This window comes from Hylobates moloch, unplaced genomic scaffold (genome assembly GCF_009828535.3).
Source record: "Hylobates moloch isolate HMO894 unplaced genomic scaffold, HMol_V3 SCAFFOLD_22, whole genome shotgun sequence".
Taxonomy (NCBI): Eukaryota; Metazoa; Chordata; class Mammalia; order Primates; family Hylobatidae; genus Hylobates; species Hylobates moloch.
Window position 1 is genome coordinate 17,941,137 of NW_026652297.1, and position 277,337 is coordinate 18,218,473.

The 277,337-nt window shown below is 38.6% G+C and overlaps 2 protein-coding genes, 1 long non-coding RNA gene and 2 pseudogenes across 5 annotated transcripts; 1 reads left to right on the plus strand and 4 right to left on the minus strand.

Annotated features, from left to right (window-relative positions):
• Window positions 1-6,683: 6,683 nt before the first annotated feature.
• DNAJC13 (DnaJ heat shock protein family (Hsp40) member C13) lies at window positions 6,684-125,585 on the minus strand. 3 transcript variants are annotated; one of them, XR_009211574.1, is made up of 57 exons: window positions 125,327-125,561; window positions 108,684-108,764; window positions 96,847-96,922; window positions 95,935-96,084; window positions 95,468-95,509; window positions 92,580-92,780; window positions 89,634-89,840; window positions 89,444-89,539; window positions 88,976-89,067; window positions 86,736-86,902; window positions 86,554-86,633; window positions 86,302-86,471; window positions 85,769-85,868; window positions 82,780-82,887; window positions 81,930-82,085; window positions 80,632-80,688; window positions 79,338-79,459; window positions 77,084-77,159; window positions 76,755-76,850; window positions 75,831-75,974; window positions 72,225-72,307; window positions 70,362-70,515; window positions 67,593-67,696; window positions 67,344-67,503; window positions 66,206-66,268; window positions 65,021-65,122; window positions 63,161-63,265; window positions 61,850-62,052; window positions 60,761-60,845; window positions 57,033-57,187; window positions 56,467-56,512; window positions 54,098-54,252; window positions 52,524-52,725; window positions 50,888-51,003; window positions 49,979-50,057; window positions 48,483-48,618; window positions 45,902-46,086; window positions 45,405-45,479; window positions 44,313-44,432; window positions 42,732-42,911; window positions 41,828-41,995; window positions 39,775-39,888; window positions 37,502-37,618; window positions 33,600-33,777; window positions 31,766-31,857; window positions 30,190-30,289; window positions 28,364-28,438; window positions 28,044-28,156; window positions 22,573-22,742; window positions 22,370-22,412; window positions 21,854-22,027; window positions 19,788-19,967; window positions 19,297-19,437; window positions 17,252-17,395; window positions 14,555-14,654; window positions 8,763-8,871; window positions 7,418-7,534 (listed from the first exon to the last, which is right to left on the minus strand). XR_009211574.1 is itself a non-coding variant. In XM_032143441.2 (56 exons), the coding sequence occupies exons 2-56, from the start codon at window positions 108,749-108,751 to the stop codon at window positions 7,428-7,430; spliced, it is 6,732 nt and encodes a 2,243-aa protein (XP_031999332.1). In that variant the 5' UTR covers window positions 108,752-108,764; window positions 125,327-125,585; the 3' UTR covers window positions 6,684-7,427. The 3 variants fall into 3 exon arrangements, 2 of the variants coding, with proteins under 2 accessions (XP_031999332.1, XP_058289377.1); XM_032143441.2 differs by lacking the exon at window positions 8,763-8,871 and having other exon boundaries at window positions 6,684-7,534; window positions 125,327-125,585; XM_058433394.1 differs by lacking the exons at window positions 8,763-8,871; window positions 108,684-108,764; window positions 125,327-125,561 and adding an exon at window positions 106,908-107,184 and having other exon boundaries at window positions 6,684-7,534.
• Window positions 125,586-141,509: 15,924 nt separating this feature from the next.
• LOC116461654 (60S ribosome subunit biogenesis protein NIP7 homolog) lies at window positions 141,510-142,052 on the minus strand (annotated as a pseudogene).
• Window positions 142,053-143,994: 1,942 nt separating this feature from the next.
• LOC131382290 (uncharacterized) lies at window positions 143,995-201,008 on the plus strand. Its single transcript, XR_009211607.1, has 6 exons — window positions 143,995-144,079; window positions 148,489-148,553; window positions 163,179-163,286; window positions 164,805-164,981; window positions 168,194-168,295; window positions 200,662-201,008. It is a non-coding gene; the product is annotated as an uncharacterized LOC131382290 (long non-coding RNA).
• On the minus strand, window positions 164,654-211,090 carry ACP3 (acid phosphatase 3). The gene is made up of 11 exons (XM_032143684.2): window positions 210,921-211,090; window positions 205,051-205,146; window positions 201,702-201,788; window positions 201,091-201,243; window positions 195,576-195,674; window positions 190,454-190,546; window positions 188,048-188,180; window positions 183,202-183,284; window positions 180,394-180,497; window positions 176,393-176,562; window positions 164,654-165,246 (listed from the first exon to the last, which is right to left on the minus strand). The coding sequence occupies exons 1-11, from the start codon at window positions 211,038-211,040 to the stop codon at window positions 165,128-165,130; spliced, it is 1,257 nt and encodes a 418-aa protein (XP_031999575.1). The 5' UTR covers window positions 211,041-211,090; the 3' UTR covers window positions 164,654-165,127.
• A 36,588-nt stretch (window positions 211,091-247,678) lies between these two features.
• Window positions 247,679-247,751, minus strand: LOC116462180 (small nucleolar RNA U13; annotated as a pseudogene).
• Window positions 247,752-277,337: the final 29,586 nt, after the last annotated feature.

Sequence of the window (277,337 nt, forward strand, 5' to 3'; positions counted from 1 at the left end):
TCTTGTTCCTTTCTAAGGAACAGTTCCCTCTTCTCCTGCCACACCCTGGAAGGTTATAGGATCTTTTTGTTTTCATATGGTAAAATTTCACAATTATGTGCATTTGTAAGGGTTGATTTTCATCTATTGGGCTGGCACTCGGTGGTGTTGGTGTTACTGGAAAGAGGTCCTGATCCAGACCCCAAGAGACGGTTCTTAGATCTCACACAAGAAATAATTTAGGGTAAGTTCATAAAGTGAAAGCTAGTTTATTAGAGAAGAAACAAAAGAATGGCTACTCCATAGACAGAGTAGCCCTGAGGGCTGCTGGTTGGCTATTTTTTTTTTTTTTGAGACATAGTCTTGCTCTGTGGCCCAGGCTGGAGTGCAGTGACGTGATCTTGGCTCACTGCAACCTCTACCGCCTGGCTTCAAGTGATGCTCCTGTCTTAGCCTCCTGAGTAGCTGGGATTACAGGTGCACACCACCACGCCCAGCTAATTTTTGTTTGTATTTTTAGTAGAGACGGGGTTTTGCCATCTTGGCCAGGCTGGTCTTGAACTCCTGACCGAGTGATCCACCCATCTCAGCCTCCCAAAGCACTGGGATTGCAGGAATGAGCCACCGTGCCTGGCCAGCTATTTTTATGGTTATTTCTTGATCATATGCTAAACAAGGGTGGATTATTCATGAGTTTTCCAGAAAATTCCCTTTTTAGACAATATAGGGTAACTTCTGGATGTTACCATGGTATTTGTAAACTGTCATGGTGCTGGTGGGAATGATTTGCCATGCTAATATATTATAATTAGTGTATAATGAGTAGTGAGGACCACTAGAGGTCACTTTCATTGCCATCTTGGTTTTGGTGGGTTTCGGCGGCTTCTTTACCACATCCTGTTTATTAGCAGGGTCTTTATGACCTGTATCTGTGATACCAGTCCTGTCCTCCTCCTGTCTTATCCTGTGCCTGAGAATGCCTAACTTCCCGGGGATGCAGCCCAGCAGGTCTCAGCCTTATATTACCCAGCCCCTATTCAAGGTGGAGTCACTCTGGTTCAAACACCTCTGACACTGGGACTCATAAAACAAACCCCAAGATGAAGGCCTCAGAAGCAGCCTCAGAACCAGAAGTTTTTCTGACCTTCTCCTACCCTCCTGTTGCTCAGTTCCATTCTCTCCCAAGGCTAGCCACAGAAACTAGAATCTCTCTTCCCCAAGGTGGGTCAGACACCAGAAGCTCTTTTCCCCAAAGCCAGCCATAAAACCTAAAGTTATTACCCTTGCCCTCCACCTTTCTATGTAAAAACTGGCCACAAAGAAATGATCTGACTTACCTTGTTGGACTATAGCTCAGAGGACCCCTATTCCAGAGAAAGACCCGCCCCATACCCAGAAGGAACGACTGCATGCTCGGATAGGCCAAGAAGAGTCTAAACAGACCTTGCTGGGTTTCCCCATGCAGTCCCTTAGCATTTGATCTTACCCTTTTGTCCAACCATAAACACAGCCGATCAAAGTATGGCTGTCAATATTTTGTTGAACCTAAGCATCAAAGTGAACAATTTCCCCAGGATCTTTGGGCTTTCATTCTGAAGGCTCCTGTGTATACTCATTAAATATATTTGTATGCCTTTTCTCCAATTAATCTGCATTTTGCAAGTTGATTTTTCAGCGAACCTTTCAGAGGGTGAAGGAGAAGGTCCCTTGGCCTCTTCAGTGGCATAGCCTTCCTTACTGGGAAAGTGCCTGAATTTTTTATTTTGTTCTCAGCCCCTTTTCAGAACTAGTATTTCTTTTGGGATCTAAATTTTTTGGATAATGGGCTCCCTGAACTGGGTCTCTTTTGTCTATTTTTCCATCTTACTCTGCTTCTTAACAAGATTTCCTCAACTTTCTCTGTCAGTGTCTTCTATTGTTTTTCTTCTATTTTTATTAAAAAGTTTTTAAGACCTGATTTTCTGTGGAAAAAAAATTGTTTTTCGAAGTGGCATCCTGTTTTGTAGATGCGATGCTTATCTCTGAGGGTATGGTTATACAGCTCTTTTCCAATGCTTTCTTCTTCCTAGTGTCCTCCAAAATTTCCTTTTTTTCTTCCTGTTTTGGCCTCTTTTGTGCTTCTACTGTCATAGCTGGAGGCATACACCTGTCAGCATTCACATTAAGGGCTGCCTTCAAAGGCTCTCCACAATGCTGAGTTGCTTTAGGCAAGTCTCTGCCACAGGAAGGGTGTGGTATCATCCAGCTGTTGTATCAGTTGATAAAGTTTTCTGCTCCAAACTCTAGATTTGCTTACTCTGAACTCACCTTGATCATTTTAGGGCTGACAGGATTGTCCTCAGGTCAGCTCTTACATTCAAAGCTGGGAAAAATGTTCCACTTCCTGCCTTGGAATGCTGGGAAACTGATACATACATACAAAAGGCTATTTTGAGTTGTGTAAAATACTAAAATATGAAACTGGGGTTTCAGCTTAAGTAACTGAAGTGACTTTCCTGAACTTACGCATAGCTAAATATTTGTAGAATTACTTCCATATGACCTTTCCTTTTGAAGACAAATGACTCATTCTTTCATTGACTCAAGCCCCATCTTCGTAAACTTTTCCCTGAAATAAAGAGACTGAGGGCATGAGGTTCCTCTTTTCCTGCTCACAGACATTGGTTAGGGGCCAGGCAATGAGGCCAATGTTCTTTGTAGACCTCAGGTTTTTTTTATCTACTGCCATCGGACAATAGCTGAAAACTCTTCATACATAACTGCATAACTTATAAACCATACTCCTTTTCAATGTTAAAAAAATTTAAGCATGAACATTCTTATTTGTGTAAGTAACAGAGTTTTCATGAACAGCTCTGGGCCTTTCTCTTCTCTTACAAAGTTACTTCCCTAAATTGGGGATTTGTAAAAATGATGGAAATGTACAGATCTTCTTTCATAAGCTTGATGGCAAAACAAACGTTTTAAACTGGCCACTCTATTTCCTGTATTCATGGAGCCCTGGAACCCACAGTAGCCTCGCCCACCTTTTACTCCCTAAGTTTGGAAATTAGTGGTCAATAATCCAGATGTGAAGTTCTTTGCTTTAAATGCTAAACAACATATTAAACAACACATGTAGTAACAACTAGCAATGGGAAAGCATTGATGACCAGGAGAGATGCCTGAAGTTTCCACTACAATAGAGGAGTTAAGTAATTTATTTCACAGAAAATCATCTATGGGAAGCAATAATTCTGAGAAGTGATCTAGTTCTGAGGTTTTTAACTGGGGTGACAATGGGACTGAGTTTTCAGATATTTTTAAAATATGCACTTTTGGGCATTTTTGCATAAAGGGTTTATACGTATTTCAACAGATTCTTAACACCAAAGTAAGATTTCCTGACCAGATCAGGCATTTTATAGATGAAATTAATGCCCAATGTCAGCAACCTAAGCAGGGCAGAATCTGCCTGACAAGCCAGTATTCTTCCTTGACACAACATCACCAAGCCCAGCTCCTCATTCCTAGACACGCCTGTCTACAAGGTTGACACCCTATTAGGTGTTTACATCTATTATTCCTGATCTCCCGAACATCCCCACAAGGGAGACATTAATGACCCCCACTTATTGGTGACAGCTCCAAGGTCACTTGGTGAAAGCCAGAACCACAGCCCAGGTGGCCCCAACTCGGTCCATACCAGCTCCAGGATACCTTACTTCCATTCTCCTGCCCTAATTTAAACAGACTGGGTGACACGAGATAATGAGTTAAACACTGAATTCAACCAAAATCCACACAAACATTTGGGGTTAATATGAGGATGGAATCAATATCTTGGGCATCCAACAGTGATTCTGATTTAGAATCAACACCTTGGGCATCCAGGAGTGATTCTGATACAACCTGGATACTCAAAACTTAACATGTACTCAAAAACAAACAAACAAAAAACTGGAAACACTCCCAGGAGCCAGGCAGTCACCTAGTTCTGACTTAGTGCCCATTCCAAATTTTGGTGTGTGCTGTGGGCCAGCCTTGGGGGTCTGCCTGCCCAGCTTCAGGACAGGTTGTCAGTTGTTTCTGAAGGTGCTTGAGCTGAATTTATACCAAGTCCCATCAAGGCTCTGGTGGCTCTGGCTCCAACCAGCCCTTTGTCCTACCAATCTATGAGCAAATTCTCTTCTTACTTGTTACTGGTGCTCCAGCGAACACTGTGTATTAGTCTGCTTGGACTGTCATAACAAAATACCATAGACTGGTGGCTTAAACAACAAATTTATTTCTCACAGTTCTGGAGGCTGGGAAGTTTAAGACCAATGTGCCAGCAAGTTAGGTTTCATTCTGAAGCCTCTTCTCTTGGCTTGTACGTGGCTCCCAGTGTGCTCATGTGACCTCTTGGTGCAGAATGTCAGGTGTTGGGAGAGGAGGTGGTGGGGGAATTTGGGGGTACAAGTGGGCTCTCTGGTGTTGAAGGTATATATCCCCATTATGAGGGCACCACCTTCATGACCTCATCTAACACTAATTACCTCCCTGAGGCCCTATCTCCAAATACCACTGGGGGTTAGGGTCTCACCCTATGAATTTTGAGGGAAGATACAACCATTTAGTCCCTAATGACTAACTTCCCTGAAGTCCTTGTCCTCCCCTCTCCCATCACAAGTGTCATGAGCACACATGTGACCATGAAACTACATATTGCAAAAGGAGTTCAGTCTTTTAAAAGAATATCTGATTAATAACTCATTGGACAGAAAGCACATCCATCCAATTCCTCATAACCACTGGTTTTTATCTTACTGCAAGGGGAATGAATTTGATTTTTGCCTTATAACACCCCTATTTAATTCTCATAACACCCCTTTGAGGAATGGGCTCAGAATTAACCTTATTTTATAGATAAGGAAACAAAGAAGTCTGCCTTCCTTGGTCACACTGCCACTGGCCAGTAAAAGGAGGGCCATGCATTCCCAAAAACTCAAGTAGGAAGTGAAATTCCTAGTCAGAGTAGGTTGCGAGAAAGTTTATCTGCAATTTTTTTCAAAGTGCTCTTCTCAAAATCCTAATAAAGCTTATTTACACAATTTTCATCATATAATGAACAATTTAAGCATGAGAAGGATCACAGACGTTCTAGAATGAAAGGGATTCTTGAGCTGAGCATCTGGTGATGATCCTTGGTGGACGGACGAGGGTCCAGCATGGTCTCTTGCCTGTTTCCAGTGTTCTGCCTCTGCACTGCTCCTTAGATGTACTGTGGGTTACTAGAGTGTATCTCTTGAGTTTTGCTACCTCTAAACAGCCCCTCCCCCAACAAACACACCAAAGTGATCACTCCACACTGCTGTTTATTTTAAAACAGATCTCATTCCTGAATCACTATTAGGTTTGATGTTAATGCGTCAGCTTGGCACTTAGGACACCGTCCAGCTGGCTCCTCCCTGGGTCTCCGGCTGGGTTCTCTCTGGACCCTTATCCCCCAGCCATACCAGACAACCCCCACCCCTCCACGTGTCCTATATATACTTTCCTGTTACCCTGCTCAAGCTCACTTTTATATCTCAGGACTGAGGCAAACGACTTTACGCTTAAATCTCAGATAAAGCCTCCACCCTCAAAGATCAAGACTCAGCTTTCCCCATCACAGACACTTGCCTAACATTGCTGTTGTCTTAATATAATGGCTCAGAATACAGACCTCAACGTCACATAAGAGTTTTGATTTCTTACTCTGTTACTTCCTAAGTTGTGTGACTTTTAGTAAGCTGCTTTACTTATCTGAACCTCATGTTCTTCACCTGGAAGATGGGAATTATATCAGTACCAGGCCCACAGGTTTGCTCTGAGGGTTAACTGGCCCACAGGTTTGTTGTGAGGATTAAATGAGGTTATGCAATACTTGGCACACAGTAAATATTCAATAAAGGTTAACTATTGTTGGCATTTAAACATCAATGATTGTAGACTAGTTTAACGGGCCTTTAACTATTCACAATACTTATATTCTTAGTATTTAAAAGAAAACATTGCTATGTTGATTTATGCTCTCCTAAATACCTAATCCCAATTTAGCTGTTATAATTTCTTTTAGTGAACATATTTTTATGGCCAACTATTGTCTAGAAATTAAAACCCTAGTTACATATTAAAATACTTCCATTAACATATTACTCTATAATGTGTGAGAGATGATAAACTTGATGCAGAAGTTTGAATTAGTGATTTGGAATAGGAGTCAGTTTCCATTTTGGCTGTTCTTACACATCAGCTGTGGAATAAACTTGGTTCTTGCTTTGAAAGGAAACTTGGAAGTGTGGGTATTTCCCCATTCTTTAAGAACTGTTGGTTTATATTCTCCACGTTTATATTTTCTTGTAGTTTGTGGTCACACTAGAAAATCTATGTGCTGAGATTTGTTATTTGAAAAATCTTCTGGCTATTTAATTTTCTCTTCTTAAAAATAGTAGTATTAATGTCACATATTATTAACAGCCTGACCCATTCCTGAATGTTGTATAAAAATAAATGAGATGCTGTGTCTGGAAACTTAGATGTGGCTGAAATATTAAAGTTAGGAATGATTAGATTATGTTAATGCAGCCATCTATATGAAGAGTTACAAATGTAAGATAAAGTCTGTTTAATACTTCATCTGTCTTAGAAATAAAGATATATGAGGTCTTCAAAGGGAAAGATTAAACTAGAACAAATATATCTCATTAACAAAGCAGTCAATTCCCTTTATTTTTAAAATTTTATGTACACATATGAATGATCTGTATAATGTACATTCAATATAGAAAGCTTTATATTTGATAGTGTATAGAACATTTCACAATTACACTCATCTCTTACATAACATCTTGACATCCATTTTTAAATTTTTTTGCACAAGCTCCTTTTCATTCAATTTGGTAAAGCCAGTTATACATACTAATGTGTACTGTGAGCTTTCAGAAGGTTAATGATTGAGGATGCCAGTGAAGGGTGCAGGGACAAAACCTAATAGTCTTGGATGGTAGGGGGAGGATGGCCACGCAGACTTGATGCAGGAGAGGGAAATATTCTTTCCTGGGGAAAAGTGACTTGGCCCAATTTTTATTGACTGTAGCTCAACCCTACAGTCATGCTAATTCAAAAAAAAAATTACAAAAACTAGGAAGGAAGTTTTGTCTTTTTGATTCACAGTTTTGTAAACAGATAGAAAGGAACAAATGTGCTTACATACACCAAGAAAAAAAAATTCTTGTGTACCCACTTAGGTTGATCCACAGAGTGTTTTCTTATAATGTGATACGATTAGGATCACTGACTTTTTTCCTAAAAATATATTTATAGAAAAAGGAATAACACTGTCATGAAACCAGGAGAAAGGCAGTAAGAGTTTGCTTCAACGTATCAGCTGGAGGAATGTGGACTTGGCACTGGCCTTTCAGCGTTTATTGTCTCTCGTGAATATTTCAAGTCTGATAGCCAAGGTCGCCTGCCTCATGGTCTACGGGAGGTGGCAGGTTAGACATGACTGATGTAGATGTACCTGCAGTAAGGTAGCCAGCAACTCCAGGTCCTGCAAGAGAGAAAGGTAAACACACACCTCTAGAAAGCAGAGTCAAGTGAAAACACTGACCTTTATAAAAACGTCAGAACCTGCTCAGGCACTCCATCACACAAAACTAATCTATTTCAATTACCTAAATGTATATCTATACCTTAATAAACAGCTACATAGTACCATTTTCATGTTTGCCTATACTATAGACTAGAAATCATTTCAAAATGTATGCTGGACAGTAACACTGGTGGGGAAATACGGATAAAATTTTCTTTCTTACATTTGGGAAATTCAATCTTTCAAAAAATTCCGAGCACTGAAAAGAACTATGTTGAATGGAAAAAATGGAAACAGATAGACAAAAGAAACTTTACACTCAGCCCATCCAAAAGTCATATGTGACGAAATTCAACATAAACACTTCTGTCAACACTCAAACTAACCTATTTTCATTTGGTGCAAAGAAATGCTATCATAACAAGTAACACCAAATGAACAAGGGTTGCTACACCAAGGACTCTGAAAAAGAAAAGGCTGTGGACCTCCATCTGTCATAGGTTAAAACAAGAATGCTTTGTGGAAGGGTATTGATATTTTAGTCTTATATTTCTCCCTTGATTCTAACAGTTTTTGTTGCATGAAAATGCCATATATGCCAGCATTTATTTTTTATTTTTTATTTTTTTTTTGAGACGGAGTCTCGCTCTTTCACCCAGGCTGGAGTGCAGTGGCGCAATCTCGGCTCACTGCAGGCTCCGCCCCCCTGGGGTTCACGCCATTCTCCTGCCTCAGCCTCCTGCGTAGCTGGGACTACAGGCGCCTGCCACCTCGCCCGGCTAATTTTTTGTATTTTTAGTAGAGACGGGGTTTCACCGTGTTAGCCAGGATGCTCTCGATCTCTTGACCTCGTGATCCGCCCGCCTCGGCCTTCCAAAGTGCTGGGATTACAGGCGTGAGCCACCACGCCCGGCCTATGCCAGCATTTATCGAGATGTGTCCTATGGGCATATTAATGGCTTTAGCCCTTGAGTTTATTTTAAACATTGCATAAACATTTAATTACATCTCAGAAGCACTGCACAAACTAACAAGTACTTGCAAGGGACACTGTTGCATAATACTGCATACTGAGCAATAGTTTTAGCTGAAATTGTAAGAAACAAGGCAAACAACTAAGGAACATTGAGGGTTAGGACTAGAAAGGCAGTGGGAGCGGCATGCATTTAGCAAAACGTTTCTCTACCTGCTTCAGAGAGCTACACAGAAGTTAGCAAGCTGCCTGGCAGAGCGGATCTAAAGCCCGCTCCTGAGGTGAAGGGGGCTGCTGCCAGTTAGAAGGGAAGGAGAGACACCTGAGGGGAAAAAAGAAATATAAGCAGCAAGGGAAGTTGTGAGGAAGTGCAAACAGCAGAGTAGTTTGATGAAGGTAGAAACAGGGATTGGTGGAGGACAAAAGGCCACCATTCAGATTCATCTTGTTTTTGACCTTAAGAGTATTAGTACTATGGATGTGAAATGGCTTGCACAGATACATGGGCAGAGATGACTCAGCCTGTGTGAGCTGTAACTGAAGCCAACCAGAGTGCCCAGGTACTTGGAACGCTGTACTTACAAAAATCTTGTAGAACTTAGAAAAAATATTTCCCCTTTTTAAGGTACTGTGGGAGCCTGCATCTATCAACTCCTGCCTTGAGCCAATCAGGATGCCAGGCCTTTCACAGTCTGCTCAGGAAAAAGGCCACCAGGTCAACAAACCCTTCTGACAACACAGTTCAGAGCTACAGCAGCACCCTGTGATCATTTCCCACCACCCTATCATTCTCTGAACTTCAGGCTGCAGCATGATTACTGCAAAACCATCCAGTAGGTGTCATCAAAGATATAACCCTTAACAGTAAGATCTCAAACACTCCAGACTGTGTAGTTTCTGATTGTGGGCTCAACTTGGTTCCCATCAAAATAGTAGATTACGAGACCAAACCATGAATGCTACATCTAGAAAGCGGATTAATGACACAGTTCTCAAACTGTGTGCTGAGGCACCCTGGGGCATTGCTGGATATTTATTTATTCCTTTCGCCCCTCTGTGTGTGTGTGTGTTTAACAGATGGGAGTCTCACTATGTTGCCTTGAACTCCTGGGCTCAAGTGATCTTCCCACCCCAGCCTACTGAGTAGCGGATTCGGCCTGTCCATGTGGACTACAGTTGCCTGCCACATCATCCAGCTAACTGCTGGGTATTTTAAATTTGAAACACAGCGCCATCTGCTGACCACTATACAAACAACTACTTTCAAGTTGTCTTGCAACTGCTTCATAAATTATTGGGTATTTCTTTTGGCTTGGGGATGGATGAAAAAATTACTGAGCTATTAAGGGCACTGTGAACTGAGAAAATGTGGGAACCTCTGAGCTAAAAACTAAATGGTGAAATGATGGGCTTAGAAGGAAGAAACCAAATTTTAGTACCATCATTTGCCTCTTTAGGAAAGGCAAATCAAAATCAATTCCCAGATAGTTCTACAAATGAAATCCGAGATGCTCTCCCCAGGACCCTGGCCTCTCCTTGAGAATGTGCCTGGTTTCTTGGGGCTAAAAGGTGCTGCCTGGTCATTTGCATGGAATAGAGCAGTTGTGTTCTCCAGAGAAAGATGGGAAGAGCAGGGGCTGCCAGGAATGGGCATGTGGCAAGATTGCACAAGGCTGCTGGACTTCAGAGAAATGAGAAGATGGAAAATTTACAGAGAATCCCACAAAACTGAATTGGCTACCATGATGAAGTATATATGTGAAAAGTTCATCTCCAATTCTGGCTCCTAGAAGCATCTTCACCCTAGCTTCTGTTCCTTTTCCTGTTGTTCCTTCTTTTGCTAGGTTTGATTTTCTAGGTTAGGTAATTTGAAGATTTTCACTGCTGAAATTATTTTTTATGAGGCTCTGAGACCATCCCCACCAAGCTGTTCTAGAACCTAATAAATGGCTAAGTGATCAAGGGCCCTGGATAATGAGTAACCACAATTTATCTGCATCACAGGAAAAATTCCACTGAGGCAACTTTAAATAAGCATTTATCATAAAACAAAATATGCCAGGCTAGAGAACCTATGGAAATAGGCAGTCTCATTTCAATTTATCAACATTGAGTAATCCTACCTAGGACTTTAAAATTTTTACCCCAAATCTTGGGCATGTGACTGAATGACATTTACTCAGCAGCCAGAGAGAAGAAAATGTAGTTTTGGTCATTTTTATCTTACTTTGAAGTAGTAATTAACTCCTTTATCTTTCCCCATGTCCTAAACAACATCCATCTAACCTGCCAAACTCACCTAAAGATATCAGAAGAAAGGGTTGGTGATGTGTGTTGTCACAGCAACCTTGATTTCAATGATTACAGAGGGGCTGGGTACAATCTGTATCTTCTGAAGTTTGGGAGTAGCACAGGGCACATTTTAACTAAATGAAATTCCAATTCAACACAACACTATAAATTCCTGGAGCTCCACATCATGGGATTTTATCATTATTAGAACTACCTGCCCCTTTTATCAAACACATCATACACAATACATCAATGAAAAGCTCAAACACAAAAAACATTTGGCAACTCAAGCAATGAGCACACATCAATCCAACTGGCAGTAAATTGATCTAATTTATCTCTTAATTTGCCTACATCATCTGTAGTTAGAGGATGTAGGGCTGACATCTTACTACAATTTCAGGCAGACAGCAAGAGTTAGGAGCTCTAATTCTTGAAACAGTTCTTTCACTTTTAATGTAATTTAATTTTTTTGGAGACAAGGTCTTGCTCTACTGCCCAGGCTGGAGTGTGGTGGTGCGAGCTCAGCTCACCTGCGACCTCTGCCTCCTAGGCTCAAGAGAGCCTCCCGAGTAGGTGGGACTACAGGCATGCACCAACATGCCTGGCTAAATTTTTGTATTTTTTTATAGAGATGGGGTCTTGCCGTGTTGCCCACGCTGGTCTGGAACTCCTGGACTAAAGCAGTCCGCCCACCTTGGCCTCCAAAATTGCTGGGATTACAGACATGAGCCACTGCACCCGGCAAGTTGGTCCTTTCAAATAGGACAGACTAGAGCTGATGAAAAAATCTCAAGCAACTGACATCGCTACAAAAGGGCATCCCAGATTGATAACGTCCTCAGAGTTTCACAATTCTGGGGCCAACAATGCTTACAGCTTGTCCAGACTGTTCTACATGGACACGTCGGCAGGTTTCAGTAATGGCCTTCTGGAAGACTCATTATCTCCAAGCCCCTTCCTGGTTGGGTTTTATACCATCTCCCCACTTGGCCAGGCCTGTACAGAACTTGCTGCCCCTTAAGCCGGCTCAGGCATGGGAAGAAATTTGTATACCCCAACTTTTTTCCCCTAACCTTCTTCTAACCCCTTCACAGCCACTTTTCATATCTCATTCAGAAGCCACCCCACGGATCCAAGTAAAAGGCAAGGCATAGACAAGAAGTGTTTTACTGCCTATACCTTTTCCCTATAGTTACTAAAGCATGTGGATGGGGGTGAGGACCAAATGAAGCCCAGGTTTCTGAAGATAAACCCCTATTTCTTCTGGATTCTAACCACAGACCTTTTGGTTCACACTCTGTAAGTCAAGGACACACGTTTTTTATTTCATCAAGTTAAGTCAAAGAATGATAGATAAGACAGAACAAAAGAATTAGAAGAGGCTTTCCTGTAGAGAAGCTTCTAACACACACATTACTTTTCTTCAGGGCCAATTTACTCTTAGTTAAGAAAAATAAGGCTGACCAGGTGCAGTGGCTCATGCCTGTAATCCCAGGACTTTGGGAGTACGAGGCGGATGGATCATTTCAGGTCAGGAGTCTGAGACCAGCCTGGCCAACATGGCAAAACCCCATCTCTACTAAAAATACAAAAATTAGCCGGGAATGGTGGTGCACACCTGTAATCCCAGCTACTTGGGAGGCTGAGGCAGGAGAATCGTTTGAACCCAGGAGGCAAAGGTTGCAGTGAGCTGAGATCATGCTGTAGCACTCCAGCCTTGCAGTGAACCAAGATTGCTCCATTGCACTCCAGCCTGGGTGACAGAGAAAAAAAAAAAAAAAAAAAAAAGGGGGGGGGGGGCCAGGTGTGGTGTGGTGGCTCACGCCTGTAATCCCAGCACTTTGGGAGGCCGAGGTAGGTGGATCAAAAAAAATACTAATAATTACAAAAATTAGCTGGGTGTGGTGGTACAAGCCTGTAATCCCAGCTACTTGGGAAGGTGAGGCAGGAGAATCACTTGAATCTGGGGAGCAGAGGTTGCAGTGAGCTGAGGTTGCACCACCGCACTACAGCCTGGGTGAGAGAGTGAGACTGTCTCAAAAAAAACAAATAATAAAATAAAAATAAGGCAGTTTTTTTTTTTTCCAATCATACCATCCTTATACACAAAGTAATGAATGTAATGCCATGAAAATGTGGTATGTAAACTTTTGGACATAGGCTAAAGAGCTAAAGTTTTTATAGTGCCTATAAGAACAAACTCCTACTTAGAAGCTATAATTTTAACACCAAATCTGAAGAGAGATATGATAGACTGAGAACACAGTCTAGGTATTTTTCTCCATAGATATGAGGGATAGGGGATGGAAAAGTTAAATAAAAACCTATGACACTGTTCTGAACCTGTAGCCAAAGCACTGCATGTTTATAAATTTTAGGACTCCGCTCCAGCTTTAGGAGTGTCAATATTAAAGTGGTTATGGTGAAGAAAAAAAAGTGTCACACCAAGTTTAAAATTAAAACCAGGTAAAATTTCCTCCAAAGCCTCTACTTTTGAATATTCAAGATTGAGTCTTTATGATTTTATAAACTTCTATACTAGCAATCAAGATTAAAACAATTACAATGGCTTAGAAACCCTGGGTGATAATTTTTTCTCTTAGTTTATCTCTATCATCTTTGGTTAGGAGAGAATACAGGGCTGACATCTTTTTATATACTACAATTTCAGGCAGACAGCAAGAACCGCCTCATATTCCTAAGGTTAATTTCAAATTAAGAACTTTTATACCAGACTAGATATTGCCTCTTTAGCATTCAGCAACAGTCTGACTTTCTTATGTTGAAGCCTTTATGAAAATGACTATTCTAAAATTATGCAATTAGTGTTTCAAACAAATGTTCTGAGTTTTAAACATAACATCTTTTGAAACCAAAGCAGTAAAACATCCTTTCATTCATGATACCTATGTATTCCACCCCCATAAAACGACACACCCTAAATATTTAGCAAAACCATAAACGAATCACTGGAAACTTAGGAGAATATCTTTTTTTTTTTTTTTTTTTTTGAGGCGGAGTCTTGTTCTGTCGCCCAGGCTGGAGTGCAGTGGCACGATCTTGGCTCACTGCATGCTCTGTCTCCGGGTTCACACCATTCTCCTGCCTCAGCCTCCCGAGTAGCTGGGACTACAGGCACCCACCACCATGCCTGGCTAATTTTTTGTATCTTTAGTAGAGACGGGGTTTCACTGTGTTAGACAGGATGGTCTCGATCTCCTGACCTCGTGATTTGCCCGCCTCGGCTTCCCAAAATGCTGGGATTATAGGTGTGAGCAACCACGCCTAGCCAAGAATATCTTTTACATACAACTATACATATTTGGAGTTTTAATCTGTTATTCTGACAGATATGGAATGATGATATCATGTTTCTGATACTGATATTCCTCAGCAGATACTTATTCATTCTCTTTACAAGATAAATACTTTAATACAGACATGCTCCAAATATATTCTATGACCCAATTAACTGGATCAAAACTGAACAAAATACATGCTTTAGTCAGTACCCATTCAACACAACAACAGTTTGCATGCTATCTAAAGCTAAAACCAGAGGTCTACTACATGCTCATAGCACCTCCAAGAAAGGTCAGCTGGTAGCCTAAGAAACACTCTGAACACAATTTTAAGTCTATTTAGGGAAAAAGGAAGGTCCAAGTGGCTTCTGCCAGGTGTCTTACGATAACCAATTAGGTATGGCTTACCTGTGAGGTATCCTGCTGTTTGTGACTCAGAAATGAACAAATCATGTTTCTGATCTTTGAAGGCACTCCAGACTGAAGAACGACACAGGATTTCATTCACCTAGGAAAGTAAAACAAGCCCTTTGAACATAAAATCAAGGACTGGATGTTGGAAGACAAAAAGAAAAGCCAACTTCCAAAGCAACAAGGAAGATGGCCAGTGAGGAAAGACCCAAATATGGAGCAAGAACTAGCATTCATCAACCACTCCATAGCAGGCACTATGCCAGACACATCTCATTAAGGCAGACCCAAAGAAGTCCTCAAGTCAGTCGTCCCTCTAAAGCTGGACTCTTATTTGAACCTACAATTACTGACTTATATGTAATTCAAGGAGGAAGATACCTATGCAGAGTATTTTCTTGTGACAGTAACAGATGGCTGACAGTGTATGGGCTGATAAGCTATTCCCGAGGAAGGAGTTTGGGGAGAAGATACTGCCAAATTGAGCTAAAACTTAAAGCAGTCTTTCAAATTATGAGCTGTGACCTAAAGAGGTTTATGAAACAATCAGGAGGGCTGTTGAAAAAACAAAATTGATCAATATAGAAAGCATCAGAGTATCAGAAGTAAAATGGGTATTTGTATATACTTGAAATACACATATATGAGTATAAATAATACATGTGTGGGAATATGCACTAAACTAAGATGGAAGACATTTCTGTGTGACAAAACATTCAGGAAATACCAACTTAGTGAATATCTTTTGCACATCAATGTTCATATCAAGTATTTACTGAGCACCTCTTATGTGGTAGGCACAGTGAACACAAAGATGAGAAAGACAGACTGTCTCTGAAGTGCTTACAATCTAGTAGGGGAGACAGCGTCAAATAATTTTGGGGTAAGAATTAAAGTAGGGTTATACAAGGGGACCATGTGAGTCCAAGGGAGGGGGGCACCTACTCCAACCCTAGAAAGAAGCAGTAGTGGAAGTGATTAGTTGTAAAGCTGGTAGGGGTGTTCCTATTTAGAAACTACTATACCTCTTTCCTTCCCTCCCTTGGGTGTAGAAAGTGGGTGTCAGGATTACTTTGCTAATTTCATTACCAGGAATCCTGAGGCAAGTCAAAGACAAGACAACTGCTGCAAGTGGTACGCAGGAGAGCCTTTGCTTGGCGTTTAGAACACTCATAGGCAAAAACCAAGAAAATACTTTTAAAAACACATCAGTAAATGACTGCAGCCAATACATGCTGCCTCTCTTCTTTAGTATCTTTCTTTTCTTTTTTTTTTGTTGGAGACAGAGTCTCTCGCTCTTTCACCCGGGCTGGACTGCAGTGGCGCTATCTCGGCTCACTGCAAGCTCCGCCTCCCAGGTTCATGCCATTCTCCTGCCTCAGCCTCCTGAGTAGCTGAGACTACAGGCGCCTGCCACCGCGCCTGGCTAATTTTTTGTATTTTTAGTAGAGACGGGGTTTCACCGTGTTAGCCAAGATGGTCTTGATCTCCTGACCTCGTGATCTGCCCGCCTCAGCCTCCCAAAGTGCTGGGATTACAGGCGTGAGCCACCACGCCCCGCCTAATATCATTTTAAATCACTTAAATGATCATATCAATAGAATGACAATGGCATGAAAAATGTTTCTTTACTTGAAACATACAAATCCAGTAAATTCACTACAGGAAAGCTGTAGCTGAAGTCAATTAAAACCTACAGAACATTAGGAGGGGAAATAACCCAAATGTCCATCAATAGATTAATGAACAAATTGGAGCATTTACATACAATGACATATTTAGACATAAAAATGAAGCATTGGTAACATGGATGATGCTTAAAAACATGCTAAGTGACAAGATAGACACATGTATGATTATATTTACATGAAATACGCAGAAGAGGTAAATCCAGAGACAGAAAACAGATTGGTGGGTGCCAAAGGTTGGGGGAAGGAAGAAAGGGAGAGTAGCTGCTGAGTGGGTACAGAGGTGATGAAAATGTTTTGGAACTAGATACGGTGGTGTTTGCACAACACTGTTAATGTCCTAAATGCCACTTAACTATTCACCATAAAATGGTTAATTTTATGCTATGTAAATTTCATGTCAATAAAAAAAAATGAGCATTAGTAGACGGGGCTATATAGTAACACTGAATGAGGAACTCCTTAGAGGAAATAATAAAAATAAAACCAATGAGGAAAATTACTCAACAGGCCTGAAGTCAGCAAATATGTGCAGCTGAAATACATTAACACACATAGGAAAAACAAAGTCATGACCAAAGAAAAAAAAACCCAACACTTTTTAAGCACCAGCAAGAAAAGAAATGAAAACAAAAATGATGTTCTACATCTTTTAAAATAGCATTATGGGATGGTTAATGAATTTGGTTATCACTACCCATGAATAACTCCTAGAGCTGAAAGTTAATCTTAAGCAGCACTAAATGCTGCATATTCCATGCTAAAGGTTTCCAGCATTTTTCTTCCTGAAATGACAACATGCCATCACTATCCAGAAGAATTCTCCTGAATACTGAGTATATAGTTATGAGGCAGGTATGCAAGTCCATCCGTGGGCTCTGGATCTTCTCCAGTTACAGCCAACAGAACCATACCTGTAAGTGGAACTTGAACACAGGTACGTGGACCATCCATGGCCAAGACCCTGGCTTTCAGAATATCAAAAGTTGCCTCTATGCAGACTCACCTGTTCTCCATACTGCAAACTTCGAGTCATTGCCTTGAGAGCTTTAACAATCTGAGCCTTAGTGGCTGCTGGGCTGTCCAGGTTTTCAAGGCCAATGCCTTCGAGTAATTTTAAGAGGTATGGAACCAAATCTGCTTTCAGGGCCTAGAAGAAATATTAAGCATATATAAACACACAGAAAAAATGCAAATCATCCACTGAAGAAATAATTTTACCCCCAGGACCTACCTGGAAGGCAGCCTGTTGCACCGTATTTTAATGCCATACACAGGCTTAAGTATCTAATGACATTTTCATTTAATGAGATTTTATTCTGTCCATTAACCATTCTAAATGCTATACATCAATTATTTTATTCAATTAATGCACAGAGGGTAAAACAATATGTTCATAATCACAGAGCTGGGCAGTACTAAAATATGTATCTGGAGCCAGAAAACATAGAACCTGAGCTTTTAGCCCCTATACTGGGCTGCCTGCCCTACTAACACTATATTAATAGGCAATAATCTCTGAAATACATTAGTATTTTTTCATATTTTCTTCAAACATCAATCTTTGTGGTCATCGTACATTTCTTATCAGCCTAATAAAAGCTGAATAATAATCTAATGTCACAATTTTCATTATCCATTTTGAAACTCAGAGGGAATAGGAAGAAATAAAAGACATTTAGTGAATGCACCTCGTTTTTCAGGTACTGTTCACATAACAACCTTGTGAGACAGTCATAATCTTATTTAACAGATGAGAAATCTGAGCATTTTAAGGTTAAATATCATGTCTAAGGTCAGAGAGCCAACAAGTGGTAGTACCAGCTCATGTTCTTTCCTACACATCAAACTCCTCAAGCCAATCATAAGTCTGAACCTCAGAGCATCCAATATCTCCTTGAGATGTACCCAACAGCTCTACTTGCCTCAATGAGGGTCTAGTGGGTAAGGCTGAGGGGCTAGGAGACTGGGAAGCCCAGATAATAAAGATGCAGGGCCTTGTATTCTGGCTAAGGATTCCAGATGTCACTTAGTCATCTGGCAGGTAATGAGAAACCACTGAATGGTTTTTAAGATGAAGAATGGCTAAGTTATATTTCAGAATTCTATTTAAATACTTTTTTTATTGTATGTATTTATGGGAAATAAAGTGATGTTATGACACATGCATACAACACAGAATAATTAAAGCAAGCTAATCAGCATATCTACCATTACAAATACTTATTTTTTTGTGGAAACATTTAAAATTTACTCTTAACAATTTTGAAATATACAATGTATTATTAACTATAGTCAACATAATGCACAATAGATCTTAAAAGCCTTATTCTTTCTAACAGAAACTTTGTACTTTTTGACCAGCATTTTCCCATTCTCCCCAACCCCAGCCTCTAGTAATCACCATTCTACTCTCTGCTTCTATGAGTTTGTTTTAGACTCGATTTACAAGTCAGATAATGTGGTATTTGTTCTTTGAGTTACATTTTAGAAAGATCGCTTTTGTAAGTTTTTAAATTTATTGCATCTTTTTTGTTCCTTCAACATCTGTCTACATGGATATTCACCAAGTCCAGTTTTCATTAGGTGGATAGTCTCTTTGAAAAAGGCAGTATCTTGGCATGTTTCTTAAACATGACTTAAGAAACAAAGGAATAAATAAACAGAATGAATTTTTCCAAAGAGGATGAAGCACATTTTACAAATCAAGCTAAGCAAGCTACTAAGCTAATTGTACAATGGATAGCCAAAATTTAAATTTTATACACCATAAAAGTACTCTCAAGTTGGTAAGACTATTGGCAGCTGGCCCCATTTTTCTGTGTGTACATACACAAACATACATGTACATATACATACACATATACACACGTATTATACACACTACTGTATGTGTATGTATATATAAAATATAAAATTGTGTATACACAAACTCACAAGTTAACTCTCACCAACCTTAAGTCAAGGAAACCAAATCAGTACCAAATAGGTAAAAATCTATTTAGTATGTTTGCCTTCCTAAAATAGTGCTAAATCTAGAAAGTCACTTACTTGTGCTACTAATTCACTCTGCTCCTTCTGAAACATTCGATTAATTGCTTCACAGGCTAGACCAACAGTATCTGCTCGCTTTTTCATTCCATTCATCAGTGGGCCAATGGTCTCTAAAGATGCCATGGCTCGAACACACAGCTAAGTGCCCAAAAGAGAAGGTTACTTGTAGACTGGCAATATTTATATAACATGGTAAATACCATAACAAAATAAGTAAATAAGTAAAAAAGAATCCCTTACTTTCAGTTTAACAATGAACTGAACCAAATTTAATCTATTAATTATATCATCCAAACTGGTATTTATCAAAACTGATTTGATAAATACCAGTTCTGATAAACCCAAAACTAATAAAATACCATGTGGTTCGTATGCAAAAAGACACATGGCAGAAAGGGGATTTATATAATACTACAACTTATATCCGTCAAGAAGGGAGCATAGATAAATTCTGGAGCTTATAAGCTACTAAGTGTATTCATCAATACCTCATTTTCAGACAAGGCATGGATAACCCGAATGGCACTCTTAGGAATGGCATTGTTCCTATGATTCATTGCCTGGATAACTTTGGGAAGATGGCCCAATGGTGGGACCTGATCTGCCAGCTGAGGTTGTGCGCTGAAGAGACACACTGTTGCCATTGTCAATGTTTCCAGAGTTTCTCCCTGCAGGTGTAAAACAAAAATAAATCAACTATAAAATACTCATACAGTCCTAAATATCCAAGGTAATGTATTTGGTGTTCAAAACTAGGGATTCAAAAGTTCTAAGTGCTGATACTTGAAAACAGATTCACGAATCCTAAGAGAACAACGAACTTCCCATTTTCTTTCATAAAAGGCATGAATCTAAAGGACTTTAAGAATGTGCTATTTTAATCTAAGCAGGATTTCACTCGGTTAGGTATACCTAATTTCTATTGCAGGTTTTTTTTTGAGACGGAGTTTCGCTCTTGTTGCCCAGGCTGGAGTGCAATGGCGCAATCTCGGCTCACCGCAACCTCCGCCTCCCAGGTTCAAGCAATTCTCCTGCCTCAGCCTCTCGAGTAGCTGGGATTACAGGTATGCACCACCACGCCCGGCTAATTTTGTATTTTTTTAGTAGAGACGGGGTTTCTCCATGTTGAGGCTGGTCTCGAACTCCTGACCTCAGGTGACCTGCCCGCCTTGGCCTCCCAAAGTGCTGGGATTACAGGCGTGAGCCACCGCACCCGGCCTCTATTGCAGGTTTAAGAGATCATGTCCCAAATGATATTACTAGAAATTTTTAGACCATGTTGCAGGTATGTTAGTGTCAGAACAATAATCCAGGAGAATGCAGAACTAGTGAAATGTTTTTCCCAGTTTCATTAAAAATCCCACTATTTAACACGTCTGGCTCCCACAAAGCACTTTCTATTGTGGATAACGGATTGGAAAGACCTTCAGCTTATACCACCAGATGCACACATCCAGAACCATAATAAAATGCATCTTAAATTAACATTAAAATTGGAATGTGTCCAAAAAGAAAGGTGATATAGGAGGAAACTGCTATGTGCTTTCCCTAAGTTTTAGCTTTTGAGGACTGCATTTTCCAAGCAAACTATGTATGTAGTAGAAATCCTATTAGAGGAATATGACTATGCAAAGGAGCACTGGTAAATACTCGGCAAGCTAATCATGTTTTACTAAGCTAATGATAGTAACTAATAATTTCTAAGCACTTGAAATGTGCCAGACATTATGTTAAGCATTCTTTATATATATATATTAACTCATTAGACCCTCTGCCTCAGAGGCAGGTGCTATGACTATTCTATAAATGCAGCAACTGAGGCAGAGTCATGAGGTACTGCCCAAGGTCACAGACCTGGTCAGTGGTATGGCTGGGACCATCAAATAACACCACTCAGGCTCTTAATCACCTTATTCTGTAGCCAGCCTGTTTAAACAACAATCATATAGGTCAGTTGTCTTCAATCTCAACACAATCTTAAAACTTCTGAAAACAAAGACTTTGAAAGACAAAATCTTATATACTATCGGGGTATTTGGCTTGCCAAACCCAAGACCAAAGCTACATTTTCACTCACTCCTGCTTCCCTGGCAGCCTCAGCCACAGAGACAGGATTCAACCACATAGTTACTACTCTTCTGTCAATTTCTTTGACTAGGGTTATCTCTGCCATATACACAAAGTAGAGTGCAGCACATGCCCAAGCAGAACACACTCTCAGAGGAACACCGAACACACAGGTTTCTCCTTAAAATTACATATTCATTAGAGATGGACAGTAAAAACCTTCTTTTAGGGCTTCTGTAATTGTTAGAAATAGCATCCTCTCAATAATAGGTATCTCTAACTTTGGTTCATAAACATACTAAAGAGCTTCACTTTTGAACATGGCAAAAAAATGATGGAGGGGCATATGTGGGTTTAAATGTGGCTGCTATATTGAAAGAGCTGGCCAATTCCTAATTCATGGTCTTTGTGAATAAGGTTGTAAGAGAAACACCATCAGTCTAGTTAGCCAAGTCTTTGAAATGTTTTGCTTTTGACTGAAGCTTACATGAGGATTGTTCTTCTCTAGGAGCTCAGTTAATTTTTCTAACAGTGCAATAAGAAATTCTCTAGGCTTTCTTAGAACCCAGGCTGGCTGTGCAATAAAGATCCTCAAGAAGACTCCTCCAACAGCAAGTTCACCCTCTGCTTCTCCAAACACCACAGCAAAATCTTCAGGCAACTTTAAATAGAGAAAGAACCACAGTCAAGTCACTTAATAATCTTGAAGCTAGAAATGCACACCATATTAAAGAATTGTTTATAATGTTAACCAGTCCACAAATAGCCATTAATATAATCAAATTATGAGTTTTATTTTTTCTTAATAAAGTTCAGAAAGGGTGCTCTTACTAACTTCGAAAGTAAGTATTCCAATTTTTATGTTTGAAGCCTTATTTTCCAGGGGAATACCTAAGAGTCTTGATGACAAAGTAGTTACAGGTCAGCATTAAACTGACTCAGTAGAAAGTGAAAACAACTAAAATCAACAGAAAATAAGATGTAAAATAAAAGTATATTTTACCTTCCAGTTTGCCTCAGGGTTGTCCTGCTGATTTTTAAAGTGCCTGGGGGAGAAAAAGGGATGGATACCAAACTTCAGTCACAAAATACATTTTCATTAACCTTTAGCATACGTTTTAGAGGTGATGGGCATAGAAAGAAATGTTTGCCCTTCCCAGTGATTTTATTTAAAGGCTATAAATTATTACCTTTGTTTTTACTTACTCTAGCATCATTTCCCTAACTGTTGTGGACACTTTATCTCTGGAATTATCATTCCAAATTAACTCAGGATTTTCATGAGTTCCTTCAAAAATATGTACAGCAGCTTCAGGATTGTCTCTCATAGCATCCATGAAAACGCTTGGTAGAAATTTCATTAACGTGATTCGAACCTGTAGGAGGAGGTTTGAGAATGAAAAAGACACCTACTGGAAACACCTCAATATTTTGTTTGTATTTTGCTAATAAGATAGAACATCAGTATAATTTGTGTTATGACTTATGTGGGCCATAACCATTACCTAAAAGTTCTGGAGTGAAAAAGATAATCCTCGGTTTATGCAAAGGTACCTTTAAATAAGACTCGGTACGACCTGATCCTACTTACCTATCAAATTTCATTTTTTTCTGTTCTGCCATGGTGACCAAAAAAAGTTTCATTTTCACCCCCTGCCTCAGTATCACTAGTATGGTAAAGTTCCCAGAGCACACCTTGTAGGTCTTGCCTTACATATGCAGAATGCCCTTAGCCAGACCTGTCCCTTCCAACTCTCTCTTACAGCCCCTGCCCGCACAAACTAATTTTTCTCATTCTACCTCTGTCTTACAAGTATTTTCTAGCACATTTATTTTGCTGCATGTTTTATGTTATACTGTGTCTTTTTCCAGAAAGGATTTAAAAAGCAGCTTTTAAAAAATACATCTAGCATATACATACAGACAAAATGAAAATTCATGTGAGGCTTGGGGCAAAGGGAAAAATGAGGGTTGGGAAAGTGTTTTTCCTTCAGATCATCACGTTTATCTCTTCTCCGTGTCAAATTCTGGGCTCAAATCTTGTCTTACGGAAACTCTCTAGGCCCAATCTTTCTTACTCACTGCTTGTATTCTCAGCCCCTGGCACATCACAGATGCTTAAATACTTGAATAAATGAAGACTAACATGAAGTCAGTACACGAAAGAAACATAAAAAGCTCCATAACTGCCAGAGATATACTACAAATTTAGCTCTGAATTTCCTAGCAGCCAATGAACTAAATTTCAGTTACATAACAGAACACCCACAAAATAAAATCATGTCAGTTGCTTCAGAGACACCCAACTGTTTCTGGAGGAAAAAAGCAATTTCTCCTGGGGTTCCCATGGAAGGGCATTTGTTATATATTAAGTAATACCATCAATGTAAACTCAACAATAGGTTTCACAGGCTTATTTCTTCCTATATTCCCTAAATATGATGAGAGTATTGTGCTGAAATATAATTAAACTCTACAGCGGACAAGAGAAGGTAGACAAAATGATTAAGTATGTCCTTCTTCTTGGTCATGAGCTCCCTGAGTATAAGAACAATGCTTGACCTGCTCACTGTGGTATATCTGCCCCTAGTAGTTCATTCTCACAAAGACCAGAGAAGTACATGTCAAAGAGGCACCTAAAAGTCAGAGTGGGATTTAAAGGTCATTTATTTCAATTTTTTCACTGTGGAGCTAAAGACAGACAAGTTACTCAGTCATTAAGTCAGTGATCTGTGATTCATAAAGCAAGCGTTTTGCTCAGAACGTTATGCTGCCATCTTGCTATATCTGGCCAATTACTTCACCTTTAATACAACTGCTTATTGTTGCTTTTTATCTTTTTTTTTTGGACAGGGTCTCACTCTGTCACCAGGCTGGTGTCCAGTGGTGTGATCATAGCTCACTGCAACCTCGAACACCTGGGCTTAAGTAATCCTCCCTACTTAGCCTCCTGAGTAGCTAAGATGGTTAGTAGCTAACTATGCTTGGCTAACTTCTAACCTTTTTTGTTTGTTTGTTTGTTTGTTTTTAAGAGATGGGGTCTCTCTACCTCACCCAGGTTGGTCTTGAACTCCTGGCCTTAAGCAATCCTCCTGCCTCAGCCTCCTGAATAGCTGGGATTACAGGCATGAGTCACTGTACCTGACTGTTGTGTTTAAGGTTTTTAACAAAATCGTCTTCTGAAATATACTTAGCTGTCTAATAAGAATCACTGTTGTAATCATTCCACATAAATTTTAGGGCAGAAATATCTGATATGTCTTAACAGATTTCATTATAGACCAGTATTTAAAAGAACTCCTAATAACTAACCTATTTTAAAATATTTTGCAGCTTGAAACAAAAATTGAAATTTTTATGGCAAGCAAACTAAATTTGAAGTAATAACCTTTTTAGAAGTGAACTATATGCTTGTAATAAGCTGCATTTGTAAGTGACTGCTACAGAAATCATCTATTGACCAGTTGGGTGAATTTCAAATGTCTTATTTAAGAGCTATATTTATGAGTCTTATCAAATTGATATGAAAGCAAACTTTAATTGTATTTAGGATAACTGTCTTGAGTCCTTTCATTTCTAAATTTATTTAATCTAACCTGTCATCTGATACTTTTAAAAAAGGCACATTATTTGACCAGCTGTACAAAATCAAAAGTCTCTTCCTATCGGATTTCTGAGAATGCTTGTTTAGTATTCTAATTTAATTCAATTTAATGAATGACCCAAGTCTATCATCTGTAAAAAGCAGTATTAAAGCAAAGTTTACCAGGATGTTTAAAGCATTTCAAATGCTAAGAACTATGTAAGTTTATTACTCACTGGTGTGTATACTATTAAACATTTGAGCAAAAAACTTACATAAGGCAAATACTGTGACCATAAATCTTCAGTTATGTTCAGGTTACTCAGCTATTCTAGAACAAGGGCTGGTAAACAAGGGGTCACATCTGGCCTGCCATCTATTTTTGATATAAAGTTTTGTTTGAACACAGCCACATCCATTTGTTCATTTACTGTCCATAGCTATTTTCCTGTCACAACAGAAGAACTCAATATTTGTAACAGAGATCACATGCTCCACAAAGGATAGAATATTGACTATATGGTCCTTTGATATGGTTTGGCTGTGTCACCACCCAAATGTCATCTTGAATTTCCACATGTTGTGGGAGGGACACGGTGAGAGGTAACTGAATCACAGGGGCAGGTCTTTCTCGTGCTGTTCTGTTCTCGTGATAGTAAGTCTCAAGGGATCTGATGGTTTTAAAAAGGGAGGTTTCCCTGCACAGTTTCTCCTCTCTCATCTGCTGCCATGTGAGACATGCCATTCACCTTCCACCATGATTGTGAGGCCTCCCCAGCCACGTGGAGATGTAAGTCCAATAAACCTCTTTCTTTTGTAAATTGCCCAGTGTTGGGTATGTCTTCGTCAGCAGCATGAAGCCCTTTATAGAAAAAGTTTACTGACCCACCCCTATCTCACACCATGGATAAAAATTAACTCAAATGGATCAAAAACATAAACCTAAGAGCTAATACTATAAAACTGAGGAGAAAACATAGCCATAAATCTTTGTAACCTTGGATTAGGAAATGGTTTCTTAGATATGACATCAAAAGAACAAGCCAAACAAAAAATAAACTGGATCTCCTCAAAATTAAAAATTTTTGTGCTTCAAAGGGCACCACCAAGGAAGTGGAGAAACAATCAGGGAAATGTGAAAAAATACTTGAAAATCACATCTATAATAAGGGACTAGTATCTAAAACATAACAATTACAACTCAGTGATAAAAAGATAATCTCAATTTAAAAATTAGTGAAGGATGTAAATAAACATTTCTCTTAAAAAGTTGTACAAATGGCCAATAAGCACATGAAAACATTAGCCACCAGGGAAATGCAGATCGAAACCATGATATAACACATCATACCTACTAGGATGGTTGTAATAAAAGATACAATAGGTGTTAGAGAAGAAGATGATAAATACATTGCTAGGGGAATGTAAAATGGTAGAGCCACTTTGGAAAACAATCTGACAATTCCTCAAAAGGTTTAATATAATGTTACCATATGACCCAGAAATTCCACTCCTAATAAAAACACATGTCGGCCGGGCGCAGTGGCTCACGCCTGTAATCCCAGCACTTTGGGAGGCAGAGGCGGGTGGATCATGAGGTCAGGAGATCGAGACTATCCTGGCTAACACGGTGAAACCCCGTTTCTACTAAAAATGCAAAAAATTAGCTGGGCATGGTGGCGGGCGCCTGTAGTCCCAGCTACTCGGGAGGCTGAGGCAGGAGAATGGCGTGAACCCGGGAGGCAGAGCTTGCAGTGAGCCGAGATTGTGCCACTGCACTCCAGCCTGGGCGACAGAGCGAGACTCCGAATCAAAAAAAAAAAAAACAAAAAAACAAAAACAAAAAACAAAAAAACTAATATTAGATATTACAGTTATGTGCTACCTAGCTCTAGCTTTAAGGAAATTCAATATTAACTATTTTATAGACCCTCCTGTAGGCTTCCAAATGTAATCTTGCTTGTCTCATCAACCCTGCTGAAGACTATTAACTAATTACTAAAGTAAAACTGTTTTAGGTCCTATGACAGATTCTCAATACCTAGACTGAGAGATCGAGCAAGAAAACAACTGAATCTAATTTGTTTTATTAATGTAAAAGTGTTTAATTAGCCTTGGACTTCTTTTTTCCAAACTGAACTTTACATGGAGACACAATGTGTACAAAGGAAGCCACCCTGGCTTTAGATAGAGGTAGGGGACCTTAGCCTCCTCCTTACCCAAAGTGCCTTTGTGGACTTGCTTGAATAATGATCCCTAAATATCAGTCCTAATAGGCTTCAAAAGAATCACTGTGGAAGCATGTTAAGAATGGAGACTCCTGGGCCCCACCCTAGATCTACTGAATCAAACTCTGATTCAGTTCTCCCTATGACTGAATGTTTCTTCCTATGTCAGGGTTCTCCCTATGACTAAGGTGCTACTTTGTGGGCAGGCACAGAGGATTCTTCAGTGAGTACTACTTGTGAAACTGACTTAGTAACAAAATAAAGGGATATTGATACCACTTGCACCTGAATGAAATTCTATTCAGAACTATTGTTTTAACAGGTTCCTGCTCTCCAAACTGGACCATGGATACAGAGATCATCCGGTTATCTCCAGATTTGGAATAAAAGATCTCCCTGCAGAGTTGGAAGCCAGAGGTGGTATTACACTCACGTCCCTATATATGAATTCACTGCTGAGGGTGGCATGTCCTAAATAATTCAGGTGTGGAATGTAAAAGACACAAACCACCATCTCCTTCACTAGCTATTTCCAAAGGCCAATCCTTGTAGTGTCAAAGTCTAACCTATCTTCTGTCATAGTCTTGATATACTTTTTGTTCTGTCTTCGAGGGAGATGAACAGTTTATCATCATAATCCAAACATTCTCTTAAGACTTTTCAATTCCAGTACAGCCTGCCCTGACTCTAGTTTTCTCAAACAGTAATATATAGGAACAATTCCCAGAATGTCAATTTTCCAACTTTCACATCACATCTTTTCCTTATCCTCACCATCTCAGATTTCAGTAAACTTCTTGAAATCAGTATCAAAGTAACAATGCTTTAATAATTAATTTCCTTTCAAGAACTTATTTTGTGCCTACCTTTGGACCTATTAGTTTATCTGCTGTCATTTTGGCAAAAAGTTCTGCTGTTTGGGCTCGAACCTGTGGATGTGTTGAATTGCAGAACATATCCAGTAAATAGATCAAAGCACCTATGAAGGAAAAAGAGAATTAGTGCTTATAAAGAATTTGACTTTTCTAATCAGAATTCATTTTCAACCATATTTCAACTCAATGTAGTTTTTAAAAACTGTAAACATTCCAAAGCATTCTTCTAGTTTACCAGGCTGTAAAATGCAGCTCAAAATAAGCTTCATTATATTGCGCATGATTAGCTATGAAAGCACTCTATACATTACCCTTTGCCATTGCTTCTTTGATTATTTTTGTACTCGATGTCAAAGCATAAAGAGTTTCCAGAACAAGCTGACGACCTGCAGAGTAAAAGACATTTCAAGGAATGCATCATCAGGTTAGCTTATATTTACTTGGCACCGGCTCTGTGCCAGGCACTTAACTAGATGTTCTACACAGGATGTCATATTTAATCTTCATAATAACCAGTGAGACAGGTATTTTCATGGCCATGTTATGAGTGAGGAAGCTGACACCCAGTTTAACCTGCCCAAGGTCTCACAGCTAATAAGTGGTATAGTTGAGTTTTGAATGCAGGTCTGACTCCAAAGTCCATACTCATAACCACTATAAAACCCTGTCTTCCTACCTCATTGTGCACTGCACATCCAAAAATCTTCTAATTTCCTGATACCCAGAGGACACTCTAATCAGGCATCTAAGATTTTTACCTGGTGCCACTGTCTTGAGGGAAAAAGTAGGAAGCAGTAGTTGTAAGACCGGGTTGCATTCTAAGATATAATTCCATCCTTCTGGACAAAGCCTGTGTGCCTCTCACCCAGTCACTACCATACTATATGCAAGTATAGGTTACTGGACTTAACTCTTCTAGAGTCAAATGGGAATGACAGGTTGCCAAAGGAATAAAGTGTTGGCAAATAAGGTAGAGGCTGCAAAGTATTAGGCTGAGATGAAAACAACAAGAACAGTAACAATGTACCTTAGCAAACAGTGTAAGATAATTTAGTCTGAAATCTGAATGATAGAGAGTAGGCTAAAATATCTGAATGCCAGCTATTTTCCCTGTAAGATTAAAATATTGACTGGACTATATAAGTATAAAGTTATACTTTCAAAAATTATGAGTTCCATAACATCCTTTACTTCACCAACCAGTTTAGTTTTACATTGTTTGAAGTCTCACAAAGCTACTGAAAACCAAGAAAAAAGGAAAACCAACTAAGGTTGCAGGTATGATAAAAAACAATCTGCAAATGACTTTACAAAGCTGCCATTTTAAAGACCTGTTTCAAGCATATCATGTATTGAAGAAAAAAAATTTCCATGGAAATTCAACTCAATTTACCAAACATAAACACCAAACATAAGCAAGCCACTGGTATATAAGATGAATGTCATGGTTCCTTCTCTTAAGGAGGTGGACAGACATGAATTCAAGATTAACATGACTTCAAAGGGATTGGCAAAGCCAACTAAGCAATGTATTCTGGTTACTGGTGAGTTTGGAGTTATATCGTAATTGCCTACAAACTCAATATTCCTGCCTTTGAAAAGCAATCTCAGGGTCGGTTTTAGCACAACTACAAACTATTAGACTAGGTAATTGTATAGATTAGGGCAGGCTGTGTTCAGGAAATAAGGTTGGTATATTTTTTAAACCACCTTGGTATTTTATCTTATTAATATCAAATCAGCAAAAGACAAAGTACACCGATTTGAACACTAAGCTGAATACAAGGCCATCTGTATCTTAAGCATGTTTTCTATCATCCAAAATTACTTACGTTTAGTAAACCATGAAATATTAGTTAATTCTCAATTACCCACGTGTAGATCTCAACAAACTGAAAATCCCAGGTTATTTTCCATTGGTTTTGGACCTCTCTCACCCCCAATTTTTAACTTTTGACATGGGAAATGCAAGACAGTAACCTATGTAAAACATTATTAGGAAGACAAATCTAGTGTAAAGAACACTTTAAAACTAAACATAGATGACATTTGTTTGAGGTTTTGTATCAAATATGCAACAAATCCCTTCCATGGGCTAATCTTGCTATGGTTTCCAAAATTCCATCTGTATACATACTTGATGGCAATGAATGTAGAAGAGCCAATAAACTGGACAAAACCATTGATTCAGCAATATTGTTGACACAGTCTTGGTTAGATGTCACTATATTCACAACCTGAAAATTAATCAACAGGATAGTAAAAGTTTCAGAAATAATTTTGAACCTAAATCAAATTAAGTCATATAGACTGTACAAGTGAGACAAATGTTTGGGGGACGAAACATTTAGTTTTTAGATAAGAGTTTAATTTTAAAAGATTGCCTTTATTAATCTCTTTGGAAATAATATCTTGAGGTTTCTAAGAAGCCTTCAATCCTATACACATACATGCTCCAGAACTAAGGTATATACTACAGTGTTTTCCAATTACAGAGTTTGGGTAGGGGCTGGTGATTAGGAAAATAATGATTCTCACTACTGGGATTTTCTTTTACTTTTAGAGGAAAAAAGCAAATGTCTTCAGTACCCAGCACAACAGATTGGGGTTATTTTTCTATTATAAAGAAATAGGTATGTTTTTCTTTCAGAAAGGATGACCACTCAAATCTTTTAGAGTATACATCTAAACATCATTGGTCAGCATCTCAGTGCAACATATCCTAGATTTAATGACGTTTATATAAAAAGTTACAAGATGCTTGAAGGAATTAAGTAGGAAAACATGTTTTTCAATTTAAATAACTTGGCTTGTTAAGCTTTTTGACCAATTTAAAGTTTTTTATTCTATTAAAAATCTGTTTTAAGCCAAAATGTTATCTAAGAACATGTTACACAAATTATTCATAAACCATCTATATACCTGTTACTGCAGGGTTGCATTTGGTCTTCTTTGCAATAAACTGTGTGTGTTACAAAGAGCAAGATCTCAGAAATAATCCTGGGAAGTGTGGGTTGCCTGGGCAAAGAACTACTTGTGACTAGGGACTTCTTGCTTCTCTCAGAAGAAAAGGCTACATCTAAACAGCATCCTACGCAACCAGTGGCTTCAATATCCTGAACAAGGGGACTCCAACTTCTCTTGGACTCTTAATAAGACCCATGGGTTCTGGCAGTTGGCTTTTTTAGGCAACTCCTATAACAGCAGCACACCCAGGTGTGTGTCTGTAACTCTCACAGAAAAGGTAGCTTTTGTACTAGATTTGTAAGAAGGGAGTTTCAACTGAGGGGGAGGGACAAGGATCACTCCTCTGGAATGCAAACTCACAGTATGTAGCCAACAGATATGGCCTCAGTATGTCTCCACGTGAACACAGCAATCAGAAACCCTGTATCATCTTGCTGATGTGTGGCTTCTAAGCTTTCCCAGTAAAGCCCATTCCTTAACCCATACTTGACACTGTGCAACACTATCCCAAGCCCTAACGCATAACAGAAAGAGAACCGCTTTGAACGACATTGTGCAATTGTGCAATGTTCACTCTTCAAATTGAGCATGTTAATTCAAATTTCAAAAAATATTGATGTGTCTTAATAGGCAAAATGATGAAACAAAAAAGCACACTTCAACTTCAGACAATGACTGATCAAGACTCAAATTACACATGGTAAGTGGTAGGAAAGGTAACACGGTTTAGTACAAAACGTTTTTACCTCTAAAGCCAACTGCTGCACTTGACCAGCTCCATGAACTCGGAGAAGAGAAAATATCAACTTAAAGTGCCCAATGCATTCACTCTCAGAACCTAGAGAATAAGAATAAAATTGTTTATTTCCAAGAGATGTTTGAAATTAACTTCAGAAAACTGATATACACTGTTGTTTACTGTCAATTTTAAGTCTCTGATAACTGGTTCTAAACATCTGTGACATGAAGTAAGTGGAGGACCTCTAAGGAGCAATAACTCTTAAAAGGCAAAATGTAAGGTATTAGAGCTTTTTAGGTTTACTTTGTTTTTATTCCCATCCCCACCCCTAACCCTCAGGCTAAGACCTTTATCAAATAAACAATCCAAATATAGCTCAAAAATCTAAAGTGTAAGGTAGTAATTTCACTCTTTACCTCTAGACCTTAGGGTTACCCTCCTCAACCTAATTATATTTTGGGAGACTGACATGATTTGGCTTTTAAATAAGACTAGGTTAGAGCTCTGCCACTTAACTATAATACGAACAAACTGATATGAATATACAAAGCACTCCTTGTGAAAATACATAAAATGAAATGGTATTTCCATTCCTACCCACCTCAAATCTTAAACCCATATATTTACTACCGTTTTGTTCAGCATATTCTTCCTCTTCTATATGGTAGTAAAACATACAGTGTAATTTCTTATCTTTTGAGGATTCTTAAGATAACTCAGTAAGACTCCTTCAACTTAAAAGAGTCTGAGAATATTCTATAAATATGTTGCTTTTAAATTCATTTTCAAATCACCTCTTGATAGGGAATAACTGTCAAATACATCAATGACACACAAACCACACTTCTAAATTACAAGAGAGAGTTAATTCTAATAAACTTGATGGATATTATCAGAAGGATTTCTGCACAGGCCTTTCTTCAACTTTTTACAAGTTCCAAATCAATAGTCTGCTCTGCTACAATTTCTTTGTACCTAACATACCACTAGTAATATTCTACACTTTGACGACTCCAAATAAAAGGCAAGTTTTCTTCAGATTTTATAACACTGTCTTTAATAACATCCCAATGTACATCTTGTAAATGTGTAATTTTCCCAATATTTAATTACTGTTATTTTATTTAAATAACTTTTTGGCAATAATCCAAAAGTAAGAATTTTAATAGTACTTTAATACATACTAAGAAGAGTAAAAATGTACCTGAAAGGTAATGGTCAATGTTATTTAAAAAGATCAAATAATTTAAATTGAATTTGTATTATTTTAGGTTTATATTCTATATTTATTATCTAAGTTAGAGTTGAGAGAAGCTGTTACATTTTCACTCATCCATCTCCCGGGAGTCAGGCTAATGTTTTTTGGAAATGTCCTCTTAAAGATGATTAAGAATAGGAACTCTCACATCTTTATTTCAATTTTTATACACCAAAAACTTCAGGCAATTTTTCAAAAATATCAGTGCCCATATGCACATGGCACTGGTTAGGGACCAGAAAGGAGGCAAAAATTAGATCACTTCTTATTAAATGAATCTAACTCAGGCACTTAAACTTGATATGTTAACTTACGACATCAATGTGAAATTTTATACTATCAAACTATTCTGCCTTTTCAACTCATTTAGACACATGTTCTCATAAAGACATGAATTTTGCCTTGACCTCTCTCCCCAGCTTTTTATTGTAAAAATATTACAGGGTCAATTCCCTGTAATGTTATATTAATACATTATAACCAAGTATAATTTTCCCTGAGTTTCCCTGATAAAATTGATTATTGGAATTTTTAGGGCTCCTGTATTATATGGGTCTTATTGATCAAAGGTGTAGTCACATACCTGGATTATATTTTATGACATTTCTCAGAGCCTCCAAAGCCATTTCTACTCTTGGTAAGCGATCTCCGTGTTGCTCTGACTCCACTTTTGCAGCATGTGTGATGGCCATGAATGTGTGCAAGTACTGGGCCTGGGAGCCTATATAATCCAAGAGACTTGCAGCAAATGCTTTTGGAACCTAATCAATGCAGACAAGTATTTAAAAAACATGGGTGCCCTAAGAAATAACTCCATAGCAAAAGAAAGAACTTTAAGCTATGAAAAGTGAATAAAACATGATTAAATTATACATACATATGAATACACCTATGCATTACAGGGGCGATGTAGAGGGCAGGAAACATTATAAAGTATTTCTCAACTTCCAGAGATCTGATATACTCCCATTAATATCTTAGTGTAACAATTCTGAGATTAGAATACCTCCTCCCTTTATCAATCGAAGTAACAGATAGTATGATATAGAACTTCTAAAATGTGGTTATATTTTTATAGTTAAAAGTTATATAAAATTTAGAACATAAATTCAAAGGACAATTTTCAAAGGGACGTCACAAGTCACTTAACTCATTCTGCTTAATAGTTATTTACATATATATATTACTCTGTGATAAGTGATATACGTTATGGCTTAGTACATTTTTCTTCTAAGAGTAAACTCTAAAACAAAGCCTCACTTCTTTCCTTTTTAAAAACAGATCAACCACCAAATCCTCTTTGCCACCTCCTACAAGCCAGGTGCAGCAGCTTGAACCCGTAATCCCAGTTACTTGGGAGGCTGAGACAGGAGGACTGCTTGAAGCCAGGAGTTTGAGATCAGCCTGGGCAAGGTAGTGAGACCCCTGTCTTTAAATAGAAAAAACAAAAAATGGGAGCAAAAACTCCCTATGTGATCCCCAAGCACTCAGAAGAAGCTCCTCAGTTGCTTCTGGAAGTGATTAGGAATCATCACAAAAGATGATCTGATGTGACTCCAGTCATCTTCTAAAAAAAATCTTTATTTTCAACCCATATTTTCTCCTAATATTGGCCAGAGGAAGCCTCGTGTCTGGTGGTCTGATATCCCTTGTGATGAAATGAGCATGTAACTGGCCTTGTACGTCCATGAAGTGAGTTAAAGGCATATAAACATGGCCCAGTGGGATAGCAGTAGGCATAAAAATATAAGAAAAAGCTGGGCAAGGAACAACGTCTTATGAATAAATGTCACAAAATTCAATTCTTCAACAATCAAGATAAAGAGGCTCATAAGCTGTCAGTGGTCACCCCATCACAAGCATTTGGTAGTATTTCAGTGTAGAGGCACACCTTAGAGATAGTGTGGGTTCAGTTCCGGATCACCAAAATAAAGCAAATTTTTTGGTTTCCCAGTGCATATAAAAGTTATTTTTATATTATACTGTGGTCTATTAAGTGTACAGTAGTATTATGTCTAAAAAAAACGACGTGCATACCTTAACTAAAAAATGCTAACAATCATCTGAGCCTTCAGCAAGTCAATCTTTTTGCTGGTAGGAATGTCACCTTGATGTTGATAGCTGCTGACTAATCAGGGTGGTGGTTGCTGAAGACTGGGGTGGCTTCCCAAAGTAAAACAATGAAGTCTGCTCTACCAACTGACTCTTCCTTTCATGAAAGATTTCTTTGTAGCATGTGATCTGTTTGACAACATTTTATCCACAGGAGAACTTCTTTCAAAATTGAAGTCAATCTTCCCAAACCCTGCTGCTGCTTTATCAACTCAGTTTATGTAATATACTAAATCTTTTGTCATTTTAACAATGTTCACAGCATCTTCACAAGATTTCATCTCAAGAACCACTTTCTTTGCTTATCCACAAGAAGCAACTCCTTATCTGTTCAAGTTTTATAATGAGATTGCAGCAATTGAATCACATATTCAGGATCTACTTCTAATTCTAGTTCTCTTGCTAGTTCCAGCCCATCTGCAGTGACTTCCTCCACTGGAATCTTGAACTTCTCAAAGTCATCCATGAGAGCCGGAAACAATTTCTTCCAAGCTCCTGTTAATGTTGATATTTTTACCTCCTCCCATGAATCACAAATGCTCTTATGCATCTAGAAAGGTGAATCCTTTCCAGAAGGTTTTCAATTTGCTTTGCCCACATCCATTAGAGGAATCACTATCTATGGCAGCTATAGCTGTTTGAAATGTATGTCTTAAATAACAAGACGTAGAAGTTGAAGTTACTCCCTGATCCATGGGCTGCAAAATGGATGTTGTATCAGCAGGCATGAAAACATTAATCTCCTTGTACATCTCCATCAGAGCTCTTGGGTGACCAGGTGCATTGTCAATGAGCAGTAGTATTTTGAAAGCTCTTTTTTTTCCTGAGCAGCAGGTCTCCAAAGGGGTCTTAAAATATTTGGTGAAACATGCCATAAACAGATGTGTCGTATACAGGCTTTGTTTTTCCATTGACAGAGCACAGGCAGAGCAGATTTAACATAATTTTTTAAAAATAATTTCAACTTTTGTTTTAGATTCGGGGGTACATGTATAGGCTTATTACCTGGAATATTGAAGTTTGGGGTATGACTGTCACCCAGGTACTGAGTACAGTACCCAATAGTTTTTCAACCTTGACCACCCCCTCTTCCCTCTAGTAGTCTCCAATGTCTATTATAGCCACTTTTATGTCCATAAGTACCCACTATTTAGCCTCTACCTATAAGTGAGAACAGATTTATCATTCTAAAGTTCCTAGGGTTTTCAGAAGGGTAAACGAACACTGGCTTCAACTTAAAAGTCAGCAGCTGCATTAGCCTCTACCAAGACAGTCAACTTGTCCTTCGAAGCTTTGAAGCCAGACATTGCTCCTCTCTAGCTAAATCCTAGATGGCATGCTCTCCCAATAGAAGGCATTAGAAACTTGTTTAGTGTAGTGACCTTCAATCATCTTAGCTAAGTTTCTGGGTAATTTGCTGCAGCTTCTGCATCAGCACTTGCTGCTTCACCTTGCACTTTTATGTTATGGAGACAGCTTTTTTCCTCAAACCTCATAAGCCAACCCCCCAGCTTCAAACTTTTCTTCTGCAGCTTCCTTACCCTCTATCTCAGCCTTCACAGAATTGAAGAGAGTTACGGCCTTGCTCTCAGTTAGCCTTTGTCTTATGGGAATGTTGTGGCTGGTGTGATCTTCTATCCTAATCATTAAAACTTTCCATATATCAGCAATAAGGCTGTTTCAATTTCTTATCATTCATGTATTCATTGGACGAGCACTTTTAATTTCCTTCAAGAACTTTTCCTTTGCATTCACAACTTGGCTGTGCGGCACAAGAGGCATAGCTTTCGGCCTATTTAACCTTCTGACAAGCCTTCCTCATGAAGCTTAATCATTTCTAGCTTTTAATTTAAAGTGAGAGACCTGTGACTCTTCCTTTCACTTGAAAACCTAGAGGCCGCTGTAGGGTTATTAACTGGCCTAATTCCAATATTGTTGACTCAGGGAATAGGGAGGCTGGAGGAGAGGGAGACTGGGGAATGACTGGTTGGTGGAACAATCGGAACACATACATTTATTGATGAAGTTCACTATTGATGAACTTCACGATCTTATGTAAACAATTAGCAAGAGCAACATCACTGATCACAGATCACCGTAATAGATGTGATAATGAAAAAGTGTGAAATATTGAGAGAATTACCAAAATGTGACACAGAGACATGAAGTGAACACATGCTATTGGAAAAATGGTGCCAACAGGCTTGCTTGGCACAGGGTTGCCACAAACCTTTGGTTTAAAAAAAAAAAAAAAAAGCACAGTAAAGAAAGTGTAATAAAATGAAGTGTGCCTCTACAAAGTATGAATAAACTAGTAACTTTCAGTAACGAATGATCGAAGGTATCAGGTAAAATTAAAAGCAGAGAGCTTACCTCCAGCTGGAAAGTAGGAACTTCATTATATACCCTAACAAAAATCTCCCCTACAATAAGTTCTTTAGCATGATCACTGTAGACAAATTCTGATCCATAAGTTTTGTCACAATCACCCTTTTTAAAAGATGAAAACAACAGACTGTTAGATGTAAATCTATCCATGTTCAATCTAATAACTTAACAGATAAGTAACTTGAGAAATCTATGCATTTTCTAGAGAAAAAATGTGGTGTGATAACATGTCACAGCACTTAAAATGACTTTGGAATAGGCATACAATTACATTATAATTTTTTATTCCAAATATTACTATTATTAACTCATTTTAAAATTTCAAAGGATCAGAGGTCAGCTAACTAAGGTCTCAGAGCCAGAGTTTATAAAGCAAGTATGATGCTTTATTCTTCTCAATCAACTCGGCAGACATCAGACCTAATAAGATGTAGGATGACAGAGCTGAGAAATGAGCATATTTGGACTGGGTTTTAAAAAGTAATACACTAGGCCGGGCACGGTGGCTCATGCCTGTAATCCCAGCACTTACGGAGGCCGAGGCGGGTGGATCATGAGGTCAAGAGATTGAGACCATCCTGGCCAACATAGTGAAACCCTGTTTCTACTAAAAATACAAAAAGTGGCTGGGAGTGGTGATACACGCCTGTAGTCCCAGCTACTTGGGAGGCTGAGGCAGAAGAATCACTTGAACCCGGGAGGCAGAGGCTGCAGTGGGCCGAGATCACGCCACTGCATTCCAGCCTGGCGACAGAGCGAGACTCTGTCTCAAAAAAAAAAAAAAAAAAAAGTAATACACTGAACAAAAGTGCTGAAAAATAAAAGAGGAATGGGAGAAAAACAGTTCCAATGAAGATTAAGACTGAAACCAAAAGGAATTTAGATTGGACTAAAATAACATGTAAAAGTATACAATAAATTATAAAATGTTAAACAAAGAGAAGATGTTATTATGTCTATTCTGGTAAAAGATAATGTACAGAAGGCCGGGCGTGGTGACTCACGCCTGTAATCCCAGAACTTTGGGAAGCAGAGGTGGGCAGATCACCTGAGGTCAGGAGTTCGAGACCAGCCTGACCAACATGGAGAAACCCCATCTCTACTAAAAATACAAAATTAGCCAGGCATGGTGGCGCATGCCTGTAATCCCAGCTACTCGGGAGGCTGAGGCAGGAGAATCATTTGAACCCAGGAAGTGGAGATAGGCGAAGAGCTGAGATCGCGCCATTGCACTCCAGCCTGAGCCAACAAGAGCAAAATTCCGTCTCAAAAAAAAAAAAAAGAAAGAAAGATAATATACAGACATGTGAGACCTGTTCTCCCTAGCTCTTTAATTCTCAAAAATTTTATCTATAAAGAGTTCTAGGTGACTAACATGGAATGAGCTCAAAAACACTAAATAACTGAGATGTTACAGTAATAGTTACTCTAATTTCCAAAGCCACACACATAATTATCTTCAAAATCATCAAGACTCAACCATCTAGTGTATGGATTATCCAGGTCTTCTCCTTATTGCCCACCCTACTGCCTTTTGTTTTTTTTTTTTCACGGCTTAGTAATAGTTTCTCCACTAAAAGGTGGCAGGGTAGAAAAAATGTTCAGTCTTGATACTGGAAAGCAACTTTCACTTACTAGGGAAAAGAGGCTGAAGTGAACAACTAAAATAAGGTTTCTGGGTTCAAAAACTGGTTAAAATGGAAGACAGCTATATATAAGTGGTAACAATAATAAAAATTCCGGGGCCGGGCCCGGTGGCTCACGCTTGTAATCCCAGCACTTTGGGAGGCCAAGGCGAGCGGATCACGAGGTCAGGAGATCGAGATCACGGTGAAACCCCGTCTCTACTAAAAATACAAAAAATTAGCCAGGCGTGGTGGCAGGCGCCTGTAGTCCCAGCTACTCGGAGAGGCTGAAGCAGGAGAATGGCGTGAACCCGGGAGGCGGAGCTTGCAGTGAGCCGAGATTGCGCCACTGCACTCCAGCCTGGGTGACAGAGCAAGACTCCGTCTCAAAAAACAAAAAAAACCAAAAAATATAAAACAAAAACAAACCAAAAAACCCAATAAAAATTCCTAATGTATTACTACATACAACACAATGCTGTTCTTAAATGGGCCAAATATCAGGTGGCAGAAAGCCACACTGACTGACACTAAAGTGAGAAATAGTGGATTTCTGTTCTAATCAATACTGCTGTATTTCCAGAGATTCCATCAGAATAAATTACCCAAGAAATTTACAAAACAATAACATACTTTTTTAATCATGTTTTCTTGTTGAGATTCAAGAAATTCAAGTAATTCTGCTCTTGTAGAATTGTTCCATATCAAATACGGACTTTCTGTGTTGCTGTTAAGCATCTTCAAAATCTAGGAGACAATATTACTGTTCAATAACATTTAGTGAAAAAAATTATTGACATTATCACTTATTAAAAATGTCTATTATAGGCCAAACACTATAATAGTTGCCTATAGTATAATGGACCTCAATAATAAGTATCTCAATAATTCTAACAAGTTTATTGATATGATCCATTTTACAGCTGAGAAAAACTAAGGCTGCAAATCATTAAATTATTTGTCCCAGATCTTACAACTGGTAACTGGTGAAACTGGGATTTGAAATTGAGTCTGACTTCAACATTCTCAAAATCTGCTGTGCCATGGTGAAATTCAGTATTTTTAAAGTACTTAATAAACACACTGTGACTATAAGCTTGAAAAGAATCACAACATAATACCTTTATGTACATGTATTTGAAAACAAAACCTAAGTCTTTAAGAAGCATACTTGTATGAAGGAAAATAAAATTTATGGGGAGAAAGTCAGATTTTCTTGACCACACCCTGATATTGAAGGCTGTGCAGTCGTTCTGCATGCATAGATTATGACTGCTTAGGCATCTGGTGTGCTTTCCTATTGTTGAGCTCTCCTCAATTTTAAATGTAAACACAGATACTTCACAATTCCTTAAATGTCTGAATAAAAATCTTTTATTTTTACGGAGGTCTACTGCTAATAGGAAAACAGAGGAGTATGACCTCCATCTTATACAAAGACATGCAAGCCTTGTTTTCAAAAGGCTAACTTCTAGTTAAGCATTTTATTAAATCCAGATGGAGCTCATGCCAACATTTAATTTTGAAATGCTATAAAAAATTTTAGTGGGGGTGGCCATAGAAGTTAATCCCAAACTTGTTGGCATTTCTGGAGAGAATGCTTTCAGTCAGCAAAATGTATCACATTGGTGAGCGAAAAGTCCAGGAAAATAACTAACATCAAGAGTGGTCCCTGGTCGTCTAATGTTTTAGGAAAAATAGTAAAAACAAAAACAAAATTAAAAAAAAAAAAAAAAAAAAACCAGTGGCATCTAGAGCTCTTGCCTTTCACACATGGGAACTGAAAAGCATGGCAAGCACTGAAAACTGGACTCAATCACATTGGATTAAAAACAAATAACCTGTTTAAAAGTTGTAAAAATACTTTGGAAACCTGAGGATTTTTTCACTTACAAAAGTAACAGTTCATCATTAGCGAAAACAAAAGAAAAACTGCCTATAATTATGCCATTCAGGAATAATTACAGTTAACATATAGGTACAAATCTATCAATCCATTTATTTTGTTATACCAAAAATAGGACCTAGTGTCTTCATTTATTTTAATGTCTTTCAGGACTTTTTTTTTTTTTTTTTTTTTTTTTTTACAATTAAAGGATAATAGTAACTTGTTTAACGGATTTCTATAGTTTATCTAATTCTTTAATGCTATATTCTTAGATTATTTCTCAATAATCCTTGCAAAAGATGTTAAAGAGGTTGGGAGATCTATCATGTCATACTGATTTTTGTAATGCATCTATGTATGTACATAGATACATATACATGTATATATGTGTATGTATGTATTTACTTTCAGGATTTTAACTCTGTGTCTGAATAAGCTATGGCTTACAATAAATAGCTTGAAATAGACTCTGGGTCTCCTGTCTCCCAGTAGTCTGCCATTGTGAAACACCATTCCAACTTTACTCTTTTGTCCTGTCCCTTTGTGACTCAAGGTTGGTAAGAATTATGATGGGCTCCACAGCTGAGAAACAAAGTTAATTTGCCCTTGCAAAAACTGGACTTGTAGAACTGACATCATTACCGTCAATCCATTATAAAGTGAATTTCTTGCTTGAGAGAACAAACGTGTGAACGTTCTTAATTTTTAGGTTTTCTAGATCAATATTATTGTATTACTTTACTGCTTAAAGGATCTTGCACTATTGATTAAAACCCAGGCTACCTGTGAAGCACATACCTCAGTCACACTAGCCACAGCAAGTTTTCTAGCAACATAGGGTGTCAGCATGCCAGCTAAGCTTTTTCTTATGGTTGGATTTTCTGGAGTTGCTTGTTCTTCAGCCAAATACCCTCCAAGGCGACTCAGAGCATGGACACTCAGTTTGGCAAGGCTGTTGGCTACCTCCTGTTATAAAAAAAATTAAGTTGTTAAAGTAGATCTGTTATCTTACATAGGTAATACTATAATTTTACAGAATCACACTATATGGAACATATTTAAGGAGTAAAAAGTCAACCAAACAAAAGGGTACAAGAGTACTTACCATTGAGGTAAACATCAGAAAGTTTATGTGTTGGGGCTTGTTTTTTATCTATAAGAAGGACCATGAGAATCTATGTACTAACTTATACCCAATGCAGTACATCTCACAGACAACTGAAAGAAGCACATTTGGTGGTAATGTGCGGAGTAGGGGATGGGGAGGTAGGCAGCTCTGCCTGCTAGAAGCACACATTTACAATATAAGCAATAAATGAGAGCACATAGAAGAGACAGAAAAATATCTATAAAAATCAGACAAGTACTCAAGTGTTTAGGGGAGCTAGCCTCAACTGCCTGATGGTAACATTACATTGTCCTGTGTTACATAACCATAATTTTGCAATCATAAAGTTGACTCTGAGTAATTAAGAAAGTATTAAATTATGTCCAGTATATGCTATTGCAAATTCCCTTGCCTTGAATCCTTTAAGCATAAGCAATTACAACTAAAATTTTGGGTCTTAAAAAGCAAAAAACCTAATTTTCCTGAAAAACAATTTATCTCTGGGGACTCTGGATAGCAGCTTTGCTTTGCATTAGTTTAACACCAACCTATGGTTTGCGTTCAAATTCAATATTAAAGCAATGTTAAAGTTACCTGCTGGTTTGTTTCTTCACTTTTCTGAATGCCACTCTCTTCTAGTGTGTAGTCATAATTAAACAGAAAACCAAGGAGATACCACAAAATTCCAGCCTGAAATAGGTGTGTCTGTAGCCAGAAATCCACAGCAAAAGAACTGACGCATTCTACCCCAAGAGCAGCTACGCGGGGAATACTCTGAGAGAATAAGAATGAGAGAATTAGTTGTTACAGAGTTCAAAATTAAAAAAAAAAAAAGCTCCCAAGAGAAACTGGTTAGGCATGTATGTCAAGCCAACCATGTTATTTTGTAAAATGTTTACCTCTTCTTCTATTTTCAATTCCAATTTAAATCTGAATCCTATATGCTTGAAAGCCTAGAATTAAAAGTGACCTCATGACGAGATACCAGAATTACTACCTTTAAGGCTAGTGTCAGAAGACTTGGGAATAGTTTCCTGTTTCACTTCTTGTATTTTTAATTTTTAAAAATAGTGACACGGCATCAATAGGAACTTACATGCTAGTGATCTTAAATATAACAATATATTTTGTGCAGTTGTTAAAGATTTATTTATGTCAGTTTCTATCCTGTAATCAAATACTTCTAAGGACATCAAGTAGATATAGTAGAGAAGATATTTTCATCAATTCCCTCACTTCTTGATACTTTAGTACCTGATCAGCCTCTCGATACTGTTTTATTCAAGACAATTCTCACTCTGCCCAGTTATCTAAGACATCTCTCTCTCTGTCCCTCCCAGTCATCTATCACATCTACCCACAGTCAACCTTCCTCAGCAGGTCTGGATTGGGAGCAAATAGTAAGTTCTCAGATCTCTAGCGCCTTTCCCACCAAGCAGTGCGCCTGAACTCTCTAGTTTTCAGGTTTTACATGGCCCTGTTTTTTTTTTTTTTTTTGAGACAGAGTCTCACTCTCTTGCCCAGGTTGGAGTGTAGTGGCACAGGCTGCCTCTGAAGCACATACCTCAGTCACACTAGCCACAGCAAGTTTTCACACTAGCCACAGCAACATAGGGTGTCGGCATGCCAGCTAAACGTTTCCTTATGGTTGAATTTTCTGGAGTTGCTTGTTCTTCAGCCAAACACTCAGCCTCCCGAATACCTGGGATTACAGGCGCATGCCATCATACCCAGCTAATTTTTGTATTTTTTTGTAGATAGGGTTTTGTAGTGTTGGCCAGGCTGGTCTCAAACTCCTGACCTCAAGTGATCTGCCAACCTCGGCCTGCCAAAGTGCTAGGATTACAGACGTGAGCCACCACACCGGGCTGGCCTTTTGCTTTTAATAGACTTATTTATTGCAGGCTTTTCTTTTCTCCCTGCCACTCATTCTAATGTTCAGATGGAACCCACTTCCCTTTAGATGTATCACTTTAGTCTTATTATTTGTAGGCCAGCCTAGAAGCAAAGCCTCCATTTACAGCAAGGCTTCTGTGAAAAATACTTTTAGAAATCCAAATAATTTTACTTACAAATAACTTTGGGAAAACAATGTGCTTATAAATTAGGAACTGGCTAGTTGACAAAAAGACACTTTGCTGTCTGTATCTAGAAAGCACTGAAGATTAACTCTACCTTGCCAAAGTATAGTACCCGACAGAGATCCTTGATGATGCTAGGCATTTCCGTGATCTTCTCTCGGCATTCCTCAAACTGAGCAGCCACACTATAGCATTTACTTATGTATCCACACACCTGCAGACAACACAACAAAGCAAAAAAACCAGTAGAGTCACATAGGCATTCCTTATTTAACCCATTAGAAATCAAACCAGCAGAGACTTGTGAATAATGCTTAATGGTATATACAATGCTCCAAATTAAACACAACGTCTTTACTAGATCACTAGTCTTTCTCATTAAGATTTCCTATAAATGCTGGGGTAGTTGGCAAACCACAGCTACTACAACCCATGGACCAAACTGACCATGGTCTTTGTACTGCCAAAGAGCTAAGAATGGTTTTTAGATTTTTCAAGGGCTGTAAAAAAGTCACAAAAGAAAATGTAACAGAGACTGTATGAAGCCTGAAAGTCTCATATATTTACTCCCTGGACCTATATTTTAAAAGTTTGCTGGCCTCTGGATTAAGGTATTTTTGTATAGTTTATTAACATAGCAGAATATCACAATTCTATTTACACAATGGACTTCAAAATAGAGGATGGAACTCAACAGCCAGTACTCATTTTATATTCTGAATTTTGCTGGCATAAGCAAAAGGCCAAATAGAAAGACACACTCTACAAAGTTCTTAATGAACTCCTGATGAATTTCCTATCTTATAACCTTAAATGTTAAGCCAGTTAAAATACTAGAGGTAGGAGAGTGAGGGATGGAAGATATGTGAAACAAGAATGGCATTAAGCTGGGTAATGGAAACATACGGGTTCAATAAACTATTCTCTAAGAAAGAAAACGTAAGCCAACAGATCACAAGTGCTTTAGTGCAGTGTTTCTTAAAGTGTGCTACACAGACCAGCATCATCAATGACACTTGGAAACTTGTTATAAAAACATACTCTCAGGCCACCACCCCAGACCCACTGAATCAGAAACTTGGGGTGGGGTGGAGCTCAGCAACCTACAGTTTAATGAGCCCTCCAGTTGATTCTCAGATATGTTAAAGTCTGAACCATTGATCTAGTGCACAGGTTTTAGCCTCACCTGTACTGACATGTCAGTTGGTTTACTGGAACGAGTCAAGACAGCCACACAGCGACTAAATGCCTCTTGTAACACCTGCAGGGGAAGAAGTCAGCTATTAACTCTCCATTTTGACTTCCAGTCTGAAAGGCCTTTTCTAGCAGTAATAAAATATAAATAACCCTTTGATGTTAAATATTTGATACAAAAATGTTTGATCAACATTTGTTAAATAAATAGTAAACAAAGGACTCCTAGAAGTTTCTTTTTAAGCATTTCTAATAAGCTACTTTGTAAACAATATTACCATTATCAGTTTTGAACTCAATACTTCCCAACTCACATTATGAAATAAAGCTCCATTTCTACCTTTAATTTGGTATGAGAATATGGAAAATATTGTTATCTGCTGAAATAAATTAAAGAATCTGCATTTGTACTTGCTAAATTCTTCACTGCCAAGAGTCATATAATGTGTGTAAACTGGCTTAAAAAGCACAAAGGCCACTCCGTATTACCTCTAGTCCATTCTCTCTTCTGAGCTCTTCAGCATTGAGGGCTGAACAGTTGACAGTATGGAAAGCTAGCTCTGTAGCCGCAGGCAACAATGGTGATTCTTTTGAGAAAAGGAGGTCATCTGAAGTTTCCATTGTTATAGTCCGAATAAGCATGGGGTATCCTGCATATTTATAAGGCTGTAAATCTGAAATAACCAATGGTTAGTGTTAGAAAAACAAAACAAAATTGATTATGTTGTGGTTTCAATTTTGATACCATGTTCAATTATGTTGCCTTAAAAAAATAAAAATGGGGCCAGGCATGGTGGCTCATGCCTGTAATCCCACACTTTGGGAGGCCAAGGTGGGTGGATCACGAGGTCAGGAGATTGAGACCATCCTGGCTAACACAGTGAAACTCTTTCTCTACTAAAAATACAAAAAAGTTAGCCGGGTGTGGTGGCGGGCACCTGTAGTCCCAGCTACTTGGGAGGCTGAGGCAGGAGAAAGGCGTGAACCCGGGAGGCAGAGCTTGCAGTGAGTGGAGATCGCACCACTGCACTCCAGCCTGGGTGATAGGGTGAGCCTCCGTCTCAAAAAATAAATAAATAAAATAAAAAATATAAATAAAAAAAAGATAAAATATTTTATCTTAACATCTTAAATGCCTCCTAATTCCAGTTGATAAAAAAGAAATTAAACCTACTATAAAATCCCTTGGATCCTTCCTTTCTAGTAAACTTGGTTGATTTTTCTAAAATGTTTCCACTAGAAAAATAACATTTTCTGGTAAATTAACTGCACTTGGTGTATAGTTTTGATCCTTTGCAGAATACCTACTTTCTATGCTGATCTTTGTAACTTTTCACCTCATCATAGCCTGCAAGGTACAGCAAATGCGCCAGAAATTCTATTAATATCAATTATATGCACATCTTTATAAAGAAAAAAGACTGAGAAGACATTTACATGACAGTGAATATTTTATATTAAGTTTTCTGGATAACAAGTGCCCTTTTCTATTTTACCAGTTATCTTAAAGTTTTACCAGTATTTTCTTAAATTTGAAAATACCGAAACAATTTCTTACTAGAAGTACAAAACAGAAAACTTTTAAACTACATTTAGTTAATTCCATGTTTTAATAACCAAATTTAAAAGTGAAAGCTAGTAAACCTACATGCCTAATTACTCTGTTCTTTCCATCTTCTTTTTTCAATCTAACCTATTAGGCAAAGAGATGCAAATTAATTGGCTGTGACTTTAAAAGTATCTCCGTAATTCCAATTGAAATCAGCATAAATCTTTTTGACTTTTGAGGCTGACCAATAATCTGTCTTAAAACTCATTTCTAAACTGGCTTTTAAAAAAAGGTCCCCTGGAACAGGTCCTAATTTTCCTTTAAAAAAAAGTGACACATACATGGTAAGAAAGAACAGTGAATAACTAAGTCCTGTCAGATCAGGACCTCCACCTCAGAGCTTCTTGGGTATAAACCCCCCTTGAGAAAAGTTAAAGATGACCTTGATAACAGAGAAACCAGGATGGGCCATAACAGTATCTTGCGGCTAATAATTTAGTTATCAGCATTAAAAGACAACCAAGGGTTTTGAAAAAGGTTTCCAAACTCATTCTGATTAGTAAATGCCATATAACTAAAATGTATTATAAACGTCTTCTGTTAAACTCATGTAAATCAACTAATCACTGCGCTCTTTAATAATCCAACTGCTAGATCCTCAGGCTGTCCCCTCCAATACTTAAACTGCAACCCCATCTCTTGTCTTTAGTTACCCAACACTCTCCATGCTTATCTCAAATCCTGAAAGTCCTCTTCCTTCTCTCCCAACATACCATAGCAAATGGCTCTCCCACTTTGTGCTGTAAGTCAAGTGCAGTTCCCAAACCAATGGGCATCTACCATATTAAACCTAACCCCTCATCCCCAACAAAGGGGGACGTTTTGAACATACTCCTGGCTTTCTGACTGCTACTGTTAGGGCTACTGCAAACGGCCCCACAAACACTGGATAATCCTGTAATCTGAAATTATACCTATTTCATCTATACCAGTGTTCTTCAAACTGTCCCACAGGACTAGAGGGTCCTGAGAGCTACATTAGGAAATAGAACATATGAGAAGTATATCATCATTTGAAAAGTTTCTACTGCTTTTAAAAAATCTGAATGCTTTTGGTGTTTTTAACCTTCAGAGGCTTTTAAAGTTATGATAGGCTTTCATATGCCATTTAAGAAAACATGAAATGATCTTTAAATTCCAGATTCCATTCTATATCTCATTTAACACGTTTGTTGCTAAATGGCTAAACACAAAAACTAACCAAGTAACTCCACAGAGCAAAGATGTCAGAAATGCAAAATACTGAAAAACATAGGTATGAAGGGAAAAATATAAAACAAATATTTGGGCCTTTCTTTAGAAAACTACATTTTCCTTTATTTAAAACATAATTCCAAGAGTCTTTTGCAACAATAATTCTAAATCTATTAAATATACTGTAGAAACAGGTAATATGGTATAGGGTTAGCTGTGATAAGGTTAGCTGGATGATAAATTAAAACCTGAGAACAGACGTCTTACCTTCTTTATGACGGTTGAAGAGGATGCTCTGTGTTTTCAGAATTAAAATTATATTCTCTGGATCTGGTCCATCCACTATTTTTGCTGATTTGGTACATAAAAATTCATATGCTTTATTTACTTTTTCAAACATGTCCTGTATGTAACAGAAGATAATTTAATGTTAATTTGGAATGTCATAAAATTCAACTTAAATAAGACATATGGTTTGCATTTTATCAATAACTTTAGCTATTATTTTATTATTTATATTAAGGAATTCATTCCAACTGTAATCTAGCTGGTATACTGTTAAGGTGAAATTTTTTTTTCAAATAGTTGTCTAATGATCTCAATACCATTTACTAAAAAATTCTTCAAATAAGAATATTAAATGTATCCTTAAATACATCATGTTAAACTCATACATACTAGAGGGTTTGCGTCTATATAACAAAAATTATGAGCTACTGTTTATTAAGCACTGTGCTAAATGCCATAATCTCATTTAATCCTCAAACAGCCATGTAAAGTGTGTACCATTATCATCATTTTTTACATGAGGATGCTACAACTTAAGAGATAGTAACTTGGTTAAGGACACAAAATCAATTGGTGGCAGAGCTAAGAGGTACTCCTAACTCCATGCTCTTAAACTGTTACACTGTATGTTCGGTTGATCTATATGTAGATTCTTGTGTCAGTATCATAATGTTTTACTATTGTAGCTTTATGAAGTGTTTTAATATCTGATAAGTCTAGCAATTTAAAAGATTTCAAAATTTCTTCCTTTCTTATTTTTTCTCCTAGATGAATTTGAATTAATATCAGGTTCTCAAAAAACCCCCTAGGGTTTTTATTAAAAATACCTTAAATATATAAAAGTCAGATCTTTTCAATGTCACGTCTTCTCATTCAGGAATACTGTCTCTGTTCTGTTTCCAGTGAAAACAGAAATCAGTGGAAATTATTCCAACTTTCTAGCAATAGACTATAAGTCCTGGTTTTGGTGGTTCTTACATGATTTCATCTTTTATGAAACATAATTGGATGAGGCGGCATCAGGGAATGATGATTTAAAATCTGAACCAAATTTTCTGTTTCTTCAGTTACAGTGATATGAAATTGGATGTCATTGGAAAAAAATTACATAAATTGCCCAAAGCAATCTGAATAGCAATGGTATCACCTACAACCTACAAATGAATTAAGCTCCCCTGAATTCCTTATTTTCAATTATTCTTATGATTGCCCATTAGAGTTAATTCTCAAACAGACATGGATAAGGAGACACGATAAGACCTGTAAGTTACTAGTCATAAAGGCCACTCGTCTGGTAAACTGAGGGAGCATCATCCATGCAGAAACTATGGGCATGTGGCTACAAGTTTATTAAACATACACTGAGTATATATTATGAGGCAGATACTGGCACAGAAGGTAATATACTTTTCTCCTACTACATAATAAAAGAGCAAGAGGAAGCCCAATGCCTGAATTCCAACAGCAGTACATACCCTCCCTTCTGGATTCTTATCAGGGTGGTACTTTTGTGCAAGTCTGAAGTAAGCTTTCCTAATCTTGCTCTCATCATGCCTGTTAAACAGGAAAATTGTTTTATGAGTACAGTAAGGCACAAGAAAAAATAATTTACAAAACCATCTAAGATGATATTTTAAGAATCTTACTAACATCAAGAATTGTATATGATTATATATTAGGCTTCAAATTAAACCCAGGAAGAATTAAGATTTTTTTTTTTTTTTTTAACATGTTACCTTTACGGGTGAAAGATAAAACCTAAAAGTTCCCTACGCATTCACTTTAAATTATAAAATTATATTTGAGTTGGAAGAACTACAAAATATATTTTTAAAAATCCACTAACTTGTCAAAATGTCCAAAATGCCAATTTTAAATTCTATAATTCTAAATTATATCAGTCTTGCCAAAATATGCAGTTTTAATCTATACTTAAGTTTTCAAACCATTTTTCCATAACATAGTCCACTATGAAACTTCACTGATAAACAAGATAAATCTGCTTTCATAATCTGTCATTTGGTGTCCTAGGCATATTGCTATCAAATCTCTTCCACATGCATAACACAAATTACAAAAGGAAGGGGAAAAATGAATATGTGAATGGCTACCATGTGTCAGATATGGTGCCAGGTACTCTGTATACATTTTTCCAATTAATAGAGAAATGAATGTACCAGCAAGAAGAGGAGGATACAATTTGGCTAATAAGTTCGCAATAAATGAAAGTCATACAGATATAGTTCCATATGGTTATTCCCAAGGTGTATATATTAAAGTATAGGCAAAAGATTTTAAAATGATTGATTTAAATATAACTTAGTCTTTGATACTGATACTTTACGGTGGGACAGACATTTGCTACTGTACTGAAAACAACTCACGGTCCCTGTCCTTGAGGCAGATTAAGCACTTCATAAGCATCATCTATTGACATCATAGGTGGCTTCTTCTCTACTTCTTTCTTCCAGGCATCAAGGGTATCTTTTAGAAGCTTAACCTTAAAGACAAAAGATTAAAATTTATATCAAAGTAAAACTATTTCAGAGTATAATTTTTAAGTTATAGAATTATTGTGCTGTATTTATTTAAACGGATACTTTTAGCTGTCCAATTAACAGCTTTCTGAAATACAAATAACCAAAATCACATGAGCACTGCTGTATAGTTGGGCAGAGCAAGGTATTCGTTACAAGGCAATATTCCTCTATTTAAAAAATTTTTTAAATCCTCTGCCAATTTGTGTTATATATTAAGCTTCAAATTAAACCCAGGAAGAATTAAGATTTATTTAATTTTTTTACATGTTATCTTTACGCGTGAAAGATAAAACCTAAAAGTTTTAATTTTTAAAGTGTCCAGAAATCATGAAAGATGTCAAAATTAGATGATACATTGTAGTAAGAAAGCAAGCAGTATATTGTGGTGTGCTTCTCCAGGTGATATAATTATGGGTATGCTAGCATTCAAACAAATGTAAAGGATAGAGAACACAAGGGAATCTGGTTAGCAAATGGGAAAAAAAGCTCTAATATTTATTGCCTGCCTATGTGCCAAGGAGCTAGGTACTTTACAGACTATCAAATTTAATTCTTGTCTAAAATTTCATCAATAAATAAAAACACTGAGATTCTAAGAGCTAGCTGCATGTTTCCCAGTTTAGTGGTAGAGCTGGATTAAAACCTAGGTCTGACTAAAAAGCCTGTATCTAGTATCTCATGTTGAATCCTGAGTAAGTACCAGAGTCTACCTGCCCTTTTTTGGTCAGTGCATTGTAAAGAGGCAGTGACTTGCAGTACAAATGGCAATTATTCTGAAATCTTTTAGATGGTAATAATAAGTTCCACTACAGTAACAGAACAACATGGGCACAGGTGCCCACAGACAAACAAAGACTCAGGTGAGGGGGGTCCCAAGGGCACTCTGGACAGGCCAACAGCGTATACTGTTTTACAAGTGAGCAGGTCGCACTCATTGCCTCTTAGGCGTGTCAGGAATTATGCTTACGTGAATTCTTAATAATCTTCACAGACATCACCAGATGGCTGCTATTAGTACCAATATTTTAGAGATGAGAACTGAAGTTTAGACAAATCAAGCAATGTACTGAATATTAAATAGAGTTATTAAATATTAATGGCCCAGCTGAAACTCAATCCCAGACTGGCTAACTCCAACATCTGTGAGCTTAATTAACCTGCTATAAAGACAAACTTCCACCAAGCTATTATAGTATATGATACTATATACATATAATTATGTTATCTGCATGAAGTTTGTTTTGTCTTTGCCACAAAAGATCAAGATTGCAATTCTTAATACTCCCTTAAAAAATTATCTTTCAGTGTGAGATCTACCCAAATATAATGAACTATACTCAGAGTTGCACAGTGTGTAATGCCTAAGAAAGAATACTTAAGAAAGCTATTATCTGTCTTACTGCAGGAGAACAAAATACCCAGAAGTGTTTAGAGGCTATTTTTATGGCTTAAGGCGGCACAAATTAAACTGCTGACTTACCGGGTCTTTAATTGGCCAATCTGGAAACCGGAGTGTATCACACAGTTGTTTGAGGTAATAAATATTACAAAATAGTTCATTTTCTAGTTGTGGATAGTTGATTACAGGAATGGGACAATACTGATAAAGTGCTCTTGTGTTACTCTGAAGACGAGGTGTGAAATCAGCGAGATGGGCAGCAATCTTCTCTATCATGAGGCGCCTACAATCATAAAAACCTCCATTCAAGCTTTATGAAGGTATTATTTTAAAGAGAAGGTTGAGATATGTAATCATGCGAGACAGTTACATGAATCATCTATAGAATAACTCAATTATTATCCTAAAATGAGAGCTTTTAAATATGGTACTTTGGGCATTTTATTGTATAAACATGGAAAAAAAACTTATCTATGATACTTATCTGTAAAGAAGATCATAGAGAAAAGGGCTGATACTCCCAGTCCTTCCTATTAAAAAATCAGCCATTAGAAGGGCAAACGGTATAGCATCTGAATGCATGAGGGTGTAGCTAGGAAACTCAAACTTGCTATTATCCAAAGAAGCTCACTAGATGGTATTTATTTCAATTAACTTACTGTAGTCTAAGCAGAAACTTACTCAGCTAAGCAGAAACTTATCAGCACATACAGCAATCCGTCTTTTAGATGGGGCCTTATATTAGCCAATCTCAGGAGAAAAGTATTACACAGAAGAACTGTGTTGCTAATTTATTAATATTCTTATATATTTTTTCCCAATGAAAAATATGACTGCCATACAGAATGTATTCAAATTGGTAGCTAACACATGCCAAGCCCATAGGTCAAGAAGTCAAACGATAACAAGCAGGTGGCATGGAGTGTGTGCAGTCTGACGAGGATCAGTAATTGACATAGAAGATCTAATGCTATCTAGCTAAGGGAATTGAGGGGTTCTCCAAAAAGAGACAGCCTTGACACTGGAACTATGAAGTGTCAAGTATTTTCTGAACAGAAACTGGCTGGGCATTGTTATCTGCTTCTGAGCCTTTCCTTTTTCTGTGTTTCCACAGGTTTCTCCTATGGCATTCCCCACTCCCCAACAAAGACATACCTTAGGAATGCTAACCTCCAGATTAAGGACAAAAGGTGTTGGTAAGGGAACCCACATTCTAGAATAGTTTTGGGTATCTCTGTTCTGATCCACTGATCCAAATTATGTGGGAATAGTTTTTAATTAGTGGGAGTATAGTCCTACTTCCAAATACCCAGAGGTATGTCTTGATTTTATCCCAATTCCCTACATATATATTATCAGTTCATTACCTAAAACCTTACGAGTTCTATAAACTGATCTAAGAAGCACCAGTGGTTGGTAGGCCCTACCATGATATAAAGCTCTATTAAGGTAATAGCAATTTTATCAAATCTTATTAGAATAGAGAAAACCTTAAGGCCTTATCAAAATCCATCATTTGATTTGGCATCAATGATTACTGTCATTTAAGATTATAAACCTAGTGAAAACATTTCTTTTAACAGAAGTCAAAGCAGATGGTGAGCAGCAAAGACTTAATTATAAAATACAAATCAATCAATCAACTGGTTATTTACCTCATTTCACTGCTCCAGATTGCTTCTGGAGTATCAAATTCTCCTAGAAAAATCTCAGAAAACTTTTCAGGTTCATAATTTTCTAAGTAACAAACCATTGCTTCAGGTAGAATGTGCCCAAGTATACTTCTCTGAAAAATATCTTGTCCTTTTGTCTTCAAAACAAAACAAAACAAAAGGTAGTCAAAAACACTAAAGTTAACTTTCAATTTTCTAATAAATGATTTATGGTTAGAGAACCCTTTAAGAACACAATTGGAACAAATTGCTTTTATGCTTTGGGAATGTAGACGGAAACATAGCAAAATGTGAAGTGGAGGGTATCTGGTTACAAACTGGCTTGGCATGAGCTCTAAGGCAGAACCAACAGCCTCTGGCCCTGCAACAGTCTTAGCTTTAAGTGTCACAAGCTGCCAATATTATTTAGGACGACTGGCCTTTGACCACGTGTAACAGTAATGGATAACAGAAGGAATATCCCAAGAAGATTTACATCAATTATCCTGCATTATATTGTTGGCTGTAGGTCCCACCTGTACTTGCTTCTGTTTTCAAAAATAAGTTCAGAAGATCATTAAGAGCCTGTCTTCATGAAATGTAGCTAGGATTTAGATGGAGAATTTCTAGTTAAAGTAATTATAATTAACTGCTTTGCGAAGTCCATATCCTCTGGCAGGCCAAATGGAGTCAGGATAATGATCATACTGAATTTTAAACTCATTTCTTTACTCAATGGAAATAAAATCCCAAAGGCTAGCTAGGATTTATACAAATAAATGCTTTTCTTATTTCCTTCTAGGCAAATTTAAGACATTTTACTTCTCTAGGACAAAACAAAGAGACAAGGGAAAAAACCCAAACATGGTTTTATCATGTGGTGCAAAGACAAATTAGAAGATGAATATTTTCAGGCTTTCTAATAAGAGTAACAAATTCACTATCTGTTAAGCTTTTGGGTAAAGAATTGCTACTTGTGGCTCGGCGCGGTGGCTCACGCCTGTAATCCCAGCACTTTGGGAGGCAGAGGCGGGTGGATCACGAGGTCAGGAGATCGAGACCATCCTGGCTAACACAGTGAAACCCCGTCTCTACTAAAAATACAAAAAATTAGCTGGGTGTGGTGGCAGGCGCCTGTAGTCCCAGCTACTTGGGAGGCTGAGGCAGGAGAATGGCGTGAACCCGGGAGGTGGAGCTTGCAGTGAGCTGAGATTGCACCACTGCACCCCAGCCTGGGGGACAGAGCGAGACTCTGTCTCCAAAAAAAAAAAAAAAAAAAAAAAAGAATTGCTAGTTGTATTCTTGAATACTATTATTTGGTAATTCACACATCCAGACTTGTGCTATAAACACTGTTTTGCTATAATTATTCAAAATACTGTTAGCTGACATGATATAAATCATTTCTAATAAATTTGGAAAAAATTACATTATGCATAATGGCACAGAAATAAAGGAAGAAAAAGAATGCCCAAATGTCTATACTACATTAAGGTACTATCATTAGAGACTTTTTTAACTTGTTTATATTCTCATTTTCTATTTGTATAAAGCTGTGGAAATTATGCTGCCACGGGCATCTTTAATATTAGACAAATGGGTCACTTTCTAGGGCTTCACTGGCTGCTCTATGAAACATACAATTTAGTGTCTATTGTCAAGGTGGTGCAACATTCCTTGGTTAGTCTTCTAAACAGTGGTCTGGTTTTGGTTTCTTATTCTGCTTGATATGATCCAAAAAAAAGTCCATGCTCCATGAAAAGCTGAACATATTTCAAAACACCCTTCGGTTTCATTTTAACAATAAATATCTCTTTGTAAAATGTAGGCATTAAGTTTAGATTGTCCAAACTATCTAAATAAGTCTCTCTCTTTTTTTTTTTTTTTTTTTGAATTCCCAGCCTAACCCCTCAGTAAAATGACAAGAACACTTGAGAGCATGTGAAACATTGAGCAGCTTCAAAAAAGAAACCTAGTACTTCTGCCACTTTGGGATCTGAACAAACGGCTGAAGTCTTCCTGAATCTTAGCTGACGATGTAAGACTCATGGAATATAATGAATTATTTACGAAAATCACTAATCTAAACTTTATACAAAGAGAACAACTTATATTCATGGAGATGTCAGGCTATAATGCATAGCTGCAATTTCAATATTAAGTCTAATGAGTCAGCAACATTTATTTTCCTTTAAAAATATTAGCTTAGACTTTATATGTGCAAGGTATCACAAACAATGTAAGAACAGAATAAAACAATACCTGCCCTCAAGTACTTATAATCTAGTAAACATAATACACAGCTCAGGAGACTTTACGGTTCCCAAACAGCTTACCCAGGGTTAAGTGTTCAGAGGATTAACCTGGCTTACCTCTTCTGACTTGAAAGCCTGTTTGGTATGTGTGTATTTCAAAAATCTAGAAAGAAAAATGAATTATCTATCAGATATAGAAACCGATTTAGTTTTTGTAACCTTAGTTTTCTAAAGACTAGATCTTTTATAGCTAAATAAAACTCACAAATGGCAACTCACATAAATCCATATTCCCAAATTATTGTATTTCTGAATAAGGCAAGAACTTAAATGAACTAGATTTTTAAAGTGTAGTCATATTAACGCTATGTGACAATATAAAAAAAATTATTAAACTTTAAGAAAGCAAAATGTGAAACTGCATGTACAATATGAATATAGTTATATTAAATACATACTTAAATACTAGATAATACATTCTTATGCTAGATGTGGTACAGTGGTACAATTCTGACTAATTTTTGGGGGAAATTCTACTTTTCAAGTCTTTAGACATGTACTTAAATAGCCTTTACAATGATAATTTTAATAAAAGCAATAATATACTCACAAAAAATTCAATTAAATCAGTCCATATAAAATTCAAATAGTACTTTTAAATAGATTACCCTTAAAGTTCTTACCGAGCAACTGGAAGCACATTGGAACCTGTGTACATCATGATAAAGAAAAATACTCCACTCAGATAAAGGCGGGGTAACTGTGGGTTATCTTGCATGATATGGTGTAACAAAATAGCAACCTTCTCAACAAGGATAGGGTCAAAGGTCAGTAGTAGCTGAAAAAAAATTAAAATGTTTTTATTGGGTTGTAAAAAACCTGCATCATCACTTTACGTTTTTTATTTCATATGCTGAGGTTATAGCTCCTTATGTAAATTATAAAATAAAAACCCATGGGAGTCAGTAAGCTCATCTAACAGACCCACAACAGATTTGAAAAATAATTCATTCTATGACATTTAATGCAGAAAATCAATTGAGAATTGATCAAAATGTATTCAGAAAAGCCCAAACATGCCTGAAGCTAGTTTTGTCATAACGTTACAGGTAACATTGCTTCTTGTGCAAGAATCTTCCTAAAAAGACTTCTCAGTTTGTTTCAATTCAGCTGAGCTGACACAAGAATCCCCCGAAGGCTTCTTGAGAACTCAAGGAGCACAGCAGAAAATAACGATGAATGAAACAGCCTAAAAGGTAGATCCAGAAGTGCAGGTAAAAGGCAAGAGGGTAAACAAGTATCACGTAGTACATCTGCTACCAGAAAGTACCAAAAGATGTGGCCTCTAGAAATTTGAGCTAGAAATTCTGAAGGGAATTTCTGGGATTACTCTAATAAATCTGGGCTAATTAAAAACCACACAGAATTGCTATGAATAAACTTTTGATAAACATTTAATAAGTTTTATCTACGAAGCTTAATAAAGGTGTTGTTCCAATTTTCTGTAACACTTGCTTCCAATGAATCCACAATTCGGGGTCAAATGCTCCCAGTAAAAAAAAAAAGAAAGAAAAAAATTACAGCCAGGCATGGTGGCTCACGCCTGTAATCCCGGCACTTTGGGGGCCTGAGGTGGGCGGATCACGAAGTCAGGAGTTCAAGACCAGCCTGGCCAACATGGTGAAACCCCGTCTCTACTAAAAGTACAAAAAATTAGCCGGGCATGGTGGCAGGTGCCTGTAATCCCAGCTACTCAGGAGGCTGAGGCAGGAGAGTTGCTTAAACCCGGGAGGTGGAGGTTGCAGTGAGCAGAGATTGAGCCACTGCACTCCAACCTGGGTGACAGAGTAAAACTCCATCTCAAAAAATAAATAAAATTAATTAATTACTTAATTTACAATAAAGAGAGTAAGTAGCTCAGATTAGGAGGCCAAAGTTCTATACTCATATGTGAGACTAAACAGCTATGTGTCTTTTTAACTTAAATTTCTCTGTACTTTGGTGTCTTATCTATTCCACAAGGAATTTAGATTAAGCGTTTCATACTATTACATATTTTAAAAAGGAGACATACAGTCATATAGAATTTTCCCTAGTGTTAATGGCAGTAGTTCCAGACTTGACATTATGGGAATTAGTGGCAAACACACACACAAGCACGCACACACACCCAACCACCCAATTTCAATTTGTCACTATACTAGAAAACCTAGAACATTTATTCAGCACACACACAGACACACACCTAGAGTATTTCACACTATCACTATACTAGAAAACCTAGAACGTTTACTCACTGTATCTCGGACCACTCTAAAAATTCTGAAGCTCTATCAGACGGTAAAAATGATGACTGCTCTTAAAGTCAAATGAAGTACAGATATCCCTTTCCAACCAATGAAGGTAACGTTCCCAGAAACTACTATAGCCATCTAACTGTGCTTTGGCAAGATTCAGGTCTCCCAGAATAGAAAAAATTGAGAAAAACAAAAATAACTTCTTAAAAATAATTTTTGAACTCAATATAAAAAAATAGGAGTCACACACTGTTCAAAGAAGCTAGATTCATCAATACAAGTATCTTTAATCACTTTGTTCAGATATTACTGAAAATTTTTGGTTAATTGAAAGAAAGCCTCCCTCCCCCAAGCTTCATGTTATGCTGAGCACATTTCTTATAAGTTTTTTAATCATCCCTTCCTAGACTGAAATTTAATGCCATTTGTATTTACTTTTTCCTTTCAGTTTCGTAAGACTTAGAAAAATGGGAGAGGTTGATCTTCTGGACGTGGTGTTTTATCCACATGTTGAGAGGTTCCATCAGGGAGAAAAAATTCTTCTCTTTGCATCACCTCACATATGCAGCCACATGGCCCCACAGGGAAGGGGACGTGGTAATAGTTTAGAGCCCTCAATAATTGCAGTGCTTTTTCACTGAAGGATATGAATGGACATGTCCACGAGAGAAAAGCACAGAAATGTTAAAATGTGAGTATGCTTAAATAACAGAAATTGGCAAAAAAAAAAAGGATAGGGCATTACTATATTTAGAAGTCTTTTTCAGTGTCAATAACTTACATAGGCATTTAGGTAGTAAATAAGTGAATGTAAAAATATATAAACTGAGTTAACTCTTCTCTCCCATTGCAGACCAATGTACAACTGAAAGGTACAAATGGCACAAGTTACTGGCATAGAACTTAATAGAAACATTTGCCTGAAATCTCTAGGACCTGACTTATTTGGGTTTAATGTTAATCTGAAGTTTAAATACCTGAATTCCAAAAAAGCAGAATAACGCAAAAGAAAAAGATACTTTGGCGTATCCTAGATTAATTCCAACTCAATGCTTTGAATCATTGGTATCAATGAAAACATAACTAAGAATAGTCAAAATCTAAGGCAGAAGCTAGTGAGACTGCTGTGATTACTTCTTAAGATATGAACCACCAAGTCCACCCCTGTGGCCTGCTGGTGTACCTCCCAGTAGTCTTAACATCAACATACACCACAAACTGGAGTACATTACTTTTCAGATATTAAAGTGGTGTGATTTTAAAAATAGGTAATAAATAAAACTCTTTTAGCACAATTCTGGAATCTAGAAACTTCTCATGTTTAGGCTCAATCTTCCACAGCATATTCAGCAACTCAAGAGTAAGTGAAATAGCCAGGTGCAGTGGCTCACGCCTGTAATCCCAGCACTTTAGGAGGCCAAAGCGGATGGATCATTTGAGGCCAGGAGTTTGAGAACAGCCTGGTCAACATGAGGAAACCCCTGCTCTACTAAAAATACAAAGTAGCTGGGTGTGGTGGCACATGCCTGTAATCTCAGCTACTCGGGAGGCTGAGCCAAGAGAATCATCTGAACATGGGAGGCAAAGGTTGGATTGAGTCAAGATCCTGCCACTGCACTTCAGCCTGGGCAACAGAGCGAGACTGTCTCAAAAAAAATAAAAAAATTAAGTGAAAGGAATGTAATTCAAAGTTCAGGCTTTTTTCTTTTCTGAGACAAGGTCTTGCTCTGTTGCCCAGGCTGGAGTGCAGTGGCATGATCACAGCTCACTGCAGCCTCAAACTCCTGGGATCAAACAATCCTCCCACCTCAGCCTCCCGAGGGGCAGGGACTACAGACATGTGCCATCATGCCTGGTGGCCATTTACTTTATTTATTTTTTGTAGAGATGGGGTCTTCCTATGTTGACCAAAGTGGTCTCGAACTCCTTGACTCAAGCAACCCTCCCGCCTCAGCCTCCCAAAGTGCTGGGATTGGAGGTGTGAGACTCCACACCTGGCCTGTTTAGGCTTTTTGAAAATGGAATAGACTGCAACAAAACAAAGACTGGTACTGATAATAAAATTAAGAGAAAATGATTCTTAAAATTGCTCCTAGTTTGATTATATAACTCACCTGAATGATATGGGGAAGGCAAGTGCTATCTGATAGCAGTCTTTTCACTTTGGGTAGAGGCCGAATGATGGCATTGTCTTGATCCCTAGAAAACAGTTTCTCACGTCAACATTTAATATATTTATTAAAATTTGTATGTTCAGAGCATATGACATTCTACTAGGCATGAAGCAGGTTACCTTACTTTTTTGTTAATGAAGACTAAGCTCTCATACAGCTGGGAACATGATTAGGTATTTTGGTTTAAATCTATTTGGCTGCTTAATATGACTTCATTTCCTTCCATAAGATTTCCTTGAAAAACAGTACCCTAGAAGAGCCAAAGACTCTTATTTATTATTTAATTGATTAAACTTGGTGTTGTCCAACACACTGTCAGTGGATATTTTCCCCCAAAGGGCGTATCAAACTTTGTTACATAAATTTAAACCTTGATTTAACTATGTTTGGTATTTTCCAAGTATAGCTTTAATTTTAATGCTACCTTATTTCTAAATACTAACTGTATAATTTTGAGTCCAACTGGAACCATGAAAACTTCAAGTATTTTAAAATGTTACACTTTCTCAGTAATTTCCATCACAAGATATCTTTAGTACAGTAATGAATCTAAATAATTTATATGTAAGTATTTCATAAAAAGTTACATGCAAGTGTTATACTTATGACTTGGAGAACAAATTCTCACCTTCACTGGTCAAGTGGGGCAAGATGTGGGCCTACACTTGCCTTCTATAGCAGAAATAGCTAGCCTGTCAGATCAACAGCTGGCATTTACCATTGTCTATGGACTGCAGTATGTGTAATTCAAAACATTCACACCAATTCACATAAATTATAAAATTGTTACTATTGTAAGTCTCAGTTTTGTAACATTATTTGAAACCTCCAGAGAAAGGTGCTTTTTTAGCTACTTTATTAATATAATTTGCAAATTCTTTATATCTGTTTCAAAAAATTCCAAACGTCAAAGCAGCATTCCTCCAAGGCCATAAATGGGACATCTTTGTTTTAAAACACCAGACCGATTCTATGATGTTACTAAGGAAGCATATCAATTATCCATGGAAACATTCAATTACATTTTACCTGCTTGGAAAATATCCACACATTGTGATCAACATGTTCAATATAAGGGTAGCAAGGTCAGTTTCATTCAGGACAGCCTGTCCACTGGCTAAGAGACACCACTTAAGCTGGGGTATGGACTGAAGTGGTCGCCATCCATCCATGCCTTGAGCCCAGCATCTGGTTTTTGCATTTAACATTCCTTTGGTCCACAATTCTTGCATCTTAATGGATGGAAGGCATTATTACAAACAGACAAAATAAAATGAAAAACCTCACTAATGTTTTCTACTTTATAGTAAATACTATAAATACTATATAGTATTTACTTTATAGTAAATACTATAAATACTAAATTATGAAACAAACATGCAAGTACACTATTTTAGAAAAAACAAGTTTGTTGATGGGCCTTTGGGAACCCAAATTTGGTACACACACACACACACACACACACACACCCACACACACACACCCACCACCACTTGGCCAACCTGCAGAGTATAAAGAATACTGGAAAGAGTAAAAATGACAGGTGGAGTGCTAAATAATCAAATTATACTAGAGCAGAACGGTTGGTCCTCCATAAAACTATCTTTGCCCTATTCGAAATGAGGCTGGGAGGTTGAAGATCAGAGGCAGGATCAAGTATTAAGATAAAGAGGAAAACTGTCCTTAGTTCTTGGACTGAATAATTTTCAATGAATTTTAGACTACACATTAAAACTTATTTACTCATACCATATAGAAACATTATAGTTTGACATAAGTACTAAGATAGCTTTTTTTTTTTTTCTTTTTTGGAGATAGGGTCTTGCTATTCATTGCCCAGGCTGGAGTGCAGTGGTGTGATCATGGCTTACTGCAGTCTCAACCTCCTGGGCTCAAGCGATCCTCCCACCTCAGTCTCTCAAGTAGCTGAGACTATAGGCATGCACCACCATGCTTAGCTAATTATTTTTTATTTTAATAGATAGTCTCTTGCTATGTTGCCCAAGCTGGTCTTGAACTCCTGGCTTCAAGCGATCCTCCCACAGTGATGGAATTACAGGTGTGAGCCACTACACCCAGCCAGAAATTATTACATTAAAATCACTAAAAACCTGAGTGCTACCCTCCGTAACAACAGCTTTTAAACAAGGTTTAAAGGCATAGTTTTATATGTATGTTTGGTTCTCCATTTTTCATGTGGAAACTGAGTTGCAGGGCCCTTGGAGCTAATAACAGGAATTTAAATGACAGCTTTAAAATATTCCACACCTCTGTAAGTGCTAAGCAGGAGGGCATAAGAAATGCTGAGACCTTCACAAAAAGTATCTCCAAGATACATACCTCATGAAATCCATACGGGCCACTCCTTTCTTTGTCTGCGTTGCCAAAATACCATTCCTTTTCACTCTCTCTTTTCATATCTGGAGCAGCTTCAATTACATTGCTCTAAGTTTGAAAAAGATTTAAATTATTTTCCAAGGCAGAAATCTAAAAGACCAGTTGTCATAAAACAAAGTTGCACAGCAGTACTTTGGAGGGGTTTATATCCCTTTAAAAGTTAACCTGAAATTTTAAGTGACCTTATTTTAAGATTTAAGAGTTTAGGACAAAATGCCTAACCTAACAGTCCAAAAAAACTATTTCCTTATTCATATATATTTGAAGTAAATGGTTTCCTAAGTTCACACTCAGCAATCTAAGCTAAATTCAGTGACATCTACATTCCCCATGGTCATTGATAAATACCCAGGACACTAACATTTTAGTAGCAAAGAATATTGCAAATAGTTACGTAAATAGATACGTATCATTAATCTTAAGCCACAACGCTCAAAATATTAAAGTTCTTTTGGGGGAAAAACTCACTCCAACTAAGAGTTCCAATAAGTATCTGAGATCAAAGCATTAAAATGCTAACAGCAAAGTTAGTTTTCAGTGGTTTTATATACTTAGTCTCAATTTAGTATCTATTATCCTTACTACAAATAATTCTTACAATGTTCTCTATCAATGTTTTACAAGAATCTAGGTTAAAATTTTTACGTAGTTGGGTTATTTTATCACAACATGGTTATGTTCTTTGTCTTTTTTGAGACAGGGTCTTACTTTGTTACCCAGCCTGGAGTGCAATGGCACAAAAATGCCTCACTGCAGCCCTGACTTCCCAGGCTCATGCAATCCTCCTGCCTTAGCTCCTCAAGTAGCTGGGACTACAGGTGTGTGCCACCACATCTGGCTTTTTGTTTTTGTCAAGACAGGTTTTGCTAATTTGCTTAGGCTGGTCTTGAACTCCTGAGTTCAAGCGATCCTCCCGCCTCAGCCTCCCAAAGTGCTGGGATTACCGGTGTGAGCCACTGTGTCCAGCCTGTTCTTTTTCTTACAATCACCGTCCTCGAGAATGAAATAACATGTTTTTAAATACTGCCATAATTATCAGCTTTCAGTTAGACTCATATAGAGAGATACAGCAAAGTTGTTATGAGCATATAGACCTCTGGGTCTTAATTCTAGCTCTGCCACTTATCAGGTGACCTTGGGCGAGATAGCCTCTGTGTTCCTTAGTTTCCTCATCTGTAAAATGTGGATAGTAACCACCTCAAAGGGCTGTTGGGGGATTCAAAAAGTTAATATATTGTATGTGTACCAGAACAGTACCTGTTGTAATGGTATATAACAGAATACGCCATATACTAAATACTCGAATAGCACTTTTGGTCACAATTCACATGAAATCTAACATGACACATCTCCTTACATCAGGAAATTAACACACCAAAAAAATCAAATGAGCTAAGGATAGATTCTTCTATAAGTTAAGTATCAGTCCTCTTGGCTGGTATCAATAAGGTGTGCAGACTCCTTTAAGGCAAAGCATATTCTTACTGCTTGCCAATGTTAAAAGTACTAGTTACATATCTAATGAATTCAGTTTATATCCTAAAAGTCACATTGCCTCAAGATAAGCCATATTAGAGATACAGTTACTTTAATTGACAAAATAAAACTCAATCGTTACTGTCCATTTTGGATTGTTCTTACAGTGGTTTCACATCTTCTGTGTGAAATCTCTGAGAACTAGTACTACTGTAATTACTGGAGAAATAAGTGTGTGACCACATATTTTCAGATTTCTATGATTCTTTTGACTAAAATTATACTCAAAGAATGTTAAGTTTGTAAAACATAAACAAGGATACGTACTTGCAGTGGTACTGTAGCTCGGCTTACATGGAGATGTGCAAGGGTAAGCAAGTCCACAAGGATTCTTATTCCATTTGAATCCATGAGATCCTTAACATTTTTCTGGAAGAGGAAAACATTTTTTTCGTAATCTAAACATTTTTCATAATCTAAAACCTATCCCAATAGTACCTTTCCCAATAGGTACTACCACCTACAAGGTCCTCGAAGAAGAGAATGTTTGGAATCTTTGGAAATAATTGATACGACTGGTATTACTTGGTCTTTTCAGCATTTTGTGTTCAAGGAAACTGAATTCCAATTGATTATAAGGGCAAAACTATATTACAAAGAGATCACTTAAGAATTTTTACTTAAATATATTCTGCGGAAAAAACAACCTCTGGTTTTACAATTATTCTGTCAAGGTCTTTTTAATAAACAGATTATTCTATATCAGAAATAAAGTCTGCTATATTAAAAAATCTTTTAATGTTCCAGTTTGTTTTCATAAACTTAAAATAACTGGTAATTTCTTAGAAGAGACTATAACTTCAATTAAAATTTCTTTGTACTTATAATTACACTTCAGTTTAAAACATTTGCATTACTTACTATAACAATAAAACTACACAAATTGGTATTAGTATCAAAGTTTTAAGAAATGAAAATCCGCTTACACTTCAACATAAATTGTGAATTAATGTTATATATTACAACTATGAATTCCTCTTGTTTGAAATGAGCAAGAATCTATTAAAATGTCTTTAAAAAGAAAATAGAGTAAAATGACTAATCTTCTAACTTCCAATTTCTTTTTATCAACAAAATGTATACTGATAAAGACTTTCCATTTTATGTCAAGCATATATTTTACTTAAAATTTAACCCCAAAGAGTCCCTAAAGAAAAATAAGCTAATTTTTATTATTAGAAATCATTTTAATGTATTAAAAGTCATCCATTATTTGTCATTCAGAATTTTATTATCATTAATTCATTCTGCACCCATAATATTAAGACAGACTATACAGGGAATACTGACAAAAACCTTTCCCTCCAGGAGATTACAGCACACAGAACTTTCTGTCTAAAAAGGAGAAGACAGAAAGGAACACTCCCTGGATAATCAACTCAAACTGTGAGTTTATCTTACATACTTATATGACTTGGAAATAACAATGTAAGTAATGTGAAACTACTGTACCTTATTAAGGATCAACTTGTTAAGGAAGAGAATCAACCTATCTCGTTCAAGTTTATCTGTGCACTATTGAAATAAATGAGAATCTGGTCAGAAGTGAATAGAAACAAAAATTAAGGTATTACTATTACTAGACAAAATCAACCAACAGCCCATAAGAAGTAATGCCATCTTATAAACATTAAGGAGAAAAATCATAGAAATCTGTCAATTATTGCAATTCCTTAATGAATTCTGAAAATTACATTCTTTATGTAACTTGTCTAATCTCCCTAGAAAGGCAGACATTTTAAAGTCAAACAAATTAATATATAGCTTTAAGGAGACATGTAAAAATTGAAGTAAGTGAAATAATTGGTCCAAATGATACTTGAAGTAAAAGGAATGTAAACGCAAAATAAAGTATAAAATATATACACTGCAACAAACAGGCAGCAATCAAATGAGCTGCATGATGAATTGATTAATTTGTCCCCTCCACCATGTTCAAGTGTTAAATGACAAATTCTCAAAAGAAAAAAATTTTTTTTTGAGACAAGGTCTTGCTCTGTCATCCAGGCTGGAGTGTGATCACAGCTCACTGCAGCCTCAACTTCCTTGGCTCAAGTGATCCTCTCACTTCCAGGTGAACCACCAGGTACATGCCACCATGTCCACTAATTTTTTTATTTGACAAACTGTATAAAATTTTTTGTAAAGTGCTAACTCAAGGTTTCTTTTTTGGAGGGGTAGCATTGTACTTTTAAAAGGTTTTTACTATCTTCACACTTCTAAATTTAGTATGCTAGCATCAATTAAGATTTTTCCAAAATGGAAAATCAAAGGTACATACAACTCTACAAGTCACCATTTCTTTTATACACCTGTCCAACTCATCCATACTTGAAGACTGACAAGTAGGTCAACTAAAGTCATTTGAAAACAGTAACTGAAACACATAAAGTGACATGGACAAATTCTAACCCATTATTCATTTTCCTATTCATCTAACTCAGATTTAAATAAGCATAAATTATAGAAAAATGAATGCAGAAAGTTACAGTAATAATGTGATCAAACAGAATTTAAATTTAGTTTTTAAAATTTAACACATAACCTAGTGACACTATCAAATAGTAATTTCCTTAAATGATATCCTTACCCTCTCTAACATTCCAATGATATATCTGGTATCTGTAAAAGGTCCTATTTCTTCGTGACATCTGCCATAAACAATAGCAAGGGCTTGTAAACATAAACACTTCATGTTTACTTTTGGGGTGAGCAAGAAGCGATGATAAAGCTCATTGAAAAATTCATACCTAGATTTAAAAAAAAAAAAGTTCACAATAGAAATAACCATGAAACCAACGGTGAAAACAAATGCAACAGGATATACAGAGTAGCTCACGATCTCTTAATTGATCCACTTTCTTCATTCTCATCTTCCTCCAATAGTAATCTCAGGTAATAGTCTCCTATTTTAATTTCCTCTGCCAGGCACTCATATTTAACCTTCATAAACAAAAGCAAATTACACTATTTTAGTATACAGTAGATTCTGGCAATTTCTAATAATCGTTTCTTATAATTCTTTCTGTTCAGAACTTATTTCTTAAAATACCTGTTAATTCAATATTGTTAACATGACTATTTTAGCTAAATGCTGAGAATTACATACCAATTTTATAAATGTAAGACTTGCTGATAAAAACTATCACAGCACTATGTGGTGTCAATTAAAAAACGAGGAATAAAATCTGCTTTATTCCCTACTGGGTTTGCTATAAAAAAGCAAGGAGTGGATGGTCCTGCATCACACATAATTTGCTCAACACACATACACTACTTCAGGTCTTCCCTCTATCCCGCATCTCTATCCCTGGTGATGTGCCAAGACTTAAAACCAACACATCAACTACCTTTTACATTTTCGTAAAGAATTCCTTCTATGTCAAATCACCCCATGCTACTAAATTGAGGTGATAAATGAGGGCAAAGTCAAAGATCAGGAGTTGGGGCAGCACCACTATGCTTGCACTCAGGCTGTGTGTCTCAAGGAAAGATTTCAGGCAATTATAAAAAGGAATTCCCAGATTAAAATTCTTTTTCTGAACTCTAGATTTCTAAAAATATAAATTATATAAAATCAAATATATATCTTCATTTCACTTTCTATATAAAGTCTAAGCATTCAATTCATTCAATTTCTATTAAGCATATACTGTGTGCCATGTACTATTCCAGGCGCTGGAGACGCAGCAGTTGAACAAAGGTTTCTGTGCTCACAGGTGAAGCCCATAAAAAAGTGAAATGTTTGATAGTTGGGTGACAGTAAGTACTACAGAGTAAAATAAAGCAGGAAACAGAGATAGGGAGAGAGAATGTATATGTAAATATGTGTGTATGTATAAAAGGGGCTGCATTTTAAAAAAGGTATCCAGGGAAGACCCACTCAGATAACGACATTCGAAAGATCTGCAGATGAGAAAACAGGTTATGAGGCTATCCAGGGAAATCCCTTATTCTAAGCAGAGGAAACACCAAATAAGACGACCTTGAGGTAAGAACGTGAATTTGGTATTTTCTAAGGAGCCTGTTTGGCTGGAACAGAGTGTGAGAGAAGGAGAGCAGCATGAGATGAGATAAAAGAAACAATGCTTAGCATTGGGGGTTACACAGATGCTGGCTTGTAAGTCATTTTAAGGACTCAGATTTTAACTGAGATGGGAAACCACAAGAGCACCAAGGGTTTGAGCACAGAAATAATGTGCTTGCTATTTAACAAGGTAACTCTGCTATGTTGATAATAGATTCCAGGGAGGCAAGAGTAGAAGCAGTGATATTGTTGCAATCTAGGTCTGAATAAATTTTGAAGGTGCACTGTATGGAATTTGCTAAAAAACTTGATATAAAAGATAATGTCAAGGGTTTTCACTAGAAAATAAGGAGTAGTTATTATCTAAGATCATAAAGACTGTAAGAGAAGTAGGCTCAGAGGAAGAACAAGAGTACAATTTTGGAGAAAAGTTCTAGATACTTATCAGATATCCAATTATGAGACAGAAGTATGAAGTCTAGGGCTAAAAGTCTAAGCAAGAGATAAAAATCTGGAAGCCATCAGCAAATAAAAAGCCGGACTGGGCAACATGGTGAAACCTCGTCTCTATAAAAAAATACAAAACTTAGCTAGGCATGGTGGTGCAAGCCTCTGGTCCCACCTACTAGGGAGGCTAAGGTGGAAGGATTGCTTGAGCCAATGAGGCAGAGGCTGCAGTGAGCCAAGATGGCACCACTGCAGTCTAGCCTACGCAATAAAGCAAGGTCATATCTCAGAAAAATAAAAAATAAAATAAAATAAAATAAAAACATTTAAAGTCATGAAACTTAATGATTTCAGTGAGGCAACGAATAAAAATGAACGAGGTCAAAGAACTGAAACTTTGGGAGCCAGCCAACATTTAGTGGTCAGCGAGATGAAGCAAAATGAGTAAAGAAGACTTGAGAAGTAGACAGTGAAAAAGGAGAAAATCTAGCAGAATACAGACTCCCAAAACAAAGTAAAGACGAGTTTTTCATTTTGCTAAGAAAAGAATGAGCATATCCAAATGGAATATGGAAATGCAACTGGGTTAAAGATCAAAGCCCGCGGGATCACTCATGTTCAAATTTAAAGCTATAATAGTTTAAATTGTATATGTTTATAATATACTTCAATTATATATACACCCACACATATAACATTACCTACTACCACCATCTTTCTTGTTTTTCCTGCTCGTCACATCAGTATTTTAATAGAACAGCAAAATATGGTCGCATTCAGAATCAATTAACACAAAAAAAAATCAAACAAGTTACAAGGAACAAGGCAAACAGGGTATGTTTCAACGAAAAAAGAACTCGAAGGTCCCAGAAATGGAAAAAAAAGAAAAAAGGAAAGAATAGATTTGGAATGCACAGAATCAAATTTATTAAAATTCTTACATGATTCTCAGGTACAAAGCTAATTATTTTTGTCTGATACAAAGATTAAAGTTTTCTAGTATTGCCTACATAACATTAAAGGGGGAAAGGTAAAGACAAGATATGTAAGTACAAATTTTTTTTAAAAAATCACTCCCCAAATAGTACATGCTTTATTTTTTAAGATTAACATACTGGAAAAATCAAACTTTACCTCAAACTCATGGTGGTTCCAGGAGATCACATTAGCACTTCCAAGTTCTCTGTCAATGTTAAATGCTCTCATTTCAGATTCAAGAGTATCTTTCAGTTCTTCTCGTGTTTTGAAATTCCAAATGAGGTTTGACCTGGCATGGTCTTGACCAAACCTAGACATACATATAATCAGGAAATAGCAGGATGCACTAAGCATTTTAAAAAATCTATAAATATCCCTTACTGACCTTATAATAAGCAAAAAAAAAAAAAAAAAGGGAATAGACTTTAGCAAATGTAAGTAAAGAAAATAAAATCTGTGTAAAGGAAGTAGAGTAAAACATTAATGACAGAATCTTGGTGGTACGTATACAGATACTCACTGCAAAATTCTTTCACCTTTTGTATGTTTGAAAGTTTTCATAATAAAAAGTTGAGAAAAAAAGGAACCTAAACTATGAAACAAATCTGTGTGAATTAAAAAAAAAAAAAAACCTGATATTTCAACTTCAATGTTTACTGCTAATACAAATTCCAGTTAGAAAATAATTCTATTGGCCAGGCATGGTGGCTCCCACCTGTAATCTCAGCACTTTGGGAGGCCGAGGCAGGCGGATCATGAAGTTAGGAGTTCGAGATCACCCTGGCCAAAATGGTGAAACCCTGTCTCTACTAAAAATACAAAAAATTAGCTGGGTGTGGTGGCACACGCCTGTAATCCCAGCTACTTGTGAGGCTGAGGCTGCAGATTCGCTTGTACTCGGGAGGCAGAGGTTGCAGTGAGCCAAGATCGCGCCACTGCACTCCAGCCTGGGCGACAGGGTGAGACTCCATCTCAAAAAAAAAAAAATTATCTTGTCAGATACAAAACTTTAGGTTGGGGAGATAAGAATTGCTGGACTTCTGGGTAAAGAGTCAGGTGGAATCTGGGTAAAGAGTAAGGTGGAATCAGCAACAATCTATATATGTTAGGACTTTACAGACTACCCAAGAAAGAATACTGCAAACTGCCAAGCTATGACTGAGCGTTTTCAAAGTATCTTCCTCATATGCTTGGAGTAACTGTTGTAAAACATTTGGGCACAAGTCTAACTGGGGATTAATGGGCTTCACATATGCTTACTTTCAAGTCTGCAATCCTCCTAGAAAGTCTCATTTCAGAGTTCCAAGGAAGTTCTATGGGGCGCAACACAACTGAGAGAGAAATCCAAGGCATATACTTAAGGATATACTATATACATACTGTATACTTTAAAAGCAGTGTGGGGGAGTTTTCAAAGGACATATTTTTCTTTATTGGCCAAGGTATAATTGATATGTCAGTTTCCAGAGTGAGTACTGTGAGTTATCTTAAACAAGCTTTGCAAACTCTCCAAAATGATTGTTTCCCTGTCGTGTGTCTGTGTGTGTGTGTGTGTGTGTGTGATCGGGAAGGGGGTGCAGGGTAAAGGTGAGATTAGTAGATAAGAAGAGGGAAGAGGTTACCACATTTGACAGGAGGGAAGGTCCTCCTATCAGCTAACTTGGACACTCATTTCTCACAAGTCTTATGTTATCATCTGCCTCTTTTAAGACTCCATTTCCAACTAGGACCTATGCGATTATTTCTAAGCGTGTAATAAAGTATTTTTAAAGTAATCATCTCTAAGCCTTAATAAAGTCTTTAATGTAATTTTAGTTCCTCAGACTATCACTCTATGAAAAGCCTTAATTTTAGAAGCATCTCTAGTCATCCCAATCTTAACAGTTATAGTTCCTGAACTTGATGGCATAAAAATACATGTGGCATAAAGCAACAGTTTCAGGGAAGAAAAACGTGTCATGATGCCTCTCATGGCAATATTAAATTTAATCTTTATTGGAAAAGAGACCTAAAGTTTACCTATAATAGAAGAGATCCCAATTTGCTTCTATTTTTATTCTTTGTCTTCTCTTTCGAAGAACTACCGGCTTCTGATTTATATTCTGGAATAGAGAAAAACTTCATAGTGCTCAATCTGGGGCTACCAAATAGGCTTAGTCAGAAGATCATCAATTTATAAGTGATGAGAAACATTTCTTTCATCAAATTTTGACAGAAACAAAAGTTAACGGAATAAATAAAATCTCTAAAACATGAATATAAATATAGGATATTAAATTATAGCACATATAATTTGACAGCATATATTTCTATAGTGTTACTCAAGTATTTTCCATGTAGTCTAAAGCTGTTTCAACACCAAATTTTGTTAAAGTTTACAGTGATTAATAAAATTTATAATAGTCAAAAACAGTGACTTGTTTCAAACATTTACATGCAGTTACCACAAAAGCCTTGGGACAACAATAAATGCAAAAGATTACAGGTTGTTAAAGTGCTACCAACCAAAGCCAAGAGGAGCAAGTACAAATTGAAATAGCTAATGGAGAAGAAATGTGTCTACACATTCAAACACATGTGAAGTAAGACTTGAATTAAACAGAGAATATCGAAGATGACTCCACATGCCAGGCAGCTTAATGCATTTCACACACGTAGCAGGAACTTACACTCACCATATTGTTTTTGTCCTGAATTTAATCGTAAAAAGGAAAAAAAAATTAAAGAAAATAAAAAGAGAATGAGCCTAGATCTGCTAAATTGTATCCATTACACATCAATATAAAATTATCTTCACTTTAAGACTAAAACAGGTGCACCTGCCTCTCTAAGCCTATGACTCAAATTTTAGGCAGTCATAAACCCTTTGAGAATTCAAAGAAAACTATGGTCCCTCTTTCAGAGATAGGCATATACTTAAGGTTGCAACTGGAAAAGAAGATCTGTACATGGACCAGAGGTTAAGAATCTCTGCTCCGAATGAAACCCATATATATATATATATATATATATATATATCAGATATGAAAACTCTAATCCTCATTGTGATAGAAACAAAAAGTAGAAAGTGGTATAGATTAAAACATGGAAGTCTGTAATTTCATTAAAGTGCAAAAAACCCACAGACTAGATGACATAGGAAGAAAAAAGGTAAAATAAATTTTAAAAAATATTATTTGAAATATAAACCCTATAAGTTATATAAGAAAATGTTTCCTACAAATTTTAATTCTGTGCACTATCATGAAAACTAATGCAAAGTGGCTTGAATAAAGTATATAAATAATTCAAAATTTGGTTTAATGACAAATCTTTTCTTCAACTTTCTAATTAAGAAGTACTTTCTTCAATCCCTCCACCCCGCCAGGACAAAAGACTGGCAGTCTAGAGTAATAAAAATGTAAATGCTATACAGAAAAAGGACAAAAAACTCTCCATAAACTAAGTGACTGAATTGGAGACTCAGGCTAACAGCTCTAACTAGCTAAACAAATCCCTAAACTGAAAATAACAAAGAAAAAGCAACCTTATACATTAGCCAAAGGTTACTACTAATCCAGCACAGAGCATCAGCTGCAAATGGAACTGACTTCATAAACATTGATTATATAAGAAATGCAGATTGTTTCAAGAATCGCCAGTTAATCTTGACAATGATTAGTTTTCAGACTCTAACTATAGCATAAGATCATTCCAAACTTTGATGTTAGTGTTTCTATCAATAAAATAGTCATAAAGATTATTTGCTGTTCCCTAAAGAAATTAATGTTAAAAATAGTACCCACGCAGAAAGGGGATAAGCCGTTGACGCTAACCAAAAGATCTTCTTGAGCAACATTTATCTGGCACCATTATTTGCTCAAAACTTTAGTAACACCCCATGTAAATGATACCAACAAACCAGTAAAACATTTTTTATATTAAAAATATTCTTTTCCCTCTCAATTGTTTTAAAATAGCAGATTATTATCCATAGTTTTAGCTAAGACTAGAGCTTTGTGTTCATGCTTATGCTGGATAAATGTTACATATGAAGTCTGATGCCAAAAACTTACCTACAGTATGATAATTATATTCAACAACTTGAAACAACTGTTATTTTAGAAATCGGTTTAACTACCTGAAGCCAGGAGCTTGTAATTTTTAATAACTGTGAAAATCATTCATATCTGTAGATTTTTCAACTGTTCAAATGCTATACCAATATTATCCTGACCAGATATGTATATAGTGCCTTTACTATTATCTTGCTTGTATATCAAAAAAAAAAAAACCCTATAAGATAGAGAAGGGAGGTATCGTTATTCTGATTTATGAAAGAGGAAAGTAAGGTTCTAAAAACCGTAACTTGGATTAACAAGTGATGAAACTAGGCTCAGAAGTTAACCAACTCAAAGCTCAGCATTCTCTTTACTATACTACATAGTCACTTGAAAGCCTGTCTAATGATTCTTTATATTGAATATATCACTTATATAAATTAGCAGTAATCTATTATTCTGGAGCTCTAAAGAATTTAACATTGATCCCAATTTCAGATAGATACACAAGACTATAATATTTGTTCTGCTATGCTTACGTATTCTGGTAATCCATAAGAAACTGACTTGTTTTAGAAAGATATTAAAATTATTTTCCTTGAATACGGCAATAGCTACCATAAATAAGAAGGTTAAAGAGAAAGAATGTATGTATGATCAACAAAAACTGAGATCAAGACTGCTTCTACAGGACATCTTAATTCATACTCAACCACTGCCAAACCTATTATAGATAGAAGAATGCATTACTGTATCAGGTTCTGTAGAACATACTGCATGCTGAAGAATGCGACTAAAACTGTTTTAGATCTAACCTTGATTTGAGAAACAAATATTACAAAATTTAAGTACACACAATACATTTAATTTAAAATGTGAATCTTAATCTCCAAAACACTTGTCTGGCTAGTTCTGAATAAAAAGGCTAACAGGAAGAGCATCTTTATTTTTATAGGTACAAAACAAAGTCCAGAGAAGAAGGGAAGAAAATAAATACATATGAATAAAGAAGAACAAAAACTGGAAGAAAAATTAAGAGTGGAATTCTAATATTAAATACCAAAATAAAAACCTAATCATCAACTCATAAAACTATGAACTAAGGAAAATGGATATAAAAATATGAATTAGAAATTAGGTACCATTCGGCTGGGTGCGGTTGCTCACGCCTGTAATCCCAGCACTTTGGGAGGCCGAGGCGGGTGGATCACGAGGTCAGGAGATCGAGACCATCCTGGCTAACACGGTGAAACCCCATCTCTACTAAAAATACAAAAAATTAGCCGGGCATGGTGGCGGGCACCTGTAGTCCCAGCTACTCGGGAGGCTGAGGCAGGAGAATGGCGTCAACCCGGGAGGCGGAGCTTGCAGTGAGCCAAGATTGCGCCACTGCACTCCAGCTTGGGGGACAGAGCAAGACTCCATCTCAAAAAAAAAAAAAATAAGGAAGAAATTAGGTACCATTCATTTTTAAGCTTCAGGTATTCAGCAAGAAACATCAATACCATCTCTGTGAACAGCAGGAACTAAAGTAGACTAGGACACACAGAAGTGCTAGGAATTTGGAAGCAAATTTTATTTTTACCTCTTTTTGAGCAATGCCCATCCTATCCCTCCAGTGCATCAATACAAGATCCACTTTTTCTTTGGCAAATTTTTCAACTTCTTTAGCGGCTTTTCCAGCTAGTCTTTGCCACTCTGGAACTTTATTAAATTTTCCATACTGATCCTGTAAAATAATGTTGAAATCCATTACATGCCTGTTTGCAAATTTATTTTAAAACTCTATGTAAAGCTGAGTCATTCTATCTATTTTATAAGGTAAATGCTGGATGTTATGGTTCAGTGAAGAAACAAACTGAAAACTTCTACAATTATACTTTTTATCCAAGAAACTTTAACTTTTCTACTTAGGTTTCAAGATGATTCTTTTATGAGGGGTGGCAAGATGCAAGTGGGAGCTGGGTGCAGACAAAGAAGGAGTGATGACAAAAAAAGAATACACGTAAGAAATTATTATAGTAGTGTATCATAAAGATGTTTAATTTTTCCATGGATGGCCCAACCCTTATAATTAACAAAGATCTTGTAAGGAAAAAAACCCTACCTATAACTTTTTTCATGGTTGGCCGTTTTTACCAACAACATTTATCAATTTCATATGTGCAAAATACCACACTTACACACTTACTGTTACTCCAGAACGTACCAATAAGTTGAATTAGAGAAACAAAACATAGAATAAAATGACCACTATTCATAACATTAATCTGTGGTGATAGTTGCAAAACTCTGTAAATATACCATAAATTATTTAATTGTATACCTTAAAAAGATGAATATTATGGGATGTAAATTTTACCTCAAGAAAGATATCAATAGTTAAGTATTACTATTCAATGCAATGAATTCTTTGTTTCTAAAATTTTTAGCATGTTTCAAAAAAGACATATATATATATAAGTACACTTACTCCTAAAGAAGACACACTTGGGATAATCATATTTACCATTGCTATTTTCACATTGTCTCTAACATGCATCCGATCAGCATCCTTCTCAGGTATGAGATCTGAGCTGTCCAAGTATGCCAGCAAGCCTGGCGGCTAAAAACAAAACACAAAATCCATTTTCAAAACAATGTGAAAAAGAAAATTTAGCCTTAAAAACCCAAATAAATTAATACTGTGGCTTAGCTACTGAGGGTAAAACTTTACAGTAACTCCTATGATAATACCTTTTCAATAAAAAACAAACCATCCCCTTTTAACAGTACAGATAACTTGTTCAATTAAATTTTATTAGGCAGTATATAAACCTAATTTCTCAACTGACTTACCAAAATGCGTTTCAACAAGTTTGTTGCGGTTGCATTATCAGCTGTCCAGAGTCCCACTAAATGTCTACTTAGCTGTCTGAAAAAAGCAGACGTTGAGAAAGGTTTGCTGCTTTATCTCAGCTAGAACAGAAAGGAATTTTTAAAAACAAAATATCACATAATTATAAAAAATATGGCTACAGTAAAAAAATCATTCTGATGTTAAAAATAGTTATTAAAAAATTTAATGTGGGGTTATAATTCAAATATTACTAATATTTTGGAATTTTCTAAAAATTAAAATGTTTTCCTAATATACACTCATTTTCAATAAACCTGAACATGAAAAAAGTAGGTTTTTATCCCACTTAAAGGAAGAAAAAAATAACAAAAACAATTAGACTTGATGACACAATTAATTTGTATAACGAGTCCTACTAATATAGTGACAATGGCATCCTGGCATTTTTTGGAATTCTGAACAAGCAGAAGTCAACAACTATGTTCTAATATAACCGTTTTGGCAAGATCAGAGAGAAAATTATTTTCACTTCTAGAGTTTGGGCAAAGACCTAACCACTTATAGCAAGTTATTTGACTTATCTCACTTAAAAGCTATACAAGTATATTTTAATTCAAAGTAAAAATCTAAGATCCAAGTTCAATCTATGGTTTAGTCATTTACTAACTTTAATCCCCATTCAACACCTGTCTCCTTAACTGAAAGCTCCTCATAAGTAGAAACCCTATTTTACCTACCAGTGACCCTTCTGTGCTTTGGTGGGGATTCAATTACCATAGCTATAAGAATGGTCATGAAACCTATGAGGGAAATAACCAAATAACCACCTACAAACATATGTTTTATATATGTTACATTACCGAAGAACAAAATTTAACTGCAAAACCCAAAATATACTTTGTCACCAGAAAGTGAACGCCACTAAAACTGTTCATTCCTGTGCCAATTTGAAAGCTAACATATTGAAGTAATTAAACTTGTAATTTCCTTCACTGGCATTTGGTACGTTATCATATCAGTGACTCCTAAAAAGGCTTTAGTTAGGGACAAAAGAGATAACATTTTATAACAGCAATTTGTAAAAGATAAAGCAATGCAAATAGAGTGATATTTCTATTATACATTGACAGATCTTTAACAGTGTAATTCAAATATTACTAACCTTTTGGAATTTTCTCCAAATTAAAATGCTTCCCTAATACACTAATTGATCACAGTAGGGAATTTAACTGGTTAACTATACTGAAGAGAAACACAACAAGCAAGCATTTAACATGGGGGCGGTTAATGGAATAAGCTATCAATAGTCTCTACTTTAATGAAAGATGGTGTCTAGCACTGCTAACAAGACAATACTAGGAAAACATCCTTCTTATCTGTATCCTCTAAGACTACTTTTGTTCTTAACACACGTGAGGGAGGTAGTTTCTTCTAATAGTATAAACAGTAAAAAAAAAAAAATCCCTGACAAGGCAGCATATACCATGATGTATAATAACTGCACATACATGACAAAGAAAATGTACAGTATTGTAACAAACTAAACGTTTAACTCAGCAACTTATGATATTATTTAAAAAGTCAAAAAATAAAAATATTTATGATACTCACTGTTTTTACTAATATGAGTCATAATATAGTATGCTTAACATAGCTGAAAGGGTCACATGTTAGAAACCACAGAGGGTTAAAAGGGCTGGAATTCATGTAGTGTGGAATAAATGAATAAATTCATGTGTTTATATTTGAATGACTACTAGGAAAAAGGGAATCATTTAATTATAAAAGATTTAGGTTAAGTCTAGCTTAGGCTGGATATGGAAGGTTTTCTGTGGTTTTTAAAGTAGAGTATTTGACCAAAGATATTTAAAAATCAACTATGTGAGGTTTTCCCATGGGGTCATGTGCGTGAAAGATGGTCACAGGAATATAAGGAGAAAAGGCCTGAGCATGTGGTTCTAGTTCCATAAGCTTTTAAGTACCCTTTTCCATATTGGCCCCATGACTATGGTGTCAAAGCCTGATAATAGGTTAGTGGGGGGAAAAAGTAAACAGTGTTTCCCTCCAGGTTTTCCACAGGCAGGGACAGTGATCATTTGGGCAAAATCCTTCTGTAAGGAAAGGAAAAGAACTAGGTGGATCAAAAGAAAATGTAATATTTGTGTAATACAAACACATTTAGTTTTATGTAACATCTCAATCAATTCTCTAGACAGGAAGTTAATTTACAGCAAATTGAATTAAATCACCTACCTATTTGTAAGCATCCTTTGATCTGAGCTTATCGTAAACATCGCAGTATGCAAGTGTCGAGGTAAGGCACCTTCACTTAGGGCAAGCTCCTGCATTTTTGTAGCAATTTCTTTATCACCTTCCTTTGGAAAAAGGGTAAGATGATCCCTAAGGTGGCAATCCAGGACAAGCTATCCAAACTTTAAAAAACTAATTTTACATCTTTAAATGAAAAAACCATTCAGTATGTAATAAAAGTTTAAAATGCATCTTCTAATCACCCAAAAAAAAATAGGTGAGTAGTAGCACAGGTAATTTTTAAACCTTTGGAATAAGGTTGAGATGTTTCCAGACAAATTTACCTCATAAACTATGCTTTGCTAAACTTAATATTAAAACTAGGTTCACTCCCTCTGTGTATAGCTGCTAACAAAAAGGAAAGGCTTGGCTATCGCAAGCTCTGTAAAAGATGGGTACTTTGGAAGCTAGTATTGGGCAAAGAACGCATTAGCTAAAGGGAGAAAATTAGCCTTTGGCTGTATATGCACACTAAAAATGCAAATAAACTTTGATGTTCCATTCAGTTCAACGCCTATATATATTTACAGCTACTTAAGGGCATACTAATTCTGTGATTGTGTGCTATGCTTATGCACAATAAATGAATTTTTTGGTAAAAGGAGACTCCTTCAATTGTATTCAAATTGCTTCTATGACAACAAAAGAATACAAGAATTCAAAAGCCATTTAGACTGATGTCATTGTAAACATCATAGTATGCAACAGACATTCATAGCCACAATCTTTTAAAAAATATAGAAGCATAAAGCAACTATCTTAAAGAAGCAGTATCTTCAACAAGATCATGCTCCAATCTCTAGAGCTCAATTACAAATATGCTTTAGCAAGAACTTTTTGTTGCCTTTCTTACTTGATATCATTTTGCTATGAACTAACTCCATCAATAGATTTCTATACAATCTCAGTATCTCAAGACTTCAACACTGTCAACATTATCCTTCCAAAAAAGAGCAACTGATAGAATGCTAGCTTTTAATTAAGTAAAATGAACAAATAATGCAGTAACAGATTTATTTGCTCTACAACTTCACTTACTATGAAATTAAAACTTTTATTATTGAGGATTGTTTCTGTAACAAGTTTAAAACTAATTTATAATAAAGATTTAAAATTACTTTTCTTACCCAGAGAAATGTTTATTTCCCAAAAAGACTGAAAGGCAATATTGTCAACTTCAATTAAAACAGCCTATCAACAATCAAGTACGGTTAAAATTTCAAAATTGTTCTCTCACCTCTATTATTGCCTTCATAACCAACCCAGCTCCTTTTATTATTGCCATGGAAGGATGCTTTAAAGTGAGGGGAAAAAAGTGTCAAAAAATAAAAAAGAATTTTATTCCAACACATTTAGCTGTTACTCTTAAGAAGGATATACATTTTTACACAAGGTATAAGCCATAAAATTAGTAAAGGATACATCTCAAAGTCAGTTTGGTTAAATATTTATTTTCACAACATAGCCTTAGAGATAGACACATAAACAAAGAATTTACATTAGTAGGAAATAGAAGGCATTTATTTGAATAATTATAATTATTTGAATGATACGTATCAATGATACTAATAAAATATAAATATCATATATACATACATGTATCTAATAAGTACTATAGTACTGAATAAAATAACAAATTTTCCAGTGTTTATGAAGAGCTCTGCTAAAGCTCATTTTATTTGGGAATTTGTAAAGAAAAGGGAACTTTGGGCCTACCAGAGAAAAATGAGCTTTTCACTACTAAAGTGGAGGCCAGATGTGGTGGGTCATGTTTGTAATCCCAGCACTTTGGGAGGCTGAGGCAGGAGGATCGCTTAAGCTCAGGGGCATGAGAACAGTCTGGGCAACAAAGGGAGACCCTGTCTCTACAAAACAAATAAATAAATAAATAAATTAGCCGGGTTTGGCAGCATGTGCCTGTGGTCCCAGCTACTCAGCAACTGAGGTGGGAAGATCACTTGAGCCTGGGATGCTGAGGCTGCAGTGAGCTGTGATTCCATCACCGCACTCCAGTCTGAGCAACAGAACAAGACCTTCACCTCGAAAAATAAGTAAAATAAAATAAAAAAAGCAAGATATAGAAAATGGGCAGAGTGTCAAAACAGCAGTCAACACCCATCAACGGGACTCTACATGAAACACCAAGAAATCTGTACGCTCAAAATGTACCAATATGATAATGTACTAGGTGCATTTATTTGTCAATATTATAGATCAAGCTTGTCCAACCCGCAGCCTACATGGATGCTTATATTTATTCAAAGCTAATCCAGGATGGCTTTGAGTATAGCCCAACACAAATCTTAAACTTTCTTAAAACATTTTTGCGATTTTTTTTTTTCTTTTAGGTCATCAGGTATTGTTAGTGTTAGTGTATTTTATGTGTGGCCCAAGACAACTCTTCTTCTTCCAGTGTGGCCCAGGAAAGCCAAAAGACTGGCCACCTCTGCTATAGAAGTATGTTTTGAAACAGTGACCCTAAAAGTGGTTCCCTTAAATTCACTGTTATCTGACAAGAAAAATAAAAGCTCTCACCTGAAAAAGTTTAAAAAGGGTTCTTCCATTGGATGCTACCATCTCTAAGAGCATATCAAACTGCTGCCCTTCAGTTGTCTCACTATATGGAGCACAGAGGGCAAAGGTAAGGAAGTCCAAGAGCGAACTAATAACTAGGGCACCAGTCCCATGATCCTGAAACAAAGCAACAGATTCTCTTAAAGACTTAGAGATGGGGACCTTCAGTTAAATTGTAATAATAATGTGTTCCTTTCTGTTATTCTATATGTCAGACATAAACATCGACTTTAATTTCTCAACATGAGGTTTGAAGTTGGATGACTCTTTAGTACTTGCTTTGCTCATATAGTGAAACCATTATCCATCATACCTCAAAAGGAACAATTAAAATTCAAATTTCAAGAGTATAACCAAGACTTCTCAAATGTGTGTAACAAGGGTTAATGTTTATTTGCAAAAAAGAATCTTTGACAATATTTGCAAAACTCTGGCAATCTGCTTATGTTCCTTCAAGATGCTATAGAATGCCCATCTCCAAAATTGTTATCAGGGACTGAGGAACAAAGATTTGGTTTAATTTTTTTTTTTTAGAGCAGTTTATTTCATAGTGACATTTTTAAAGAAAGAAAAAATAAAAATTTGGAGTATCACTGTGAAAATCTAAAGGCTTTGACATCTATCCTTCCCAGATGAATGGATATAGTCCTAAGACAAAATATTTTATTATCAGTGACCAAGCTGAACTGTGACCAGTACTGACCAAAGCTGGGGGCTATAATAAAAATAAAACCATCCACGTGGCACTTCTAGAATATCTTTCAATAATGGTATGGTATCTACCATGAAGACAAATTTAATTATAACTTACCACATGGGAATTAAATTTCTCCAGTAAGTTTTCCAGAAACTTCTTTGACGAGAGAAGAGAAGCTTTGTTCAACTGTTCTTGTCTTAAGTCATAGTCATCATGCATGGGCTATTGATGAAAAAAAAAAAAAAAGTGATAATTCATAAGCAGTCCCACGTGCTAGCATCACGCAAAAGTCATTTATAAAGAGTATTCGTTACACATTGAAAGAATTAAAAACCATTGCCTTTAAAGTGTAAGGCAAAAAGGAAACTCATGATAAGCAGGCAGAAGTGATGATTTACCATGATTTTGATCAGACTTCACAGATAATTTGCCCAACAATTAACTCAACATATACACAAGGTACTCTCTCAAAAGTCACAGATCTTATTAAAAGTCAAACATTTGCCCACCCAGAATTTTGTAACTAAAATTTGAAATAAAATTTAGCATTTAAAAGTATGTACTAAAATTAACAACAAATACTGGTCTCAGGGTGATTTTCTTTTGAGTGTATAAAACATTCCAGCATGATGGTTAGGAGTAGAGCTCCAATCCTAATTTTACTACTGACAATAACTGGGAGACATTACGCAAGGTAAGTTACTTTACATAACTCTCCAAGTTTCATTTTCCTCAGCTGTAAAGTAGGAGTAATAGTATTTATGTAACATTAGTATGATGCTTAGATGAGATAATTCATGTAAGATACAAAGCCAATACCTAATATGTAATGAGGGCCCAATGTTTGTTTCATAGCATTGTTTTTTACTTTTTTTATTGTGGTAAACTACATATAACAAAAGTTACCATCTTAACCATTTTAAATTACACTGTTCAGTGGCATTAAGCATTCACATTGTTGGGCAACCATCACCACCACCCATTGCTAGAACTTTTTTCATTTTCCCAAACTGAAACTCTGTAATCATTAAACAATAATTCTCCATTCTGCCTTCCTCCCAGCCCCTGGCAATCACCATTCTACTTTCTGTCTGTGAATTTGACCTCATATAAATAAAATCATACAGTATTTATCCTTTTGTGACTGACTTCTTTCACTAGCATCACGTTCTCAAGGTTTATCCATGTTGCAACACGTGTCAGAATTTCCTTCCTTTTGGTTTCTGCTCATTTAGCGAATACTGTATGTTACTATGGTTAATTGTATAAACTTTGGAGCCAGAAAGTGGGCTTGAAGCCTCTGCCATTTACTAGCTACATGACCTTGAACAAATTGGGCCTTAAGTCCTTCTCTACAAAATAGATATAACAGTAGTAACTTCTAAAGTTCATTGGAAGACTGAATAATATATGAAAAATTCATAGAATAGTACCTGAAACACAGAAAAAATTAATTATTGTTTATTAAACAGCTTGACAAGGCCTGTTAAGGATAAAAATTAAAATTAAACATGAATATTATCCTCAGGAAGCTGACAGATTGAGAAAAATACGTCATGTTTAGAAACAGCAATAATTCAAAGAAGAAATTGCTAAGAAAGGTAAGTGTAATATTTATGAAGGGTAATCTCACTTCAGGGAGGGATAAATCACTACCACCTTCAGGAATAGGAAAGCTCCATTTATTTTTAAAATTTTATTTTAACTGCTGTGGGTGCCTAGTAGGTGTGTATATTTGGTAAGCTTCATTTAAAAGCTGACTTGAGCTCTTAATGAATAAGCAGGGAAAGAATTCTGAGCAGAGAGAATATATGAAATATTAAAAAATATATATATTGGTCTCCATCCTTGGCTCCTGACATAGAGCACCTAAAACCCTTGCAGACAGGGACACTAGCAGAATCTTTTGTTGCAATAGTCTTTTACCCTGGTTCCTGACACAGAGCTCCTAAGGCCTTTGCAATTTTCTGATAGGGGAGCCTGACACAAAGCTCTCTACCCTTAGAATTTCCTGGGTGATAGGAACGTCTTTTGTTCTAATAAAGCAACTCTCCGTATCATTGTTAAGTTCTAGTTATCTCACTACTTGTTTGGAACAGTAAATAAAATTAATTCACTTTTGGGAATGCAAGGTTTTATAGAAGTGTTTACTTATGTTTATGTACGACTAAGCTTGCCTAAAACACTTTATATAAGGAAAAGTCCCAGGTACTACACACAAAACTGAGATAATCGGAAACTTCAAAACTATACTAAACAATTGTTTCTCCCTCTGTACAAGCTGCCACTAAGTTAGATCTTTACTGAGCAAACAGCTTTCAGGTGTGCTTCTTCTTTAGCCCTGTGACTACCCTAGCTCAGCAACTTATCTCTTACATGACAATTTGGTCTACCTGCCTCTAATTTTACTTCTATTCTCCACATACTACCAGTGTGGGTTTTTAAAAACTCAAACCTGATCACATTACTGCTCTCTTGCTAAAAAAAATCCTTCAGGTGTTCCTTACAAAAAGATACAAATCTAGCTCCTCCCTCCTGATACAGAAGGTTTTTTATTACTGTCTGCATACATCTCTAGCTGCAACTCCTAATAAACCCCCATCCATATTTTATAACCCAACCATATTTAATTATTTGTTGCTTTCCAAACATGCCTTTTTATATGCTATTCCCCACCCAGGAAGGCCTTTCCAGAGCTAGAAAATTCCTGCCTGTCCTTCAAGATTCAGATCAAACGTAACATCTTCCAGAAAGACTGGGTGAGAATCTTTCATCTTCCCCTCATCGCCAAACAAAAATAAAGTGCTGCTTTTCAAGATCCTATGGCCCCTACTACCTTACCTTGTACAGATATGCCTACCTTACCAGACTGTCAACAAAGTGAAGGAAGAAAAGAACTTCTGTCTTAAGATCTTTGCATTTCTGGCACACAGCACATTGCCTGGTATTTAGGATATGCTAAACAAAGGTTTGAGTAACTATGAGAACAATTTAAGAAACAGAAACAAGAACTTATTGGTACAATGAAAATCTGGGATTGTGGAAATCAAAACCACCAGTCAACTTAAGAAAAACCAGTTTCCTTAAGAAAACTACTACTTACACACATAAGGGCACAAAGCATATCAACTGCTGCATGGATTACTCCGTTGTTGCTCCTTTTGAGTGCTTTTACTACCTTCACCCCTAGACGCTCGCGAAACCTTTTGGAACAAAAAACAAGCATATACTAGCAATACCAGAACATTTTAAATTGTTATATTACTGAAATAGGTCATATTAACTTTCCATTGCATTACTGGAACAATGATGTATTTTAAATTCCACCTCTGAAATTTATCAGTCTTCATAATAGTTTTTTCTTTAAGAGGGAAAATATTTTTTAGGGTTAACTAAAACTAAAAGGCATGTAATTTCCCATTCAAATTCAAGAGTCAGTAATATTACTGGTGAGTATGGGACCAATATTCCGCTTCTGCTGCCCTCACCTTCCTTTTTCATTTCTCATGAAGTACCATATCGCCCTATAAAAGGTATACTGGTTTAGTTAAGGAAAAGGAGGTGAATCGTTCATTATTTGCCATTTTGAGTAGTTCAAATTCTCTAAGAGAAGTTAAGTTTCAGAAGACAACTCACTTTGGAAGCTGAGTGAAAGCTAGGAAACCAGCTTTGGATGCCACAAGCCTCCTCACGGCCTGGAACTGACTCTCAAGTTCTGCATTTGAAGCAACGACATCCCCTTCTTGGGACAATAATGCTGTTATGGCATTATTGATCAGTTTTTCTTTGTTTTCTGAGAAGAGACCCTAGGTGAAGAAAGAGTATTTCAAAAAAGTTTCCATACCAAAAGTTAGTAACAATGAACAATTACGATAAAACTTAGCTTACATCTTGTGTTACTGCATGCAAGACTCCACTGTATGAAATATTAGCATTGAACCTGAACACAGAATCTGCAAAGTTGCCATCTGTAAAGAGATTAAGAGGTTCAAAAAGAAGATACGAATTCCTAATTCTTAAATTATTAAGTAGATGAGTGGAAATGTAATTACATTTAAATCAATACTTACTTGGAGGCGTAGCTAAGAACCTGAGGTGAAGGCTCTCTACTTCCTCATCAACAGGCATGCTGAGTAACCCCCATCGCTGACCTTTATGGGTTGGTGTCATTTTTACACAAACATCTCTATTACCAGAGGCTCTTACTCCATCCAGCAAACTTGCTAATAAGGAATCTCTAAGTAAGATTAAAAGTAAAAAAAGGTTTTAGCATTGATGATTTAGGGGAATTTTGATCTAGCATGAAGCATAGGCCCTTTAGCAGGTAATCTGCTCAGAGACACACTACAGTTACAATGGGAAACACAAACAGTGGGGCTTTAGGAAGAGCTCTAATACTAGCTCTTCACCATGCTGCTACACGACCTTGTACAAGTTACTTAAACATTAACTTTAACGTCTCTTTCTCTCCCTTTAAAATTATTTTTAACAGCTTTACTCAGTTCTGACAAATCACAAGTTATCCAATTAAAACATAGTTTGATAATTTTTAATTTATACAATTGTATAATCATCATCATCCAGTTCTGATATATTTTCATCACTCCAAAAAATTTCCTTCTGCTGATTTGCAAAAGAACACTCCCCAGCCCCAGGAAACCACTGATCTATCTCTGTAGTTTTGCTTTTTAAAGAAACTTCATAAAAACAGAATTACAGAATATGTAGTCTTAGGTGTCTTGCTTATCTTATCATACATAGGCTTTTGAGATTTATCCAAGTTGTTGCATGTATTAGGTCAGTCCTTTTTTTATTGCTGAGTAGTATTCCATTGTGTGAACAGACAACATTTTGTCTGTTCATTCACTGGCTGATCTAGATATGGATTGCTTCTGTTTTTGGCTATGAGTAATGATATTATGAACATCCATGTGCAAGTCTCTCTGTGGGCATCTTTTCATCTCTCTTGGATAGATACCTAAAAGCGGAACTGCTGGACCATATAAGTAAGTGTTTAATCTTTTAAGGAATTAACAAACTGTTTTTCAAACTGGTTTTATCATTTTACCTTCTTACCAGCAATGTATGAGAGTTCTTTTCTCCATATCCTCGCCAACACCTGGCACTGGCAGTCTTTTTGATGTTAGTTATGTTAGTGAATATACAGTAGTTCGCATTTTCGTTTCCTAAAGATTCATGATCTTTTCATGTATTAACATTCATAATTCTCCCGTGAGGTGTCTATTTGAATCTTTTGCCCATTTACTATTGGGTCACTTGGTTTTCTTCAGTATTGAGTTGTAAGAGTTCTTTATATATTCTGGATAGAAATCCTTTATTAGCTATATGCTTTGCAAAGATTTTCTCCCTGTGATCTGTCTTTTCTTTTTCTAAATGGGGTCAAAGTTCTAAATTTTAATGAAGTCTAACTAACAACCTTTTTTTCTTCTTTTCTAGATTGCGTTTTTGGTATTACATCTGAGAAATCTTTTCCTAACCCCAAGTCACAAAGAAGTTGCTTTGCTTTCTGCATATAAGTGTTATTGGGAATAAGAGGACCTTCTTCCTACAGCTACTGTCAGGACTAAGCAAGATAATGTACATAAAGCATCTGACAAACAGAGTGTTAAGATCCTTCCTCTGATTAGAACATCCATACTTTTTTTTTTTTTAAGGTGTTCTTTTTCCTTGAATTCAGGACAGGAAAAAAACATAACCATTGCTTAACATTTCAGTCTTGTTGACCTTAGATTGAAAGCTTTGTAAGGCAAGAAACTGCTATTGGTCATACTATACTACTGGAAATACTACAAAACACTAGTTACAGGCCCTGTGTGGTGGCTCATGCCTATAATCCCAGCATTTTGGGAGGTCAAGGCAGGCGGATCACTTGAGGTCAGGAGTTCGAGACCAGCCTGGCCAAGACGGCGAAACCCCATCTCTACTAAAAATACCAAAAAAAAAAAAAGGAAAGAAAAAAAAATTAGCTGGGCGTGGTGGTGCACACCTGTAATCCCAGCTACTTGTGAGGCTGTGGCAGGAGAATCGCTTGAACCTGGTAGATGGAGGTTGCAGTGAGCCAAGATCACGCCATAGCACTCCAGCCTGAGTGACAGAGTGAGACTCTGTCTCAAAAAAAAAAAAAAAAAAAAATTTTGAAAATGGGATGGTCATTTTAAATATGCAAGAAAATGTCTTTTCCCAAGTTAAATAATTTTAAATTTCTAGACTACAAATCTTTGGTTTTCCTTGTTGACCAAGCACTTTGCCTTGCACATACTAGGATTTCAAAAACTTAAAAAAAAAATACCTTTCTGTTGAAGAATATTTCCGTACTTGCCCTTTTATAAATTCAATGGTAAAAAGTTGTGGATTTTCTGAGTCACAGACCAATGCAAACACCTAATGAAAAAACAAAAAATAGCTTCAACAAAAAAAAGTTTATAGTTTTATAGTATTTCATTATAAAATGCATCGCTTAGCTTAGAAAAGTCAGTATTTTAAGATGTGACTTGTTTACAATTTAAGAGTTTAAAACTGTTTAAAATCTCAAATTTTCAGTTATAGAGTAATAAGTTCCATTCTTTATATACTTGGAAAATAACTTTTGTAATAATCATTGTTCTATGATCAATTAATATAAATATGTTAAGAGTTAAGTACAGATTCTGTCCATTTCATATTCTTTAGCCATGAGTAAACATTAAAATAGAAAGAAAATTATCCTAATTTATCAATAGAAAGAAATCTCATTTAAGCTAACAATGCTGAAACTTACTTCTCCTAAAGGCTTCAATGTTGCAATATTATAGGTTGCTGGATCACGTTCTACTAAACATGTTTCTGTAAGTGCTAGAAGTCTTTTAACAGGCTCCTTCAAAAAATAAAATTGAGACATATTAAAAAGTTATTTTTTAAAATGTCAAAATCAGATAAACAAATTTTCATTTTTAACATATGGGTCTTACCGAATGTCTAGGTGATATTTTTTGGACTACAAACTCTGCTAAAGATGTGATGGATTCATCAGTGCTGTATTTTCCAAAGCGAAGATTCAAATATTGCTCGAATTCTAAAGGCTCTTTCCTGATCCGCAATGAAATACCTATGTAGTTACCAGCATGGTCTATTGCACTTTTAATAATCTCTTCTCTTTGCTCTGATGCAAATAAATGCTGCACAAATTTAGAAATTTAAAAAGTCAGAGTTGAAACAACTGAAATGTGTCTATAGCTAATCAACTCATAGGAAAGGTATTAAAGTAGTAATTCTAGAGAAAAAAGAGGTAGGTATCAGAGGCAAATAAGCAGTTGTTTCAATGAAAAGACTATTACTAAATTAAAATAAGAAAGTCTCGGATACAGAGCTTTGCAACTAACTCACTGAATGGCAATTATCTCAAAATTTCTCAGGTTCTGGTTCTCATCACCTTGTGCAAAACAGCATGCTGGGTCTTCCAAGAAGGGCCTTCAAGGAACCCCAGCCAAGCCACTGGGGGTGATGGGTACTGTGTGGGCAGGATTCCCAGTTTCAAACAACGCAGCTCTGATTTAGTCTGTTTTACACAGTAGGCTTCTTTGCAAGATGATGCTGAAGAATGTTTAAATGTTTATAAGTCATTGGCCTACTGATGTTACAAACCAACTTCCTGGGCTCTATTTACAAAGGTAAGGAAACAGGCTACAGGATGAGTATCTGTTATTTGAAATGCTTGGGATCAGAAGTATTTCAGACTTCAGAGTTTTTCAGCATTTGGAATATTTTCATTACACTTACCAGTTGAGCATCCCAAATCTGAAATGCTCCAATAAGCATTTCCTTTAAGCATCATGTTGGCACTCAAAAAATTTCCGATTTTGGAACATTTTGAACTTCCAGATTTGGTATGCTCAACCTGAACATGCATTTGGTGCCTAGAGGCCAGAAATGCTAAATGTCCTGTAAAGGGCAGAGTAGGAGTGTCCCACACAAGAAAGAACTGTCCTCCTCAGAATGTCAACAGCTCCCCTGCTGAGAAACACTGGATCACATCATGTTTAAGAACCTGGTTTTATTCCTAGCAGCTTTTTATAGTCACCATAGATGCAAAAGGTATTAGATAAAGGTTTGTTGAATAAATCTGGTATAGTACCATATTTATAGTGAATTGATTCATTTTAGCTAGTGTCTTACAGTGAGAAAGTGGATTAATTCAAATGAAAACTTCTTGCTGCCACCAAGTAATACAAAATGTTGGCAATAAGAAGAGTATTAAAAAATTTTCATCCTTAATGTTTACCTTATTATTCCATTTTATGGCTTGGTTGAATTACTGTGATACAGTTATCCTATTAAGGCCTGACAGGCCATATTCTTGTAATCAGGTGTTTACCAACAAGATGTTAAGCATTCCAAATTACCACTGACCAGGGAAGAGACAGTCTATGGATAGCACTAAGACAGCATGCTTTGGGCTGGGAGAAGGGCCTTCATCTTTTGGGTCAAGCCTCAGAGGTAACCCACAGAGGTTTACCTGTATGTTCCTAGATGAGGGAAACTAGGATGGTACCCATCAAGTGGGGAAAGAGTAAAATCTAAGATGGAAAAAGGTCTGTAACTCTGAAGAACAAACTATATTTCTACATCAGATTATCTAGCCCCCATCATTGTTTATTTCCCTTTTGCTAACATCTACTATCTTATATATGTAAAAGTTCAACGCTTGCTTTGGCTCTGCTACCAACAGAAGGATATTTTATCTACAAAACACTAAAAATTGAAGCAGCATTCCCGGAACACTAAGGTAGCTACAAGAATTAAAATTTTCAAGAGAAAGGAATTTTGCAATTAAGTTCAAATGAGTCTCTCCATTTGGAGACTTTCTCTATTGCACATCTTTGAGACAGAAAGGCAGGATATATCTTAAAAAAAAAGTTATCTATACTTCAGCTTCCATTACTGATTAACAGGGTCTCAGCATCTAAAGTAGCTTCTGTTATACCCCATAATTTACTTATATATAATTCTGAATTTCAGAACAAAAACATGCAATGAATTCCAACTTGAAGTTTCAATGCATACTCAGATTTCAGATTATAAACAGCTAGGCAAAGGGTGAAAGACTTTCAAAAAGTAAGTGATTTTAAATTACTTTTTCCATTTCTTTTTTCCTTTTTGTGCAGAACAAGGTCTCACTACGTTGCCCAGGCAGGTCTCAAACTCCTGGGCTCAAGCTATCCTCCTAACTCTGCCTCCCTAAGTGCTGGGATTACAGGTGTGAGCTGCCATGCCAGGCTTAAATAACTTTTTCTTTTTTTTTATTTTATTTTTATGAGATGGAGTCTCGCTCTGTCGCCCAGGCTGGAGTGCAGTGGTGCAATCTCGGCTCACTGCAAGCTCCGCCTCCCGGGTTCACGCCATTCTCCTGCCTCAGCCTCTCTGAGTAGCTGGGACTACAGGCGCCCGCCACCACGCCCGGCTAATTTTTTGTATTTTTAGTAGAGACGGGGTTTCACCATGGTCTCGATCTCCTGACCTCGTGATCCGCCCACCTCGGCCTCCCAAAGTGCTGGGATTACAAGCGTGAGCCACCGCGCCCGACCTAAATTACTTTTTCAAAGAAAGCTTAGAAACTTTTTGGTATGACAGTAATACCAATGAAAATAACAACTGTAGTCACTGTTTACTGTACTAAGCCATCCATTGTGTGTAAAGCATTTTACATAAATTATCTCACCAGATCCTCACTCTCCTCATTTTGGAAAGCAGCAAATTGGGATTCAAGCTCAGGTATCTTTGATACTAAAACCTGCACTCTTATACTTCCTTCCTGAGGACTCACGTGAAATTTCAAAATGAAGTATAAAAAGCTTTGCTTTCCTTCAAATGGTCATGTCCCTTTTAAAGTGTTTTTTTTTTTTTTAAATAGTACTTACCAATCTACTAAATCCTCCATAAAGTATACAAAATCCTCCTTGATAATCTGAGAGATCTACAAATCCTTCAATATTTCTATAGTCATAGGAACAGAGTACTCTGTTGGTTGCAGGATTAATTTGGTCAAAGCCTCCTGGAGTTACTTCCAAAATTACAGGTTTTCTTGAGTCACTCCAGTGATGCTTATAGCAGTTGTATCTCTAGAGACAGAATCAGTATTACTTTTAGGTTCATAAAATAAAATTATATAAAATAAAATTTAATGTATCAGTCACTATTGAAACAACCAAAAATCTAATTGTCATCATAAATATTTAGAGCTACTATCCAAAGTGTTAAAAATATGATTAATTTTAGCTATTTGGAGGTGTTTAAGAATGTTCACATTAACTGAAGACAGTACATTCTTTTTTAATTAGCAACAGGTTTGGGTTACAATATTTTGTGAAGCTATTTTAAGCCACTCTATGTAAATTTATAAAAAGAAAAAAGAGGACATCCTACATAGAAATGTATTCTGAAAGAGTTTTACTGGAAAAAACGATCTACTTTCTTTGATGGATTCTTTTAATCCAAGTTCAATACCGAAAAGAGCTAAGTCACATTTCAGGGAAGTTGCAATATTCAATTTAAACAACCTGAACCGGCTCAGTATATTAATGTATATTTTATTTCCACATACAAAAAAAAAAGCTGAGGCCTACATTTGACCTTAGGCTTTTCTAATCACACAATTGGAAAGTTATCTTCAAGATGTTTGATCATATTAGCAAGTAAAATTCCATTTAGATAATATTCCTTCACAAAGTAGCTGAGTGTCAGAAATTATTGGAATAATCAATATCCATTAACTATCCAGTTTTAGTCTTTAAAAAGAAAAAAGGTTTAATCAAGGCTGCTAAGCAAAATGATGCGATACAGAAGAAGAAAATAAATTTAAAATAAAAGAAAATTGAAGCAGAGAGAAAATAAGGATAACAAAGTTTCAGATGTGAAATGAGTATCCTCTCCCTCACCCAAATACCGCAAAGTTTTCTACCCATCAATATAAAGTGGGATACATGGTCAATTACAATTTTTAACGTAAAAATCAATTGGTTGCTCTAGAGTACAACTATTTCTGATACTGAAATAAGAAATTATCTTCTAGGTTTTCAGAAAAGAGAGTTAAGCACTAAGTAATGAACACCTCCACTAATATCCCAACACTGAAGTCAGCAATGACCTTCACAGGACATCAAGTCTCCTCAATATTACTGAACTATGCATCCAACACACACATAGTTCCATAAAAGTAATTATGCAGACAGACAAAGGGCCTGCACTCATCCAAGAATACAGAACCTTGATTCTGAACTAAAAGATCAATCAATGCCACACCTCTCCTGCAGGAATAGCAGTAGAAGGCAGGGCACAAAAATCGTGGAGCTTTCCAAACTATACTTGTTTATATGTCTCAAGACCACTATATAGGATATTCTCCATTCCTCCCAGCTCATGAACAACTGCCATTAATGAGATGTGCTGATGGAAACATCATTATCCCTCAGGATTGCAGGGGCCAACCAAGAAGGACTTTGAGAAACCCTGATTCAGAAGTATATCTAGGGCAAATGGAGGTCTTAAGAGCCAAATTCAGCTTAGGCAAGAAGAGTGCCTTTTAGCCAGCACAGCATTTGGGGTGGAATGTAAACTTGTTTTTAGGACGATACAGGTGTCACTTTGAGCCCCTTACTCCTGATGTAAAATCAGGTAAACTATCCTCTGGGCAATCTTCTAGAGGTACTGTTTCTACCACAAGATTTTGAAAAGTATTAAGTGGCTGAAGTTAACTGGTACAAAAGACAGCTTATATAAAAACTCTAAGTATGCTTTTGAAAGCAGTTGTTTCCCAAACAGATGAGGTACGTCACCTGCCAATATAGAATAATTAAAATAAGCACACCAAGTTACGATTTATAAAAATTTGACCATGGCTCATCAGGAACAAGAAATAAGCAGCTCGCCAGTTGCCATTAAACTATTTTAAAAGGCTGCTGGGCAACCAGCCAATTGCTAGAGTTGAAATTAGTGAGGTTTCTGGGATGCTAAAACAAGCAGCAGAATATTCATAGAAAGGATGAGGGCTTAAGACAGACAGAATGGTGCTGCCCGCATATCAGAATTTAGTTCCTGCCTTTTGCCAGAAGCTAGGGTTCTGAACAGTTCTATAAATTTAAACATTATTTTTCTCCATTATAAAATACCCACTAATGGGAAGAAATTTAATATTTCAAGAGAGTGAAAAAAGGTTACACTCTTGTTCCTCTTTCCCAGAAGTCTCTGATTTAGTTCAAATGCTGCTGTTACGTTACTGGAAAAGGCCTGGGAAAGTTAAGACGACTCTGATATGCTACCACCGCTTCCTCCAAAGCTGTCAGTGCACCATGCCAAGCTTCAGTACAGGCCAGATCCAGTCCAAGCACATGTAAGAAGACAGTTTCAATATGCTCAAATCTTAAAACTTGAATACTTCTGAAATAAGAAACTCCTACACCAAACAACGAATGAATGTTCCAACAAGCACTATCAGCAGTATGACGTTCTCTGGTATTACTGTTTGGAATACTGTATAAGGACTACCTGAATGCTTACAGTATTGCTTTTAATGCTCCAAAGGTTTTTTTGCCTTTTTTCCCCCATCTACCAGTATCAACATTCTTAAATCTAACTGTTCATATTTGAGTTTCCTGTTAAACTACATCATATGATATCAGGAGACATTATAATTTTGTTTCTTTTCCCTTTAGCTTTGCTACAAATGGAACACACAGATTATGAAATGATTTCTACAATAAAGGGCAACATTTGAACAAATAAAAATACATAATAAATGTTAAATATTTACCCTTCCTGTGATTTTTCCCTCTGAAAAATCAGTTCTAAATCTCTGAAAGAGAAAACATAACCACAGTTTATGACAACAGACTAGTAAGGAAAACTTGGCTCAGTCCCTTCTACTCAAAGCAAGTAAAATCCTGACTTGGTAACCTGGACACTAAAAACTGTTATTCAAGTTACAGTTTAAGAATATTCAATAAAAAGAGTATGAAATCTTACTGAAGAACAAGGTAAACATATAATGCTTTCTCCTGCATATGCAATAAAAAAAAAAAACTAATAAACTTTCAAATATAAAAGATTTTCCAGCCTGTTAGAGAAAAGTGAACGTTTCACAGTGTCAAGTTAAAGGTCAGTAAGAAAAAAAAATCATAGTGGGTAAGGGGCAGAGAACATTAATTTCTCTACTTCTATGTAACTACTTTGTTTTAAAAAGAGAAGAAAGAAATTTCGTTTATGAACATGAAATCTTACCAATGCTTCTGTAAGAAGTTCTGTTCTGTGCTCTGTAGAAAATTTTAAAGTTTCTGACTTTTTTCCACTGCCTTTACGAAATGTGAGGTTGAACTCCGTTCCTTGTCCTTTTCCAACAGGGCTGATGCTGCAAATGTCTCCATAAGGCCACTTAAAAAAAAAAAAAAATTGACTGGTGCTACTATAATACACTAAAATGTAATGCTTATTTTTGTCACTTTAATTTCATAATCACTGATTAAATCAGCAAAATTTTACAAAATAGAGTCTAGAAATTGTGTCTTACAGTAATTCTGTAAAAGAAATTCTTTTAAAGGCTTTTAAGTCAGAAAAATCCAATATGTATTCCTATTTTAATGATGACATTAATCCAAAGAAATTAAAATTAAAAAGTGACAAGAATTGGGAAGTGAAATTTTATGATTACTTAAAAATTTGTTAAAAAGTTTGTGAAACACGCCTAATTTGGAATTAAAATAGGCCAGAATATCTTTGAATATGTTTACTTATAAATGTTCAGGTTACTCTTGCCTTTATAAACACATAATCCTACTCCCATGACAAGTATTTTATACTAACTGGACTCATGACTTATATATGCTTTTATTACAGTAAAAAGTGTAAGCCTTTATAAATTATAGAGAACTAAATTACTAATTTTACATAAAGGAGGTGGCCACAACTAATAGGAACATCAAGTTATACCCTTGAGAGCCTAGAAATAAGCGTATTCTCCCCCTCCCCTTTATTTATTATTTATTTTTGGTCCCCAAATCAGAGTATTATGTAAGCACATCAATCTCTTTCAGATTTGACATTTCTATCTTCAAGTACTGATTTAAGGGAGGGTAATGGTCACAGCCTGGCTTTTAAAATTCAAAGGGAGTTCATACAAACACCTAACAGGATTACCTGATTTGTTACTTCTAAGGTATTGGGATTATATGTAGTAATCGCATGAGTTCCAACTGAAAAGACACGCTTATACCTACAAAGGAAAACAAGTGCTTAAATTTAGTTTTAAACAAACAAAAAGATATTTTATAAGAAAATATATATAACACAAAACAAACATTTCAATACATAGAAATGTGTTAGTTGATTAATGGTGACTAAATATAGCTTAGTTATATATTCTCACCTTTTAAAATGTTCGAAAGTGTTATTTTTATTAAAACCCACCCACTCATTTTACTGTGAACTATTAAGATATCTAAGTAGAAAAGTATGACTTATATGCAATCAAGCTGGCAAAGCATCAGCTGAGGATGCTGAAAGATCCTAAATGGGAAAGTTTTATTAAAAAAAAACAAAACACTGCATACCAATGCTTTCAAAATACCCTTACAACAAAGCCATATGGAAAGGAAGGAAAAGCTATGGCCTGGGGCAACTGGTCAGTCACAGCCATATCCTGGAATCTTAATAGTTTCTACTTAAGCAACTACCTATTACATCTCAGTGTTGCAATTTTATAGAAGTAGGAAGCCTACACCACAAACAAGCAGTTTTCACTTCTCACTTCATTTCCTTTCAAGTAACATATCTGAAGGAGAAAAAACATTTGGGTATCAGTAATCCTTCAGAAGAGAGAGGAATTCATAATTATAAAAGGAAATTGAATTAGAAAAACTTATTTAAAGCAAAATAATTAGTTCTTTGGAAATAAAATATTAAAATGGATAAAACATTAGTATATATAAAACAAAATTAAGGAAAACAAAGAATTCACACAACCAAAAGTTTTTTAAAATGTTGTATATAACTCTATGCTGACAAATTTGAAAATTAAGAATAAATCAACCCTTATATGGAAGAATTTAAGAAAGCTGCAAAGAATTACATCCTCCAAAAGCACCAGGCTCAAATGATTTCAAGACAGAAGAAACCTAAGAGGACCAAGTAACTCCCATGCTCCTTAAATTGTTGCCGAAAACTGAGTAAAAACAGCTTCTCAATTTTTTTACTACTACTAAAATCTGAAAAGACAATACAATAAGAAAAAAACCCACCAATCTATTTTCAAAGCTAATATTAGCAGTAACAATCAAGTCGCATTTTAAAATAGTAATATACCGTCACCAATTAGGTAAAACTTCAATATTAGAAAAATCTATTAACATCATTTGTTATATTTATTGAAATATCTATTTGTATTTTAATACGAGATTTTTTTAGTTTTCAAAAATGCTTGTTAAATCAAATGCCTTTTTGACATCTACGGAGAGAATCATGTTTTCTTCCTTTGAACTATTAATATGCTAAAAAGACATAAATAACTTAAACGAACAGCCATGATCAGACTCAAAGGTAATACAATAAAAGTATTCCCATTAAGATCAAGAGAGATCTTTCACATTTTCATTTTTCTCTTGTTTATTTTTTAAAATCAGTATATTATAAATATGAGAAAGTATTTCCATTTAGGTAAAAAGGAAATGATAGATTTTATTAATCTTTACCACATATCCATATAGAAAAGTATTGCTACATTGTAAGTGCTTTTTTTCCTAACTCTACATGTCTAAAGTGGAGTGAGAAACTAAAGAATTATAGCACTTCCCTCTAACAAAAAAGCAGTCATTTGCTTCTTTTTAAAGTGGAGTGAGGGTTAGGGGACTGGTGAAGTAAACAAGCTATCTAAAGAGCTTAAAAGTCTCAAAACTTCAAAGGCTTAATCAATTAATAGGAACAAAGAAATAAGATTTTGCTCAGTCTTTGACTTAAAAGCTGCAGAGTGAAATCAAATGTGCAATAAGAGATGTGAATTCACAAACTATTTTTCAGAATCACCTTGAAAGTCAAACATGAAAATCCTTATAATCCTGAAATAAAACTACAGAATTTGTTTATTTTATTCTGTGAGCAAAAAGTGAAAGAATGCCTGAAATGTTCCAAATGTAACTGCTGGTGTCATGTACAGTCTTAGAGGACTGGCTAAGAAAACATCCTTTTCAATCCTACACCAATCTTCTCCACCACACCTAAGCCTCTTCTAATATCTTTCTCATATAATTCTGTCATCTAGAGCATACTGTCAAAAGAACTTTGAGATGACAATATTTTAGACCTACATTGTCCAATAAGAAAGACTTTCTGATATGGCAAATTTCCACGGTCCAATAAGGAAGTAGTCCCCAACCTTTTTAGCACCAGGGACTGGCTTTGTGGAAGACAATTTTTCCATGGACAGGGCAGGGGGATGGTTTCAGGATAAAACTGTTCCACCTCAGATCGTCAGGCATGAGTTAGATTCTCGTAAGGAGCACACAACCTAGATCCCTCTCATGTGCAGGAGGTGGATGCAGCTCAGGCAGTAATGCTTGCTCGCTTGCCCACCGCCTACCTCCTGCTGTGGGGCCCAGTTCTTAAAGAGGCCAAAAACCTGGGCTTGGGGGCCCCTGCAGTAAGGTAGCAATGAGCCAAGTGTACCTATTGAGCACTTGAAATGTGGCTAAGGCAACTGAATTTTACATTTTATTTAAAGTTAAATAAATAGCCACATGTAGTTAGCGGCTACCATACTGGAGAGATCACATTCTGGATCCTTCAGCAAAAGGATCCTGGAGTTGTATGCACGCTAGACCCAGCGGAGTACTGTCACAACTAGTAAACACGGAGCTATCTTTCAGATAAATATTGAGCTCTAAAGCCATCCTAAGAAAGCTATTAATAAAAAAAATTCCTAAGAGAATTCCCTTCCCCTCCGCATTCCCTTCCTTAAGTACTCCCCATGCTGCTCCTCTTTTTAGAGTGGCTGTTGAACTTCGCTTAAGGATGGGGCAAATATTTCTATGTCATTTAAGACATCTTTATAAGCAAGCTTGAACTTCCAAAGATTACCAAAAAAGCCTCCCTGGATAACAAAACTAAACTTTCAATGATTTTCTAAAAAGCCCCCTTAGATAACAGATTCAGAGATGAGAATCTCTAAAATGTCTCGCATGTATAGAATATTAGTCAACATTTACAGCTAAAAGATTTTTATCAGCAAAGCACAATGACTCACACCTGTAATCCCAGTACTTTGGGAGGCCGAGGCAGGGGAATCACTTGAGGTCAGGAATTTGAGACCAGCCTGGCCAACATAGTGAAAACCTATCTCTACTAAAAATACAAAAATTAGCCAGGCATGATGGTGGGTGCCTGTAATCCCAGCTACTCAGGAGGCTGAGGCAGGAGAATCACTCGAACCCGGGAGGTGGAGGCTGCAGTGAGCCAAGATCATACCACTGTATTCCAGCCTAGATGAGACTGCGTCTCAAAAAAAATAAATAAAAGATTTTTATCTTTTACTAAGTCAACAGTGTCCCAAGTTAAAGAAGAGACAAAGACTCCACGGATTCAGGGAGGCACAAATCTTCATCTTTGAGACTAACTCCTACCATAGTACCCAGCATTGACTACAGTAGATACTCCAATAAATGCTTAATAGCTAAATAAAACAATCTATCCAAAAATATGTCAACATACAAATCTATGACCTATTAGCCTGCTCTTGCCTTTAAAGCAGAATGTCAGACAGCAAGTAATTTTACACCAATTTTTAAATTCATAGTATAACATCAGAAAAAAGAGCTTGCCACCAACTGAAAAATTAATATTCATATTGACTTTACCTACTGCACCTGTTTTCTTTTTATTCAGGCACTAAACTTACATCATTAAATGCCTACAAGAAGTAGGTATTTCTTAAGTTATCACAACTCACAAGCTTATTGTAATACAACAGCTTATTAAGAAACATAATTTATGTTACCATTAGGTATGTTATTTAGAATCAGGAAACAAATGCTGCTTAAAGAAATACAAGTGTTTGAGGCAACTGCTTTATCTATGGGGCATTTTACTCCCCCTGAAATTGGTGATAAAGAATAAGAAAAAAAAAATGTAGTGCTAATGACAGTATTGGTGGAGATAAGATCATCTGAACAGGAAAACCACTCAGGCAAAAGCTGGGGATGTAATCAAGTTTTGGATTTGATAAGGTGATGCTTATATTTTTTTAACAGACAGATTAAACTTATATTAATTTATATTAAAACACTTCTAAATTATTTTAATTCCTGAAAATAAAAATGTTACAGCATTCTTAAGTTTTCTAGTTCTTATGAATACTGCTTTCCTCTTTTAAACAATTTTTTTGGCCGGGTGCAGTGGCTCACGCCTGTAATCTCAGCATATTGAGAGGCCGAGGCGGGAGGATCCCTTGAGCCCCGAGACCAGGCTGGGCAAGATGGTAGACCCCATCTTGAAAAAGACACACACACACAAAAAAAAACCAAGAAATTTTTATAACATTTTTTTATATGGTATTTTATAGCATGATTTTTTTTTTTTACATAAGGTATTTTATAACATGTTTTTTTACATGTTTTCTTTAGGCAAAATAAAAAAAAAACAATGTGTTAGGTCAGATACTGTATTAGGTACTATAATGGATTAAATGAGTATCTGACACTGTGCTGGGTTCAATAACATGACAGTGAATAAGAGTCCTTTAAAGACTCAGTTTCCTCCCAACATTTTATTAGTTACCTAATTCAGACATCTGAAATAAACTTCAAAGTAATAAGAGCTAAGATTCTTGTCATTGTCTCAAAGTTAATTTCTGACTCGAATATTTAACTAGCTTGTATCAATCAGGCATGTAAAATAGTGTCAACAGAGATACTACAAAAATACTGGTCACCATCATAACATCTATTATATTCTTCTGCACAGAAAATCCATGTAATTCAGTATTATCATAATAGAGAAAATTCAACATTTTTGTAAACTGAGAAAGTTTATGTTTACTATAAAATAATGGTTCTCAAATTCTTGACATCGGAAAATTTTTGTGTACATGTATTACTTTTAAAGTTCAAGATCCTCAATCCCTTCAGTGGAGAATCTACGCCAACAGGCTTCAAAGAAGCCAAACAGAGCTAATCAAAGTTAGAAGACAGCTTTTATGTTACACACTCTAGATCTCATAACACACAGCATAAATCTTTATAATACTGTAGGCAAGGTTGGCTAGTTATAATTGTTCACTGGCTGATGCAAGGGAACTAACATATCTTAACTGAAAGCAATTCTATTCATGTCCCAGTATTGTAGATATTGACAACTGTTCCCTAGAAGTAAGCCAACATCTACTTCCCCACAAATTTCACCTGCTGGCCCAAGTTCTGTCTTTCAGGTGCACACGGAGCATACCTAATTCTTCTGCCAGTCAGACCTTCCATCTGAATTCTTCCTAGGCTGAATATCCTAGTTCCCTTGGCCATTTTAAAACAAGTTTTGGCCACCAATTTCTTGAAGCCTTTAGGATACTCATGGAACCCAGGATTTTTCCTTTTATCATTAAAAGCTTGAGAATCCAGTAACTTGAACTAAAATTTGAGTCCATCTAATAATGAAATTAAGGATAACTGACCTACAACATTTCTTAGGAGATTAATGGTCAGCATTGGTAAAGGAGGCACTACAGCTTAATCGTTAAGCACACCAGCCACATTGCCTGGACTCCTCACTAGCTGTATTTTATCTGATAACTTCCTTAACTTTTCTAAGCTTTGGTTTCCCCGACTGAAAGATATGGATAATACATACAGTCATGCGTTGCTTAACAATGGGAATAGATTCTGATAATGCGTCATTAGGTGACTTCACCATTATGTGACTATCACAGATTTCTTCCCAAAATTCTGTACGTAAATTACTAGTTTTGTACTTACACAAACCTAGATAGTATAGCCTACTAAACTCCTAGGCTACATGGTATAGCTTATTGCTCCTAGTATACAACATTACTGTACTTAATGCTGTAAGCAGCTGTAACACAAGGGTAAATATCTGTGTATCTAAACATATGCAGTCCATCATTGACGGAAATGTTATGTAGTACATGACTGTATATCTACTTCATAATGTGAGAAAAGAAATAATCCATGTAAAGTACTTGGCACTTATGTGCCTGGCTAATGAGTGTAACAGTCAATATATGTTAGCTATTCCTATTGTTATTATTCCACTAGTTGACTAAGAGAGTGGGGAAGCCCAAAACTCCAGTAGAATAACTGAACAAATTATAATTAGTATATTTATGTTTTAAAGTGGCCATAACTGCTTTTTTTGAGATGGAATCTAGCTCCGTTGCCCAGGATGGAGTGTAGTGGCGTAATCTCAGCTCACTGCAACCTCCGCCTCCTGGGTTCAAGCGATTCTCCCATCTCAGCCTCCTGAGTAGCTGGGACTACAGGCGTGCACCACCACACCAGATAATTTTTGTGTTTTTAGTAGAGACGCGATTTCACAATGTTGGCCAGGCTGATTTTGAACTCCTGACCTCAAGTGATCCTCCAGCCTTGGCCTCCCAAAGTGCTGGGATTACAGTCGTGAGCCACTGCGCCCGGCCCATGACTGCTTTAGTGTATTCATAATCAAAACAAAGAACAAAATTAATGGGCAAACTGATCATTCATCTGGTTGTATTGCCAGGATACTCTGTAGTGAAAAGTTCACTTGAAACATCAGTTTCACCAAGGAGGGCTCATTCAGATACAAAGTTGTACTCCTCAGAAAAGAAAAAGAAGAAATGGATAGGACATACTCCACAAATTTCTGTCCTAAAAGCTCAGTAAGAGCTTTAGAAGAAATAAAAGGGCATCCCATGAAATGTATTTTAAGGCCTTAAATTCCATGATGCAATGTCCATATCTTTTCCAGCTCAGATGGATCTAGCTTTGAACACAACATTATGTGTAAAACATAAGATTCTGATGAAGGAGATATGATCCAATTTGCAATTCTAGGTAAGAGACGTTCAAGTCCCAGGTTGCCTGATAGTCACAAAAAATTAGACAAAGAAAACACAAAAGAATTAAGGACAGCTCATCTGAGTTTTAAAGACTGGCAGGGTCAAGAGCAAAGGGAAAAAAAAAAAAACAAAAAACCCCTCAGGATTCCTGGAGGTTATGAAGATTGGTGAGGTGTGTAAATGCCAGGCAGCAAAAGATATCTTTTCTCTTGTAGAACTCCATTCCTACATATAAGAAAGGTATTAGAAATTCACTAGCTTCCCTTCGTCTCAGCACTTCTCTCAATTTCTTGTATCCAGTTATTACAGAGACTATGAATGTAGTGAGCTTCTGTTATTGAATTTCATAGACTGATCATTATATATCCTAATGCATTGAGGTGAAAATCCTGTTTAGATACCAAAATGATACTCTAAATTCACAGCATTTGCTACAATTAAGGTATGCAATATTAAGGTGATCCACCGGTAGATTTTACTTATAAATTTTTATCCAGAAAAAACTGAGAACCTGTACCTTGAATATCACTCTGAAGTTTTTCCATAGTGAATCTGCACTTCTGCTTTAACTGAAACATCTGAACTTTCCTTCCTCTCTGAAATGGCTTACTTAGGCCAAAACAGAAATTTTTCTCCTTCATGAAAGAAAAGTGCCTTTTCCCCCCTGAATCTACTCTCCTTTTCTTGCTCCTCCCAGAATAAACGTATAATTAAATTATGTCTATACAAGCTGGAAAAATGAAAAGCACAGAAGCTACTTTGCTAGCTAAGGCATCCATAGCGATGATGCACAGACCCTAAATAAAGGCATTCAGTAGCTATAAAGTGAGGTATAATGAAAACTACTACAAAGGTAACAGAAATGGGTCACACAAATATCTTCAAGGGGAATACCTGGACAGGTTATCTTTAATTTTGGCATATGAAGAGAAGAAAAAATATTTATTCATCTTTACTTCCACAATCAATAACATCTTTCTGAAATGCTGGGGCTAGGTTAGCAACACGGAAATAGGCATGGAGTCTCTTAAAACAGGCCCTAAATCCCAAAAATCACAAAAAATTTGTTGTACGTAGACATGTTTCTAGAGACAAGGTTCAATTAACTATTCTGAAACAACAGAAAATTTTAATGTTGGCCATTTATTTTTTACATTAACACTGCTGAGGAGTACTTTAAACCTAGATTAGAACTGGCCATATAAAATAGGTAAGTATAATAAAAAGTCTCAGTGCCATTTAATAATGTATATAACCCAATGAAATGGTAACTATCACCATCTGGAAAATGTAAACTCTTTCAGGGAGAAGTTAAGATTCAAGGTGTATACACTGAAATCAAGAGAACACTGTTGAAAGAAATTTTAAAAGATGTAAATAAATGAAAACACCACATGTTCATGAATCAGAAGACAATGCTGTTAAGATGGCAATACTCCACTAATGGATCTACAGATTCAATGTAATGCCTACCAAACTGTCAGCTGCCTTTTTTTTTTTTTTTTTTTGAGAGAGGGTCTCACTCTGTCGCCCAGGCTGGAGTACAGTGGCATGATCTCTGTTCACTGCAGTCTCCGCCTCCAGGTTTCAAGCAATTCTCCCACCGCAGCTTCCCAAGTAGGTAGGACTAAAGGGGAGCGCTGCCATGCCCAGCTAATTTTTGTACTTTTTGGTAGAGACAGGATTTCATTATACTGGTCAGGCCAGGCAGCTGTCTTTTTAAAAAAAATTAACAACTGACTCTAAAATTCATATGGAAATGCAAGAGACCAGGAATACCCAAAATAATACTGAAAAATAAAATTCAGAGACTCGTATTTCTAAGTTTCAAAACAGCACGAAGCTATAATAATCAAGACAATATGGTACTGGCATAAGGTTAGGCATACAGGATCAACGGAACAGAATTATGAGTCCAGGAATAAACTAAACAGTCACGGTAAACTGATTTTTGACAAGGGTGTCGAAACAATTCAAGTGGAAAGAACAGTTTTTTCAACAAATGATGCTGGCACAACTGGATATTCACATGCAAAGGAATGAATTTAGAACACCCTACTTCACACCAAATACAAAAATTAACGCAATTAAAGATATACAGCTCTTAGAAGAAAACAAAGAAGTAAATCTTTGTTAGTTTGGGTTAGGTAATGGCTTTTTAGATTACCAAAAGCACAAATGGCAGAAGAAACAATTGATAAATTGGATTTCATCAAATTAAAAGCTTTGTGCTCCAAACAATACCATCAAGAAAGTAAAAAAATCTGAAGAATTGGAGAAAATATTTGCAAATCATATACACGGAACTTTTATTCAGAATATATAAAGAACTCTCACAATTCAGTAATAAGACAATCTAATTTAAAAGTGAATAAATGACTTGGCTGGGCGCAGTGACTCACACCTGCAATCACAGCACTTTGGGAGGCTGAGGCAGGCGGATTACTTGAGGTCAGGAGTTTGAGACCAGCCTGGCCAACACGGTGAAACCCTGTCTCTACTAAAAATACAAAAATTAGCTAGGCATGGTGGCATGTGCCTGTAATCTCAGCTACTCGGAAGACTGAGGCAGGAGAATTGCTTGAACCCATGAGGCAGAGGTTGCAGTGAGCCGAGATCAGCACTCCAGCCTGGGTAAGAGTGAGACTGTCTCAAAAAGGAAAAAAAAAAAGTAAAATAAAAATTTTTTTAGTTACAGTGAATAAATGATTTCAATAGATTATTTCATCAAAGAAGATACACAAATGACCTACAAATACAAGAAGATACCCAACATCATGAATCACTAGGGAAATGAAATCAAAACTACAATGAGAAGCTACTTCGTACCTGCACTAGGATGGCTAAAATAAAAAAGGCAGTAAGTGTTGATAAGGATGTGGAGCATTTGGGACTCAGACATTGAAGGTGGAAATGTAAAATGCTGCAGCTACTTTGGAAAACAGTTTGGCTGTTCATCAAAAAGTTAAACAGAGTTACCACATAACCCACCAATTCCACTCTTAGGTATATACACAAAACAACTGGAAATATGAAAACATTCACAGCGGCATTATTCATAATAGTAAAAGTAAGAACAACACAAATGTCCATCAGTTGATGAATGAACAAAATGTAGTATATCCATACAACAGATTATATGACATTAATGAAATGAAGTACTGACATGCTATAATATAGACGACCTTGAAAACATTATGCTTAATGGAAGAAGTCAGTCAGAAAATACAGCATTTTGTATCATTCTATTTATATAAGATGTTCCAAATAGACAAATCCAGAGACAGGAAGTAGATTAACACCTGCCAAAAGAGGGGGAAAAAGGGAGTTAACTGCTGATTTCTAACGCAGTGTTTAGAGGAAGTTTTTTCCAGGGAAGTTGAGGTGATGAAAATTGTTCTCAAAACAGTGATGATGGTTTACAACTTTATGAATACACTAAAATCCACTGAATTGTGTACTTTAAAAGGGTGAATTTTATGGTATATAAGTTATACCTTAAAGCTGTTATAAAAACAAAACCAAGTCTCAAGGCCTAAAAGAATTACACTAAGAGCACACAAACAGTTGTACTCTGAATTATTACAAGGAGGAAAAAAGAGGATTGTTAAAGCTTAGTCACTACTCTAAGAACATTAACAAAAATTTTGATGATCACAGTTACTTACAAGCTCACAAAGCAAAAAGCATTGCAGTTAAGTTTGTTCTGAATGTATCAGTATGTTACAATCATATTAAAAACGGAAGTTATATTATGATGACCAAAGTAATCTACCACTTGAGGAAAAAATAAGGATTATTTAAAGATATACTTTTCTAAGGCTGATTCAAAGAACTAAAATGACTCATACTACCCTGGATATGCCACTTTTCTCCCTGACTTCACTCATTGAAACTAACTAGGGGGTAAAAAAAAAAAAAGAGAGACAAGTATTCTAAAGGGTAACAATTATTCTAATTTAGGCGTTCATACAATTGAGCTATTAGACAACAAAATCAAATACTCAAATCTTCCAAAATTATAGTCAGTTTGCTAATGCAAACCAGAAATACTAGACAGCTCAGATGTATACCACATCCTAAGAAGTTACCATTCCAGTAACTAAAAAACGAAAAGTTGAGAGAAGAAACACTTACTGGCTTTGTGCATGTGTCACATTTTATCTTGTGGCACGATTCAGAATAATGTGGTCACTGATTTGTTAAAGTGTGACACACTCGTTTTACTCAATACTGATCAAAGGGACCAGAGACTAAACTTTTGTAATGGTCAACAGATGCCACTCACTGAATATTCAATATATTTAAAGCATAATTTTAAAACTTTCATACATGCCACATCACTTCATTTAATCCTTACAAAAAGCTGAAGGGTAGGAATTACCATCCATCAGGTAGGAAACAGACAGGAAACAGAAGCACTTACATTTTAGTCTGACTAGGAAGCTACTAAAAAATGCCATCACTCCCTCCCAAAGAAAATATATTAAACCCAATTTTTAAATTTCATTACAGGCCTAAAAAAAGGTTAGACTTCACTAGAATGGCATATTTTCTCTGAGAGTCAAACGGATATGAAAATGTTGGCTACAGACAGGTTAGTCTCTGGGTAACAAAGATGTAGGGTTAACACTCTGCTACTACTATATAACCTCATCATTAATTGATAGCATACAAGAGGGTGGATTAACTGGTTTACTTTCCTTTCAACTGTCACTTTTAATTCTTACCAAACTCCCTCCCAAGAAAGATACTGAAAACTGAAAATGTCAAAAGAAAAAAAAATAAATGTAGCGTTTACATTTATAATATGCATGTTTTTCAGAAGAGAAGGGCTGTATAGCCTGAGTTGTGCAGTATTATTCAAGATTATGAAACAGAGTAATGTTTAAAATGTTTTATAGAAGCACAGAAAAAAAAAAAAACCAACAGGAATACTTACTTCCCCCTCCATGAATGTTTTGTTGTGTAGAAACATGCCAGATCCTTATTTTCCCTAATTATGTTCATTTTGTGCTCAAACCTGGAAGATAAAAATATGAGGGCACTTAGTACATGTTATATATCTTTAACCTTCCCAAGATTTCCCTAAGAAAGGTAGTATGATCTCTCTCTCACTTTCACAGCCTGCCGTATATCCTTTACAAGACCATAAGTTTTTTTTTTTTTTTAGATGGAGTCTCGCACTGTTGCCCAGGCTGGAGTGCAGTGGCGCGATCTCGGCTCACTGCAAGCTCTGCCTGCTGGGTTCATGCCATTCTCCTTCCTCAACCTCCAGAGTAGCTGGGACTACAGACGCCTGCCACCACGCCCAGCTAATTGTTTGTATTTTTAGTAGAGACGGGGTCTCACCATAGCGAGGATGGTCTCGATCTCCTGACCTCATGATCCTCCCGCCTTGGCCTCCCAAAGTGCTGGGATTACAGGCATGAGCCACAGTGCCTGGTCAAGACCGTAAGGTTTTTAAAGACAGGGACTGGTCTATTCAACTCTTTATCATAACGTTTAGCATCATATTGTGATTGTCCAACTCTCTCCCACACTGGACTGTGTTTCTTGAGGACCAGAAATGACCTCTATCAACATCCCCAGTGTACAGAATTTTTTAAATGTCAAATAAATAAAGCTTTAAATCTGACATTGCCAAATAATGCCATGGCACACAATGGATACCTAAACACATTTTCCAAGAGTCAAACCAATTCCAAAAGGTTTTTGGTGAGCTACTAAGTGCTGGCCATTTTGCTGACACTACCACTTCAAAGGGGACCTACTATAAATAAGGCAATTTAAAAATAATTTTCTCGCTGGCAGAGTGGCTCATTCCTATAACCCCAGCCATTCTGAGGCTGAGGTGGGAGGATCGTTTGAGACCAGGAGTTTGAGACCAGCCTAGACAACGTAGTGAGACGTTATCTCTCAAAAAATAAAAGTTAACAGGGCATGGTAGCATATGCCTATACTCCTACACTTTTCAGAAGAGAAGGGCTGAATAGCACTATTGAGTAGTGTGATATTATTCTGAGGCTGAGGTGGGAGGATCACTTGAACCCAGGAGTGTGAGGCTACACTAAGCTATGATTGTGCCACTGTACTCCAGCCTGAGTGACAGAGTGAGATTCTATTTCTAAAAATAAAACAATTTTCTCATTATAAAAGTGATATAGGTCCATAGTAAGAAATCTAAAATGTTCAGAAAGCAAATCATCATTCGTCCTTGCATCTGAAGGTAATCATTTTAGCCTTCCTTTTTATATTTAGAAAAATCTTTTTATAAACAAGATTGCCATTAGTACTGCTTAACCTGTTTTCAAAGAATGTTAACCTTTCCCCATGTAATTATTCTATAAGAAAATTATTTTTAAGGCTATATGGTATTCCACTTTATGAATATTCCAGAACAGTGCTACTCAAAGCGTAGTTGCAAATGGTTTGTTTCCAAGCCACATCAAGGAAAGTAAAGAAATTGAGATTAAGTGTTTAGAAACTTCTATGGCGGTTTGATTAATGGACTCCTCTGGTTGAACAGGATATAGAACAGATCAAGATTGTTGAAATCTATGTGATGACTCACACGTGGAATCAGCCTCCTAACAGTCACATGCAATGAAACCACATTATGTACAATATTCATTGACTGTAACCCAGTATATAAAATCCAGAATCCATTTATTTCATTTAAAAAAGGTAAACTTAGCTAATTTTACAGGATAAATTGTTGGAACTGGCTGCTAGACTGATAGGTTTTGAAAATACCGTATCACTTACTTCATCTTGAATAAAAGTTAAATATGGTTATTTCTTTTGTGACTTAGCTATTTCTCCCTTGCCTTAATAGTTCGAAACGCACTCTAAAAAATATTGTAGAGGCCGGGAGTGGTGGCTCATGCCTGTAATCCTAGCATTTTGGGAGGCTGAGGCGGGTGTATCACCTGAGGTCAGGAGTTAGAGACCAGCCTGGCCAACATGGTGAAACCCCATTTCTACTAAAAATACTCAAAAATCAGCCAGGCGTGGTGGCAGATGCCTGTAATCCCAGCTACCTGGGGGGCTGAGGCAGGGGAATCTCTTGAACCCGGGAGGTGGAGGTTGCAGTGAGCCGAGATCGCACCACTGCGCTCCAGCCTGGGTGACAGAGCAAGACTCTGTCCCCCCCAACCAAAAAAAAACAAAAACAAAAAAATTGTAGAAAATACACCAAAGTGCTAATAATACAAACTGAATAGTTGGAATTCTTTATTTAAGCTTGCTTTATACCTTTTTATACTGTGCATACTAAGTCAGCAAGTATTTTTTACATGATTAGAAAAAACTTTTCAGAAAAAAACATTTTTATAACGGCTTGAGACATAGTTCACATACCACAAATTCACTCTTTTAAAAAGTGTACAATTTGGTGATTTTTAGTAAATTTAGAGTTCTGCAACCATCACCACTATTTTTGGAACACTTTCATCACCCCAAAAAGAAACTCTGTTAGCGGTCACCCCCCATTATACCTCAGCCTCAGCACCTAGCAGCCACTAATCTACTTTGTCACTATGGGTTTGCTTATGCTGGTCCATACTGCCAAATAATATTCTGGTATATGGATATACCTATTTTATCCATTCATGAACTGATGGACACGGGTGTTGTTTCTACCTTTTGGCTATTATGAATAAATAACTATGAACAAGTATATACGCGTTTTTGTGTGAACATACATATTCATTTCTCTTAGGTATATACCTGAGTGGTAAAAACATTTTTTTAAAGATACCCTTATTTTGAAATTGCTGTCTTCATTCGTCCTACTTGTTTTTGTATTACCAATTATCGAGAGCCTTTGTACTCTACATAGAATGCTCGCCCCCTGGATATTTATATGGCTTATACCTCTATCTCCTTCAAATCTGTGTTCAAATGTCACTTTTCCAAGGATGCCGACACTAAACATCTTGTTTTAAATTGTAACCACCCTCCTCCTCATTCTACTTAAATTGTAACCACCCTCCTCCTCATTCTACCCTATTCCCTCTTACTCCTGTTTTTCCCCCATAGCACTTTTCACATTCTAATGTGCAATTTATTATTCACCTAATTCTACTGGAATATCCAGAGAGAGGTAGTTTTGTCTGTTCGGCTCACTATTGTTTCTACAGAGGCCACAAGAGTGCCTGATACAAAACAGGTGCTCAAAAATAAGTATTTGAGTGAAGGAATAAAATTCAGCAAATACATGGGCAATTCTCATATCTACTTCAAACATGATGCTCTAACAGGGACTCCCAAATAGGGTTTTGTCAAACCTTCTGGAAGGGCATCAGCAATTCATGCTTTGAAAAATAACAAAAGGAACCACAAGTAACACCAAGTTTAAAGAAGCTTTTATTGTTACCAGAAAGAAGAAATTTCTTACAGTCAACTAACATCTTCCTACTAGTAAGTATAGGGACAGCTAAATATAGTCCTGACAGTTGGTGTGGTGTTTTGTTTGTCTGTTTCTGGATTTCATACCTGGGATGACAAAGGCACCCAACTAAGATTTATTAAACCCAGTAAGCATTATCCCTGCCTTCTGAATCTTTTGCAGTAAATGATATTGCTGAAAAGAAACCTGGGCAGTATCTCTGAAGACTCACCAAAAAAGGGAGAGAGAGATATATATATAGGTGTACAGATATTTTTCCCCTATATAACTGAAGAGTGGAACAGTGGAAGAGAAAGGCAGATAGAAAAGGTGAATGGCTGCTACTGAAGAATGGGGTTTGTATTCCTAGTCCTATAACTTAAGATATTGGAATAACTGACTCTGTACCAAGGGCCTATCTTGGGAAAACTGAGAAACAAGAAAATGTGTTGAGTGGAGATTGGCTGATAAAATTAAGGATCTAAAAATTAAAATGAAAGGCAGAGAAAAATAAAGATTTTAAAATGACAACCATAAAAAACACAGGGTATGACCCAGAAGGAATAAAGATCCCTAATAAACCTATAGGGGGGAATAAGAACAAAATAATCTCACAATAACAAAAGAAATATAAGAATTATTAAATAAATTTTTTAAATAATTTAAAAAATAAACACCTAAAGAATGACCTCATAGGTATCACTGATTCGGGGTTATAGAACTCCAACAGACCTTTTGGGATGTGAATTAAATAACTTTACATCAAGAAGGTTTGGAAGGTCTATAAACCTGGAGATGATGAAAGCACCAGACTCCAGAGAGTCCTTAGATTGGGATAGATAAAAGGAGCATGAGAAGATATAACACATTAAGATAAAAGTAAACTACCAACGACCTGGCCTATTAGAATAAATATTGTATTCCTGATGCAGATTAGAACGCTGACAGAAAGCTAGTGTAGGAGGAAAGAAGTAGTACTTCAATTCTCTGGAAGTTTGTATCATCAGTACAAGTTCCTATGTCCAATATTTGCACACCTGATAATTTTCTGTCTCTAATATTTAAGAAAGCAAGAAGTGATGTTTTACTCTGCATCCAATAAAAGGCTAGTAAAATGGGCTTTTTATGGAAGAAAATTGCTCCTCTATTTGAAAAGCTTGCCGTCAACTACGTTATATTTATGTAAGGGTATATCTGAGAGGTAAGAGAGGGAAGAGACACCCCACTAACTAGCCAAGTCAACCCCAGAAATAGTGGAATTCAACGCTATATTACCGTCTGCCTAACCTCAAAATGGAAATCAGGATAATGCTTTTCCATTTTAAAACTCCATTGAAGACTGCCTTTAATAAAGTTGGGGAAGCAAGGTGACTCTAATCTGAAAATTGATGACATGTCCTGAAATGATTAAACAACTTATATTGAATACTCATCACATATTAGTGATCAGCCTATGCATTTACCATGCATTTATTTCATTTTGTCCCCATAACAACACTGCAGTACAGGTATGACTCTCATTTTATTGACAAGAAAACTGATAAATAGATCACTTTTCTAAGGTAACACAGCTGGTAAGTGATTGGGCCAGACTTTGGACCAACCTCCTTAACTTCCACACCCTAGGTTCTTAACCTAAACTTTAATACCTTCCCTCAACTTTAAGGAAAAAAAAAAAACTTCACCCTGACCATGTAATTACAGATGTATCATTTGACTGTAAATTCTTGGAATAATTCAGAACTAGTTTCAATTATTATCTTCATCTGCATAGATGACACTTGTTAGAAATAACTTTGAAATCTACAATTTTAAGCAGTAAAATAAATTACCATATTCAACATACGTCAAAAGAAAGAAGTCTCCAAAGCTGAAATATTCTATCATCTATAAATAAACTTTCAAAATATTTCCTTCATATAAGCTTAAAAAACATTTTTTGGCTGGGCGCTGTAGCTCACGCCTGTAATCCTGGCACTTTGGGAGGCCGAGGTGGACAGATTACAAGGTCAGGAGTTCGAGACCAGCCTGGCTAACATGGTGAAACCCTGTCTCTACTAAAAATACAAAAATTAGCCAGGCGTGGTGGAGAATGCCTGTAATCCCAGCTACTTGGGAGGCTGAGCCAGGAGAATTGTTTGAATCCAGGAGGCAGAGGTTGCAGTGAGCCGAGATGGTGCCACTGCACTCCATCCAGGCTGACAGAGCAGGACTCCGTCTTGGGGGGGGGTAGGACATTTTTTAAAAAAGTGTTCAAAACAAACATACAATGACAAAAATTTGTTACCAATATATGATCTCAGGATACTCTTTAAAGAGAGTTCAATTACTCTAACCAACATCGAGCTTTTAAAATAACCAGACTGGCTAGGCACTGTGTCTCATGCCTGTAATCCTAGCACTTTGGGAGGCTACCGTGGGAGGATCACTTGAGTCCAGGAGTTTGAGACCAGCCTGGGCAACATGGCAAGACCCCCGTCTCTATTTAAATATAAATTTTAGGTGAAAAAAAAAGATAACCAGATAAATGAGACCTGAGGCTGAGATCTATTTCCTGGCAGTGTAATATTAGCCCATCCACATTTTCAGGTAAATCTATTTTACATTCTCAGTAAAATCTTGACTACTCTTTGATAAAGTCATTTCATCCAATGAATGGCAAGTGGTCTGGAAACTGCATTAACTCTTTTAGACCATAAAGATACTTTTAGACACGCAGGTTAATTCACTAATGAAGGTAATGGCAATGCACAAAGATCAGAAAATGTACCAACTATGTATCATTCAAAGTGAAAGGTAGAATAATTTCAAGATAATAATTGGCAAATGAGTGAAGACAAGTCTAGAGGTCCTCCAAGTATACTAGTCAGGTATCATTCAATCTGGGAAGACCCTGGAATACCTCACTAAGGCACTGATCACAGAGCTCCCATTCCACATGCTATACGTTAACTAGAGACTAGCACAACAAGCTACATTAACATTCCATTAAAATGATGTTAATAATCTATATATTACCAAGGCTGGAGAATTTTTATAAGTGCCATTTACTGGCTGCGTAACTTTGAACAAAAGTTTCTGAATTTATCTGAATTACAGTACGTCTATAAAATCGGAATAACTGTCCTGAAGGGCTATGGTGAGGACTAAATGAGATAACCCAAAAAAAGAAGTTATTTTGAGTATTTCTATTATATCTTATTTTCAAGAACTTACCAGCTCTTGTACCTAATACAACATTTTGGGGGGAAATTCTATTAAATTACTTGATTTTCTCTAAATCTTTTATTAATTTCAATCCTTCTAGTATGCAATAGGTATCACCCAGAATGTTCACCTTCAAAAGTACAGTGTTCTATTGATTTAATCAGCATTCAGTTTTACTTAACCATTCAAAAATAACTATAACAATACATATTTCTTAAACTGAATGATGTACATGAGGGTGCCATTTATTATTGTTACTGTCATTATTATTTTATTGTTACAATTTATGTTTCCCATAAAACGTTTTTAAAAAGAAAAAAATATTGCTGGGTGCAGTGGCTCATGCCTGTAGTCCCAGCACTTTGGGAGGCCAATGCAGGCAGATCGCTTGAGTCCAGGAGTTCAAGACCAGCCCAGGCAACGTGGCAAAACCCTGTCTCTACTAAAATACAAAAAATTAGCTGGGTGTCATGGCACACGCCTACAGTCCCAGCTACCTGGGGCGCTGAGGTGGGAGGACCGCTTGAGCCTGGGAGGCTGAGGCTGCAGTGAGCGAGCCCTCATCTTGCCACTGCACTCCAGCCTGGGTGACAAGAGTCAGACCTTGTCTCAAAAAAAAAAAAAAAAAAAAATATATATATATACACACACACACACACACACACACACACACACACACATATACATACATACACATACATATATATGTATATATAAACACCAAGATAATCAGGATAGATGAAATTTTAAAAAATCATTTTGTCAACTATAACCCAACACTTAAGCTTGTCTTTACTTCAACTTTATTCGTACAAAATACTATTACAAGTCAATCTTATTTACTACATTTTTAATATTCCCCACTTAGGTATTTGAAATTTCAATTGTTAGAATTGTTTCCTTACGTGTATCCAACCTAATATTTTTAAATTTATGTTTGATGGCTACAAATTAACTATGGCTTGAGAAACTTCCAAGAAAAAAAAATCTTCACAAAATAAATTTAATCTCCAGTCAATATTTCCTCTGTACATTAATAAGCTCTAAAACTGATTCGAAAAAATCATCACTTATAGGCAAAAACTCTTAAGCAACCATTGATTTCCACTATTTATGATGAAAAAAATCTGTAAAATTTCTGGTATCAGAAGCTCAAGTATCAAGCAGGTAATATCAGTAACAGTCATGTATAAGCACATGCTATAAACAACCATAAACTGTCCATCTAAAAAATGTAAACAGTTAAATGGGATCTTGAATGACATCTTGGTAGCAGCTGTATCACTAGCATTTGCCATTCTGCCAGTTGTTTAGAGACTATTCAAAATAGCAAGAATTTATCTGCTCAAACTAACGTCACTTAAATTTCATCTCCTTCATTCCCGCAATCGTGTTCCATATTTCAAATTCTCAAAGACCCATAATTCTTTCTGATGAGGAAAAATCAAATTTACATGCCTTTTGTAATTAAATTGCATTGAAAGCATCTCCAATTTTTGCAAGTCAGCTTCACTTGTTTTCATGCTATATCCTAAATTACACCACCAAAGAAACTTCTGTTTGTTCTTTTTATAGAACTGTCCTATGGGTTAAAAAGTCAAATTCAGGGCAACACAGGCATTTTGGCTAGATTCACCTCTCTCAATGAATACTACTGCATCATGCTTTCGAACAACACAATATTCTTGCATTCTCTAATTTATGACTGGCAGTAATACTGGCAAACCATTTAAGATCATTTATGGTTAAAATGAGAATGATCTTTTAGAAGATACCTAATTTTGACAGAAAACCACAGGATTTGGGAGTCCAGTGAGAAGAAGCCTACATCAAGTTGACACTAAGAACAAAAGCAGGATGAAGGGACTCAACATCACAGATACTCAAGCCAATTACGGTCAAGCTATAAGCAAAAGAATTTACACACACAGCAAAATTAAGTATATACACATGGCTTGTGTTAAGCAAAAACGCAAACAGAACACTCATTTAACTAGGGATGAATGAATACACTTAGAAAAAAATACACTAGTGAAAGAAAGATTGGCATTAATCAGGCTAGTCACCTGTTTAAAGCATGTATTTGGCATGATCAACTGGAAGTAATTTTTACACAAATATGACAACTTGCAGAGAACAGGTAAGCTACTAATTTTCCCATTTTGAGTCTGTAAAATGCAAGAACAGAACTTACTTTCATCATTAGCTCTGCCCTCAAGTAATTAATTAAAAATGTGAATTTGTTTTGAAATGCATAAAAAATAAGATGGATTGATGGAAAGATGGACAGATCTGTGATAAAGCAAGTACAGTAAAATGTTAATGTAAAAACCTTTAGGTGGGCATGTGGGTATCTAATGTAAAGTTCTTTCAACCTGGCTGTAGGTGAAAATGTTTACAATATGTTGGATGAAAATTATGGAGTTTGCCTTCTCTGATCAAACTCTCCTACAACAGAAACAATGCTACATTCCAAAACCACACTTAAAATGTAGTAGACATTCACATCATAGGAACTAATTTATGAACATAATACTTCCTACAGCTATATCTTACCAAAAAGGGAGGGGTAGTAAGGAGAATCATGGAAAGACTAACCCTTTGAAAAAATGAGAGTAATAGAATGTCTTATACTGGCTTCTTGAGGATCTAGTTTTGTTTGTAACTGGATTCAAAATCTGAGTAAATCATAGCACTAGATTAGTTTGGTTTCAAACAAATGGTAAAAAATATAAATGGCTAACAGAATGTTAATTTTTACCCAGATTAGATAGCTACAACTAAACTGTTTAGATAGAATGTGCTGTGTATGGGGGAAACTGCCATATGAACTTTAACCCTATTTTTAAATTTTAGCTTCATTTTAATATATAACTCAAGTACAGGTAAAAGCATTTTCTTCTAATGAACAACAAATCAGTATGTGTAATATGTATGATACCAACAGGAATCTTAAAACAAACCATAAATACATCACAAAGTAAGATTTTAGTACCTACCATCTTAGCCTTCCTTAACTTATTGAAGAACCCGATACCTCCAGATAGATGTTGTTAAAGAATAAAAAAGCCAGTGGTAATATCAAATTTCATCTGATAATCGTATCTTCAAATAATTGCCCAGATATTTTAAAGTGAAGTGATTGTACTGTCACATCATAATCAACTTTTAACTAGTTTAACTACCATAGGATAGCTGAAATAATATGAGATCTCCCCCATTGTTTTTAAAAACTTGATTCCTTTCAATTACAAACTGAGTATATATTAATGAAATACAGGGCAAGAAAAATTCAAAAGCAATCCCTAAATCTGAAGAAACACTTGATGGGAGGAGGGGACAAGCATACCTACCGTAGCAGTTAATTTTTTTGACCTCTTCTATTCAACAGTTTAAATCAAGTATTGAAAAGAGATCTGTCTCTTCTATTTCTATCACACATATGCTCATTTCATCTGAGGGGAATAATTTGTATTTCTGACAAAACAGAAGTTTATGTTGTAAAAAAAATTCAAATTTTCTGTGAAAGATGTATTACTATGACCCTTCCCTTTCCAAAGCTTAAAAATGCCTTAAAATACTTGCCTGAAAGCTTTTTTCCAGAAACATGTTCACTTAAGCAATGCTTTGAAATCACTGCTATTGATCATTTACATATTTTTAGTTAATACACATTATTGTAACTTTATAGACCAAATTTCTATTTCATTGTATCTTTGAAGCATAACCTGGCTTATGCAAGAACAAAGTATACTATTTCTGTAAGCTCTTCAGCTTATCAACTTATTAAGCTTATCAGCTTATTAAGGCACTTAATAATCATGCTCTACTATGGTACACAGGCCCTGAAATGGGCAAAAGAAATTTTTAGCAGCCATATTTTAACTTGTTGCTGTTTTTCCTATCATTACAGTAAATGTATAATGCGGGACTAAATTTCCTAAGCTTTTAACAAATACAACTTGAAGACAGTTTTACAGAAAGCATCCCGAAAACCCAAACACTGTTCTTTTTATACTATTAAAAGACAAAAGTTTAATTTGCTACAATTTCCCCCTCACTCAATACAAAATAGCAATAACATACATTTCTAGTTTAGTTCTGAAATATCCCTATTATTCCTACCCCTTCTGTAGTGCTTTACAGTTTATAGAACTGTAAACAAATTATCTTAAAAAAGCAAAGTTTCACTTTTAAAATTAAGCCCATTAGCTCTAAGGTTTGGGGGGGAAATGGCTTATCTGTTCTAAGATTTGATAAACATTCAAAATACATTCTGTAGCTTGACTAGAAGTTTGAGGAGAGAAACCCCATAGCCTTAGATGACTAAGGAATACAATAAAAGTGAGAACCCCATGTATAAGCCTTTAAATGTATTATAGAATACATGAAATATTAGAGAACGTCTCCTCCATTCATAACCGTACCAATCCTTCCATTAAGTTGTGGCAACTAGAGCTGGCAAAAATCAAAGCATCAAAATAATTTTAAGAGACAGGGTCTTCCTTTGTCACCCAGGCTGAAGCGCAGCAGCACAATCATAGCTCACTGTAATCTCGGTCTCCTGGGTTCAAGCAATCCTTCTGCCTCAGCCTCCCAAGCACATGTCACCACAGCCAGCTAGTTATTTCATTTTTTGGTGAGACAGAGTTGCTCAAGCTAGGTTGGAACTCCTGGCCTCAAGTGATCCTCCCGCCTCAGCCTTCCAAGTGCTGGGATTACACGTGTGATTATTGTGCACCCAGCTAAAATAATTCTGGATTGCTTTAGGGGTTTCGTTTTCTATCTGATAATCAAAATATCAAACTCTTATTAATCTATTGCAAAGAGATATTACCACTGGGCATGTGCTAAATATGTGACTAGGCAGTGTTCTTCTAAGGACAACTTGAGTGCTTAAACTGAAAAATTCCACTGACTTTAAAGCTCACTCTTTTTCACAAGTAGTCCATAAAAGTACAAGTAAAACTCCTATATATCGACTATTGAATAAAGACCATCTGAAAAGAATTACTAGCAAGTTATATGGTTTTATTGACTGAACCACACCTAAATGTACCTTTGCACAGGTAACTATCTTAAGTTAGCAAAGATGATCATAACCATGTTGGCTTAAACTATTTGTTACAAAGAAATCTAACTCAATTACTCTCAAAGGAGCTCCTATGATTAAGAATCACTCCACATAACAAGAAGTGTTACAAATTGGCATGTGCTGGGTATGTGAACACTGCTGAAACAGAAAAAAATATGTTGAAAACCACTGATTAAAATTTTGAACTAAAGTAATGGTTGGGCTAGGATGCCATCCCATCTGAGGCACTATGACTGGGAGCACTACTAGCATTTAGTGGATGAGACTAGATATTCAACATATATTACAGTCCCAAAGATAAGTACCGTCCATACCATACGACTTTCAAGTGTCCAACTGAGCCAAGTGTGGTGGCTCACACCTGTAATCCCAGCATTCTGAGAGGCTGAGGTGGGAGGATTGCTTGAGCTCAGGAGTTTGAGACTAGCCTGGGCAACACAGTGAGACCTCATCTCTACTAAAAATAATAATAAAAAGTTAGCTGGGCATGGCGTGCCTATGGCTCGAGATACTAAGGAGGCTAAGGTGGGAGGATCGCTTGAGCCCAGGAGATCGGGGCTACAGTGAGCTATGATCGGGTCACTGCACTGCAGCCTGGGCAACAGAGTGAGGTCTCAAAAAAAAAAAAAACAAAAGAAAAGAAAGTCCGAAAGTCCAAATGGTTAGTCATGTAGGCAAAAACCTATTTATAATGAATGAATCCCAGAATCTAATTGTTTTATATATAACTCACCAAGTACATTTTGTAGGGTTTAATATACAGAGGTTTTTCCAGGAATGTGGCTACAATGTAAATTAAGAGATTATACTTTATTAACCCTGTTCTTTTCTGACACTGCTAATAATCCCAGTTGTGGTATTTGAGTCACCAATGTGACAAATCTGTAGCCATCAACATTTCTGTCAAAAATCAAAATGGGCCAGGCATGGTGGCTCACACCTGTAATCCCAGCACTTCGGGAGGCCTGGGAGGGCGGATCACTTGAGGTCAGGAGTTCGAGACCAGCCTGGGCAACATGGTGAAACCCTGTCTCTACTAAAAATACAGAAAAAAAAAAAAAAAAAAAATCAGCCCGGCGTGGTGGCAAGCGCCTGTAGTCCCAGCTACTCAGGAGGCTGAGGGAGAGGTTGCAGTGAGCCGAGATTGCGCCACTGCACTCCAGCCTGGGTGACAGAACAAGATTGTCTCACACACACAAAAAAAATCTCAAAATGATTCCATGTAAAGGTACAAGCCTCTGACACGTCCTTTGTGTATTTTGGTGTAATCATACTATTTACATATTGAAATGCATACAGTCAATTCTGCTATAATGCTTTTTTGATCATGTGAATTTTAATAGGATTAGTGTATTACTGAACAATTTGAGCATGATACAAATGTCACATTTGCTTATAGTGATTCTGTCCCAACACTAAGTGAACGCAGAAAATTGTACCCAACTCAACTGAGCCATGCAGGAATTCACAAAATACACACACACATTTCAGGTGGTCAATGAACCACATACATTCACATATATGTTACTAATTTTCCACTCCATCTTATAACTTTTTTTCCTTCTACTACTTCACAGTAATTCAGAAACTAACTCCATCCAATGCTCAATGCATTGTTTGCTCAAACTTTTTCAAGGCAAAATGTCATAATTATTATAGTATTTAACATGTACAAAACGGTTTTTAAGCTATCTTTTTAAAAAATGTATAATGATGACTGCTCTTTCTCTTGGGAGTTTTTGCTTTTTCATGGGCCTCATAATTTTTGGTTAAAAGCTGGACATGTTGTGTAGGAGTAGAGATTGAGGTAATTTTTATGACTGGAAATGAGCATGCCTGTTCTTTGTGAGGCCTTTGGTGAAGGGTTTGTGTTAATCTGGTTAGGAGTTGGACTTAGTTTATGATTTGTTTTTCCCATAGTTATCCTCAGTATATTACAGCCTTCATGAATATGCAGAACAGTTTGTCTCTCTGGTGGACGATGGTTTACTAGAGCAATGCCTGTTTGATTCTTTGTGTTGTGCCTCTCTGCATAATCTTGTTCCTTTCCTAGTAGTATTTTGTGGGTTACTTGTTACTGAAAGCTTCTTAGCTTGGTGGGAGGGGGTGGGGGGTGGGGGATACAGTCTGGTGTTCTGATTAAGTCTAAGTCAGACACTGTGTTCCTGAATCTCAGGAAGGCAGCATTCTTGGTTCTGTTGACCACTCCCGGCTGCAGTTTTGGGCTCAGGGCCCCTCCTCCAGGCATAAGATTCTCTCTCACTTCTCATCTACTCCCTGAATGTTCACCAATGGGGCCAACAGAGATGCCCTTCTCCCCAGAGATTAAAGCTTTTTTCCATTGAAGAGGCAGAGGGGAAGAATCACAGCAGTTTCTTGACCCTCTTAGAAGTTCTGTTGCTGTTCCTCTCCCTCTCAACCGGCACAACAGACTCACCCAGGGTTCTTTCCAATCTTTTCTAGCAGACCCAGGGAGGTTTGTGGATAAGAGTTTGCAAGACTGTGCATTCAGCTTTCATCATGCTTTTTGTCCAGTTGTGTCTGAAAACGGTAAATAGAAATTGACATCTACTCTCTGTAAGCACTGTCTCTCAAATTTTCAACCAGTGGTTTTGCTCTGTGGACTCAGCTCTTTAACAGATTTCAAAAAAGTCATGAATTTGTAGTGTAGGTCTTTTTTTGTTGCAGAAGTGAGAGCAAAGCTTCTTTTCAGTCTTAGGGCCAAAGCCAGAGGTAGTTACATTATTTATAAACTAAAGATAGCAAAGAAGGTGTTACTATTTTTTATAAAAAGGGAGCCTTTATTGGGTCTAATAAAGTTGAGACAAGGAACTCTTTCAAAATATTAATAACTCCCCTTTAACTACTGCCAAACATTACAGTGAACATTTAGGCCAAAACCTATTTGTAGCAACCAAATTTGTGCTGCAGTTTATCTGCACAGCCTTGTTTCAATTACTAATTTAGAGTACCTTAATCAGAAGCAGGGGAAAGGTATGTGTAGCAGAAACCTCAAATTCACCTGTGTCAACAGAACTGGTTGAAGAATGAAGCCAAATTAGTTAAAACACATCTTTTCAATTTCAACCCTAATTTAGGACCTATTGAGAACCAGACTCCACTATCAACCTTTTAACAAATTTAATAAAGCCAGTATCGTTACAGTCCACCTGGGCAAGGCAACCATCTTCTATTTATTTGTGGATAAAGTTAAATTATTCCAAATAATTCATTTATTGATAATATTTTATTTTTTAGCTTAAGTATTTTGTTTACAACTAAGCTTGTTAACAATATATACCATTAATATATTTTAGACTATTTATTACTACCACTTTAGAAAAAGAGGAATATTCATTGCCTCTCAGTGGAATACAAATGCTGATATTTTCCATGAAGTGAACTCTAGCCTTAAGGTTATTTACATTCTTATTTCTTAATAATCCTCTGACTCCTCTTTTCCTCCCTTAATATGTTCTACTTCCTGTTTTCAAACAAGGAGTATAATGTAATAATTTCTACACAAGGACGTTTGTTGCCTGAATGCATTGTGATATTAATAGCACAAGCCAAGTTTGAGATATAGTAGCTTAAAAAGCGTTTCACATCACACAAAATGTGAACAAGATTTTATGTTATATGATAGATAAATCACTAAAGTACTTTCCAAAAATCAAAGAATTGTGTTCTGGATACCGAATTTCTGACAAGTGGTTTCTATAAGTTTATTTTTTTAAGGCAAATTCTGTTTCATACTCCCATAAACTCAAGGTAGTGGTAATATATTACAAAACTTGATCACTGTAATTTTCCCTGCAGGCAGTAGTTTCAAACCTAGAAACCTATCAAGTCCATAAACCGAGAAAGAAAATATAGTAAGAAAGAATTACTGGGGGCAGGTCCTGAACTTCTACTTTTTTCTCAAGACACTATATTACAAAAGGTTCAACATAACTGTACACTATAAAGCCCTTCATAGAGGACGCAACAGCATCAGGTTGAGAACGTCCTTTTTGAGGGAAATCAGAATAACGTAAAAGGGAAAAGCAGAGGGAAAATGAGAAATAATTACTTTGGGAGACCACCGCCACATTAGGGTGAAACCTTTACTTTTTTCCCCCCTCTAAGCAACGGACACAGGAAATAATCTCAAGACAAAAGTGGTTAACGGAACACTCTACAAAAAGAGAAAATTTAAGCGAAGGCACTCTTAAGTATAGTTAAGTATCAAATAAGCGATTAACAGACACTTGACTAAGCGTCTAAGTCCTACTTCACCCACTCCATAGGCCACATCCAAAGGTAAAATCACAGCAGCGGAGGAAAGGCCACGTGAATAAGCTGCCTTGCAGGAAGGAAAAGCCTTGGGGGAGAAAATGATTTTAGAAAAAGTACTGGAGAACAGACGACGCGGATGCTCATTTCCTAACAAAACGAAACAAAGCAAAGAAAGTCAGTCTGCAGGACTTGTGCGGAAGGAGGGTCGCTGACCCAAGGAGAGTTGCCGGCATCCAGCAGGAAGGGTGCTCAGACTAGGAGACTGGAAGGGAATCCCGAGGGCGGAGCCCACAAGGCAATGAACAGCCTGTGGGGTAAAGATATGTTAAGGCGAGTGGAGGAGCGTACTAGGTATAAAACAGGCAAAAAGAGGGGTGGGGCTGGACAGGGCAGCGCCCTGAGCTAATGTCACTCAAAGCCGGGGATGGGGGGGGGTCCAACGGAAGGAACCAGACCAGCAGCCTGGGGGAAGGGTAATCTGCTTCCTTAGCAGCTGCAGGCTGCAGCAGCCAAGACCACCCCGTTTTCCTTGCCCTGAGCCCCAGAAAGTCCCCACAGCGTGGGAAGGGAGTAAGGCAGAGCCCCAGAGTCCAGTGCCCGGAGTCGGCTTTACCTTCGCGGGAGGCTGGAGAGGCTCCAGCCCTAGCTCCTCCCGCCGCCGGCTCAGCTTCCAGAGTGGGATGAGACGCCCTCCGGCCTCCTCACCCTCACCACTTCCCCTTTCCCCCGCCGGGGCCCTGCAGCTCCGCTGCCGCGGGTTCCTGGTGCCGCCGCGGCGCTGCCTCCCCGCCCCCTCCGCCTCCTCCCTCTGCCTCTCAGAGTTTCACTCTGGAGGCCGCCATCTTCGCTCAGGCTTTCAGCGACCGCGCTCTAATACGCCTGCGTCGCCGCCGCCTAGGCTGTCACGAGACCCAGTCAGCTGATTTCAACTCTTCAGTCTTTTCTGCCCCGCCCTCCGCGTCCAGATCGCTCTTTCCCTGAAATTCTGCGTTCCCCCGGCCAGCCTCCTAGCAGCTACACATGCGCAGAGTAACGACGCCGGCCGTGGGATTTGGATTCCACGCAGCGCGTGAGGGGGCCGGCGCCTCGGTGGGTGCTGAAAAGGACACGCCCCTGGGCGCGCGCGCATGCCCATGATCACGCCCCGCCCCCCTCCGCTTGTGGCCTGCGAAGAGTAGGGTCGCAACCCGGTACTTAAGCTTTAAGCCCTAGGAAATCTTGTTTTAAATCACCTGTTTTTAGCTCTTGCGGTCAAGTGCCATGGAGCATCTGCGAGGCAGTCTGAAGCCTCAGCCTATCTCCTGGTTTGGCTGGATTGGGAGCCAGCAGGTTCATTTACTATTGAGACGCCCTGAACGACAGCAGAGCGGGGTTTAAGTTATAAATGCTCTGGAAGGTCTCGGAGACCAAATTCTCAGAGACGCCTAAGGCATTTGCAGGTGGGAATGCTGGAAAGATAGTTCTGGTAGCCCCATTTATTGTGTCCGGGTCAAGTGTTTAGAAGCTTACTTAAAGCTACTTAATCTTCAACTCTTTGAGATAGGAATCATCCTCGTTTTGCAGATAAGTTGAGGCCCAGCCTCAGAGTAGTGGATTTGATGTTTGCACCCAAGTAATTTGAACCTAGAACCTGTGCCCTCTAGATAACCATCTTCCTGAACCTCACCTGAGAGGGGGAGTCAGGGTAGTGAAAAGAGGGGATATTGGGACTAAAGGATTCAGCTAGAAATTATGTGTTATCTGTGGGCAATGGTTTAAATAAGAAAGGTCAATGTCCACTCCCAGATCTGAGCCGTAAAGACGACAGTTTAAAAATTAGTGATTAAAAAAAAAATAGTGATTCTGCTGCAGACTTCAAAGTAGAGGCAGTGTAGGGTGACCTGCATGGATACATTATTGTATAAGGGTTAAAGGCCTCTGATAAGGAGTTGAATACTCATTCTTCATGGTAGTCCTGAAATTGTGATTTCTTGGCGTCCCCTTCAGCAGTTGGCTCATTTTATAGACAGCGATTGCAGGATGAAAAAATGTGGAAAAATGGTTTTTACAGACTACCTCTTGACTATTAACCCTTTGCCCTACCTTAGGGCGGAAAAAGACTATTTGTATTTATCCTTAGACTTTTCTGTAATGCAGCAGTAAGATAAGGTGCATGTAAGGGAAGGTACCAGGAATAGCTGGGTGTGGGAAGACAGAACCCGAAATAGAGTAGGAAGGGAGGAGGAGGAAAAAGAAACAGGAGGGCTCTGTTAAGGGGCCTTATTGGCTTATCCCATTGAAACAGAAACGTGTTTATGTGGTTACAAAGCCTTCCAATAATCCCAAAAGTAAATGTGGGGTATATTATTTAGATTTTATAGAAGCAGCAGACCCAGAGAGTCCAGGAGACTTGCTACAGGTGACCTAACTCCTGAAGGTTGAGCCAAGATTAAGACACAGGGCCTGCCTGTAACATCAAGGCCAGTGAACTATTAAACCTCCACACTGCCTCTCTGTTCAATATTTGAGACCAATAAAATCAATTCTCAGTGTTGAGAGGAGCCTTAGGCATCACGAACTGTCCCCGTCCTCTGTAGTGGAAAATTGCCTCACAAGACATCTTTTTCCATTGCATTTTTATAAGCCATTTTCCTTGTATTCAGCCAACTTGCACTCTCTTCTATGAGTAGTTATTTTGTCTTTGTTGCTCTTTTCTTCTTGTATGTGACATTCATTTAACGACTTACCAGTACAGCTTATCACCCTTTCCCGCTCCCTCTCCCGTGCATATCCTTCTAACTACCCGTGCTACAGATACTCATTTTAAGAAACCATATTCAAAGTACTTTCAACCATTGTTCACAAGATGTAGTTTCAAGCCTTTTCACAACCACTGGTTGCTTTTAATTGGATCCATACAATTGGATCTTTCTTAAAATGCCACAACAAAATACAAGAGTCAGAGAGAGTAGGACCTGTCTCTTCTTTCCCTATTACGTTTAATCAGTTTGATCCTTTCCTCACCCAACTCTTTTTTAAAAGAGTGACAAATGCACACTTATTTTTCTGGATTTGTCTTTTTATTCAAAATTGAAGTTTGCACTAGCGTTTCTGACACTTTCATAGTGCAGATGTATCAAATTTACAATCTAAATTATGTGATGTACACTTAAAATATTTCACAGCTTTTTAAAAAATACATTTCACAGCCTTTTAGGCAATAATAGCCTTTATCAGTCTCCAAAGTTAGCATACAAGGTTGGAGTGATCTAAGACTTTAGAGAGCCCACAAGAATGTCAAACACTTGCTTATCTAATTCCCATTGCTGCTAAATTGACCTTCCGAATTATATCAATGCCCAGATCCAAAATAAATCCTTAAGAACTCATACCACTCAACAATGCTTGAACTATGTTTTCAATACAGTAGCCACTAGCCCCATGTGGCTACTGAACACAGAATAAAAATTAAAATTGTTACGAAAAAATGTAAAATGTTGCATTAGCAATTTTTATATTGATTACACGTGTTAAAGAAAAAAATATTTAGGCCGGGCATGGTGGCTCACGCCTGTAATCCCAGCACTTTGGGAGGCTGAGGCGGGTGGATCACCTGAGGTCAGGAGTTCGAGACCAGCCTGGCCAACATGATGAAACCCCCGTCTCTACTAAATATACAAAAATTAGGCGGGCCTGGTGGTGCATGCCTGTAATCCCAGCTACTCGGGATGCTGAGGCAGGAGAATCACTTGAACCTGGGAGGCAGAGGTTGCAGTGAGCCAAGATGGTGCCACTGCACTCCAGCCTGGGCAACAAGAGTGAAACTCCATCTCAAAAAAAAAAAAAGTATTATTTAATGATACTTGTAATCATTGGTAATAGGCTGAGCATGATGGCTGACACCTGTAATCCCAAGACTTTGGGAGGCCAAGTCTGAAGGATCACTTGAGGCCAGGAGTTTGAGACCAGCCTATGCAATGTAGTGGGACCCCGTTGCTACAAAATAATAAAAATAAAAGAATTATCTGGGCATGGGGGCATGCCCCTGTAGTGCTAGTTACTCAGGAGGCTGAGGTGAGAGGATCTCTTGAGCCCAAGAGTTCGAGGTTACAGTGATCTATAATTGTGCCACTGCACTCCTGCCTGGGCAACAGAGCAAGACCCTGTACCCCCTGCTCCCCACAAAAAAAGATTTTATTCAGTTTATTTATGACCATCACAATAGGTACAGGAGCCACTGCAACAGGGGCTTGCAGTAAGGGAGAGAGACTGGGCTCAAGTCAGAAAACAACACGGGCAAGTATGCATTTATCTCCAAGGAACAGTGTGTGGGGGTCAGTGGATGGAAAATTACTAAGAGAAAACATCAGGGGTGAGCAGGGATCCTGGCTAAACCTATGTAACAGGATTCTTGCTAAAGACAGGCCAGAGTGATTAGACATCTTCTGGGGGAAGGTGAAGGATGAGGAATTTGATCACATATCAAGGGAATTTTGCTCAACCGACTTAGCCAGTTTCTTTTGCAGACTAGACTTTTCAAGGAAGCACACAGAGGGGCCTAAGGAAAGGTTCAGAAGCCTGATTAAAATTTGGCTGAGCAAAGACTCTCTGTCACATGTGGAAATGATAATATTATGGCTGTATATCCAGTTAAATAAAATGTTATTAAAATTAATTTCACTTGTTTCTTTTAAGAAATGTAGCTACTAGTAAATGTAAAATTAACTCTATGGCTCCCATTGTATTTCTCTTGGACAATACTGCTGTTAGAAAATCTTGTACAAGCCAACAGTAAGTGTCAGAAAACTACGTCGAGTTGGTGAGCTTGAAGCCTCCACAGAATCTTCTACTGGACTTCATTTTAATTTGTTATGTGATTGGTTGGTTGTTTGTCTTTAGTGGTTTTTCTCGAGATTTACCTGGCCACACGTATTTAGTTTTCTGTGTTTCTCTATACTTTACTGTAATTGTATAGACTTGAAATTATTTACAACATATGACAAATTATGACATGAGAATTTCTTGACATATGTATCTGCATATATATATAGGTTCCACAATTTTTTTTTGTAAATGATAGCCTGGCTTCCCCAGCTCACTTAATCCTACCCCAGGAACTCTAGTTTTATTATTAATGTGAATGAGAATATCTTTTTAAATAGTATAATGAAGTTCATATATAAAGGATTTTGAATTTATAATATTTTATTAACAAAAACATGCTTTCATTTAATTACAGGAAATTATCTAATTTGATTATATTTTCAAAGATGGATGAGGAGAGAAAAGAAAATACTTATTCTGTGGTCTAACAATTTTAAACTATTATTGAAATTTTAACTGGTTAAGAAAAAGGCCTGTGTTCTTTTTCCTTATTAAATTTAACCACAGCTGCTCTTTTACAATATATACACTGCTGAGGGTTTGCTAATTCAGGTGTTCTTACTAATTAATTCAAATACTTCTTGTATTATCAGATTTGAGAAAACTCAAGAACCTTATGTGGTTTTTTCCATAAAGGGTTTTGAAGTGAACAAGATTTCCAATCTGCTATGAAATTATTATATTCAGACATTTTCAGTCATCAGCACTTGAAGGAAATATAATGTAGTTTAAAAAACTCACAGGCAAGTTCGTTATCCTCTTTGAGTCTTAGTTCCGTCTTCTGTAAACTTCGGATATTGATACTTACCTTGAGAGACATTTGCAGGAGTTATATAACTTATGTAGAGCACTTCATTACTGAGCACACACTATAGTTAATATCAGGGTCTCCAGCTTGTTTATGTAATCCTTGTCCTTGAGTTTTTAAATGAAACAGGTTTGCTGTAGTTCTTATCATCAGAGGACTAACCAGATGCAGATAATACAGATAATAACTTATATAGAGCAGTTCATTACTGAGCACACACTACAGTCAATGTCAGGGTCTCCAGCTTCTTTATGTAATCCTTGCCCTTAGCGTTTTTAAATGAAACAGGTTTGCTGTAGTTCTTATCACCAGAGGACTAACCAGATGCTAATAATATAGAATGTCAGTTAAGCAGATATTCTGTATTATTAGCAGAACGGGGAAAGTTCAAGTGTTCATTCTTGACAACCATATTTGAATACTCCTATCATGAAAAATCATTAAATAGTTCATTTTATTTATTATAGAGAACAGAGTTGACTTGTTCAATTCATCTGTGAATGTTAACAATGCAAAAAAGACTTAGATGCATGGAATTTCGACAGTCACAATATATTTTAAAAATGGTGATCCAAAACTTGACCATGAGGAAGTTCTTAGAATGACAATGACTCATTCATACCTAAATCAAGGTGAGTTAATCAGGTGCAACAAAAGCTTTTTTTTCCCACTAATTTTGTTAAAGATCATTGCAACCACATAGAAAGAAAGGATATCTATTCATTAATCTTGGATAATTTATTCATATTATGCTTATCTGAGAACATAAAACTTCATTACCCAAATTATTGCTGGCTTTGAGCATATAAAGATGATATGACTGTTATTTCCATGTAAAAATTTTGTCAATGAAAAGATGATTTTTTTTCTTCTTATGAGCAACAGTAAGTAAGGTGGCAGCCACCTACTTAGCTTAAAGGAAAATAAAACATAAAAGAAGTAGTATTTCAAGCTCAACTAATTAGCTTTTAAAGTTACTGGTTCTCAAATCTATACTGTGAATTCTGAGAAAAAAAAAAAAGAGTAAATCAACGTAAACCAAAATAAAAAGCACATACTAACAGCCAATTTGAAAAAAAGTCTTACTAATATAGAAGAAACTCACATATACTAGTCACTGCAAATGTTAAAGTTACTTTGGGTCTATTCCTAATCTGCCTGTCAGACAAACTTTGAGAGTTGAAGGATTATACATCATACTACTATAGAGACACTTGCACACATATGTTTATTGCAGCACTATTTACAATAGCAAAGACCTGGAACCAACCCAAATGCCCATCAATGATAGACTGGATAAAGAAAATGTGGCACATATATACCATGGAATACTATGCAGCCATAACAAAGAATGAGTTCATGTCCTTTGCAGGGACATGGATGAAGCTGGAAACCATCATCCTCAGAAAACTAACACAGGAACAGGAAACCAAACACTGCATGTTCTCATTCATAAGTGTGAGTTGAAAAATGAGAACACATAGACACAGGGAGGGGAACATCACCCACCGGGGCCTATTGGGGGATGGGGAGAAAGGAGAGGGAGAGCATTAAGACAAATACCTAATACATGCGGAGCTTAAAACCTAGATGACAGGTTGATAGGTGCAGCAAATCACCATGGCACATGTATACCTATGCAACAAACCTGAACGTTCAGCACATGTATCCCAGAACTTAAACTAAAATTTTGTTTAAAAAAGGCTTTTTTAAAAAAAAGTCTATAACCATCAGCGCATGTATCCCAGAACTTAAAGTAAAATTTTTAAAAAAGTATGGTTTGAACATGTTAAGTTTTAGAAACCCTGTATATTTCCAGAGTAAATACTATTGCCTACCCAATATCATTTTCCTCTTCTTCCCTACAAGTTGAAGGTGGCAATGTGCCACCTACAAGTACTACATTGTCAACCTCCTGTCAGATGGGCTGACCATATCAGAGATGACATAAGTCTGGCCGATGAAACATAAGCAGACATTGTTGGTGTGGGCTACCAGATTCAGCTAGTAGGTGTCCTTTTTTCCCCACCCTTTATGTTTTTTTGTGCCCAGAGCATAGTTGTGATGGCTAGAGCTGCTTGTCTCTGGGCATCTGCTTCATTTCTGAATTCATTACTCGATGATGTTATATTTTCTAAGGGTTGGGCTATTGAGTGTCATGCAAATAAAAAGAAATTAATAGAGTATTACTATTTCAGCACAATATAGTAAGAGGCTACCAATAAAAATAGCCACATTAATGGGCTTCACAGAACAAAGTGCAATTTTGTTTGGTATTCCTTTGAAACTCTTCACCAGAGTACAGCACAACTGGAATCTCTAAATACTACCTAAATAATAAGTAAAGTAGAGCAAAAAGAAAATAGTGTACTATACTAGAAAGAAACAGAGGTTTAGTTACAGCAAGTAAGGTATTACTTTTTTTCTTGTTTATAACTGTCTTCTGACAATGTATTTACTTACTAGGGGACATATTTTTTTCTCTCTTTGCTCTACCTTACAAGTGTTCAAATCCCAGTTCTACATTATTAGACACTTAACTTTTGAGCCTCAATTTCTTTATCAATGAGATGAAGGTAATAATTCATGTCAACAACAGTTGTTTTGATATTATATAAGGATCAAGATATGCTATGCTATGTAATATTGATGAACCAATATTATTTAATATTATAAGTGTATATAATAGAAAAATAAAACTCGTAAACTCTAAAAAATGGGATCAGGGAGAGGGAGATAGTCTAAATGTGCCAATTCTTTATTTAATAACAGGGAGTGAATTAATACTTCCCCAGATTTTAAAAACCAAGAATGAAGGGCAGAAGGAAAATAACGTTTATGGATCATTTAGTAAGCACCACTCATTCTCCATAAGTGTTAACTTTCTCCCTTCCTTATATGCCTTTTGTTTTCTTCCTGTGTAATTCTTGAAGCAGATAATGCAATATTTGGAGCAGTACTGTATTAAGTAAGTATTTAGGGCACCAGGAAAGCAAGGACCATCAAGATGAAATAAACTTGAAAAGGATTTGCTAATTAATGTTTTATAAAAAGCATCAAAATTATAATCACAGTGGAGAAATTAGAACTTTGTTGTGTTTCCTTCACTAATTTCATGAGTATAGAATTGAGGACCTCTAGCGATATAAAACCAGCTCTGAATTCGAGAGATTTAAAAAAAAAATCTGTGAAAATATGGAACAAGAGGCTTTATATAACTATGATGAAAACAGGAAATGAAGATAGGCCTGAGAGATCAAAGGAGAGTTATAAGAGAAGGCTTTGCTGGACATTGAAAGTTTACCACGCACCCTGCTCTGTTAGAACAGCCTGTTGTTACCTGTTGCTAACCCCATCTGTACAGTTGAAGATGCTCCCCAAAGTTCAGAGAGCTAATAGGATTTGTCCAAAGCCTCATAGTCAAGTAAGTGCCAGAGTTAGAATTTGAACCCAAATCCACTTGGTTCCATGGCCCAGCATTCTCTAAGAGCAATCACTGACTGCTGTTTTTTTTTATAAGTCAAATGGTACACTGTGAGTAAATGGAATAAACTGACTGAGATCTTCTTTTGGTCCTTCCTCTGGGAATTTTAAGATTTTATGTCATGACTAGAACATAAACTGTGTAGTGGTTATTATTACTGTCAGTAGGTGGGGGAAAAGATATGTACATATGGAGGTCACAGATAGTCTTAGGGGGATTACAAAGGTGATAAATAGAATTTCCACTGCAGAAAAAATGTATATGTTAATAGTTATTTAGAAATGTTGTAGTTACATTTTTCCTGAGATTCATTATCATTTCCACTCTAAGGATTTTCCAACATGTAGTCTTATTTATAGGCTTAGTTATATCAGCTTCCCCTTTATGATCTGAAAGCAGAGTCTTTCAAAAATTATATGAATAGATTGGATTAAGGAACTCTTTTAAAATATACCAGATCATTAAATGTAATTGCCTTCTTATACTTGTTTTTTCTGTATAATCGGAGAAGACATATACGTACTTTAATATGGATTTCTTTAACCTATGTGTCGGTGTGTAAATATTGATTACTGGAAAACCATGTGTTAGTTCACTTGGGCTGCTGTAACAAAATACCATAAACTTACAACTTATAAACAACAGAATTTGCTGGGCGATTGGGTGCGGTGGCTCATGCCTGTAATCCCAACACTTTGGGAGGCTCAGGCAAGTAGATCACTTGAGTCAAGGAGTTTGAGACCAGCCTGGGCAACATAGTGAGACTCTGTCTCTACCAAAAAAAAAAAAAAAAAGCTGGGCATGGAAAAAAAAAAACCAAAAACCTGTGGTTCCAGCTACTCAGGAAGCTGAGATAGGAGGATCACTTGAGCCTGGGTTATTGACACTGCAGTGGGCTGTGACTGTGCCACTGCACTCCAGTCTGAGTGACAGAGTGAGACCCTGTCTCAATAATAATAACAATAATAATAATAAAGCCCAGAATGTATTTCTCCCAGTTCTGGAGCCTGGGAAGTCCAAGGTGCTAGCAGATTTGGTGTTTGGTGTGAACTCTCTTTCTGTAGACGGTGTATAGCAGTGTCCTCATATCATGGAAGGGGTAAGGGATTTCTCTCAGGCCTCTTTTATAAAGGCATTAATCTTCCCAAAGGCCCAACCTCCTAATACCATCACCTTGCAGGGTAGGATTTCAACATACAAATTTTGGGGGGTTGCAAACACTCAGGCTATAGCAATATGTAACTATTAGAAAACTATGTTTGCCATAAGATATTTCTGTATTTATATATGTTAAACGTATAATTTAAGATTGTTTCCAAATATGAACATGAAATAGCATTTATTTTTGAATTTAAATCTCTGTCAGCAACCAAATTGATTCTAAAACATAAACCCAGGTTTGGCAAAAATGTCCTTGACACAGTGAGAAATTCAAATAGACAATGGTTTCACGGTGCCTTAGCTGTGAAACAAGTGAAACTGGAAAATTCTTTTTATTGAACACTTTCCAAGAAAATACACTATTTCTTATTAAGGTTTTCATACTATCTCATATAATTAAGGAAAAGATATCCTAGTTAATCCAAAGTTCTGGTTAATTTGGGGCCAATTTTTTAAGAAATGTCATATGTCACATATCATCCTATCTCATATATATCATTTATTGAACAGCTACTTTGTGCTGGGCACTCTACTAAGGACTTTAATGCATCACCTCATTTTATTTTCATAACACACAGGAAGACACTGTTATTATCCCCATTTTACAGATGAGGAACCCAATACTTTAGAGAGGTTGTTGAGTTTTCCCACGTCATATCACTAGAAAGCAGTAGTGCTTTTCAAACCAGGTCTGTTGGATTTCAAAGTCCATGCTGCAAATCACTACATTTCATTTAGTACATACGCTCTAGTAGCCATGACTTCCTCTTTCCTTAGTCATTCAGGAGTCACTTCTGGTTATCATTCTACTAAAAACTTATGTTAGAGATTTTCAAATGAAGGAAAGACAGTGCAACTCTTTCACACTTGGTTCATAGAGCATTTTCTCAGAATAACATGGCTTACAACTTGTGTTTTATTCTTATAAATATAATTTTATAATACTATATTATCTTTTTATTAAAATCTGTCCTACAGATAAACTATCTCCTCAAAAACATCATGTCTAGGAGCACAAAATTTTAAATAACAGAAAATACGACTTGCCCACATCTGTAGCCTTCCTCAGTTCTAGCCCATCTGTAGGCTAAATTAGGAGTAAAAGAAATGGAAATAAAATAGTCTATTTCTAGTGAAAGCAAATAAATGACAAAGGGGAAGTAAAACTGCAAAATAATCTAAAATCAACTGAAATTAAACTGTGTAGCATTGAAGTTGGTGGATTAAAGAGGGGATTTTCATAGTTTTTTTTTTTTTTTAAGTAAAATGGCTGTATCTTAGTGTTTGAGTTAACTTATTATATAACCAGTTGACATGAACACAAGGTCCAAGTCTACATGACAGCAGGTAGATTAAGAAATCAGGTCCTAGAAGCCATTGGCTCTTTCCTTTGTTTCCCTTAGCTTTACCCCTTAACTCACATACTTCCTCTTCCATTTGGTAAAAGATGTCTTAAGAAAAGGAAAAACCTAGCTCAACAATGGGAACACTCTCTCAATATTTTAAGAAGGGAGCAGGTGGATTTATTACTACCTGGGCAGTTAGCAGTGGTGGTGACCTATACAAAATATGGGCAGGGATTTCTAGTTTTATCTCCAAAAATGTTTAATATACTTGTCTTTATTTTCCTCTTCAGCTTTAATTTTTTTTGTTGTTTTGCCTCACTTTTATCACCCTACCCAACTTTACTCAAACGGACTTTTGTACAGAAAATGACCAAAGGCATTCAGCCATCAACAGCTAAAGAGGCCTTCTACGTAGTCAGGCCATCTCTCAGCCAACATTTATTACAACAACCCAATTAATGTCATTCTTAAGAGTCTGCTGACTTCAGTGGCATTTCGATTACACAATTTTAGGTTATTAGAGTGGTTCTCACTGAGAAGGGGAACCAAACATTCCTTGTTGCCCTCCCTTCAGGATATGCTCTTGAATATTTCTTCCACTGAAGGTTTCCTGGAAATGGTGAATCCAGTACGGCAAAGCAGGTGGAATGGAGTAGTGAGTTGGCTGTCCCAAAGAAAGTCTGACTGCCTCTGCTTGGTTCACCAGCGGCCAGCTAGAAATACCACAATCATTATTACAGATCATTCCCGTTAACTCATAGTCCTGAGATCTCACTCAGGTCTCTAGCAACTCAGACTGTGAGTGGTAAATTTCAATTCTGTCTGTTGAGGGGCCAGAGTGAACCATGTAATTCCCGAGACTCAAACAAGCCTCTGAAGAGAAGCTGCTTATCTGATTTGCATAAAAACTTTGACTGCACTAGTCAGATAGGGTCATCACAGTTTTAAGAATCAATAAATCAAAATTCCCAGATAAATTATGAAGATCATAAAAGGATTTGTTTAGACTAGTTGAATATACTCTGTTTTATTAGAAGGATGGAGTTTTTACAAAACATCAATTTTTGCCATAGCACATGAAATAGCTACAAAACGCATGTAGTAGGAAGCTAATAAGTAATTCTGCTTCCCTGAGGAACTGATTTGACAGCAGCCCAAATAGCCTTCAAAGCGCTAATTTAGTTTCTGTCCCATCCTGCTTTCTGTTATCCCTATTTCCTCCTTGTGACCCAGTATATGATTCAAATAGAAGCTGTCTAGGGTCATTAAAGCAAGCTGTTGCAGAAGCTGGGCTGTTGATTCAACATTTGGCAGACTGTTCCGTGAAAGCCTTGATTTCATTTTTGTTAGGCCAGCAAACAATAGCAGCACACTGGCTCTGCTGATAAAAAGAACAAAGAAAACAAACCAATAAGACATTTCTATTTCTAAACAAAAGAAGGAGGGGGTTTCTCCCTATTCCACACCTTTCTGGCATCAGAAAGTCTTAAGTAGCCAGAATGAGAATTGATTAATTCTCTGATAGTAAAGGTTTAAAACCAAAATTCATAAAAATACATAAATAAGTAAAGTAGATAATTGTCTTTCTCCCAGCCCTTCACTTCCTACACTGATGACCCTCTTCTCTTCCTACTCTGTTCTACATTGCTATCTGCTCAGTACAATTATTCTCTTTATAAAGCAGGCTATTTAGAAGGGAAAAGATTCACCACTTTGTAACCTTCATGCTGCCATGAGCAGTGTCCTGGTTTATAGTTCAAAGCTGATATTGACCAGCATGTCAGAAGAATTTGTACAGTACTTTCTACTTGTCACTGCACAAAATGGAATTTTGATGATAAAGTTAATCACTATAGATCCTAAATTAGGTAAAGCAAGAGCCCACTTCGGGTGCTTATATTAATAAAACAATCCAGGCATTAGACACATCTTAGTATGAACCTGCATATCTCCAAAATTTTTGATCAGACTAATGACAATCTGAGCACTGAGAAGAGGAGAAATTTTTCATGGCTGAAAGCATAACTCGTTACAATCAGCATAATTCTTACCTGCTTAACAAGCAGCAAATTAATAATGTCACATTAAGGAAGCTTGGGCTTTTGTTGATCAGTGTCTTCTGGAAACAGGCCACTTGGAGCAGTCATATCCTGAATGACGCAATTTGTAAAGGGGTCTTAGTCTAACACAGGGAAGCTTCAGGCAAGCTCACCCTTATCTCCAGTGAGTCTTTTCAAACACTATTTGCTGAGGTCCTTTAATATAACTTGTCCAATTTTTTTTTACAAAAAAGCATAAATCAAAAACTGATGAGAAGCCCTATATTGGAATCTACCACAATTAACATTTTGTGGTGGCATTACAAAAAACTGTTTCTTAATTTCACTGTGCTTTTCTATAGTACCCAAATTTTTGATCTTGAACAAAATAAAACAGTAAGAAATATTTTTCAGAATCTTACCATTTTCTAGTTGCTGCATAGCTTAGGTAAAATTGAATGGGTGAGTAATAAATCAACAGAAAGTCTCAGTGGTCATTTCATAGTTGTATTAGTCCATTTTCACACTGCTATAAAGAACTGCCCAAAACTGGGTAATTTAAAAAGGAAAGGGGTTTAATTGATTCACAGTTTAGCATGGCTGGCCTCAGGAAACTTACAGTCATGGCAGAAGGCGAAGGGGAAGGAAGGCACCTTCTTCACAAGGCAGCAGGAAGGAGAATGAACACAGAAGGAGCTACCAAATGCGTATAAAACCATCAGATCTCATGACAGCTCACTCACTATCATGAGAACAGCATGGAGGAAATCGTCCCCATAATTCAATTACCTCTACCTGGTCACTCCCTTGACATGTGGGGATTATGGAGATTATGGGTATTACAATTCAACATCAGAGTTTGGGTGGGGACACAGCCAAACCATATCAATAGTCTTATTTTATTTGGGGGTAAGGATCAGAATCTAGGCATGACTTTGTTATCACAAGGAAGAAAATACCTTGTAAGGTCAAATAGTAGGGAGAAAAAATACGGAATCATACTTTAGTTTACCCAAATATAGTAGGCTCTCACATCTCAGTGTGCATATGAAGTTTGAGTAATGTCCAGTCAAGATCAGAAACCTCTATCTTCAGCCAGAGTGGATTAGACAGAAGAAATGTCCACAGTGGCAATTTGGTTTCTTCTCAAGTATACTTCTGCACCTAGGACCAAAAGAATCAGCATCACCTGGAAACTTGTTAGATCAGCAAATTCTCAGAATTTACCCTAGACCAACTGAATCAGAGTCTCTGTGGATAGGGCCCATAAATCTGTTTTAACAAGTTGGATGTGATTCTGATGCACATTCAACTTACAGACCTACTGGAATACAAATTCAGTAGCAGTTTAGAGTGGGAACTTTGGAACCAGACTACATGACATTGAATCCCATGTCTATCACTTACTAGTAGTTCTTCAAGAAAGCGAAATTTAAGCAAGTTATTAAAACCCTTTGTGTCTCAGTTTCCTCATCTAAAAATGGGGCTAGGAATAATAGCTTTTAAATGTTTGTTAAGACTAGAGCAGTAAATATTTATGAAGCACTTAGACTAGTCTCTGACACATGCTAAGTGCTTTGAAAGTTTCCCATTATTCTCTTAGGACTGTAGGAATATCCAACTTAATGTTTCTGGAATCTCTAAGTCCCAATAGGAAAGCAAACATGTATCTCATATCAAACAAGTATCATGTCATTTATGCATTTGTTCATCAAATATTTATTGAAAATCTACTAAGTTTAAGGTATAATGTTATGTTCTTCACATTTTTAGATAGTAACTCATAATCTTAAAAGACATATTTAAGAGTGCATTAGTCAGAAGCCCAGATGATGGTAACTGGATCAGACTGGGAGGTTTAGAAATGGAAAAAAAAAAAAAGCAAACAAACAAAAAAACCCCCTGCTTTAAAGAAAAGTTTATCTATTTAACCAAAAACAGAATAGAAGATACACATAATACTCCCCATCAATGAGTATTCCTAACCTCATCTTCACTTCTCTTCTAATTGTAATACTATTTTCCATGTGACAGTGGTGGACTGATTACTGTATTTGCTACCTCAATTTTGTTAAACATGCTTATTTAAAAGAAGGATGTATAACTCAATAAAGAATACAATTATTTCTTTTATTCAACTGATTTTGCTCTCTCAATTTTATTTCCACTTGATGAATTTGCCTGACAATCTTGATGCACACGTGGAAATTTTGCCTTTATAGATCAAAAGCTGTCTCAAGTATTGGACTGTAGGTTTTTTTGTTTATTTTATTTATTTATTTTTACAATTTCTACCTATCTACTCTGATTCAGGTACTATCATCTGGTCTCCTGACTGACATAATTCACTCTTAAATATGGCTTTTAAGATTATGAGTTATATAAAAATGTTCAGCATCATGTCTTGAACCTAGTATATTTTCAATAAATATTTGATGAATGAATACACAAATGAATGGTATAATACTTGCTTCATATAGAAGACATGTTTGCTTTCCTACTGAGAATATGTATATTTTCCCATCCTTTATTTATTTATTTTAATTTTTTTTGAAACGGAGTATTCTATTTATCACAAACACAAAGATCAGAAACCCCATTTTTGAGCCATCTCTGTATATAATAAGAATCCAGCCTGCATCTGTCAGTGATAGAGAGTACAGTAAACTAAGATGTCCCTGAAGAGGCCATAGTGTTGACAAAATTCAGCATGATGGTGGAGTCTACACGAACACAGGAAACAAAACTCGGCCCTTCCACACAGCTGTCCTTGCAATGACTTCTTTTTTTTTTTCTTTTTTTGAGACGGAGTCTTGCTCTGTCGCCCAGGCTGGAGTGCAGTGGCGCAATCTCGGCTCACTGCAAGCTCCGCCTCCCGGGTTCAAGCCATTCTCCTGCCTCAGCCTCCCGAGTAGCTGGGACTACAGGTGCCCACCACCACGCCTGGCTAATTTTTTGTATTTTTAGTAGTGACGGGGTTTCACTGTGTTAGCCAGGATGGTCTTGATCTCCTGACCTCATGATCCGCCCGCCTCAGCCTCTCAAAGTGCTGGGATTATAGGTGTGAGCCACCGTGCACGGCCAATGACTTCGTTTTAAGTCAATGTCTCTTCATGCCACGCATATTCCCCAATGTCTGCTTGATAAAGTACCACAATCGCCATGGGGTCTACTTTTCTGCAGTCTTGTGTAGATTTTGCTGCCACCCCAAAACCCAAAGGGATGTCTGCCATGGAGTACACCACCACTCCCTGGTACTGAGAAGTATTTTCGGTGATTCGACCCAGACCATATTTCAACACATGGTTCCCATAGAGGAAGGACTGCTCTGCACCATGCTTTATCCACGCTTTATACTTGGCATAAGGTGCAAGGTAATTCAGGGCTGTGACGTGAACCGAAACTTGTTGGTCTTAGTGACTTTTCCGAAGCAGGTCCCCAGTGACACCAGCTTGTCCCCAGAGATATTGGCATCCAAGCTTCACAATCTTCTCACTCACATAGTACACCTGGTCGTTGTGCAGCCAGAAACAGTAGGTGCGGTCGGGCCGGTCCGGCAGCAGCTGAAGATTCTCCCTGATGTATTTCACAATCTTCTCAAACATGACACGGGTCTCCTCTTCAGTCAAAGGCTGCATTTTCCTGCTGGGTTGGAACACCAGATCCTCGTGCCTCAGTCTTATTTATTTATTTTTAAGAGATGGAATTTCTCCCTGTTGTCCAAGCTGGAGTATAGTAGTGTGATCATAGCCTACTGCACCCTCGAACTCCTGGGCTCAAGTGATCCTCCTGCCTCAGCCTCTCGAGTAGCTGGGACTACAGGCACACACCCATACTTTTAATCAATGCGTATTATATTTGAGTTGTGTTTCTTGTAAATAGCATAGAGTTGAGTCACAGTTTTTAAAAATCCATTTTGACAATTTCTTTTTTTTTTAAAAAAATCTCACTTTTTAGAGGTCTGACATATAAAAGAAGTTTTTACATGAAACTTGTATATATAAAATGTATACTGCTTGATGAGCTTAGGGAAAATTCCTATTTTTAAATCAGTATGTTCGGATCATTTACATTCATGTTACGATTGATATGTGTGGATTTAGATTAATGGTACTACAAAATTTGGCTGCTGTTATTTACTTTTCAGAGTCTTCAAATACTTGTTCTTGCCTCTGTCCAGGGTTTGTAATTATATTCAGTGTGAGAAAAGGTGTGAAGCATGCTTACTCCTTCTTACGTGAAACTGGAACTCTGGGGATAATTATTGTTAGAGCTCCCCTTAAATCTAGGGATCAGAGTCCAAGTTTTTGAATCTTACGTGAACTTTTTTTTATCAGATCACAATCTCAAATTTGCTTTTAAAAGCTATTTTCCTCCAGCAATTAAAACAGTGCTCTCCAAAACTCCCAGGATGAGCTGCTCAGAAAACTCTTCCCAGTGTACTGCTATGGTTTCAGGAGTTCCCCATAGTTCGGACTTGCTTCAGGTGAGCATTCATGATGTTGTAGACTTTTCTAACCAGACCAAACCAAATCTCTAGATGGCTAGTGTCACCAAATAATTGTATCTATTAATTTTTTTTCAACCAATGTTTTTAAAGCACTTATTATGGGTCAGGCTCTGTTCTAAGTATTGGGGATGTGGTAGTGAACAAGAAAAGGCCCTTGCTCTAGTGGGTGAGGGGGAAGAAATAAAGACAATAAATATATAGAAATATGACTGAATCAGACAGTTTAGTGCTAAGTGATATGAAGAAATTAAATCAGGGTAATGGGCTAGAAAGTAATGGGGACGACAAGGACAGAGTAGCCGCTTTACCCAATTGGTCAGAGAAAGCCTCTCTAGAAGGTGACATTTGAGTTGAGGCCTGAGTCTTGATAATAAAAGAATCTGGTGAACAAATGGGTGGCAGAAGGTTTCAGGAAAAGAGAAATAAAATTGCAAAGACTTGATCTACTTTTTGTTCTACCTTTTCTTCTGCATTTCTGACCACAGAATTTAAATCTACATGAGGAAAAGTGTTTTCTTCCCCCAACAGCTGGGAACCTTAATTGAAACTTGAAGTGTGTAAACTAAACATACAAACCTCAAACCATGTAAGCTACCCCAGAATTAGACTGATATAACTCACTCCCCAATATTTTTTTTCTTCAGATTAGTGATACCCAAATTCTGGCCCAATATTAAGGGAATTTGGACAGAGTTTTAGCTAGGTATAATGTTTTGAAGGAGGGAGTCAGATCATCTGATCGTGGATAAGAAATCCAGATGTACTATTCCATTCTTTCACAAAAGACACCAAAACATATTATTTGCATTTAAATCACATTTTTAAACTGCCCTGAAAGCAAGCATGCAAAGACCACCTGTGGACTGTAGATGGCAGACTATACCCACAAACTAGTGGTTGAACCCTCTGAGCAACCTCAGAAACATTTGGGAAAGACTATGGGCCCCAGCTTCTTGCGTCACAATGATTATACCCTGCAAAAGATCTATAACAACGATATTTACAAGTGTTGGAACAATGGGAAGGTTCTGTATACTGATACCACTGAAGTTACCCCCTCATGGTAACGAGACATTTGAGAGGCCCTGCTCTGAGAAATACTATTTTAGTGACTAAAACATCCCAGACTCAGCCCTATAGGATGAAAGCTAACATGTAAGTAGTACTTACAGATACTGACAATTGTCTGTGATTAAGACTGTTGAGAGAAAGCGGGTGGAGTGGGGGTCTTTGGGGTTCTTAGTACTTTCTAGATTGAAAAACAGTATCTGGTGCACTCAAGCAATATAGTAAGAAAAGGCAGTAAAACTTCCAAAAATGGCATCTTTATAAACGGCATGATTTTGTGACATCAGCCATTTGCTAGCCTAGGGATTCTGTTTGGTTTGGTCTTAGAAAAGTCTACTGTATGATTCTATTTTTATGACTGCCTCGAAAAGACAAAATTATAAAGATGGAGAACAGATTAGTGGTTGTCAGGAGTTATGGGCAGGGAGAAGTGGTGACCAAAAAGAAATAGCACAAGGGATTTTTTGGGGGGCGATGGAACTGTTTTATGTCCTGATTATGGTGATAGACACAGGAAACTATACATATGTTAAAATATAGAGAACGTACACACGCACACACACACACACAAAATTTACTCAAAATAAAATCAAAGAGTAATATAAAAGCGATTTTCCTAGTAATAATGACCTTCAAAAAGCCACGGAAGAAAAGCAAGAGGTTGAAGAAAAAATGCTCTTGAAGAAAAGGAGCCAAATTCTCCACTCCTTCAATCACAGTTACCAAATTTTGCTCAGGTCTCTGCCTTATTCCATAAAAAATATGGCTATTGAGTGAGTCTAAGACAAAAGTCTTCCATAGATACATCATTGAATAATATACACTTATGCTTTAAAGAGTAAATGATAGTTGTTCAGCTATGAATTAGTATTCACTTGTATCATATACAGCTGGGACCATGAACTAGGTCTTTCACAAAATGAAAAAATCTTAATTGTAATTCACCAAAAAATTAAATTAACAAGTTAATTTAATAATAAGCAGCTTAATTAATGGACACATAATGAGTATTTAGACCTGTATTCCACCAACCCATTTATCTAACTTTAATCTGTAATTAAATCTCACTAAAATTCATTAAAATTCAAAAGACATGCTCCTTTTAAGCTTCTAGCTCATAATGGTAGTGTGGACCCAAAAAGTGAGCAGCAGCAAGACATATTGCAAAGAGCGAAAGAACAAAGCCTCCACTGCCTACGAGGGGACCGAAGCAGGTTTCCGCTGCTGGTCTGGGTAGCCTGCTTTTATTCCCTTATTTGGCCCCACCCACATCCTGCTGATTGGTCCATTTTACAGAGAGCTGATTGGTCCATTTTACAGAGAAGTGATTGGTCTGTTTTGCAGAGTGTTGATTGGTCCGTTTTGACAGAGTGCTGATTGGTGCATTAACAAACTTTTAGCTAGACACAGAGCGCTGATTGGTGCATTTACAATCCTTTAGGCAGAAAAGTTCTCCAAGTCCCCACCAGACTAGCTAGACACACAGCACTGATTGGTGCGTTTACAAACCTTTAGCTAGACACAGAGTGCTGATCGATGCATTTACAAACCTTTAGCTAGACACAGAGTGCTGATTGGGGCATTTACAATCCTTTAGCTAGAGGGAAAAGTTCTCCAAGTACCCACCCTCCCCAGAAGGCCAGCCAGCTCCACCTCTCACTGGCACTTGCAGCGGGACTTTGGGGCATCTAGCTGGGGCACTCTGGCAGCGCAGAGTGAGCTCGTCCCCCCAAGAAGCCCAGCAGGCGCCAGGCGGCTGCGCTGAGTGCGGGGCCTGCGGAGCCGGCACCCACCTGGAACCCGCGCCAGCCCGCAAGCACCGCACACAGCCTCGGCTCCCGCCCCCGCCTCTCTCTCCACACTTCACTGCGAGCGTAGGGAGCCGGCTCCGGCCTCGACCAGCCCCAGAGAGGGGCCTCCACAGCGCAGGGGCGGGCTGAAGGGCTCCTCCAGTGTGGCCAGAGCACAGGTGACTGGGTTCTTCCACTCCAAATTCCCAGAGATGCTCTCTACACCACTCCCTACGACTGCCAGGATGGGGGAGGGGTGGCCTCAGTGACTCAGGCCTGATTTTTCTGTCTCTTCAGTGCCTCTTTCAGCAATATGAAGTTAAAACCAGGTACTGTGAGTGCTCACGTGAGTTTTTTGTGTTTTTTTTTTTTTTTTTTTTTTTGAGACTGTCTCTCCTTGCTCCTCAGATTGCAGGCACCCTATTGTGGGACCTTGTGATCATGTAAATTAATACTTAATAAACTCCCCTTTATATATATCTTGTTAGTTCTGTCCCTCTAAGAGAACCCTGACTAATACACCTTAGTTTTCTCCTTTTGGGAGATTAGCTGAATTAATTCATGTTTATCTCTGAATGAGCACAATGTTAAGTACCCAATGTTAGCTATTATTAGTAAGATGAGTAAATTAGGACTCCTATCCTTCCCTCTACTCCTTTCCCACTCTTCTGTGTGCACTGTTCTCCCACCCTCACAACTTTTGTTAGCTTTGGTCATCTCTTCTGTAATCATAATTAATCCTTGCATACTTTATTCACTGGTTGAATCTAAAATAAAAAATGTCAATACACAGTGTTTCTATTGTGATTGTGTTAACATTGTTCACTATCCTACGATTTCAAAGTGTCTTATTTTATTTTTTATTGTATGCCTTCATCAAACACTAAGATGATGTATCTGCCTTAAACATATTCCATCTGTGATAAGGGATGTAATATAATTGTTGAAGACGGATTTCCCAGAACCATCTGACTCCTTATTACAATCTGAACCAGCTGCTCTCTGGGCTGGATGCCAAGCTGTCATCCTGACCTTTTTTCACCCAAGTCTTGGGTTGGAGTCAGTGTTCTGGGATCTCAAGTTTTTACGTTTGTTGGATTTAATTCTTGTTCTGGCTAGAGAACGTCTTCAAGTAATTTTCTCGAAAGGGTGCATGATAAATCCACTTGATGAATTTTTACATGCTGGAAAGTGACCTCATTTTTTCCCTCTCACTTTCTCACTTGATTTTTTTTTTTTTTACTGAGTGTGGAATGTTAGGTCCATAATTATTTTTCTCAGAAAGTTGAAGTTATAGCATCTAGGTATTCTAATAAGAAATTACATTCTTTTTCCTTTGTAGGACATAGTGGTCCCCCTCTAGAATCTTTCACAATGCTCTCCATGTCCAAAGTGTTCTAAAATTTCTTGAAAATGTTCTGCGTTTGGGTCTTTTTTTAAAAAAATTCATCTTGCGGTCATGGTTACACTCATGTATACAAGTGATAAACATTATTCAAAAAAATTGCATGTTGAATTGAATTGTGCCATCAGGAAGAAGAAATCCTATAATGCTTAAAGCCTGTGCCACAACATTCAACATTAGATTGTACCATTATGTATGGTTTCTCTAATTGTTTTATGTGTATATATGTTTAATGTCTTGAACTTCATCCTAAGCAGGAAATACATTCTTTTCTCATCTCAGTCTGTCCCTGTCAGTCTTTCAGAAGACCAAAGGTGGTAATTTTGTGCATTAAGAATACCCTGGACTGAATGGTGCTCTCAAGAGGCCAGGAAGATTATCTGTGTAGGAAGGAGAAAGGAGATAAACTAAGTGACTTTAAGTAACTTGGAAAATTTTCTAGCCCACTGTACCCAGGATTTGTGTCCTTTGAGAAAGGGCCATTCATGATTTTCTGTTGGCTTGTGGGAGGGAGAATGCATGTTTTTCCATCCTGGGAAACTCGCTTCATAGTCTGACTTCATGGCCAGACCTGCTTGAAGTCAACCAATGACTAAAGGGCATCCATATACCTGTGTAATTTTGTAGATGTTGCATGTCAGCTTCATTGAGGTCATTGAAACTGGGCCCAGAGGAGATGCAATTTACTTTTATAATAAGGAAGTTAAGATATAGCAAGAGACTAAAGAGAGTTGGAAAGATATCTGCCACCTACATTCAATATTTTTTTGTTTGAAATTATCCTATTTTGTTATTAATAAGATAACAAATCTTTGTAAAACCAACCCTTTGCTTGTTTCTTTCTTTCTACAATATCTACTTTCAGATTAAATTGGTAATAACTTAATCTGGCTCTCCTGTAGAATCTGTCTTTACAATTTTAATGGTTTTTATTTTTTAAGCGCTCTATTACATTTGACCTTGTTTTGAAATCTGTTTCTTTTGTTTTTTTGGGGGAGAATGCTGAGAATGTTGTGTTCCCTTAGAAAGAAATCCTCAATCATAGTAACAGTTTTAATAAGATCACAAGTCTGCCTGTTGTTCTACCATATGAAATTTCCATCACTTTAACAATAGTTGTCATTTCAAGATGTATATAACAAGAGTGAAGAAAACCCCTGATATGGTTTGGCTCTGTGTCCCCATCCTAACAGCAGGTTCCCCCCATGCTGTTCTCATGATAGTGAGTGAGTTCTCACAAGATCTGATGGTTTTGTAAGGGGTTTCCCCCTTCACTCAGCTCTCATTCTCTCTCCTACCAGCCTATGAAGAGGTGCCTTCTGCCATGATTTTAAGTTTCCTCAGGCCTCCCCAGCCATGTGGAACTGTGAGTCAATTAAACCTCTTTTCTTTATAAATTATCCAGTCTCAGATATTTCTTTTTTTTTTTTTGCATTAGTTGAACCATAAAAACTAGTTTAATAGCTTATTTTAAAAGTAACAATGCAGTACATGATAATCATTATATGAAATAATTAGATGTTTATAATATAGTGATTTTGTTATGATCATTTTCTTATAACGACTGAATGCTAAAGACACAGTAACTGAAAAAACTTACCTATTATACTCCCTTTGACTTAGTATTTAGCATTGAATACAAAAGTTCTAATAGCTTCCATATAATTAGGGAAAAAATTTACAAATGCATAAAATAGAAACCAAGGTGAATTCTCATGCTGGTAATCAAATAAAGGCTTTTTACTTAACCCAAACAAAAAAGTCCCTTCCTCAAATTATAGAAACTAAATATTACAAAGTATAAAATTATAAGGTTCTGGTGAGATATTTTAAAGAATCTTTATCTTGAATAGTAGAGTACTGTATAAAAGGTGTTAAAATTTCCATATTAGAAACTTTTTAAAAACAATGAATATCAAACTAACCAAAACCATTAACAGTAGATGCATTATAGGTCAGTTTATAGTTTTCCTCAACATTGAGAGCAAGAGAAAACAGCCTTAAAATATACAACGTTTAGGCAATTGCAATATTTAAGAAATATATATACAATTTATAAAGATTTATAGCATAATTCTTTTTTAAAATCTAATGTCAGTAAGAATTATGCACTGGTGATAAAATGAATAAGAAAAGAGGGGGCCAGGCATGGTGGCTCACGCCTGTAATCCCAGCACTTTGGGAGGCTGAGGTGGGCAGATCACAAGGTCAAGAGATCGAGACCATCCTGACCAACATGGTGAAACCCCGTTTCTACTAAAAAAAAAAAAAATACAAAAATCAGCTGGGTGTGGTGGTGCATACCTGTAATCCCAGCTACTTGGGAGGCTGAGGCAGGAGAATCACTTGAACCCAGGAGGTGGAGGTTGCAGTGAGCCAAGATCATGCCACTGCACTCCAGTCTGGCGACACAGTGACACTCCATCTGAAAATAAAAAAAAAAAAGAAAAAAGAAAGAAAAGAACAATTATAATACCAACCATTTGACAAAATGACACTGCAGAAAATAAATAACCTTCAGGTTTCATTGGTATTCCTTGACCATACAGATTAATCTAAAAATCCTAATAATGGAACATCCTTCAAACTAGAAAACATTTGCAAAATATTTATGCTTCACTTTAAAACATGAATATCCTAAATCATTTACACCATCTTATCACTAAGGCCCTGTCTACATATAAAATAAGTAAAATGAGGAATTGAAATACTGTTTTTAACTGTAGCTAACCCAAGTACACTGCCTCTCCACCTGCCACCCCCACCCCAACAAAGTGTGTGTGTGTGATTTATCAGCTTTAATTTCTACCCTAGGGGAAATTAATTAAAACTACAAACCAGAAACTAGCTTTAACTAGGTTTTTTGGTTTGCATTGGTTTTTAAGTGTTATAAAAACAAAGTGGATAAAGAAACAAAGTATCTTTTTATCAACACATTTGGAATAAAAACTGTATGGTGAGTCTGCGGTTTATATTAGCTCTTCAAACTCTTTGATAATTGATCCTTCAATTACTGTTGGTAATCCAAAAGAATTCAACCAAAGACAAAGAAATGCCTTGTTTAATGTTCTTAAATATTTCAAGTTAAAGTAAAACTTTAATTTGCTAGGTATGCTAGTGTATAGATTGAAAAAAAAATGAGGGAACAAAGAAAAGTACACTAGGATTATTATTTTAGTTTTCCTTTGGTATTAAGAGAAACAGTATCTCTATCAAATCTATTCTGTTGCTTTTCTTAAAAAATATCAATAATTTGGCCAGGCACAGTGGCTCATGCCTGTAATCCCAGCACTTTGGGAGGCCAAGGTGGGTGGATCACGAGGTCAGGAGATCGAGACCATCCTGGCTAACATGGTGAAACCCCATCTCTACTAAAAATACAAAAAATTAGCTGGGCGTGGTGGCGGGTGCCCGTAGTTCCAGCTACTTGGGAGGCTGAGGCAGGAGAATGGCATGAACCCAGGAGGCGGAGCTTGCAGTGAGCCGAGATTGCACCACAGGACTCCAGCCTGACAGAGTGAGACTCCATCTAAAAAAAAAAAAAAAAAAAAAAATTATCAGTAATTTAATGATATTTCTTAAGAAGGGTGAGAATATGACAACAGCTGACACCTGCTTCGTGTATTAAGAAAAATATGGTTAAAACATTTTACTTCCCATAATGATTTACCTATCATAATGATTTACTTTCCTGGAAAACTGAATCATTAGATCATTTATATCTGATAATTGATTAAGGACATCAGACTTTGTTTTCCAATTTTTTCTTTTGTGGGAGTATAAATATGGGGACATGACTATGGGACTATATATTTTCACATTGTTAGCACATTGTTAATACAGTTACTTTTAGGTATTGTCTTTTAGTAGCATTATTAAAGTTAAAAAATAAAGGAAACAGAAGTAAAGAGTTTATAGAAGGATACATAGAAACACAGTACTTATCTCTGAGTGGAGACATTGGAATAGGTTTTCTTTACTTCAAGTTTGATTTACTTTGTATAGCCTTTGTAAGAGGGACGGAGGAAAGTGGTGATGGCAAGTAGCTTTAGATGTTATAGCAACAAAGGGTCACATGTTAAAATTTGGCTTTAAATTTTCCATGGCATGCCGAAAGCTTCTATTTGTTATATTTGTTATAGATTTTTAAAGTTTATTTTTCCTTGCTTGGGCTTGGCAAATATGATCACAGTAAGCACACTACTATTCATTTAATAATAAAATGAGTTTTGGGAACCACGATTGTAATGGTTGATCTTCTTGAGGAGCCATCACTCTTTGTTCTCAAAACACCATTTTAAAACACGCCTAATTCTTTGAGTGCCTTGGCTTTTCAGGTGACACTTATTAAGATTACATTTAAAAATTTGAGCTCATTTCCAACTTCTTTATTCCTTTTTTTTTTATTATTATACTTTAAGTTTTAGGGTACATGTGCACAACGTGCGGGTTAGTTACATATGTATACATATGCCACGTTGGTGAGCTGCACCCATTAACTCGTCATTTAACATTAGGTATATCTCCTAATGCTATCCCTCCTCCATCCCCCCACCCCACAACAGGCCCTGGTGTGTGATGTTCCCCTTCCTGTGTCCATGTGTTCTCATTGTTCAATTTCCACCTATGAGTGAGAACATGTGGTGTTTGGTTTTCTGTCCTTGCGATAGTTTGCTGAGAATGATGGTTTCCAGCTTCATCCATGTCCCTACAAAGGACATGAACTCATCCTTTTTTATGGCTGCATTAGTATTCCATGGTGTATATGTGCCACATTTTCATAATCCAGTCTATCATTGTTGGACATTTGGGTTGGTTCCAACTCTTTGCTATTGTGAATAGTGCCGCAATAAACATAGGCATGCATGTGTCTTTATAGCAGCATGTTTTATAATCCTTCGGGTATATACCCAGTAATGGGATGTCTGGGTCATATGGGATTTCTAGTTCTAGATCCCTGAGGAATAACCACACTGACTTCCACAACGGTTGAACTAGTTTACAATCCCACCAACAGTGTAAAAGTGTTCCTATTTCTCCACATCCTCTCCAGCACCTGTTGTTTCCTGACTTTTTAATGATCGCCATTCTAACTATTCCTTTTTCTAAAACACACACACACACACACACACACCCTAATGCCTACATAATTAAGGTAGTTTCAGACCTCTGAGTTACATCACAGAATCTTGATTAAGTGGACAAACCTGCATGTTCTACTCACCCTGGGGGTTATTGCATAGTTTTTTTTTTTTAATTTCAACTTTTATTTAGATTCATGGGGTATCTGTGCTATATCCATTTATTACATGGATATAGTGTGGGATGCTGAGGTTTGAGGTACAAATGATCCCATCACCCAGGTAGTCAGCATAGTACCCAATAGGTAGTTTTTCAACCCTCACCCCCCTCTTTCCTGCTGCCAACTAGTAGTCTTCAGTGTCTATTGTTCCCATCTTTATGTCCATGTGTATCCAATGCTTAGCTCCCACTATAAGTGAGAATATGTGGTATTTGGTTTTCTGTTCCTGCATTAACTTGCTTAGGCTAATGGCTTCCAGCTGCATCCATGTTGCTGCAAAAGATATGATTTCATTCTTTTTTATGGCTGCATAGTATTCTGTGGTATATATATACCACATTTTCTTTATCCAATTCACTGTTGATGGACACCTAGTGATGGTAGTGGGAGGCCATCTGGAGTGGCTGCTGCCATCATGCCAGCTGCAGGAGGAAGGTGTGGCTGGGGCTGCATGCTCCATGGAGCCAGTGGGAGCTGGGGACAAGTGGGAGCCCCACCCTTTCTGAGTTGGGATGAGAGCTCCTTGGGTGCCTCTGCAAACGCCCAAGCCATGGCTGCAGATCTGGGCATCCTTGTGCTCTTGCAGCCTGTGAGCAGGCAGGGGCCCCACCCTCCCAGGCACAGCTGCAGCCACCCAAGTTGTGGCTGTGGAACTGAGCCTCCTGCTCCACAGAGCAGGCAAGAGGCAGGAGACCCACTCTCCTGAGCATGGCCGCAGCTGCTCAAACCATGGCTGCAGACCTGGGCCTCTTGCTACCTGGAGCAGGCAGAATGCCCCCCTCCACTAACTGTGCAGCTGCAGCCATCCAAACCACAGCTGTGGACCCAGGCATCCGGAATTCCTGGGGGCCCAGGAAGCCCCTACCATCCTCACAGGCTCAGAAGTGCTTGCTCCTGCTGCCTGGCTTCTCCCTGCTGTCAGCACCCACTCTTATCTTGGAGCAAAGTTGGGGCCAAGCCTGGGCACTATTGCAGCCCGGCTGGGAGTGTACACCCTCGAAGCAATGCTGACATGCCAGCCCCCTGCTGCTTTGGCGCCCTGTGGACTTTGGACTCTGATGAGCATAGGAGGAAAGCCAATGGGGTGCTGAGGGCAGCTCAGCACTGGCCTATAGGCACCCCTTGACAGCTACAGCCTGGGCACCATGAATGGCAGCAGGAGGCAGACAGGTTCCTGGGCTGAATGGGGTGGATCCCCAGTGAGGCCCTGCCTTCAGGCCAGGGAGGGCCTGAAGGCTGGGGGTTGGGCTGCCAATCCCATGGACAGGAGTGGGAACTTATGGCACGTTTTGCAGGCCTGCTCATGGCTACCCATGGATCAATCAGCATGCACTTCCTGCCTTCTGAGGCCCATAAAGCCCCAGGCTCAGCCAGGCCTGAGCAGACATTGGGATGACCAGCTGCAGAAAGGAGCTACCCTCTGCTGATAGCTGAATACTTGTTGGGACAACTTGCTTAGCAGAGAGAAGCTACCCTCTCTGCTAGAAGCTGAACACTCATTGGTAATACAGGAGTTATTAAGAAATTATTTTTAGGCAGCTGGAAAGGGTAAAAGAGTTCTCGGTGGAATTTTCCTTTAATAAAAAGCAGCCCCAAACCATTTCTTCTCTAACAGAAAGCAGCCTGAAGAGTCAGGCATAGATACGCAAATTAGGAGCTTTTATATGTAAATGCTGGCAGCTGTACCTGGAAGCCAGATACATTCAATATGGCATCTTCCACCCTCTTTTCCTTGTCACCACGTGTGCCAGTGTCATGACAACTTCCAGGTAAAACTGTGTACAGGTATGATGGCCACCACCAGGTAGAGGCCTTATTTGCATAATAAAAGACTAGGGTGGGAGGGTCAGTTTTTTCACGGGCTATGTAAATGGCACACCGGGTCAAATCAATCCTCTAAGCCCTACATAAATCAATCACTGCTTCCTCAAGCTTCTGTACAAAATTGATTGCATTCCTCCCCAAATCAGAGAACCTTTCTTGGGCAACCTGCTTTCTCAGCATGAGGAAGCCTTTTCTCTTTCTCTTCTTTTTCTATTAAACTTTCCACTCCTGAGCCCACTCCCCGTGTGTGTCTGTGTCCTGAATTCTTTCTTGATTGTGACAAAGAACCAGGGTACATACCCCAGACAATGGAGCCATTTCATTGGGACACCCTGCCTGTGGAAAGGAGCTGGCCCCTGCAGTCTCCCCTGAACTGTTCTATCGCTCAATAAAGCTCCTCTTCATCTTGCTCACCCTCCACTTGTCTGCATACCTCATTCTTCCTGGTCTCAGAACTCACTGAATAGTAAGGCTGAAACAGCTGTAACACAAACAGGCTGAGACATGCCCCTTGCTCGCCACATTGCAGGCAAAGAGAAGGAAAGAAGAGCTGTGGCCTTTCGGGGATCCCACACCTGGGAGTTCCCCGAGCCAGGGCTGTGACTCCCAAAGAGGGAGTCCTGCAGTTCCTGGTGTCTCCAAGCTTCTGGGCACCACTGTGTTCCCCATTGCCGGCCATAGAAGCTGCTTGCGGTGTTTCTGGTCCTGCCGTAACCTCATAGATAGCCAGCATCTGTCCCGGCACCTGGAGCTGCCTGCCCTGCTACAGCATCCAGCATGTCCGATTGTGCGCAGTGGCCGGACCCCATGCTTGCTCACACATCCCTCACCGTTCCCCGTCTGACTCACCCTTGACAGGTGTGGGACCCAGGCTGGTAGCATGAGCTGAGTACAGCCTGCCAGGCCAAGTGGGCAAAACGGGCCCAGTGGGCCCAGGCAAAACTCAGGTGAAGGTGCCACTGGCCACAGAAGTTTCCAGCCAGAAAAACAACACCCCAAGGATCCTGTAACACTAGGTAGATACCATGTCTTTGCTATTGTGAATAGTGCTATGATGAACATGAGAGTGCATGTATCTTTTGGTAGAATGGCTTATTTTCCTTTGGGTGTATACCCAGTCATGGGATTGCTGGGTTGCATGGTAGTTCTATTTTTAGTTATTTCACTAATCCTCAGAGAAATGCAAATCAAAACCATAATGAGACACCCTCCCACATCAGTCAGAATGGCTATTATTAAAAAGTCAGAAAATAACAGATGTTGGCGAGGCTGCAAAGAAAAGGGAACGCTTATACACTATTGGTGGGAACGTAATTTAGTTCAGCCACTGTGGAAGCAGCTGGAGATTTATTGCATAGCTTGAAGCAGGGTTTCTTAAAGCAAGGTCAGGAACTGCCTGCAATGGAATCATGTGTAATACCTAGTAAAAAGGCAGATTGGTGGACCCACTGTAGGCTTGCTGAATCAAAATTTCTGGGATTGAGACCTGGGAATCTGAATCTTGAACACACATCCTAGGAGATTCATATGCACACTCAAATTTGAGAATTGCTGTTTTAGTTATACTTCTGGTAGAGTTTCTGTAACCAATGAATTTAAATTGGGGCTTCACAAGAAAAATACTCTGGCTTTAAATTGAGCAATGCTGTTATGTTAGCCCCAACCATTGTATTAGTTATGATAATAAACAAGTAATTATAGAGGGCCTAATTTGAATCTGCCCAATGTGTATTTTTGAACAATGGCCAGAAACAAGTCTTAAGAATATTGTGCAAAGTTAATTGGAAAGAGGGGAGACCTTGTGGCTTAAAACCAGAAATGTGGGGTTACGGGGCAAAATTTGGGGGTAACTATTAAAAGGAAGGGCCAAATCCTCAAACTCTGAAAGAAAAATAATATAAACTAGTGAAAAGTGAACACCCCAGTTAAATTACTTAGCTGTGACACTCATAAGGGCAGAAGCTATAAGTGATTCAGTGCTGCACTCCCCGTACCAAACGATGGCATTTTTCTTAAGATTCCCTTTTAAAAATATGATAGAAACTATGGACCCTACTGAAGGCTAACAATAGGTACTTAATACATGTTTGTGAGATTAAATTAAATTGTTTACATAGTGTTATGTCTGGTTTCTTCCCTTCACTGAATGTCTTGGCTAGTGTTCTTAACTTTGACACAATTATAGACCTGTTTGCTAGAAAAACAAGTTCAGGTTTCCCGTTTTATGGTAGATGCACCTGATAGCAATAACTTAACTTAAGCATACCCTGAGAATGACCCTGTATGGCAGACCCACCTGAATGTGTGCTTGGAGTTCGGAGCTAAAGAATATGGGAGTGGCCAATACGGAGATTGATTCCTTATCTATGAGAAACATCTAAACCCATAGCCCGTCCTGTGGATTGTGGGCCATACAGGGGATCAAGGCCTGTTGTTTTGGGTTAAATGAGGTTTGCCAGGTAAGGCTTGTTAGGGGGAGGTGGTTAAGTGAAAATGCTATATAAATATAACTGCATGCCTTTTGCAAGTGGTTGCAGTTCTCCTGATCAGCCAACCGCCACTGAACTCTCTCCCCTGTATGTAATTTCCCCAGTAAAATTCCATGACTCATTTGCTGATCCTGGGTCCCTACTTGAATCTGCTGCCATCCCCATTGGAGTAAATAGGGGTTTGGCACAACACCTATTTAGGGTAAAAAGACCTATTGTACTGAACTTACCTTTCTCCCAATCTTTTACTGAATTAATAGAAAAGATGTTAAAATAAGAATTAAATCATAACAGTGCTAGAGAGAACATCAGCAGCTCAGATATTTTGAGAAATTCTTCAAAGATAAGCAGATGTGATCAAACCAATGAAGAAGTGAAAACAGAGGAGTTGAAGTCACTAGAGATGAATGTGGTTCTTCCCAAGGGAGCCCTGGGGAAGCTAGGAACTTGGCTCATCCATACAACATTAGGGAACTATGGAATACTTGTCAGGGTAATCCATTAAAGGGTGCATTCCCTATCAGCTGGTCATCCCCCACCATCCTCCATAGACACAGGGTGGCCTCCTTCAAGATAAAATCTGGAGGAGTGCTCTCTGTGGAAAGGGGGTGCTGTTTTAGGGGGAGGCCTCCTAGTATGGCTGCTGTGCTTTGAAGGGGAAGCAGAGCAGACATTGTGGGACTCATATCACAGACGTGGAAGGGAAATTTTAAAAGGTTACAATCACTCTGCCCAGGAGATATTTACACAGAAACACTCACCTCAGCCATGAGTAAATTCCTTTTATTTTTTGATATGTTCCCAGCTGCCATACCACTTCCCTGCTCACAAACGCTACAGGGCACCTGCTGCTGTAACTCCTGCCCTTAAATGGAACTTCAAACCTGCTCTTTCCAATCAAGTGAGAGTATCCACTTCAGACAATGGTCTTGTGCCTCCTTTAGACTAACACTTCCACAGATAACTGTACACTTTGGGCAAAATATAGAACACAGCTAGTTGAAAGTTGTCGAAAGCAATTGAAAGAAGGGGCAAGGAGTCAACATTTGAAAAAAGGGAATGGCGCTAGGTGAGTTTTTATTTATTTATTTATTTATTTATTATTATTATTTAATGGCTTTTGGCCTGACGGCAGGCTCATCTGTGTCATGCAGGGGTAAAAGGTGGCGGTGGATGGCTAAAAACCCAGGTAAAAAAAAAAAAAATCCATCATCCTCTGAAAAGTGAGAAGGAAATTCCCCAAAATTGAAAGCCAAAGAAGGGGAACCCCATACTGGGTATATAAATTCTGCCCAAATGCTGTGGCTGACCTCCACACTTTGAACTAACCATACACAGGGAAGATTCCAAGAAGCCTAAATGAAGACTAAAAGAATTGGACTGAGATTTGAGTTACTGCTCATTACAGTTTTTCAGCCAATTTAACTGCCTGCTTAAAAAAAATAGTTTTTAGAGGAACATAGTAGAACAGCATCCAGAGTCTTTACAACATATTATTCCAATGTCTAAGACACAATCCAAAATTGGTCTACATAAAAGGAAACAGGAAAACAGAACCCATGTAGGAAAAGACAACAAAGACTGGTCCTGAAATGACTAAGATATTGCAATTAGCATGTGAGAATTTTAAAGCAGCTATTCAAGAAGAACTTTTCTTGGGGAAACACATACATGGCTAAAATGAAAACCAACACTAACCATCTCTATTAATCCTCCAAGCTCTTCATTTGTGGATTATGACTTACAAGAATTTGAGAAAAAACCATAGCATTAAACAAGGTCTAAGATTAATAAACCCAAATGACTGAGCCCAGAGAAAACAGATAATTTAGGGAGCAGAGGAGAACTTGAAAAGATTATTAGTATCCTTAAAGATTTTCAAGAGGAGATTGCACTGATAAAATAATGAGGCTGTCAGGTGTGGTGGCATGTGCCTGTAATCTCAGCTGTTTGGGAGGCTGAGGCAGGAGGATCCCTTGAGCCCAGGAGTTTGAGGCTGCAGTGAGCTGTGATTGTGCCATTGCACTCCAGCTGGGGCAACAGAGTGAGACCCCATTTCTGAAAACAGACAAACAAAAAACAGCTACTGTGAAAAAAAGAACAATCAGTAAATACCAAAGAAAAGAATACTTGGAAGTAAAACAGGAATAATGGATTTGCTGAAGACCAAGTTGATGTTCTGGAAAACGAAATTTACTAGAATGTAGAGAAATAAAATAAATGGTGGAAAATATGAGAGAAAAGTCGAGGCACGGAGGATAGACCCAAGAAATTCAAGTTCCAGAACACAATTTTTCTTAGTTGGAGAAAGACAAATGTCTTTAGATGGAAAAAAATCATGTCAGCCATACAGAATTACACAGAAAACAAACAAAAACCCAAAATACCCATGCCTAAACACAACCTGGTGAAATTTCAGAACTCTAAGCTAAAGAGAATATCTTAAAAGAATTAGGAAAAGCAAAACAGATTACTTACATTGGAATGAGAATCAGACTGATAGACTTCTCATCAGCAATCCTGTATGCTGGAAGACAGCAGAATACTGCCTTCAACGTTTTGGTAGAAAATGATTTTCAACCTGAATATACCCAGCCAACTAATAGGTAAGTGTGAGGGCACACTGTAGACATGTTTAGATATGTTAGGGTCAGAATGCTTACTGTTCATGCATCTTTTAAAAAAATTGCTTCAGGGAAATAAAAAAAACAATACAAGAAAGAGGACACCATGGGTTATAAAAGAAGGGAAAGATGTGAAAATTTCAGAAAATAAAAGTATATTTTATAAAATTAATGCCTCTCCTTAGAAGAAATAAAACCAGGTATTGTTGACAGGATTGCCACTAGTGATTTAAACTGGTTAGGAAGACCTTTCACTTTGCATTTTATATACTTCTGTATTATTGTATTATCTGCATTTATTTTTGTTTTAAATACAGATTACTTGCAGTCTTTTTTTTTTTTTTGAGACAGAATCTCGCTCTGTCACCCAGGCTGGAGTGCAGCTGCGCAACTTTGGCTCACTGAGACCTCTGCCTCCCGAATTCAAGCAATTCTCACGCCTCAACCTCCCGAGTAGCTGGCGTTATAGGCGGGCGTCATCATGCCTGGATAATTTTTGTATTTTTAGTAGAGATGGGGTTTCACCATGTTGGCCAGGCTGGTCTCGAACTCCTAACCTCAAGTGATCCACCCACCATGGCCTCCCAAAGTGCTGGGATTACAGGTGTGAGCCACTGCGCCCAGCAGCAATCAAAATTGTAATTTCACTTTTAAAATCTAACCACCCCCGCCCCCCCCACCAAATCTAGTAGTCCTTATTTTCTAAGCGTGTTAACATATTCCTTCTGAAGACATTTCATAAGAAGAGGAGCTAATCCATTTAGTTTATGGTAGTTTTGGAAAAGGTTTGGGCTGCTACTAAGATAAATTTAGAAATAAAAGCATTTCAGAAAAATCTTTCAATTCAACCGTACACAAAAATGGTAAGATGTAGACACATAATAAAAATGATTTTTATTTCTTCACAATAATCTGAAAGTGGATTTTATGAATTATAACAAAAAACACATTCTTTCTGCTTCAAAAAGATTGTCATCTAATGATCAAAAGCAGAACTGTCCAATATGGTAGCCACTAGCCATACGTGGCTATTGAGACTTGAAATGTGGATAGTCTGCATTGAGATGTGCTGCAAGGGTAAAATGCACATGAGATTTTAAATACTTAATATAAAAAAACATAAAATATCTCATTAACAATTTTTAATTACACATTGAAGTGATACTTTAGATGCATTGGGTTAATCCAATTTTATTATTATAATTAATTTAATCTTTGCAGTTTTACCTTTTAAAAATGTGGCTAGTAGAAAATTTAAAATTACATTTGTGGCTTTTATTTGTGGCCCTCATTCTACTTCTGTTAGACAGCCCTGGTCTAAAACACTAAAATGTTGCACACATCCATTATTGCTCAAATGAGATTTTCGAAAAGAGAGTTTTTAAAAAAGAAAATGAGGGGTGGAGCCAAGATGGCCGAATAGGAACAGCTCCAGGCTACAGCTCTTAGCGTGGGCGATGCAGAAGACGGGTGATTTCTGCATTTCCAACTGGGGTACTGGGTTCGTCTCACAGGGGAGTGCTGGACAGTGGGTGCAGTGCACCATGCGTGAGCCGAAGCAGGGCGAGGCATCGCCTCACCCGGGAAGTGCAAGGGGTCGGGGAATTGCCTTTCCTAGTCAAAGAAAGAAAATGATAACACTCTGGCATTCATTTACTAAGAAACCTCCCTGGCAATGGAGAAGGAATCAATGCTAACATATTAGAACAAGATAGAAAGGAAGTTGGGAGAGTAGGAAACATGACTGAATTCAGGGAGAAGAAATACCAGTTCTAAAATAAAAAAAAGATTTGTTGGTTGAATGACTTCCAGTAAAATGTTTGCCTCTAATGCTCGTACTCTTCTAAAGACACAAATTATTCTTTTTATGATCATATTTTCTTAATGCAATGCCATTCTAGCTGGGGATAGCCCATCTACAACTCTTCCTTAGTACTTTCCTGTGTATATATTGCTGACTGTTTTTATGCTAAGGAATGTTCCTCCATTGATGTGATAATTACTGCCTTATTCTCATCCTGTTCAAAGCATCTGTAGTGGTTCAAATGAGAAATACATTTCGAAGAAGAGGTGACCTCAGCTCTAGTGATTGTCTTTCAAGCTGCATTTGTTATCAGGGCAACTGGACTGATTATCCCTGACCCATCTGAAAAAGTCACTTTTATCATCAGAAAGAATTTACATTCTCTCTTGTTGAAGTGATTCAGTTAGCTTATTTCCTGAGAGAGATTACAGTACATTCGTGCTCTCTGCTTTATCACTATAGAGCATTTGTCAGTTGTGATTTTTTATTCTGCTATGAAGGATGAAATACAATTACAGTGTTTATCAACAAAGTAGCTCTGTGGAAAGTAGAAAAAACAAACGGAGTTGGGAGTGAGAGTTTTCTTTACAATAATCAAAAGCGATGACAGAAGGAAGAGAAATGAGGATGTCAAAAAATCCCTCAGAACCAACAGAAAATAGAGGTCCTTTTAGTCACTGGCAGCGTTACAGGACCTCACCACTTACCAGGGGTTTCTGCGCTGTAGTCCCTTGTGCAATCACCAGAAATATGTACAGGAAAGGGGTCCCGATCCAGGCCCCAAGAGAGGGTTCTTGGATCTTGCACAAGAAAGAATTCAGAGCGAGTCTGCAGTGCAAAGTAAAAGCAAGTTTATAAAGAAAGTAAAGTAGTGAAAGTACAGCTACTCCATTGACAGAGTAGGACGTTCCCAAAAGTAAGAGGAGGAATGCATTTACCCTCTATAGTGCTAAATGCTCTATAGCGATAAAGCAGGTTCAATGCTTGTATATATAGGGAGATGAGCTCTGCTACAAGGGTTTGTGATAAAGGATTGATTTCTTAATTACTATATTTTGCAAGAATTAATATTGCTATCTTTAAAGCAAAATTAGAAATGCCTTTGTTTTCCAGATATGGGGATATCTGGACACTCCCAAGTCTGGGTCTGTTTAGTAAACATTATTAATTTGTTCCCTTAACCATAAACATCTAGAGGCCAGGAATACCTAACTTTCTAGAAACACAGCCCAGCAAGTCCCAGCCTCATTTTGCTAGCCCTCACTCAAAATGGAGTTGCTGTGGTTCACACGTCTCTGACAGCAGGATTAAAAGATAATATGGGCCAGGTGTGGTGGCTCATGCCTGTAATCCCAACACTTTGGGAGGCTGAGGCGGGCAGATCACTTGAAGCCAGGAGTTTGAGACCAGCCTGGCCAACATGGTGAAACCTCGTCTCTACTGAAAATACAAAAATCTGCCGGGCGTGGTGACACAGGCCTGTGATCCCAGCTATTCAGGAGGCTGAGGCAGGAGAATTGCTTGAACCCAGGAGGCAGAGGTTGCAGTGAGCCGAGATTACGCCACTGCACTCCAGCCTGGGCGACAGAGCAAGACTCTTTCTCTCAAAAAAAAAAAAAAAAAAAAAAAAGATGATATGGAAAAAGTGTTGTGAAAGTTCTTACTTTTACATTCTACCAACCCTGTATAAGGTTGGTGTTGGAGTCAAGCAATTAATAATCACAATTGGGAGGACAATTTAGCATCTAGGTCAGTGATTAGCAAATAATAGTTTTCTCATCCATGTTTGTTGAATTAGCATAAGATATTGTGGCTTATGTACTGATATGGCTGGCTACTTTATCAAGGCAGTAATTTGTCCTTTATTCTTGCTGCTGTAGATATTTTTCCCTTTCCCAAGCTAAGAAGGTAGCCACATCTTGTGTTTTTTGTTTTCGTTTTTACCTAGGTGGTTTTTGTGTTGCATCAGGAAGCAGACATTGCCAAGCAAGAGAAGACAACTCCTTCTTAGCCTTTTGTTTGCAATAACCTTGGCTCAGTGTGAGTTATGTAGAAAGTAAGTGCATGAAACTTAACAGGTAGAAGCTGTGGGACCCAAGGGGAGAGGAAGATTCCTGAGACTAACAGATGGAGTCAGGTTCTGGGAGGCGGTGGGGGCGATTCTGTGCTGGGGAAAAGCATCACCCCAGGATTGCACAGTCTCAGGCTGGTGGACTCCAAGAATATAGTCCTGGGAGCAATGGCACAGATATCCCCTGCCTACCATCGGAAGACCATGTGGGCAAGGATGGTGAACTTAACAGAGACCAGCATGGACAGCGGTCTAGAGGACTCTTCTCAGACTCCTCCCACCAGCTATTCTCTGGGACCTGAGTAGGTAGAGAACCCTACTGAGGAGTGAGATTCAATGTCCCACCAACTGGATGGCTGGGGGTTCAGGGCAGATTAAAATTGTTTAGCATAAATTTTCAGCTTGCCACCATACTACCGTCCTTGACAGTGCTTGCTTGGTCAATGCTCATCTAGAGCATAAAATGAAAAATGATTCACAGTATATGAGAGCTAGCTGTGACTTCTATGTTCATCTAATTCAGATTCTTCATTTTTAGGTTAGGAGACCAAGGTAAAAGATATAAAAGAACTAGGCCGGGTGTGATGGCTCATGCCTGTAATCTCAGTGTTTTGGAAGGCCAAGGTAGGAGGATTGCTTGAAGCTAGGATTTCAAGACCATCCTGAGCAACATAGCGAGACCCTGTCTCTACAAAAAATAAAAGAATTAGCTGAGAGTGATGGTGTGCACCTGTGGTCCTAGCTACTTGGGAGACTGAGGTGGGAGGATTGCTTGAGTCCAGGAGTTAGAGGTTGCAGTGAGCTATGATCATGCCACTATACTCAAGCCTGGGTGATGGAGTGAGACCATGTGTCTGGAAAAAAAAAAGATATAAAAAAACTTGTTCTAAGTCATGAGCCCAAAGCCAGTGCAGGGCTGAGACAGTGGGCTGTCAACCCTCAGTTGAGCTATGACTAGCCCTTATGAAAGTAAGATCTTACAATTTTAAATGCAATAAAAATGGAAACTTAAAAAATACCCAGATCTGATACTGGAGGTATCTGATAGTGGCTATGTGTATTTTCCAGTTAATCCCCACTATAGAAATTGTGAGCAGATGACCTGAGTCATACATAAAGTGGGGGATATTATAGTTTCTGAGAATTAAATACCTCTTCTGTAGACATTTTAAATATGGATATGTGTATATATGTGTGTTAATATACAGACACACAAACAGAAATCTTTCTGCTATCAAACACTGGGCAGAAATTTCTTTTCAGTTGTGTGTGTGTGTGTGCATGCATGTGCGTGTGTGTGTGCATGCATGTGCATGTGTGTGTGTGTGTATGTGTATTAAACCTACTTAATAGCTAAATAAAAAGTTTATTTATAATTTATGATTGGGTCTTCTTTCATAAGAATCGACCTGTATAATAATACTTCTAGTCTAACTTCCCCCAATATCCAGTATTTTTCTAATCTATGTCTTTGTCCACCTTCTCACCCTTCACTCTTTGCAGGTAAAAGGCTGATTGGAGTTTGGCTTCTAATTTCTCTCTGGACAACTGTGGCGGAGAATACAAGCATCCTATGCATAACAGCCTCTTTCTAGCTGAACAAGCAGCCTGCACTACCATTCCATTATGAGAAGACCTAGGTAGCCTGAGTGTTCATCCAGCAGCAGTCTGTGGGTCACTGTGAGTTCAGACCCTGCTCTAGGCAGATTCAAAAGGCAGGGTGTGAGGACGGCAATGCCCACATGGCAAAAGCCTGTCCTTTAGATGCGGCACCACTGAGAGATGCTGTGTCACAGGAGGTTGGCCTGGTTTATCCAGCTGTCTGTTCAGATGTTCCCATAGGATTCTCTCTGCCGGCAGAGTCCACGGCGAATGTGGATAAACAGCAGTACCATTAGGACAGCAGATATCAGGCAAAAGGCAACAGCAAAGATGACCTTTAGAACTGTGGGAAAATAGGAAAAGTATTAATGTAAAATTAATGCATTAGGAAAATATGAAGATCACATGTGAGTGTTGCTTTCTGCCTTAACTGCAAATTTCAGAGGAGTTGCTAAAGAGGCCTTGAAATCAGCATTGTGTGTGTGGTTAAAAAGAACACGGGACTAGGAGTCAGGGGATGACCTAAGTTCCAGTTCCAGCATAACCTTTGACCCTTCAGATTCAGCTCCCCACTGAAAAGGGAGGGTAATTAGCTGGAGTATTTCTAAGTCTTCTTATAGCACTAACTTTATGCATTTTTTATAGTTAAATTACCAATTGTCCATGGTCTCAGGGTCAAAGGAAATTCTGAATGCTCAACTGCAATCAATTGGATCTAAAACAAATGAAATCCTTCGATTTTTAAATTTGATTTTTAGGTAAATATTTGTTAGAGAGGAGATCTTGTGCACATTTTGTCTATGGCAAACATTTCCAGCATAACTGTGTACTATTTCTAATATGTACCTTTATTTACACATATTCCTTTGATAGCTGACCAGTAAAAGCAGATATTTGGGGCCATTTCATAATGAGATGCTAATTCATTATTTCATCTAGGAAGTTACTCTCCTACACACGCACCCTAGTCCACTATAGTATACACATCATAAATACCAGTTTGTACCACCTCTAAATGTATGTCTTTTCATTGTAAAAATATAGGGTTTCTTGTTGGCTTAGGCAATGGGAGAGCAAACATCCCTCTGATCCCATCAGCTCTTTCTACAGAACCCTAGGGCACCATACAACACAGGTGAAAATCACTGATTTCACCTGACATTATCATTAAGAGAATGAGGAAAATAAGAAGCAGAGCAATTAGATAATCTGGTTATGGTTAAGCAGATAATCGTATTGGGGTTGGGATCTTATCAGTCTCATGATTTTAAAAACCATCTATTCAGTAATTGCTTCCAAATATAAATCTCCAGCTCTGACATCTATCTTAAGCTCAAGACTCGTATATCCAATTGTATACTTGATATGTTTCTTTAGATATCTAATAGGCATTTCAATCTCAAGTTCAAAACTGAACTCTCGATCTCCCCATCCTCATTCCCCACACCAAATCTGCTTTTCCCAGACCCTTCCCTCTTCTCAGTTGTTGGAAACTCCCTTCTTCTGTTGGCTTAGGATAAAACTCTTGGAGTCTTCTTTAACTCCTTTATTTTTCTCACAGCTTACACTATCAGGAAATCCTATTGGTCCTACTGAAAAATATATCCCAACACTGACTTCTTTTCTTCTCTGCCACCACCCTGCTTTGAACCACCATCGTCTTTTGCCAGGATCACTATAATGGCCTCTTATTTGTTCCCTTGTTTCTACCTATCCTTTCTCCTTTGTAATTTTTTTTTTTTTTTTGAGACAGAGTTTCACTCTGTAACCCAAGCTGGAGTGCAGTGGCATGATCTTGGCTCATGCAGCCTCGACTGCCCAGGCTCAAGTGATCCTCTCACCTCACCCTCCCTAGTAACTGGGAATACAGGCATGCACCCCCATGCCTAGCTAATTTTTGTATTATTTGTAGAGATGGGGTTTCGTCATGTTGCCCAGGCTGGTCTTGAACTCTTAAGCTCAAATGATCCATCTGCCTCGACTTCCTAAAGTGCTGGGATTACAGACGTGAGCCACCACACCTGGCCACAAGGCCACAATCCTTTTTTTTTTTTTTTTTTGGGAGATGGAATCTTGCTCTGTTGCCCAAGCTGGAGGGCAGTGGCACCATCTCGGCTCACTGCAACCTCTGCCTTCCAGGTTCAAGGGATTCTCCTGCCTCAGCCTCTCAGTAGCTGGGATTACAGGTGCCTGCTACAATGCCTGGCTAATTTTTTTTTCTATTTTTAGTAGAGACGGGGTTTCACCATGTTGGCCAGGCTGACCATGAACTCCTGACTTCAGGTGATCCACCCACCACCACCTGCACCTCCCAAAGTGCTGGGATTACAGGCATAAGCCACCGTACCCAGACCACGATCCATTTTTAACACAGCAGTCAAATGACTTAAAGTCAAATCATCCCACTTCTCTCCTTAAAACAAAATCTGCAATGAATGCTCAATTGGAATAAAAGCTACAGTTCTAATGATGATAGTTTATGAGGATCCACATCATCTGTCTCCTATGAGTCCCCTCACATTTCCTCTCCTATCACCTTCCCTTCACTCACTCACTTCCGGCCTCATAAACTTTATGCTGTTCTTCAGACATGCCAAGCAGGCCTGCCTTAGTGACTTTGCTATACTTGTTATCACGGCCTGAATGCTCTCCCACACATCCCTTGCTTTCTTTGCCTAAATCTCATCTCCATGAGACCTTCCCATTTAACAGTGCATCTTGTACATCCTCCTTCACTTCACCTCAAATTGGCCATTGTGATCCTCATCTTCCAAAACACTTATGGTTATTATTTGTTATCTATCCCTCTCTCCCTCTAGTAGAATACAAGCTTCGCAAAGGCAGGAACTTTTGTCTTTTTTGTTCATGAATGTATCTCAAGCACTGAGAACAGTATCTGGCACATAACAAGTACTAATAAATGTTTGTAGAAAAAAATTAATGACTTAGAACTTATAAGTTCCCAACTCTTAGTCCAGTATTTTCTGATGATGCCAGGATACTTCTTAGCATCATGAAAAGGTGATTTTAAGTTATACCCTGAGAGACAGTCTCATTAGAACTGCAGATAGATTTAATATAAGTTTAAGGGAACTAAATGAAATTGAAGAGGGAAAGAAAGGACTCATTGGAAATGAGGAAGGCAGATACTAGTGATCCTTAAAAATCTATTTTCATGGCTGACTCCGTATTTAGAAATTTATTTTCAGTTATTTTTATGGGCTGTGTTGTCATAGCAGTCTGATGGAACATGCTTTTCTGCTCTTTATCCTTCCTTCTTTCCTCTCTAGACATGTGGTGAGCACGCATGTACCAGGTAGGCTGTACTGGATGCTGAGGTTCCATAATCTCTGCCCTTGAGGAGCTCAGTGTCTAGCAGGAGAACCAGAAAGGTAATTACAAGATACTGCGATAACTACTAAAATGGAGGTGCAAAAGAAATGCTGTTGAAACAAAGAGAAAGTTGCAGTCAACAGAGTATATTCTATTTGAAAGAGAAAGAGTTTGGAAAGTCTTCTGAGAATTGAGCTGGCCTGCAAGGTGAGTAAGACTTTGCCATGAGACAGAAAGAGTTTCACAAGGGCATGTTCAGGACATAACGAGGAGTTACACGTGACTGGAATACAGGCTTCAGGGAGGTGAAACCACATGTGTAAACGGGTGGCCAGTTTTTTTTTTGTTTTTGATTTTGTTTTTTGAGATAAGGTCTCACTCCATCGCTCAGGCTGGAGTCCAGTGGTGCAATCACTGCTCACTTCTAAGCCTGGGGTGATCCTCCCACCTCAGCCTCCTGGGGGAAGCTGGGACCACAGATGCGTGCCACCATGCTCGGCTAATTTTTTTTTTGTACTTTTTGTAGAGATAGAGCCTCACTACGTTAGCCGGGCAGGTCCTAAACTCTTGGGCTCAAGCGGTTCTCCCACCTCAGCCTCTCAAGTTGCTGGGATTACAGGCATGAACCACTGTGCCTGGCCAGGGGCCAGTTTTTAGAGTGCTTGGTTTGACGTGGGGCAAATGGAAGTCATCAGCAATTATTACATATGGAAGTGATACAACCCACTCTGTGTTTATTTTATTTTTATTTATTTATTTATTTATTTTTTGAGATGGAGTGTCACTTCATTGCCTAGGCTAGAGTGCAGTGGCACGATCTCAGTGCACTGCAACCTCCGCCTCCCAGGTTCAAGCAATTCTCCTGTCTCAGCCTCCTGAGTGGCTGGGACTACAGGCGCCTGCCAGCATGCCTGGCCAATTTTTGTATTTTTAATAGAGACGGGATTTCACCTTGTTGGTCAGGCTGGTCTCGAACTCCTGACGTCAGGTGATTCACCCCCTTGGCCTCCCAAAGTGCTGTGATTATAGGCGTGAGCCACCGTGCCTGGCCAACTACTCTGTGTTTAAGAAAAACAAAAAATGTGGAATAGATAGGGTCATGAAGATACATTAGGCTTGATAGAGAACTATTGAAAATACCTTTAATATGACACTCAGGGCTTAGAACCACAATTGTGGCCCTGGGAACGAAGAGGAGGGAATTCAAGAGATGCAGTAGAATTAACAGGCTTTAGTAACAGGCTACATATACTGGTAAGGGAGGAGCTGTGGTCAAGGCAATCTCGTGGCTTCTTGTTTGGGTGACTGAGAAGATAAATTGAGATTGGGACCACAAAAAAGAATTGGTTTGGAGTAAAGAAGATAATTTATTTTGTCTCCAGTGTGGGATTGAGACAGGTTATTATCCTGATAGAGACTATCAGTAGGCAGCTTGACAAAACAGGTCAAGAATTCTACAGTTAGATGTGGAAATAAGGACTGTAGACCTAGAAGACAGAGGCCTGGGTATACTGGCTCATACTGAATGTGGAATGAGGAACCTGAGAACAAAGAAAAGACTCAGGTGAGTGCGTGTGCTTTCTCTCCCTGTGATATTTACTTATTTATTTTTAAATGATATGCTCCTTTGTACTGTAAAATATTTCAGGAGTTTGGCAGAGCATTGTCCTAGACACTGAGAAAAGACAGCATGATCAATTATATCTTACTACAAAGAGATCTAGTACAGGTAATGACTGAAAAGAGTCTTCCTAAAACAAGAAGCCAGTTACAGCATCTGTCCTCTGCCTAAAACCTTCCCATGAGCACAATAGCTCAACTTGACCTATGGAGCACTTAGTGCTTGCCTCTGCAGCCTCAGCTCTCCACACATTCACTAGACTTTTTCCAGTTCCCAAAGTGCTCTATGCTGCCTTTAGCCTCTTGGCCTTTATGCATTCTCCTCTTTTGTCTGTAACATCCTCCTCTCTCCTCACCTTCATTCACCTGCTTAGTACCATTTCTCCTTCAGGTTTCAGTCTGAACATCACTCCTCCAAGAAGCCTTCTCTGACCCATTAGGCTAATTGCCTCTGCTGTGTTTTCTCCTGTATGCCCTTCATCGTAGAATTCACCATACTTTGCTGTTAGGGCTGATTTAATTATTTATTTCCTTGTCCACCCCTCCTTTCTCCATAAGGTCTGCAAGCCATATGGGGACAGTCTTCTTGTCTGCTGCTGTTTACTCAGCAAGCTTAATGCTTGATACATAGGAAAATACTGAGTACATAAGAGGTACTCAGTAAATCTATTGCTTAATAAATAATCATATATCTTGACCCCCCAATCCTATTTTTGGAAATTGGTCTAAGAAAGTAGTCTATAAGACACTGTGGAATGAAAAGTGAGTATGATATGGTAGAAATAGGATGTTGGAAAGTGTTAGGCTTGAATCCTGATCCTATTGCTTGTGGCATGTTATCGTCTGAGGTTCAGTTTTCTTCTCTGTAAATTGGGGATACTAATAGCTGCTTCACAATGAAAGAAAGGCCACTGAATTAGACACTGATGGCTTTCAAAAGAGAAGTTAAAAACAAAAGAGTTGACAGAAGGGTGGACATAATTTTACAGAATAGTTAAGACATAAGATGGATGTGAGAAAATAGTACAAGAACATGTAAATCATTAGTTCACGAAAATTGAGATTGAAGAGAGTGAGGTGGAATAAGCACTTGACAGTGTTTTGATGAGAGGATATTGGGCATTTTCATAGTATAAGGGAAGGAGCCAGTGCAGAGGAAGAAAGTGAAGTTAGCCAAGAGATTCCCTGGGGTCCTGAGGAGACTGTGGAGATGGGCTCACACTCACAGTGAGGTCAGCCCACGCAGGGAGGAACGTGGTTTCCTGAGGGACAGCAGCAAAGGAAGGTTAAAGCTACTGAGATTTATTTTTGAGATTGTGAGAGTAGAACTTAAAGGACTTATCAATAGATTATCTTGCTTATAAGAATAAAGAAAACAAAATGGAATCAGACATTTGGGACAAACAGGCCTTCCTGCAGGGAGTAGGAAAAGTGTTCAGTAGGGGTGAATACCTTTACCAAGAAACATTGAGAGACTCAAGTTGAGGATGGAATGGAATGTCTACATTCATCGTTTGAAATAGTGACAATAGGCTTGGACTTTTGCTCGCTTCAGCTCTACTTACAGATCAGAATGAAAAAACCATGTGACTGGCTTGATCTAGAGGCTTAGATATTGGCATGGTGAGCAGTGTATGGGACAGGTCAGTGTTATAGCTGTCAGAATTGCCTAGGTTTAGGGCAGGAGTGGAGTGAGGATTGAATCGGAGCATACCAAAGCATGTTGCCAATGTCTTTAGCAAATGATGAGATATATTCCAAGAAACTGAAGATAATGGCAACAAGAATGAGGAAACAGGTGTTTTAATCAGATATCAGGCAAGGAGCAGTGAGGAAACAGGTGTTTTAATCAGATATCAGAGGGAGGAGCAGTGCTGGATATCATTGAACAAGGGATATCACTGAACAAGGGATATCATTGAACAAGGGCTTTTAATAGCAATGGAGGAACATGAGAATCCCAGAACAACTATGCTGAAAACAGAAGTCAAATACTACAGACATGTTGGCACATACAAATGTGTATATGGCCAATGATTGGGTCTCTACAATGTAGTCACTTTTGAGGTTCATTCATAGCTTCTCTCTAATTTACAAATAAACTGAGTTCCAGGTTTCTGACATCTGAGCTCAGCCACAAGGAAGTCATGCTAGGTATGCAGGGCTGGACATGTATTCAGTTAGCAAATATTGATTGAAGGCACAAGGTTCTAGGCGTTGTCTACTGGCTGAAGACTCAAAGAGGAAACATGTATGGATCCTGCCTTTAAGAAGCTCAAGGTTGAATCTTGGGCATGTGTATTTGTGCTGTAGATTCTCAGCTTTACAAAGATAACGAGAGAAAACTGGGACTTCTCACCAGTAAGTCTCCTTCTTGTGAAATAATTAGAGTTGAACATTGAGATGGGAGTGGGAGAGCACTAGTGAAGAAAGTCTGAATGTGTTAGTAAGATGTTGGAATTAAAGAAGCAGTTTGACAAATTTTATTATTTTCAAGCAATGTGCTATGGGCTTAGACTTGTGAATTTTCCAGCAAAGACTCTGGTGAATTTAATTGATATGATCTGGAATCTGGTTAAGTGAGCCTACTGGCACTAGCTAAATACACTGCTTATAGTTATGGATAGAATTTCATGGGTGGAACCCCCTACTCTAAGGAGTAAGGTTGCAAAGTATCTTGTACATATAGGACATATCCTATATTTAATGATTTTGTCCTGCTTCCTGTATCGTCTTTTTCAGAACATCCTAAGTGTCCTGTATTGTTTTTTTTTTCCAATGAATTACAAAAATTTGGCAGTTACAGCCATTTGTCAAATTTATCTAGGCATCCTGTACTTTTATTTGCTAGATTTGGTGGCCAAACTAATGAGCCACTCAACCCCTACAATCTTCCATGTTTCAGCCTTCTCTGTAGTATCTCTCTTCTAAGGTGAGTGGCCACCCAGACTAACGGGCACTTCTTACCCCAGGAGTTTCCCAACACTGAACGAAAATCTGTCTCCCTGAAATTTTTACCTGCTGCCCCTAGCATCCCTCTTTAAGATCATACTGAATAAATCTAATCCTTTTCTTTACAGAAGTTCAAATATCGAACTCACTGTATTAGAGGCCACCTCATGTCACAGACTCTTAACAAATTTTCAATGAGCCCAAACCAGTGGTGTGCTGATAGGATTTGTAGCATTTAATTTCTTTGGTGAAATACTTCTGCCACATTGGAGCTGCCCAGGTGAAGTGGTTGAACTGAGAGTTGGGAACTGATGTACACATTCCACTCTTGAGATCTGTATAAGAGGGCTGCAGCACAACAACCCTTACATTTTTCTTTTATTAACATTTTTTGCTGCTTAATCATATTTCACTCTACCTGCATATTGTTATTTGTGTTTTGAGGGAAAGAATTCTGCAAACATACCACAGGTAGATTTGACAAGAGGAGGTGAGAGACTATGGAGAATGAAGGAGAAGGTAGGGTAAAAAATAACTCCTAAGTTACTGGGTATTGCTGCTCATCAAGATAGACAAGAGTAGGGTCAGGGGAAAAGGTAACAAATTTATTTATTTATTTAGACAGAGTCTCGCTCTGTCACCCAGGCTGGAGTGCAGTGGCGTGATCTCGGCTCACTGCAAGTTCTGCCTCCCGGGTTCACGCCATTCTGCTGCCTCAGCCTCCCGAGTAGCTGAGACTACAGGTGCCTGCCACCATGCCCGGCTTTTTATATTTTTAGTAGAGATGGGGTTTCACCGTGTTAGCCAGGATGGTCTCAATCTCCTGACCTCGTGATCCGCCCACCTCGGCCTCCCAAAGTGCTGGGATTACAGGCCTGAACCACCACGCCCGGCCTCAAACTGATTTTACATGGTACAGTTGCTACCTTCTGCAGAAAGCCTTTCCTGACCTTCCTTACTTCCCCCACTCCAAATCTGGGTAACTCTTGTTCCCACAGTAACCTGTGTAGTCATAAGACATAGCCCTGGTTTTTCTGTGTTGTACAGTATGTATCTCTTTACTTCCCTAGTATATTGTGCACTTCCTGAGGGTGTTTCCTCAGCAAATTCCATCTTAAATAGATGAGGCAGAGCCATCCACAGCTTCACCTTTATCTGAAGTGGTAAAGTCCAAACTATATTTTCAATGTAAAATGTTCATTTAAGCCAGTCAAATCATTTTACTTTATATCAATATTTTCCATCTTGTTACACTAAAACAAAAACCCCAAACCCAAAGGGAGCTCCTGAAATCTGCCTAGAGGAATTTTATTCTAATTAAACACACACACATACATTTTTCAAAGTTCATTATAAAAGCAATGCTTTTGAACTTCCTAATAATGACTTTATTCACTGTTACACATTTGGCTCACTGCTAGAAGACGGTTACAAGCATAGGAAATGGACCCAAGGACAAACATTTACTTGGGAAGGAAATAAGACAAAGAAGCATATCAATCGATGTCTTTGTCAGTCATTCTGTGACCAACCAGGAGCGGGGATGGCTTTGCTCTGGATTCTGGCATCCAGTAGAAACCATCTCTAGAAACCATCTCATCTTTATCCATAATGGTAATAGAGCACAGTGTTCTCTAGACATGTTGATCTGCCACATGGCAAAGCTATAACATGATTTCTTCTTGCAAAGTGGGCAGTTTCAGCAGGACCTTAAGTTTGCTTAGGTTTTCTGAAGATACTGGCATTAAAGACTTACACATTCCTTTTGTCCTCCTAACGTATTTCGTAACCAGACTCTCGACATTCCAATAAGTTTTGAACTTGGAGGCACTTAGAATATAATTACATTTCTAATTTTGTTTCAGTTTGATATGTGTCACTTCCTTCCTTCCTTTTTTTGGTAGAGACAGTGTCTCACTATGTTGACCAGGCTGGTCTTGAACACACCAGGCCTAAAGTGGTCCTCCTGCCTCAGCCTTCCAAAATGCAGGGATTACAGTTGTGAGCCACTGTGCCTGGCCTATACTTCCTTTCTTAAATCAATTTTATTTTTATTTATTTATTTATTTATTTATTTATTTATTTATTTATTTATTTATTTATTGAGACAGGGTCTCGCTCTCTTGCCCAGGCTGGAGTACAGTAGTGCACTCTTGGCTCACTGTAGCCTCGACCTCTGGGGCTCAAATGATCCTCCTGCCTTAGCCCCACAAGTAGTGGGACTATAGGCACACACCACCATGCCCATCTAATTTTTTGTATTTTATGTAGAGACAAGGTTTCACCATGTTGCCCAGGCTGATCTTGACCTCCTGAGCTCAAGTGATCCGCCCACCTCGGACTCCCAAAATGCTGGGATTATAGGCATAAACCACCATGCCTGGCCTTAAATCAACTTTAGACTCAACATCTCTTATCACTGGAGCTTCTAGAGAAACTCCATCAAGTGGTGCTCTATTTCCTGATGTGTTGTGCCCAAATAGCTTGTTCTCATCAGATGATTATTTGCTATGATGTATATACTTCAAGAGCTGCTATATGTATTACATACATCAAATCTTTCTGTAAAGTTTGATTTTTGTTTCTTTAAAAGGAACATAAATGTTCCAGGACCAAGGGACACAAAGAGGTTTTTAATTTTTAGTTCTGTAGCTTCATATATTTTAACAGAAATATAAAAACAGATAGTAGCAGTTTTCCAGTGGAGAAAACTTTCCAGATGTCTCCACTGTATCTCCTTTCTTTACCTCTCCTTGAGAGAAGGCTGGAACTGATAGATAAATTGGTTTTTTGCCCATCAGCCTATTCACCTCTTTCCTTCCTTGTTCCCACCCTAGACTGTGGGGTTTTTTTTTGAAATCTGTTCCATTTCAGACACTTAAAGAACAGCCTTATCTAATCCTGCTCAAGCAAAATCTCAGAATCCTTAAATACAAAAGGTCCTGTGTGGCCAGTCATATAGTTCTTGGCAACTCTATGAACTTTGACCTAAGTTTTATCTCTGATTATATTTTGGCACTGCTGCCCCTTTACATTAACACTGAAAAACAAAAGAAAACTTAGCTAAGTTTTTTTTTTTTTTTTTTTTTGAGACGGAGTCTCGCTCTGTCGCCCAGGCTGGAGTGCAAGTGGCGCAATCTCGGCTCACTGCAAGCTCCGCCTCCCGGGTTCACGCCATTCTCCTGCCTCAGCCTCTCCGAGTAGCTGGGACTACAGGCGCCCGCCACCACGCCCGGCTAATTTTTTTGTATTTTTAGTAGAGACGGGGTTTCACCGTGGTCTCGATCTCCTGACCTCGTGATCCGCCCACCTCGGCCTCCCAAAGTGCTGGGATTACAAGCGTGAGCCACCGCGCCCGGCCTTAGCTAAGTTTTATGGCAAGTGGGGGCAGGGTCAGGTGAAGAGGTAGGAATTGCCTGAGGTCGGGGGTCCCTAAAACATACAATAATCATCCAAAGCCCATTTTCCTCAAAGCTGGGGGTAATGGCCAAAGTATGTTCTCAAAGCATCATCTGCCCTGAGAGAGGGCAGCTACTCTTTCTGCAGAGATCTCTGTGCACACTAATCTGTACTGTCCTCAGTACCTTGATGGCTGTTTGTGGTCATACACTCCGTGGACCAGTCTTGAGGGATCACAGGGCCAACCAGCTCAGCAAACCTCTCCAGAGGACAGCTGGGGCTGCAGCCAGGTAGCACGAGGGGATACGGCTCGTGCTGCGTCTCATTCCGATAGTACATCTCCACAAAGTACTCCCTGGCAGACAAAGGCAGAGGAGAGAGCTCTGTTAGTTCTGTGTTGTTGAACTGCCACTGAATTTCTTTCCACCTGGACTATTACATGCCAGCTGAGGGACTAATGGAAAAACTTATGGGGAGATTTCAGCCAATTTAAGTGTGTAAATGGGGAGACTGGGGCAGGCAGGACAGATTTGCAGGGTGGAAATGGAAGGGCTGGTTTGTTAGATGAACAGGGACATAGGAGGTAGGCACCGGGATGCTAAATCAGAGGAGGTGGTGAGAAGCGATGGTTGCAGGGAGCTGGGTGGGACTTTGAGCCTTTGGATAAGAAGTGGGAGGCAGGTGGGGGTGTTGGGTTTTCCTTCTCCTCCTCCCTTCTTTTTAGGCTTCTCATTTGCTGCCCCCCCCTTTTTTTTCTGTTTTCCTACTTGAATATTTCTTTCAGTCCTCTTTCTGAATGTATCTCCCCTCTCCTTAACTAGGCCATAAACATGGAACTGAATAATATATAACATATGTGCTTGAATATACAGCAAGACTTTATCAGAAAATTATCCCTCAGAAAAAAGATGTGGGTATGTGTTCCAGTCCTTCCATTGTGTCACGTTAAGGAGAGCTCTCTCAATGCTTTATCTCAAAAAAACAATGTACTATTTGGGAAGGTCCAATGGTGTAAACTGACCTCAGTTAAACCAGCATGAGTTGCTTATGGAAGCCATTTGCTAATCAAGAGGCAGGAGGGGAACTCAAGTAGGATTTAGTGATCCTTCTTTTGGTGGTAACCTTACAGTGACTACTTTTGGATGTCATTATAAACAAGCCTTTGAAAACATCACTTTAAAAAGCCATATAAACATAGTAACTGCAAATATTCACTTATAAGATGTCTATAAGGCCGGGTGTGGTGACTCACGCCTGTAATCCCAGCACTTTGGGAGGCCAAGGCAGGTGGATCACGAGGTCAGGAGATGAAGACCATCCTGGCTAACGCAGTGAAATACCCCGTATCTACTAAAAATACAAAAATTAGCTGGGTGTGGTGGCGCGTGCCTATAGTCCCAGCTACTCGGGAGGCTGAGGCAGGAGAATCACTTGAACCTGGCAGGTGGAGGTTGCAGTTAGCTGAGATCATGCCACTACACTCTAGCCTGGGCAACAGAGCAAGACTCCATCTCAAAAATAAAATAATAAAATAAAATAAAATAAAATAAAATAAGATGTCTATAAAACTTACAAAAACCTCCCTAATATGTACTATGAATGGGTACTTATATCTTGGAATAACCTTTTCAGTAACAGCATCTTCTGTCTTAAGATGATATGGCCTAGATGACCAATACTCCATCAAACTCCATTATTCTCTTTCCATAGAATTGAATTATGGCTCAGAAGTGACCACATTGCCAAGACTCCCTTGTACCTAGGTAGGACCAAGTCACTAATTTAGCCAGTAGAAAGTGAGAAGAAATGATATGTGTCCCTTTTAAAAGGCTGACGTGGTTGATAAGCAGGTTGCTGCCTCTACCCTTTCATTCCTTTCTACAAGCTGCCTGCAAGTGAGCACAGCACTCTTGAAACCGTAGGTCCAAAGAGGGAACCCTGGGTGCCTGAATCACCACGTGTGAATCACATCTATTAATGTACACCTGCAGTGTACTGTTAGATATTGGGTTAAGAATTCAAAAATCTGAGGTTCATCTATATAGAAGACAAAATTGTCTTTATTAGTGAATATATCTGGGAAACAATTTTAAAAGACTCAAAATTGGCTTTAGTGGTGAAGACACAAGCCAAAGATGCATACAAAGAGTTTAGATAAGATCATTTTATAAAAGGTAAAAGTGAAACAAAGCAATATTAACTTAATGAATTATTTTATATAGTCTATGATTTTAAATCTCTGTATCTAACCCAAAATTAAATCTTTAAAGAATATTTTTAGCTACCTTTTCTACAACCTGAATAGTTTAAGTATTTAAGATGGTTGAAAATCTAAAATATTCTCTCTTTCTGTCTCTCTCCATATCTTCTCATAAGAAAATGTGAGATCACTTCACAGTCAGGATCACCTAATAAGCAGGCTTAGACAGAATTTGTTAACTCGAAGCCTCCTTGTTCCTAATTTAAAAGCAATCACGTTTAACCTTTGATATTTCCCTGGAGTGCCAATAAACAAAAATCCTAATATAACAACAAATTGGACTTGACCTTTACGTGGCCCTTGGTTAATTTTTTCTGTATGTCACTGCCTTTCAGTTGAAAAAATACTCCATACTTGATTCGTAATATAGATTTAACTCAGGGTGGTAAAAGAAGGCAATTCAGTGGGAGAAAATGCTTCTGTGCACCAAGAAAGCAGGCTCTGGACCACTGGGGTCCAGAAACCAGAGAACAGGGAGGTACGAGTAGAGTCAGTAGCTTCTCTTGTCTTATCCCAAAGGAGATGGTGCCTGCCCCTGAAGCTGATCCTGGAATTTGGTTGGATTTACTAACTCTGTGCCCAGAGCTGGCCTTCTGATGGGCAGACTTGTGCCGGGCTTGTTATCAAGAGAGGGTTTTATGTCTCTAGTCCTTTCATTCCCATTTTCTGCTCTATTTGGCCAGTCTGCATTTTGTGGGTCTTATCTCTCCACTCTGACTCTAGATATTTGAGAGCAAGGTTTAACTAAGACCACATTTTAGTTCTAGTTCATTGTGCCTGACACCCAGTTAGAGGTTCAATAAAGAATGTATCTACCCATCCCTAACTGTGCAGAACTCACTTCTTTGTAAGCAGTGAAGATACTGGTTGAGAATGAAGTCTCTGTGCTGTTATTTTCTTACTCTACAAATTCAGGGGCCAGAAAGCTACATCCAAGACTACAAAATTTGCAAGATGAAATACAGGGCCCATTGTTTAAACATTATTACAATTTAAAGATGGCCACAGCAGATCATTAAAACAAGCATGGGCTCTTTTGAGCCAGGTCCCCATGTAACTGCACAATCAGGTTGGTGTGCAGCTATTGTGAATGCCTTGAGGGAAGGGCAAAATAGATCTCCCTGACTAATCCTGAAACAAACTCTGGGGTCACTGCCTTAACTCAGCCCTTTCCTTGCTCTTATTTCACTAATAATATCCCATGAAGTATGGTGACTTGTTCCAAACACCTCCTTCTTCTCCTCCCAATGAGAATGTCATTGTCACAGCAGATAAATATTTTTGGTATGACCTTGGCTGTGATAATCAATTCTTCCCCAGTTTTTCCAGGACATTCCTGGTTTTAACAATGAAATTCACACGTTCTGAGAACACCAGATTTCATGGGTCAATTCTGGTGAACTGGGACATTTGGCTACGCTAACTTTGACCCTTCTAATGGGTTCAAGCTAAGCCGTGGTCACCTGGGGAGGGCCACACCAGGTCACAAAGAGGTAGACACCAGTTAGAAATTGTACTTTAAGAATCTTGACTTGTGGATATGAATCATCAGAAGCTGAATGAATATGTTTGAATTCTTTAATTGAAAAAATATTATTATATAACCATCAAGAAATTTTTCTCTTGCCAAGTATATATACAGCACATACCTACTTCTTAGAATACCTTAATTTTTTTTAAAACGTAATTTCTGTTACATAGGCTATTTCCCAATTTTTTCATCTACTGTGTATATTATTTTCCAATAAAAGTCTTCATGAAAAAGAAAAAAGAGACATAACTAGCAAAGATCTTGTTACCACCATTCTTCCCTCTGAATATAAAACCACATCAAAGACAAACAGGCACACAACCCTTAACCCAAAATAATAATAATGAAACCCAAGGTCCAGTGATACGGATTTTGAAAAGCACTTAGTCACTTACCCCTTCTCAAAGTACAATTCCACCAAGTGGCAAGAAGCGTAGGGAGGAAGGAGTCCGTTGTAAACATCTAGCGCCATCTGTAGGCCACTCACAGTAGTGTCATGCTACAGAGATTGAAATCAATTTTATCGGCTGTTCAGATTCATGTTCAATAGGTATGAAGCACTTGTAGAGAACCATGATGGCTTCTGATTCAATTAATTTCCCATGCGCCCACAATGACTTAATAAGTAGAGAAGGAAAGATTTTGGTTGAGCATTAGCGGTGTGCTAGGCAGTATGATTTAGATATGTATCATCATTTCCATTTAAAAAATGAAGAAATTGGCGTGGCTCATGCCTATAATCCCAGCACTTTGGGAGCCCGAGGCAGGCGGATCACTTGAGGTCAGGAGTTCGAGAACAGCATGACCAACATGGTGAAACCCCATCTCTACTAAAAAAAAAAAAAAAAAGCTGGGTGTGGTGGCATGGGCCTGTAAATTCAGCTACTTGGGAGGCTGAGGCAGGAGAATTGCTTGAACCCAGGAGGCAGAGGTTGCAGTGAGCCAAGATCAAGCCACTGCACTCAGAAGGCGACAGAATGGGACTCCATCTCGATAAAATAAAATAATTTTAAAAATAATAATAACAGATGAAGAAACTGGGACCCAGGGACATTAAGCAGCTTGCTTAATGTCATATAACTCCAAATGGAAGAAAGTAAATTTGAATCAAATCTCCTTAAGTGCTGTGCCTTTTTGAAATATTTTGAAACACATTAATGCTAGATTATATTTTTCTATAGATTAGCATCATCTGTGATTTAAAGTTGTGGAAGAATATATGAGGTTTAAATATTTAGGGAAGATAAAATGCAAGGAAGTATAGGGTGCAGTTTAAAAATAATTGTAAAGCTAAATGTTTACCCCAGAGTGGCTGGAAGGTATAGGGGAGTGGTTTTCAACCCCCTTTCTGCCACTGATTAGCTATCTAATCTTAGGCAGTCCTCAACTTCCATATCTACAAAACTGGGATAACATTTGGCTGCCTAAACTGTATGGCAGCGTGCACATATTCAAAAGGGGTTAGAAGTAATCTAATAGAGAAAAAAAAGGAGCTACGGATATGACATGCTGGAAGTCACACCACAAGTTAAAACTAGAAATCAGATTAGACACTACAAAAATTGGCAGAAATGAGTAATTTCAGGCCTATCTCTCTCCAGGAAGCACTCCGCTCCTGCCCAGGGCTACTTCCCTAGTCTATACCATTTAGGGCTCCTGATAATAAACAAACTTCTGGTATCTTCAGTCACCTCTTTCACCTTCTTGCATGAATGAAAACATGACTTTCTTTCTCCAGCCACAGCTGAGAACCCTTTTGTCATGGAGACGTGAGTGAAAGGAGTCAGCGTGCTATGCCCTGTTTCCCTGCTCATCCCAGACTCCATGGCCAGCTATTTGAATGTATAATACAATTGCGGAATTTTCCCCCAACACTGTGTCTCTCCCTGGCTTCTCAGACTGTTCTCTCCCTGGCTTCTCCAAGATGAAAGCCTCTTCTAAGATCTCTTGCTCTCTTTTCTTTCTACTCCCAAACGTAGCTCCAACTTTGAGTTGCAGTCCTTCTTCCCTTTCCTCCTTCTATTCTGTTTGCCATCTGAAGTTTTCTGCTGGGATGACCCTGTGGCATTTCAAACCCATTGTCTAATCAGCACATTTACCTGGCCCAAGACCACCTCCTTCCTGCCACTGGGAACTGCAAACTTGACTTCATCTGGGGCTTCACCTTCCACGTCATTGGCTTCCACCCACTTCCGATTCATCACTGAGAATGCACACTCAGCTATTCTTGTAACCTGGCTCACTTCTTTTCCTCTCCTGCCACTGCCCTAATTTTAGGCCATATCCCCATTTTTCTAGACTATCACAAAAGCTTTCTACACCATATCCTGTTCCCAACATCCAGTCATTCTATAAAATAATTAATTTCCAAAATGCTGCTCCTATCCAGTCACCCCTGCCCTGCCTTCCCTGAGCAAACACTGACGGGGGGTTCTCCCTTGCTTCCTTGCTTCTTTCTGCAATTAAACAAAGAAGCAGTAGGACAAGATGGCCCTTCAGCCGCCATCTAGCATAAACTTCTGACACTCCGTATCAGGGCTGTCTAAAAAACCTTTGGTGATGATGGAAATGTTGTATATCTGTGCTTTCCAATTCAGTAGCCACTGGCTATATATGGCCATTGAACACCTGAAATGTGGCTAATACAACTGAGGGACTTAATTTTTTCATTCTACTTAATCATAATTAATTTAAATGTAAGCAGCTACTTGTGGCTCCTAGGTTCCATATTGAGCAGCACGGTTAACATCCACTAATTTGGTACCACCTTTTCCACACAACATACCTGGCCTTCCACCTTTGTCCTGATAATTTACTTTATTTGTCTTACACACTAGTGAGGAGCACTTACTAACCCCTTTCATCTTGATGTGTTGGATATGCTGCCTTGTCTAGGAAGCCTTTCTGCTTCTCTTCTCCACCCTCTTGGAACAGAAGGGATGGCTAGCTTTTCTGAGGTGCCAAAGCACCTGCCTGCATGGCATTTCCATCCCATTTTGTATAGTGTTTATGTTTGTCTTCTTGTTAGTTTAGACTATAAATCCCTTAAAGGACAGAACGATGCATTTAATTCTAAAAGCCTTGTGCAAGTGCCTACCATGTATAAGGAGAAGGGGAAATGGAGATAAAAAAAAGATGAGATCCTGTGCTTCAAGAGATCACACACTTGAACAAATATGTTAAATGAAGATGAAAATATTTACCGCAGAATACATGATAAGTTTTTTGTAGCTTGGCATCTGAGTTGCTGTCTTCATGTGATTGAGGATTTCGTTGACCAGGACACCTTAAAGGAGATGAATCAATAACCAAACTGAGCCAAACATAAGCTTCTATTCATAGTTGCGGACTCTCCCTGCCGTGACTTAAGAAGAGGGGTAAAGATCTAATTTTATTGAGCATCTGCTCTGTGCTAGGTAATGTGATTTACATACTTTTTTTGTTTTTAACTGAATCCTACATCTCAACCCTCATTTTTAGGTAAGGAATCTTAAGTCCAGAGATATTAAGTGCCTCACAGAGCCAGGTAAGGAAAGCTGGATTGGCACACTAGGACTCTACCACACCGGGTTTTGTTAAAGCTCAGGTTAGGAGGCTGATAAGCTTGGAAGAAACTTCAGACAGCTTTTTCAGATCATAAAAGATAATTCTTAGCCCATGTTCTTCTCCAGAGCCGACCTGAAATGACAGCACAGCAGGTACTCCTCTGTTTTCATCCCTCTTGCTTCTACTCTCTGGCAGTCAGACCTGTGGGAGGCCATGGGAGAAAGCAGCTTTCTGGATGTCTGTACAGATCATGGACTATTCTCTGTGGACCATTTCTCCAGGTTACCGTAGGTGTCACTACGGGGGGGACAGCCAGCATCTTTAGCTTTCATCTGAGTTTCTGTCTGTCTTCAGTAGAGGAAACTTTTGCTCTTCACACTTCACATCTGAACACCTAACTGCTGTTGCTCCTGAGGTGGTAAAAGGCAGATACAGAGCTTGCGGTATTTATCCTATTTCTAGGCACTGAGGCTGTGGGGTACCTTGTGGTGCCAAAACAAATCCTGTTTTAAGGACATGTTGCTTCAGAGATGTCTGTAACTATCTGGTGTCTCTGTTGGTCTCTTTACCCTGCATGTGCTCTCCTGGCTGAGAATGACCAGTAGGATGTGTTAGGGTGTGTGTGTGTGTGTGTGTGTGTGTGTGTGTGAGAGTTGTAATGAGCAGAGCATTGATATTAACAGATTGACTATAATCTCAGGTTCTGTAGTCCACTCAACAAACACATACTGAGCAGCTATGATGCGTCAGATACTGTGCTAGGAGAATCAGACCTGGTCCCTGCCCTCCAAAAACTCATACAATAGTAAGAAGAGACAGGTCTGTACACCAGGAAGCATACAAAAGGGTTAATTAAGGTGGTAGGTATCTGCTCTTTTTATAAGAGGCTGGAAATTCCTTGAGGATGAACAGGATAATCTGAATGTACATGTCTAACAGGTCTAAATCCCTCCATGTCAGAGAGGGTTGCCCTGTGGAATGCATTAGGGACTTTAGCTTGATTAACATGCCATGTTGGTGCTAAACTCTGTGGCCAAGCTTTTGGGAGCCATGACAGCCACCTGAAATCAGCAACTTGCCCTTTGTCAACAAGTGCCTTTTGGTCAGGCTGCAGTTTTGGTCATGAATATATCAGTTCTTGGTTCTGGTATGATTAAACCCTTATCCCAGGAGTGATTAGGGGTGAGTATCATGATTATCCTCAGGCTCTGGCATATCAATATTCTGTTTTGTAGGGGAAACTGAGGCTCAGAGAGGCTCAGCAACTTAATCAGATTATACAACTTGCAAGCAGAGAAGGAGGGCTATAAATCTAGCATGTCCTGTGTCAAAACCTTTATTTGTAATCATTAGACCATGCTATAGTGGAAAGCTAGCTTCAAAGTTATCTGTTGTGTCCTTTATTAAATCTTCATAAACTAGACAAAATATCATTGATCTGAAGGCATAAACTTTGCTTGCTTCATTTCTAGTCTACAGCAGAGGTTGGCAAACTTTTCTGTAAAAGTCCAGAGAGTAAATACTTAGGCTTTGTGGGTTATAAAATCTGTTGCAACTACTCAACTCTGCGGTGGTAGCATGAAAGCAGCAATAGACAATGCATAAATGAATCAGTGTGGCTGTATTTCAATAAAACTTTATTTACAAAACCAGGTAGTGGGCTGGATTAGGCATACAGGCAGTAGTTTGCCAACCTCTGGCCTAGAGCAAGAAGAGCTCTCTTTTCACTGATATGACCAGCCATATGGTCCTAACTTTGCCCCAGGGATTTTTTTGGTTTTGTGTGTGTGTGTGTGTGTGTGTGTGTGTGTGTGTGTGCGCGCGTGTGTGTGTCTTACTGAACAGTGTCACCCCTGAAGTTAAATGATGAAATAAAAATTCTCGGCTGGGCACAGTAGTTCATGCCTATAATCCCAGAACTTTGGGAGGCCAAGGTGGAGGATCGCTTGAGCCCAGGAGTTCAAGACTAGCCTGGGCAACATAAGGAGACTCTGTCTTTGCAAAAAATTAAAAAAAAATTTAGCTGGGCATGGTGGTGCATGCCTGTAGTCCCAGCTACTTGGGAGTCTGAGGTGGGAGGATCGCTTGAGCCTGGGAGATCAAGGCTACAGTGAGCCGTGATCATGCTGCTGCACTCCAGCCTGGAGGACAGAGTGAGACCCTGTCTCAAAAACAAACACAGAAACAAACAAAAAATACAAAGAAACAAAAACAAAACAAACTAACAAAAAAACTAGCAAAGGTCAGAAGATGGCCCTGATGTTTCCACATTACTCTTTGTCACCTAGACAATGTGTGTTTTCTGTGCAGGAATGTGTTCAGCTGTTTCATCATTCAATAAACATGTAGTTGACAAATCTCTCTTGCCCAGCCAGATCTGAATAATAGTCTGAGCTTTTGTTTTGGCAGAACCACACAGGAGAAATTTTCCTGCTTAACAATGGCGCTGGACTTTTTCCAGAAAGCAGGACAGCTGGTTTCATACAAGTGCCAGCCTTTAGAATCCAAGATCAGAGAACATCTCAGAGAAGGACTCTTATAGACAGAGTCTAGTTTAATCTCCTCATAGGTAGTGAAACAGAGATCCAGAGAGGGGAAGTGGCTTCTCCCGAATGTAATCTTCTAGTAGGCAAGGGACATAAAAGAGGAAACATGAGGAAAGTGGAGCAACTCCATTTCTTATTCATATATACACATCCCTACATCTACTATTAGACTACTGTCAACTTCCGTCTGGTATAAAGCATGTTGTGATTTTATTCAAATGCAGATCCTGATTCAACTTGTTTGGGAGTGGCGCCTGTGTTTCTAGGCAGGTGGTAGTTAATGCCAATGCTGAGAAGTAGACTGCACTTTGAGTCGTGAGCGACTAGATGCCTGAATCCACCATAACTAGGTTGGGGGAAATAAATCAAGAGTCCCACTTCCACCATTTGATGGGGGCTTGCGACTGAGTCACACTGCTGGCACCTGGTGGGCCAGAAATGAGGCTGAGTGCTTATGTGGCTTCCAAGGCACCCTCTACATCTTTTGTTGTTAAGCACTTAAGATTGAGCTTCTTCCTGGGTTCTGCCCATACACACAGTCTGTATCCTGCCTGGTAATTTTTTCCAGCACTCCAGGTTCCATCTAAGACTCCTCTCTGGAGACTCTCCCTTCCTCAAGGCTGGATCTTGTTGCTCATGTGTTTAATGTGAAGTAAGGACTTGCATATTTCTACCAAATCTGTCTCTGTGCCAGGCAATCAGGATTTCTCTAATAGCAGGTCTACAACATCCTCATGTCGTTAATGGCCACTGTCCTAAATTTTTTGCCCCAACCTACTTTATTCATCTCACATGAATTTGCTCCTGACCATCCTGGTTTCATACCTCATTCCCCTGGTTACAGCTTGCCTCACTCTTTATACCTGGTGTGCAGCCCCGCTTTTCTAGCTATAGTTGATTCCTTTTCTGGTCAGTGATTTGCATTTTTTCCCTAGTTAAGTAGCCTCAGTGAACAACCTCCCAGTCTGGTCCAGCCCTAATATGCTTTGCCTCTATGCATTCTGTTGGGATTTTGATGGACTTGTCCTGATGCTGTGGTGAATAGTGTCTGTCAATGGCTGGAATCATGATGTGATTGTATTAATCTTAAAATGTAGTTTTAATACCTACGATAACCACATCTGAGTTTGACACCCCATTTGGTATCTTGGCCTGCCCATCCAGTTTCTCTCGTAGGCCCCAACATCTGTCCTTGTCTTTGCTAGTCCTGACTTTTTTCTTCCATCCACTTATCCTGATTACAAGAATCCAGCATCCTCTTGCCTGGGTCTGCCTTCATATGGCAGGGTGTCCTGTGCTACGAAGAGCCAGTTCTAACCAAGAAGAGGCATCACTGATAAATAAATCTCAACAGCTTTCAATGTCAATGAAAAATTTCAAGCTGTGTTATAAACTTGTCAATTGCAACATATTTTAACAGTGCATAATTGGTCTGAAAAATATAACAATTAGCCTGAAAAATATATTTTATCAGCTTTCACAATGACTACCACTCAGGGTTTCAGGAAAACAGGCCACTTTTGTCATACCTCCCACTTGAAAAATTCATCATATAGGCCACAAGACACAATTCATTTTCATGTGGCTCAGACACAGATCCTTGATTTTTGATCTGGAGGGGATGGAAAGGGTCATTTAGCTTTAGCTTTCATTTTCCAGATAGAAAACTAAGGGCCTGTGTAATAGTTATGATTATACTAACATATGACATTTATTGACAGAGTATTATGTACCAGGTACTGTTTGTTCTAAGCCCTTTGAATGCATACATTCATTTTAATACTCACTGTCTATGAAGTAGGAATCATTAATATCCCCATTTTGCAGAATGGAAGCTGGTGCAAGAGTGATTAAGTGAACTGTGTGAGATCACACAGTTGATTAGTGGAGGGAACGACTCACACCCGGATCATTCAACCACAAATCCAATATGCTCTTCTCATTTTTTAATACTTACCCCCTTGGAGCCTAGATTTCTCTTTCTGCTTGTGAATTCCATAGAGGGACAGGAGGGACAATTCTGACAATTCTCTCAACTTAGTCATGGTGTCCTCGGTGGCCCAGGAGGGTAAAGTGAAATTGTGAACACTCTGTAGCAAAGAAAAATGTATGTGTATTTATATGACTGTCCTCTTTGTTGACTTATCCTTTTTCACCTCACAAGAACTAGTAGGACCAGACTTTCTTGTCCTGCCATTTCTTTCTAAGAGAACTTCATATTGTGAAAAGTAGTGGTATTGACTTTCAGAAGAGAAGCTTATATAAATGAATTTACCCATCCCTACCCAGTCCATAGCTTTTGGTTTAACTCTGGATCAGTGGGTGGCTCATATTTTGCAGAGTAAGGGTGCAGTAGGGAAATAATACCTCATTATTTTATGAAAGGGTTAGAAATCTTTCTATGAACCTGACAGAGTTAAATGATGTTTCCTTAAAAGCTGAATGGGCTGCCTGAGAGGCCAGTTAGGAAAGGCAATATATTTCTGGAGCCTTCAGTGATATGTTCTCCCCGACCCCCATCAAGTTCTAGTTTGCTGACTTTTTTTTTTTTTTCTTTTCAGAGACAGGGTCTTGCTCTGTCACCAAGGCTGGAATGCAGTGGCCATCACAGCTCACTGTAACCTCAAACTCCAGGGCTCAAGCAATCCTCTCACCTCAGCCTCCTGAGTAGTTGGGCCTATAGGTGCATGCCACCACACGTGGCGCTTTTTTTTTTTTTTTTTTGAGACAGAGTCTTGCTCTGTCACCCAGCCTGGAGTGCAGTGGCACGATTTTGGCTCACTGCAACCTCCATTTCCTGAGTTCAAGCGATTCTCTTGCCTCAGCCTCCCAAGTAGCTGGGATTACAGGCATGCGCCACCACACCCAGCTAATTTTTGTATTTTTAGTAGAGATGAGATTTCGCCATGTTGGCCAGGCTGGTCTCGAACTCCTGAGCTCAGGCAATCTGCCCACCTCAGCCCAAAGTGCTGGGCTTATAGGCATGAGCCACTGCACCTGGCCACACGTGGCTAATTTTTAAAAGTGTTTTGTAGAGATAGGGCCTCGTTATGCTGTCCAAGCTCATCTTGAACTTCTAGCCTCAAATGATCCTCCCATCTCAGCCTCCCAGAAGTGCTGGGATTACAGGCAGGAGCCACCACACCTGGCTGTAGTTCACTGACTCTTGAGGAAAGCCTGCACCTTGCACACAGTAGATACTTGGTAAATATGTGTTAAATGAATGAATAAGTACAAGCAGGGCAGGTAGAGACCTTGTGCCAATATTTATTACCCGTTAGGAAGAGTTGATTAGGAGTCCCCCAGTTTCAAAGGCAGGATTAAGAGAGAGAGAGAAAGTGAGTTCGTGAAAGAGGACACCAAAGTGGAGTGACCTACAGAGGAAATAAGTGAGAGAGATTTGGAAAAGATATCACATGACATGACCACATTTTGGAATAGCTCAGATCAAACTGTAGTACGGAAGAAAAAAAAAAATCAAGCCTGGAATGAAAATTGGGGCTCTTGTTTTCACTGAAGAGTCTTTTACAAGGCTAATGAATTTTCACTGAAACAGATGCTGATGATAAAGTGAAAATACTGGGAAAGTAGCATGTGATTGGGTCAATTAACTCTAGGATGGATGGCGGCAAACTGTGTCATCTGTTATTAAGGTAGAACTACGAAAGTAATTGCTACCCTCCAGACTCTCACGATGACCTCAAAGTTAGAAGTCAATATGAATTAGGTGGGTGGTCAGAATCTTGCCCCGTATTTAGTGAGCTAGTTGGGAAAACAGGAATAGCGAGTACTCCTTTTGGCCAGAAGGTGGAGCATGGTGAGTGAGAAACACTATGTAACCTTGAAAAGCAATCATAATTTATCTGGCCACAAAGGATATATCAAATGCATCGCAAAGCAAGAAAGAGGTTCTTTCTTGATAAGCAAATATAAATAGCCTGGCTTATATTTTGCTTGTTTATTTCTACATTCGGAAATCAGGTAATTTTTCCCTCTTTCTTTATAACAACATTGTTTTTTCATTAAGACCCAGGACAGGAACCCAGCATTTTTGAGTGGCTGCAAAATAAATAAGATCCTACTGAATCCAAGGGGGGGAAAAAACTAAAGTGGAAACTCATAGAAGAAAAGCAATTTTGCTTGTAATTTTCTAAAGGTCAAAAACATAAATAATAATAGAGAGAAAAGAGAAGTCAGCATTTTCAAGTTAATATAAGGAAGTTGTGAATTATGTTTCAATGTCAAAAGAAGTATAAGTAATACACTCATAAAGAAGTGAAAGAAAAGATATTCATCTATTTCAAAATAAGCCTAAGTCATAAAATCAGATTGCAAGTTAACTTGTGATTTTTTTTTCTTTTACCTCACAATATAAAGGGTCATAGACTTTACTCCAAATTCCAAAAAGGTCCTGGCCATGGAGTCCTGAAAGTTTTCCCAAGGTAGCTATAAAATCCTGAAACACAAACAGAGAAAGAAAAATTCCTACACAGGTTTCTCAGCTTCAGCACTATTGATATTTTGGGCTGGACAATTCTTTGTTGTGGGGAGCTGTCCTGTGCATTATAGGATGTTTCACAGTATCCTGGCCTCTGCCCAATAGATGCCAGTAGCATTCCTAATCTCCTACTTGTGTAACCTGGAATGTCTCCAGACATTGCCAAATGTTCGTTGTGAGGCAAATGTGCCCCTGTTGAGAACCGCTGTTCTTCAAAGAAAAATGCACCAGTAATACTGGTTACGATAATGCCATTCCAAAGAATTTTACAAACACGAATTGATTATTCCTTATTATTACATTTAAAATGTAGATAGATGTTGGCTGACTGCCACATGTTCCTGGTTTGTGCCGGAATTGGATTGAAGTGTACCGCCTCAGATTCTTTTTAGAAGTTGGTAAAGTATAACTCACGCGTAAATATGTCCCAGGCGAGAAAGGAAAGCATATTTCAGGCCAAAGCATCCAGGAAAATGCAACAGAAATAGGACTTGATCTTTGGCTATACATAATAAAACTTGGATGGAATGCAAATCTTTCGCTAGGTTCTGTATGTTTCTTGGATTGTCGCAATAATGAGACCCAAAGTTCAGCTATCTGACTGCTGAAATTGGCAGCCATTTCTGGGAAGCCTTTTGGAAGATACTGTCTGTCTGATGGGTGAAATTTCTAGGGAACTACAATTTGCCAATATTAACCCCAATAGATTTTCATAAAATAAATAGAAATTATTGTTAAAGAGCTCCTACTGCCGTCTTCTCAAACATAAAAGCTCCAGGGCCAGATGGCTATCATAGAGGAATTCTACCAAGCTTTTCAAGAGTAAACTATTCTAATGCTATTTTAACTGTTCTGGAGCATAGAAGATGAAAGAAAACTTTCAAGAACTTCTTATGAATTAAGTGTAACACTGATACTGACAAAGATTGCCCCCAAAATAAAATGATTAGTTCCATGCCACTTGTAAATATCAATGTGAAAAGTGTAAGTAAAATAATAGGAAGTAATTCAATGTCACATAAAAGGAAATGGGTTTGATTTGAGAAATGTAAAGATTGTTCAACATTGGTAAATCTATGAATGTAATCAATCATTGTAATTAATCCAAGGAGAAAAATAATTTGATTATATTAAAAAAGTTAAAACAATCATTCAGGAGATTAAACAACTAATATTGATTTAAACAAATGCACTCAAGAAAATAAGAAAGGTGGATATTTCCTTAATTTGATAAAAATATGTCTATTTTGGTTCAAAAGCCTGTATGCTTATTAGGAAAACTCCGCTAAAATCAGAAATAAGACAAGAATACCCACTACCAACACTGCATATAACATTATACTGTAAGTAGTGGCCAGTGCAAATAGGCAAAAGGAAGAAATCAGAGGTGCACATTTTTGAAAACTGGAGATACTGTAAACCTGAAACAAACTTAACAAAAAATGTAAAGACCCTATATGAAGAAAACCCTAAAATAATCTTTAAGATAAAACAAGTAGGAACATGTACCATATTCTTAGAAAGAAAGATTTGACAGTGAAAAGTTGCAAATTCTCCCTAAGTTAAATAAATTTAATATGATCCTAACGAAAATACTAAAAATTAAAAAATACTTTGGAACTAGACAAACTGACACTAAAGTTCACATAGAAAATTAAAACATAGCCATGGAAACTCAGAAAAAGCAATGAGGGATGACTAGCCCTTTAGATATTAAAGCATATTATAAAGTCTTAATAGTTAAAACCCAAGTTTTGGCTAATAAAAAATTAAACAGAATAAAAATTACATAAATAGACCCCACGCCTATGGGAATTTTAATATATAATAGCTTAAATAAGTAGAAAAAAATGAACTATTCAATAAATAATGATGGGGCAATTAGATAATCTTCCAGGAAAAAACTTAAACAGGATACATACTTCATACCTCCTACCAGTATGAACTGTAAATGAATTCAATATATAAATGAGAAATGAAGCTAGAGTGGAATTAGAAGAAAGCATTGCAGACTTCCTTTATAACCTAGGAGTGGGGAAAGCTTTTCTAAACATGACTCAAAATATAGAAGCCATATAAGAATACATCAATACAGAACCTGCATGGCAAGAACATGGTAAGCAGTTAATAGACAAACTTTTTTTAAAAAATGCCATTCATTGTCTGTGATATTGTGAAATATGTATTTGGTCTTTCTTTTTTTTTGTTTTTGAGATGGAATTTCATTCTTGTTGCCCAGGTTGGAATGCAGTGGCGCCATCTTGGCTCACTGCAACCTCCGCCTCCTGGGTTCAAGTGATTCTCTTGCCTCAGCCTCCCGAGTAGCTGGGATTATAGGCGCTTGCCACCACGCCTGGCTAATTTTTTGTATTTTTAGTAGAGACAGGGTTTCACTAAGTTGGCCAGGCTGGTCTCAAACTCCTGACCTCAGGTGATCCACCCACCTTGGCCTCCCAAAGTGTTGGGATTACAAGTGTAAGCCACCGTGCCCGGCCTTATATTTGGTCTTCATCTCCATTTTCTGCCATAGAATTCCTAAAATCCTTGGAGTCTCCAAATTATGTCTTTTTGCATGCTAATGATTGATTGATGGCTGGCAGTCCCTGGCCAGCTTCAGGATGGGGGCTGGTCACCAGAAAGCCAAGGCAGGATTAGAGCACTGGGACTTTCAGCCCTACTTCAGAACCTCTGGGGAGGGGAGGGAGTTAAAATTTAAGTTGATAGCCAATAGCCTATGGCTTACTCAATCATGCCTATGCAATGAAATCTCCATAAAAAGCCCAAAAGGAGAGGGTTCAGAGAGCCCTCAGACAGCTGAACACATAGAGGTTCCTGGAATGTGGTGGTCCTGAAGAAGGTAGGCAAGCTCCTTGACCTTTTCCTTATATCTTTTGTAATATCCTTTGTAATAACCAGTAACTGTGTTTCCCTGAGTTCTGTGAGCTGCCCCTGCAAACTGATCGAACCCAAATAGGAAGTTGTGGGAACTCCAACTTAAAGCCAGTCTGTCAGAAGTTGGTAGGTCTGGACTTTCATCTATGTCTGAGGTGGCGGGTTGGGGGCGGCCAGTTTTGGGGCCTGAGTCCTCAACCTGTAGGATCTGATGCTATCTCCAGATAGATGGTGTCAAAACTGAATTGGAGGCCACCCAGCTGGTGTCCGCTACAGAACGGGCTGCCTTTTCTTGCGGAGAGATGCCCCCTGTTTGGTCACAGAAGTCTTCTGTCTGTGTTGATTGGTGTTGTCAAGTGAGAAAAATAGGAAAAAGCACATTGAGTGTGTTTTTTTCACACACAAAATATCACAGACAGAAATGTTAAAATATATAGAAAAAAGCTTCTAAAAACTTACAGTAAAAGGAAAATCAATCATCCAAAAGAAAAATAGTCAAGGGATATTGATATAAAAGGAAATATAAATGGCATTTAACTGATGAGAACACATACACACATAGAGGGGAACAAGACACACTGGGGCCTCTCGGAAGGTGAAGGGTGGGAGGAGGGAAAGGGTCAGGAAAAATAACCAATGAGTACTTAGGCTTTATACCTGGGTGATGAAATCCTCTGTACAACAAACCCCCATGACACGTTTACTTATATAACAAACCTGCACTTGTACCCCTGAACTTAAAATAAAAGTTAAAAAAGAAATATAACACTAAAACACAAACCAAAAAATGGCATTTAACTAGATGAAGATACCCAAACTCACTTATCACAAGAAAAAAAGTACTATAGCACGATGTTGTACAGTAGTTATAATAGTGAGTTTCCTTGTCTTATTCCTAATTTTAGAGGGGATGGATGCTTCTAGTGATATTATTTTCCACTTACCAGACTGACAAATATCCCCAGAGTGGTCCACATACTGTTGGCAAAGTTGTGGAGAAATGGGCACTTGCATGCAGTGCTGATAGAAGTAGAAAGTAGTAAAACCTCTTTGGAGGGTAAATTAATAATATTTCAAATTAACCCAGAATGTCTACTTCTAGGATATTATCCCACAGGTATTCTTGTGAAACTATTTAGATGCACAAGGTATTCATACATGCTGTTTATAAAAATGAAAGATTGAAAAATACCCATATTCCTATCAATAGGGGCTGGTTAAATAAATTATGACATAAATATAAATATCACACATTTGTTAAAAAAAAGGAAAAGAAAGAAAAGGAGGAAACTCTTTACATACAGATATGGAAATATTTCCAATATATTTTCTTAAATGGAAAAAAAACAAAACAAAACAAAACCAAGGTGCCCAACCCTATGTATACCATTTTCGTGTAACAAAAGGATAAACTATCAGAATATATTTTTATGTTTGTATATGCATAAGGAAATTGGAAGACTGCACAAAATACTACATAAAATATGTAAAAGACTACATAAAATACATAAAAGACTGCATAAAATAAATACATAAAAGACTACTAGAAAATAATGCTAGTGGTTACCTGTGGGGTCATGGAGACTTCCACTGTATTCCTTTTTATATTTTCTAATTTTCGGGCAGTATGAATGTATTACTCATTCAAAAGATTATCTAAAAAAGTACACAGCATTATATCTACCTTTTGTATTGTGCTGGAAATGGGTATTTTGCAAAATAGAAACAAAAAAAAGACTATCCTTTGTATATGAAGACAATAATCCCAGCCCCTCAGCCTGAATAAGGTAGGTGATTTTAGACTTGTATTTATTCTCATCCAGCCATTTACTCACACCTGGTTCCTCTCAAGGCCATGAGTAAAGGATTCAAAAGGACTGGCTTGTCTATTGGCTTGTGACCCCTGTACGGGGAAGGGAAGCAGGAGTGATGACCTCTCTCATTAAATATTCTAACCCATTGCTATAACCAGCCACTGACAGATGCGTTCGTCCCATCTTTTTAAGAAGCCAAAGCTTCATCTTGTGTCTTGGCCCTCACACTCAAGTACCGCTAACAAACTAACAAGTACCACTAAACAAAACTAGCTTTTAACCTTATAAGGGTGCAGCCTCTTCTGGAATTCCTCTGATTTCAAAGTCTCACTCTCAAGTTCTTGAAAACGAGGGCAGTTCCTGAAAGGCAGGTATAGCAACTGAGGATAAGAGAAAAATCATAAAACTGTTATGAGTCGGAAGAACTTTGCCAAGTATGCTGCAGCAACATTTTAAGCCTCATTAGGTTCAAAGCAACCTTAATAAAAGATTCAAATGTGTTTTGAGCTGAGTGGAAATTCCAAAATTGGGGAGAAAGAATCAAATGATCTACGGGTCTTAAAATGGTAGGATATGGATTCAGAATTGAAAATCCTTTTTTTCTTTCATAAACTTGCCGTAATATAACTGTGCTGTTGGTGGTAAATATTTACACTTGTCGATCTTCCATGTGAATAACTGTTATCTTGTTTCCTTCCCAATCCCTTTCGTTTCTTGCAGTAGGTGCACATCTGTACACACACACACACACACACACACACACACACACACACCCCAACGCATGTATGTATGGAGAAAGGAATTTGATTCTGGAAAAAATCTTAAGTCAATTAACCACTCATTAACTTCAGTTTTTGCAAATTTGCAGACTGTTAAGAGTATATATTAAATACTTAGAAAAATATGCTTCAAAAACCTGTTGCGAGGACAAAGTGATCTTCCTAAAATTAATTAAATTTTGCCAGTGTTTGGTAATTTTAACGTAAGCCACAGGTTTGTGGCTCTCAAGTTTATTTTGTTGCCCTTACTTTCCATCTGTGACTAGTCCTGTATTTCTAGCCCTTGGTAGAAATAACTAATTTGGATGTTTTTCTTTTTCCTCAAATTTAACATGTACAAGGCTAAACTTGTACATGTTACAAGGGCCTTCTTGCTGTCCCTGAAGGCACAGGCTTAGGATCTCTGCGTAAAACTGTTCCCTGCCTTGAACACTCCCCGAATGACTTCCACTCCTCTTCTAGCCATCCTTCCCCAGCCTCTATCATATTAAAATGAATTCAACTTCATTTTTAACCATTCCCTCTTTGTAATTTTCCCTGCTTTTGCGAGTGGCAGAATTTATCAACCTACTTCATAGTCACTTTTGTTTCTCTATTTTCAAAACATATCCCCTTCTATTCCAAAATAGACCTCTTTTCTTTATCTTCATAGTCCCCTACCAGTCTTAGCCACCATAACTTGTGTTTCAACTACTGTGACAGCTTCCTATTTGGTAAATCAGTGTTCACTCTTTCAGCCATCCTAATTCATTCTCCACACAGCAGATACACTAATACCTTTTATTATTATTATTATTTTTATTTTTTAATTTTTTGAGACAGAGTCTTGCTCTGTCACCCAGGCTGGAGTGCAGTGGCGCGATCTCGGTTCACTGCAAGTTCTGCCTCCTGGGTTCACGCCATTCTCCTGCCTCAGCCTCCTGAGTAGCTGGGACTACAGGCGCCCGCCACCACGCCTGGCTAATTTTTTGTATTTTTAGTAGAGACGGGGTTTCACTGTGTTAGCCAGGATGCTCTCGATCTCCTGACCTCGTGATCCACCCGCCTCGGCCTCCCAAAGTGCTGGGATTACAGGCATGAGCCACCGCACCCGGCCTATTATTATATTTTAAGCATGAATCTTTTGAAAGTATCGATCAGATGATGTCATTTTGTGGTTCATGACCTTCATTGGCTTTCCATTTTACCTAAAATAAAATCAAAACTCACCACCACACAGACTACATCAAGAGTTCGCATGAGTTGGTCCAGGAACTGCACTGCCCTCTTTTCCTATTACTGTCCCTTGTCACTCCTCTCCAGTAACACTGTGGGCCTTCTTGCCGTCCCGGAAGGCAATGGCTTAGGAGCTCTGCATAAAACTGTTTCCTGCCTTGAACACTCCCCAATTGACTTCTACCCCTCTTCTAGCCATCCTGTGCCAGTCTCTATCATATTAACCTGTTTCATTTCTTTCCAGGAACTCATTGTCATCTGACATTATTTTATTTACTTCTTTATCATCTATTTCCTATAAAATATAAACTTGATGAGAGCCAGGATTGTGTCTGTTTTGTTCACTGCTGCAATGTCAATGCCCAGCACAGGGCTTGGCATATTAGTAGCTACTCAGAAAACATTTATTTTAAAAGTTACTTCCTGTCCATCATTTCTGATTCTGTGTGTCACCTTGTCTCACCTTGCTTCTCTTCCTCTAACATCTTTTACCATCTCATTTCAGGCCTTATTTCTTAATTCCAGAATTGCTTCAATAGTTATTCTCTGAGGCTCCAGTGTCTTTTCTGTCCAAGCTACTGTCAGGCAAGTGCCCAAAGGCACCACTCATCACATGTGCATAATACTGGAGAATGTATACAGGTTTCTTTTATGTCCATTGCTTTTAGTCTAAATTTGCATGCCTGGCTTTCAAATTGTTCCATAGGAGAAATTATATTGTTGAGAGAAAAAGCCCAAGACTGTTCATTAAAAGGCCTGGAATTTAATTAATTACTTCCTGGATGTTAGTTTTTTTATCCACAAATTGAGTCAGGCTGAAAATAAATAGAATAATCGCCGAGACATCTGTTCAGAATTTTGCAGTTTATGGTGTTTTCCATTTTTTAACTAACTTGACTTTCACAAATCCCTAAGACGAAGTTAGGTGGGTGCTATTTTCCCATTTTACAGAAAGGAAACTGAGGTTTACGGAGGTTATTCAAGGTCATATATCTGAAGTGGCAGTTGGCTCTCAGACGTAGGTTTTCCAACTTCAAATTCAGCCCTTCTTCTAACATCACACTGCCTTTCTTTCAACTCAAGATTCCTCCTGGCTATTAAATTTGGATTATCTAATCTGTGTCCAATATAATCAATTTTATTTTAATTCTCTTTCTAAATATGAACTCTGGGCACAGAAGAACTGGCATTCTACATATTCACTCATGGTCATGTTTTTGTGCTGCCTTCCTCTCCTTCCTCCCTCTCCTCTGAGGTCTGGTTCAAGTTCTCACTCTCTTTACTGTGGTAACTGCACGTAAGTCTCATTCTGTGACTTCACCCAGCATATGTGGCTTGTACTTGAAATTATTGCCCGCCATCTTATAATGTCTTCTACACATTTCACACATGCTAATTTGCTTTCATCAAATTATAAATTAGAAAAACTTGGCCTCCTCTTTCTCTACAGCATTCAGCACAGCTAAATGCTAGGAATAAGCTAGTGTTGATTGGTTTCATTAGATTTCTTAGTTGATAGGAGAGAATTTTTTTGACCTTAGTGAATCAGATAGATGGAAGCCATAGGTAGATACTGTTCCTTGCTTCTCTCTTCCTCTCCCTCACTCTCCCTGTTTCTTTCCTCCTCTTCTACTAGCACCTGCATTCTCTTTCTGTGTAACTTAATTACTATCATTCAGGATTAATGGTTAAATAGCTGTTGTGGTCTACATTTTGCTAAATTTTGGTGCTGCTATCCAGTCTTTCTTTTGTTTTGTTTTTTATTTATTTTTGAGATGGAGTTTCGCTCTTGTTGCCCAAGCTGGAGTGCAATGGTGCGATCTCCGCTCACTGCAACCTCCGCCTCCCAGGTTCAAGTGATTCTCCTGCCTCAGCCTCCCGAGTAGCTGGGATTACAGGCGTGTGCCACCATACCCAGCTAATATTTGTATTTTTAGTAGAAACGGGGTTTCACCATGTTAGCCAGGCTGCTCTCGAACTCCTGACCTCAGGTGATCCACCCGCCTCGGCCTCCCAAAGTGCTGGGATCACAGGCATGAGCCACCGCACCTGACCTCCAGTCTTTATCTCTGCAGAAAAGGCTGGTAAAGTGATTTTTTTTCTTTTTGGAATAAAATATTCACAAATGCTTAAGAACACTGGTAATCACAATACTTCCCTTCTGATTCTGTGAAGGGAAAGAGATATAAATAAATCATCCTGTCTTTTCAAGAAACAGCAGAAAAATGATTGGAGTAGATTTAACTCCAGTGACTTTCTACACAGCATTTGGGAAAAATCCTTAAGTCCCTAGATGCAGCAATTAAGTCAAATTTCTAGGGGTACTGGCAGGACAAAGAGGAGAGTAACCTACCCCAGAGGTCACTGGGCAAAAGTCTGGGTCCAGCAGTCAGGCTAAGCTTCAGCCATAAAGAGATGCGATGGTCATGCCTATGATGGGACTGCAGGGAAATTAGGAAGGGATTCTTTGTCCCAAACTGTTTCTTTCATATAGCCTTAAGTTTCACACCTGGAAGATTAGTTAGATTTATCTATTACTACTTTAAAAATACCCATTCCTCTGAAAAGATTAAAGAAAGCTTGGTCGGTCCCACCGTGTAAACATGTTTGAGAGTTTCTCTCAAACAGCCTCATTCAGGCAGCTTAGTTTATAGTACTGGTTCTCAAACTTGGCTCCCCACTGGAATCATCGAAGGAGATTTTTTTTTTTTTTTTGAGACGGAGTCTCGCTCTGTCGCCCAGGCTGGAGTGCAGTGGCGCAATCTCGGCTCACTGCAAGCTCCACCTCCCGGGTTCACGCCATTCTCCTGCCTCAGCCTCTCCGAGTAGCTGGGACTACAGGCGCCCGCCACCACGCCCGGCTAATTTTTTTTGTATTTTTAGTAGAGACGGGGTTTCACCGTGGTCTCGATCTCCTGACCTCGTGATCCGCCCGCCTCGGCCTCCCAAAGTGCTGGGATTACAAGCGTGAGCCACTGCGCCCGGCCGAAGGAGATTATTTTTTAAACACTGATGCCTGGGTCCACCCTCAGACATTCCGATTTCTTACGGAGAGTGCCCTGGGCATCAGGATTTTTTTAAAAACCCGTGTGATTTTAATATGCAGCTAAGTCTGAGAATCATGATTTTATAGGAAAGAAAATTGCTCTGGAATGAAATAGGCCTAGTTTTATCCCAGAGTGATGCTTGCCAGCAGTGTGGCTTTCGACCAATTTGTTTGTTATTTAACCTCTCCAAGCACTTACTTCCCTCACTGTAAAAGGAGGAAAAGAATGTTGTCCATTCAGTGTTGTTATGAAAGGTAACACGATGATTCATATAAAATGTTGGGCAATAATTATGCACTGAAATCTTTCTTTTTTTCTCTACCTAGGAATGTGGATTTTCATGAGTGGAGGAGTGTTTGGCGGTATAAAGATCTTTGGATAATCTGGAGAGTGGAGAAACCTGTTTGGGGCACCAGAAGCCTGGGAATTAAGGCAGAACACTGGGGGACTCGTCTCTCTCCCTCTCTCTCTCTCTCTCTGTGTGTGTGTGTATGACGATGAGGGGGCAAATTGCCAAGAGTTGTAAGAGTGGCAAAACAAAGTGGATCATACAGATCCAAAGAGAAATTTGGTTCCTACTCTCTCTTAGCTAGGGTTTTCCATGTCCTCAATTGTCCTTTGTATCTTTATTTAAGAAAGAATTAAAACTGCACAGCTCAAGGAGTGTCCAGACTCCCAAATCCACAACTACTGAGTAGCCTGCCTTCCTCATTCTAGGTCCATCTGAAATCTCCTGGTTTTCCCAGTATACTGACCTGATCTTCAGAAAGAGGAACTGTGTGCACCGGGATGGGCTGCCAGAGTAGGGTAGGATTCCAGATGCTGACACCCTCTGGGGGAAACAGGGCTGCCAGGTTTGTCATAGCACTCATCAAAGTCCGGTCAATGTCTGTGCTTCGAATATAAACCTAGAGTAGGAAAATCAAAGCAGAAGCGAACATAAAGGGAACATGAGGTTTTTTTCTACAGAGCTGCCAAGGTATTAGAGAAAGGACAGGACACCCACAGTGAAATATTACAGACATTGTGCTAACATCAGAATCATAATACTTGTTAAGGAATGAGCAATATTATGATCATGGTACAAAGCAACCTGGTTGGCCAATAGTTGAATTGACAAATGAGATCAATTAAGCAGTGGCTACTTGTCAAGCCAAAGTATTTATTCAGGTGTTCATAAAATCTTGAAATTACTCATATTCACAAATTTTTTGGAATAAAAAGTTACATAAAGAGGAATATATTTGTAAACAAGATCTCTGACTTGTATAAGTTCCTCGGAAAACAGGCAAAGCACTTTTATATATGCAGAATTATTTTAATTATTTCAAAGATCAAAGTTCCCACTCTTGGCTCCCCAACTTGCCTGTTCATGTTTATAGGACTCATTCAAGAATTTTCTATATCTCTTTCTTATATACTCTCCAAGTTCATAATGCTGCTCCATGCCCAGCTATGGGAAAAAAATAAAAGCAAAAATTAATGAAAGTAAGTTCTATGAATCACACTATCATAAAAATTTGTTGATTTTTTTTCATTATGTGTGTAGAATGAACAATGGTGTGGTTTAATAGTTCCACAACGACACATATTTAAATGAAAACAAAAGAGCTGTGCTCTTTAGTTACAGTTCCCTGACTCCCTGAGAAAACTCATTTATCTTCATTAGCACTTAACATAGAAACTTGCACATAGTAAGTGCTTAGTTGATAGTTGGGTGATTGATCTAAGTAAATGGTTCATCTCTGATGTAGTGGGATCCTTGTTGGTAGAGCATTCAAAGAGACCCACTTGGTGGGGATTTTGTGGAAGAAGCTCAACCATCTGATGAGATTAGACTCGATGAATCTGAAAGTCTCTTTCAACCTCTGTGGGCAATGGTTTACTATCTGCCTAGTTTATTAATTCCTGGTTCATAAAGAAATTAGAACATGTTACTCTAAGTGTGGTCTGTATTGGCTTCACTTAAGAGCATTATAGAAATCAAATTCTTGGGCCCCACCCTTGACCTACTGAACCAGAACCTTTGGGGGTGGAGCTCAAGAATATTTTTTAACCAACTTCTGATGGACAGTAATCACTGAGATGCACTGCATTAGCTCTGTGGTCCACAACCATTACTGTGCCTCAGAAACAAAATTATCCAGCGGTGCATGTTGAAATGCAGATTCCTCAGCATCTCCATCAGAGATTCCAGCTCATTAGTTCCTGAGTGGGGCCCTGACATCTGCATTTTAACAAGTTTCTCAAGTGATTCAGATGCAGATAGTAGAGCACCATGCTTTGGAAACACAGCACTCAAGTTTGTCTTTAATCCAGAGCCTTACTAGAGCTTTGGGAGCCAGAGAGGAGGTTGTTACGGTGACTGCTGCTTGGTCCCACTTGTCATTTGCTTGTCACACTTGTCATTTGCTTGACCACCACTATAATCACTTCCCATCTAGGATGGGGATGAGGTGGGAAAGGAATAATATACCATGACCTGAGTAGCAGAGAAGCAGGTACTCTAGGTCTAATTGTGTTCTTACAGCTGACTTTTTAAATAGTCATCTGTATAAAGCAGTGATTTTCACACTTTAGCATGCACAGAATCACCTGGAGGACTCAACAAAACACAGACTTCTGGGCTTTAATTCCAAAGTTTATGGTTCACTGGGTATTGGGTGAAGAATTTACATTACTGAGAAGTTCCCACGTGATGGTAATGCTGCTGGTCCAGGGACCACACTTTAAAAACCACTATCTAGACAGCCATCATCTTATGATTACGCAGATTAAAAATGCCTAGACAAGGCAGATTAAAAGTACCTAGACACTGATCTAGACAGACATCATCTTATGATTATGTAGATTTAAAGTACCTAGACAAGGCTGGGTGTGGTGGCTCAGGCCTGAAATTCTAGCACTTTGGGAGGCCAAGGCGGGTGGATTGCCTGAGCTCAGGAGTTTGAGACCAGCCTGGGCAACATGGCGAAACCCCATCTCTACTAAAAATACAAAAAATTAGCCAGGCGTGGTGGTGCTCTCCTGTAGTTCCAGCTATTTGGGAGGCTGAGGCATGAGAATTGCTTGAACCCGGGAGGCAGAGGCTGCAGTGATCTGAGATCGAGCCACTGCACTCCAGCCCGCGGGGACAGAGCGAGACTCTATCTCAAAAGAAAAAAAAAAAAAAGTACCTAGACAAGGGTAGGAATCTGAGCCCTAGAACCTTGTCACTTCAAATGTGGTCCATGTACCAGTGCCATTGTCATTCTTGGGAGTATGTTAGACATGCAGAATTGCAGGTCCCACATCAGACCTGCTGAATTAGAATCTGCATTTTGACAAGATTCCCAAGTGATTCATTTGCACATGGAAGCTTGAGAAATACTGCCCTAATAGAATCTGATGGGTAATCAAGGTTCTTCAGAAGAAGAACTCAGATCCTGCAGCCTAGAAGAATCTTTTGGTCTCAATGGGAAAACATAGCAACAGCACAGGAGTCTATACAGAGCCATAGGTATTAACAAGCAAATCTGCATTTTTGTAGCCTCTCTTTCATTCAAAGGGACAGAAGATGGGTAGGCTATGGTGAGAAGAGCTCTGACCTGGGAGACGGAAGATGCTGGTCTCGAATAGCCTGCCTGGGTTTTCTCCTCTATGAAATATAGTCAGGGCAGAAATTCTCAGCCTTGGCTACACATTAGAGTGAACTGATCACCAAGGAGCTTCTAAAAATCCCAATGCCCAGGACACATTCTAGACCAATTAAATAAGAACCTCCCAGGCAGACATCAATATATTTTTTAAACCTCTCCAGATAATCCCAATGTTTTGGCAGGATTAAGACCCATTAGTTTTTGAGACATTCTACTCTAAAGATTCTGTGACATTTTCTTAATTAATATATTTAAACAGATCAGGACAGAAGCAATTCACCTGGCCTTGTGGCTCCAAACAGAAGAGTCATCCAATCTTACAAGCAAAGGGAATAGGGCTTTGGAACAGTGACTAAAGATGGCTTTGCTCCCCAGTTCACCTTCTCCTTAGATGCTCTTTAGAAAGTAGGGCTCCCTGTGTTTAACTGACCACTTATAAGGAAGGTCGAATCCCAATATATCCAGCTGACAAGAAATCATATTCTGATATCAGCACTTTGGAGAATCATGTTTCCCAATGCTGTTGATTCAGCTTATTGATTACAAGACTATTTTTCACTTTCTCATGTGAAGCCTAAGAAATTCAAAGCCTGGCTTATAATTACCACTTGGCTCTCTTCAGCATTTCTAAGCTCATGTAGTCTTTGTTCATGTACATCTCTTACATTTAAATAAAGCCAGAAGGGCAAAAAATATCAAAACAGACAATTCTGTATACATTTCCCCTTGAGACTCATCAAGAATCTTTTTTTTTTTTTTTTGAGATGGAGTTTACTCTTGTTGCCCAGGCTGGAGTGCAATGGTGCGATCTCAGCTCACTACAACCTCCACTTCCCAGGTTCAAGCAATTCTCCTACCTCAGACTCCCGAGTAGCTGGGATTACAGGTGCCCACCACCAATCCTGGCTAATTTTTGTATTTTTAGTAGAGAGAGGGTTTCACCACGTTGGCCAGGCTGGTCTTGAACTCCTGACCTCAGGTGATCCGCCTGCCTTGGCTTCCCAAAGTGCTGGGATTACAGGCATGAGCCACCACACCCAGCTTCATCAACAATCTTTAGCTAAAAGTCCAACCAACCTGAGTGAGTTGGCCAAATCCTTGTGGCCATGAGGATTCCGTTATGGGGTCAGTGGGAAAGGTGTCAATGGGACTTCGGTCTCCATGCCGAAACACCTGAAAATAGATGTGAGAGAGTGATGTTATAAACGTCACTTGGGTGTTTTGCTTCTGCTCATTATAATAGATTTTTTTTTTTTCTAAATCATTGGTTTTAACTTTGGCTTCCCATTGTAATCACCTAAGGAGTTTTAAAAGATTCTGACAACTGGCTTTCAACCTTAGTCTGGGATGTAGCCAGGACATCAGGATTTAAAAAATCTCCCTAGGTAAAAGTTAAGAACCACTATTCTAAGCTCACTAACACTTTCACTGTGTTTCCGGTAATGTAAGAATCAAGATGATTAGCCATTAGAAGGCAGGTGATACATAATGGAGATCAGTTTGTACATAAGATAGGACAGAAAGGAACAGAAAGCTTACAAGAGTACTTTACTACAGACAAACTCTGATGAGAAGTATTCTTCCCTTCATGATTACAGTAATAGTGGTATAACTTTTTTTTTTTTTGAGACGGAGTCTTGCTGTGTTGCCCAGGCTGGAGTGCAGTGGCGAATCCCAGGTTCAAGCAATTCTCCTGCCTCAGCCAGCTGAGTAGCTGGGACTACAGGCACGTGCCACCACGCCCAGCTAATTTTTGTATTTTTAGTAGAGACGGAGTTTCACCATGTTGGCCAGGCTGGTCTCGAACTCCTGACCTCAGGTGATCCACTCGCCTCGGCCTTCCAAAGTGCTGGGATTACAGGTGTGAGCCACCGCGCCCAACCAGTATAACTTTTTTTTTTTTTGAGACTGAGTCTCACTCTGTCGCCCAGGCTGGAGTGCAATGGCACCATCTCGGCTCACTGCAGCCTCCACCTCCCAGGTTCAAGCGATTCTCCTGCCTCAGCCTCCTGAGAAGCTGGGATTACAGGCACACACCACCACATCCAGCTAATCTTTGTATTTTTAGTAGGGATGGGGTTTCACCATGTTGGCCAGGCTGGTCTTGAACTCCTGACCTAGTGATCCACCTGCCTTGCCCTCCCAAAGTGCTGGGATTACAGGCATGAGCCACCACACCTGGCAACATTTTATATATAATAAAAATAATAGATTTTTAACACCACATACAATTTGTGACCATTTTGAGCCAATGATTTGTTCATTTTGGAGATTAGGAGTAAAAGATTGCAGGTGGGGAGGTTAGGAAAGCTAATTCTCAATACTTTAATAACATACTTCTACATTTGTACCCATGTCATGCTATTGTGATTGCACATTTCTCTTTGGGAAGAGTAGTCTGGACTTTTGAAATCTTGGTGCTTTGATTCTAATATGCTTTCTCAGTATAATATCAAACCAAACACAAAGCTATCTTATGAACAAAAGATAAGGAAAGAAAACACTGAAGAACTACAAGATGAAGTCTACACTGATGTCAGCAAATATTTTTAATATAGAGACAGCTGCGTAACACCTTGATTCATCTGTGGTTACCCGTACCTGTACTTATACTACCTGGCTAAAATGTTCCACTGAAAAGTAAGCCAGGAACCTGCTCTTTTGAAATTCTGTAAAACAGAATTCAAAAAACATTAAATAAGAAAACAGTCTCAGACTTTAGTCATTTTTGAGAAGGAATTCCAAGAAAGTGGGAGATGCTTGGTTTGTGTCTCTAATATCTGAAGAAAACAGATCTTTGGGCCCTTTAAACCAGTGACAAATTAAAACTTCGGTAGAACAGTCTACAGAAACAGGGGCAATGATGCAATAAATGTTAAGCAATCATTTTGGTCAGGTGAGAAATTACTTTCATGAATGATCCCCTGAAGGCAGGAAGGACAGCTGCATATTTTTTTGTGAGCACCTGCAGTTACTAGTCTCAGGGGGGACTTGGTCATGATCAGAAATGATTACAGTTAATCATTGATGCCTCTTTCCACAATCGAAGTACATTTTAGAGTTTTTATATCCCACATAAATGTGTCTTTGAATAACTAAAGTTGTTACATGCTTTCAATAAATTACAAACCCCACACTGTTTTAGTTTCTAGGGCTTCTCAACCTCAGCATTGTTGACATTTTGGGCTAGATAATTCTTTGTTGTGGGGGTTGTCCTGTGCATTGTAGAATGTCTAGCAGCATCCCTAGCCTTTACCCACCAGATGCCAGTAACATTCCCCAGCTGTGACAACTGAAAAAGGCACATTTTCTGCCATAGGAGCAGAAAATCACCCCAAGTTGAGAGCCACTGGGTTAGCCAAAGAGAAGTCAGGTGAGAGACATTGTAATAAAATAATTTACGATGCTTCCCACCAACCTATAACCACACCTGTGCTCAAGTGATCCTCTAGCCCCACCTTCCCTAGTAGCTAGGAGGTCCTTCATGTCCATAATGTGGAAGTTACCCATTCCAGTGTATAGATTATGTGCTGAGAATTTGGAGGCTGCTTCCATCAAGAATATCATATTATGACAGGCGCAGTGGCTCACGCCTGTAATCCCAGCCCTTTGGGAGGCCGAGGCTGGTGGATCACCTGAGGTCAAGAGTTCAAGACCAGCCTGGCCAATGCGGTGAAACCCTGTCTCTACTAAAAATACAAAAACTAGCCAGGCGTGGTGGCACGCGCCTGTAATCCCAGCTACTCGGGAAGCAGAGACTGGAGAATCACTTGAACCCGGGAGGCGGAGGTTGCAGTGAGCTGAGAGCACGCCACTGCACTCCAGCCTGGGCGACAGAGTGAGACTCCTTCTCAAAAAAAAAAAAAAAAAAAAGAAAAAGAAAAAAAATCCAAGAATATTATATTACTTGATTAAGAATTCTACATGAAGAAAGTCAACCATGAAGAATGAGAAGAGTGTATACCTTGCAAGTCATCATCCCTTTCTTAACACCGGTGAAATGAGATGGAATTTTTCTCTTGGATCAGCTGAACTTGTGGGTTTTCTCTGGGTTAGGGGAGACAGGATGCTTTAAAATGACATTTTTCTATTTCTGGATGAAATAATATGATGCATGAAATAACTTAAAAAACTCAAGTGGGTGTGTGTGGGAAATGAGTGGCTATGTAGATGAAACAAGATTACATGGGTGATAGTTTTTGAAGCTGGTTGATGAGGACATCCAGATTCACCATACTTACTATTCTTTCTATATAAAGTTAAAAATGTCAGTTCTCTCAGTGTTTTCTACAGGACACTGGGGAAAAAAAGAGGGAGGTGAATGCTGTAATCAAAATTTTGAAAACACAGTTTGGAAAACACTAGATCTTTTCCTTGAAAGCCACAGTGCGTATTAGCATGTTAAAGACTGAGGATTACTGCATTAAAGAGACCTTTTAACCTAGTTCTATTCCCAAAGCTAACTTGACTATTGCAACTGATTTTTTCCCCGTGTACACCTGTTAACAACTTGTCAAATTAGCATTTCATGGGACACAGGCACTTCAGTTAGTCTGAGAACAAGAACCAAGGACAGTTTCCTCCTCTTTCTGCCGAGAACAGCTTTTCAGAATTGGGGAAGATTTATTTTTCCCAGATCACAGAGGAAAGGCAAGGGAACCACCTGCTGATTCGGAGTCAAGCTAATCCAGCAAACCTTACAGGGGGATCTCAGACTAGCTCCATGTGCTGGGTTATATACACACAGCAGGAAAAGACCATGTCTAGTGATAAAGGGAAAGGCATCCAGGGTCAGAGAGCCTGGGTTCAAATTCTGTCTCCACCATTCCATCTGTGTGACTATGGGCAAGTTGCTTAATCTTTTTGTGCCTCAATTTCTTCATCTATAAAATAGGAATAATAAGTTTTACAAAACTTTATAGAATGGTTGCCAGATTTGGCAAATAAAAATACAGGATGCCCAAATATTGCATGGGACTAAAAAATTATTTGCTATTTATCTGAAGTTCAAATTCAAATGGTCATCCCATATTTTATTTAACGACCTTACTTTAGAGGACTGTTGACAGGCTTATGTGATACAATTCATATTGAACACTCAGAACAGTGCCTTGTAAGCACTCAATTGCAGTAAGTGCTTGCAGTAAGCACTCAATTGACTATTGGTTATTATCATTAATATTACCACTTTAATCATGGGCATCTTTTAAAAAAATTCTGGTTCTCCTAATAATTTTCCAAGAGTTTTCTTATTTGTATAATTTAACCACTTATAGTCAAATACTCTCTTTAGTCAATAAAAATAAGAAACGGATGTTTACTGGCTTAAGTACTTAGATGGACGTTGTTTTATAAGGGCCAAGAAAGATGTATTACGTGGCCCTTCATCTACCATTAATGGAAGGAAGTAATGGTAGGAAAAAATAGTTAACACTGGCTTTGTGCAATATTTGTTAATTTCTTTAGTTCTAAGAGAGCTAGATTTGTATTTTGGCTTTCCTCAGGAAAGAATTAACTTGTAGTCCCTGAATATAGGAAACCCACAACAATTTGGTAGTCACAGGAAGTTAGCCTGAGCCAACTTGGGCAAAACATGGAGGAGGGAATACATCATGTACAGGGAACTTGGAGTAACTTGGATTTCTCAGAGGATTGCCACTCAACCAGCTTGTCACAGGTTTATAGTATTACAAGCATGGCAGATGCAGTACAATTTCTACAGTCCCTAAACTTGCTTCATGCACATGTTAGCAAGAAAACTACGGATAGAAGTACAAGCCTAGCTCACATGGGTTTCCCTAAAGAAGGCACACAGTATTATATATCTTTTTCTGCACAGAAGTCTGACAACTGGTGAATCATTTGTAAATAAATTGATAGTTTGTTTCACTGGGTTTTCTGTCATTGTTGACTCACGACCTAGTAATGATTTACTGGACTATAAGAATCATGATTCAAATAAGCACATGGCTATCATATTTTCTGTAGAAAGTAAAGAGTTTTGAATATTCTATGCTGAAAAAAAAAAAGCCTGAACTTTAATTTTTAAGGAAACTGACTTTCCTTCAAATTATAAAAATAATTTTTGAGTATACTTGACAGAAAGAAAATTTATCAACTTATCAGCCCACTTTTACTATCTCAAATAAAAAAATGTAGGGAAGAGAAAGAAAATGAGAGAGGAAAGGCAAGAAGCAGCTTAGAGGCAGAGAAAGAGTGAAACAGAAGGAAAAAAAGATACAGAAACAGAAAATCAGACTCTTAGGTAATGTGATGAATCCCCTTCACTTTGCAAACCCTCTTTCCATCTATTTTCAAACAATGTCAACAGTGTATTTTCTTTTCCTGACATTATGCATCAGCCACCCCCCACCTTTTTTCATAACTGGTCACATGTACCAATGATTTTAATTGTCAGCTAAATCTATATATCAGAAAATCATCCTAAAATTCCAAATTTAGATTCACTTTTATGCTTCAAGGCTGTTTACAAATATTTGTTCTAAGTTCCTGATAAACAAAGGTGAAGGGACTACTTAATTCAGAAAAATGACTGTTTTTTGGCTTGCAAACAAATAATCATTAAATTGAATGAAGCCAGCTCTTGGTACATAAACAGCGCCAGCTGTGGCTTCTTCTGGACTGGTGTGGCTGTCAAAAGGAATCTGAATTCAAGGCATTTGTAAAGTAAGTAAATAGATAACATCAGCAAAAGCAAATAAAAAGCAATCCCTAAAAAACCAGCGACCAAAAAATATTTTTGTTAGGACACGTTAGGTCTTCATTAAGAGGAACTTGCAAAACTTGATTATTAACTTTCTGAGTTTGAACAGAGCCTGGTCTCTGGGAAATAATCCAAGGGTAAGATGAAACCTGACGCTTGCCTTATCAGACTTTGCTGGGAACACAGTTTTAAGGAAAAAGCAATGAGAGAAAAGTCTACTTACCAAAGTCACAAACTTCAACTCCTTGGCTAGTACACTTCGGTCTAGCCAGAAAAAAAGCAGAAACAAGAAGCCAAGGCTAAGGCTTGCTGTCCTGGCCACAAGGAGGGGTGCAGCTCTCATGTTGAAGAGAGCTGTTTCTGGCAGGAGTTAGGAGGAACTGCTATCACTTCAAAAGCCTGTAGAGGGGAAGCTATTTAATTAAGGGATTGAAAGGGAAGGAGGAGCCACACTCATAAATAGTAAAGTTTCCAGGAAGCGTAGGGCAGGTTTGGTATGTAAATAATGCCATGTAAATTTTGAGCTGAGAGAGATCACAGTTTCCCCATTTAAGTCAGGACACCAAGGCCAAGAGTGGGGAAAGCTGTTGATCAAGGTCACAGAGCATGTTAGCAGACATTTCTATTCTTGTTTTCAGTTTACTTTTATCTTTTTTTTTTTTTTTTTTTTGAGACGGAGTCTCGCTCTGTCACCCAGGCTGGAGCGCAGTGGAGCTATCTCGGCTCACTGCAGACTCCGCCTCCCAGGTTCAAGAAATTCTCCTGCTTCAGCCTCCTGAGGAGCTGGGATTATAGGCGTGTGCCACCACACTCGGCTAATTTTTGTATTTTTAGTAGAGACGGGGTTTCACCATGTTGGTTAGGCTGGTCTCCAACTCCTAACCACATGATACACCTGCCTCGGCCTCCCAAAGTGCTGAGATTACAGGCATGAGCCACTGTGCCCTGCCAGTTTACTTTTATCTTTTCTTTAGATAGGGTATGATACAGCGTTGGCTTTGTGGCTGTCACTTGGGAAAGGAATCTACCCTGACTTTAGAAACCTTAGACCAGTGATTCTTAATCTGTTGGGAGTCCAAAGTTGTAGGACTGAAATCTGGAAGGAAATACAGGTGTTGACATATTTGGGGCCTATTTCCATGCCAAATATGGCTACTTTTTCAAAAACTCTCATGTAGCCTATAGAGGTATTTTTAAATTAAAGAAGAAAAGTAAGAGCAAGTTTATTTTGAAAAATTTTAGGCTGGGTGTGGTGGCTCACGTCTGTAATCCCAGCACTTTGGGAGGCCGAGGCGGGCAGATCACTTGAGGTCAGGAGTTCGAGACCAGCCTGGCCAGCATGGTGAAACCCCATCTCTACTAAAAATACAACAAAAAAATTAGCTGGGCGTGGTGGCACATGCCTGTAGTCCCAGCTACCTGGGAGGCTGAGGCAGGAGAGTCACTTGAACCCAGGAGGTGGAGGTTGCAGTGAGCCGAGATTGTGCCACCGCACTCCAGCCTGGGTGACAGAGCAAGACGCCATCTCAAAACAAAACAAAATAAACAAACAACAAACAAAAAACAAAAGAAAAATTTTAGTCACACCTTAAGACAATTAGACATTACCTGTGGTATCTCAAAACTAGGATTGGTGGTCCCTTTCCAAATCTGACAGAGTTTTTTAAGAAAACAAAAAGCCCAAACCTACAATTCTATATTATTAGTCACCAACTTTGGCCATAAGCCTTACATTTTGAGTGAATTACATCCTTGCCTCTCCAGCTATGATCTCATTGGGGACACTACAAAAGGCAATCCAGACTGATGGAAATTTGCTTTCCATTTTCCCCAACCCGTCAGTTCCATCGTAGGCTAGAACAATACAAACTTGAGGTGCACATTGAGATTTTGCAAGATCTGGAGGCAGAGCTGCCTGTCATGATATTTCTGTCCTAATGGCAGAGGGAGAACAATGGTTTACTCACAACCTGTTTCCTGGTACATTGCACTTAGCTGTGGCAGGAGGATTGTGTTCTTATGTGATCATAGGATGCCCTGGAATGTGGTATATGGGAGAACTGTTGCTTCTGGTAGTAGGAAACATGTGCAAATAGGCTGGGCACGGTGGCTCACGCCTATAAACCCAGCACTTTGGGAGGCTGAGGTGGGCAGATCACTTGAGGTCAGGAGTTCGAGACCAGCCTGGCCAATGTGGTGAAACCCCGTATCTACTAAAAATACAAAAATTAGCCAGGCGTGGTGGTGGGTGCCTGTAATCCCAGCTACCTGGGAGGCTGGTGCAGGAGAATTACTTGAACCTGGGAGGCCGAGGTTGCAGTGAGCTGAGATCACACCACTGCACTCTAGCCTGGGCAATAGAGTGAGACTCTGTCTCAAAAAAAAAAAATGTGCAAATAATAAATGCATGTGTGATTAGGATTAGACATTCAAGGGAACTTGCAACCTTCTCTTTGCCATCACATTCTCCACCTGCCAGTCTACACTGTCAATTTTAATGGGTAAGATTTTGAGGAAATGGGTGCAAGAAAAAGGAAATAAAAATTGGGAGGTTTTCCAGTCCAGGGCATACATGAAGTTGATACATTAATCCCTGCTGTGTGCACCAGGCAATCTGAGAAAGGAAGCTCCAGCACCTACGTACCATTCACAGGCAAATTTCTGAACCACATTTCTTAAATTGTGCCAGATGTCTGATTCTGTTGAATGCCTTATTTTGTCAGCTATCTGCCTGGGTCTTTGTTCTATCTCCTTCCTTGTCTCACCCTTGGACTGGTGCTTGGAACTATTTCAGCAATAGCCTTAGACCTTCCTGATAATGAAGACTGATTCTGTAATCTTCCTATACCATATTGCACTGGTTGGATAAACCCTCTTTCTGACCTAGACCCTAATTTTTTCTGTGGTAAATTAGGTTCCTTTTAGCTCTTCAAGTGAGAATGAAGTGAGAATGGCAACAACAAAGTTTTCTTTAAAACCAGAAAAAGGCTGCTTGAATTGAATACATCTCAACTCAAACTTAATCCAAGTTGAATTAAATGGTTTATACTTCTATCTCAATTATCACCCTCACTTCCACTTTGATCATTGAGTAATAAGGGGAGGAGAAGTATTCAAAGTCGTAAATGTAGAGTCTTGAAAAACCTGAACACCATGAAATGGAGTGTAAAAGATCCTCAACTCAGATGAAACCTGTTTTAGAATGTTCTGTGGCACCTTGAACTTTGAACTCAATAAGGTCTTTGCAAAGACATAAGGATCATCTGGGATAAATATATGGATATAGTATGTATTAGTCCACTTTCATACTGCTGTGAAGAAATACCTAAGAGTGGGTAATTTATAAAGAAAAATAAATTTAATGGCCTCAAAGTTCCACATGGCTGGGGAGGCCTCACAATCATGGTGGAAGGTGAAGGAGAAGCAAAGGCACATCTTACATGGCAGCAGGCAAGAGAGTGTGTGCAGGGAAACTGCCCTTTACAAAACCATCAGATTTCAAGAGACTTATTCACTATCACAAGAATAGCATAGGAAAAGCCCTCCTCCATGATTCAATTACTTCCCACCAGGTACCTTTCACGACATGTGGGGATTATGGGAGCTACAATTCAAGATGAGGTTTGTGTGGGGACACTGCCAAATCATATCATAGTAACATCAAAAGTGAGATTTGAAAAAACATTGGGAAGTCTTTATGTAAGAGTTTAGGGTGTCAATAATTTTCCATGATTAGTAGGACTTACTAACTGAATCACTTATGTTCTCTTGTTGTACTTCTTTCTCTATATGTCAAGTGGTCAACCTCTAATGAACAGTTAGAAAGTTCCATAAGTGTAGCAGGTTAGGATTTTTTAAAATCAGACTCCCAGATAGATATTTGCATGTAGGAAGTTCATTAAGGAGTGCACTCAGGATTAACATCAGTGGGGGGTAGAGAAATAACCAAGGTTGGGCAGAGGGAGAAGTTGATTTGTAATGCAATATTGTTGAAGACCTCAGCTGTTCCTGTTACAAGTTCTGAAGATGGGAGGGCCTTTCAGAGTTGTCTTGAATTGAGGTGAGGAGCCAGGTCTTTTTTATTAGCCAGTCATTGGATGCAGTCTGCCCCTGGTAGGGAGTATGATGACGGATAAGGCAAAAGTGACTCTCTTCTGCCAAAATAATTCCCAAAGGGGTTGCTAGCTGAGTGATGTCAAACAAATTTCCAAGAGCTGGGAGCAATGAATCCTTGGGCAGTGTAACACAGAATCTATGATGATAAACACTTATAGGAAAAAAATTGTGATCCTTAGTAGATCACAGCCTATGAAAGCACTAAATGTGCCTCTGACCTTAAGAGTCTGAGTTGGGAGGTGAGATCCATCAGTAAGTATATGGGTGTTCACCAGCATCACAGGGAAGACTGTGTTTAACCTGTCTGACTTCTTATGGCCTTCATAATTGTATGATTTGACTCTCAGGGCCTTATGAACTATTGGTACTCAATAATACTGATTGACCAACTGTCAATATAAATGCAAATGACTGCATCAGAGCCCTGTTACAATGTGAATTGCTTTGAGGCAAAATTTAATAAGATGGCTTTAGAATAAATGTTCTCCTCCTCTCAAACCATCATTTTGTGGGGGACATTTTGCCCTCAGCATAAAATAACTATTTTATTGTTTAGTATTTAGACATACATCCCCCATAAAACCAAAGACTATACATAAGAATGTCATCAACTAAGGTGTGTGTACCTAGGGGATTCATGCAATGGTCTAACACTTTAAAAAGTAAAGAAAGTGTTAAAACTTTTATTTCTGTTTATTTTTTTACCTAAGAAAGAAAAAAAAGATTTACAATGGAAATTTATTCACAACGGACTGTTTTAAAATGGGCTACTATTTGGCCATTAAAAAAAGATCCAGGTACTGATACCTGCTACAACATGGATGAACCTTTAAAATATTAGACTAATATTCCTTCTAAAATAGAACACATATTTGTATGATTCCACTTATATTAAATGTTCAGAATAGAAAAATCTTGGGAAACAGCCTAAGATTTTTTAAAGATTGCCTAGGACAAGGAGAAAAGGAGGTGGAGGGTGATGGCTGAGGGATATGGGGTCTCTGTTTGGGCTGCTAAAAATAGTCTAAAATTGATTGTAATGATACTTGCACAACTCTGAATATACTAAAAACCATTGAATTGTACACTTTAAATGAATGAATTTTATGACATCTGAATTATGTCTCAATAAAGCTGTTATCTAAATAATTTAGCACAAAATAAATATTCCAATATTTAATATAAGCATGGTAATAGAAGTATATCCTTAATAAATAAACACATATCTATTATATGTAATACTGATGGAGTCCATGGTTGAACCAGTTTAAACATTACTAAATAAAATTAATATTAATTATAAAATATAATTTATCTATATAAACTTAGAGTATTAAAATTATCTATTGCTGTGAAACAAATGAACACAACTTAGTGGCTTAAAACAACACACATTTCTTATCTTACCTTTTTCCTGAGTCGGGAGTCTAGGTATAACGTAAAAGGCCTTTCTGCTCAGGATTTTTCACAAGGCTTCGATCAAGGTGTTAGCCAGGCCTGGGATCCTGTCCCAGCTCCTGTAGTTGTTGGCAGGAATCGGTTCCTTGCAAGCTGTTTGGGAGCCCCAGTTCCTAAATTGCTGGCTGCTGCATAGATGCTGCCTTCAATTGCTTGCTACTTGGCCCCTCCAAGAGGGCTGTTTGAGTCATCACAACATGCAAACTAAGGCAACAGAGAAACTTCAGAGATCATCTTTCCAGGACTTCATAAAGTTTATCATGTGTAAGGATTACCCGAAGAGTTTAATAAAAAACAGACTTCTCCTGGGCCTCACTCCTGGAAATTCTGATTCAGTGGGTTCAGGTAAGATGAGGAATGGTGTCCCACTAATACTTAATGGTGCCTAAGGCAAAAGGCAAAAATCGTTAAACCAATCCTGTCATTACATAAAGTTTTGATACGTTGTTTATTATGGATTGTTTAACATTAATTTTTATTTTTCAAAATTTTGCATTAAAATATTCCTTCTTTTGATTATAGGTTTTTGGTACACCTTAAGTGTTGTGCCCAAGGAGAATGCCTCATTCACCTCACTCTAATTCCCAGCTGTGACTCTAAGAATTGGAAGGCTGGAGATAACATACCTTTTCCTTTTAAGATGAAATGATCTAACTTTCTCTGATTCTCTCTACAAGGAAATGCAGGCTTGGGTGAGGTGAATCCAGCTTTGGCTGACTGTACTGAGGCACTCAGGACTGAATGGGGCTCAGGACTTTTTGCCTTTTAGACTGAACAGAGCTGACCTCCAGCTACTCCTTGAACTGTCATTACTTGCATAGAGCTAGCGCCCTCACTCTTCCTGTGTGTAACAAAGCTGCTTTTCTCACAGTCAGGAGGCAAACGTTGGCCTATTGCTATTTCACCTTTAATACAGGCTTACAGAATGAACTTACAAAAATATGATGTAATCTCATTTTGTATAAATGTGTATTGAAGAAAAGACAGAATAGAGATGGGCCAATATTTTTAATGGTGATTTTTTGGGGGGGTTGATGGGATTATAGCTGTTTTCATTTTCTTTCTTCTACTTTTCTCTACTTTCCAAATGTCTTATAATGAATACATATTTTAATTAAAATCAGAAAACAAATTGTAAAATATCTAGCATTAACTTCATGATAATTCTCATTTGAGTATCAGAGTTATAGAAGGTAGGCCTAGAAAGCAATTTGCTTCATAACACTGTTCACCTGTCTTCACATGGGCCAACTCCTAGGCCATTGAAGAGAGAACTTTTTCTATCTTCTGCTCCAGTTTCTAACCCTGTTCCTCTCCTCTTTTGTTTGATATGTCTTATATTAAACAGATAACTTCTTGTAGTAGTATGAAAGTACAAGAAAACACAATAACTATTTAGAAAGTCCTGTTTGTCCTTAAGAACTTCCTAAATCAAACCAGGTCAATGGCCTATTAAACATATTCCACCACACTTAGAATAAAATCCAAAGCCCTCCATGGCATATAAACTCTGCTTATATCTGGCTCCTATGACCTCTCCAACTCACCTCCCATCAGGCTTCTTTTGCTCACTCCATTCTAGCCACACTGATCCCCTATGTCTCAAACGAGCCACATGTGCTTCCACTTGATGCACTTTGCATTGACAGTTCCCTCTGAGGGAACACTCTTCCCTCAGCTGGGCTGATTCACTTCACCTCTTTGGATGGCTTTTCTTGAGCACCCTAGTTAAACGAGCAGCTTCCCCAGCAATCTCTGTCATACTGCAGCAGGACAAGCCGCAGACAAAACCCCTCAGACACCGAGTTAAAGAAGGAAGGGCTTTATTCGGCTGGGAGCTTCAGCAAGACACACATCTCCAACAACCGAGCTCCCTGAGTGAGCAATTCCTGTCCCTTTTAAGGGCTTACAACTCTAAGGGGGTCCGTGTGAGAGGGTCGTGATCGATTGAGCAAGCAGGGGGTACGTGACTAGGGGCTGCATGTACCGGTAATTAGAATGGAACAGAACAGGACAGGGATTTTCACAGTGCTTTTCTATACAATGTCTGTAATCTATAGAGAAGATAACCGGTTAGGTCAGGGGTCGAACTTTAACTGGCAGGCCCAGGGCCTGGCACTGGGCTGTCTGCTTGTGGATTTCATTTCTGCCTTTTAGTTTTTGCTTCTTCTTTCTTTGGAGGCAGAAATTGGGCATAAGACAATGTGAGGGGTGGTCTCCTCCCTTACTCCCCCCACTTTGAGACTCTCACTCAATGGTGGGAGTTCTCACTTTCATTCTCACTACCCATGTCTTCTTGCAAGACAGATCGATAGTGATTCGTATAGTACACTTGTGCTGAAGCATTTTGGTGAACTAAGGTAGCGATGAAGCTTTTTATCATTTGAAGAAATGCAGGTAGCAAACAAGGGAGCAGTAAGAAGGTTTCTATTACTATTATAACTCCTATTATAAGAACTTTAAATCTTTTTAGCGCTGGGAACCATTTTCCAAACATGGCCCTAGGATCAAATCTATGCCACACTTGCATGGGCACATGTGCCAGTTTTATCATATTTCTAACTATGTCTTCAACTACTTGTCCTTAATTATCTATGTGTAGACAGCAATTAGTAAGGTTAAATTTTCTACAGACCCTTCCTTCAGCTGCTAGCAAACAGTCGAGAGCCAATTTATTTTGATAGATAGCATTTCTCATCTGAGTTTCTTGCCAGGCCAGAATAGTCAAGGCTCTGCCGGTCTTATTAGTGATTATTTCTAAGACAGCTTGTAACTGTATGATTCAGTTCAGCATATAAATATGGGTTCATGAGCCATCTTGTGCCCAAGTACCAGGCCAATATTATTGTATAATTCTCTCAGGAGGCCATTCATCATCTTTTTAATTTTTTATAGATATGCTTCTCTTTTTGAGGGAAGAACAGACAGGGAAGCCCAGGAGTTTGTCTGTCTTTACAGGCAGTAGGAAGAAAGATGGTTTAATAGTGCCAATAACACAACTACCTGCCCACTGGCCGGGCAATTTGGTGTAAGGTCTATGCCCACATATCCAGTATAATCCAGTGGGGGCTGTCTAACGGGTGGGTCCACACAGTTTTCAACTTTGGGAATTTACTAAATGGATTTTTCTTAGTGTGGTTTGAACTCTACTAGGTGGCTGTTTTTGTAGTATTATTATAATACAGTTTTTGTCCAAGGCAGCTGAGTCTTCCCACAGGAAGGGTGAAGTTCTTCCTTACTCTTGCTATACAGTATTGTCTAATGATTAAAGGTTTTAGGACCTAGGAGTTATTGGAGTGATTGTTTTCAGCCAGGAATTCATCAGGAACTGGGTCTGTAGGTAATAATTCTCGGGCTTCCCATGGCCATTGATCTCCCATTACAGTTCCTCCACATACATAACATGAAGTGACATTGAGAGACTGGGCTATGTGCTTAGCTAATTGCAAAAACAAATTTCTTATTTTTCCTGGAATTTCTGGTACTGGCACATTTAGTTTATCATAGAAGGTTTGAAATATTGGCTCTGGAGAGTGTTTATAAATTTCTCCTCAAACCACGATATTTACTTGAGGATCCAGTCCAGCCCCATTGATTCCTAGGGTTACACACTCCTCTTTTTTCCAGCGAGGATCAAGGGGGTTGGTTATTACTAGTTCTAAGGGGTTACACTGACCATTGGTACAGGAAGGGCCACTTTTCCCTTTCTGAAGGTGGACAGGGTCCTTTTTAATTTTTATCCAAGTAGCCTAAATGACATGAGACCAGTATCCACATTCATTTCCACACAATTCTAGTTCATGAAATATGTACTTATTTTCTGCCATATAGCCTCTTTTCTAATTAACAGAACCACATCCTATTCCTAACTTATTACTGTTAATGACAGCACAGGCATCAAACTCCAAGGTGACTTGTTTGGGCACCCTTTTTTCTTTTGTTTTGGCTAACGCTTTATTCGTATCGGTCTTAGCCCCCACCAGTTCTTAGTCCTTAATCTTATTTCAAAAACTGTGGTCATGGGAGGCTCAGATGGGTCATAACACACATCAGGTTGGTCATTTCCTGGGCTACATACCTTGCATAGAATAGCATTATACAAACAAGTTTTTTTTTTTTTTAGAGTCCTGGTACACTTGTAATAATCATAAAATAATAGGACTGTAGCAATTTTTTGTCCTACCTCAGTGACTTGATGTATACACTGGGAACACTCCTCAGTCTCAGGAAGGTCAGTTGAAGTCCTTACTGTACAAGTCCAAATTTTAAGGACAATGAGTCCCGTGATGAGTTTTCTCATGCTTCTGCTGTGCGTGGACCAGTCAGCTTCCGGGTGTGACTGCAGCAGGGCTTGTCGTCTTCTTCAGAGTCACTTTGCAGGGGTTGGTGAAGCTGTTCCCGTCCACGTACTGCTCACAGTCTACTGATGTTCAAGGATGGTTTCGGAGGTTGGGCCTGCTAGAATAAACTGAGTCCAACACCTCTAGACAGTTATGTTCAACTGGGCTCTCTGATACTGGGAGCAAGGTGGCAGGGTTTAGGGTGTTGCAAACTTCAGTGGTTATGTGGGGATTTTCACATAGCAAGCTTTGGTACTTGGTTAATCTAGCATTTGTTAACCAATGACGTCCTTTGGTAGTCATTAAAGTTACTACAGCATGGGGAAGTTTTATATTCAGGTTTTGCCTAAGGGTTAGTTTATTGGCTTCTTGTGCTAACAGGGCCATTGCTGCCAGGGCCCTTAGACATGGGGGCTAGCCTTTGGAAACCTCATCTAGTTGTTTTGAGAGATAGGCCACTGGCCTTGGCCAGGGCCCCATAGTCTGGGTTAGAACTCTAACTGCCATTTTTTTTTTCTCTTTTTGACACATAGAGTGTAAAGTGTTTTGTCAGATAAGGTAGACCCATGGCTGGGGCTGACATGAAGTTTTCTTTTAACTTATGAAAAGCTCATTTCTGTTGGTTGTAATAGATGTAGTTTATTCAATCTACATTTTTATTAACTGTCATCTACCAAAATATTGGCTCAAATCTTGCAGCTATTTGATTTCAAGCTTTAAATTGATACGGTATTCCCCGTGGGACTCCAATTGCATCTAAATAGACGTGAGAGTTGAAAGATCCATCAGGGGCTTCTCTCGCTTTACGATGTCTTATTTTTCCTCCTTCTGGTTTTTGAAATGCCAGGGTGAAAGAGATAGCCAATTGGACTAAAGTATAAGAGCCACTCCTGTTATTTGGCAGAGTGCCCAGTAAAGGTCCACCACAATACCACCACACATCTGCTCGGGGATGAACAAGGGCTGACTGATTGATAAGCTCTTGAAAATTCTTAAGCTCACTGCATCCCTTCAGGTCTCCAAGGAATGCTAAGTTTCCTCCCTGTCGTGACAGACACGAAGTGAACTTAGTGTTGGGAGACGGAGGCTGGATGGCCCTCAGCGGCTGACCCACAGGGTGCCAGATTTTGGGACATAGCAGAGAGAGCTTGGCATGACTCATTACTCCAGGCTGTAGAATCCTGGAAAAGAGCTACTATGCAGCCGATGCCTGGTCAACTGGAGGACCACCTTAGTGGAAAGGGGACAATCTGGGCCTCTGGCTTGCCATGCGCATAAGCATAACAATTGCTTTTGTTTAACGTGCAGATGAAATATTTGATCCATTCCAACCAGGCATTTGCATCTTGGTATCCTGTTTTAATTGCCAAACTTTGTTTTAAGTCTTTAACTTCTATGATCCTCTAGTAAAATGAATGTATTTTGGGAAATTACAAAAACTGGTTTGTGCAGTCCATCCTTGCTCTTTAGTGGTCCACAGAATGTTGGATCAACTATGGCATAAAAGCTCTACATTGGGGAGCAAACTCCTGGTTGGCACTGGAGTCTTTATCAAAATTTCCCTGGATTAAATCATCCTAATTTACTAATGCCCAATCTGAGGAGAGTCAGGAGGGACAGAGGTACTTTTCTGAAGTAGAGATCTGTCTTTGACTTGGCAAGTCCCCACAGGGTATAACAAGGCAAGCATTAAATGCAATAGTTGGAGGCAAAATTGACTTGGTTATGTTAATAACTAGATGGTCAACAATAGAACGAGGAAAGAAGAAAAAGTAACAGAATAGATGAAAGAGTTAATTTTTTCTTAGCTTTAGTTTGGTAGGGTTTTCCCCTGGGACTATGGCCCACGACTCTGGAGGGGGTGGTGCTTTGACTCGGGTGTGATGGGTTCATCCCTTTTCTGCTGTACGAACAGCAGTCTCGGTAGTTAGCAGCACAAAGTAGGTTCCTTCCTAGGCTGGCTCCAGTTTTTCTTCTTTCCTCCCTTTGATGAGAACGTGATCTTCAGGCTGGTGCTGGTTTACTGGAAATTCTAGGGGTGGTACCTGTGCTAAAAGACTTTTAGTTTTGAGGGAAAGGAAAGTGGAAGATAAACCAAGTATATAATTTCTAAGAAATTGACCTTTTGTTTTAAACGTGGGGACATTAGCAATGGACTTTATAGTCCTTGGTGCCTTTCTACTGAGAAATTTCCTTTAGCATCTATTTTTATTAGTTTTTAGACCAAAGAAAGTCAAACACCATTTTATATTTAATAATGCTTCTTGTATGACTTTTATACCAGATAAGCTAAATTTCACCTTTATATTAGTGTGCTATTAACGTTAAACTTAGTTTTAATAAAACTTTGTATATATATTTATTCAATTTTTAATGTCGGACCATAGGGTAAGATTTTTATAGGCTCTTTTTAACCTTTTATAATCTTTGTTAAAGAGCAGGTTAGTGCTTTAAGAAAAACCTGTTGTGTTTTTACTGTAATGTCCAGTTCACAGAAAAACTGGATGATACCCATTTAACTTTAGCTAATATGTTTACACACAGAATTTTTATATATATATAAAATTAAAGTTTTAAAACTTGCTTAAATCTTCAAAACAAATTTTTTTAACCTTTTAATGTAGGTAAAAATTTATATTCTTATGCTTCCTTTTAATCCTTTTACCAAAGGTATATTTTACTTTCCTTATACACCTTGCACATAAACTGTTTTTTTCAACAGTTTTACATTCAGGAGGCCTAGTTACTTTTAAATTATACAAAATTTCTTGCATAAATTCTTTTTTTTATAACTTTTTTTCTCTTTCACGACTTTTGCAGACAATTCTTTGACATGCCTCAACTTTCTGACTTATTGTAAACATTTCTTTCTTTAAACAGCCAGTTAATTTATTTCAGGACAAGAATTTACCATATAACACCCTTTTTACATAAGTTCTGTCCTCCCTTTTTTCCCGTTCTTTTTTTGAAGATGATAACTATTCTTTTCCAAAGCAAATTTCTTTTATGTCTGTGGACTAGACTGTCTAAGGCCACAAGATTAGAAGTAACTACAATACATGTTACACTGTTAACTTTTAGCAAACCTTACTTTTGTTGAAAACCTTCTAAGTTTGGGTTTTAATTATCCTTTGCTGTTAATAAGACCTTGTTTTGTCCAAATTAACTTAGAATTTATATAGGTCGCTTTTTTTTTTTTTCCCTTCAATTACCTGGGAGGAACCATCGATCATCCTTTCCTGAAGGGAGTTCCCCCTAGGTCTGGTCAGCCCTTTGTATGGTAATTAAGATTTAGATTCCCTGTTAGGAAACCTGCTGGGTTAAGGGAATTTTCAGTGGTTAATATTAAATCATCCTCTTTTTTTTGTTTTTTTCTTAGGATAATTCTGAATTGGTGAGGTGTGCTCACAATGAGGTTTTCTCTAAAAGTTATTTTTTTACTTTTTTCTGTTAGCAAAGCAGTTGCTGCTACAGATTGAATGCATTTGGGCCATCCACGGGTTACTGGGTTAAGGATTTTTGATAGGAAGTCCTCAGCGCTTTCGGGATACACCCTTGTTTACACTGACAACAAAGTGGTATTGGATTGTTATAGGGTTACAGAGAATTCCTTTAATTATCAATTATAGGTTTTAAATTTACTTTGGCTTTTAAAGGAATAGGGTACACTTTTTTTTTCCTTAACTACTTGCATATGTCTCTCTTCCTTTCTTTCTCTCTTTGATTTTCTGTCTCTTTTTCTCTTTGACTTTCCTTTTCCTCTGTCTCTCTCTCTCTCTCTCTGCCTCTCTCTTTCTCTCTCTCTCTTTCCTTGAGTCCCTCTTTGTCTCTCTGTCTCTTCCTCTTTCTGTCTCTGCTGGTCTTTCCTTGCCTCTGCCAGCTGCTTATGCTGCTGTTAGACCACTGTGGTGGGGGGTTGGTCTAAAACCAGCTGTAACCAAGTGTCTATGTATGGGAACCGGTCTGGGTGCCCTGGCTTACAGGTTACCTTGTGCCATACCTTTGAAACAAGGGACCTGTCCAGCCTTCTTTCTGATGGCCAATCCACCTGTAATGCTGGCAAATCTATTTCACACAAAGTTCTAAGTTTTTCTGGTGTCATAGTAAGGGCGGAGACCACCCCTCATATTGCCTTATGCCCAGTTTCTGCCTCCAAAGAAAGAAGAAGTAAAAACTAAAAGGCAGAAATGAAATCCACAGGCAGAGAGCCTGGCACCACGCCCTGGGCCTGGTAGTTAAAGATCAACCCCTGACCTAACTGGTTATGTTATCTGTAGATTCCAGACATTGTATGGAAGAGCATTGTAAAAGTCCCTGTCCTATTCTGTTTCATTCTGATTACCAGTGCATGCAGCCCCCAGTCACGTAACCCCTGCTTGCTCAATCGATCAAGACCCTCTCAAGTGGACCCCCTTAGAGTTGTGAGCCCTTAAAAGGGATAGGAATTGCTCACTTGGGGAGCTCGGCTCTTGAGACAGGAGTCTTGCCGATGCTCCCAGCCAAATAAACCTCTTCCTTCTTTAACTTGGTGTCTGAGGAGTTTTGTCTGCAGCTCATCCTGCTACATTTCTTGGTTCCCTGACCAGGAAGTGAGGTGATTGGTGGAAGGTGGAGGCAGCTCCTTAGGTAGCTTAAGCCTGCCCTGTGGAACATTGCCGTGGGGGACTCCGACCAGCTTGAGCGACGCAGATCCTGAAAGCGCTCCCAGATAGGCATTTGCCCCGGTGGGATGCCTTGCTAGAGCAGCGCATGGCAGGCCCCCATGGAGGATCAATGCAGTGGCTGGACACTGGGAAGGAACCGGTACTTGGAATCTGGACATCTGAAACTTGGTAAGACTAGTCTTTGAAACCTGCCCACTCCATTTGAGTGGAAGCGTGGCCTGATCACCCAAGGTGTGCCTTTATTGGCACTTTGGTTTGGTTTTGGTTTTGGTTTTGGTTTTGACTTGGTTTGAATTGCTTGATAGGACTGGTCTTGGGAACTCGCCCAGTCCATTTAAGTGGAAGCGTGGCCTGATCATGCATGGTGTGCCTTTATCGGCACTTTGGTTTTGGTTTTGACTTGGTTTGAATTGCTTGACAGGATTGGTCTTTGGAACTTGCCTACTCCATTTGAGTGGAAGCATGGTCTGATCACCCATGGTGTGCCTGTACTGGCACTTTGGTTTTTGTTTATGACTTGACTTGGATTGCTTGATGCTTTGGTTTTGGTTTTGACCTGGCTTGAATTTCTGGACACTCTGAATTTCATTTTGATTTTGGTTTTGTGTAAACTGCAAAACTGTGTGTGTGCCCTTTTTATCCATTATTTGTTTTGTGGTGTGTGTGTGGTATGAGTGTAGTGTTTTGTATCAAAGAAGCACGGGTCAGGCACAAATAATCCCAGCCTACTAGGAACTATGTTGAAAAATTTCGAGAAAGGATTTAAGGGAGACTATGGAGTACTATGACACCAGGAAAACTTAAAACTTTGTCTAAAATAGACTGGCTAGCATTAGAGGTGGGTTGGCCATCAGAAGGAAGCCTGGACAGGTCCCTTGTTTCAAAGGTATGGCACAAGGTAACCTGTAAAGCCATGGCACCCAGACCAGTTCCCATACATAGATGCTTGGTTATAGCTGGTTTTAGATCTCTCCACAGTGGTTGAGAGAACTGCAGCATAAGTGAGGCAGAGAGAGAGAGACAGAGAAGAGAGAGAGGAAGAGACAGAGGCAAAGGAAAGTCAAAGAGAGAGAGAGACAAAGTCAAATAGAGAAAGAAAGAGAGAAAGAGAGATACATACAGGTAGTTAAGAAAAAAAAACAGTGTACCCTATTCCTTTAAAAGCCAAGGTAAATTTAAAACCTGTAATTGATAATTGAAGGTATTGTCTGTAACCCTATAATGCTCCAATACCACTTTGTTGTCAGTGTAAACAAAGGCATATCCTGAAATCACTGAGGCCTTCCTATCAAAAATCCTTAACCCAGTAACCTGCAGATGGCCAAAATGCATTCAATCTGTAGCAGCAACTGCTTTGCTAACAGAAGAAAAGTAAAAAAAAAAAAAATAACTTTTAGAGGAAACCTCATTGTGAGCATGCCTCATTAGTTCAGTTCATAACTATCCTAAATCAAAAAAAGCAAAAAAGTAGCTTACTAACTCAAAAATCTTAAAGTATGGGGCTATTCTGTTAGAAAAAAAAAGAAGGAAAAAAAGGGGGGCAGGAATTTATGTAAAAAGAGTATATATACAAGAGTAAATTCTTGTCCTGAAATAAATTAACTGGTTGTTTAAAGAAATAAATATTTGTAATAAGTCTGAAAGTTAAAGCATGTTGAAGAATTGTCTGTGAAAGTTGTAAAAGAGAAAAATGTTATAAAAAAAGAATTTATGCAAGAAATGTTGTATAATGTAAAAGTAACTAGGCCTCCTGAATGTAAAACTAAAAAAAAAACAAAAAAAGCAGTTTATGTGCACGGCGTACAAGAAAAAATATACCTTTGGTAAAATAATTATAAGAAAACAAATTTTTACCTACATTAAAAGGTTAAAAATATGTTTATTTTGTTTTAAAGGTTTAATCAAGTTTTAAAATATTAATTGGAAAGAAAATTCTGTGTGTAAACATTGGCTAAAGTTAAAGAGGTATTATCCAGTTTTTCTACAAACGAGACATTAAAATAAAAGCATAGCAGGTTTTTCTTAATGCACCAACCTGCGCTTTGGCAAAAATTATAAAAGATTAAAAAGAGTCTATAAAATCTTACCTTATGGTCAAACATTAAAAATTGGATAAATATGTCTACAAGGTTTTATTAAAATTAGGTTTAACATTAATAACACACTAATATAAAGGTAAAATTTAGCTTATCTGGTATAAAAATCATACAAAAAGCATTGTTAAATGTAAAATGGTATTTGCCTTTCTTTGGTTTAAAAACTAATAAAAATAGGGGCCAAAGGAAATTTATCAGTAAAAAGGCACTAAGGACTATAAAGTCCATTGCCAAGGTCCCCACATTTAAAACAAAAGGTCAATTTCTTAAAAATTGTATACTTGGTTTATTTTCCACTTTCCTTTCCCTCAAAAACTAAAAGTCTTTTAGAACAGGTACCCCCCCTAGAATTTCCAGTAAACCAGCACCAGCCTGAAGATCACATTCTCATCAAAGGGTGGAAAGAAGAAAAACTTGAGCCAGCCTGGGAAGGACCCTACCTTGTGCTGCTAACCACCAAGAGTGCTGCTCGTACAGCAAAAAAGGATGTACTCATCACACCCCAGTCAAGAAAGTGCCACCCCCTCCAGAGTCGTGGGCCATAGTCCCAGGGGAAAACCCTACCAAACTAAAGCTAAAAAGAATTTAACTCTTTTCATCTATTCTGTTACTTTTTCTTCTTTCCTCGTTCTATTGCTGACCATCTAGTCATTAACATAATCAAGTCAATTTCGCCTCAAACTATTGCATTTAATGCTTGCCTTGTTATACCCTGTGGAGACTTGCCAAGTCAAAGACAGCTTTCTACTTCAGAAAAGTACTTCTGTCCATCCTGACTCTCCTCAGACTGGGCATTAGTAAACTAGGACCATTTAATCTGGGGAGATTTCAATAAAGACCCCAGTGCCAACCAGGAGTCTTGCCCCCCAATGTAGAGCTTTCATGCCATAGTTGGTCCAACATTCTTTGGGCCACTAAAGAGCAAGGATGGACTGCCCCAACTGTTTTTTGTAATTTCCTAAAATCATACATTCGTTTTACTAGAGGATCATAGAAGTTAAAGACTGAAAACAAACTTTAGCAATAAAGATAGGAAACCAAGATGCAAATGCCTGGTTAAAATGGATCAAATATTTCATCTGCATGTTAAACAAAAAGCAATTGTTATACTTGTGCACATGGCAGGCCAGAGGCCCAAATTGTCCCCCTTCCACTAAGATGGTCCTCCAGTTGACCAGGCATAGGCTGCACAGCAGCTCTTTTCCAGGATGCTATAGCCTGGAGTAATAAGTCATGCCAAGCTCTCTCTGCTATATCCCGATGTCCAGCACCCTGTGGGTCAGCCCCCAAGGGCCATCCGGCTTCTGTCTCCCAACACTAATTTCCCTTCGTGTCTCTCACGACAGGGAGGAAACTTAGCATTCCTTGGAGACCTGAATGGATGAGATGAACTTAAGAATATTCAAGAGCTTATCAATCAGTCAGCCCCGAGCGGATGTGTGGTGGTATTGTGGTGGACCTTTACTGGGCATTCTGCCAAATAATGGGAGTGGCACTTGTACTTTAGTCCAATTGGCTATCCCTTTCGCCCTGGCATTTTATCAACCAGAGGGAGAAAAAATAAGACATCTTAAAGTGAGAGAAGCCCCTTTTGGGTCTTTCAACTCTCACATCTATTTAGATTCAGTTGGAGCCCCACAAGGAATACCAGATCAATTTAAAGCTTGAGATCAAATAGCTACAGGATTTAAGTCAATATTTTAGTGGGTGACAGTTAATAAAAATGTAGATTAGATAAACTACATCTATTACAACCAACAGCAACAAGCTTTTCATGAGTTAAAAGAAAAACTCATGTCAGCCCCAGCCCTGGGGCTACCTGACCTGAAAAACCCTTTATACCCTATGTGTCAGAAAAAGAAAAATGGCAGTTGGAGTTTTAACCTAGACTATAGGGCCCTGGCCAAGGCCAGTGGCCTATCTCTCAAAACAACTAGATGGGGTTTCCAAAGGCTGGCCCCCATGTCTAAGGGCCCTGGCAGCAATGGCCCTGTTAGCACAAGAAGCAGATAAGCTAACTCTTGGGCAAAACCTAAACATAAAGTCCCCCCATGCTGTGGTGACTTTAATAAATACAAAAGGACGTCATTAGCTAATGAATGCTAGACTAACTAGATACCAAAGCTGGCTATGTGAAAATCCCCACATAACCATTGAAGTTTGCAACACCCTAAACCTCACCACCTTGCTCCCGGCATTAGAGAGCCCAGCTGAACATAACTATGTAGAGGTATTGGACTCAGTTTATTCTAGCAGGCCCAACCTCCGAAACCATCCTTGAACATCAGTAGACTGTGAGCAGTACGTGGACGGGAGCAGCTTCGCCAACCCCTGTAAAGTGACTCTGAAGAAGACGACAAGCCCTGCTGCAGTCACGCCCGGAAGCTGACTGGTCCACGCACAGCCGAAGCATGAGAAAACCCATCGTGGGACTCATTTTCCTTAAAATTTGGACTTGTACAGTAAGGACTTCAACTGACCTTCCTCAGACTGAGGGCTGTTCCCAGTGTATATATCAAGTCACTGAGACAGAACAAAAGGTTACTACGGTCCTACTATTTTACGGTTATTATAAGTATACTGGAACTCTAAAAAGAACTTGTTTGTATAATGTTATTCTATACAAGGTATGTAGCCCAGGAAATGACCAACCTGATGTGTGTTATGACCCATCTGAGCCTCCCATGACCACAGTTTTTAAAATAAGATTAAGAACTGAAGACTGGTGGGGGCTCATAAATGATACAGGGAAAGTGTTAGCCAAAACAGAAGAAAAAAAGAGGTGCCCAAACAAGTCACCTTGAAGTTTGATGCCTGTGCTGTCATTAAGAATAATAAGTTAAAAATGGATGTGAAAACACGGGGAAACCCTGTCTCTACTAAAAATACAAAAAAAAAAAAAAAAAAAAAAAATAGGATGTGGTTCTGTTAATTAGAAAAGAGGCTATATGGCAGAAAATAAGTACATTTATCACGAATTACGTCTGTGTGAAAATAAATGTAGATACTGCTCTTGTGTCATTTAGGCTACTTGAATAAAAAAAATTAAAAAAATCCTGTCCACTTTCAGCAAGGGAAAAGTGGCCCTTCCTGTACCAGTGGTCAGTGTAACTCCTTAGATCTAGTAATAACCAACCCCCTTAATCCTTGATAGAAAAAAGGGGAATGTGTAACCCTAAAAATTGATGGAGCTGGACTGGATCTTCAAGTAAATATTGTGGTTTGAGGAAAAGTTTTTAAATGCCCTCCTGAGCCAGTATTTCAAACCTTCTGTGATAAACTAAATGTGCCAGTACCAGAAATTCCAGGAAAAACAAGAAATTTGTTTTTGCAATTAGCCGAGCATGTACCCCAGTCTCTCATTGTCACTTCATGTTATGTATGTGGAGAAGCTGTAACAGGAGATCAATGGCGGTAGGAAGCCTGAGAATTAGTACCTACAGACCCAGTTCCTGATGAATTCCTGGCCCAAAAGAATCACCCTGATCACTTCTAGATCCTAAAAGCCTCAATCATTAGACAATACTGTATAGCAAGAGTGGGGAAGGACTTCATCCTTCCTGTAGAAAGGCCACATGGTGGAGTTCAAACCACACAGAGAAAAATCCATTCAGTAAATTTCCAAAGTTGCAGAGCATTTAGGCCTACCCAGAATCCCACTGGGACTGGACGGCCCCCACTGGGCTATACTGGATATTGGACATACAGCCTACGCTAAGCTGCCTGACCAGTGGACAGATAGCTGTGTTATCGGCACTATTAAACCATCTTCCTTCCTACTGCCCATAAAAATAGGCAAACTCCTGGGCTTCCCTGTCTATGCTTCCCACAAAAAGCGAAGCATAGCCATAGATAATTAAAAAAATGATAAACGGCCTCCTGAAAAAATTATACAATACTATGGGCCTGCCACTTGGGCATAAGATGGCTCATGGTGATACTGGACCCCCATTTACATGCTCAACTGAATCATACGGTTGCAAGCTGTCTTGGAGATCATTACTAATAAAACCAGTAAAACCTTGACTGTTCTGGCCCGGCAAGAAAATCAGATGAGAAATGCTATCTATCAAAATAGATCGACTCCCAACTACTTGCTAGCAGCTGAAAGTCTGTAGAAAATTTAACCTTACCAATTGCTGCTTGCACATAGATGATCAGGGTCAAGTAGTCGAAGATACAAAGATATGACTAAACTGGCACATGTGCCTGTACAAGTGTGGCATGGATTTGACCCTGAGGCCGTGTTTAAAAATGGTTCCCAGCACTAGGAGGATTTAAAACTCTTATAATAAAAATTATAGTAGCAATAGGAACCTGCTTACTGATCCCTTGTTTACTACCTGTACTCATTCAAATGGTAAAAGGTTTCATTGCTACTCTAGTTCACCAGAATGCTTCAGCACAAGTGTACTACATAAATCACTATCAATCTGTCCTGCAGGAAGGCATAGGTAGTAAAAATGAAGGTGAGAACTCCCACTAATTAAATGAGTGAAAGTCTCAAAGCGGGGGAATAAGGAGGAGACCATCCCTCATATTGTCTTATGCCCAATTTCTGCATCAAAGAAGAAGAAGTAAAAACTAAAAGGCAGAAATGAAATCCACAGGAAGAAAGCCTGGGGCCACGCCCTGGTCCTGGTAGTTAAATATCGGCCCCTGACCTAACTGGTTATCTTATCTATAGATTCCAGACATTGTATGGAAGAGCATTGTAAAAATCCCTGTCCTATTCTGTTTCGTTCTGATTACTGGTGCAGGCAGCCCCCAGTCACATACCCCCTGCTTGCTCAATGGATCATGACCCTCTCACGTGGACCTCCTTAGAATTGTGAGCCCTTAAAAGGAATTGCTCACTTGGGGAGCCTGGCTCTTGAGACAGGAGTCTTGCCAATGCTCCCCGCCAAATAACCCTCTTCCTTCTTTAACTCAGTGTCTGAGGAGTTTTGTCTGTGGCTCGTCCTGCTACAATGGTAACACCGTAATCTCCCTTAAATCCTTTTTTGAAAATTTTCAACATAGTTCCTAGTGGGGTGGGCTTACTTTGTGCCTGACCCATGCTTCTTTGAGACAAAACACCAGGCTCATACCACGCGCACACCACAAAACAAAGAACGGGTAAAAAGGGCACAAACATAATTTTACAGTTTACACCAAACCAGAATCAAAACCACAATCGGAGTATCAAGAAATCCAAGTCAGGTCAAAACCAAAACCAAAGTATCAAGCAATCCAAGTCAAGTCAAAAACAAAAGCCAAAGTGCCGGTACAGGCACGCCATGGGTGATCAGGCGATGCTTCCCCTCAAATGGAGTGGGCAAGTTCCAAAGACTAGTCTTACCAAGTTTCAGATGTCCAGACTCCAAGTGCCATTTCCTTCCTGGTGTTCAGCCAGTGCGTTGATCCTCCATGGGGGCCTGCCACGTGCTGCTCTGGTGAGGCATTCCACTGGGGCAACTGCCTATGCAGGAGTGCTCTCAGGATTCACGTTGCTCAAGCTGGCCAGAGTCCCCTACAGGGATACTCCACAGGGCAGGCCTAAGGGGCTGCCTCAACTGTCTGTTAATCACCTCGCTTCCTAGTCAGGGAACCAAGAAATGTAGCAGGACAAGCCACTGACAAAACACCTCAGACACCAAGTTAAAGAAGGAAGGGTTTTATTTGGCTGGGAGCTTCAGCAAGACTCACGTCTCCAACAACTGAGCTCCCCAAGTGAGCAATTCCTGTCTCTTTTAAGGGCTCACAACTCTAAAGGGGTCTGCATGAGAGGGTCTTGATCGATTGAGCAAGCAGAGTGTACGTGACTGGGGGCTGCATGCACCGTTAATTAGAATAGAACAAAACAGGATAGGGATTTTCACAGTGCTTCTCTATACAATGTCTGTAATCTATACATAACATAATCGATTAGGTCGGGGTCAATCTTTAACTACCAGGCCCAGGGTGTGGCGCTGGGCTTTCTGCCTGTGGATTTCATTTCTGCCTTTTAGTTTTTACTTCTTCTTTCTTTGGAGGCAGAAATTGGGCATAAGACAATATGGGGGGTGGTCTCCTCCCTTAATACCATCCTGTTTTATTTTTGTTATAATGCTTTAAATATCAGACATTATGTTATATATTTATTGTTTGCTTGTTTATTGTCTCCCCCATAAGAATGCAAACTCCATGAAAGCAGGAACTTGTTTTATTTATTGCTATGTCCTCATTGCATAGAAAAATACCTGGCACGTAGTAGGGGCTCAATAAATATTTGTTGAATGAACGAATAAATTTTTAATATGAGCATACTCACTTATCAACTTCTTTATTTACAACAAAACAAAACAAACAAAATATGCATATATTATATACACATATATATACATATATTTTATACACGTATATACATTTATACATAAAAAATATTTTATGATATGTATATCCCAACATGTTTTGAGGTTTCCTTGTAATATCTCTATACTGTATATCTGTTTATCCTGTTACCAGAAGGACGGGCACTTTTACCCACTTGGATGACTTGCTTTGGATAAATAGTCATGCCAATCTTTATCTCTTGGTTCTGTGACTTTCAAAGCTTTGTGATTTTCTAAGTCTTCTTCAATAATTTGGCTGCTGAGTCTAGATTCCCTGCTGTTTTCTGTCAATTGGTACGTGTTCTGGGAGAATTAATCTGCTGAAGGAGAGACATTTTTTAATTCCATATTCGATCTGAAAATTAACATAATGTCTTTATTTTATTTCATATATCTGTGATTATTTTAATAAAAATAAAATTTTAAATTACTTATCATGGGGTACATACTCCATAATTATGTTACCCCCCACCTCTCTAACACACACACACACACACACACACACACACACACACACACTTTGCTGATTGCATCATCTAAGATAAGTATACCCTCCTTTTGGAAGTATGGCAATATATTATCCTCAAAGGGGAATTACTGTAAGAAAAAATAGGACCCTTTGTGATGCTTAATGGGAAAAGCTTTGTGATAAGGCATTAAGGCATCCTCTGTTATGTTATAGTAAAATTAGTAATGTTTTGGCATCCCAAAACATCCTAAATATATCCATTTTATCTTATTTCCTTCTTCTTTTTTACATAATAGACTTAATAGAGTCGATAAGAGTGGAAACTGAGCAACCTGACATTCATACTCTTTATCTGAAACTGCTTATTAGAAATAATGTTGAAGAAAGAACTGGTATTCTTAGCACGAGAAAAACAAAATTACTTTTGTAACGTAATTTTGAATATTATATAGATAAATGAAAGAAACAGATTTTTATAGTCCCAATTCTGGAAAATGAAGTAGTGGCTTTCTTTTCTCATCTGTATAAAATTAAATAATTAAATAATAATTATTGTGGTAATGTACAGACATTAGTGGATTTGACCAGTGATATGGTTTCTACTTGTTTCCCCGCCCAAATCTCATGTCTGAATTGTAGTCCCCAATGTTGGAGAAGGCGCCTGGTGGGAGGTGATTGGATCCTCACTTCCCTGTTGCTGTTCTCATAATAGTGAGTGAGTTCTCATGAGATCTGGTGTTTTAAAAGTGTGTAGCACCTTCCCCCTCACTCTCTTTCTCCTACTCCCACCACGTAAGACGTGCCTGCTTCCTCTTTGCCTTCTGCCATGATTGCAAATTTCCTGAGACATCCTCAGCCATATTTCCTGTACAGCTTGTGGAGCTGTAAGTCAATTAAACCTCTTTTCTTTATAAATTACCCAGTTTCAGGTATTTATAGCAGTGTGAGAATGGACTAATCACACCAGATTATAAAGCTACATGGATGTTTCAATCAGAAAAGTCTTTAATTCAAAAGGAAACCACAGGAATCACTATTTATTGACCACTTCTTCTCAGTCTCAGAAAGCCTGATAGGAGACTAGGGTTCTGTAGCTGGAGAGTTTTAAAGTTAGTGCTGCTTCTAGCATTATGAAAAAGTAAGATCAAGAGTCATGAAATATACCCCAAAATATCAGTCGCTAAAATATGCCAATTACTTAATTTAAAAAATACCTCAGCCTATAGAAATTCTATCAAAAATATGTAATTGATTAATGTGCTTAGTACCACATTTTCACTGTACAAAATTATTTAATCTACAAAACAATGACTCACATCAAATGACTACCAGTCCACCTTTCTCCAAGTTCCCTCTGGGACAGAGTTACTGTGCTTAATCCTAAATCATCAAATCCATTGTACCTAACTCTGTGGAATGTTTTTTTCTGAGTTAGTTTATTTAGTTGAAGCATTACTATAAGGCAGTGATTTTCAAAGTGTGGCTCGGGGGTCCTGAGACCCTTCAGAGGGCCCCTGAGACTCCTTCAGGGAATTCCTGAGATCTAGTCAGAGGGCTTGTGGGGTCAAAGTATTTTCACACTGGCCGGGCGCAGCAGCTCACACCTGTAATCCCAGCACTTTGGGAGGCTGAGGCAGGTGGATCATGAAGTCAGGAGTCTGACACCAGCCTGATCAATATGGTGAAACCCTGTCTCTGCTAAAAATACAAAAATTAGCTTGGCATAGTGGCGCATGCCTGTGGACCCAGCTGCTGGGGAGGCTGAGGCAGAAGAGTCGCTTGAGCCTAGGAGGCAGAGGTGGCGGTGAGCCGAGATTGCACCACTGCACTCCAGCTTGGGTGTCAGAGCGAGACTCCATCTCAAAAAACAAAACAAAACAAAACAAAACAAAAAACATTTCATACCAACACTAAAATATTATTTTCTTTTTTATTCTCATTCTCTCGTGAAGATTCATTGCCATTTCCCAGAAGCTATGTGATATGATGACATCATTACTCTCATGACAAATTGAATGTGTGCTTACGTATTCTTGTGTTTTAAAAATTTTCAGTTTTAATTTTGAATATTGTAAATATCAATAGACACATATTAACTAAAGCTCTTAAGTATCCTCAATAATTTTTAAGAGTATAAGGGGGTCCTGAGACTAAATGTTTGAGAACTATTACTATAGATAAGCTAATGATTCAAATGTTTTATTCATTCAACAAACATTTGTTGATTTTCTACCATGAGCAGTCCTTGAGAATGCCAAGGTTGAAAGACAAAGTTCCTGCCTCAAGGAGAATACTATGTTGTAGGAAAAGATAAACAATTATGAGATAAACCCAACAAAACAAGCACAGAATATTACGGTTGCTCAGAAGAGAAACATTCATTTAATCATTTATTAACCTGCTACTTAGATCAATGAAAAAGTCATGAAGGCATGAGGGAGCATGATGTGTCTAGGGAATTGCAAATGGTTTGATGGGGATATCTTGATGGTAATTAATTTCTTTAAAACATAGCCCATTTCTTTAGCTATTATTGGTTATTTTGCTGTTGCTGTTATTATTATTGGATCATATTCAAAAGGATCCACTGAGTGCTATGTTGTAAATGTTTAACAACTGGCTCTGAAAAAAATATAATTTTCTATAATTTGCAGCATTTTTCAATTTCCATGGTGAAAATACTTCTACTATGGCTGACTTGAAGCTACCAACATGATGTGACTTTACATAGAGGTGGAAAGAGATGAGCATCCCATTATACAATATTCCCATTATGCAGACACGAGTGAAAATAACTTCAAGAGCATAGATAATAAAATGTAGTAAAATAATTTGTAAGTGATGAGTTTTGAGTATTCTTACCTTCATTTTAAATATAATTTATTTTAACATATTATTTAATTTTTAATAATGGCTACATTTAACAACCAGTTGGCAAAATTACTGAAAGTTTAACAATTGGTTGTTGCAAACCAGTATAAACTGGCTCTAGCCCACCACTGGATCTACTATAACATTAGTACTACATTGTTAATTATGCTGTTACTACAGTTTCCTCGTTTTGGAGGAGGAGGAATATGGGACATCCTAACTGAGAGACAGATGGGTAATTGTAAAACTCCAGTTGTGGGTGTGGTTGTGAGATGATGTGGGTGGCAGAGGAAGTTGTGCAAGGGCTTCAGCAAAAGGGTAAAGAACGGCAATTATGAAGCCAAGGTCAGAGAGTGAACACCAGATGTTTCGCCTTAGAAGAGAAAGAGAGGAAGAGAGGACACTAACATTTATGGAGTGCCTACTGTATGTTGTGCATGTGTCAGTCTCATGGCATGTTGTATTTCATCTAATCCTCACAACATACTTGAAAGGCAGATAGCTAAGTAACACTGTGCAAGAAGACAAACTCAGGCCTGGCTAACTCCAAAACCCTTATTATTTATTTATTTATTTATTTATTTATTTATTTATTTATTTATTTATTTTTGAGATGGAGTTCTGCTCAGTCACCCAGGCTGGAGTACAATGCACTGGGAGTATTGGACCTGGGAAGGTAACTGCTGGACAAGTCAGTCTTCAGCATTCTGAAACAGCTTCCTACGAGGAATGTTTATGGCCGTCGACACAGAGGACACCCTGTTGTAATGAAAGAGAATTCCTCTCTCCTTTTTCAGGAAATGCGAAGAGCTATGTGAATGTACCTTCAGCATCACAGGGATCAATGCCATAGTTAAAGGAATGTGTTATAAGTAAAGTGTGTGAATTCAGAGCCATAAACATCTGATTTACAGTGGTCTATACAAAATTCCAACAAGAAAGGAGGAGGAAAGTTCCCAGGGAGGTGTTTCTTCTCTCTGCTGTATTTCAATCATAGCTGCTATTAATGGTCTTCTTCAGCTTCTTCTCTCTGTTTTCCCTTCAGTAGACACAAACAGGTTATTGCTGTGGACCCATAAATTATTGATCTTCCAGAAGTCTCCCCTCCTTCCATTGTACCTGCATCTCATGCTTTCTTCCTCATACCAGCCCCCAGATAGCATGAGAGCTGTTGGCCTTGCCCTGCACTTGGTTAGTGTGCTGGTTGGCTCCTCCAGAAAGCAAATGCCAAGACAGAGTTAGAAGAGCACTCAATTTAGTAGGAGTAATGGCTGATAAAGGAGCAGGGAGGGAAAGCCTTTAGACTATAATGCAGGTCCAATAACTGGGAAAGGAGAGTGGAAAGAAGGAGGATTGGGTCCGGAGAGCCTCAGATTAGTGCAACCCTGAGAAAGACAGCCTGCAAAATGGGGTCTCCAGTGCAACAGAGGAATCTTGAGTTGGGCAAAAAATGTTCAGGCCTGGTACCCCTGCCATGCTCAGTTGTCTGGGGCTACCAGAAAAGAATGTGGCCTCAGGCCAAACACTAGAGTAGATCCCAAAGGCACTGCAGCTGGAGGATGTCAGCTAACTGCTCTCCTTGGAATTTATGGGAAAGTTTGTTTTTGAAAGCATATCTGAGGATCACACATCCCTGGTTATTTCTGTGAAGGGCATTTTTTATATTCTTGGCTTGGCATTGATGGGAGGAACAGTGCGATCTCAGTCTAGGTAACTGGCTCCTGACCAGAGTCCCCTTCTCAACCTCCGATGTTGGAACTTTCTTTGAAGGCTGTTGTCCGCTGTAGTATTCAGAATTCCTTTGGAGGCAAGTAACAGAAATCTAATCTAATCTGATTCATTTTAGGCAAGGAAAATAATTTTTTGCTTCATATACTGAACTAAAGGAAGGGAAAAGATCAGTGGGAACTTGGAACAAAACTGCCACTGACGTTCATCTGTTCCATTCTTCTTCTCTCCCAGTTTGGCTTCAATTTCTTAAACTATGTATCTTTCCAATTGAAGCTAGGGCCAAGGCTGCTCTAAGCCTTACCTAAAAAGAAAGAGCTCTTCTCCTTCAACTTCAGTTGAAAAAACCTGGTTTTTGTTTTCATGCCTATTTCCTCATATTCATTCATCAAAAAAAAATTTATGGAGTGCCTACATGTGTCGGGCACTGTTCAAGGTTCTTACAATGCTGAAGTGAACAAAATAGATAAGTTTCTTTTTAAAATGAAATATATTTTAGCAGAGAGATATAATAAATGAGTAACCAAATAAATAAACAGGATAATTTCAGATAATGATGAAACCATCCCTATAGACTTCAGAAAGTTAATCAGAGTAGAAGAGACAGGGAGAAATAAAAAAAAAGCAAGATCGCAGCACATTCACCATTAATCATTAGGTCAGCTTACTCTCTGACCTGCTTACTAAGAGTTATTCACTGCCTATTACCCCAGAATCACGCAGACCTGTCACCACTTAACTGTTCTGTAGATAACTACTTAAACATTGTGAAATGTTGTTTTCCATTTGAGATATTCTTTCAGGTCCTGCATACCAGTGAAACTATTGATGTCAACTGGTCTGAAGGACCTCACTGATGCCCCATGAAAAGCTGATTTAACAAGGAATGCAATTTCCACATCCTGATGATTTTGTCACGCTTACCTGACCAATTAATGACCTCAATTTTCCAGGCCCTTGCCCTCCATGATCCCCTTAAAAACCCTAGCCCAGAGCATCTCGAGGAGATGGATTTGAGGGTCTCCTCCTATCTCTTCACTTGGCCACTCTGCAATCATTAAACTCTTTCTCTGCTGCAAACCCTGTTGTCTCAGCCTATCAGTCTGATACTGCACAGCAGACATACAAACCCATTGGTCCTGTAACAATGAGAACTACAGTGAAGACAATAAAATAAGGTGACATGACAGTGAGTGACTTGAGGTGGGGGATACTTTAGATGAGTGGTCAGAGAGGGTTTCTATGAGGTGACATTTGAAGTGAGACTTGAATGCAGGAAAGGAGGGAGCCATCAGAGCATCCCAGGAAGTGTTAAAAACCCTGAGGCAGGGAGTGAAGTTGTGGTCTCAGAGGAAAGAAAAAAAGGCCAGAGTGACTGAAGAATTGTAAAAATGGGAAAGGGCAGGAGCAGACAAGGTCAGAGAGGTGGGAAGGTGTTGAATCATCCAGGATCTTATTGAGCCATGGTGAGGAGTTTGGATTTATTCAAAACGCAATGGGAAGCCAAATGGGATGTTTTAATCAGGGGAGTGATATGCATTAAAAATTCTGTGGCTGCTTGTGAAGAATGAAATATGCAGAAGCAAAAAGGAATGACAACAGCCAGGAAGCTACTGTAGTGGCCCAGGAAACAGATGATTGTAGCTTGGATCAGGGTGGATTTGGGGAGGTCAAAATAAGTGAATGGATGAAAAAAATACATACTAGTATTGGATATGAGATGTAAGGGAGAAGGGTGAGAAAAGGAAAATAGCTCAGAGCAGTCCGAACTATGTGAGATATGTAGAATTTATCAGGCTCAGAGAAACATGAGTATGGGACTTCAGTCACCTTCTCCACTATGTCTGGGACAATAGTTTAAAGGCATTTTGTTCCTGACTAGCTGCTACATCAATTTTCTTCCTGTTTTTGTGATACAAAGAACAATATATAGCCAATCATTAGCTTATGTTTATTTTAATGTAAATTCTTGGTAAACAACTTAGGAACTGCCTCTTTTTTTACTCCTTAAAACCTCAACTTGTAACTGCTACTAATCAGGGGGTATATTTATGGCAACTTGAATCTATGCTCCCATGTGGCCATCCTCAGGCTTTGGACTCATATAAACTCTATACTTAATTTTTCTGGTCCTCATTATTTAAGACTAATGGGGGAATCAAGGAACACTCCTAGGCATTGGGCTTCAGAAATTGGGTGAATGGCAAAAAAAGTGTCAGACACAGATGATGAAGCTTCAGAGAGACACAGTTTTATCTTATTCATTTAAGACATACTTTTATAGCTCTTACTATCCTGGTTCTCAACCTTAGCCTCACATCGAAGTTACCTGAGAATTAAAAAAATAGGCTGGGTACAGTCGCTCATGCCTATAATGTCAGCACTTAGGGAGGCTGAGGTGTGAGGATAGCCTCAGCCTAGAAGTTCGAGACCAGCCTGGGCAACATGGTGGAAGCCCCGTCTCTACAAAAAATAAACAAAGTTAGCTGGGTGTGGTGACTTTCCCCTATAGTCCCAGCTACTCAGGAGGCTGAGGTGGGAGGATGGCTTGAACTCAAGATGGCTGCAGTGAGCCATGATTGTGCTGTTCTTGGATCTCATGCAAGAATTTGAGGCATAGCCATAAAGTGAAAACAAGTTTATTGAGAAAGTAAAGAAGCAAAAGAATGGCTACTCCATAGGCAGAGCAGCCCCAAGGGCTGCTGGTTGCTGATTTTTATGGTTATTTATTGATTATATGCTAAACGAGGGGCGAATTATTCATGAGTTTTCCAGAAAAGGGGTGGGCAATTCCTAGAACTGAGAATTCCTCCCCCTTTTAGACCATACAGAGTAACTTCTTGAAATTGCCATGGCATTTATAGACTGTCATGGCACTGCTGAGCATGTCTTTTAGCATGATAATGCATTATAATTAGTGCATATAATTAATGTACAGGTCTTTGTGGCCTGTACCTTGTGCCAACCTTTTATCTCATCCTGTGACGTAGAATGCCTAATCTCCTGGGAATGCAGCCCAGTAGGTCTCAGCCTTATTTTACCCAGCCCCTATTCAAGATGGAGTTGCTCTGGTTCAAAGGCCTCTGACAATGCCACTGCACTCCAGTCAGGCTGACAGGGCAAGACCCTGTCTCAAAACAAAATAACAACAATAAAACCCTGTGCCTAATTAGTTATTACAGAATTTTTTGGAGATTTTAATTTAATTACTATGGGACCTGGGCTGGATATCAAGATTCTTTAAAGCCACAAGTGATTCTAATATGCCTCAAAGTTTGAGAAGCACTGACTCATTACCTGGCTGGTTCTGTTTCAAATGCTTTAGAGATGTTAATTCGTTTAATTCTTATAAGAATCATGAAAGTTGATCATAAGAATTGGGTCATTCTTGTCACACACAACTAAAACAGAGTTGAGAAGCCAGGGGGAACAAGCACGCAGGGTACAACATTGCTGAAAGAATGTAATTCTCTGCAAGCCCAAACAGCCAGAACTGCTTGTTGTAACCTGAAACCAGTTTTCTCTCTATCTTCTGAGATAACTTGCTGCAACAGCTAGCACTAATTGTGCCCACAGCCACCATTCACCAGTTGAAGCTTTCTAACTCCCTAAATTCTTACTCATGCCAATGAACTTTCTCAAAGAATAATACATAACATTTCTCCTTTTTTATAAAACTGATATGGGAGTAGGGCAGGGAAGTGCCGGGCGGAGAAGGGCAGGTGCCTGGCCAGGGCTCCACCCCCGCGCCTGTGCCCACGGACCTAGGTGAGGACAGGCATTTGTTTTCATGACCAAATGTTACATTTCCCGAGACCACCCTGTCCCACCATGCCACCATCCCCCCATCCCGTGCCTATAAAAACCCTGGGACCCTAGTGGGCAGGCACACAAGCGGCTGGACATTGAGAGGATCACACCAGTGGAAGAAGACACAAGCAGCTAGACGTTGAGAGGAACGCACTGGCCTAAGAACATACTGACAGACGCCGGTAGGCCAGCAGGCCGGCAGGCTATCAACCGGCGGAAAGATACGGACTTTGGCCAGGGCGGTCTAAGAGAGCCTGGCTGCTGAGCGGCCTAGCTCTAGGGGAAAACAACCTTCCACTCCATCTCCCTTCTGGCTCCCCAATCTGCTGAGAGCTACTTCCACTCAATTAACTTTGCACTCATTCTCCAAGCCTACGTGTGATCTGATTCTTCTAGTACACCGGGGCAAGAAACCCCATGATACAGCAAGCCCTCTGTCCCTGCGATAAGGCAGGGTGTCTAATTGAGCTGACTAGCACAAGCCGCCTGCAGAAGGCTAAACTTAAAGAGCACCCTGTAACACACGCCCACTGGGGCTTCAGCTGTAAACATTAATCCCTAGTCATGGGGTCGGAGCCTCACACCCTGACTGTCTGTATGCTCCCCCGAGAGGTGTGAGCAGCGGGGCGCTGAAGAAGCTCGCCACACCCCCGTCACACGCCCTGCGAGGGGAATAAGGGAACTTTTCCTGTTTCAAAACTGCTAAGCCGTTCTTTGCTATTCGGACATACCCGAAGACCACCAGGTCTGTATGTATGGCCCAAACTGCAATTCTTTCTTCCCAAATAAAATATTAAATTTAGGGATTCATCTCTACATGTTTATTTTGACTTTGACAGAATTATATGAGATAGGTACTATTATTAACTCTCATTTTATAGATGAGGAAATTAAGGCTCAGAAAGATTAAGTTGCTTGTCTAAGGTCACATGACAGAGATGGAGCAGGGATCCCTCTTAGGGCTTCCCCACCCCCCTCGCCAAGCATGGAAATAGAGGAAAATATTGAGTTACTTCCAGGGAAATTCTACGCAGTGAACTAGCCGCCTCACTAGCCCTGAGAAGTAAATCAGCAATTTGATAAGCAAGAAGATAATAGTAGCTGAAAGCAATAGCCAAGGTAGTTAGAGTCCTGAGATGTTTGGTTCCCTATAGAAACTAAAGACAACATTTTTTTTTTTTTTGAGACGGAGTCTCGCTCTGTCGCCCAGGCTGGAGTGCAGTGATGCGATCTCGGCTCACTGCAAGCTCCGCCTCCCGGGTTCACGCCATTCTCCTGCCTCAGCCTCTCCGAGTAGCTGGGACTACAGGCGCCCGCCACCACGCCCGGCTAAATTTTTTTGTATTTTTAGTAGAGACGAGGTTTCACCGTGGTCTCGATCTCCTGACCTCATGATCCGCCCGCCTTGGCCTCCCAAAGTGCTGGGATTACAAGCGTGAGCCACCGTTCTCGGCCAAGACAACATCTTAATGTATGTCCCTGAGTTACTTTTCAGAAACACAGACCCCCCACCAAATGGATCCACTGCCATGTAGACCTCACATAAGGGGTGACTGTGAACTGAACTCTGACTGCCGTTCTTTTTTCTAAATTTCTTCCTTAGGAACCTGAAGGACGTCATACCCAGGGGCCAGACCTAACATTCCTTTCTGCTGATCCCAAGTTTTTAGACGAAGTTTCCCTTCCTTAACCAATTGAGAATCAGAAAATCCTTGAATCCACCAATGACCTGTAAGTTCCTGCTTCGATATATACTGTCTTTTTAGGCCAAATCAATATATAACCTCCACATATGCCTTAAAATTCTGCCTGTAACTTCTGCTTCGCTGAAATTTATCCCTGCTTTTAAAAAGTCTTGCTTGTAAGCTATTGGGAAGGTTGGGTCTCACAGTGTGAGCTGCCTGATTCTCCTTGCTTGGTGCCCTGCAAATAAATGCCTTCTTTTCCCCCCTGCTGCAAAACCTTGGTGTAGATGTTTGGCTTTACTGCACTGAGTGAGCAGACCCTGGTTTGGTTTGGTAACATGACTAAAAAATTACAAAGAAAAGGAACAGGAACACAGCCCTCTGGTCCTCTGGTATTTAGAGCTGAAACAGAGGAGGAGGGGCCTGAAAACGTGAAGGCAGAACTTAGAAGGGAAACAGGAGAGTGTAGTGTTGCAGAAGCTTGGTGGAGAGAGTATTTCAATGAGGAAGTGGTCTGCTTTTTTGAAAGCCCTGAGTGTTTGCTGAAGAAAGACAAAGACAGAGAAGTGACCACTGGATTTGGCAAGATGAGTTCATGTTGAGTCTGATGGGAGCAGTGCCTGTGGAGTGGTGGAGCTGGAAGTACAATCACAACTGATTGAAAAAGGAGTGGCAGCTGAAGATTAAAAGTAGTGACCACCAACAACTCTTTGGGAAAAATTAGCTAAGAAAGGGAGCTGAAAACTGGGAGGGGGATGGAGGAGATTTGAAGTTGTGTGTGTATTCAAGTATTAATTTTGTATGATGATAAATAAAGAGTACAGAGGATGGTGGGCACATCAGCTCATGCCCATAATACTGGCGCTTTGGTAGGTCAAGCCAGGAGAATTGATTGAGCCCAAGATTTGGAGGCCAGCCTGGGCAACATAGCAAGACCCTGTTTCTAAATTGTTTTTTTTTTAATTAGCCAAGCATGGTGGTGTATGCCTATAGTCTCAGCTACTCTGGAGACTGAGGCAGAAAAGGATCACTTGAGCCCAGGAGTTGGAGACCAGCCTGGGCAACATAGCAAGACCTTGCCTTTTAAAAAGGGGGGGAAAAAAAAGGAAGGCATTTTGTTCCTGACTACCTACCTCACCCATTACTTTCATGTTCCTGGAATTTTTGATACGAAGAACAATGTATAGCCAATCAGTAGCTTATGTGATTTTAATATAAAATTCTTGGTAGGCAACTTAGAAACTGCCTCTTCTTTTCCTTTAGAAACCTACTTGTAACTGCAGCTAATCAGAGCATATATTCAGGGCAACTTAAATCTATGTTCACAAGTTGCAATCTTCAAACTCGGTCCAAATAAAATCTCTACTTATGTTAAGTTGGCCTCAGTTTTTTCCTTTAGGTTGACGTTCCTTTGATCTTTTAATATGTTGAATTTTTAAATTTCTTCATTGAATCCTTGATCATGTTGCATTTTTTAAATAGCTGTTTTCTTTTTCCATTATTTGATTTTGGATTTTTAAATAGTGTTCATAAAATATTGGTTTATAGTTTTCTGTGTTATTATTTTCAGATTTTGGTGTCAAAGTTATACTGGTTTTGTAAATACTGATTGAATAGCCTTTTTCCCTTATGCTTTGAAACTATTTTAATAACACTGGCAAGCTTTATTCCTTGTAGATTTGACCGAAGTTGATTGAAACCCTCTGTGAAATTGTCTGAATTTAGTGTTTTTTTTAAAGGGTAACCATTTGATCACTTTCTCAGTTTCTTTGTAGTATTTTGTCTCCTTGGTTTTCTCCATCTCTTTTGCTGTCATTTTTGGTAAATTAACTTACATTTAATATAAACTTGTAATTTATATTAAAATAATCTATTTCATCCAGTTTTTATAATCTTTTTAAATTCCCTTTATGTGCATGTATATTTTTCTCACTTCTAAATGTGTTCATTTTTGTATTGCCTTTTAAAAATTATATTAGACAGTTAAGCTACCTATTTCATTGTTTTTCCAAGATTCAGTTCTTAGATGAATTTATTAGTCCTGTCTCTCTGTATTTTTTTCTGTATTTCATGGTTTTTTTCTTTCATCTTTCATGTTTCTTTTGGTTTACTTTAGCTTTCTTCTTCTAAAATGTTTTGATTTAAAAGCTTAACTTTGTCAACAAAAAGAGTCAAACTCTGTAAAATATTTGAAGAGATTTATTCTGAGCCAAATATGAGTGATCATGACCTGTGACACAGCCCTCAGCCCTCAGAAGGTCGGAGTGCAGCTTGGTTTTGTTCATTTTAGGTGGGCATGAGACATTAATCAAATACATTTTAGAAATACATTGGTTTGATCCAGAAAGATGATACAACTCAAAGTCAGGGTTGTTGGATTCCAGGCTATAGGTAAATTTAAACATTTTCTGGTTGACAATTGGCTGAGTTTGTCTAAAGATCTGAGACTGACAGAAAGGAAATATTTGGGTTAAGATAAAAGACTGTGGAGGCCAAGGTTCCTTTGAAGTCTTATTGTGGCTGCCCTTAGAGATAATAGATGGCAAATATTTCATATTCAGATCTTTAAAAGGTGCTAGACTTTTAATTAATCTCTAGGGTTGAGAGGGCCTGGAAGAAAAAGATCTAGTTATGTTAACAGAGATTCTTTACAGATACAAATTTTCCCCCACAAAGGACAGCTTTGCAGGGCCATTTCAAGATATGGCAAATAAACATGTTTTGGGGTAAAATATTTTGATTTTCTTCCTTGTCTCATAATGTTATGCCAGAGTCAGTTTGGAAAGTCACGATATATAGGGTTAAATAAAACCCATCTGATGAGAACTTATGGTTTGTAGGGCATGACTCCCCAGACTCTTTAGATAGGAATTTGGGCAAGATAAAAAAATCAGTTTGGTCCTCAACTCTTTATTGGTTAATATTAAAAATGTTTAAAGTTATGAATTTTTTCTCATGGTTTTTGAGGTTTCCCATAGTTTCTGATGCATTGTGATTTTATTGTTATTTTCTAAATTATTTATAAGTCTTTTCTTTTTCCATGTCAGATGGGTAATGTGCGGATGTGGTAAAAAAGTTTAAAAAAGGCTGCCGGGCACGGTGGCTCACACCTGTAATCCCAGCACTTCGGGAGGCCGGGGTGGGTGGATCACGAGGTCAAGAGTTCAAGACCAGCCTGACCAAGGTGGTGAAACCCCATCTATACTAAAAATACAAAAAAATTAGCCAGGCATGGTGGCGGGTACCTGTAATCCCAGCTACTCGGGAGGCTGAGGCAGAGAAATGCTTGAATTTGCGAGGCAGAGGATGCAGTGAGCCGAGATCACGCCACTGCACTCCAGCCTGGGTGACGGAGCGAGACTCTGTCTCAACAAACAAACAAACAAACAAAAACCAAAAAAAAAGGCACATCTCACACATGAGCGTGAAAACCCAGTAATCACTCTTATGAACTACAAAAGGATCTATTTACTTTACTTGATTTGAATTTTTTCTGAAACAAATTCAGAGAGAGTTTTAAAGTTTTTTTGGCTGTAGGACACTTTGTTTTTTATTTTTATTAATTTTCAAATGTAAGCTACAGTCTCTTACTGTAATTATATTTTTACCTATTTCTCATTACATTTTTAGAAGTTGTTGACTTATGGATTTAGATGCTGCATAAAAATTTACAATAATTAAATCTTCATTGTAGACAGGGGCATTTATCTGGATATAGTGACCATTTTTATAAATTTTTTTCTCCGGCCAGGCGCGGTGGCTCACGCTTGTAATCCCAGCACTTTGGGAGGCCGAGGCGGATGGATCATGAGGTCAGGAGATCGAGACCACGGTGAAACCCTGTCTCTACTAAAAATACAAAAAAAAAAAATTAGCCGGGCGTGGTGGCGGGCGCCTGTAGTCCCAGCTACTTGGAGAGGCTGAGGCAGGAGCATGGCGTGAACCCGGGAGGCGGAGCTTGCAGTGAGCCGAGATCGCTCCACTGCACTCCAGCCTGGGTGACAGAGCGAGATTCCGTCTCAAAAAAAAAAAAAAAAAAAAAAAAAAAATTAAAAAAAAAAAAATTTTTTTTTTCTCCTACCAAAGTGCCAAACTTTCCCCAGTTAATACATAGATAAGCCTTTTCTTCATATTATATATATATATATTCTAATCTTCCTCCCATTTTGAGACTGTCCCTCATCAAAACAACCTACATCCCATAGTGGTGTGGTTTAAATGTACCCTTTAAAACTCACATTGAAATTTAATTCCCAGTGTGACAGTATTGAGAGGTGGGGTCTTTAAGACATGATTGAATTCTGGGCGTGGTGGCTCACAAGTAATCCCAGCATCTTGGGGGGCTGAGGTGGGAGGATCACCTGAGGTCAGGAGTTCAAGACCAGCCCGACCAACAGGGTGAAACCCCCTCTCTACTAAAAATACAAAATTAGCTGGGCAAGATGGCTCATGCCTGTAATGTCAGCTACTCGGGAGGCTGAGGCAGGAGAATTGTTTGAACCTGGGAGGTGGAGGTTGCAGTGAGCCGAGATCGCACTGAGCTGAGATTGCACCATTGCACTCCAGCCTGGGCAACAAGAGTGAAACCCTGTCTCAAAGAAAACAAAAAAAGACATGATTGCATGAGGGCTCTCCCTCAAGAATGGAATAATCCATCCATGGACTAATGGGTTAATGGATTATTATGTTATCATGGGAGGGGAACTGGTGGCTTTATAAGAAAAGAAAGAGAGACCTGAGCTGCCATGTTAGCATGCTCAGCCCCTTTGCCATGTGATATCCGGTACTGCCTCAGGACTCTGTAAAGAAGTCCCCAGCAAGAAGGCTGTCACTAGATGCAACCTCTTGACCTTGGACTTAGCCTCCTGATCTGTAGAAAATAAATTCCTTTTCTTTATAAATTATACAGTTTCAGGTATTCTAAGCAATACAAAATGAACTAAGATGTAATAAACAACCAGATGAATTTACAATTTCTACAGTTTGATCCACAGCTTCAATTACAATGCTAGAATTTCAGATGTTTCTAGATCCTTTCTTAGCACAAAGGAAAATGTAGAATGTGGAGGAACATATTTCTCATAAAACCAACCAGTGAAATTTACAAACATATAACTTGGACAACAGAGGGAGCAGAAGGCCGCTAGCTAGAGGTTTTCTTAAAGAATCCCCTGGGGAGCTGGTAAGAAATTCATGCTCCTGGACTCCGAATCTCCAGATTTGGAAGGTTCAGTGGAAGCAGAAATGGGAATTTCAAGCAAGTACTACAAGTGATGTTGCTGAAGACCCATGTTGACCCCCTTAAACACTACTGTAGGGAAAGGTTTCTCATCCATTACCTCCTCAGGAAAGAAACACTTAAACATCAGGAACATGTATTAACTATTTTTTAGGAAACTTGAAGCTATATTGGCTGTGTTAACATAACAAATTGGCCTGGTGCGGTGGCTCACGCCAGTAATCCCAGCACTTTGGGAGGCCGAGGCAGGTGGATCACCTGAGGTCAGGGGTTCGAGACCAGCCTGGCCAACATGATGAAACCCCGTCTGTACTACAAATACCAAAAATTAGCTGGGTGTAGTGGTGGGCACCTGTAATCCCAGCTACTAAGGAGGCTGAGACAGGAGAATTGCTTGAATGTGGGAGGTGGAGGTTGCAGTGAGCCGAGATTGTGCTTTTGCATTCCAGCCTGGGCAACAAGAGCGAAACTCTGTCTCAAAAAAAACCAAAAAAAACAAAAAAACAACAACAAAAAAACCACCACACAAAAAACAAAAAACCCATAACGAATTAGCCTTAGGTGAATGTTTGTCTTTTTTCTTTTTTCTTCCAGAGAGACTCAATTTACTAGGCTGACGTTGCTGTCTTTCTTCTCTCCCTCCCTCTTCCTCTATTTTGCCCTTTATATTAGTTTCCTGGGGCTTTGCTAACAAAGGAACACAAACCGGGTGGCTTAAATAACAGAATCTTGATTTTAATATAGAGCATTAAAAGCCAGAATTTCCTGAATATAAAGCTGATATTTCTTTCTTTTCTTTCTTTCTTTTTTTAAAACCATCCTGCTATATCTCTGCTAAAAGGTATGTGTGAGCCAAAAGTTTAAAGAAATGGCAATTTTATATCTTGGTATTTTAATTATCGACAAATAACATTGTTTTCTGTCATGTATTTAACACGTATTTATTGAAATCTGAAATATACTGTTGGGATCAAGAGATTGGCCCTCTGATAGTTCATTGAAAAATCAACTCACAATACGGCAGATAATCAGAGAAAGGTCATACAAATTTATTTAACGTTATACACAAGAGCCTACAGAATGAAGACCCAAAGATAAAGGGGAAATTGCCCATTTTTATGCTTAGGTTCAGAAAAGTATGGACAGCTGTGTAGAACTATGGTTGGAGAAAAAGGGTAAGATCTCCTGCTAATGGACTGAGTGGGAAACCCAACAAGGTCTGCCTAGATTCTTCTTGGCCTCTCTGAGCATTCAGTCCTTTCTTCTGGCTATGGGGCTGGCCCCTCTCTGTAATGGGGGTCTTATGACTAAAACCACCTATGCAAAATTATAACTGAGGAAATTATGACAGTTGTTAGAAATACCAAAATTGTTAGAAATAATTGGTGTGGCAAAGAAAAGTCAGCATGGAGACAAAAGATCTCCCAGCAAGGCAATCTTTAATTTCTGCAGAAAGGGTGCTCAATTGCAGATGGAACAACAGTGAGAACACACCTGAACAAAGGAAAAGCAGACATATTTATCCCTTGTACATTTGGGTCGTCCTTACTGCTGTGTCCAGCATCCATTGGCTGGAGCTGAACCTCACAATCTTAAACTGATACCCGATTTGCTAATAGACTAAAACTTTCCTAAATAGGTAAGTGCAAGGAAGAACAAAGAAGTTGCTTACAAAAGGTTTAAGGAAGCAATAACATTTCCAAATAAGGAAGGGGCATAGACTGTGAGCTGGAACATGCCTGTGAACATGTCCAACAGTTACATAGGATAGGGCTTAACAAAGAGTTATTAGCACAAAGCAAGGAGACTTGAAGAAAGTTAGTCTTTACAAGAAACTGCCCTTTCTAACACTTAATGATTTATTCTTTAACAAGAAGGGGAACTTTGAAGAGGAAACTTTTTACTTTCTACAACAGAAAGAAATCAGACCTAACCGACTCCGTCTTGCTTCTAACCTTTAAGCTGTCATCGTTCACTCCTGGAGATAGGCCGAACTGACTTTGGGAAGGAATTCAGTTCATGGTTTGACTTAGCGGTCATGCAGCCTGGCTCCAAGAGTCTGAACCTCCCCAGATTGCTCCTGGGGATAACATCACTATTGTGAAACCTAAGATCAATGCTGGAGATATTTTGCAGATCCTGCACTGGATGGATCAGCTGACACTACTCAGACCTGGCTCAACCAGTTCTGCCATCCCACCCAGGAACAGAAAACAGCAAGAAAAACTCACTTCGACCCTCTAGGATTCCATCTCCAACCTGACCAATCAGCACTCGCCACTTTGCAACCCCCTGCCGACCAAATTATCTTTAAAAACTCTGATCCACTGAATGCTCAGGGAGACCTATTTGAATAATCATAAAACTCCAGTCTCCTGCACAGCTGGCTCTGTGTGAATTACTCTTTCTCCACTGTAATTCCAATCTTGATAAATTGGCTCTGTCTAGGCAGCAGGCAAGGTGAACACATTGGGCAGTTACATGACCTGTAGTCAAACAAGGCAAGTCAGATAATTTCTCTATGGACAGTTTTTTTTTTTTTTTTCTTTGTTTGTTTGTTTTTTCAGGTGGAGCCTTGCTCTGTCACCAGGCTGGAGTGCAGTGGTGTGATCTTGGCTCACTGCAACCTCCACCTCCCGGGTTCAAACGATTCCCCTGCCTCAGCCTCCCGAGTAGCTGGGACTACAGGCACGTGCCACCGTGCCTGGCTATGTGGCCAGTTTTTACACAGAAAAACAGAGAGAAAATTAGAGTAATATTTTTAGGTTTTATGGCTGGCACTGGGGAAAAGGAGTCCTGGTTTCTATGAACCGCCTTGGGGAAGAGGGATTATAATTTCTATGGCCCACTTTAAAGTTCATATGGAACCAAAAAAGAGCCACATTGCCAAGTCAATCCTAAGCCAAAAGAACAAAGCTGGAGGCATCACGCTACCTGACTTCAAACTATACTACAAGGCTACAGTAACCAAAGCAGCATGGTACTGGTACCAAAACAGAGAGATAGACCAATGGAACAGAACAGAGCCCTCAGAAATAATGCCACATATCTACAACTATCTGATCTTTGACAAACCTGACAAAAACAAGCAATGGGGAAAGGATTCCCTATTTAATAAATGGTGCTGGGAAAACTGGCTAGCCATATGTAGAAAGTTGAAACTGGATCCCTTCCTCACACCTTATACAAAAATTAATTCAAGATGGATTAAAGACTTACATGTTAGACCTAAAACCATAAAAACCCTAGAAGAAAACCTAGGCAACACCATTCAGGACATAGGCATGGGCAAGGACTTCATGTCTAAAACACCAAAAGCAATGGCAACAAAAGCCAAAATTGACAAATGGGATCTAATTAAACTAAAGAGCTTCTGCACAGCAAAAGAAACTACCATCAGAGTGAACAGGCAACCTATAGAATGGGAGAAAATTTTTGCAACCTACTCATCTGACAAAGGGCTAATATCCAGAATCTACAATGAACTCAAACAAATTTACAAGAAAAAAACAAACAACTCCATCAAAAAGTGGGCGAAGGACATGAACAGACACTTCTCAAAAGAAGATATTTATGCAGCCAAAAAACACATGAAAAAATGCTCATCATCACTGGCCATCAGAGAAATGCAAATCAAAACCACAGTGAGATACCATCTCACACCAGTTAGAATGGCCATCATTAAAAAGTCAGGAAACAACAGGTGCTGGAGAGGATGTGGAGAAATAGGAACACTTTTACACTGTTGGTGGGACTGTAAACTAGTTCAACCATTGTGGAAGTCAGTGTGGCGTTTCCTCAGGGATCTAGAACTAGAAATACCATTTGACCCAGCCATCCCATTACTGGGTATATACCCAAAGGATTATAAATCATGCTGCTATAAAGACACATGCACATGTATGTTTATTATGGCACTATTCACAGTGGCAAAGACTTGGAACCAACCCAAATGTCCAACAACGATAGGCTGGATTAAGAAAATGTGGCACATATACACCATGGAATACTATGCAGCCATAAAAAATGATGAGTTCATGTCCTTTGTAGGGACATGGATGAAGCTGGAAACCATCATTCTCAGCAAACTATTGCAAGGACAAAAAACCAAACACTACATGTTTTCACTCATAGGTGGGAATTGAACAATGAGAACACATGGACACAGGAAGGGGAACATCACACACTGGGGACTGTTGTGGGGTGGGGGGAGGGGGGAGGGAGAGCATTAGGAGATAGATCTAATGCTAAATGACGAGTTAATGGGTGCAGCACACCAACATGGCACATGTATACATATGTAACAAACCTGCATGTTGTGCACATGTACCCTAAAACTTAAAAGTATAATAATAATAAAATAAAAAATATAATTTCTATGGCCCACGTTCGGGCAGAATGGGTCTGGGTGACAGGAGGGCAGGAGAAGATAATAGAAAAAACTTTTGATTCTGAGGCCTTCATTTGTTTTCTGAGCCTACTAGGCACTGAAGTAGAAGCTGGTGATACAGAGAAAAACAAAGCACATTCACTCTTGGGAAATACTTCTGAGTGAGGCAACTTAAATCAGATAAACTAATAATTACCTAACTTGTGTGTGCCCAGAGTGTGCAGAAAAGAGAGAAATTAGTTCTGTGTGTACATCTTGCCCTGAGCTTCATAGGCCTTCTTCCCTTGTTCTCTGAAAAACTATGTCCCTCTTAAGTGAAGCCACCCCAGAACTTGAGATTACTTTCCTCACGTGACCATAAACTTTTGTACTAACCTTCGTTCCAGCCACTTACTTCTCACCTTCACATAAACTATTGTTTGCTCTCTACTCCCTCTGCTCTCGGTATGAACTCACTGTTCTGAGCAACAATCTGTGTTGTATGCCTTTTGGAAAAGAACAAAGCAGTTTATTTGGAGAGGGTGTTTCTCGTGTTCCCAAATAGACCCTTATAAGGTCAATCTATGTTGGCTCCACTGGTCAAGTTAAAAGAACACAGTCCTTTCTGGAGCATCTTTGTTCTTTGTTCCTTTACTTGAGTTACATATCCATAATATAAGAACACTGATCTTTTGATATTCAGCTAACAAAAATTTATTGGGCATCTGTTATGTGCCTAGATCAGTTTTAAGTGCTGGGTATACAGCAGTGAATCATGATGATAACAATCATAACCAAACAAAAAAAGATCTTGACTTCCTAGAGCTTATATGAGAGTGGAAGTAGTAGACAATACTCAAACATAAATCTATGATATAGTTTTAGATAGTAACAAGTTCTATGAAGAAACATTAAACAGGATAAAGGGACAGAAACAAAAGATGCTTAGACAGAGATATCAGGGAGGTGTCTTTGAGCAGGTGACACTTAAGCAGAGACCTGAATAAAGTAAGGGAGTAAAGTGTGGCTTTCTGAGAGAAGAGCATAGCTGTGAGTAGTTGTGGAGGGGAGATAATCTAGAAAAGAGGAAAATATTTGATTTTGCTATTTTGTGTTCCTGGTGTTCTTTATTTCTTTGGTACAACTGTGGTTTGAGACGGGACTTCATAGGGGCCTGCTTTTACATGGGTTACACGTGATGAGCTGACTGGGTTGAGTGACCCTAGAAGAGCCGGGGAAATTTGATCCCAGGTCTTCGTGTATAAGTGACGTTGTCATTCCAGCAGGCCCCGCAGAGCGTGGAAGCTCGGAATTTGAACCTGGGTAATAAATCAGCTGAGTTAATATGGTAGATGTCAGAGATCTCCATTTTACTTGGTAAGTAGCTGCCAAGACTGAGGGACATTTTAGAGGTGATAAAGATGTACTGTGTAAAAGTGACTTCCCATAATAGGTAATGATACATTAAGATTTTTTTCCTTTCTGTTTTACCATATATTTTTCTGATATAAAAGTTAAAGGAAATGTTGATTAAGTGCCTTTCATGTACCAGGCATTTTACATATGTGTCTCATTTGATCCTCACAATAACGAGGAAAGAAGGCTCAGAGAGGTTAGGTAACTTGTCCAAGATCACACAGATAGTAAGCAGCAGAACCAACACTGAAACCCAAGTCATTGAAACTTCAAAGCCTATGAGTTCCTGCTTACACAACAGAGCCTTTCTCAGGCAGGGAGTTTTAGCTAAATTAGCCAGTAGGACATTTTCCTCTGAATTTCAAGTTAAAAAATATCTCTCAAAGGAGGTTCCTCAAATTTTTGTATTGTATTGTGGGTTGAAGCAGAGGGAATTAGGAATGTTTGATAGGCAGCTATTTTCTAAGTTGATCTTGAGGTAAGTTCATAACATTGAAGAGAAGTGCCAGTTGAATAATAATTCTCACACCACAGAGGTGTCCTCTTTTGAAAGATAAAGGCTGACCCTGCTTGACAATATCTCTCACATGTGTTTTTTGCATCTCCTCATCCCAACTCTGCATCTATTGAACTTGAATGAGGAGTGAGAGAGAAGATCAGATTGAGGATATTATGTCTTGGGAGAATTACCATAGTTTAGCTTGACTACCAGCAGAATCTGGATTTGAGTGTGCAATTCAAATACAAATATGTTTTAAGCATCTCCCATAATTACTAATTGCTCATTCATTTCTTTTATTTTCATTAATGAGTGGTGTCATTTCCCCAACAGTGGTTTAAACTAGAAACCTTGGTGGTGTCCTAGATTTCTTCATCTCCTGAATCCTTGCATATTAGATAGTTAGCAAATCCTGTCAAGTCCTATTTCTTAGATCCAGAATCTACTAAGATGTAGTTAACATGAGTCCAGAGTTCAGACCCCAAGCTAGCTACTTACTAGTAAGTTAATGAACTTTTGTGCATCCATTTCCTTATCTTTAAAGAATACTGTATTAGTTTCCAATGACTTATAAGAAATTACCCCAACTCTGGTGGCTTTAAACAATACAAATTCAATGAATAACATCTAGTATTTGAGAGCACAAAAGGGTGACTACAGGCAACAATAATTTATTGTACATTTAAAAATAACTAAAAGAGCTGGGCACGGTGGCTCACACCTGTAATCCCAGCACTTTGGGAGTCTAAGGCGGGTGGATCACCTGAGATCAGGAGTTTGAGACCAGCTTGGCCAACATGGTGAGACCCCATCTCTACTAAAAATACAAAAATTAGCTGGGCATGGTGGTGCACACCTGTCATCCCAGCTACTCAGGAGGCTGAGGCAAGAGAATTGCTTGAACCCGGGAGGCGGAGCTTGCAGTGAACCGAGTTCGCACCATTGCGCTCCAGCCTGGGCAACAGAGCAAGACTCTGTCTCAAAAACAAACAAACAAAAAACAAAACTAAAAGAGTGTAATTGGTATGTTTGTAACACAAAGAAATGATTAATGCTTGAGGTGATGGATACCCCATTTACCCTGATGTGATGATTACACATTGTATGCCTGTATTGCTCTCATGTATCCCATAAATATACATACCCACTACGTACCTATAAAAATTAAAAATTAAAAAACCCACAAATTTATTATCTCATGGTTCTAGAGATCAGAAGCCTAAAATAGGTCTCACTGGGCTACAGTTAAGGTGTTGGTAGGGCTGCATTCCTTCTGGAGGCTCTAGGGGAAAGTGCCTTTTGCTTGCTTTTCCATTTCTAGAGGCTGCCTGTATTCCTTGGTTCATGGCCCCTTTCTGTCCTTAAAGCTAGCAGTGACTTGGTTGAAACTTTCTCACATGGCATCACTCGAACACAGACTCTTCTTCGGCTTCCCTCTTTCACTGTAAGGAGCCTTATGGTTTCACTGGGCCTATCTGGGTAATCCGGGATACTCTCCCTAGCTTAAAATCAGATGACAAGTAAACTTCATTTCCTATACAACCTTAATTCTCCTTTGCATATTGACAGTTTCCAGGGATTAGGACATGAGCATCTTTGGGGGACATTATTCTGTCTACCATAGCTACCTATCTCACAGGGCTATTGAGAGGATTCAATGAGTTTCAGGCTATAAAGCACTTTGCACAATGCTTAGCGTGATGTAAATACTCAATAAATGTTATCCTTATTGGTGTGAGTATTAGCTTATGTCTTCAGTCTCTCCCTCTTTACCCTTCATTCTGGACTCAGAGTTATATTTCAGGAGACCAGTTTCATCCTATTGTCCCCATCTTTAGTTCTTACTCTGGGTCCTCTTCTGTTCTCCCGCTACCCTGTGTTTTCTATATATCAATTTACCATTCTCTCTCTCTCTTTCTTTTTTTTTTTTCTTTTTTTTTTTGAGATGGAATCTCCCTCTGTCCCCCAGGCTGGAGGGCAGTGGTGCAATCTCAGCTCACTGCAACCTTTGCCTCACGGGTTCAAGCGATTCTCCTGCCTCAGCCTCCTGAGTAGCTGGGATTACAGGCATGTGCCATCACGCCTGGCTAATTTTTTGTATTTTTAGTAGAGACAGGGTTTCACTGTGTTAGCCAGCATGGCTCGATCTCCTGACCTCATGATCCACCATCCGCCTTGGCCTCCGAAAGTGCTGGGATTACAGGAGTGAACCACTGTGCCCGGCCTCTCTCTTTTTTTTTTTTTTTTTTTTTGAGATGTAGTCTCACTGTGTTGCCCAGGCTGTGGGACTACAGGCACACTCCACTGCACCCAGCTTATTTTGTATTTTTGTAGAGACAGGGTCTCAAACATTCTGACCTCAGGTGATCAGCCCACCTTGGCCTCCCAAAGTGTTGGGATTACGGGCGTGAGCCACCAAACCCGGCCTCAACTTACTATTCTCTAATTGTTGACTTACCTGTCTTCCACCAGAATGTGATTGTGTCAAAGTGTGGTGCATGAACTAGCAACATTGGCATCACTTGGAAGGATGTTAGAAATGCAAAATCTAAGCCCCTGCACCCCACCCCAACCCCACTTTTGCATCAAATGAATCAAAATTTGCATTTTAACAAGATCTCCAAGTGATTCACATGTACGTTAAAGTTTGAAAAATATTGTTCTGAAATATAACTGCCTGATAAATAGTAGGCACTCAATAAATGTTTATTGAATAAAATAATAAATTATACCAGGCACTTGTGTTAGATGGGAGAAGCACAGAAATAACAGGCATGGTTTTCCACAGCTCCTTGCATGATTCTGCTCTTATATTTCTTCATGTCTTTGTATAGCCGACATGATGGTCATCTCAGAATGGTTTAAAGGTGCAAGCTTGAGCTCCTATGAAATTACACAGGGGCATCACATAGTTCAGATAGGCAAGGATTTTTTAATCTGTTTTGCTTACCACCATATTCTAACACCTGGGATAATGCCAGGCATATAAGCAGATGCTTCATAAATATTGTTGAATGAGTGAATCCCTGTTTTTTTTTGTTTGTTGGTTGGTTTTTTTGAGATGGAGTCTCGTTCTGTCACCTCGGCTAGGATGCAGTGGCACAATCTTGGCTCACTGCAACCTCCGCCTACTGGGTTCAAGCGATTCTCCTGCCTCAGCCTCCCAAGTATCTGGGATTACAGGTGCCTGCCACTGCACCTGGCTAATTTTTGTGTTTTTAGTAGAGACAGGGGTTTTACCATGTTGGCCAGGCTGGTCTCGAACTCCTGACCTTGTGATCCACCTGCTTCAGTCTCCCAAAGTGCTGGGATTACAGGCATGAGCCACAGCACCCGGCTGGCCATGTGTTTTTTTTCCCCCAGTGGGAAACTTCACCACAAGGGGGACCCATTTTCAGCTCAAATCCATTTAAGAAGATATTTCTTTCACCAAAAAGCCTCAAGGTATACCATGCTTTTCTCCTTGTTCCACCACAGGAGACTGCCAATCACTAAGAACAAAGAGGCAGCTGCTCTGGAAAGTAAATGTTTAAATAAGAAAGAGGGAGAGAAAGCTGCAGGGTTTGTCACCAAAGAGAGAATGTGGGAGTTCAGTCAGGCTGGTGGGAAAAATTTTAAGATGAAATTATAGGAATTAAACACAAACCCTCTTGGAAAGCCTGGAGGTTTGCATAAAGTGTTTGGCTGAAGACAGCTGAACTCTCTTAAAAGCTTAGGGTGTAGATACTTGGGAATATAGAGTAGTTTATCTAAATAGCTTGTTTACTCATGTGGTCCTAAGACCACCCTTTAATCAACCATGGGTGTGTAATTGCTCTCTACTGGGGGATCAGCAACCAGGTCAATTACCCTCTAACAATGTTTACTCAAGACCTTTGTAATTTAATCCATACTGAATAAATGTGAGCTTTGCTGGCTGAATGGGGCTATGGCTGCTACTCTTTACAGCACCTTCCTTGGTATCTGTGAGGGGCCCGGACCCTTAGCCAGACTGACAGGTAGAATATCTGTGTCAGTGTACGTTATTCCTCCGTCATTGGGTCAGTGTCTGTGGGACGGACCCCAGCAAAAGAAGCCATTTGTGGGCCAACAATTCACATAGTAAGCAGGAGAATTCTTCATGGCAAAACTATGGGCAAAGTCTCTGTTATGAAAGTGTTCCTTGAATATATGTTGAAACAGGCACTAAAAGTACAGGTTCTGGTCCAAGAAAACAGGGCAGATTGTATTGGGATGAAAACAGCATAAGACTCAGAAGAGTGGATCAGCAGATCATAAAGAGTGAAAGAAGATTTGAAATCTGGTGTAACAGTTCCAGTGGCTAAGACTTTTACCAGTTCCTTGGTGATGAGAAACTGGAAATTAACGCCAAACCTATCTCAGTAGATATGGAACTGTGTGCATGCTACTGGAGCTGTGCAGTAAACTCTACATGGTTCTCATGCCATAGTCATTCTTTTTGTTGTTGTTGTTTTGTTTTGTTTTGTTTTTTGAGATAGAAAGCGATTTGCCCACTTTGGCCTCCCAAAGTGCTGGGATTATAGGCGTGAGCCACTGCGCCTGGCCCCATAGTCACTCTTAATGAATTGTTTGCTGTTGTCATCAAGCCCTGAATTAAACTGTACCTACAAGTATTGGCCTGGGTGAACACAGGTGACAGATGCTCAATGCTGAGATACAGGATAACCCCCTCTCCTCACTGGTTTAATGATGTTTGTTTTTCTCTAAGAATGTACTTGCAATATGTCTGCATGTCCGTTCTCTGCTTAGAAAACACTGTGTCTTGACTCTCAGCTCTAAGTTCACTTTTATATCTTCTTTTACAGTCAGCATAAATGTCACCCTTTCCCAAGTCTTTCCTGACTCTCCCAAGGAGTTATTTTGACACTATCTCTGCCATCCCATAGCCTTTGTACATACCTCTCTTATAATATAGTTACTTATTTACCTGATCTTCTCTCTAGATAAACTGCCAACTACTACAGCTATCGGTTGCACCTGATTTTCCTTTAATCTTCCCCCTGACTCCCAGAAATCACCAGCATGCAGTAGGCACCTGTAAATGCTCATAAGATGACCTTGGTCTCATCACCAGGACAGGCAGCCAAGCCTCATTGGTTCTTGGAAAATCTTAGTTAAGGGACAGTTGACTTGCTGTGGGCAAACATCTGGCCTTTAATTATTTAGCTGGTTAAATAGACCATGATTGTCTCTGGTTGGTAGTTTCTATCTTTTTTATGGGAGAAATCAATCTGCTGATATATCAGTTAGAAGAAAGATAATGTTATAGATAATGCTTATACATGGTGACCTAGTTGCCAACTGCATTGTATAAACTAACAGTATCATAACGCTTTGGCTTAGAAAACTTATTATCATTATTATTAGGAAATCATTTCAATTTTTATTGCTGGAAGGACTTCATCTGGAATAAAGGCCCAACTAAAATGAAATAAAATTCTGCCTTTAGAAACCTATTCAGCTTAATCATTTTGAAGACATGCCAATGGCAAACTACAAATTTAACTAAGGGTATTATGTTTCCTCCCTCTTTTTTTTCCTTCTTTCTTTCTCTCTCTTCTCTCTCTCCCTTTTTTCCTCCCTCCCTTCCTTCTTTCACTCTTTCCTTTCTTCCTTTTCCTCAGATATTTATTGAGCACTTACATTTTGACAAGTTTTTTTTTTTTTTTTTTTTTTTTGAGACAGAGTTTCACTCTTGTTGCCCAGGCCGGAGTGCAATGGTGCGATTTCAGCTCATCGCAACCTCTGCTTCCCAGGTTCAAGCAATTCTGCTGCCTCAGCCTCCTGAGTAGCTGGGATTAAAGGCATGTGCCACCGTGCCCAGCTAATTTTGTATTTTTAATAGAGGTGGGGTTTCTCCACGTTGGTCAGGCTGGTCTTGAACTCCCGACCTCAGGTGATCTGTCTGCTTTGGCCTCCCAAAGTGCTGGGATTACAGGCGTGAGCCACTGTGCCTGACTTGACAGGTCTTTTTTAGGCATAGGAGATACAAAGTGAAGGAGCCATAACCCCCTGACTCCCAGTTGCTTTCTTTCTAGGGCTTTTCATTTGGAAAAAAGGAGAGAAGAGAGAGACTTTGAAGTTTGTAAAAATGAATTAAGAGCAAGAGTTGGCAGCTAGTGATCAGCTTTGCACCAGCTGAGACAGCACTAAAAGGGTAAAATGTTCCCTCAGATAGTAAAATTCATTATTTAATTGCCATAAATCTAGACTGTATTAATTGCTCTTACTATATTCATATTGTATCAAATGAATACAAGATGTGGCCCCTGTCCTTGGGAACTTCATCATTAGAGTTATATCTTTTATGGAAATCTAAGTTCTTTGTCAACATGATGAAAGGCTAGCATTTTTATGTCTATGGAAATGCTGGAGGAAACATGGTTCTGAGGGTTTGCCTTTCTAGTCTAGATCAGTAATTCCCAACATGCCATCCCCAAACTTCCAGCATTATTGTCACTTGGGAATAAGTTAAAAAAGCAAATTATTGGCCGGGCGCGGTGGCTCAAGCCTGTAATCCCAGCACTTTGGGAGGCCGAGGCGGGCAGATCACGAGGTCAGGAGATCGAGACCATCCTGGCTAACATGGTGAAACCCCATCTCTAATAAAAATACAAAAAATTAGCTGGGCGTGTTGGCAGGCGCCTGTAGTCCCAGCTACTCGGGAGGCTGAGGCAGGAGAATGGCATGAACCCGGGAGGTGGAGCTTGCAGTGAGCCGAGATCGTGCCACTGCACTCCAGCCTGGGGGACAGAGCAAGACTCCGTCTCAAAAAAAAAAAAAGGCAAATTATTAGGCCCAAGTCAGAGCTACTGAATCTGAAACTCTGGGGTGGAGTGGGGCAGCAATCTATGCTTTAACAGGCTTTCTCTCTGTAATTCTGATGCATGCCCAAGTGTGACTGAGAACCACTACTCCAGTCTTGACCCTTGATATGCATAGTGTGGTCCCTGGACCAGCAGCAGTCGCTCGGAACTTGTTAGAAATGTAAGGTCTCAGGCCCCAGTCCAAACCTTCTAAATCAGTATTTGTACTTTACCAAGATTCTCATGTGATTTGTAAGCACATTGTATTTTGCAAAACACTGCTCTAGACTAGATTATACCTTGAAGAGCATTGAGCCAGAGCCAGTCTATGACTCCTCCCATCTCAGTCATCAAAGCACTGAAGTAGAAGATAACAGGCTATTCCTTCCACTTCCCTCAGCACTTATGTGTCACTATCTAGAACTGGCATTTTGCAAATTTGGACAACATTGCAGTTTCTACAGAGAAGACTCTGCTCCTGTCCATGAAGATGGGGGGTGGTACCACATGAAACATAATCAGTTTGCTAGTACCAACAGATTGCTATTAAAATCATTTCAGTGCCAGGAGATTTCTCCTTTCTTAAGATACAATTAGGTTTTCTGTCTGGAGGAGGGGTAATACAATTTCCAACATAATAATGAGTAATAGGAGAAATTTGGAATTTCTCAGCCTGGTATTACTTTGGTATCAGGAAGGGCCAGTTTAGTTAAAGTGATGAATACAAGATATTGCAATTCTTCTCTAATGGATTGGTAAATAGCTGCTGTCCCCATGCCACCCCAGCTGCCCAGCTCTTCCTTTGGACTCTCCCTAGAGCTTCACATGACTCAGCAGTCTGCAGTCAAGGTATTCTTGCCTGGCACGTCAGGAGTCCCTAGGACCTTAAATAATGTGGTTTGCAACTCTTCTGGTTTGTTAGCGCTCTTACCCTACCACTTGTTAGATAGAGTCAATCTTTACTATTTGCAGATTCCATACTTATGAATATACTTACTTGATACAAATTTATTTGTAACTCCCAAATCAACAGTTGTGATGCTTCCACAGTCATTTGTGGACATGTGCAGATTGGGTAAAAACTTGAGTTGTCCAACAAGTGTGGTCACAGGCTCCAAGGGTTTAGCCAGTAAGCTCTATCAAACATTTGTAAAACAAGTAATTCCAGTCTTAGACACCATTTTATGTAAACAGAGACTCATTTAATGAATTTAGCATAATTTTGCTGTCCAATCTGATAAAGTATGAATAAAAAAATCATAGGAGAATCTTGCTCATTACCATGGAAGCAAAAATGCTAAGCAAAAAATCAGGAAATTCAATAATGTGTACAAAATATCACATGAACAAAATGGATTTTTCCCAGAAATGCAAGGATGGCTTAATATTAGAAAATCTTTTAGTGTAATTCTCCACCTTAATAAACTTATGCCATGATCTCAATAGATAAAAAGAACTCCAACAATATTCATCATTTTTAAAAAGAAGAAAAACTAACGCATCAAGAATAGATGGGAATCTCTTTGACCTAATAAAAAGTAGCCCCTCCACTCCCCCCAGTGATTAAGATGTTGTGACCAAAGGCTTGCAGGAAACTTCCCTTTCCTTAGGAGCAGTTGTTGAGTATTTGCTAATTGAGAGTTCCAGGTCAATTTATAGTACGTAACTACCATGAATAATGGGAATTAACTGTATTTAAAATATCACCTTATGGGTGTGGTTTATAAATATTTTAATCTTTACTCTTGAAAGCTTTGTGAAAAAATGTGAAGAGTGCCATCATCTCACCTTTTCATTGGATTGTGACTGTTTTAAAGTACTTACCGGGTGGGAATGGAGGATGGAATAGTCAAATGTTGCAGAAGGATATTCTCTGCGTGAATGTCTTCATCTTTGGATTCCCAAGGTAGCATTTATTAAATATTTCCCAAGTATGGTTAATCGATCGTGCATCTTCAAGGGGAAATTCCACGAACAAGTGACGTAGTTGTGAGGAGAGATTGGGATCTAGTTAGATCCTTGGCCAGTGATTCTTACAAAATTCTTGATTCTTTTTGCTACAAAGTGGATGTGAGGTGCCATAGGGAGAAAGTAGTAGGGAGAGCACAAAGCCATGAGCAAGACAGATATGTAAACAATTCCCACTCTATAATCATAGCTATATTTGAATGGTTGTAGGAGAAGCTGTGGGAAATTGGAGGAGGAAATGCCTGCCTTTTCTAGGAGGTTTCATGGAGAAGGAGATATTTAACTTGTGTCTTGAAGTATGGAAAGTCATTTTATTTATTTATTTATTTGAGACAGGGTCTCACTCTGTTGCCCAGATTAAAGTGCAGTGGCACAGTCATGGCTCACTGCAGCCTCAAACTCCTGGGCTCACGTCATCCTCCTATCTCTGTCTCCCAAGTATCTGGGACTACAGGTGGACACCACCTAATTTTTCTTTTTTTTTAGAGATGGGGAGTTTCTATGTTGTCCAGGCTGGTCTCAAACTTGGGCTCCAGTGATTCTCATGTGTCTGCCTCCTCAAATGCTGGAATTACAGTTGTGAGCCACCAGGGGAAGGAGTTCTTTAGGTAGGCAAGAGGGTGACATTAATTGAGGATTGAGAGGGGGTAGAATTTTAGCCAGAGATAGGGGAATTAGCAGAGGAATGGAGTTGTGTCCAGAGTGTGTGTGTGTGTGTGTGTGTGTGATATGTATGTAGAGTGTGTGGGGTGTGTGTGTGTAGTGTATGTGTGGTGTGTATGTGTGTGGTATGTGTGAGGATGTGTGTGGTATGTGTGGGGTATATGTTTGTGTGTGTGAGTGGGTATGGTGCCTGTGATGTGTATGTGTGTGTGGTATGTGTGGGTGTGTGTGGTGTATGTGGTGTGTGTGTGGTATGTGTGCATATGATGTGTATGTAGAGTATATGTGGTATGGATGGAGTGTTTGCATGGCGTGTGTGTGGCCTGTGTGAGTGGGTGTGATGTGTATGTAAAGTGTGGTGTGTGAGTGTGTGTGAAGGAGGTTGAGTAGATAAGAAGGGGACAAAATGTTGGGGATGAGGTGAGGGGTGGCGAGTATCCTGTGCAGTCAGGGGTTTGGACTTGATCTTGTTTGGACTCTCCAGGACAGCAGTAACAGGTTCGTTTAGGAAAGGTCACCTTGCTAGCTGTGGGAAGGATAGTCAATTAGGAAGTCCCTGTGGTAATATTAGTGCTGGTGATAACCCACTTCACACTGCCTCTCCAGAAAAATCTCTGTGCTTTTGGGGCCTTGAAAAGCAGACCAGTACCTCTGATATGATTCTCTAAATTTAACCTTTTCAGACTTGAGTGGGCATACAATCTTCTTGTTGAAATGCAATTATGGTTCCATAGGTCTGGGTGGGGTCTGAATCTCTGTAGTTCTAATGAGGTCTGGGTGGTGCCAATGCTGTTGGTCCACAGGCATGCTTTGGAGAGGAAGGCTTCACCCTGTTTGCAAACTATAATAGCCTGGGTTATAAGGAAATATTGATGTCTGGTGCCACCCTAGATATTCTTATGCAATAGGTGTAGGCATAGGATTTAGGTGGGGCACTAAGAATTTTAAAAGTGCCCCAGGTGAGGGATCAGTTTTTTTTTTGTTTGGTTGTTTTGTTTGTTTTAAAGTTTTCAATCCCTTCATGATTTAAAAAAATACATTAAAAATAAATTAATAGAAAAATAAAATTGAGAAAAAAGACTTGCAAATATAAGCCAGAATTTAAAAAAATTATCGTTAGATTCAACAGATGTGAAATGACTGTGTCAAGTTGCTATACAGGTTCTGTTTGCTTACTCTTCATTTCTGCACTTTTCTTGTTAGTGACCAGTAACAAAGAGTAGACCTACAACAGTCCTTGGACTACACTTTGAGCAGCAGTACAGCACACTCATAGCTGAAACCACCAGCCATTCAAGGAGGGCAGAGATTAGTGGATTCATCGTTCCAGGAGGGCAGGAGCAATTGCTTTACCCTGGGATGGCTACTGGTGGCTAGAATGGGGCTGATGGAATGAGATTTCTTGCTCACTGTGTTTTCAGATTCTATGGTACCTGGTGAGATCTAAGGGCTCTTAATGATTCCCTGGTGGTGGTGGTGGCGGTCGCTTCACCTGTCAGAAAAATCATTATGGAAGAAGAAGGAGGGAAACTTTTTCTAGCTTCTTGGGTCTTTCTCTATAAATCTTCTTTCTTTGCCTTCAAGTTTTGTTGTAGTATAGATATTGGGTTTAAACTTCCTCCTTGAGAATGGTGACAGCTACCTTCTCCCCACTATATTTTGCAATAAGCCTTGTTATTTTGTACGGGTTATTTCTTTTCCATGCCTGAAAATGCTAGCTAAAACCCTTAGCACAATGTTACATAGAAGTAGCAAAAGTTGTTGAATGCCCATGAGTTGTTTCTGACTTTACAAAAAATGCATTCAATGTGTTACCACATTTTTTTCTTTTTTTTTTTTTTTTGCTGGGGGCGGGAGTTTGTGGGGGTTACTCTTTATTAGGTTAAAGAAATTCTCCCCTATTCTCGATATGTTAGGAGTTTTTTTCTTTTTTAAAATGATGAATATTATTGAGGTTCTTTTTTATCTATTGAGATGATGACGTAAGTCATAAATTTATTAAGTGGAGAATTAAAAGATTTTCTAGACTGTGCATGGTGGCTCACGCCTGTAATCCCAGCACTTTGGGAGGCCGAGGTGGGCGGATCACGAGGTCAGGAGATAGAGACCATCCTGGCTAACATGGTGAAACCCCGTCTCTACTAAAAATACAAAAAATTAGCTGGGCATGGTGGCGGGCGCCTGTAGTCCCGGCTACTCGGGAGGCTGAGGCAGGAGAATGGCATGAACCCAGAGGTGGAGCCGAGATCGTGCCACTGCACTCCAGCTTGGGCGACAGAGCGAGACTCTGTCTAAAAAAAAAAAAATAAAATATATATATATATATATATATACATATAAAAATAAAAAAAAAATAAAAAAGATTTTCTAGTGTTATGCCTTCTAATGAAAGTATTTCTGGGAAAAATTCATTTTATTCATGTTATATTTTATACACATCACTGGATTTGCTTTGCTTTGTGTTTAGCATTTTTTGCTTGGTTAATAATAAGAGTCTCCTGTGACTTTTCTCTTTCATACTTCATCATATTGGACATCAAAGTTATGCTAAACTTATCAAATGATTCTCTGTTTACCTGAAAGCGTTTATAGAAGACTAGAATTACTTGTTTCATGAATGTTTCATAGAGCTTGCTGGTTAAACCCTTGAAGCCCGAAGTTTTTATTGTTGGCAGATTTTTAACTAATGACTCAAATTCTATAATTGTTGTAGTGTTCACTTATTTTTGTAGTGTGAATACTCCCACCCTGGCCAACATCAAGCTACCAACAGTTTAACAATCAGCTCACAAAATTCCTTAATAATTGACTTAATAATTGACTCCTGGATTCCTGTCTGAGATAGATGCATGACACTCATTGATAGGGTTGTATCTTCTGGATTTTTAATTGAAATTGCATTATATTTTTCTACAAATTTATTCACTTCTTTTCAAATTTATTGGCATAAAATTATACTATTCTCTTGGTATCTTTTAAATCTCTACATTATATTTAGCTATGTCCTTTACATTTTTAATATTTTTTTCCTTGCTCAATCATGCAAATAGTTTGTCAACTTTTGTCTTTGTTGGTCCTCTCTACCGTATATGTGCTTTATAGTGCATTAATTTCTACTTATCTTTATTTTTTCTTCCATCTACTTTCACTGGGTTTATTCTGTTTGTCTTTTCTTAACTTCTTAAGTGGGATGCTCTGTCCGCCAAGGTCCTGGCAAAAAATAGATGGCACACTCAAAAGAAGACTTAAGAGAGTTTAAGGAGGAGAATATTTACATAAATGTGTCAGGGTTAAAGAAACCAATAAGAGATGAGTTACCCAGAACTAGCAACAGTAGTAAGCCTCATTACTCAGTTGTGAGGGGAAGGTAGACTCTTTCCAGAACTTTGATAAAGGGGCTGCTCAAAAAAGCCATGAACTTGGGCCTTTGCTAAAACCATGGCTTTAAGTAAGGAGGGAGCAGATATATAAAAAACCTTCTCTCTCTTTCTAATCTCTTATGTCCTGTCAGTGTCACCCATTGAGTAAACCCAACTGGAAGTCAGTAGGAAAGTAGCTGGGATGATGCAGTCTTTACGGGCAAGCCTTTTGGAAGCACAGAACAATGGACAGAAGGGCAACCAATAGATCTAGAGGGGTACCCTGAAAGTGATCAGCAGAGAGACTTAGCTATTGATTTCAGTGTCTCCCATCCTCTCACTAGCATATTTAAGGTTGTATATTTCCTTTTAAGTATTATTTTAGCTGCATTTCATAAATTATAAAATGAGGTAGTCCATTATTGTTCATTGCTGAATATATTGTAAGTCCTATTAAGATTTCTTCTATTTTTTTTTTTTTTTTTTTTTTTTTTTTGAGACGGGGTCTCGCTGTTTCTCCCAGCCCAGAGTGCAGTGGCGCAATCTCGGCTCACTGCAAGCTCTGCCTCCTGGGTTCACGCCATTCTCCTGCCTCAGCCCCCCAAGTAGCTGGGACTACAGGCGCCCGCCACTGCGCCCGGCTAATTTTTTGTATTTCTAGTAGAGACGGGGTTTCACCGTGTTAACCAGGATGGTCTCGATCTCCTGACCTCGTGATCCGCCCGCCTCGGCCTCCCAAAGTGCTGGGATTACAGGCGTGAGCCACCGCGCCCGATCGATTTCTTCTATTTAGATGTATGTTTATTTCCATACATAAGGGGTTTTGTGTGTTTGGTATTTATTTCTAACTTAATCACACTGTGATCTGAGATAGTGTGTATGACACTAATTCCTGGAAAGTTTTTGAGATTTTCTTTCAGTCCAGTACATAAAGATTCTTTCTGTGTTTGAAAAGATTGGGTGTTTTGGTTGTAGTATTCTGTATATGTCAGTTAGTCCTCAATAGATCAAGCTTCTTATGGTTTATTCAAATTTTCTATGTCTTTACTGATTTTTGTCTTGATCTATCAATTACAGAGATAGGTGTATTGAAAACTGTCATTATGATGATATATTTTTTCATTTCTCTTGTTTTCTGTCAACCTTTGCTAATACATTTGAAAAATATTTTATTAGAAAGAATTTAGTCAATATTTTTTCCTGGAGAATGCATCTCTTTAAAGTATGTGCTGACCATCTTATCTTTTGTTTTTCTTTCTGTCTAAAAGTCTATCTTGATGGACAATAATGTAGCTTTACTAGCTTTATTTTGGTTAATGTAATAGTGACATTTCTTTTCATCTTGGTTCTTTCATCTGGAATCACTTTTCTTCTGTAGGATGAACATTCATTACAAATTTCTTTAGTGAGAATCTGTTGGTCCATCTGTTAGGCATTTGAAAATGTCTTTACTTGTTCCTGTTTTTCAAAAATGTCTTTCCTTAACATGTAATTCTGAGTGAACATTTATTCCTCAAGGGAATTATTTTCCTCTTTACTCATTTCCAAGTTTTAAAGTGCAATTTTCCTTGCAGTTTCTGGGAGTTTGGATAGGGGGATCACTGAGGGCTAAGTGTAGGTTGAACCATAGAAAATTGTTTTTCATAAGTCAAAAATAATCAAATATTGGCAATTTCTTATGGCTCAACCTTAATTGTCTACCCTTATGCTCAAATTGGATACCTTTGGGAAATCCTAGCTTTAGATAGAGGTGTTTGCTATAAGATCATCCACTTTGGTTGGGCTGTGGGTTTTGTCACCCGTCCTCCATATGCTATGAGGCCATGGAAACAGAAAATCAGTAACTTGACCAGGCAAATGACTTCAAGGTAAGAGCCAACTTTAATATTCAGTTTACTTCTTTTCGTTTTTATTTTGGCCTCTAACTGTTCCTTGGTTTCTTGCAAGCTTATCAATATACTTAAAAGATATTTTGAATATTTTAGTGGCATCATTTAGTTTTCAGTGGCAGTGCTAATGGATTCAGTCTGCCACACTGCCAAAAAAAGAAGTGCGTCTCTTTGTCCTTTTTTCTCATACATTTTAAAATTGAGGTATAATCCACATAGCATAACGTTCACTCTTTTATTTATTTATTTATTTATTTTGAGATGGAGTCTCGCTCTGTCGTCCAGGCTGGAGTGCAGTGGTGCGATCTCGGCTCACTGCAACCTCTGCCTCCAGGGTTCAAGTGATTCTTCTGCCTCAGCCTCCTGAGCAGCTGGGACTACAGGTGCGCACCACCATGCCTGGCTAATTTTTGTTATTTTTAGTAGAGATGGGGGGTTCACTATGTTGGCCAGGCTGGTCTTGAACTCCTGACCTTGTGACCCACCCGCCTTGGCTTCCCAAAGTGCTGGGATTACAGGCGTGAGCCACCGCACCCAGCCACATTCACTCTTAAAGTATGCGATTCAGTGCTTTTTAGTGTATGCACAAAGTTATGTAAACATCACCATTATCTGAATGGAAAACAGTTTATCATCACCAGAAGAAACTGTAGTTGTTAGAAATCACTCTCTATTTCCCCTTCCCCCAGTTCTTAGTAACCACTAGTTTTACTTTCTGTTTTTATAGATTTGCCTATTCTGGACATTTAATATTAGTGGAACCACACAATACATTGGTCTTTTTTCACTGGCTTCTTTTATTTAACATCATGTTTTCACAGCTCATCCGTGTTGTAGCATATATCATTAATCCATCCATTTTAATGGCTGAATAATATCCATTGTATGGAGACACCACATTTTGTATATCCATTCCTCAGTTGATGGACATTTGGGTTTTTTCTACTTTTTGTCTCTTATGAATAATGTTGCTATGAACATTTGTAAACATGTTTTTGTGCGAACCTATGTCTTCAATTCTCTTGGGTATGTACTTAGACATGGAATTGCTCACTCATCTGAGGTCATAAAAGGGTGTCTTAAATATCTACATTCTAAAATTGGATTGCAAGGACTTGCTTGAGAGGTGATCTGCGGCCTTGATGACTTCAATCCCCCTGGCTTCCTTTCGCCCACTTCAGCTTCCTCTCTTATCCCTGAATGTGCTGCTCCCTCTGCTGGGAACACTTTTCACATCCCCCTTTCACTTTACCAATTCCTGCTAATCTTTCAAGTCCCATCTCATATGTCATTGCCTCAAGGAAGTTTTCTTGACACCCCAGATGAGGTCAGGCACCTGTTTATGTGAATGATTTAGCATCCTCATCGTCTCTTTTTAGTTATTTTCTTTTTGTAATTTTACATTTGTAAGTGATTCTTTGATTTCACACCTGTGTTCCTCGTTAGACTGTAAGATCCATAATGGCAGAGAAGATGCCTGCAGTTGTTCACCATTGTGTCTCTAGCACCCAGAACAGTCTTGGGAATTAGCAAGCTTTCAATAAGTATTTGATGAATAAATAGATGTAGTGAAAGCTGATTTTAAAGACGCTACATTAGTTTGCTAGAGCTGCAGTAACAAAGTGCCACACATTGGGTGGCTTAAATAACAGAAATTTATTGCCTTCACAATTCTGGAGGCTGGAAGTCCAAGATCAAGTTATCGACAGGGTTGGTTCCTTCTGAGAACTGTGAGGGAAGGATCTGTTCTGAGACTCTCTCCTTGGCTTATAGCTGGCCGTCTTCTCTTTTTCAATTCACATTGTCTTTCCTCTAACCATGTCTCTGTATTCAAATTTCCCCTTTTTATGAGGAGAAGAGTCATATTGGTTTAGACCCCACTGTAATGATATTTTTACTTGATTTCCTCTGTAAAGGCCCTGTCTCCAAATAGTGTCACATTCTTAGGTACTGAAGGTTAGTACTTCTACACATGAATTTTAGAGGGACACAATTCAACCCATAACAGATGGCTATAGACTACTGCCTTTAATGGCAACTGGAGTTTGAGGCTGAGAGGGATGGCAAGTTCATGACAGTGTGTGTTTCAAAGGAACAAGCGCCAAGAGGAACTTAGCTAGCAGTTAGTAGAACCAGAATGCAAACTCTTTCACCTAAAACAGGTTTGCTTATTTCCATGTTTGGATCTTTACCTACTGTGGGATAATGCAACCCTTTGAACATATAGGATTTCAAAACATATAGGTCTAGGGAACTTTTCCCCATTTCTTACATAATCTGTACATAAAGGGTTTCATGGTAAAATAGATTTAGGAAATGCTTCGGACACACTTTGCTTTCTTAGAGTGTTATGAGGCACATATACTAGAGGCTCTGATAAATCTTGCAGTAAAGTGACTTCTTTAATCCAATATTTCTTGAATTTATTTATTTATTTATTTATTTATTTATTTATTTATTTATTTTACCAAGGAGTCCCCTCTCAGTGTTAACATGCTGTATCATTTGTCATTTATTATGTAATTTATTAGCTTACTGAATCATTTGGTCAGATAGGTTTGGGAAATGCTAGGGTTTCTTCTGTGAGTGGGAGAGAGATGCTATCCCTGGTGACCACCTTTCCGTCTTTCCTCCCCTTATAAGAGGGTAATTACCTCTCTATATCTCTCTCTTCCTGTTTACATGTCACATTTAGGTTTTGTATGAATATCAAAAGCCCTGGCTGTGGCTAATAGTTTTCGCTGCTGTCACAAAAGATAAGAAGGTGGCTGTGTTTACTGGTCTAAATTTGTTTACACCGGAAATATGCAAAGAAACCCTCCCTCATTCCACTGCTCTTAGAAACACTGCAAGCCAAACATAAGATCTTTTCTGGGTCTCTAAGTGCCTCAGCGATGATTTGAGCAGTAGTCATGCACCTGTTGCAAGCTTTTCTTTGTTAAGGTCCCAATTTTAAGAGCATCAACAGTATAAAATATCACACTTGAGTGGGAGGCTGATTTTAAAATGGCAGATGAGATAATAAGATCAGATTGATGTTAATTCCCTTACTGCGAATCCCACAGACTTTTGTGAGAACGGAGACCAGACTTATTCTAAGGCATCTGCTTCTTCCCACGTTCCTCCCACTTGAGACTGAGGAGGCAAATTGCTTGGGGAAGCCCCCAGTCACGCAGCTGTAGCCTCTCTAGAGATGGCTAGAGCAGCACGGAGGTGAATGGTATTAGGAAGCAAGTGAGTCACTGCATTTTGGCATCATAACTCATCACTGTCTGTGGCAGAGCAGCAATAGTCATTTTCCTTAAGCAACATCTGGACATGACTGCATGAAGTTACCCATGGGGATAACAGGAAGGCTGAGGAAAGAACATGAATTCCCTGACCTTCATCCCAGGAGCTCAGTTTGTCTTTGTTTTAGCTCTAGAAGTGCAGCTCTAACTAAAACCTCCCTCAAGGAGGTGAGGCCTGGTCTAAAGGACCCCAGCAAGGCCACATTGGGCCAAAGGGCCAGTTAAGTTTAAGGAAGCTCGGGGGTGAGTTTGATGCCAGGAAACAGAGATGAGCTTGAATGCGCAGCCCTAAAGGGTTCTCTTAAGAAACATTCTCCAAAGTCCATTTGGCTTCTGTGATTCTGAGGTTCTTTATCCTAGAAATACATCAAGCACTCTGCTAAGTCCTTTACCTGCAGGTGTTTTTTAATCTGTAAAATAACTCTCTGACACGTGTTCTATAATTATCCTTATTTTGTAGGTTTTGAAACAGGTTCATAAAGGTAAAGCCACATGCCCAAGATTACGCATCACTAGGATTCACATCCAGATCTGACACCTGAACCCCTGCTCTGTACCACCATGTTGCCTATCTTCATGAGGGCGTGCAGCATGTTATGAATGGAAATGCGCTTTCACAATCATTTCCCTCCATCTCTACTATGATTGTGTTAGATAAGTTGAGCAGGTATGATTATTCCTTTAGTGCAGAAGAGGAAACTGAGGCATAGAGAGGCTAAGTGACTTGTCCAAGGTCCTGTAGTGATAGGTGGTCAGATCAGGGGCCCAAGTCATATCTTCTCCAAGTCCAGTTTCTTTCCACCCCATGCTGCTCTTTGAGGTCTGCTGTTTTACAGCCCCTGCTTCTCTAGCCGGAACGTGTGGTCAGGGCTTGTGGTGAATGTGAAATGGAGTCAGAATCCAGTTAATTATAGAGAGTACGTCATAATGCCCTTAGGATGAAAAATTATCATTATTGTTGTTTTTAAACACAAGACTCACCTAAAAACTTCCCATGAACAAAATCTATAGTTTAGTTGGAAATATAATTGTTTCACTGACCTGTTTCTTAATGGTCCTCATTATAAATAACAGGAAAACTATATGTAATAAAACTCTGACAAAACTATAAGTTGCCTAAACAAAATCAGTTAAAAAAAAGTAAAGTTTTTACTTTATGATCGTTTAAGGAGCCTGAGGACATGAAAATGGTAGAGGTGGAAGAAACAAAGGCTGGGAGTTAAAAGGGGGTGTTTGGTGAGGAAGAAAAAACAATGAATTGCAGTACTTTAAGAGCCACTGAAATGAAGCAGTATAAATTGCTCATTTAAAAAAAATTATTTGTGAATTAAACTTTCAAGATTTAAAAAAAACAAATAAAAGTTCTGACAGATTATAGCCTGATCAAGGTGCTCATCTTGCCCTTACTTTTTATCAAATTATTAAAAATTATGTATAGATGACATTAAGATGTCTGAGATTTGATTCAAAATAATCCAGTGGGCAGGATAAGTAAACATGATTGGCCACTTGTTGATAACTGCTGACACTGGCTGATGGGTACATGGAAGTTCATTATATTCTCTCTAGTTTTGTTATTTGTTTGAAAATTTCTATAGTACAATTTTTTTTTTCTTAAAGAAACTTTATTTCTTGTAGCCACCTAGTGCCATCTATTGGACGTCTTTGGGAACTGGCCTTTAGGAGAGGAAAACCTGCTGAATCCCTAAGTACTATGCACAGTAACTAAGAAGTGAGACTCTTGGCTACTCAGTTACTTCGAAGGACCAAACAGTGGGCAGTTGACGGGCTTGCTTCTACTTTTGGAGTCACAGAGTTGGGTATAGGTATGAAATATGAACTTTTCAGCCGGGCGCGGTGGCTCACGCCTGTAATCCCAGCACCTTGGGAGGCCAAGGTCGGCGGGGGGGGGGGGAGCAGATCATGAGGTCAGGAGTTCGAGACCAGCCTGCCCAACATGGTGAAACCCCGTCTCTACTAAAAATACAAAAAGTAGCCGGGCATGGTGGTGTGCATCTGTAATCCCAGCTACTCAGGAGGCTGAGGCAGGAGAATCACTTGAACCTGGGAGGCAGAGGTTGCAGTGAGCTGAGATCGTGCCACTGTACTCCAGCCTGGGCGACATAGCAACACTCTGTCTCAGAAAAAAAAAAAAAAAAAAGAAATATGAACTTTTTTATGTCTCAGTCAGGTAGTCATCTATAGAAACAAATAGCATACCTAAGCTTTTTTTTTGAGAGACCTTAGGAAACCAGCAGTTTGGAGGGCCACAAAAATTCTATTATAACTTCTGAAAGTAGAAAATAATATTTTTATGAAATCGTTTCTGCACTAATGTGTTTCTTAGGTTACTCGGAATCTACAACAATGATAGATTTTAGAGTTCAGAGCCTCATGGGTTGAACTTTTGTTGTCTCATGGTCCCTTGTTGATTTGACCCTCTTCTGGCCAAATAGTCAACTTGCAGATTAAGCACCATTTTAACCAGGAAAGGGATGGAAAGATAACTACTTAGTGTCTATTTTCTCCTGCTTTTTAATATTTTCTCATTTAATCCTCACAAACACTCCGTAACATTGGTATTGATATTAAAGTGCTGGGGCTGCTATAACAAAGTACCACAGACTGGGTGGCTTCGGCAACAGAAATTTATTTCTTCACAGTTCTGGAGGCTGGAAGTTCAAGATCAAGTTATCGGTGGGATTGGTTTCTTCTGAAGTCCTTTCTCCATGGCTTGTAAATGGTCATTTTCCCCATCTGTCTTCACACGGTCTTCCCTCTGTGTGTTTCTGTGTTCTGATCTCTTTTTCTTATAAGGACACCAGTCCTATTAGATTAGGGCCCACCTCAGTGATCTCATTTCATCTTAATTACCTCTTTAAAGGCCACATTCAGAGGTACTGAGGGTTAGGGCCTTAATACAAGAACTTTTGGGGGGACATGATTCAGCTCAAAACAGTGTTATCATCGTTACCCGCCCCCTCCTTTTTTTTTTTTTTTTTTTTTTTTTGCCAGTGATAGAGTGAAGACTTGGAGAATTTCAGTATCCACTCCCAAATCTCATAATGTGGAAGTGGCACGGTCTGGATTTGAATCTGGATTACTCTCACACTCTTTTCTCTCCCACACTGCATGCTAGTGTCCTGTTTACCCCTTTCTGCATGCCAGGAGACACTTCTTGTCTCTGACTTCCTCTTGGTGGAGCTGAACAGCACCCCTCAGCTCTCTGCTGCTTTAAGAACAAAGATTTTTGTCGTTGCTTTTATTTTAGTAGTAAATTAAGGTTTTAAACCTAAACATTTAAATTCAGTTATATTTATTTCAGTAGTAACTGAAGGTTTGTACTGCTCATTTCTCCAGGGAAATAGATGAGGGCTAACCCAAATACTAAAGTAGTAAGACATTTTTGTCCTGATTTCCTTGTCTGTTGTCTGGGTTGCCCTTCTTGGCTGGCTCTTCAGGAGCCCCAAGCCTTGTTATCTTCTACTTTTATCCTGCAGATAAGCTGTTCCTCTGTTTCCCCCTCCCTTC

Bases quoted from the DNA above. Each gene is read 5' to 3' on its own strand.
- DNAJC13 (XM_032143441.2), bottom strand. From the start codon at position 108,751: ATGAACATAATTAGGGAAAATAAGGATCTGGCATGTTTCTACACAACA. The intron at 80,689-81,929 runs GTGAGAGCTTTT...CTCACTTTAAAG, and splicing joins CCCTTTTTAAACTTTTTCAG to CATCCTTCCATGGCAATAAT. The intron at 67,697-70,361 runs GTAAAGTTTGAT...TTGTTTATGAAG, and splicing joins GGAACCACCATGAGTTTGAG to GTTAAATATGAGTGCCTGGC.
- ACP3 (XM_032143684.2), bottom strand. From the start codon at position 211,040: ATGAGAGCTGCACCCCTCCTTGTGGCCAGGACAGCAAGCCTTAGCCTT. The intron at 201,244-201,701 runs GCAAGTTGGGGA...TTCCTACTCTAG, and splicing joins AGTCCTATAAACATGAACAG to GTTTATATTCGAAGCACAGA. The intron at 183,285-188,047 runs GTAAGTATTAAA...ATCTCCTTTAAG, and splicing joins GAAATCTAGGCTCCAAGGGG to GTGTCCTGGTCAACGAAATC.